At 36.1% G+C, this 219,355-nt stretch overlaps 1 protein-coding gene across 3 annotated transcripts; it reads left to right on the forward strand.

Annotated features, from left to right (window-relative positions):
• Positions 1–23,691: 23,691 nt before the first annotated feature.
• On the forward strand, positions 23,692–167,099 carry LOC119786102 (seizure protein 6 homolog). Of its 3 annotated transcripts, XM_038289199.1 has the most exons (18): positions 23,692–24,099; positions 94,518–95,240; positions 95,697–95,818; positions 121,877–122,069; positions 139,346–139,531; positions 140,551–140,719; positions 143,118–143,284; positions 143,371–143,565; positions 147,085–147,223; positions 158,295–158,491; positions 160,201–160,395; positions 161,055–161,246; positions 161,365–161,559; positions 161,740–161,778; positions 161,880–161,988; positions 162,077–162,173; positions 163,249–163,322; positions 166,073–167,099. In XM_038289199.1, the coding sequence occupies exons 1-17, from the start codon at positions 24,015–24,017 to the stop codon at positions 163,273–163,275; spliced, it is 3,030 nt and encodes a 1,009-aa protein (XP_038145127.1). In that variant the 5' UTR covers positions 23,692–24,014; the 3' UTR covers positions 163,276–163,322; positions 166,073–167,099. The 3 variants fall into 3 exon arrangements, with proteins under 3 accessions (XP_038145127.1, XP_038145128.1, XP_038145126.1); XM_038289200.1 differs by lacking the exon at positions 161,740–161,778; XM_038289198.1 differs by lacking the exons at positions 163,249–163,322; positions 166,073–167,099 and having other exon boundaries at positions 162,077–162,596.
• The last annotated feature ends 52,256 nt before the right edge of the window (positions 167,100–219,355 follow it).

Below are 219,355 nucleotides of genomic sequence, written 5' to 3' on the forward strand. Positions count from 1 at the left end.
GGGTTTTGGCAGAATAGACTGAAAGTCACAAACTAACTAAAAAATATATTCATCTGGCATTACAGCTTATTTTTGGCTTGTTAAATTGGGATTTTTTTTTTTTTACGTCTCTGTGGTCCTGAAGAGGATGCTTTAAAATACCAAACTATGTAGTATGTTTTATATCTGCATATTCTGTTTATCCATCTTTTTATTTTCTTAAAAAAAAAAAAAACATTTACCCTTGTAATATGTCTAAATTAACATCCACACACCTGTACTGGTCAAATCATTTATTGTCAGATGTTTTAAAAGGCCACTATCTGCTGAATATTAATAGCAGTCTCAAGGTTGCACACAGGTTAATTTGTGTCCTTTCTGGTGAATAACTAAGGGGTAATGTATAATGCATAAGATAGACTGCCTCTTCTTTAGACTTTCCTTTTGTCTCCGGAGTCTTTGTCGGAAGTCACGATCAGAAGGAATGATTTCTCGGGAGTCTTAGATGTTTTAACAGAAGTGCTTTTATCTGAATGTCATGTTAACATCAGTGGTGGTTACATCAGGCTGTATACTGAGGCCATTGAATGAACAGAAAATCAGCCAATCTGTCTAAAGACTCATATATAATTTCATACAAAGAAAGACCTAAAGATTTCAGCAAGGGTAAAGTCTTGGCAAAATGAAGGCCAGTAGGTCCTACTAAAATCTGGAGCTGCCAATACAGGAGCATAGAAAGAACCTTGCACAGTCAAATGCACCCCACAAGACGTGAGCTTTGATGGTTCTTGGTTTTGCTTGGTTATTATAGATGTTTCTGCAGGAGCTTTACAATGGTGGTGGCTCCTCTGACAAAGTTGTGTAGTCCAAAGGAACCGTTTATGTGGACTGCTGAATGTCAACAAGCATTTGACTATGCAAGGTCCTTTCTATGCAGCGCTCCTGTATTGGCGGCTCTGGATTTTAGCAAACTTTCCCATAATGCTGTTTTTCTGATCAGTGCCTTTATGATTGTGTCACTATAAAACTAATAAAAAACTTTGTTGGAAGAGCTATATAAAATAAAATTTATGGGGCAATATAAATTGAAGACACGTCTAAAAGATGCAGGACATTAGAGGTAAAGGAGTTCATAAAAGGGGCAGTGTTTACATTGTATTGTGATAAAAAGTGTTAATACCTGTTTGAATCTCATGTTGTTGTAGGTCGGGGGTTATCCCTCAAGCTCAATCAGTGCTTTCATTTATTCAGCTTAGAATGCCATAAATGAATCAATTTAAAAACATTTTTAAAGTCCTGGTTAAGCTGGTTTTGTAAATGCAAGATAAACAAGCGGATTAATGATATTAAGGTATTATCAAAGAAAAAAGAAAATAAATACATCATGCAAAATAAATTAAAGGAAATGCTTAAAACTAAAGATAAATATATAAAATAATAGTTGATGAGACGGGTAAAAACTTATATAAAACATTTCCCTCCAAAATATCAGCCTGAATATTTCCAGAGTTAAATTGATTGACTCTGACAAGCAAATCGGTACAGCATTTTTGAGTCCAGTATCCAAAATGCTGGAATGATCTGTTAAAAAACTGGTAACGCAAGAAAGCAATGTACCATGATGTATCTTTGCACCAAACAGCATGTTTCTTTTTCTCCCCTTTATCCTGGTCTTTCCACTTTATATCATGGATTTGACACATTGCATTGCTATAAAGAGACATTTTCTATATATAAATAATCAAGGAACACAGAGGATAGACCATTAGTCTTGAAGCAAGAATGAGTAACAAGTTATTTCTTGAAAAATAAGTTATTTCAGAACACATTTAAACTTTAAAAAAGCTCTGGTAAAAGCTCAACAGTATGAATCAGAGATGATCCGCATGTATGAAAGCAAGCATCATCTTATTATAGTAATCTATAATTATAAATATAAAGTTACGGGTTGCAGGATTTATAAAATGTTTTATAAAATTTTTTGACTTAGAAAACAACAAATTGGACACAAACTGACGTAGTTTTCATGGCTGCCATTGCAGCAGCAACAAATAGCTTGTTGAAGCCTGCAGAGAGTGGCTGGATTCAGCTTTCAACATTCAGTCCTATGCATCATGATCTGATTTAGCCAGGGGTGTTGGTATGATGTTAAAACATTGAGGAGCCCAGAATCCAAGGAAACAAGTGCTATTTACATTCATGGCCAAACATGCAATCATTTCTGTGGGTTAAAATGTAGTTTTGGAGGAGTTGTTCTATTTTGTCGCCATATATTCTTAAGACACGCAATTTACAAAGCTGCCAGCAGATATATTTTATAGGTCTGGTTTTATGTTTTACTAATTACTTATATACAGTTATTTAAAGTAATAAGCAGAATAGTTTACTCTTACATCAAGTAGACAAGATAAGTTCTTAGAACACCAATATAGGAATGCCATAAAAAATGTTGGATGTCCATGATTGCTGAAATGGTATTACTTCAATGATGAACAAAAAAGAAAATCTTGAATTAGAATTTCTTTCATGTTAGAGTAGAACAACATTTTATGATGAATATTTTTATGCCTGAACATTGCTTATGATTGCTTAATTCATCTCCTAATTGACGCCATGATGACTGAATTAATTATTTCTGCCTTTAATGACCAATAAAAGTCCATCATATTTTTTTGGGTATCACTTTTTTGTCTGTTCTGGTTTTCTGGAAAAATACACAAGCTGTATGACAACATCATAACTATGACTGGGCAATTTCTCCTTGTCAAAATAAAATGACTTAGTTCTTCTACAAACCAACATCAAATCATCAAGTTTGTTTAATTTATTTTATTGATTTATCAAATGCTTTAAAGCATTCAACTAAGAAGACAAAAGCAAGAAAAGCACTTGTCCTGAAGAAAGTCAATTTATTTCAGATCCTAACTGCTATTTAGGTTTAAATTAAAGCATGACATGTGTAGTGGCATTAGCGCAAAACAAATTGCACTCCGTCTTTTATTCGTTTAGAAGTCAAAAGTTCTGGCCTGATCCTGAACAGATGCCTGCTTGAGAGGCAGAAGCTAGTAAAGTAGAAAAAAAAATGGTTGAGGGAATTTATGAAAATTGCCAGAGGCTCTAAGTTGTTAGCTAGCTGACTGAAGCTTCTTTACCGGACTAGTTGAAGACCCCTGGGCTACCAGTCCATGTAAACAGAATATTTATTTAATCGTCCTGTTGCCAAATGGGACTGCTCCAAGTTGGAAGAAAAAAAAACTGCATGGATTTATTTTGCTCTCTCAGGCACAGCCAGTCTTTCGATTATATGTAAACCTTTCCTTGCTTATGGATTGGCTGATATATTGATTTAAGGCAGCGTGTCAGAGGGAAATGCTGAGTTTAGTTTGTTGATGAAAATATTTTGCCGTTCCGCCATTCAGCTCAGTTGAGCAATTTGAGATGTGTTCTTTCTGAATGCTGGAAAAAATTGCATTGTTTGCGTGCTTTTGTACTCAGTCCTATCTTGTGACAGCACATGTCTCACCCCATGTTGTGAGTGCTCCCACCGAGCTGTAATAACACACCTCACTGCTGTCTGAAATATTCATAGCCAGGTAAGCTCGTCGCTGTGAGTCAGTCACATGGATTCCTTATTATCACCCCCTCCTGCTCTCATCCTGTGTCACTTTATTCCACCTGCCTTTTGGAACACCTCCCTCCCCTCTCAGCTTCTGGCTACGCATTACACACTCACCCTGTGTTGAGTTTGGGCTCCAAATACCAATGTCCCTCTTTTCATTGTTTAACTTTCCACTGCTTTAAAAAAGTGGATAGGTGTTTTAGTGTTTAAAAAAACAAAAACAAAATGCACATCATGTTTAATCCCCAGAAGTTCTCTTCTAAAATAAATTATTTACTAAATGTCCCTTTTTTTCGCATGTGGATTACATAAAAAAAAGATCAAACTGACTGAAATAAAGCAAGATAAGTGAAATGGTGTTTAAAGCTTGCTGCACAGATAGTCTTAATCAAAACAAAATTACTCATTTTTTCATGAATGGCACTGATACAAATTTGTTAGTCTTTCTTTTTAGAATTTATGTAGAAATAGTTCTCAAATAAAATATTAGTCTACATGAACTTAAAAGCAGATCACAGAAGTATTTAAATATGGCCTCCTAAATAGTCATTTTTGTTATGCTCATTTGTGGAGCCCAGTGATGATAAATATAAAATTATGTAAATAGAAAACGAACAACAGAGCCTAACAGGAGGTTTATTACAAAACTTAATCATCTCACTAATAGCATGAAGTTTTTAAAATTTGTCTGTATAACTCAAGCTAAGTTATATTGAAATTCCCACTTAAAATCTGTTATCGATTCCGCCATAATAAATAATTTTTGGTATAGAAGTAGTTCTAGAAGTGGTTGTAGCTTTTATTGGTATTATGTGTCACATGCAGCTAAATCACATGTTCAATTTCCAAACCAGTCTCAGAAAGTCTTTCAATCTTGGTTCCTGATGCGTATTTTTCCTAATACCCCATGATTTTCCTGGTGTATTTGAGCAATATTTCTTGAACACTGGAGCCAAAGGCCACATGAGGTACACTCCCTATACATACCAACAAATCCAGGATGCTTTTGGGCTGCTTAGTTTTTCATAAACATTTCCATTTTGGCCTAATCTTTGTTTGATAAGCAATGAGTTCTGAGTCTCTGGTGTTTGTATTGCATACCTGAGTTTAGAGCTAAATTAATTACGTTTCATTTAAAACACCACTGAGAGTAGCATGTTGGAACTCTTTGCACCTGGTGTAAACAAATCATTGCTGACTTTTCCAGAGTGTGGCATGTTTTACAAAAGTGTGTGCACTGTATTTATACTATCTATCGACAGATTTCCACAGCTGTTTGGCATATAAAAAAAAAAGAAAATGGTAGGTTCAGTATTTAAAAACAGCTATTCTGACAATCAATGTCTAAATTCACCCAAATTATATATGTGTTTAAATTATATATTTCTCCTTCATACTTGTTTTGTGGTTAGAATACTATATTTGATATAAAGCATATCAAACTAAACGTAGTTTGTCTGTACACTGAAACTATACAACAGAACAGAAGCTGTTTTTTTTTATTAGTATTTTTGCATATGTTGAAAATAAGCATATCAAACTAATTAACACTAGTTACTTTAAATGTAAAATACACTGACACAAGAATGCATGAATGGGTTTAAAGCAACAGCTCCTGAGGCTAGTGAGTCAGGTACAACTGGGACTGAACGTCCACAAAAAATGCTAAATCTGGGTATTGAAATAATGTTCTACAAGGCTGTAATAAATAATTGCATTTTCATGCATTTTAGGATAGATGAACACACTATATATGCAAACGGGAGTTTGCAATGATCTTTGGCAGCCCATCCAAGGCTGTTGAAACTGACTGAACAACACAAGTGACTGGAAAGGATGTAGATCTTTGCTGTGTTCTGCCCAATATTGGCTAGATATGGCTAGGTTCTTCTTGAGATTATACATTGTCATAATAGTATTTTTGAGAGAGCGGCTGGTTTACCATCTGGATTATTTTAGTTTAGTCTCATAAAATATCCTTCAAATATTTGAGATAAGTTGATGGTGCCCTGTGATGGACTGGCCCACCTTTCATCCCTTGGCTGCTGGAGATAAGCACCAGCCCCGTTTGACCCTAACAGACAATTGGAAGTAGATGGATTGATGGAAATGAACAGCAATTTTGTATTGTGAGCAACAGTACCATATGTCATTGGAAAAGCAGATCACTGCATCCAGTTTGGTAATCCAGAGGGTGCTTTTAGTGATACTGAGCCCAGCAGAGATGGCAAAAGTACTCACTTGAGTACTTGAGTAAAAGTACAGATACTTGTGTTAAAAAATACTCTGGTAAAAGTGGAAGTACTGATTAAACTTCTTTACTCAAGTAAAAGTAACAAAGTACAGGCTTGTAAATTTACTTAAAGTATAAAAGTAAAAGTAGAAACCACTTTTTTCATGCCGTCGCCTACATTTTAAATGGATGTCTGCCAATAGGACTAGATCTACGTTGTGTTCATTTTCAATCATCTCGTCGTCCATGCTACTATGCTAACGCCACCGCCACCAAGCTGCAATGATTTGCCGCCAATGAATACCACCGAATCTGTCGATTCATCTTGTAGTGGTGCGTCAAATGCAACGTAGATTCCCATCCAATTAGATTGAATTTGGTATTGATGACGTGAAAAATAATAACGTTAACTCCATTGAAATGATTCAAAACTAAAGTAACGAGCCAATTTTTTAAAATGTAAGGAGTAGAAAGTACAGATATTTGTGTAAAAATGTAAGGAGTAGAAGTAAAAAGTTGCCATAAAAATAAGTAGTAAAGTAAAGTAAAAATATCAGAAAAATCTACTTGAGTACAGTCACAAAGTATTTGTACTTCGTTACTTCCCATCTCTGGAGCCCAGTGCTTCTGGATAGGAGACAGGGAACTAATAACCAGTATACAGATGCAACTTACGGTCAAGATAAGAGAAAGCAAGAAGGTATAGAAGGAGAATCTGGAAACAAGGCTCCAGTAGGGATAAAGAAGACCATGGGCTCCAAGCAGAGGAAGTATCAGACAGTGGGAAATCTGGACAGAGTCAACAAACTGAATAAATAGTTCAATATGTCCTGTTCAATGGACATACCATCCTCCCTTGACTGAAAGCTTCTCCATCAGACCTTAAATGTTTAATCTTCTACAGTACATCTGCCATAGACCTTCTGGGACAACTCAGAAAAAGGTGCTGCTTGCTCTACCTTTCACCTGTCTTTCTCTAGAAGTCAAGTGAAGAGGCAACTGGAGAGACTGAATCACTATAAGTCACCAGTTCCAGACGGTGACAGCCCCACAATGCTGAAGGCCTGTGCAGGGCAGATTTGTGGGCACCTCTTCAAACTTAGCCTATTTCCATTAGAAGAGTTCCATTGATGTGGAAGACCTCCTGCCTTGTTCCAGTACCAAAGAAAATAAGCCAACAGTCCTCAGTGACTACAGACCTGTTGCCTTGACATCCCACATAATTATCCCACAAAAATACCAAAAATAAAAAAAATATATAGAAAGTTCAGCGTATGCTAGTGATTAAGAAGATTCTGGGACATCGGGCAGAAGCTGGCTACAACGCCACATAGTGAGAGCGCCATAAGAAGGATTTGGATGGACAATCGAGCCAAACAATAAAGAACACTTACTACATCCTTGCTCTCTTCCATGTAGCTCTCCATTGTTTACTTTCCTGTTTGCCACACTAGTGAAATCATCGACGTAAACCAGCATGATGGTGTCACCAGACACGCAGGGGGGGGGGACAGAGGACACGCATTTTGCCACAGGGGGGTCAGAACCAGCTTTTTTTTTTAATGGAAAGGGAACCAAATGCCGATTTTTAATGGTTCAACCTGTGTTTGAAAAACCTGCTTTAACCAGCTAATTTCACTCGAAAAAAGGCTTTAGAGAGACTTCTCTTAGTCTATCTGTGATAGCAAACAAGCAGCTATCAGGAGCCCGTGTAGTTTGTTAATGGCTGCGGAGTAGCAGTTGAAGATGCTGTCAAACACCTGGTCTAAAAAACACTACTGTCATTTAGACAAAACAAGTCAGGCCAGCTAAACAGACAGAGCCAAAAAAACAGCTCATTTTAACAATTGCCTAAAATAGACTGAGGTGAAGAGGTGAACTATTATTAACCAACAAGGATGTTGTGTTTTTAAAAGTGTTTTTAAAAACACTTGCTTTTAAAAGTTTTTAAAAGGGTTTCATATTTAAATTGGGTTGGGAATAAATAGATTTGTAAATTAGAATGACAGATTAATTAGATTGATGGCTTAATGGCATGATAAACTGTGTCTATAAAATATAAATCTAATTCATATAGCTGTGTGTATACACATTAAAGTCCAAATGCACAAGAAACCAGTACTACAGCAGCCAACTGTGCAGATTTAGCAGTAAAATTTACATCAGCAGTGGGAAAAAAATTATTACTCCAGCAGAATTGAGGCAATGGAAGAATAGAGCAGGTGCTGGTGAAGCAGTTTTTTTTCCTCTCTTTTTTTTTTTTTGCAAGATAGCTCTCATCATTGCTCCACACCTGAGGCCATTCAGGTAAGGTCAAAGTCAACCTGATGACCTCTGCTAGGCACCATCAGAATGATATAGGCACAAAGGAAAAAGAAAGAATCAAGGCCGTTTTTCAGAATGGTTTTAAAAGAGTAATTTTCCAGAGAGGATTGCCTGAGCCCTTCTTTTCTGAAACAAAACCCAGATCCATCCAAGGTAGTTCTTCAGGGATTCGTTCAAGAAGCGCGCCTTCTGCTGTTTGCTGCAGGGGCTGTGAGGTGAGGTTGTTTTTTTTAAAGGTTGATACTGACAGTTGAGGAGAAGTTAAGAGAAAATCTCAGTTTATTCAAACTTTACTATCAGTCAGCTGTAATTAATGAACTAAACAGACATATTTTGTAAAGAATTATTAATCTCCATTTAATCTGTAAAAAGTCAGTCAATAAATAATTTAATGCAATAATTTAGCCAGAGCTAAATAAATATAAATCAGCCACCAGGACTTAATTAAAACTGATGTATAAGTAAAATGAAAGAAAATAAATTTTCATTTAATTTATATTTTATCTTTAACGCCCAGTGTTTTGACACTCACTTGAGCAACTGTCTCCTAATTTTAAGACTTACTCCTGGATTTTCTGTGATTTGACAAGGGGTATTTTTTTTGTCTTTGTATTTCGAAGCCTAAAATGTTCCTGCAGCAGAAATTCTCCCTTTAATCATGTTTATTCAGTGGAGCGCCGTATTTTCAGCAACCATGTATCTATCATGAGCACCGCATACAAAAAGAACTCAAGTATACCACGGGAGCCAGCTGAGGGGTATTTTATGTTTTGAATGAGAAAAAGAAAGAATAAAAAGCAAAAAAATGCATACAAAAAGGACCCAGATCATGCCTCTGTTGACTGTTCCACTGAGCGTAACACAAGGAGGCCATTAAGAACCCAACTACTCACACAGTGTGGGAACATTAAAGAAAATAGTGAAGCATGAAACAAAAGAACACAGCTGGCAGTACAAAGCACACAGCTCTACCGCACTGAATGAGATATTTTCTGCTGAGATGTTACACGGTACATTTTTCACCGGGTTCGAACTGTAAAATCTGCGGAAAATAAGAAAGCACTGGTCACCGACCCTGAGATATTGCTGGGGAACTAATGTTGAGAGGTTTTGTGGTCTTGGATTCTGCGCTGACAGAGGTGTGAGTTAAGCATCTACAGTGAGATATGATCAGGAATACAGAAACAACCTTATAAGAAAAGCTATTTAAAATCCGTGCATCTGAGAGTATGAAAGATGTGCAGAAGGTGCTGTATAGAAAACATGAAGTCCGATATAAAAAGAATAGGAATTCAATGAGGTATCTGTGGATGGCTGGAAATTAGAGTTGAAGGTAGTGGTTAGAATCTATCATTTCCCTTTGACTGAGGCCATTTCATCACATTGGCAAGAACGATTTGCTGCCCTTCAAATGAATCCAAGGGCGAAAAAAACTGCAAATTACCAACTCCTAAAAACAAAACTTCCTCCATTTTTACAGAGGAAGAGAACAGATTGAAAAAGCAGGGAAACAATTTAATGCATTCATACAATTATCCTTCATAACTCCTGCAATCTTAGATGATAGTTTAAAAACTTCTTAGTCATATCAAAGAAAATCAATAAGAAAGCAGAAAAGCTATGCTAGAGCAGAATGCAGCAGTTTCTTAATAATAGCACAGAGGCTTCAGAAGACATTATTTTAAAAGAATACATTGTTCTGCTTGACAATTGAATTCATGAACTCTAGTATTTTCACTTCTCCACAGCCGTTGATGTACAAGTTTAACTTTTTGTTTTGAATGAATTGCTTCTGTAAGAAATGGTTACGTCTGCTTGGTGGACTTTGGTGAAAGAGATTTCAATCTGTCGAGTAAAATCCATTCTATAGTCCTATCAAGCTTCCAGTTTGCCCATATATTTATATATCTAATTAAGAATCTCATATATATTTAATGTTTAGGTAAAGCTTTGGGAGTGAGGTTAAAGTTTTTTTTAAAAATATCACAGCTTTATCGGTATAAATCAGAATGAACACGACAGTAATTTTTCAATGATCAGGATGAATGTTCGATGACTTGTTATTTATATAGATATTTCTTCCCTAAATTTTCCTTTGCTCAGAGCAACCTACTCTGTCTTTTACTACAACGAATGTTGCAAAGTTTCACACCCCTAAAATTAATCATATGTTGTCTTTGTACTGTGACGGTGAATTTTCTCATATTCTCAGGAAGAAATTGAACAAGAGAACCCCCGAAAGTTGGAGCATGCTAAAAAAAACAAAAAAAGTTTTATAACCAATTTATCTGGAACATTTCTCTACTTTAAGTTGATTTAAGTGCCATTAGAGCAAGAGGGTGTATGAAAAAATAATTTTTACTTCTTCATATCCCTTTTAAGACAATTTACATGAATCGATATAATTTCTCTGGCTGTATATACCGACAGGTTTATTTGGTGGATGGTTTTGTTTCTATTTATGTTTAGATAAGTTTAGTTAGTTTGGAAACTGGTGTTTGGTTTGATGTTAACCAGTCTCTTTAGTGTGTATTTGGTTGATTCATTTATTGTTGTTTGTCAAAATTGTCTGAAATAAATGTTCATTCATTCATTCATTCATTCATTCATTCATTCATTCATTCATTCATTCATTCATTCATTCATTCATTCATTCATTCATTCAATTATTTATTCATTCATTCATTCATTTATTCATCTGTGCCCATAGAGTCTGCTATGAAGGTTGCTGATTTTAGACAGCTTATTGATGATTTATATCAGGTTAAACTAGTGATGCTCTTGATTCTATAAGCATGTACTAGTGAACATGCTTTATGCTAGCTTAAATGCCTAAAATGGAAAGAAATGTGTTCCTATCTGCTGGTATTGCTCCTTTTATTTAGTGCCAAACTGTTTCTAGCTAGAATAATCTTAGCTTGGGACTGACATCATTTCCTGCCTCTAGCTCAAACTCCTAAGGGAAATCAAATGTGGCATTAGCCTTTTTGTTTCTTAGGTAATCAATTTCCAGCAAAGGTTTTGTACACATTGATGTTTACCTGATGATAAATAAGGGTAAACTGTGCTTTTTGATAAAAAACCTGCAGTAAACATGTCTTCTTGTAACAGGCTTTATTTTAGAAAATAAATTCTGAACAGAAACTTATTTTTCCTTTTAACTTTTCGCCTGCAGTATACCTCACGCTGTGAACGTGGATTTAACCCTAAATGTTTAATGAACTGTAAACATAAATTAATTAGGTTTTAAGCTACGGGAACTGAACTTAGAAATGGTTCTTGCTAAAGGCAAAGCGGCCCACTAAATATAGTCGGTTTGGAGAAAAATGCATGGCAACAGGAATAAATGTGTTTGTTATCACCAACTGTCCTATGTAGAATGTAGCACTGTTTTAGCACGTTTTCATTTGAGCCTTGGTTAAACAAATGTACGCTAGCCTTAAAGCTATTTGGCACAATATTTTTATGCTCACATAAAAGTCATATATCTCCAAGTATCACCCTGTAGAATGTTTTGAATGATTTTTTAAACTGACAGCCCCTGGAGAAGATGGAAAAAGGTAATAGAGTGACCATCCATCCTCTCTGACATTTGTTATTTCAGAAACACTTCAAGGGCCTCGATTACCTCTGTGTTGCCTTCATCACACCCTTCTTCAAGATGCACTGTGTGCTTCTTCAACCAGATATATGAAACACTCCAGCCATCTCAGAACCCCTACTATTCTATCAAAGGGTGCTTGGTGACCTTTGCTACATTTTAGACAAGATGATAATTGTCAGAATGTCTCTTTAGGCTAAAATGCATGCTCGTATCTGCACATTATTATGTTGTAGTCATAAACGCTAAAAATATAAAAATGAAAAAAATAAACAGATTAAGTGCACCTGAAGAGCAGATATTTTGATTAAAAAAATGAAAGAAAATTCACCTCTGCTGCAAATTAAAATGACTTTCCCCAGCAAATTATTTCGATAAATGTGTTGTATAACTGTTCCAGTGTGGGAGAGAAGTCCTAGGTTCATAGTGTCATAGATAGAAAAAAAAAACATGATGATGTTGATAAAAGCACAAAATGCAACAAGCGTGACAGCATATGGCAAAATAGTGTTGATAAGCTTTGTAGCTTAAAGTAGAAAAATGTCCTTTGCATCTTGGCAGGGCTCAGTCAGCCTGTCACGTCAATGATAAATGTGTGTGCGGGAAGGAGAGGAAGCGGAGATAGGCTTAGAGCGAGGAGCAGGTTTTTACTAGTGAGGAAAAGCAGACATCAAACTCTGCATTAATAAAGTAAAATTGATTTTCAAGCCTCTTTATTTGAATTGCCTCTGTGTGAACAATACCCTTTCTTAACATGTTCAATGGCATCAAGCATAAAATTTAATTGTGACTTGAAATTGTTAAGACCAAAAACTATAGAGTAGGATGGGCTGGAATTTGGGACCCCCCTTACCACATACTCATGCCCACACCCAAACACACACACCTCTTTCTCCATTAGAGCAATTGCTAATACCTTTTTGAAGAGAAGAACATAACTTCCCTGTCATCTTAGTTGTCAGTTTGAGTCTAAGAGCAGAACGGTGATTGCAGGCTATGGCTTTTTAGAGGCAGACAGCCCCTTTCTGACTGAGGGAGGGAAAAAAGTCAGTGAATTTAAAGGAAAGTGAGGTGAACAGTGGGCAAAGATGAAAGCTGGAGCGAAAGCGGTAAGACGTGCATTTCAGTGACTCAGGGGCTGCAGGATGTTGCTGTCAACCCCCCCACACGAGGCTCAATGGATGTGTGCGTATGTGTGTGTGTAGATGCAGAGGCACATCCGTTGTCATGTGCAGCCACCCGCCCTCCGTGTGCACTTAACTTCTCATTAGGGCCCTGTGTGACATTAGGCGACAACCTGTGACCATATAGCTTTGGTGTGTGTCTCGGTGGGAGGGGGAGGAGAGGAGGACGGAGGCGGAACTGTTTGTGTGACTCGTTGTCACTTGTCAGGTACCTCGGCCACTAGCCTTGAGATACTTGGCTGTTGTCTGGGAGTGCTTTATCATCATGATAAATGCAGCCTTGGAGCAGTGCGCTATCAGCATGCTCAGAGGCATGAGACGCACTCTGACTAATGAAAAGAGAAGGTCAAGGAGAGGGAGGAGGAGAAGGGGAAGGGGAGAATCGGTGAACAGAGCTGTGGTCATGGGGCAACATGTCACCAAATCTGCAAAAGGTCTAAGTGTGCATGAGAGATGTAACTCAAGCATTTTTCACTAACCTAGAACCTTAAAAGCAAATATGCTTAGCCAGTTTATTTGAAATTATGTGGAAGAGAAAATAAATGTATACTTTCATTTTTTAATAACCTAGGTCTAACAGTTGTGTTTGGGACTTTATTTTAAACTTGTTTTTTTGCAGTAAGTAAAAATATTCAGAATTACTTCTTGTCACAAAAAAGGTTGATTGAAATGTCTTGAGATAAAGGAAACATATTTGCAAACAAAATTTTAATAATAATAATCAAGAGTTACCGTAAGTTTTTTAAATGTTGGTACACTGTGTATTAGAATTTGACAGATTTAATCTAAAAAGTCCAATTGGATGCTTGGGCTGGTGGTCCTTCTGGGAAGAGAGTTAATACCTTGTACTTTCGCAACCTGTTGTATTTATCTCCCCTTCATCCTCAAATGAATTGCAATCATATTCCCTGTCTTTGCTAGAGAAAAGTATCCTCACAGCATCCTGCCAGCACCATAATGTTTTACAGTGAAGATAATGTGTTCTGGGTTATATGCAATGTTATTTTTCCACAATACATGGCGCTCATCACAGCATGTTTGCTGAATTTCATACATAGTCTTTAGTGAAACCTAAATAGGACATCTTAAGGTTTTTTTTGGGGGGTGGGGGTTGTCTGTTGTGTACCTTTGGCTTCATAACGCTAAAGGCCTCTTATGTTCACTAACAAGCTTTCATGCAGTAGCTGTATTTTCACTGATATTCAACGACTATTTTTTGTCTGTATTGACAAAGTAGGATTCTTTAAAAGCAATGTGTTGCAGTGGGATTTATTTAAGCCTACTCGATTAAAGGTGGCGAAATAAAAATGCTGTTTTTTTTGGTGTACCTGGTAAAATATATTTCTAAACCAGATATCAATGCCACAGTATTGTACTACGTTCTGTTTAACCATTGAATAAAACCCCCAGAAAACACATTGACATCCCTGTTAATAATGTAATTAATACAATAATAAATGTAAATATTATGGTGTGAATACTGTTTACATAGTTCTACATTAATGAAAGCTCAACATGCTTCTTTGTGGTTTACTTTGTTGGTTTATGTTCAAAATAAGAACCAAAACCATGGTATCCCACCTATTGTAAAAATACCCATCCTCACATATGCCATGCTATGACAGCAAGTAGATCAAAGTTATTGGGGTAAAAAAGAGTTTTTACTTGCAACAATAATTTCCGGTTTCACCTTTTCCAAACATCCAATGCACCATATCAGCTCCAATATGCTTCTAATTACATTCGACAAGAGGGGTTACATTAATTTTCTTGTTACCAAAGACTACTTACCCCTCTATCTTGAGTGTTATTGCAGCAGGTGTGAGGAATTTCTAGAGCAGTGTTAATTCTGGAGTCATCAAAGTGACAGCATTGAGCACTGGGAATCCTTTCAGGCTCATTACCATAGTCTGCTGAATCTATTGGCACAGCCCCGCATGACTGGGCAGACGCTGCTTCAGGCCGGTCGTCCGATGGAAGCAATAATCAGGGGGGTTAACAGATGCAGCTCCATCTTTGGGGTCACATTCCTTCTATTCCCACTGTTGAGCCTCAGCCTGAGCAGGAGCATCACTCATGCTGCTTCCACAGTTTTTTATAGACAAGTATGCACGTTTTTTTTATTTATTTATTTGAGATTGATTTGACGTTAACTGTGGGCCGCTGAGCAAGTTGGAGAGATTCATTATTTGAGATCAGAAGTATGGTGGAGCTCGTTTTAACCGTTTCCCCCTACAAGCCGCTGAAAATGGATGTGTACAGAAAGCCTGGGAAAAAACTGTCTGCCGCAAAGCGGAAAGGCTCAGAGGGATCTCTTTTCCAATACATGGTAATGAGGAATGTGCAATTAACTGGGCTCTGGGAGCAGGAGGTGCACAACAAGAGAAGGGGGAGATGAAGGAAGACAGCACAATGCTACAAACTACACTGAACTATTTTTATGCTGCTGCCATGAGCTGATGAAGAAGCAACTTCATATTTCTTGAGAAAATGGGTCAGTGCAATGAAAAAAGCAGGATATAGTTAATTAGGTATAAGAGATAAAGAAAAAATAAACTAGAAACAAAACACAAACATTAGATTGTTACAGGAATTCAGGAATTGGTGGATTCCTACTGTTGTATCTAGTTTTCCATCACTGCAGGAAAACATAACTGTTGCAATTCAACAAAAAAGACTGCAATAGATTTATGGAATTGCATAACGCAGATATCCCTGAAAGGATTTATAGTAGTTTATAAATGTAGCTTTTTTGTGATAAGGCTGTTAAATTTGTTATACATTTTTTTCAGTTAAGATGATGTTAAAGACTTGTATGTCGTTTTAGATTTAGTAAGAAAACTTTTTTTGTTATGCACATTAATATTAAAAACTTTGTATTTTTACTTGTATAATATCTATGTGAACTTATTATGTACGAAGTATAGTGTAGACAGGCACACTTTTGCATATGCATATTAACAGTCATCCTAAGACGAATGCAGCATCAACTGTAAGTAACGAGGGAAAGAAATTATCTCCTTTCCTCTTAAGTTGCAATGATCATCGCTGGCTCTAATCTGTAATCACAATTTCCTATTTCCCTACAGTAAGTATAAATGTGACCGGACATGAATGCTTATTTCTCTAAGCCGCTTTACAATGTGATGATGAGAAACCATGACATCCCATTCCTGTAAAGAAAAGGAAACTTTATAACTAAGCTAACACTTATAGGAAAAAAAACTTCACACCTGAACACATATTGACAGTCACACCGAAAAATACAAGTTTTAAAAAAAGATTAGACACTATGAAAGAATAATAATTTGGCATCTTTGAGGCCACACAGTTCAAAATAAGTATAAATCGGTTTTAAAAGTGAAATGTTACCAGAGGTGCCAAAAATCTTTGTTTTTTTTCTGGTTATTAATAAATTAACTGACAAATGCTTTGTCAAAATTTTTTTTTCTAATATTCTCTTTTTTATCTGCAGTTACTACACTAAAACTACATAAAAGTCAATTAGAACAGAAAAATAATACCAAATGAAAATGTTACATTGTTATATATATATATATATATATATATATATATATATATATATATATATATATATATATATATATATATATATATATATATATATATATATATATGTACATAGCACAAGAGCAAATGGTGCAGGGCAATACAAAACCAGTCAAATCAAATTTAGTTCATGTGAAAAGGTGGGACTAGATAACCATGACTAACTTCTTTACATTTTGGGTTAAATACTGTATTTCCTTTAGCTATAATGTAATTGATTTTACCTGAATCTACACACATAAATGTTGTTAATACTTCATCTTTGTTTTGAAATACGTCTAATAAAGTTTTACACATCTTTTAGAAAAATGTATGAGATCATCCAAATGAACAAAATGTGTTATTTTTACCAATCGGGTTTGAAAAAAGAATGGAAAAATCTGCCAAAAGTCTTTAAAGTATGTTAGTGATGTTATTTGTTTATGCCATGTGGTATTTGTTTGTACACTGTGAAATGTCTATATTTGTATTTGGCCTTTTGTTTGTTATTTTTGTAAAATGAAGCATTCATTTTGATCAGTGATGATTAACCTGTAAAAGTATGCTTCTCAATAAAGAATATTTGCAGGAAAGAAAAAATCTGCCAATAGAAACCAAACCGGTTTTAGCTAATGGGTGGTTGCATTTCTACATAAGACAAACAAACAAACAAACAAAAAAAGTTGATGTACTTATTACTTATAACAAGAAATATACCAGTCATTTAAAAAAATACTTAAGTTTTTATAGATACAATGCTCTCATAACTGCTTATATTATAAATATATGATATAAAAGTTCTAAAAAGTTTATTTTTTTTAAGTTTTAAAGGGGAATTTCCCTAGGGTAAGAGATGAAAAAGATATAGGATTAATTCATTTAAGTTTGCTGAGTTAAACCTCTAAGTTCTTCTTTATTCTTATATATCAGAAATCTAGTTGTTATTATGAACATAATGCAAATACCGGGAAGCAAGAACAACAGTAATTCAAACTTTGAAAGATCACTTTTTATGATTAGATTCTACTGATTGAAGAAAATCATCAGTTGTTTCTATAATTTCCTAGGCTTCCAAACATTGAAAGAAAAACCCTGTAGAAATTGGCCAATTTACCTCTTCGGATAATGATTTCCTCTGAAAAAACAAACCTAAAAAAATATCCCTGAAAAATATTTTCTGCAGAAATCATTAAAAAGGTACGAAGGAAACACTGAAAGTGGTTGGCTCTCTCTATTTATATATATCTATACATACGTATATAGATATATGTATTTGGATATTATGATGAATTTGTTTCTCAAAATGTGTTAAATGTTTTTTCTCAAAATCTAGGGAGACAGAATCATCAACTCTGGACCAAATTGCAACAGATAAGGATGTGTGCAGCTGCTAACTGTGCTGAATCAGGTATATATTATTTCCCTATCTGTAAAGTGTTATTTTTTCCTTCAGTTTCAAGCTAAATCTCTCCCATTCCTGTTAGCTGACCAAGCAGTCGAATGCAGGAGAAATAGCACTAAATGGTGGCGAAAGCCTAACAGATTTGACTCTAATTGTGATTGTTGGCTGAAAGGGGTCACGGTTCAGATCTGTGAATGTAATGCATGATGATTAGCCCTGCATGCTATTGTGTGTAATGTTACTGTGATATTGTTGCTGCCTGTGACATGAGCTGTAATTTGGAGGCTGTAATGCTGCGTGGGCAGACGCTCATTGATAGCATTTGGCGCACAGCCTTGCTTGGGTGAAGCACTTATTAGCAAAGCCAGTCAATCTAAACATCGCAGACAGTGCCCCGAGTCAATGGGAGTGTGTTTGTTAGCTGAGCATGCTGTATAATAATCAGTACGTCCTGAGCAATCTAATGAACAGCCATCATAAGATGTTTTTTACATAATCCTGCCATCTAAGATTACCTTAATGCTTGTAAAAGCTCGCTGTCGATTTGTGCCTCATTACCTTGGGACATTGGTCATTTCATTTCAAGGGCCTGATTTTCATTAACTGCTCTACCCCCCCCTCCCTACCCATTAGCAGAATGAAAGCTCGGCTGCAACCATCTGGCTGCCAACTAGACCTCAGGGCTGCTTTATGGCTCCATCGAGCTTCACTGAGGAGAAGGTTGCTCTATTAGAGCCTTTTTCTTAGTCAGGCCAAGGGGAGTTATGGGAGTGATGCAAGAAGTGATGTCCATGCTTGGGGATGCAGGAAGGAGGGGAAACCGAGATAAATTAAAAATAAAAAGAGAGAGGCACTGGCACAGCAACAGAGAAAAGGCAAAGTGAGACAAAGTCAAATGGAACCTGAGAGAAATGTCAACGCAAGAAAGAGAAAACGAAGGCTGAGAGATAGAAAAAAGGAAAAAGGTGAAAAAAAACACCCAACATGTAATGGAAATGGCGCTCATAATATTTCTGGAATAAGATTTGTGTTTTTTTCCAGGCTGCCGAGTCCCAGAGGTGTGACAGAAAAAAGAGCTGACAGATGATAACCCATCCTGTGTAGCTTATGGTAGAGTAAAACAGGTGTAGATTTTTATTGCTTCCAATGGACACATTTTATTTTTAGAATTAGTGGTCTTGTTTTTGATATAGCACCTGCTTACACATGCATATTTTACCCTTTCAAATGCGACCAGGCTCTTACTCGCTCCACTGTTTTCATTCCCCAGTCCTGCCTTAATCAAAATTCTTGCCCCCCAAAAATGTAATTTTTACAGTCTTTGAATGTCTTGCAAAAACTGCTCATAAATGCAGGCCAGCTGACTCTCACGCACTTTTTCTGAGTAAAAGAAAGCGTAAAACAAAGAAACAGTCCTGGGAAGGAGTACATTATATTATTTGCTTCTCATTTCTCTCTGCAGAATCAATGTTGAAATAGTGCTGGTTATGTATGACCTGAGCTGCAAGGTGAAAAGTATGTAGGCATATATATATATATATATATATATATATATATATATATATATATATATATATATATATATATATATATATATATATATATATATATATATATATATATATCTATTCAGATTAAACTTAGTTTTCTAATGTAAAAGCAATATATGACCTAGAATAATAAAGGTGTTCTAAGAATAAAGATAGTATATGCAGTACTTATATTATCTTATATTCATAATGGAGAAGGTGAAAAGATTGAATCATGCTTTTTTAAGAAATTATGACGTTTCAGATTATAAATGATTATTAAAAGATTATAAAAGTTTTTTAGAGCATTGGATGCTGGTAATGAATTCTTCATTTAGCTCTCAATATGCTTGGACATAAGATGGAGGTCAGAGGTTGACCTCAATCATGTAACGGGGCCATTCTTTGGTGCTTGTAGGAGTTTATTTCCTTGCAGCAGCCTGATAAATTTCTGCCCACACAGAACAATAAGCGCAGCTTGTTAAAGGTTTTGAAGTACCCACATCTGATGCCCAATTCAAACTTTACTAGAAGCGTTTTAGATAATTTCATGTTCCAAAAGCAAGGAAAACCTTTTTTTCTCCTCACACTGCTGCATCTTTTGTTGAGTTTTGCTTGAAATTGTTTATTTTAGCCCTTATCTCTTTGAGAATATCTCCAAAAGTGCAGGGTACATATAATATGTTTGCCAGACCATCTTGAAAAGAATCTTTTACAAAAATGTATTATACAATAGTCATGTGAATAACACAAACCCAGGCCTTTGGGAGCAACATCAGTTTATTGTGTGAAGCAAATATCCTCAATTTCCATAGTTAAAACACATTATAGAGATTCTTGCTATGTAAACGCTTAAAAATCTTTTAAAACTATTATGTTTTTTTCACATTACAAACAAAACCTTCAATTTTTTAAACATGATTTTTTAATTGACCAATCGCAAAGGGCATCATAGCTGTGAAGTGGAAAGTAACAGATCAATTGTTTTAAAGTTTTTTGATCGACTGAATACTCAAAACCAAAGCATCCATTTGTATTGATTCTCTGTTGTATTGATTCACTGATTCTCTGTTTCAAACTCTCCAAAGCAAAACTCAGTGCGTCCAACTGCCTTAAGACAACACCAATTAGTAATTTGGACACAATTTACTAACTGCATGCAGTTTATTTTCATTCTAAATCCATCTCTCAATTGAAAACAGCAGAAGTTTGTTAAAGACCATTTGTAAACAAGCATCATAGTAAATGGCCTGTTCTGGAGCAGTGCATTTCAAGTCCAAGCAACACCAAAGTACTTCAGACCAGATTCAGTCATTCACCATTCCCACTCTGATGCTGATAAACTACAGTGTAGCCACAGCTGCCCCAGGGCACACTGTTAGAAGCAAGGCTGCCATACAATTGGTGCGACTGGACCCTGGGGCCATCAACATCAGGGAGTGCAGGTGAACTTGTAGCAAGGTTACTACTGGGGCAAATGGAGCAGGGATTTAAACTGGCAAAAAAACAAAACAAAAAAACTAAGCACTGGATAAGTGATAAAGATTTGAAGGAGTTTAAAGCAGGGTTAACTTATTAAAAATCTTACATCCATCTTCCAAAGATTAATGCCATAATGCACAATTGTAGAGCAACCAAGACATGGCCTCATTAATCAAAACATTAATCTAAGAAGCAGCATTGAAGGCATTGTTACCTAGGAGGAGCTGCAGCGATCCAATTCTGGGTTGGTGCAGGGAAAATATTTATTTCAGAACAGATACTATTAACGTCTTATACAAAAGTTGCTTTTTTTGAAGTGCATTAAGAAACTGCACTTCACATAATAAAGGAACTCATGTTTACAGTTTGCCTTACAAAGCACAGCAAACAAGCAGAAGAAGGTTCTCCAATTAGATTAGATAGAATAGGTAAAGATAAAGGACAGCTAATAGCTGTGCATTCTGCAAACAAGTGACAAAACATATGTACAGTATGGCATAAAAAATACCCTGTGTGTCACAATGATATCACCACCCTCACCTTGAAATTTGGGGGTGACAGCATCATGTTGTGTGTATGTTTTTCTTCAGCAACGACATTAAAACAAGATAATATTTCTGCAAAAGGGCAGGGACTTCAGGAAGACATCATCTTCCAGCCAGACAATGACCTTAAAGGTACAGCCAGAGCATTGGATGATTTAGATCAAAGGAAACTGTGTTAGAGTAGCAAAGTCTGAAACCAGAGTTAAATCAAATTGATAAGCAGTAAAAAACATGTTCTTCCTCCAAACTAACAGATGGATTCTTTTCTAGAGAAGAAGTGGCAACAAATTTTAGCCTGTAGATGTGCTGGTACAGAGAGCTGGACAACACAACTTAGTGAACTTACAACTATAATTGCATCAAAAACTAGTTCTACAAAATATAATCCAGATAGTTAAAAACCAAAGGGTCAGATTTTTCAGATTTTTTAAATTTTAGAAATAAAAGAACCCCCTGAAATCATGTATTATGTTTTTTAGTTAATAATGTGTTTGCTGTGATTTTCTTGGCCATAAAATCCAGATTAAAATATAGGAAACACTGTGATTGTTGACCAGACTGCTCTATATCCTCTCTTCTTGTTCATTATAGAATGCTCAGGCTCTGGCTGCTGATGTGCTGGCTATATTTTATAGGCTTACTAACAGTATCTGATTTAACAGCACCACTTTATTCATTAGAAAGGAGCAGACAGATATATCTTAGTGGCAAACTGCTTGAGCCCTTAGACATAAACCAAACGTGAAAGCGGGACAGAAAAGTGACCTAACAGGTTCAGAGCATGGCATGGTTATTTCCATCACCTGAGGAATGTCTCACCATGGGGCTTATCACACACAGCGGGGTCTAAGCTTTACTAAGAATTGAACTATAGAAAAAAAAATCGACTCAGCTGCTTTCCTGACTCCTGTATAGGGCAGGGGTGAAAAAGACAGAATGGCATGTGATAAATTTAGGGTTAAAAAAAAAAAATTTCAATTTAATGCTAGCTTGTGCGACAGTGGAAAGCACGCAAGAATATGACTGACTCAGCCAAGATCAATATCAGTTGGTTTGACAGAACTCTGCTATTTAACCCTTTTTTATCTTGTAGAATGTTCTCAAGACCTACTGCTACTTCCTAAAGCAATGAATATATATAACAGCTCATTGAATGTTTACTTAATCCTATTGCAACACAGAAAAATTATGGCTTCTTCTGAAAAACAGAGCAAGTGTAAATATTGTGTATAATGTTTTGAAATGAGCTGATCAACTGGTAAGCAATTGGGTTTTTGATTTATTAAAGCTCTATTAAATTTGTGAGCGTGCACGTTTAAGCCAAGGTTGGTATGTATGAATGAGGCCAGAAGGTGAAACAGCACTTTTTCCATTGAGCCAATGTGCATTCATAAATCTGAAAACCCATTTTCTTACAAAAATCATGAGTAGAGCTCAGCTTTTGTCAACGAGGTGGCCTATAAAACAACTAAGTTTACCAGAGGACTGATCCAACATTTCAACAAAGATAAGTAAGAAAAACACTTGTTGATGGATGCCAAATACATTTGAAATCATGCAGTTTAAATGTAATGCTACCAAGAAATAAGTGCAACTATGATCTTTGCAAGGCCTCTCTATCAACTTCCATTAATCTCTAACCCATTTATACAGGCTAACCTTGACCCTTCCCCAAAATCTAATCAAAACGATTTCATAACAAACCCTAACTCCATCTAAACTCAACTTACACATTTGTGCTACATGTAACCCCAAGCCCCAAAACAGCAATTGCCCTCTTGGGGTCCTGGCCAAGGGAGCATTTGGACCCCACAACGTGCTATTTTTCCAGAAAATAAGGCCCCGCAGTGTATCAAAACTAGAACACACGTTGCCTTCGTTGAATAATCTATTTTTGGTACACTTAACACTACAATGACGTGTTAAGTCTGAGTCTAAAAAAATGTTGGTTTTAAAACTAACTCTCAAATGCTTTTAAACGATGTTTTGAAGCAAATTCTTCACGAGCGTTTTTGTTGGTTTGGCATAAAAAGCTGCTATTTCACTGTTTTAGGTATATCCTACCTGATTTTGACAGTCGAAAAAAGCAGTTTTAAAACGGGAAGAAAAAGAGAAGAAACATCGTTTTGCTGGATTACGTTAAACAGGAATGAAAAAAAAACACGGGGTTTAATGTGTGTGTGTGTGTGTGTTTTTTTTTTTTTTTTTTTACTCATCCGACTAAGTTGTTGGAGGCGGTTCCTTCCATAGACGCTAGGAGCTGTCTGTGGTGCTGAACTGCCTCTCCTCGCTCTAGCCTTCTCTCTGTGCCGACAGCTCCCACAGCCAGGAATCCGCTTACCGCGCGTCCAAATTAAAAACGGGACCTCCGCGATCCACTTGATCATTCCCGACCCTTTTCACTCAGCGAATTATTCCTGGAAGCAGAGCGATTTGTACCTCCTCTTCTTGCTCAGATTATTTTTTCTCTTTCTTTCTCCGGTCACTGGAAGTACCACTGTTATTCTTTGTAACACACGGACGGTCGGTTTCTCATCGGGAAGAGCAAACCTCGACTTTCGCAGACATGTGCATGAGACGTTGCTGTCAGTTTAAGACTCTATTAGTGGTTTTGGCTCTCGCTGCTGTAATCTCTCAAATTCACGGAGAAGGTAAGAACTTGATTTCCCTGGACGCACTTTTGTGCTGATTGCTTCCTCTTTGTTGAACTACAAAATGCAATGACAACGCTCAGTGCTTACACCGGGGTATCGGGTGGCTTAAGTTTAGATCTACAAGTGAGAATGTTAAATGTATAATGAGATTTGCATTTACTGTCTTTAAAAAGTGAAAGTTAAATAAACAGACAAATCTGAACCTATAACTTGTATTATTTTAGTTGTTAAATTGAAATCATAGCGCTCTCTGAATGAGCCCATTAACAAGTTATAGATCCCACCACATCCTGCTGGAGGGGAGAATGAGTTCAGCACTTGGTTACATAACAGTAATACTGTTAATCACAAGTATGAAAACAACCCCGGGGGGAGAGGAGAACTTAATAAGACACTCACAAAGCAAACACAGTTATGGAACATATTACACCTAATGTGATAATTTACCTCCCCGTACATTTATGTGTTTATCTCCCCCCCTGAATTGTAGCATAAACAGTTAGGAACTGACTTGTTTTTGCCATTGAGGCTCCCTGTGACAGACGGTGCTCCTTAATAAGACTCTAATCCTCTGGAATTGCGGAAGATTATTGACCAAGCTGTTTGACACAGTTGAGTGGGAAGCGGCAACAGATTCGTCCACAGTAGTTTGGTCCTAATTATTTCCCAGTGGTGTGAGTCTGCATCCCCCTTTTCATCAGTAAAACTATACTTTTTTCTGACCATCTGTGTCTCAGCCTATAACCACAGTTTTGCCATTAACCCTTCTCAGGATTTACAGTATGTACTATGACCAATAAGCACAAGCCACATAGAAAGTAGAAGAAAGACATAATTTACCTTTGAACTGAAACTATTATATATATATATATATATATATATATATATATATACATATACATGTAAAACATGTATGTATGATACACTAATTCTAAAGTCTGTTTTAAAAAAAGGGGTTGTAAACTAATTTTAAGTATTTATTTCAAGCTTTACATCACAAATATACATGGTAACTTATGGTACAAACATAATTAAATTAATGCCTTCTGTTTCTTAACTCTCTACACTATAAATCCTACAATATGAAAAATTTCAATGTAAAACTAGTTGCTTAAGGTGTCATTGTATTTTAAAAATAAAAAGGATGGAGTCTGATGTACCAACTTAAATCTATATCAAACAAATATATATTATTACCTGCCATGATAACATTATAGAAAACATTTATTGTAATTTTGGTTTACGTATGCCTTACGTTTTCTCGCTTGAAATGTGTAAAGCCTTCTTTCAGTCACCTGACTGACAATGGACAGCAACAGGTGCAGAGAGAGCTGCACTGCATCACTCTATGTCCATACATACGGAGTAAAATCTGTTCTGGTGATTTCTCTGGAATCTCATTTGATGTAGTTTAATCCAGGGCAACAACATGAAATCTCTCTCTTTAAAATTTTAGTATACTTTGATAATGGTAATAAGTCCATACTTACAACAGAGTACTAATTAAATCTTAGCTCCTTAAATAAAAATAACTTTTTACTTTGTACTAGCCACACATAATAATTGACCCCCTCATGCCATCTGAACGTATATGTAGTGGTAGCAAGCTAGTACTGTATCAATGCAGAGTAATCTTCCAAAGGCTTTTGCCATTGAGTTTTCTAAGTTTGAACTTAACACAGACAGAATCTATTTGACGCGGTGCTGTATTGCAAAGGAGATACTTGGAAATTACAGTCGCACACATCATGTTCACACGCCGCTTACAACTGGAGGGACCGGAAAAAATGCCATTATTTTTAGAACAAAATAATGGTTAACTGGCTTCCATTAGTGAACTATGGGCTGTTGCTTAGCAAACAATCACTTACGCCATGGTAAACCCTCCGGAGTGGGCATTTTAATATTTGAACCTACAGGATTTGATGATTTATCTCCGTCAAAAGGTTTGAAAGCAATTACTCATCTACATGAATTTTAGCTCAGAATAAGTACTTAGCTCTCATATCTGGCCACTTTTTGTTATTGACTTTATTTGTTTAATAAACACTAAGCAATTAATGTTCTGTAACTGTTGAAACATTAACTTATTCTTTTAGTTCTTGCCATCTTTGATTGATGTCATCAAACATTCCCTTTTGCATTGGTGCCTATAGTGTCACTATTAATTTTTTCATTTAACATTTAACATTTTCCCATTTATAAAAATATCTTTAATTTTATTTAACTCATGTTTTTAAGTATATATTCAGTTATAGGCGCTAAAATACGAAGAAACCAAAGAGGATTGTACAATTCTATGCCTTTCGGTAGAAGAGTTGTTTCTCACTCTCTGACCAGCGCTCAATGGAAATGGCCGTGTGACTCCATAGGGCTGCTGAAAGCTCCGTGCACATTTTTTTGTGCCTATTTTCTTTTCTATGTCTGTACAAAATAATAAAATGGGAAGCATATTTCTATCTATCTATCTATCTATCTATCTATCTATCTATCTATCTATCTATCTATCTATCTATCTATCTATCTATCTATCTATCTATCTATCTATCTATCTATCTATCTATCTATCTATCTATCTATCTATCTATCTATCTATCTATCTATCTATCTATCTATCTATCTATCTATCTATCTATCTATCTATCTATCTATCTATCTATCTATCTATCTATCTATCTATCTATCTATCTATCTATCTATCTATCTATCTATCTATCTATCTATCTATCTATCTATCTATCTATCTATCTATCTATCTATCTATCTATCTATCTATCTATCTATCTATCTATCTATCTATCTATCTATCTATCTATCTATCTATCTATCTATCTATCTATCTATCTATCTATCTATCTATCTATCTATCTATCTATCTATCTATCTATCTATCTATCTATCTATCTATCTATCTATCTATCTATCTATCTATCTATCTATCTATCTATCTATCTATCTATCTATCTATCTATCTATCTATCTATCTATCTATCTATCTATCTATCTATCTATCTATCTATCTATCTATCTATCTATCTATCTATCTATCTATCTATCTATCTATCTATGTAAGTACTTACATTTATGTAAGTAAGAATATCAAAATATCTATCACAAATTGTTTGTATTTCTGTTCCAATTATTTTCAGTTTGGAATTATTGACTAGTCCATTTAGAATTTAAAACAAAATGTATCATGTCAAAATATTGCATAATGCTTATATTTGCTGCATATATATTTTTATGTAAGGATATCTAAATATATATATATATATATATATATATATATATATATATATATATATATATATATATATATATATATATATATATATATATATATATATATATATATATATATATATATACTTCCAAAAATATATAGATTTTTTTTGGAAGTATTGATCCATGTATCCTAAAATATATAATAAGAGTTTCAAAATTTTTTACTCTTTCAGACATTTATAATATTACGTTTCTTATAAGATAAGACAAAACTGACATATGTGGACATCATTTGGAAATGCCCCCCTATTCTTTAACAATCTTTAAATGTATCTTAAAAATGTAAAATGTTTAACTTTAATATTGTTAGGCATTCTCAAAATGGGAACATTGGTAAAACGTAGCATCCAGTTAGTATTAAAAGATCACATGTTTTTACTGTACCAAAGACAATTGCAAAACTGAACTGAGAAATAATGTAGTGCATTTCTGGTAAAAGGCTTTTTTTTGACACCTGTTAACACCTTATCAAGCTCTCATCTCAAATTATAAGTGCTTCTTTAGGTATATTTTCATTAGTACTGCAGGCTAAAGAAAAACCTTTAGTTCTCTATTATTGGGGTTCAAATTCACCAAAGTTGACTAAATTTGCTTGAGTTATTCTTTATTCGGTCTGACTGCTGCTTCAAGCCATCTCCAGGAAAAATCTGAATATCCCATAATTTCAGGGGAGGTAACACAAATCACTCAACACCTGTTTGTCGGGTTGCCAGTTATTAACTTCATCAAGGGCTATTCAGCATCTGTGTGCCGTCATAATTAGTTTAACTTTCCCAAGGCCCGTCAATGGTAAATGAGAGTCATTATGCCAGAATGCCCCTCTTCAAGGCTTGGCGTCTGCCTGCCTCAGCCCCTCTCTGTGCCTGTCTCGGTCCCTTTCACTGCCTCCTAGGTGGAGCTCACAGCTTGGCTGAATGCGACTCATTTTCAACTCTTCATGTGCAAATGTCTCTCCGGCTCTGCAAGAATGGTCTATGCATTCTAATTTGAGTCATTGCCTCATAAATTTTCTTCCTCAAAAGTGTTTGCCGTTTATTTGCCAAGGAGAACCTATTTTTAGGAGGATCTTTCTGGATTTTTATCGCTACTTTAGTTTGATTGTTATTTCAAAAGCATGGAAAAGAAGCCCTGATGTAGTTACCAAATTAGGCTCTACCTTAAATCTTTACAGAGGTAACCATATAAATGCAAACTATAAATGCTATAAAAACCTGATTTTTTTTCTTATAATCCTGGCTAATACATCGAAATCGCTTCTTCAGTCTGAATCAGAATTTTAGTTCCTTCAGTCTATCTAGGAAAAAGTAAAACCATTTAAATGTCTTAATTTCTTTAAGAAAAAATGTTAAGCTAGAAACATCAAAGATTACATCATTCTTTTATCTTTTAGCATTCACCATGTTTTACAGAGGGACATATATTTTTTGAAAAGGCAAGTTTTCGTTTGTTTTATGTAAATAAGACACTATTTTTACTGCCACACTAAAAAAAAGGAAGTGTTTATAAATAGTAAACCCTTCAAAGGGAGGACAGTGAGAGGCTCTTTTCCTGATAGCTTTTCCCATCCAGTTTGTTTAATCAGTCTGACAGTTTTGATAGAGCCGGAATGGGTTTCTGCATCTAGATAATTATGTGAGAACTTCCTCCAACAGCTTGTTTTTGTCTCAACACAATCATCTCTTCAGAGATTTAATGGAACAGGTTCACAATGAAATTGTCAGCCTGCTCAGCAAAGGGGAATAATTTCCTCAGGGTAGGAAAGGGCCACTTTTATAGATGCTCCACGGTTAAAGTCTCCGTCTAATTAATGTAGAGGATTGAGGTAGAAACCATCACTGACTCAAAATCTGTGTCCTGTTATATTAAGGTTGCTACTTCATTTAATTTATTTCCAGTCAAGAGTCACCCTCTCGCGACACTTGAAAGTAAGACACATTTACCTCTTAGTCAAGTCACTACATCGCAGGCTACCTTTGTACCTGTGCTGCCTTTGGCCATGGGCCATATCGATCTGAACAGTCGGTAAGAAAAAGAAATAAAAAATACAAAAATCAAAAATAAAGAAGTCAGCTGCAATAGCCTCCCCCGGGCCGAGCCTCCTTTCTTCACCTTTTACGCTCCGCCTGGCCGTGTATATACCTCCCTAATCGGGAGTGGCGGATTTTGCAGCTGCAGTGAGGATGACTCTCTGAAACGATTAGGCCTGGGGACAGCTCCGGCTCTCTTCCCCGTCTTCTCCATGCCAGATCCCATCTAGAAAGCATTTCATCTGTGGCAGTGGAAAGGCTTATGTGTGGGGTCGCAGGATTCTGTGTGGAAAGCAGCAGGTAATAGGCTGTGTAATGTGTTTGGGGGGGTGGGGTGGGGGTCTGGTTTTAGTATTCACAGTTAGTACTGACCTCTGAAAGGCTGAGCCACCCCTACGGTAATTTACTCTGAAAAGATGTAATTGAATTCATCAGGATGAGTAAACATATTATAAGTAGCAGAGAAAGATAACAATGTTGTGGCTAGATCAAGGAAGACGATAGTAGCTCTGCGAATAATTGAAAATTGTCAAAGACTAACATCAGCAAATGTGTTCTGGGCACCAAGAAACATAACTGTGAGCGAGTTTCAGATTATCCCTGTTCTAACCTTTCTATGTATGGTTTAAGTATGAAAACAGTTTTCAGTAAGGAAAAACTTTTCAGTTGTAGTGACTGCCCACAATAAAGTGTGTTATCACAGGCATATAGACATTTTCAACTGTTTTGAACGGGAAGAAAATCAGAGACAACTCAGGTAGAGCAGAGGCCCACACTTAGCCTGCTAGCATTGTTCCCTCCTCAGAGATATATTAGAATCATGTCCCAGAGGACCTTGTTTATAATTTAGAAGTTCTAACATCGACCACCATCTTCAGGCTATCAAACCCTGTCAGTGCCAGCGACTGCAGGGTGGGCAGACAATTGTCTGTCAAGTATAAGGCACCAGTCCTCCACCTCTTCTTCTCCCTCTGTGATGAACAGCCAGCCTATTGTGGTCATTCTCACATCTGTCAGAGGAGTGGGTAGGTTCCTGAGGGGCATTCTTAGGAGTAAATTAGCAGAAAATAATTGGCATGATAAATGACACAGTGACCATTTTAGTACCCTAATGAGGAATGCAAAATAGAGCTGAGATTGCATTTGAGATGTATGCATTTAGTATGCATTTACAATGCATTTCGATATTTATTTTATGTCAGTAATTTTTGCAGTCCCTTGTGGGACTAAACATACCCCTTAAAATCTTTTTATCATTTTCTGATTTTACAGCAAAGTTTCATTGTAATTTTTTTGTATTAGACAGACTTAAAGTAGCTCATGATTAAACAGTAGAGGGAAAAATGTTTTCTCAGTGTTGTAAAGGTTGTAAATCAGGTTGCAAAGTATGCTATTTTGCATCCATTCCTTGTGAACTAGATTCAGCATGTAATGTGACAAAGTTTATTATTTTTATTTTGCATACCGTTGTGCGAAAGCTTATTTGCCAATGATATTTAAGGTGTGTGTAACTATTCATGCTATGTTTGCTCTTAAAGACTATATAAGAAATACTTTGAGTACATTCACTGCAATATGCAGTGGTGCAAATGTGTTCTTAGTGTCAAAGATTTTTATTTTTATTTTGTTTGATTATTGGTATTTGATTTTTAAATTCCTGCAGAGTGTCTCAGTGAAGACATCAGCTGTTTATTAGAGAACATAATGTTTAAAACAGAATCATGAAGACCAACGGACACAGAAAATGCGTCTGGGATAAACTGGTGAAAAAGCCAAAAAATAAAAAATAAAAATAAATAAATAAATAAATAAATAAATAAATAAATAAATAAATAAATAAATAATTGTAACTAAGTTAAATTTAAACAGTAACACTCAGATTGAAGGATTTAACCCAATAGTATGTATTAATATGTATGTTTTATTTGTTATGCTAATTTTTTTTTATAGTTTAGTCTGCACACCTTTGTTCTGGTTTTAAATTAGTATTTATATTATAAAAAATCCTTGATAATAAATTTAAAGAAAAAAACATTTATGGAATGTATTACTTTGCAGTTTAAATATATTGCACGGTGGTACGTATGTTTGAAAGGTAATGGGGTGGAAGAGGCCAAATGATTCTGTGAGTGCTAACTCCTGTAGTGAAACTAAGTACTGATATTACACCTATGTAGGACCAATAACTAAAAATAAACAGTCTTTTTAAAGTCCGGGCTAAATGTATATATTCTTCTCTGTCTACATTCATCTCAAAGGAAATGCGGCCATCCTAGCCTTCCTATGAGTCTTGAATTCACTGGTGTTCTGTGTCAGAAAATGGAGAAAAAAATGGGTCGTAACAGTCGGATGTACTCACATAGAGCCATATAGTCAAAAATATCTCTGGAGAACCTGTAACATTTGCATCTCAGTGCATCAATGCAATGATGCACTGAGATGCAAATGCAATGCATGCAATAGTGTATCTGCCACCAATTTAGAAGTAAACTGGCCTAATCTCCATGAATCAGGATAAACTCCTGGACAAGTAGTAGCATTGTCATTGAGTACCTATACAGTAAATATACATATGATATTTTCGGATGCAATGTTTGGTTGTATGAAATGGTAAGGATGCAGTGACTTTCTCAGTAAATCCTCATCTTTAGATGAGGGTGGGAACAGGTTATATGCTGGTCCACAGCATTTAGAGCTCTTCTTTCTGAGATCAAAACCTGAACATAAAATCTTACTCTTCTTCCCATTGTAGTGGCACCCAAGTAGTAGGCATGAAATGCTGCTCCTATTTACAACTTTAGGCATTTAATCTCTTTACGTAGGACACAGGGGTTGTGGTCAACTGATTTTATATACAGTTATTCTAAACATGTGCAACAGGCATTTAATAATACAGAGTCCCAGCTTGATACTATATTAAAGCTAACAAGATATAAGTATAATGCATATGCTCATTATCTTTAAAGTGCATTGCAATAAAACCCTATATTTCATTGTTATTACACAGTCTTTGTTAATTACGGTATTCAAAAAGATACCACCGTCTTCCCGCTGAAAATATTTTCCTGCATAGCACTTAGCACAAATACTTGGCTAAGATCAAAATGTCTTCCGTGATCATGAGTGAGTCATTGACTTGACAATACTTTGCTAGGATTAATTAAAAAATGAATTTCTAGCTGCTTTCTGCACACCTTTTTTCCTTCATTGACAGCAGCCTCAATGCAGGCAAAATCACACATACAGACAAGGAAGAAGCTGCAGCAGCCAATACAGGCTTTCTTTCACTGTGAGCACCAAGATTATTGTGAAAAACAAAGAAACAACATGCTCACAAAATAATGCTTGATTTAAAAGGTTTTAGCTTAACAGAATAAACTGGCTAAAATAATAAGGGATTTAAATTAAATTTTAGAACCAAAAGATGTTTTAAAAACTGAGTTCAGTGAGGGACTTTGAAACTGATTTTGTAAAAAGGACCTTGAGAGGAACATAACTAATTATGCTACTTAAGTATGTGACAAAGTTTGATGTCAAATGTTGTATAAGGAGTTGAATGCACACATGGGTATTGGGAAGCAGTATACAGTAGATGATAAGGGCACATGCAGTGACAGACTAACTGGGCAAAATCCGTCAGCTCTGTGGAATGAGCACTGCATCTACAGATATAACACAGAAGGCTGCTGCAGACACCTTGATATGACAGCTGCTTTCTCTGTAAACATGGGACCACATCGTAAAAAAAAACCCAGATGAAATTCACAAAATGAAATTGTACAAAGATACGTAGGCAGACAGGATATGAACACAAAAAGAAGATAAAAGAGACTGTAGAAAAAGTAGGTCAGAGTGCCTGGAAAGATAAGCGAGAGTGATGAGGAGATGAATCACAGGTTGGAAAACATAAAGAAATTATCCGTTCGATCAGTGAGGAAAAATCCCCAAAACATTTTAAAATGTCATTAGTATAGTTGATTAAATGCAGATAGCTGGATTTCGTTTCAAGTTTTTTCCATTGCAAGGTTTTTGTAGATACCTTACATGGCCTTGGAACCATATTTGCAAGCTTAGAGCTTTTTCCAATTTACTGCTATTATGCTCCCTTTCACCATCACCATCTTTCACATGACCTATAAATTCACCTTAGAGCAATGTGTTCCTTAAATCAAGGTAGAAAGGTTTCTGGGAAAGCTAAAAGTGTAATTTGCTGATGTTTTTGCCAAAAACTTCCAAATGAAAAGAAAAGGATAGCACTGGAAAATAACATAAAAAAGAAAATCTATCTACAAAACACGTACATGATTCTGGTGTCAGATCCAAATGTGATCTCAAAACGGTGAATGTATAATAGATAAAATCGTCTGCCCTCAACTTATTGAGACATATTTTTTTTGTCTTTTGTTTGTTTATTTTAGCTCAGGTGGGACCGATTATAAGGCAAGGAGAGGAGGCAGGGGACTGCAAAAAAATAAATAAAAAAGATGTAAAAGATGAAAAGAAAAATAGCAGCTCTAGTCCATTAATGGATGTTAGCTATCACTTTTGCTGCAGTAAGGTTATATAATTGTGGTTCAGTTAGAGTGAACAGCATGGATCAATTTTTACTTCATCATGGGAAATGCACAGTGATCCATATTGGATCAAATCTGTTACATACTGTAAAATATCTTAGTTTTGGTAGAACATGCACTGCAGAATCTGCAAATGGAAAACACTGATCCTTCAAACATGTATACGGCAACAAAAAGACCTTAATGTAATGGTTCTTATTACTACAGCAGATTTGAGTCTTTTTTTATGTTGCAACACACTAATAGCGCTGTCCCTTGCTGAGCAAATCCCCAGTGTCCACTCTCATCAGTCTGCACATTGTAAACATTCCTGACTGTGAGGCATAACACAGAAAACACCTGAGATTTTTCATTTTGAAAAACTCCAGGCCATTTTTTCTTTTGTTTTATGAACATAGAAAGAATGTTTGTTTTTTGTTTTTTTGTTTTTTTGCTTGGTTTTCTTTTTAGGATTATTTTTTTTTAACCAGGTAGGGGGAACAAAGCACTATGATGTTTATCTGTAAGCAGCTTTGGTAAAGAAAAAAAAATTCTGTAAAAGATCATCCAGAGGGGCATTATTTGTGAAAATGTCCATGCTGCTACCATGCACACTCTCACACTTAACAGGTTTTCTCCATTTCTGTTGCTCCTTTTGCTGGATGCATCCAGTGATTTTAATCAGCACAAAAAGGAGTAATGCTGAAGTTAGAATGTGCAAGGACAACAGTTCAAATAGGGACTGTGTCAGACACTGTAGTATACAATATCAGGATTATTTACAGTTTTTTTTCTCTTTTTAGGGTTATTTTTCATCTGAATTATAAATGCTCTAATCAGATATTTTGGACTGATGTTTGATCTGTTATTTATAAGCCTGCAATTATTCATACCTCTGGCAGATTTAGAAAGTAAAGTAAATAGATGTTCCTTGATTACTTACACAGAGTAAAAAGGACAGAATTTTCAGACAAAAGCTTTGATTCCCTTATTGCAACTAAAGACTTTAGAGGCTTATCGGCTGATTTTTATTTTAGAATAACATCATAGGATTACATCACTGCGTGTTTGTCAGAGAGAGAGAGACCGGATTCTCTGTTGCCTTAAAAAAGACAGAAACATTACTGAGTCGACATTTTAAACAAGGTGTGGGCATTTGTCTCAGACTGGCCCATGGTGCTTAAATGAAAATACAAAATCAGAGTATAGTGCTACACCTGCCTGCAAGCCCAGGTTATTTGCTTGTTTTAGAAATTGAATTATAAATTGAAGTTGAAAACTGTTGTTTTCTCTGTTTTGTAGTGCTATTAGCGCTCTGTCATATGCACGCAAATATATGCTCATGCCCAGAAAAGAGAATGCGCCACATATCAGATTTGAGGTAGAAATATAAAAACTTCAATACCTTGGATCTGTTTTCTAGATTTTATCCAACTATTTTTTTAAGTCACCAAATTAATCTTTTCTCTCTTTTAATTTGCAAAAAGATTACAAATTTGTCGAAAGCCCTGCAGGGAATTTCTAGTTCTAAACTGTTTTTATTTCTGCCCTGAAAGGCAAATTAAATACTTCTCAATAAGTAATTAGGAATCTGAAAGCTTTAAAAATGTTTCAAGTTTCCAAATTACATTTTATTTAGCTGCGATAAAGGAAATATAAATGGATGCACTAGGTACATATAATAATTATTAAAGCATTCATATATAAATTGTTACCGTGTTATTTCTTAGACCCATGCTTTATTTATTGTAAAAAGTTATAAGCATTTACTGACAGCAATAATTTGCTAAATACAATCTATATCATAAGAAAGAGAAGCCATGATATTGTCCAATGAATATCCTAGATCACTGCTGTGATTAACTGTATTTTGCTTGTAAATATATAAGGTGGATGTCATAACTACATAATATGGCTAACACAGATTTATTTTTTTAAGCCAATAATCTGTCACTAAAAGGCAGGCATTGTTCCTGGTGTCCATACCGGTTTTTAGAAGTCTTTACCTTCCTTTATTACCCTTTATTACAGTTAGCTTGATTTGCATAGTTAATTCCTGATCAGCTATACTGTCAAAAACATATTCCAACTAGATACCTGTGCAAAAATGATCTACTAACTTGGCAAAGACAGAACGTTGTCTTGAAAATCATCAGAATAGCAGGTACAAACAATCTAGCATGTTTCCCTTCATGAATATGCTGGTCATGCTAATGTAATTACTTATCATATACTTAAATTTCCACAGCCTAAAACGTAATCCAGGTTTGTTTTTTGCTTCTATATTTGGCCTGGATAAAATGTAGGTGAAAGCTTGCACACAAAATGTCTGCAGTCATTTTGGTGAAAATGAAGCATACCTTCGTTGACAGACAGGAGAGCAAGTTCTCCCTGCATGTCTCAACATATGGACTGTCAGAAGTTGAAATAGTATAGACATACCATCTATCAAGCAATGCTGTTTTTGAGTGCTGAATGTAGTAAAGACTGACTTGTAGACAGTCACAAATAGAAGTCATGCCATACTGTACTAAAGCTCCAAAGGAATAACTCATTCCAACAATGTATGCCATTAGATCTGGATGGATCATTTCAAAGCACTATTGCAGTTTGTGGTCTCTCCCAGCGTAGTTATTTGCTGTGCTGTCCATCAATACCTGATATTTTGGTGTTGGGGGGATGTGGTGGTGATGGTCACCTTGCTCCTGTACAGTATATGCATCATTTTAATTACATTTCTCTATGTCCATAAGTGGTAAGATTTTGTTAATTGATTAAGTATTAATATTATATTATAAAATAAATAGCCTATTTCTTTATGTAGCTTTTTTGTTGCCGCTGTCCTCATGTCTGCAAAGTGGAAAATTACTTATAAACAGTGGCTTACTCTTATCGACAGTTCTGCTCATTTAAGTTATGCATTAAGAAACATGATTATTGATTGGAGATAAAAAAAAAAAGAAGTAATCACTTCCCTTTTGTCATTCTTTTTGCTGAATATTTCTTTTGCAGGGAAGCAATTTTTTTTCTATTATATCTGATGAATTATATTACCAGAAATGTCATCTTTAATGGAAAAAAAATAAAAAGAAATAATAAAATGCTTTGTGTGTCTGGGATATCTGAAAGAATTGTGATGGCCATAACCAAATGACATTGCATTCAGAAATAAAACAATTATCTTAACTGGTCTCAACAGTTGGAATGATAAAGACGGCAGGCCCCCTCTGCCATGTTTTTGCCTCTGAGTCATCTTAGACATAGGTCCTGATTTTTTTCTTTATCTCATAAAAAAAAAAATGAAGGCCTTCTTTCCTCCTCTACCTGTATATTCTGCATAGAACCATCAAACATGGCAGTGCACAGTACTATTTTCAGAAAAACTCAGTGAAAGTCCAACTGCTACGGCTGACTTTGGGATATCCAAAATAAGTCCATTGGGCTTTAACAAAACTTTTCATAGTTAGATCCTGTGGCATATACAAAACTACCATTTAAATAGTTAAGTCTGCACCTTTTCTCTGCCCTTCTACCTGCAACTTTTCAGACTGATACAGTCGTAGTCATTCTGGCTGTCCAGGCTAAGATTTTGTATGCACAGGCTATCTAGCACTCCTTATTTGTGATCTTAGTAGATCAGGGCCTTAGTACTACTAAACAACAGTTTCTTTGCTTGCTTCCTTTACAGTTAGTACACTAACACCAGCTTTAAAAACCTGAGTAATATAACAAATAGCTAACTTTATGTCTTCTTTAGTCAGCAACAGATTCCACACAGAAGGTTGTGCTTGTCAGCATGACCTGATTGTGTGACCAAATGGTGCATGATCACGTTATTAGTGAATCGTATTTCAACATTTTTCTGTTAGATAATTAGTTTTGAGTGTCAAGATTTGTGGGTGTTGTAGTGGACCCAAATGCAGAGCAGTAGGAGGAGGCAGGGAAGATAGCTCGCAAATTTTAATGAAAAAGTAAGATTGCCCTTCGGGCAAGTGACTTTCACATTTCATTTGCCCAGAAACAATTTTTAGTTGCTCAGTATAATGTTTGATAAATATAGCTCCTAATATTCATTTTTGTATATCAATGAATCATGTTTGTTTTTTAAATGTTTTTGGTAATGCAGTATTTTTTAAGTTTACAGGTTCCTGGTGTGTATATGCATGCATCAGATAATGAACTCAAGCCTACATTACCGTGTTAACATGCTTTCCAATCCTTCCTGCACATTCTTTTCAAACTAAACTTTGCTTTAAACTGTTGTGTGCTTGGAAAAATATAAATTGTAATGTTAAAAATCTAAAAAAAACTTGACAGGTTAAAAACTTAAGATAAATCACAAGATAGAAGTCAATGTCACAAATAAATAACTTTTATTTTAGAGTCACGGTATGTTTATACAAGATGATACTATTAATATAATGTGACTTTTCTAGAGAATAATTATACATACCATACCATACCATACCATACCGGTAGTTATTTTATACAGGGTTTCCACAGTCTTACATAATTTCAGAATTCCCTCACTTTTAACTGACTCAGGATTAGTTTTCCCTGACAAAATAAATGCAGCAACAAGACAATAATAACATAACAGGCCACCAATTTAACATGTTTAGCGCTATAACATTTAAATGCACCACTCCAATGTCTTAGAGAAAAAAATTTAATGAAAATTTTTTAATGTATGACCTGCAACACTGTACAGAAAACTGCCATATGATAGCCATATTTACACTGTGCGCATGCCATACAATTATGCCAATTTTCCTAATCCCTGACTGATAACTTTTAATCTAGGGTTATTTGGGTGGAGGGTAAAATAGGGGGTGGGTGTGTTACTGTACTTACATTTTTTTGCCTTGTGGTTGTTTTTTAGCCTGCAAAGTCAAAAAAATTGTCTGATTCGCGCCAATTCCCGTACAAAAATCTTGCCATCTGGAGGAAAATCACGCGGCTTTTTCAAATCACGCAGCTTTTCCAAATCAAAAATGGTGCCGGCAACGCTTCTGGGTCGTTTTCATTAAATGTTGGTGATTTTAAAGCAATTTTGAGTGATACAATTTTTTTAATTTTTTTTTGCGATCATGTCACTTGCCCGGCGGGCAAATGCAATGAAATTTATACTCTCCAAACAATAAAAACTACTTGCCCAGGGAGATCGGGCGATGGTTAACATCGAGCCCTGCAATAGGAGACACTAGGGAGGAATAAACCAAAAGAATGACGAAGATCCAGCATAGGGTAACTGAACAGGAGGTGTATATATGGGAAACAGAAACAATGGGAGGACTAATTAGCTTATAGGGAGCAGGTGTAGACAGAGTAACTAGAAGGAGCTTAGGGGAAAGAAAAGGACGCTAGGGGGCAACAAAGAATAACCAGGGAGAAACAAAAGGAACTAAAATGAACTAGAAATGAACTTAAATAAACCTAAAGGGGAATAAAACAAATGGCTACAAAATAACAAATGAAAAAATAAGGAAAAAAACTAGAGTATAAGGTCCCGTCCACACAAAGTCAAAGCCTGGCCTAAATTCACAAATTTTTCACCAAACCAGCCTCTCATCCATACGAAGCCAGCGTTTCAGGTCTGTAACCGATCTTTTTTTTATTAAGCCTTCAGAGTGGGAAGATTTTGAAACGCCGTTTTCGCGTTTCCATCTTTAAGCTCTGACCGCATTTTTTTTTTTTACACGCATGCGTCATAGCGTCGCCTCTAAACATGCATGCGTGACACAGTATCACAACAACAATGGCGCCATACTGTGTTGAATGGTTGCTGTCATTCTACTCACCCTGCTGTCGGGCTTACAACAGAATCTTCTTCTTCTGGAATATCTCCAGGAAGAACAGAGCAATATTGACGACATAGTTCAGCAACTGAATTTGACTGAACCACGAAAATGGACCCGCAGGGCCATTTTCCGCGCATGCCCAACATTTCGTTGCCTGTTTTCGCCTATTTTTGCTTTGGCACCACAGCGCCACTTACAGGCCTGGCATATATTTTGCAGCGTTTTCATGCATTCATGTGGTCGATCACATTTATTTTACGTCTCCGTCTTTAAGACAAACGTTCTGGAAAATATTAGTGTTTCGTGTTCGTTTTGACTTCGTGTGGACGTGGCCTAAGAGAAGGGTCGGGAGGTAACTGAAGGAAAACCTGAGTTAAAGATAGGAGAAAGAATAACTATAACTAAAACTAGACCAGGGAATAAATAATAGCAAAATGCTGAAACGAAGAGATAACCAGGAAGAGCAAAACTAAGAATACAAAAATCATCTATATCTAGACAACACGGAACAAAACAAAGTGATCTTAAGAACCCAAAATAAAAGCTTAAACAGAAAGAAAAGGACGCTAGTAAGATCATAACATAGAGATATATAATAGCCAAACATACCGTATAAGAAAAGAGTAATGATTTTTTATTTTTTAATTCAAGCAGTTTTTTGACTTCGCTGAAGGAATTTGCGAAGTCACTGGTTTTGTTTTTGAGTTGAAAACTCATAAACAAAATCAGCATTCACCAATGAAGAAAGTTAAGATGGCTTAAAGAAATTTTTATAGCATATTGGTTTGTCTTTATTCTTTCAGGCAGATACTGAATTCATCACTTGGTGAATGTTTTTATCCAGAGTACCTGACCAAAATAAATGGAGTGTGAAGGCCCAAACATAGCTAAAAACCCTAACCCAGAAAATGTTTATATTTATGAGTGTTTTCATCCAGAGCATGTTAGGTGATCCCAAGCAGACAAATGTCATGTTATTTCTGCCTAAGTGTGCACAGTAAGTGGGCCTTTTAGAAAATAACCTGTCAATGCCGGTGGCCATTCTGCCTAGAAGGTGACATGTTTGTGTTTACCTGAACTTATTATACATCCCTGTCATAGAAGCTTCATTCGGCAGGTAAACAAATTGAGATGGTTGGAATGGTTTTGGCAAAGCTAAAGAAAAATCTCATCACAAAGTGCACCACTTGGCTCCAGTGCAATTACCTTCTGTAAATGAAGCTGAGTCTGTCCTGTGTGTCGCTCCGTCTTTCTGCACGAACACTGTGTCAACAAAGCAACGCGGGCCTCTGTGTGGAAGGTGCAAGGCTGTTTACCTTTGTTGTGGTGTGGATTGATGAGGTGGCTGAGTCGCAGGCAGGGGCATGATGTGAATAGCTGGAGTATTACTGTGGAGAAAGGTGTTTCCCCTCAGAGGCGGCTAACTGAGTTTGACAAAGCTGTTTCTGCTGGGAGGCTGTGCGGACGCTGGCTGGCTGCGCTCCAGGAGCCCCAGCTCTGCATATGGATGAACACTGGAGGTAGCGATGAAAGGTAACAGAGACAGGAGGGAGGACGAAGCTCACACTAATGCAGTTTTTGTGGTGCAAGTCAGCCAACAGTGTATTAAATATTTTAAAAGCGTGGAGTGTGGAGTGAAATAAGATAAAGGATGCTCTATCAAATGTTTGACATCCATGCCCATGAGATTCATGTGCAATTCTATTACAAACTTTAAATACGATGTCTGACAAAAGTATTCATAACCCTTTAGGACATTTGGGGGATTTTATGTATGACAAAAACAAAATTTTGAAAGAAATAAATCATTATTAATTTCTGCTGCAACAGCATTTTTTATAGCAGTTTCAGATGACCTTCTATAAAGCCTTTTATGACTTCATATGAATAGAATGATTATAAAAAGTTATATGAAAAAAACAACAACTAACAATTAAACAGAATACCTAAATTTTAATGGTTTTGAAAAGTTTTATGACACTTTGACAGAAATTTATGATGCTACAATCTTCTTTCAGAGCCTGCCCATCATGTTCACTCCCACTTTAAAGATATTGTGGAGGATGTTCTTTTTCCGGGTGGATCAAAAAAATAAGTGGTCCTCCTAATTTTCAATCATTCTGGTGATATGTTGCCTGCCTTCCTACGTGCTCGTCCCCAGTTTTATTTGCCAGTGGTGAGTCTGACATATTAGAAAAATTGCAAATATTTTGGAAAGTGGGCTTGTATGAGTGATGCAAACAGTAGCTTTTAAACAGGGCATGCAAGAGAAGAAATGGGCTCATGCATGGGCTTGCACACGTTTAATAGGTGTTCCCTCTCAGGAGCAGGTACAGGGTTATGCATATGCATTTATTTTTAAAGTGGAGAGGGCGGGTTTTTTCAAAAATTCACTAAAATACACTAATTTATAAAAATCCTAAAATATTAGAATAATGACAACATTTTCATCATTTTATCTGATTTGATATTACTGTGTACAATTGTAGCCATTCTAAGTTGGAAAAATACGTTTAGATAATACAACATAGTCCTGGTTACCAGGAGTCGATTTTTTTAAAAGTAGATAAGGCTAAAAATTGCTAAGTCATTTTTCCTGTTTAAAAAAAAATTATAATTATGTGACAGGAGATTAAAAATTATTAACACTGAGTACAGTATATGACATTCTATGATATTTTCCACAATACAACATTCTATTCTAATTTTTTTTTTTTTTTTACATTGCAGACTTGTTAACTTTAATTGTAAACCAGCAGTGTACAAAATGAGAAATAAAAAGATGCTGACAGAGATTGCTTATTTCCTTTTAGCGTCTCAGTGTTTGGTCATGTTTTTTTCTTTCTCTCATTGGCTGCAATCGATTCTTTTCAGATGTGTCTTGTTCTTGTTAGGGTATTGATTTAGTCTGCTTTTGGGGTTTTATTTTTTTCAGCAGTCCCCCTTTTGGATGACATATCTTTGTGGTTTTATACAAGCCATACCGCTGGGTGATTTTTTACACAGCTCTGACTGCCAGGGGAATAGGATTAAACTTCTGCAGTGATTTTTGGAGTCATTTTATTCCACAGCCGTTTTCTTTTTTATTGTTGGGATGTGACCTCTATGTCTTAATCTTATGCTATTTGTGCAGGAGCAGGAGGGGGTCATATCTGCTCCCCCAATTCGTACCGCCCCCACGCTTTAACCTCCGAAAACCCATACAAAGTTAACTCAAGATTTGTCCGTATTTACTGCACTCAGCTGTAAATGAAAGCAGAGATAAGAGAAAGGTTTCAAGCCAGCCGGATTTGTCACCCCATAAGCCAGCAGGATTTGTGAGAGCACATTTCATTTCAAGGCTCAATCCAGTCACCATAGACTGATTATGAAGGCAAATATGCTGTCAAGTTCAAACATATTCTAAAGTTAGATTTCTTTTTGCTCCTGTTGCAGTGTATCAGTCTATGAAAAAAAGTTTATCTACAAAAGGGAGGTGGAAACAAAATATTGTATTTAATTGTATGTTTTCCATCTAAAGCAGCACGCTGGACAAAATGAGCAATAATCAGAGAAGGATCAGAGAATCTAAACTGTGGCGAACTGCAGCGTTTCACGTCAAAAGTGGCAGAATCTGACAGCAAACAAAAAGATGCTCTGATCAGATGAGACAAAAACAGAACATACAGACCTACAGGTCTGAGACAGAATCTAACATTGCACCTCAACTTAGACTCAGACTTATCATCCCCAAGAGGAAACATCTGGTGGAATCGTCATGCTGTAGGACAGTATTTCTTCACCAGGTAAAAAGGATCTTTTCAAGAAAATTTCGCTGAAGTCTCTTCCACCAGGAGGACAACAGCCTTAAACATAGAAATAGCTTTATTGACAGATTTGAATAAATAAATTTTATGTCTTAGGGTGGCCCCGATATCTAGCTTAAATCCAATTAAGAATTGGCCGCAAGAGTTGAAACATACTGTATGTTTACAGATGATCTGGCATGTAAAGATAAATGGGTAAAATGTGATTGTTTAGAGTTGTTAGATGTGGTCCTGAAGAGTATAGAATTCCAGTGTTGGTTCTCCATTTTTAATTTATTTTTTGGTTCTGTCTTCAATTATTTGAATGTTTTATTTTGCATCTATTTTAGAATTGAACTCTACTTTGTGTCAGTCAGCAACACACTGCAGGAATAAAGCAGAATATATATGTAAGTAAAACCACCTTAATTTTCCAAGACGAGATGACTTATACAAAAAAACATAAAATAACATGTCGACCATATATTTATCATGACATTTATCAAACCAGGGTTTAAAAATGTTTTTTTTTTTTTTTTTTTTTTTAAATGAAAGTAAGATTATTGACCTAGAGACTTGCTGTCAGATAGCCCCCAGGAGTCAGATGCATCCTTTTCACTGAGATATGAATAGATCCATTGAATAGAAGAGTTTAATAGATCTTAGGGGAAAAAAGAATCTTGTAGTTTCCATGGTAATACGTGATACATACTGTTCACATGCAGCCGGTGATCCTATAAAGAAATTTTTTTTTAATTTTTTCTTTATTAAAAACTAATAAGTGCATAAAAAAACATTTCATCACTGAAAATAAAATATTGATACTGATATTTTTGATTGAAATAATTTTCTAAAAAGCCAGTAAATAAAGCAGCTATTGAGGACAGGCAGGTCATCCATTACAGAAATGGATATGGAAAGGCACTTCAGCATGTGTGCTCTTTGTTTGGTTCCATTTGAGGATATGGTGAGTTTGAAGACAAACAGCCCCTTGATCTTAAGGCTCCGAATCACAGGGAAGATACATCAAAGCACATTTCCTCTCTTTAACATGCTTCCGCTTGTGTCAGAAAGATTGAGGAAAAGGAGTACGGAGGATAAAGGAGGGATAGAAAGAGTAACGTTTTTTGTGTTTATGTGAGCCCCAATTACGCGCCAGTGTTTTATATATGTGTGTAATCATGCCAATTGTTTTTTTTTTTGCTACACATATGAGATAGAAGATGAAAATGTTGGCAAGGGAAATAAACACATTTTTCCAAGTTTGATATACAATGGGACAAATAGTTGAACTCGAATTACCATTTTTGCCACTGTTTCTAAAATATTCCATAACAATATATTTATTATCCATGTTTACAGTGTTTGTTACAAAAATTTCCAAACCACTGTTTACTTATTACCCCTAAATCCCACATCCTCCCTAACCGCCCCGCTCTGCTCCAGACCGCCTCCGCAAAGCAACCTCTAGCCTCCTCCTGTCTTGCTCCACTCTGAGGTCCTTGGAGCTTGACGAGAGCGTGCACTATGGTATTATTTGTTAATAACAGAATATGATGTAATGAACGCTTAATATATGACATAATTAAAACTCACCATCAGTATCCATCACACATGCAGTTTCTGCCCAAACATTTTCCTTTCGTTGTGGGTCTTTATAGTAGGGAACACTAGGATCATACAAAATTGGTTTGCAATCTACTCCCAAAATCAGCATCTCTTCATCCATGCCTGCGATAAGAAGTTTCATTTCATTTCATTTCATTTATTTCAGCATAGAATAAATATTTTGATAGAGATGAGAAAGCCGCTTCCTTATATGTTGAAGTAGCAATAGTTTCCATCCAATGAAACAGTCTTCCTTCCAGTCTTTCCTTTTCGGAAAGTATAAACATTATGCTCTAATTTGTAGTTGCGATTTCTCGTTACGAAATTTTACTTTGAAAACTTTTACTTTATTTGGCCAACATTTTAGCCTTTTCATAAAGGTGAATGAAATAATGAACAGTTCAGCTTCATCTCTGACACAAAAAAACTAAACTTTCTGCTAAAAAATCAAGACATCAAAGGGATTTTAATTTCAATATCAGTAGTCCGAGCATACATGCATACAAATAGACAAAAATCTAATCAGTGTTTCAGTTGAACCGGATATTTGTCACATTTATAGTAAGCTGAAAAAAAATCTTTAAAAATATTTTGGTCAGATTTCTCTAAGTTAAAACATTCTTTGATTTAAACAGGGTTGTCAATACTTCTAACTTCCATTGTTTATACATTGCATTGATTTAAAATGCTGGATTTGCAAGGTACATTATCAGGTGAAGCAATAAAGAAAACAAAAGTGTGAGAAAAAAAAAAGCAAAATAATAAACTGGCACCTGTTATTTCTTTTTAACAAAGCATGCATACCCTCACAGGTTCTTGGCTGTGTTCAGTTAATGATTAAGCAGAAAGCTGTCCTCCTGGCCTTTATTTGAAACACTTCCTGTGAGAGAAGCTTCTTAAATTAATTATGTTTGCCTAATGAATAATTAAGCCAGGGGAAAGATAATTTGGCGTTATTCAGCGGGCCAGGCCATTGTGCATGTTAGAAGAACCGGTGCTCTGCGTGCCTGGCTGATTTCACATTGGGAGTGTGAAATGAGAGTTAGTGAGCAATTTGCCTCCTGTTTCATACTCCAGCGCGACTAAAACATCAGCGCTGGTTATGTCTTGACAAGTGTCAATACTCCACGCCTTTTTGTTCGCCCTAACAGGAGACAGGCTGTTTGCGAGGCGACCATTGTAGGTTTTTTTTAGAGGATACAAGTTTGAAGGAAAGCAGATTATGTCCTGCGTTAATTTATTTCCCATAGAGCGGTCTCAGAGCTGTTTTAAATAACATTCATAAACAAAATCTATATTTCTTCATTAATGGAGAGGTGAGACTTTGATAATACAGGTTAAGCCATTGAAGGAAACGTTTAATTATCAGTGTCAAGTCAATTATTAATGCTTAATGATATATCGAAGACACCAGTGAAGGATTTAAGAGGATAACGTGAAATCCTGAGAGGTCATAAGGTTCTTAATACGCTGTTGTTCTTGTCATAGGAGATAAGCCTTTTAAAAAGTCCTATTTGTCATTTCAATGTATATTAGAGGTAATTTGCCCATTCAGTTTACATGGATATTCTTTAATAATTGTCTCAGATATTTTTCCCTACCTGGGCAGCTTTTGCGCATGCAAGGCAAGGTAAGATGTGCTATTTATATAGGACAGTTCTAGAATATATATATATATATATATATATATATATATATATATATATATATATATATATATATATATATATATATATATATATATATATATATATATATATATGTATATATGTGTGTGTGTGTGGAGAGAGACAGAGAGAACTGAAAAAAGGAAAGTTGGAATGAAAGCTTAATTAACCATGTTAAGCATATTTTAGCACACAAGTACTGATAAGATTGGTCAAGCCAGTCTAAACAACTACATTTTTAATTTTTAAAACTACATTTTAAAGCACTTTGGGTTTTTAGCACTTTTTACTGCAGGTCTGTATTGTATTTTGGAGCTAATCCACTGAGTGACTTATAGATTAAGGTTTTATAAAGTGAACCAGATTAACAATTTATAACTGGGGTTATGTGCTCCACATTCTTCGCTTTTCTGAGGATGAAGGCAGCAACATTTTTAGATCAACTGCAGCAGTGTGATCAACTTTTTTAGGCAAAGCTGTGAAATCCCTGCTGTAGTAATCAGTTCGACTAAAGCTCTGGTTTTTCAAGGTCCTGCTGAGATATTAGTATGTAATCCTGGAGTTGTTCTTTAGGTGATGGAAGGCTGGCTTTCTACTATCTTAGTGTGCCATTAAATGTTCAAGTCTGAGTCTATCATCAGTCCCAGATTTTGATCCTAATTGGTCGTTAAAATTGGTTCATAGTCACCTGTTGACATGATAATGTATAGTTTTGTATTGTCTGCATAGTTTTGTTAACATATGTTGTTATCTATTAAGAGCTGAGTAAGGTGGAGCATGTAGATATTGAATAACAGCGGCCCTAAGATGTCTTCTGGAATGCCACATGTGATTTTTGTGGTCTCAGATGTACAGTTATTCACTGACACACAAAAGAACAGTCCCTGAAGTAGGATTTGAACCAGTCCAGTTCTGTTTCAGAAAGCCATTCAATAATGTTGAATTCTGCTTTGAGGTCCAATAATACTAGCACCATGATTATTCCACATTTATGAAAACTGAAATAGTGGCTGGTCATTGTTAGGGAAATGTTTAGCTGTTGAAACACAGCTTTTAAAAAAAAATAATTTTACTGATGAACGCGTCAGTTTTTTTAGGGCCGGGGGTAAAACACATAAGGAAAGGAACATATTTACTGTTTCTGTTAAATCAGAAGTTATGGCAGACTGAGCCTTTTTATAAAGAAAGCTGTAGGTACAACATTGAGACAGCTGGAAGAAGAGCTAAGTTGGTGTACGGTTTCTTCTATGATTTTTTAGTTTATTTGGTCTAATTGAAAAATGTTGTCAAGATCAGTTCTTGTTAGAGACAAATTTGGTACTGCACTTGCTATGATATAGATGTACAGACTGCCTCTCAAATATTTTGTGTTATTATCAGGAAAGAAACAAGCAAACTGGTTGTTGGGCCTGGTAGGGTGGTGGTCCGGTGCTACAGTCACAGTGGGGATTGTTAACCTGCCAGCTGTGGAAAATAAGACACAATCATTTTCCATTATGTTTAGTAATGGTGGTAGAGTGCAATATCTCGTAGACATACTGATATTTATCCTGGGAAAGTATCCAAAATTTAAAAATAATTAGATTGGCTTAAAAAAGGCAGATCTTGGATTATTAATGTGATTAGCCCAAAAAAGAGACAGGTTAAAAAGTTTTGAGAGGAGCTCTATGAATATAGAGCCATCAATATGAATGAATTCACACACAAAACACATGCGAAGAAAAAGAGTTGCAAACACAAAACCCGCTTTAAAAAATACAAAAAATGTACTGCATGCTGCAAGTAGCAAAAAATGAAGAACAACCCCTGCAAATTAAGTAAAGCTGTAAATGAGCTCTGCATATTGGAGGAGCTCCAGACCACTAGGGGGAGGCACTCCTTAGTTAAAATGAAGCCAGGCCCTAGTAAAGGCATAAATGGAAATTTTATCTTTTCTTTCTTTTCTCCAAAGGTCCTTTCGAAGGTGAACGTGGTTAACATAAATCTCTCGTTCATGTTTTTGCAATGGATCTGGAGATTAAATCCCGTTGATGTCTATTATCTCTATGAACTGCTCCCAATATGCATTTAATAATGTCGGGAGCACTTTTGTTATCTGGAGCTAGAGCTACACCAGTTTTTGCTGCTTACAGCATTTTTCCTGAGCCTGTGTTTGTGTGTTTGAGTGTTAGCATTATTTATGTATTTGTAATGGGTTTTGTGTATGCGGGGCGTTTTCACTTTGCTGCTCTCTGTTTTCTTTGATTGCAGGATTTCTCCTTTGCATGTGTTTTCTGTGTCAGTGCATTTTTTGTGCTTGCTTGTCTAATATTTGAGTTTGCAGGTCTTAAAAGTGCAGGAACCCATTGTGACGTCGTACTTCCAGATATATGGAAATACAAAGTAAAACGGACATATTCTGAGTTTAAATGAAGTGTAGGAATGCTATTTACTAGCTTTTCTGATGGTTTATATCTCTACAGTAAGTCTCTCTAAGGGTTCATTGCAGCTTTGTAAATTAAACCTTTGAATTTATCGTTGTTTTCAAAGAGCTCAATACTGATATTATGGTTTTATTCCCATTTATTTTTTTCCACTTTATATATTTCAAAGGAATATATGCCCCTACTTAGTGACATGATGTGTCTTTTTTGGCTCTTAACCCCTTGAACCCTACGGACCCACCGGCGGGTCCAGCTGCTACATTACCTCGTAGTTTTACCAAACCCCCAGTATTGATGTAAAAAACATATTTGGCACAGTTTGGTGACATTTATGGATAAATGTGCCAAAATGGCCTCTCCGCCTAAGAAATTTCTCACTAATACCATTCTAAAACAAATATGATTCATCTGATTGAGTCCAAATTTGGTATATTATTACACAACATTTAGATTTGAAAGTCTGTACTACTTTTTTGTGCTATAAATAATATTTTGGTAGTGTTTTGCGATGTTTATTTCAAAGAAAATTTTGGTGAGGTTCAAAAAATGCAAAATATTTTGTATTTTGTCCCTAATATTTCAGGCAGGGTCAAAGCTACAATGGTGCTGACACCAGAAAACCATTCTATGACATCTTACCTTTACAGACGTACCAAAAGTTTCTTCTTAAATCTAATAGCTTTGAGGCTATAAGTTATTTACTTTTGTGTGTTTTTGTCAGGCAGAAATTTATTTATACCCCCTTAGGGTGTAAGAGGTTAAGGTCTGGATTAAGAGCTTTAGCAGGCTGGATACAGCCCACAGGCCTTGAATTTGACAGATGTTGTCTAGAGGATTAATATCCTCTAACAAACTAATTAAAGATTTCCAAATTGAGTTGTCTCAAAAAGTTAAAATCCACTAAAATATGGGTCTTGTCAGAAAGGATTTCACCAGTTTTCCCACAGACTCCCTTCATCAACGAATTGTTTGATTACTTTAAGTGAGCATTTCATTGTTAAATATATATCTAAACTGTGATCTAAAACACAAGGGCAAAAACTGAGATGTAGTTAATACCTTATGTAAAGAAGAACATAAACAACTTTTTTGTATGTCTAAAATGTTTTTTTAAGACTTGTTGAATTCCTATTGGATCTGTTTGGAGAAAGACGTTTCTGAGCTGACCGGGTAAAATAACACTCAGTGCCTGCCTAGCAAAAATTTGTTTAAACCAATTGTGGTATACATGTGAAAGAGAAGCAGCACCATGAGAAACCATAACAAATTCCACTTCTACTGTTCCTCTATCAAAGATGCAATCATGGAATCTGACAAAAGAGATGTGAAAGCAGCAAACACGCATCTGTCCCTCTGCTCTGCCATGTTCATTTTGGTTTGACTGTGGGCCAAGCCAAAATGAAAATACATGTTGCATCAATCTGCCTTTATAGCAGAACCATGTCAACATGTCTTCCTATCCTATCAGAGATTCTCTGAATTGTTGCTGTATTCTGTTTCACTGGCTCACATTATTGTTATATATATATAAATATATGTTTATATATTTCTTCAGTTATCTGCTTTTTCTTTTTTATTCTATTATAGTTCTGTTCTATATAAATACCTTCTTTAGATTTTGTATATCCAACATGAAACAAGAACAATTTGTGTATTGACTTAAAAAAAAGTACACACCTTGCTAAATGTAGAGCATCACAGCAGATGCTACTGACAGTTTCAATTTTGTCCCTCTATACAGAAACACAAGAGTCACTCACTGAGACAGGAAAAGAAAAGAGGGATGGACAAACACACACATACATCTCAGTTCCATCTTTTTGTCTCTTTCTCTCCTCCTTTTTGTCTGTCCCTGATTATAAAGACTTGCCAAGAAATCATTGGCTCAACAGAGGAAGGGCAAATCCTCTTCAGCCAATTTAAATTCTCCAGAGCACGTGGAGCCGACGAATCCAAACTAATTAATAGACATGTTATGAATAAAAACACTTTGATTATAAAAAGAGGTTGCCCTCTGCCTCCTTTTAGGCTTGTCATTAGTATGAGGACACATGTGGCGAATAGCTGGAGTGTTGGGAGCAGCTGAAGGAGAGGGCTGCAGATGCCCTCTCTTGATTGCATTTTTTTTCTTCCTGCATGTTTTATTCAGACCTGACTCCATGTGGACTCTGTGTCACAATGTGTGATTAGCTCTACCTGTACCGACAGGCAAACTGTGGGCCAGCAGGACCAAGAGGCCAAGGCCTATTCAAAGGGCAGGACACAAAGACAAGAGACTCTGGAGCCCTCTCTCATGTTCATGCACTCCATCAAGCAGTACCTTACTGCTTTTGTCTTCAAAGTGATATAGAGTGCATGTTCTACTACAGAGTGTCTATATACTTCCATTGTGAGTTATTCAAATAGCTGCCTCAGTTTCTGACTATAATAGTTATTCATTAAATTTTTCATAGAAAGAAACATGTTTATCTAATTGTGCTTTTAGTGTCAAAAACTCAAATGAAATTTGTATTTCTATTTAACAGAAATATTTCAATACATTTTATTGCTTTGTAGAATGGGATGCCCTGCCTGTATGTTTCGTTGTTTTGAAAAGTGGCAGGAACAGCTGATTCAAAATGGCCCTTCCCAGTCAGATGCCAGCCCTTACTCTGACTCCACCCTTTCGCTGAATTACAGGGTCTGACCAGGAGATGACACTTCTCTTTAGATCTTAATGTACACAAATCACAACAGAATATTTTAGTACAAAAATTGATGTTAAAACAGGAATTGTATAGGGACCCTCCAAAGACCAACCAAGGGCCCATCAAAGAAATTGGGGGAATTTTAAATGCTACTACTGTATATGCAGCTGCATCATAAAAGAAAATGACAAAATAAAACTATAATAATAACAATGATGATAATCATCATTTTTATAACCATGAGAGATAAATGACATCAAATATTGCAGGTTAGGACTGTTAGCGAAATTGATATCAACGGTACAAAGCCGAGTAATAATAATAATAGTAATGATAATTATCATCTATAAACAGTCAAAGTACCGCAAGTCTATTTTCTCTTATGTTACCTCTAAACAGGGCAACAAATCAGCTGGTTTACATATATTTTGATGTTATTGCGTGTTATTGATTATGTGGCTCTAAAGCAACATCCTCAAGACTTGCTTGTTCTTCAAGCTGTTTAAGATGTTTCTGCTGTGCATTTTGTTGCACTGCCTCTGGCTGTCAATGTGAGGTCCTCAGCTTGGCTGACTCGTCCCAAAGGGGAACCAGACCCCCTCCTGCAGGAGCCATCTGTATCTCGGACAAGGCTATCCATCATCTTCACTGCAGCACCCGATTTAGTTTTTTTTTGTTTTTTTTTGCCAGACGGCTTCAGGCAGCACTGAACAGCTTTACATGTACATGTTGGTAATGAGAGCCCTTGAAACCTGCCTAGTTGCTTTCTAACTTGCCTCAAGGGCCGAAGGGAATCAATGAATCAATCCCTTAGGCTGAACATGTGCCTGCTCTACAGAGTTTTTCCTCATATAGAACTCATAAACACCCATCTTGTTTTGGAGAAAGGATTATTAAATTAGGAGGAGAGACTGATCGGTAAATGAAATGAAATGCAGTGCAAAAATAATATATATTTGTTTAGGAACATACTTTCATCTGAGGATTTTTACAAATGCACATGTCAATCAGACACGCTCCCATCAAACCAGGCCTGCACACTGCATTGTCTTTTTCTAGTCTATTGCATAACTTTATTTTGAACTGGTCTAAATTGCTATATATTCCTTTTTAAAATTTACTTTATATATATCCATAACCATGCATATATATTCCGGATATAGCTGATTTTGCAAAGATTTCATAGGTTACAGTGCAGGGTATACTAAGGTTATATTGATATATCATAATACAGTAACAGTTAAAAGTATAGTGGAGAATTTCATGAATTTTTGAAAAGACCCCTCCTTTCCACTTTTAATAAAAAACGTATATGCACAGCCCTGTACCCACTCCCGAGAGGCAACGCCTATTATTGAATAGGATATGCAACGGAGCCCATTTCTCCTCGTGCACACTCTGTTTAAAAGTTGCTGTTTGCATCGCTCATACAAACCTACTTTCCAAAAGAAGATTTCCAATTTTCCACTATGTCAGACTAACCACAGGTAAGTGAAAATGGGGACGTAGGACGGCCTTACATAAACATATCACCGGAACGATTGACAATTAGGAGAACTACTTATGTCGATGATCCACCTGGAAAAAGAACATCCTCCAGTATGCTTTTAAGTGGAGTTTGTAAAATGTTAATTCACACTCAAGGGCTGACCTCTTCAACCTCAAGAAAATACTTTTAACAACCAGGCTTTTCCGGGAACCCATAAACTACTTTAGACACCACTAGAGAAAAATGTAATCAAATAATTAGGGTAGCCTTTAATCCTGTAAAATTAAAAAAGGGTAATTTGATAAAGCTAACACAGTTTTTTTCCTTTATAAATATCTGAACCAGGGAAAGCTTACAGTACACTACAGTATAAACTTGCATTACTTAGGTTCAAACTTCTGCTGGTGCATTTATCTGTCCACTAGGCTGAGCAAACACAGACGATTTTGTTGCTGTTAATTCAATCCCCCTCAGCTGACAGCTGCATGCTGGTGGTACTTTCAGTGGCCAACAGGCACAAGAGCTTTGGAGAGAAACTAGATTGAGAGTCTTCTTATCATGTGTGTCTGTTGGGTGATCAGTGGGGGTGAGAGGGAAAATGTCGTAGCTCACTGCCCTGGCCAGATGAGGCTGTGTTACACACCAACTTGGCAGCTCAAGATGAGATAGTTGCAGCTTATCAAGTGTAAGGTTGCAGAAATGAGGCCAGTGGGCAAAGCCATATTTTTTATCTTTTTTTACTTCCTGTCATTGTGCTGGGAAATCATTGCCAGCTAAACAAATCGCATTTTTCATGGCGACATGTTGAGCTATCATGCAGCTTCAAATAATCACAGACTGGTTGGGGATGCATGTAAATCCCTCTCCCACAGGTCCTCAATTCCACATGTGTCTTTTTAGGATATTTTCTGAATCACATACAAAGTGTCAGCCGTAAACAGCTCTAAGAGAGCAGTATAAAGAGGACATACAACTGCTCATTTGATGGATTCACTGCAAAACCTCCATAAAATGGTGCAAAATAGAGAGACAATGAAATAACGAGCCACAAAATGACCATAAAGAGACATAGACACATAAGTGATGCATCCCGTTGTGAACATGATAGAACCTCAGTACCAACAAAACCTCAGTATTTTTCTAGCTCCTTTAAACCTGTGATTATGTCATAAAGTCTAAAAAAAAACCCACATATGACCTCATCAGTTGTTACACATAAAAGGGTTTTGCCTGGAGGCCTGTCAGTGTCAAAGTAAAAATCCTACTAACAACGAAACTGATTTTTATTTTTTTATTTTAGAAATGTAAAGGGCTTTGAAATAATCTATGATTACTTTTTAGTTCTGAGATAAATGAATATTGCGCTGAGTTTAGAATCACATTGAGGCTTTTGAATTTCTCATAACAATTTTTTTAATTTAGCCTTGAAGTTTCACAAAAGTACCAATAATAAATATTTGCTGAATTAATTTGCCTAAGAACGCTAGTGCCATGACATCTAACGATTACAGAGTGAATGGACTAAATAGGTAAATGAGCTGTGTTATAAATAAAGGGCCTAATGGCCAACAGACATAAAGAAACTTGGTTCAAAGGATCATTTGGTCATATTTTATTGATAGAATTATTATTCTATCAGTGAAATAGAAATACAGTTGCCCTAGCCATAAATAATACTCAAAACATGCGTAACATCCGGTTTAATAGATCAGTCATGCTTTTGCTGCTAGATAACTTTTCTTAGCTTTTAGTAAAGCTTTTAAAAGATGGTAAAAACATTTCAAACACAATAAAAACAATAATCCCCATGTTGATTATACAGAGACAACCTTCCTATTCTTGCCAGATAATATCAATATTAATTTTCATTTTGAGGAAAATTAGGTATTTTCAGTGTTAAGGAAAATGTAATTAAATGTAAGTCTGTTGGTATTGATCCAGGTTTGGGTGACTTAAGAGGGTGGCTCATTGTGTTCTCTTAAAGGAATAACCCAGTAGTGTAGGTGTGAACTATGCTGGTCCTCAGCTCTGACAATCATGTGAATGGAAGGCTGATTTCACTCAGTTTCTGCTGAGGGATATCAGGCTTCTCTGGTTCCAGTCTTTTCTAGTTCCAGTGATTGTCTGAGTTTTGCAGGAAGGACTCTCCTGCAAAACCCAGAGAAAGAAAAACGCACACAGCCCGTTCTGTATTATCTGCTACGGCCAGTTGAATAGAATGTTGACTGCATCTGACATCTCATCGTTGCCAGCAGCACTAATATTAAGCAATTTCTCCCCTATGAGGTCGTAATGGCCCACGGATAAAGAGGTTTTTCTAACTGAGAACAATGTGTTTTATGGGACGCCCTACAGAATGTTACCCCATTTGGGATGTCCAGAAAATATATATATTTTTTACCACACCATTAAAAGATGTTCTACCAGTTCAACTATATTTACACTCAATATTTCATATTCCTTGTTGCCTCATGGCTGTGTGGTACAAAAACATAATAAAATCTTTTTTAATTGCCCCACAGTAGGAATGTCTGGGTGTGAACAGGATGCAAACAAGTAGACCATAGTAAGAATACAGATATATACGTAAGACAAAATAATATTAAAGAAAAAAAAAGAAATTTCATAGTTAAACTGAGCAGCCAACAGAAGAAACAAATCTCAAAGAAAGAAATGTGTTGTCAATATTAAAATAAAAAAAGAAAATGGCAGCTTGCTTAAAAAAGATTTTAAACTGCTGATAAGAATTATTGTAGCAAAATATTTCAAGAGGTGGTTAAAAAGCTTTGCAAATAGCTATTAAAATCAGTATAGATAAAGGCATTAATGTACAAAAAGTAATTTTGAGTAGATTAGACAAACAGTAAAACTACTAGAATGGTTGTTTCCCCTTTGAGCTTGTGGGAGCAACAAATGTCATCAAATCTAGAAGCAGCTGGAAGGAAGGATCTAAGGTGGTGCTTCTTCTTGCACCCACTGAAACAGATTTTAAGTTAAAAGTTAGATATTCAAGCAGTCATATATTTCAAATGTTTATATCCATCCATCAATGAGTTGAAATTCAGTGGACTGATAAAAAAAAAGAAACATTGTCTATATCAGAATCCTTCCATTCATTTTTTTGTAAATTATTTACTGCCATTTTTTTTAATTAAGGCTAAGTGTTCAATGTAAATATGCATTTTTATTTTAATGATTTCTAGAAAAAAATGGTACCAGGCTGAGTGTTGTTTTCCGCAAAATACTTTTTTGTAAACAGTTTTTGGTACAGATACACAATAGAAACTAAAATAATTTAATAGAAAAGAAGGACCTGCGTGTATTGGGAGGAAAGTTTAAAGCATGTCTTGTTTACCAAAGATTTTATTTACCACATGGATAGATAGAGCTGGTTGCTCTCCTTGAAATTCTGTGAAACCATTTCTTTCGGATTTGAATGGATGCATTCAGTTTTTTATGATAAGTGACCCTGTTTTGTTTGTTATTGTTGGACCCTTGCTGGTATTTTGATCAAACAAGAATAGCTCCTGATTTTGTCCTCCTCAGTCATAATTACCAATGAGAATGACTGAGTCTAGGTAAAAAAAACAACAGGCCTATTGTCAAAAATCATTCATCAAGCATTATAATATTATTGTCATACGGTAACTTTTGCATACATCATTATTCATATATTGAAACCTCTGCTTCAGCCCAACAAATCTTTTATGGAGTTTAATACAAGTTTTGAAACGAGCTTTCCCTGAATTAGTTTACTTATCTAAATAAACAAAGAATAGTACTTTAAAGCAAAATTGCTTTTTCTTATAGAAAGTAGAAACACCTTTATTGTCCCACAATGGAGAAATGTATGTGTTTCTTATTCTTGGATCAAATGCTTTAAATTGCACCGATTTTTGCACTGACAAGTGCATTTAAAACAAAAACATCCAATGCCTTGGAAAGTTATTAATTCCTGGTGAACTATTTTACTTCTTACATTGAGAGATTAAATTTAGTATTTGTAATTCATGCAGCCCAAATGACTTTAAATAAGAGCACCTTCATTCTCATGTTTGCTATGTCCACAGACGTCTAACCACATTGTGTGTCAACCTGCTAAGAGGATGTCAAATGCTATTGCCTAAAAAACCTGTCGTAAATCTTTATACATGTAGCTCCTTCAGTGTTACTAGTTTCTTGCTACATCTCTGATTAATAATATCCTCACCTTGCTTGATAGTAAGCACATTGAGGCTTTGTGAGAACAGTTTTTTTTTGTTTAGTGATCAAATCAGACAATTGGACTCAAATAATAAATAATAAATAATTTTATAATCCAGTTATTTTAACTGGATTTCAATCTGGGCCACACAATCTGTTAGATAAGCATACATCAACTCAAAAGACATTAAGATTTAACATGACAAAATAACATCAGAGCATGAGAAAAGATGAAGGGTTTTGAATACTTTTACATTCCACAGTTTACAAAACTCTTTTGCCTCATAGTCTAACTTTGTGGGTGTATGCATTTTGTTGTCTCTGTATCCTTGACTGGGGAAATGTGTTTTTTTTCAAGGCGTGTGGGTGCACTTGAGCATGCCGTCAAACCACTGGCACTAATAACACAAATTACATTTCTGTAGATAAACATATGGAGATTGCGGGCTGTGAAATTGACTTCAGGCTGTGAAATTAAAGAAAAGAAAAAACTCAGTGAGGTGAGAGGCGAGGTTGTCCAGGGGCGGAGCTTATTGCACTGTGCCTGCACATTCAGTGCAATTCAATTAGTGCCCTCCGATCATGGTCTTCCGCAAGTCTGATGTGGTGTGACTTTGTGAAATCCGAGAGACTGACTCGATCTTAGAGAGATTTTTGATTTATTTGTTCATTAGGAACTCCTGCTGCAGGCTCAGACCTCTCATCAATCCCTGTTCACACTCAACAGGCACAATCAAGACTCGTTGTTAATGGCCAAAGAGGAATAAGAGAAAAATTGCCCTGCATCATAAACACTGATAAGGCCATACCCCCCAGAATTCCCCACTAACCCATGGCATGATAATCCCATCCAGTGTGGATTGAATATTAAACAGTTTGGCATGTGTGAGGAAGGGGAGCTGGCTACCGAAAATGCCAGGAGGATTAAGTCAGAGCGGATATAGTCAGGCGGTAGAAGCGTGCTCTACTTGAGTTGCTGTTTCTCAATAATAGAAATGTCAGGGAGGTGAAAGAGGAAGAAATAGGAGGGCTGAGGGGGTGTCATAAGTGCAGTGCTTTGAAATCACAGCTGGAGCAGAATTCATCATAATTACTTCCAGCACGCAATGGCTTTAAAAAGGCATTGACCTTTGATGCTAAAGAAAAAATCCCAAACATAATTGTACTGGAAAATTTCTGGTTCGACTTTTATTCACATTGTTTGAACTCGCAATGCTAGTATAATAACAGATCTCTGTGAAGCTGTCTTTTATAAAATGTCTTTATCTTAATATTAAGATACCTCCTACCAATCATGCACCTTTAAATTGTTTTTCCTAAATCTATCTAACAGCTTTGGCAGAAGTAGAGATCAACATTAAGTTTAAGGAAGTATCATTCAAAGTTATGTGCATGCTTATGCTCAAATGTTTTATCTTTACCCAAGAGATCTTATTTTTTAGGATTGCTAAGGCCTATAAACTCCACAATGGAGATAAGTCAGTGAGAAAAGCTGCTGCCTGCAGTAATTAAAATTCTGCAGGATGGCCTGCCTTTTTCATGCCACCATCTCTCAAAGAATCACTCCCTGTCTCTATCACTCACTTTCTTTGTCCTATTGTCCCTATGAGCTGTATTCATTGGTTACATGGAAATTTAGACTTGATAAGTGATAAGAGAAGAGGGACAAACAAGGGGCAGCTTTGAAGCTTGTTTAAGCTTACATATAAATTCAGAAAGCGAAACTGATTATTATTCTGCACCCACCTTTATCTAGTCTATAAACTTCTCCTTTAAGTTAGAATTTATATGATAGTCTAGCATGATTTAAGGCTGAATTGCGAAGTCAATAAAAACGATTCATAGTTTCCAAAGTTTTATTCTAATTAATTGTAATTTGTATTTTAGTCCAGTTATCTTGCTTTTGCGATATAATCCCAATTTAACAAAATACAATTTTTAAATTGCACTCAAATTTAATCTCACTTTATCTACCTGGAGTAAGGCTCAAAATTTCTCACCCCAGACCTTTAGATGGTGTTTAAATTCTTAGAGTGGGTTTGTTGCCTCACAGAAAGCCAGAGAAAACAGTAGCTAAGATGTAGATTCATGGATGTCACTACGCAATCCGTCCCAGAAGCACAAACAGATATACATCCGGGTTCCATAATTCATGTAGTTATGGCAATAAAATTATTTGTTTTATAAGAATGCTAATACACACCTTAAAAAAAATGTTTTATGATTTTTCTGAGACAATATTGATACTTTTTGCATTTTCTCCCTTAAACTGCTTGTCTGACATCATCAGCATCATAATGCTCACAGTAGTCCGGCAAAATAGGATTTATCTGCATTTTAGTTGTTTCTTTCTTTACATAACGAGTATATGCTATAATGGCAACACGAAAGTGAAACATAAAACTCAAACAGACTAGATTTATGTTCAAATCCAAAGCCGAAAAAGTTAGCCCTGGTTAAGTAGTGTAGGATCCCATTCCCGGTGCAGATCGAGCAGAGACAAGTGATAAAACAGAAAGGATTATAAGGCAGTTATTTTCTCAGGAAATACATTCTAGCCTTTAACACATTATAGTTTAGTACGATTACTATTTTGGGGGAAGGAAAAACGGAATTTAGGTCTTTTTAAAACAAAAAAATTTGCGGGCGACCCGGATGTATTTGTATGCAAGTAGAACTAAGCCCATTTTCACCCAGAAAAAGGTAAAATTCTGCAACGGTGGAATCTGAAAACCTGGAGTGGAACATTTTACATGCTTGGGGTTGATGAAAAGTAAAATCAAGGAAAATCGTATTCGCAATATAGGTTTAAAATAATCAGAATTTAGATTTTTGGCCAAACTATTATCCCTAAAATATATTAGGGCATTCACCAAAAAGTTGATTTCCTCACCGCCCTTACTTAATGCAATGTCCTCATCGAAGGAACATTGACTCAACTTTGACTTTTACTGTCAACTGCAGTACTCACAATTTTTTTTATTATATTTTTGACATACATGCAAAATACTGTTTTGTAGATAAATAAAAACACCATCGCTCCTGTTAAAAATGGTACTACTGGTAGTACCTTGGAGTCAGTAGGCTTTTATTCAGCAGGGACAGGAAACTTAATCAGAATGGATGAGAAGTTAGATGGAGCTAAATTCAAGGTGAAAGGCTAGAGACCCAAACTTTCAGCAGGTCAATAACCAAGAATATGGAGCCAGAATTACAAAGGAGTTGCATAGATCAAAGCATATTGAAGTGTTTCTAATGGTTCAAAGTCCTGACTTTGATCTAATTAAGAATCTACAGCAGAACTCAAAATGTTCTAAGGAGCACTCCATCTAATTTAACTGAGCTTATTCTATGATAACATAAGGAGATTTTAAAAAGTAGTGATACAGTAGTGGTCAGTTTTTTATTTATTTTATTTTTTATAATCTTAATTTATAACAAACAAACAAAAAAAACAAAAACAAAATGACATTATCTTAATTTATTTTATTTTCTGTTGATATATTGGATAATATGTTTATGATTTGACAAATAAATACAAAAGACAATGAATGTTGGATGAAAAATACCAGTTTAGAAAAAAGCACCAAACATGTCATTATTTTTTTCAACAGAATCCCAGGATGTGAAGGATTGAGAAAAAAGGGACAACAGTTGTTGTTTTTTTCCAATGTTGTCAGTTATTTGAAAACATTAAGATCAATCTTGATAATGCAGCGGTCAAGAATAAATGAACGTAAAGAATTCTTCTTCTCATACATATGGGCTTACATGCTTAGTAAATCTACATGTTATGACAATACAGTGCTCCATTGTGTATTTCTATGCAGCATCAGCAGTATGCAAAGTCAGTAAAAACTCTGTTTTCAGCTGCTGTCAGATTTTTCAATAATTCATTCCTTCCCAAAAAAAACCTTATGCATTGTATTTGGACTGGACCGCAAATGAAGTAAAGAGACCCAAGCTTTATATTAATTATGAAAATTAATAAAAAATAGTTTTTTCATCCAACATAACTTTAAAAAGATTATGTGGAAAAATCTTGGCATTTATGGAACACAGCTATTTGTTTTTTTCCCCCAGCTGGAATGGTATATTACACTAATGATTTAGATGAATAGGTTGTTTTTTTGTGTGTGTGTGTATGTGTAGGGGGGGTATTTCTTAAATATATCATGCAGAACAGTCATACATGTTTAAATTTCTCTCCAACATGCTGTTAGGGAAAACATATTGAGAATCAGGGACATTGGAAAGGTTGTCGATTGTTATTAGGAATCTCTTAGGTGGCTATGTTAGTTGCTTTTACAAACGTACAATAGGAGAATGCACACTTTTGTTTGTTTTTTTGTCATTTTTCTTTTTTGCATCTTTTTCAGTCTGAGAATGATGGGGAACACATGAATAAAAGAAGCAATCAGTTTTCTATCTCAAAATATCGGACTGTAATACTGCCACCTCAGCTCAGTAGTGCGCATTTAAAAAAGATACGTTTGATGGCGACCCTGCTTGGGATAAGCGTGACAGAAAATGGATGGAAGGATGTTTGATGGCAGCAGTCTGCAGTCATATTGAACTGTGCATAAGCATGTTGTTTGAACTCCCAAAAAACGTCTTAATTCCTTGAATGTTTTAAATATCCTTGACCTGTTTGGGGCCAACTGTTGCATCCAAATGAGAGTTCTATATTTACTTTATTATCTTATCCAAAAGCCCTTTGTCCCAGAGCAAAGCAGACAAACTGGCAGATTATTCTTTTTTCAACAACAAAAAAATTAAGCTGTGCCAAATTTCTACATATCAGAGTCTCAAAGGTTATTCTCTTCCACACAGCCACAATTACCAAAACATGTAGACACCTTCTGCCCTTAGTTGTTAGACGTACACTTAACTAAATGAGTTACAGTTGATTTTTAAGTGACATTTTTTAGAGTTTTCAGAGCAATACCGCTGCAATGAGTTAATCCATTTCGTGAAATAAATACAAAGGTGTTTTTCTTTGTATTTCTTTACTTTTTTTACTAAACGGCATTCTTGATTTATTGTTTCTTGTACAAAGTGCGATGATTGGCACTCTGCGGCCCATTCCCGTTTCTCAGAATATGGTCCGTAAAGTCAGTCATCAGCACTAATTACAGTACCAGCAAAGTATAAGGGAAGTTAGAGAACATTGGCTAAAGAACCTAAAGCTCTGCAACAATCATGAAAGAAGCCAAAATAAAATCTCTATACTATAAAAGAAGTCCAGTTCATTACTAACATCTGTAGAGATAAACGTATTAGATTTGATTTGCAAAAAATATATTTGCAGAAGAATTTGGATTGTTAATGTTCTGTAGAAATAAGCCTTCCTGCTAAAGATGTCTGGATAGTATTTCAATATATTGCAGTTCATATAAAACACTGATACTCAACAAAGTAAACACTATTTGCAGGACTGGATCATTTCCCTTTACAAAAAACATGTGTAAAAGAAATTGGCTATTTTATAATTTTATTTTGATTATTACAGTAAAAACATGCACTACATATATACATGTTCAAACAGTACATTCTTATCAAACAAATGTCCACAACAAAGAGTTAATAGGCTTTCAATATTTCAAATATTTCATAGCAGCCATTTATTGAACTCAAATAACATGAGCAGCAATCTATGACACAAGAATTTTTCACAAATTGATTTTATTATACATTTTCTTTTTTTTCTTTTTATTTTTACAGTATCTTATTTTACATACTTAAATGTGTATCTCTATTAGTGTTGAATATTGCATGAATTTGTAAAAACTGAACGAGAAAAGCGACTTTTGGATATTACCCTGTGTCATAGGACACTAGCTTGTTTCTCCAAGTGATAATTTACCATAACCATTTACCATTCAGTAAACTGAGCATTGAGCGGTAATCTAATTTCTTTGAGAAACTTGGCAAGGTTGTAAACAAAGGAAATAAGAAGATTGGGGCTGAAACAATTAATCTGATTAATCGTGATTAATCTATTAATCAAATATTAATCTAATTTAGTAATCGATTAATCGTTTACTGGAGTACAGAGACGGTAAAACATTCCTTTAGCTGAAAGAGTGACCCAATTAGAGCAGTGACTATATCAAAATTTGTAATTTTGGTTAAATATTTAGCATTTAAGATAAAAAAAATACATTTTCGTCTGTCAGTATGTTCTATCCAGATATCTTCAAGTGGAAAAGTTTTAGTTCACCTGGTTTCATTTAGAAAAACATATTCTTTAAGGAACCTTTGGCAATCTGATTATTAATCTATCAATCAAAAAAGTTATCTACAGATTAATTTATATGCAAATTTAACCGTCAGTTGCAGTTTAAAGAAGATATATTTGAAGGGATAGGACGAAAACACATCCCACTGATTTGGATCATGGTATTACTTTAAAATACTCCATATGAGGGAGATAAATTACTATTTACTTATTTTTTTTACTTCTGTTTGGCATATAAGGAGGAAAAGGATAAGTGCAGTATGATCTGTTTTCATGGTTATTCATTGCAAAACAAGGGAAATGGCAAAAATAAAAGCAAGGACCTTAGCAATATCCATGATTAAATACTGTAGTAAGAACAATTCCAGGTTAGTAAACATGAACAATTAAATAGCTTTTAAAACAATAACTTACAGAGCAGTTGAATTATGTATTTTCTAACTTCCTACAGTTTCTTGCTGCGTTGAGGTGCTAATATCTGCTATACTTAATGTAACGAGGTCCAGCAATCAGACATGAAGGCTTAGCTGTGCTAGATTGTATTTATTTTCCAATTATCGAACTATATCTATCCATATTTTTGTATTTTAAAATACGGTGTTCTTAAATAATTGGGCTAGTCTTTTAAATTGAATCAAAATATAACTTTTATGAAGCAATAGTGAATAATCTTAGAGACATTTAAATAGTTTTTAAATGGTTATCTTAAAACTTGCAGACATTTGCTCATAAATATCTTATTTATATTCATTCCAGTTTTGTTCATTTGCATGCCCATTTTTAATCTTTTTTTCTTTTTTGTTCAAAACTAAACAACCTTAGGGGAAGAGGCATGTTTTAATATATTTCTGTTCGGGATAAAGAAAATTAAAAGATGGGGAGAAAAATGTGATTCTCTCAAGTCTCCAATGCAGCTAAAACTCCATTTTATTGTTTTCTTTCCTTCTCCTCCTGTCTCTCCCTCTAAAGATGCATCAAAAACTATAATGATATGCTGCCTGAAAATAAAAGAAAAGGGAAAACAGCTCTTTCAGTTTGAGTAAAGATCAGAATAAATAAAAAATCCTCTGTGGACAGCCGTACAATGTAGGTTGTTGTCCTTTTAACCTTACGCTTGGCACACCTCGAAGCACCGACATCCTGATGCGTATGAATCCTTGCTTATAAAACTCCCCATGGGACAGAGAAGACAGGTAGCTTGAGTTGCGTGAGGGTGGCTTGCAGACTATGTAGAGATGACAGCTGACATCGTAACAAGCCCTAAACAGAATCTCTTATTTTATTTAAATATTTAAGCCAGCTCGGTCTGCAAGTGTCAACAAGACCTCCAGCAGTTTTGAAAACTGTTTTTATATACTCCTCTCATAAAATATACACAATTAACCTTAAAGTTACACTGAGACACTCCAAAAAAAAAAGAAGAAAATTCAGACTATAAAATTGAGATTTAACCTACCTCCAGAATAATTTAGCAAATAAGGGCAGTGTTACAGGTATAGGGTTGTTTTCATTTGATTATTTATTTCTACCTTTAAGCTGATAGGTGAACAATTGTTTTTTTTAAACCTTAGCAAAAAAAATATCTAACTGTTGTTATATCTTTATTTTCTTACAGCATGGATTTCCAGTAGCTCTTGCAGTTCCTGATAAACGAGCCTTGTGTTTTATTTGGATTGCTTCATATCTGCTGGCTTTAAAAAAATTAAATAATATGGCTTCCCTCTAAGATTAAACATCTACCATACACATATTACCATTTTCCCTGAGACACTGATGCAGATAAAGGTCCCTTTTATTTGCTTCCCCTTATATCAACCTGGCAAATATGTAAGATTTTATAAGCAAATCTTTGACATGTTCTACTGTAGTATCATGAATTTCAAGCCTAGCAGTCTCCATATCACTGACTTACTCACACACTCAAACACACAACCTGCTACACACACACACACACAGGTTTGTATTTTTACCCATGTTATGATTTGGTGTTGACTATTATTTTTTATAGTTACCTCTTTTATGCCAAAATCCCTAAACCTAACCTGCAAGCAAATCATACATTTCCACTGAACCTTACTCCTAACTGAAGAACAGCATGCAAAAGGTGCCTCCACCAGGAAATGTCCTCCTTTTCCTAAAATACCTCTTTGTTGGTTAAAAACTTACAAGAACAACGATCCAAAGACACCCTGACACACACTTTGACTCAGCCTATGAATTTACAGTGCATTATACTGAAAAAAAAATTGCATCAGTGCTTCCAATTTGCAAGATTCCTTAAAAAAAGATATAATCAGAATTGCATATAGATTTTTAAATTACTATCTAAAATACGCTACAGAGAGCAGATGTAAAACAAATTGTCTCTCACCTGAAACCGATGAATAAAAGTAATGAGCGGTGTCACGGCTAATTAAAAGGCTTTGCAGGGTTTTTGATGCGGAAGATAATAGCTGTGTTATAATCCAGTATCTCTAGATGGCTTCTTAATTAGTACATCATGTAGCAATTTGCCTTGCTTCATACCAGAGATCAGTTCTTAGAGGTTGGAAATTTTAGGTATTCTTTTAGAATATCTTTATTTTCATTCGTTAATAGCTATATTAAACATTTTCAATTCAAGTCAGGCATTCAGTGCAGTAAGAATGCCTAATTTTAATGTACATACAAAATCCTGATCTTTAAATTTGTTTGCATATAAGATCATAAAGAGTTGCCCTTTTATAAGGAAGCAACAGAAATGCACCATTAACAACCTGTTTTAAATTGATGAAATGCATATTTTACAAAATATAAACACTGTATTTCCTTTCTTCCTTAAAGTTTGAAATCGATTTAACAGTTTCCACTCGATGTTTTCAATATAATTATGACTTATATTTGTTGAGTGTATCTATTGACAGGTATCAAAGTCGTTCAAGTGGTCTGGTCAAAGTCAGGTGTCACGTGTTGCTGTTCATTTATTTACAGTTTGACAATTTGTGAATAAATAAATAAGTTATCGTATTTCATACTATGTTAATATAACTTTAAATGAATTTAAATATGCTTAGACACAAAATCATGTAAATTTTCTTTGTCTTAAAAGCCTTTAAAATGCCTGCTCCTCTGTGATGCTGGAATCACGCGTTACTTTTTTAATCTCACGAGATCCCGAAAAGGCGGTGAAAAAAATCACTCAGGTTCTTATCAAGAAGCTATGCAGCGGTCTTGTACTGCTAAAGGTGAACCTGAAGGGGGTTAAAGATTAAGTAACTGAACCAGAGCAATCTTAAAGGTCTTAACCTCTTTTCTTGACAAGCAGCCAAAAAGTTCTCACTGCGTTACGAGATACGATGTCCCATGGTGTTATGGCATGAGGAGGCTGTCTCCGCATTCTATGCATAAATGCTTGTTTCAAAGAATTAACATGTGTCTGTGTCTTGAAGAGAGATACAGGTAGCAACACTTGAAAATTTGTCCCAGATTCTCTCTTTCCAAACATGGAAATTAAATAAACCCAAAGCAGAAAATCATAAGTATTATTTTCTACTGTAATCATAAACTAAACTTTGGCTCTAATTTGGACTATTTTATCTGTATGCATTTTTCATGAACCATTTCTACATCAATGATGCATTTATTCAGAGCCTTTCCTATATACTTCCCACATGTGGACCGTTTGCTTCAGCTCCGCAGTGATGAAGGCTGACATTTGTGATAAATGCGGTGACCATAAACTGTCAAATCACAGCATAACCTGCCTTCTGGCCGCTCCCTTAGTTACACTCACCACCCTTCCCCTTCCTGTCTCATCTGTGTTACTTCCCTTCAGCCCTGTGCACGGCGGCCGTGTTGGACAGACTTGGTCAGAGTTCACTTTGACAGGAGCTAAAGTGAGTCACAGAATGGCTGGAGGCATTAGCAGCCAGCGTTAGTCATCATTAAAAATCTCTTCACCTCACTCCCCATGGCGTCCTTTGAACTGGTCTCAGCAGCAAAAATCTTTTTGGGACATGCAGGGTGAAAAAAGATAAACATGTGAAATAATACTGCAGTAAAGTGATGGTGCTAGAGTACCAAAATGTGCTGGCACAACTCTATTTTCATGCATTTCTTACACATACAGTCACTTTACCCTGCGTTGATGAGTTGTCACTCTCCCTTCGTCTTTTGTAGTTTTAAAAAAAAAATACCCTGAATTATTCATTTTGCCTCATGCATGATATTGCTTCTGTCAGGCCACATCACTTTGAAAAACAGATAAAAGAGAGGTTTTTGGGGTCATGTTTATCAAAACCTGCCAGAGGACAGATAAAGATAAGTCTTGATGGTTTTGTTGAGAATTTTTTTCTTTTGTTATATGGACATGGAAGTGAAAAAGTCAGCTAAAATTTGTCTAAACTTTTCTGAAAAACCAACTGAATTTGTTAATTGCAGTTTTAACTTTCAAACCAAACTGGATTGTTTTGCACTTACTATGCAGTCTTTAAAAGCATCTATATTTTTTTTTTACCAGACAGGTTTCTGCCAAGTTCCCACTGGTTAGAGGTACAGTGGGCAAAAGACAAAAACACAATGCTGGTGATGGTCCCATAATTTCAGACTGAATGGATTCCTTGATAGAAAACAAGGTTATTTTCAAAAACTAACATGAACAAGCTGTTTTTTCGTTCTATAAAAAATGATTTATGATAATTTGTTTAAACCTACTAAGACCCAAATATTTGATTTTTGTGTCCTCAACAAAACCCAGCATATTAAAAATTACAAAACAAAGTTGATTTCAAGCTACAATAAAGAGATGTTCACCTTCTGCATGGCTAGTGGAAAAAGCAGCTGCAGAGTCGAGTATCGACTTTGATGCATGTCTCTTGCATGTGTGATTTCACAAGAGTCTGCTCTGGCATGGGTGTGGATACCACCTGCTGTCTTTAAAGACCTGGAGGAGCTGCACTAGACTATCATGGGGATTCAGACAGAAACATTCTGGAAAAAATAAAACAGGAAAATGAGAAAAGATCATTATAGCAGTGGAGATCATAATGCTTACCAATTAAGCTTCTTTTAGTGTTTTATGCTCCATCCATCCATCCATCCATCCATCCATCCATCCATCCATCCATCCATCCATCCATCCATCCATCCATCCATCCATCCATCCATCCATCCATCCATCCATCCATCCATCCATCCATCCATCCATCCATCTTCTTCCACTAATCTTTCACTGGACAGGTCACCGGTCTGTCACATTATCATCTGATCATTTTTTATTGATTTTAAGAACATTATTTTAGAACATGGTATGATGCTTATTATGAAGTTACAGGGTTGGGAATGTACTTTATATAATCCAAAGAAATGTTATATACTTTACTTGTTATGGATTTATATTTCTGCTTAGTTATTGAGAATACGGCATAAAGAAGCATAAAATATGTAACAAATATCCATGAATATTTGTATGAACTACTGTATCCTAAACAAAACAAATAAAAACAACTGAGATAAAAAAAAAAATACATTCAATGTAGTCTTATATCTTGTAGTCCAGGAGTCTGAAAATGGGTCAGATAAAGCTTTCTTTTTGTCGGTGTAGCTGCTGAAGCTAGATGTGCCACCGCCATGTGTCGATAAGCATATAATCTCAAACTGAACCCTGGGATCTGCATTATTAAAACACTCACAGTGTTTCAACATGGTCAATTAACCGAGGCTGAAATCTACAGGGCCTTTTAGAAAACAACAGCTTCTATTGATGAAGTGCTGTTCCTACATAAACAGCATTTATTGCATGTCAGTTTAAAGTGAGAGAGGGTTAGAAGGCAGAAGGCAAACCTCTAAATGCATTGTCCCTTGAAAAATACTCAGATACTTGAAATACTTTCTTTTACAACCATTAATTTCACTTTATTTTATCTGGATTTCATGAAAAAAAAAATGTAACTGAAGTAAAAGGATGCATATATCCGGTTTTCAATATTTTTTATAAATAAATCTGATAATTGTTGTGCTAAGTTGCCTTGAAAGTTAAGTAATCATTAAACAGAGTCCACCTGTGTCTTACTATAAATGCAGAACCATAGTTTAGGTGGGAGAATATATCAAGAAGACAGTTATTGATTGTGGACTCAACAAGTCTGCCCTTTCTTAAAAAAGTGGCAAGAAGAGAGTCATTGTTGAAAGAAAACCATTAAAAGACCTGTTTGCAGTTTGCTACAAGCCACAAAGGGGGCATAGCAAAGGTGGAGAAGGGTGCCCTGGTCAGATAACAGGGTATCTAGGACAAAAACATGTTAGAACCTGTAGAAGTTTTGAGAGTAAAGTTGGAGAAGTTCTGAGAAGTTCCTTAACCTTAAATTTGGTCTAGATCAAAACCAAGCCAGGCACTGCATAACTCAGTAGAGCAGAGGTCAGTTGCCAAAGCCAAATTATTTACAGCATTGTACCATTTTTCTATGAAGTTACTGGTATTTAAAACAGACATACAGTAAGCCACAAAAAACAAACAAAAAAGTCTTGTCTTATATTGGGTCAGTTAAAATTTGTTTAACTTCTAAAACTAATGCTTGCAATCTAATATCACGGAGCGAGAGCCGTTTTGCAAAAAAAAATAAAAAAATATTTGCAAAAAATTCAGTCCCTGACAAGCCGGAGAAATCAACTGTAGCAACAAAGAAGTTCTGCACTATTTAAAACCTGAAGACTACAGATTTTGCGAGTTAATCTTTTAAAGGCATAATCCATAATAGACTAATCCTTTGTTTTATTTTACTTTTGTTTTATTTCAGTACTTTTTTCAAATGTAATCTCAATATTTATAAGCGCATTGGTTTTTTTCTGTTTAAAGAAGCTTAATAAAGATATTTAGGAATTCTTAATTACTAGGGCTTTGTAGCATTATTTATATACTGTCAAGGTGTTAAAAAAGTTTTGAAAATTACAAGTGAAGACAGAAAATCCTAGGGTTATAGATCTAGAGACTTACCAAATAATGTCAAATCTGACATCATATTTTGTTTGCACATCATCGATACCACTTTGCATGTTTTTGCTTGCAGGGGGCAATAATTAAAATAATATAACTGCTTTAATGATGCAGTCACCCACACAACGGTTTAGCTGCAGGAGACAGAGTGAGGATGAAAGACCCCCTGATGAAGGCATTATTATTGCTGAAACAGAGACAGACAAACCATTAAAAATGCATATTAACAGGGATGAAACAGGAATGATTCACAGGGCCCTGTGAATCCATTTCGGGCCTTTAAGTCCATTCGAGCTAAACCTTTAATTTTCTCAGCTTTATTTTTCACTCAGCGGTCTCTTCCACACATATTTGCTCTTGCGCGACATGTGTTAGTAGATGGTCTTAGAGTAGCCATGCTTGAAATCCAATTTTGCTGGAGTTTAAAAAGCACTGGGGAAAAAAAAAATAGGTTAGAAAAAGTTTACAAACAATGATGAGTCTTCTACTTACTCACAAGGAAGCTGGAAATCATTTCTTACATCTAGTGGCTAAAGGGATGGTTTGATGCTGAACACTTAAGATCAGCAGAGCAAGTATAAATTTAGCCTCTCATCACACCTCAAAATAATAGTGGCTTTCCAGAATAACTGTTCATTATCTCTGTTTGGACAGCTTTTAAGAGTTTAAGCTTTTCTGAGTGCAAAAATATTGACCTATTACCTGGTAATTTAAAGCACTTCATAATAACATGTTCTCATGAGAGGAAAAAGGGCCTGACTCTGTGAAATTTTTAAATCAGATGTCCAACATTTGAAATTAGTCACATATAGCAGTGTTGTTTGTTGATGCAAAAGTTGATCAAAGGTGTTGCATCATAAAAACTGTGATATATAAGCTGCCTCTTCTCTGAAGTACGGTCCCTTTTTACAGTGGTTGTTTTCCCACCAATGTAAAAACACATTACTGAAGTTTAACATAGGTGCTGTTTGGTTAATGTTTAATCTCCGCCATTTAAAGTGTAAGCTGTTCATAGTTAACAATAAATGTTGGGATTCATTATCTCATATTTACCCTAAATCTGTTTCTTCTAACTTGTTCTAAGAACAACCCTTTTCTATGGCTATAACTATAATATGATAATAATAATGACTAACATAATAACATATGGACTGTCCTCACACACACCATGTACTGTTTCCCTCACGCACACGCATATAGACACAACAGCCTATGGATCCAATAGCACTTAGACATACTATAACTGTATATAATCTGTAAATCTTTTATCTGCTATTATCTATCATAACCCTGCAAAAAAAAAAAAAAAAAAAAAAAAAAAAAAAAAAAATATATATATATATATATATATATATATATATATATATATATATATATATATATATATATATATATATATATATATATATATATCCTAACCTTCCTGTATAACCTGTATATAGTTTCCGTACAGATGTAAATAAATAAATATGTATATCCTGTATAGCACTTCTAAATAGATGCAAACTACATTTAATTGCTTTGTACCTGTGATAGTGTAATAACAATAAAGTTGAATTGTATTCAATTCTATTCTATAAGTTTTCCACATTTAAAGAATTATCTGTTTCCTTGTTCTGTTGGTGAAGCATATTTAACATTTTTGAACATGTTTTAAAACTTGCTGCCTATAATAATAATAGTCTAATGGGCACATTGTTGCTAATAAGCTGCAGGCTTACAGTATATTGGTTTGTTACAGAAAATCCCAATTAGATACGTTGATGTAATAAAACTTAACATAGTTGCGAGGGATTATTTTAAAAAGCAACAATAACAACATCTTTCTCTGAAATCATACCCTTTGTAGAAAAATCCCTCCAAGAAATCTGGAAACCTAAAGAAAAAGTAATTCTATGTGACCTTTTACTCTTTGTGTTTTTCATTCTGCTTCTTCCTTACAGTCTAGAGGATTTACCATTATCTCTTATTGTTATCAGTGGCAATTTCATGTTTTTGTTTGGATTGCCTGGACCTTATCTTCCTTTAACCTTTCCCTAGCTGGTGAGAAAAAAACAAACAATGGCAACACTGTATAGGTTGAAAAGAATTTAAAGAAAATAGCCTTAATCTCAAATTATCACAGCTGTTTGAGAAAGGAATTGTCGTGGTTGAAAGACCTGCATCGATTTTTGCTACAGAGAGCAATACAAATTGACAATACATTATATTGTATTTGGAGAGAATAGCTGCTCTTCTTCATTTTTTTGTTGTGTGATAGTGAATTAATATAAACTAAAATTCTGCCAGGTTCTTTCACTCTGATTGTGAGTACTGAGTGGCTAAAGTGTGAACTTTAATTGGATACATACACTATATTGCCAAAAGTATTTGCTCACCTGCCTTGACTCACATATGAGCTTAAGTGACATCCCGTTCCTAATCCATAGGGTTCAATATGACGTCGGTCCACCCTTTGCAGCTAGAACAGCTTCAACTCTTCTGGGAAGGCTGTCCACAAGGTTTAGGAGTGTGTTTATGGGAATTTTTGACCATTCTTCCAGAAGCGCATTTGTGAGGTCGCACACTGATGTTGGACGAGAAGGCCTGGCTCTCAGTCTCCGCTCTAATTCATCCCAAAGGTGTTCTATCGGGTTGAGGTCAGGACTCTGTGCAGGCCAGTCAAGTTCATCCACACCAGACTCTGTCATCCATGTCTTTATGGACCTTGCTTTGTGCACTGGTGCACAGTCATGTTGGAAGAGGAAGGGGCCAGCTCCAAACTGTTCCCACAAAGTTGGGAGCATGGAATTGTCCAAAATGTCTTGGTATGCTGAAGCATTCAGAGTTCCTTTCACTGGAACTAAGGGGCCAAGCCCAGCTCCTGAAAAACAACCCCACACCATAATCCCCCCTCCACCAAACTTTACACTTGGCACAATGCAGTCAGACAAGTACCGTTCTCCTGGCAACCGCCAAACCCAGACCCGTCCATCAGATTGCCAGATGGAGAAGCGCGATTCGTCACTCCAGAGAACGCGTCTCCACTGCTCTAGAGTCCAGTGGCGGCGTGCTTTACACCACCGCATCCGACGCTTTGCATTGCACTTGGTGATGTATGGCTTGGATGCAGCTGCTCGACCATGGAAACCCATTCCATGAAGCTCTCTGCGCACTGTTCTTGAGCTAATCTGAAGGCCACATGAAGTTTGGAGGTCTGTAGTGATTGACTCTGCAGAAAGTTGGCGACCTCTTCGCACTATGCGCTTCAGCATCCGCTGACCCCGCTCCGTCAGTTTACGTGGCCTACCACTTCGTGACTGAGTTGCTGTCGTTCCCAAACACTTCCATTTTCTTATAATACAGCTGACAGTTGACTGTGGAATATTTAGGAGCGAGGAAATTTCACGACTGGATTTGTTGCACAGGTGGCATCCTATCACAGTTCCACGCTGGAATTCACTGAGCTCCTGAGAGCGACCCATTCTTTCACAAATGTTTGTAAAAACAGTCTGCATGCCTAGGTGCTTGAATTTATACACCTGTGGCCATGGAAGTGATTGGAACACCTGATTCCAATAATTTGGATGGGTGAGCAAATACTTTTGGCAATATAGTGTATGTGCAGGTTTGTCTGTAGGGAGATGCATATTCCCAATTAACTCCTACTATCTAAATAATCGCTTATAAACAAAACATAATTTCTAAAAATATTTTCACCCATACAGAAAGTCACGAGAAAAATTTTAGTAATCATTCAGGTGGTATAATAACAGCCATTAAAGATAGTAAAAGCAAATATAGAAATTGAATATGTGCTTTTATTTAGGTATTTCCTTTTATTTCTGAAACTCTTTGGTTTGCAGTTTATTGTACTGTAGAAGTGTGTCTGAACTGATTCTACACAAAAAGCATTACTTATAAAATAATAGCTGCTTCCAGATCTCTGAAAACTCCTTAAAATAATTTGGCTGCAAATAATACTTTAATTTTAAATAATACAAGTTTATAATACATTTTTACAATAAATTTAATTGTATATATTTTTGATTAATAAGAGGTCTAAGAGGCAAATTTCGGCTTAAAACATTCTTATAACTTTACTCTACATTTACATTTGATTGGCAGCTATGTTTACATTTTTAAAAGGGCCCTCAAGGTGTGCATACTTTAATTTGATCATTTATCTTTGGATAATTTGTGAAATGAGGCCTACCAGAGTCAAAGACTTGGACCTCATCACCAAACTGAATTGTACAAATACCCATGGGTTAAAAATACAACAAAAACATGTAAGAAATTATGGTAGTTTTTTTTTGCTGTAACAGCCAGAAAGATTTTTTTCCATAGAGTGCCATGCCAAATTTGATTAAAGTTAAGCATCTTCTATTGTAAGGTCATTGAGAGAAAGTTTGTCCAAATGCCTTAGACAGGATGTCCAAAAGAAGCAGTATGCAAGGTGTGATTTATGCTCTGAAAATACATTTACAACATTTACTGGTTGAAAAGTTATATATGAAAATGATAGAATTGAATTCTAACATATTAACGAAAAATACTGTAAACAAGTGTTACACGTGTCAAAGAAACCTGGTGCACCATTTTTGTTCAATTGCTTCATATTTCAGCCCTTAAAGGAGACTTTTTTTCCCCTCACCTCCATTCAGGAGGCAGCATCATCCATCATTGTCAGAGGTAATATTGTTTCCCTCACCTCCCAATAGTCAGCTTTTGTTTTGCTTTACAGCGTTTATAGTTTGAGACTTGTGTACTCACGGGTTCTCACCTGGCTTTGCTCTCTGCCATCCCTCTGCCAAAACCCATAAAACCAATTTCAACATCACATGCAGCATATTGACATTGCTGCTTTTGCCAATTTCGAACCTCTGTAATCATGGTCTCAAAGGCATGTTACATTATTTTCTCCCTGCTACGATACTGCCTGTACCTTTAAAAACTGACTTAAAGAAAAGAATTTAAGAAAAATCATCTTTAAACAGAGCTAGAGTAAAATGCAATGCATTATCTTTGGTATTTCTCCCCTTTGGGTTCATTGAAATGTTTAACAGTAATTTCTGTGAACTTATCATTTTACTTATATTGTCAATGAAGTTGTAGTGCTAAAAGGCTTGACTACTGTTCAATTTAATAGAGATTTAACCAAACCTCTATTATTCTTTCCAATTATAACTTAAAACATTTAAATAAGTAAATGGATAACCATAATTTTTTTTATGTGCAGCAAAAAGACCCATGGTGTCATTCTGAATGAAGTTTATATAAATCTACAGCAATAGGACGCTGTTCTTTTATCTTTTATCTGGTAGAATAATTATTCTGCCTTGCCAAGAAAGTGGTATATCTGCAATTTGGGCAACTACAACAGAGGAAATAAAAACAAGTTTTTTATAAAAGCCTATGCTGACAAATAAAAGACTGTTGTTAAGATTCTCTCATCACTCACTCAACAAAATGCTTGCTGTCTTGCCTCTTTCTTTTGTCTCTATAGCTAGCTTTGCCTTTCTTGCCTTCATGTTTAAAGGAGAAAGATAACACCAGCCTCCAAGAACAATAACCTAATTGCCTGGGATTCTGTCTGAATGGCTGTCGTTTTCTTTCAAAAAGATTGAACCATTATGTGTCAAAACATTCATCATTTTATAGCCTTGTGTTCATGCACTTTCAACCTCTTTTTTTTTTTCAAGTGCTTATGACCAATTACACTTTATTCCGCTCATCTGCTTCAGCACAGCTCACAGAAAACACTTCTATTGCTTTGAATCTGTCAGCGCAAAAACAACATTTTTTATCTTTAACTGTTTTGTTTTCTCTCTCATCCACTCCAATAAATATGGGAATGTCAAGATTACCCCTTGAATATGATCAGGCCGTTATTCTTTTGGAAACCTTGGTTTATACAGGTGCTGGTCATAAAATTAGAATATCATGAAAAAGTAGATTGATTTCAGTAATTCCATTTAAAAAGTGAAACTTGTATATTATATTCATACATTACATACAAACTCATATATTTCAGATGTTTATTTTGTTTAATTTTGATGATTACAAATGACAACAAATGAAAATCTCAAATTCATCATATCAGAAAATTAGAATATTGTGAAAAGGTTCAAAATTGATGGCCCCTGGTGCCACACTCTAATCAGCTAATTAACTCAAACCACCTGCAAAAGCCTTTAAATGGTCTTTCAGTCTAGTTCTATAGGCTACACAATCATGGGGAAGACTGCTGACTTGACAGTTGTCCAAAAGACGACCATCGACACCTTGCACAAGGAGGGCAAGACACAAAAGGTCATCGCTAAAGAGGCTGGCTGTTCACAGAGCTCAGTGTCCAAGCACATTAATAGAGAGGCGAAGGGAAGGAAAAGATGTGGTCGAAAAAAGTGTACAAGCAAGAGAGATAACCGCACCCTGGAGAGGATTGTGAAACAAAACCCCTTCAAAAATGTGGGGGAGATTCACAAAGAGTGGACTGCAGCTGGAGTGAGTGCTTCAAGAACCACCACACACAGACGTATGAAAGACATGGGTTTCTGCTGTCGCATTCCTTGTGTCAAGCCACTCTTGAACCACAGACAGCGTCAGAAGCGTCTTGCCTGGGCTAAAGAGAAACAGGACTGGACTGCTGGTGAGTGGTCCAAAGTCATGTTCTCTGATGAAAGTAAATTTTGCATTTCCTTTGGAAATCAAGGTCCCAGAGTCTGGAGGAAAAGAAGAGAGGCACTTCATCCACGTTGCTTGAAGTCCAGTGTAAAGTTTCCACAGTCAGTGATGGTTTGGGGTGCCATGTCATCTGCTGGTGTTGGTCCATTGTGTTTTCTGAGGTCCAGGGTCAACGCAGCCACATACCAGGAAGTTTTAGAGCACTTCATGCTTCCTGCAGCTGACCAACTTTTTGGAGATGCAGATTTCATTTTCCAACAGGACTTGGCACCTGCACACAGTGCCAAAGCTACCAGTACCTGGTTGAAGGACCATGGTATCCCTGTTCTTAATTGGCCAGCAAACTCTCCTGACCTTAACCACATAGAAAATCTATGGGGTATTGTGAAGAAGAAGATGCAATACACCAAACCCAACAATTCAGAAGAGCTAAAAGCCACTATTAGAGCAACCTGGGCTATCATAACACCTGAGCAGTGCCACAGACTGATCGACTCCATGCCACGCCGCATTGCTGCAGTAATACAGGCCAAAGGAGGCCCAACTAAATACTGAGTGCTGTACATGCTCATACTTTTCATGTTCATACTTTTCAGTTGGCCAACATTTCTATAAATCCTTTGTTTTTATTGGTCTTCAGTAATATTCTAATTTTCTGATATGATGAATTTGAGATTTTCATTTGTTGTCATTTGTAATCATCAAAATTAAACAAAATAAACATCTGAAATATATGAGTTTGTATGTAATGTATGAATATAATATACAAGTTTCACTTTTTAAATGGAATTACTGAAATCAATCTACTTTTTCATGATATTCTAATTTTATGACCAGCACCTGTAAGTCATTTCTCCTTCATTTCAAGCATAATTTTTAATGAGACAAAGCAAGCGTATGGGTGCAGAAAATAATTCTTTTGCAAAGGAAGATCAGAGCTGATTTTATAGATCTGCTCCGTGTCTGGCAGCCTCACTGCCGTATAAGAATTCACTGATGAAATATAATATTCGAGTCATGACTCTCTAACAAGCTCTTCATGGCACCATGTGGAAATGAGCAGCACTGGCCTGAAGCAAGAGATCAGAATGCCAAGACCGCAATTGAAGACATCACGCCAAATGCTCTGGCTGATTCTTCGAGAAAAGTGCTCCAAAGTGCTGTCTTTATTGTCTTCCTGACGCATGACTCAGCGTGACTGGTTTAATGACCTGCCTCAACACTTATAGGTTGTGACTGGTCTTGAATAAATAGGCATACATTTTCTAATATAAGAATGACTGTGTGATATATATGTAAACTACAGTGTGGAAGCAGCGATAAATCAGGATTTTGGAGTGTGCCACATGTGTGTAGGAGTGGATTAAAAAGGATTTATAGATAATAGCAGTGACACTGACTGGCCAACTCTTTAGATGCTGATAAAAGGAGCAGCTGGTAGGTGAGGAAGAAAAATAAGGACCTTTAATCTGAATTCAAAAAGACCCAAAACCTGCTCTAGTGTCACGGCCACTCACGTTTTATAACTCGGGTTTCAGTGATCAGACAATACTGTTGTTGGTTTTTATGTTATTAATTATTTCTTAAGTATTAGATTAGTTTAGATTATTTTTTTTAATATTGTAATAACAGTGCAAATTTGTACTTTGCAGAGAGCCCACTCTTTAGAGCAGATCTGTTTTAAACAAAGAGCCCACATGATTAAACCATACTGATCTCACACTCCAGACTTTCCAGCAGGTTTTGATTAAAGCTAATCACCACTATACACTTTCACATAAGCTCAGAAAAAGAATGTAAACCGACCAAGGTAAATCAGTTGTAACCAATTCTAGTGTCATACATAGCAAGGGAAACCAATAAATTCCCTTACCCTTTATGCTTGTAAATATATTCCTTTTTTAATACATTGTATTTAATGAAATACATCAGTAGTAGTCTTAGAAAATCTTGATGACATAGCAGTTATGTCTGAAAAGTGTTGCAGCAGAAAAATATTAATACCACACAGAAAGGGAGTGATTTTACAGCATATAATTTTTTAATCATCACACTGAAGCGCTTTACATTATTGTCACATTCTATAACTGTCAGGAAGGTTCTGGTTGTCAAAGAATCATAATAAGATGCACTAAATTAGAAATATTTTTTTTTTTTTTTTAGTGAGTGCAATAAGTGTGCGAGTTGTGGGTGATCTACATAGATTGGTGTGCAAATGTTAAAACAACAAATGAGCAGATTGCATATTCTTCTTGCTGTTTAAGAGTTACAGTAAAAGAAAGATGAGGTTCAAAGCCATGGAGATGAATGTAATGATGATGATTATTACAAAAATAAGGATGATAATACTAAAGATTATTTATTGTGCACCTCACAGCCTATCTAAAAGTTCTATGATCAAAAGTAAATTGAAATAAAACATAACCTTGCCTCATTTGTGACACCCATGACTGTAGATATTTTTGCATGTCAGTTTGCACCTGACTTCCAGAAGTATGAAAAAAGACACAAAAACCGCTGCCACAGATGAGTTTCTGATTTAGAAAATAGCTTTGCATGTCATTTATGTTTACATTTGCATATCTTCGCTCATCAAATTGCCAGGTTTGGTTATTTGAAAATGATCTGCATATTGGGGGAGTGGCAGCCTAGTGGTTAGGGCATAGGGCTTTGAATCCTGAGGTTGTGAGATCCCCCACTCCCACAGACTCCCACTCTGGCTCCCTGAGCAAGACCCTTAACCCCACACTGCTCCCCGGGCGCCGTACAATGGCAGCCCACTGCTCCCCAAGGGGATGGGTTAAATGCAGATAATTCATTTCATTGCTCTGTACTTGTGACAGTGGAATGACAATGAAATTGAATTATTATTATTAATCATATTGATGAAGACTTAGGCACAAAATGCTCTCTGTTGAACTAAAAATGCATATTACTTATCACCTGATTTAAAAGGTCTGTTTTGTGTGTACAAACATGTGTGTATTTTTCTGTTTTAATAGAGGTAGTAAAGTACAATTTTGAAACTCTCAATAAACCTACAATAAACCTACGCCATAGGTGTTAAGACATTTGTGACTACATGTTGAGTTGAAAAATATAAAAAAAAAAATGTTTTAATCTATGAGATTTAGTTAACAATTAGTTCTAAAATAAAAGCCAACTAAGACCACAAATGTAAACACCAGACCAACTCGACCCTTAACCCCACACTGCTCCCTGGGCCCCGAACAATGGCCGCCTACTGCTCCCAAAGGGGATGGGTTAAATGCAGAGAATTCATTTCGTTGATCTGTACCTGTGACAGTGGAATGACAATAAAGTTGAATTCTATTCTATTCAAAGGTAAATTGTGTTTATTGCCAAAGGCAATGTAGCTATCTTGTTGGTTGCATTCATTTCTAAATTTTTTTGGGGGGGTTTTGCAGCTAAAAATCAATGGCGGTGGGATGACTTTCAGGGCTAAAATGAGTCATTCCTGTTTTTGAGCCTAGCCTGTGACTAATCCAGTGTTACAGCAAGAGCCCACCCATGGGACACAGAGTATTGACAAGTGTAATGGCCAATGTAGGCATGCCACTTTGTAGCAAGCTCACAGATGAGGTAGAAAATTGCTAACTTGTTTTTTTTTAGCAGTGTTTTCCATGAGCTGATGGATTTGTTATGGGGCAGGAAAATCATTTGACGACGGACAGAGAGTGTGGCATCAATCAAGCAGCTTTTAAACTCAACGCTAATGTCTGTGCTGTCAGTGGTAGGAGCCAGATGTACAACCTGCTCTCTCTAAGAACACTCCAGACAATATAGGATGAATACATCAGCTATCTTTGACGCTTGGTACTTATTACTGGCCCTTAAATGGATGTGGTAGTTAAAAGTAAAGGAGACAGCAATAAAACAAGCGCAAAATTAAAAGTTTCCTTTGTTAATTTTAAACTTTCATTACTTCAGAAGAATCATTAGCTGATATTTAACAAATTTGTTGCCGTACTGTACAATAATAGATGGCAGATTTTAAAGTTGTAGGTCTTATTTCACCCAAAGCTTTCTTATCACAGTAATTGACTTCACCCGTGGAGTAAATGGGAAGAAAATGAAAAGATGAATTACTCTAATGGAAGGAAATGAAGTGTGGAAAGAGACATTCCTCTAAGAATTTTCTAGGATGCAGAGCATTGGTAAATTGAAACACAGCAAGGATTCGACTTTAGCGCGTGACAGATCCCAGCATCATTACAGAGGCAGCACTTGATTATGGCACATTAATTTTGTGCAACCTAGGGAATAAAAAATAACATCAACTAAGAGGACAAATAGGAAAAGCAAATAAGAGAAGCTGAGGTTTTGGAAAAATAAAAAGCTAACATTGTATTACCAATTAAGATATAGTTGACCAATTATCATTACTATTAAAGTATTTTCCTGAGATTGCCTAGATTCTTCCCATAGCTTTACTGCTTCAGTGCATATTTCATGGAAATCATAGAGCCAATTGACTGTTTTTATTCTACTGTAGCTTAAAGGTCAGATCGTCTGACCACCATTAAAGGAATAGTACACCCAAAACATGATTAGCCTTCATTTTCTACTCACCCCCATGCTGAACAAAACTCTGGAGTACTTTTTTGATATCTCAAATGCATCTGGAGATCTGGGAGGCTTCTTGCTGTCTGCTGACATTCAAATAATGGAGGTCTATGGCGCCCGAGACAGAAAGGTCCACAAAAGTCCACAAAAACTTGTCAATATTCCTCCATACTGCTCGTCCAATGTAATCCAAGTGTCCTGAGTGGGTAGCATCCAGAATTTACTCGAAACGAAGTCATTTACAGGTGCTGGTCATAAAATTAGAATATCATGAAAAAGTAGATTGATTTCAGTAATTCCATTTAAAAAGTGAAACTTGTATATTATATTCATACATTACATACAAACTCATATATTTCAGATGTTTATTTTGTTTAATTTTGATGATTACAAATGACAACAAATGAAAATCTCAAATTCATCATATCAGAAAATTAGAATATTGTGAAAAGGTTCAAAATTGATGGCCCCTGGTGCCACACTCTAATCAGCTAATTAACTCAAACCACCTGCAAAAGCCTTTAAATGGTCTTTCAGTCTAGTTCTATAGGCTACACAATCATGGGGAAGACTGCTGACTTGACAGTTGTCCAAAAGACGACCATCGACACCTTGCACAAGGAGGGCAAGACACAAAAGGTCATCGCTAAAGAGGCTGGCTGTTCACAGAGCTCAGTGTCCAAGCACATTAATAGAGAGGCGAAGGGAAGGAAAAGATGTGGTCGAAAAAAGTGTACAAGCAAGAGAGATAACCGCACCCTGGAGAGGATTGTGAAACAAAACCCCTTCAAAAATGTGGGGGAGATTCACAAAGAGTGGACTGCAGCTGGAGTGAGTGCTTCAAGAACCACCACACACAGACGTATGAAAGACATGGGTTTCTGCTGTCGCATTCCTTGTGTCAAGCCACTCTTGAACCACAGACAGCGTCAGAAGCGTCTTGCCTGGGCTAAAGAGAAACAGGACTGGACTGCTGGTGAGTGGTCCAAAGTCATGTTCTCTGATGAAAGTAAATTTTGCATTTCCTTTGGAAATCAAGGTCCCAGAGTCTGGAGGAAAAGAAGAGAGGCACTTCATCCACGTTGCTTGAAGTCCAGTGTAAAGTTTCCACAGTCAGTGATGGTTTGGGGTGCCATGTCATCTGCTGGTGTTGGTCCATTGTGTTTTCTGAGGTCCAGGGTCAACGCAGCCACATACCAGGAAGTTTTAGAGCACTTCATGCTTCCTGCAGCTGACCAACTTTTTGGAGATGCAGATTTCATTTTCCAACAGGACTTGGCACCTGCACACAGTGCCAAAGCTACCAGTACCTGGTTGAAGGACCATGGTATCCCTGTTCTTAATTGGCCAGCAAACTCTCCTGACCTTAACCACATAGAAAATCTATGGGGTATTGTGAAGAAGAAGATGCAATACACCAAACCCAACAATTCAGAAGAGCTAAAAGCCACTATTAGAGCAACCTGGGCTATCATAACACCTGAGCAGTGCCACAGACTGATCGACTCCATGCCACGCCGCATTGCTGCAGTAATACAGGCCAAAGGAGGCCCAACTAAATACTGAGTGCTGTACATGCTCATACTTTTCATGTTCATACTTTTCAGTTGGCCAACATTTCTATAAATCCTTTGTTTTTATTGGTCTTCAGTAATATTCTAATTTTCTGATATGATGAATTTGAGATTTTCATTTGTTGTCATTTGTAATCATCAAAATTAAACAAAATAAACATCTGAAATATATGAGTTTGTATGTAATGTATGAATATAATATACAAGTTTCACTTTTTAAATGGAATTACTGAAATCAATCTACTTTTTCATGATATTCTAATTTTATGACCAGCACCTGTAGAATGTTTTTAGAGCCTAAACAGTAGTGTATAGGATTTCCTAATAGCGCCCCCATGCGCGCTCACGATTCTACGGAAGCCGGCAGACCAAACCAGCGCATTCAGCTCGGCAAAGAACTCATGCTCTTCCTCAACACTGAAGTCCTCAGACATTTTTCTTTCGTTGTTTCTTTCTTTGCACAGGTAAACAGCACATTTCTTCTTCTACGCTTGCATTATCGGCAGACCAGACGCTGAATGCGCACTTTCTTCCGGTTTGGTCTATTGTACTATTGTGTACTATTCCTTTAAGGCTGTGCTGCTAAATTCAATCTAAAGGAAATCAACCAGTGAACCAATGCATTGGCAGGCCATAATTAATAAAAAGGGAATGTTATGGTTCCACCCAATGAAGTCAAAGGGCAGACTGGGATAGGACTGTTTCCCTCTCAACAGTTTCTTTTGAGATTCAGAAACTGGGATATCAGTAAAAGGATAAGATTATTTCTAGAAACTCTCATTTAAATTTAATTCTGTCTTGCAGCATCTTAAATAGTTAGAATGAGAGAATTGATAATTCCAGCTTTTACTTTTTTTTATTATGATTCCTTTACTTGTTTAAAGTGTGCTAGTTCCATGCACTGAAAACCAGAGCAACATAGTGTTACATATTTTGCTGTTTTTTTTACTTGGATTACCCTTTTCTTTGTACAAGTGGACTGATCAGGTTATTACTATGATATGGTTAGGATTTAATCTCATGGTCCAATTAGAGATATAATTACTTAGAAGATGCTGGACAAGTTGAATACAGTGTTTTCTCTTGGCAGTCAAATAATTATATATCTTTTATAATCAGTCTTCTTTGTGATGTTTTGGATAGAGATTCAAAAGCATTCTGCTTGGCAAACAGAGATTGTCCCCGTAACATGAAGTTTGCCCTTTATGCCTTTGAATAAAATTTGGAGTGCAGACCTCCATTCAGAAACCTTTGAGGAATCATGCAGGGTAATCTGAAGGACTTGTATCTGAGCTCAGCGGAAGCTCCTTATTGATTTGCTTTTCTAGTGGTCCTCTGTTATATTAAGGAAATAAAACCCCTGGATATTAGGAGATTGACGTCAATCAGCAGCTTGCCTCAAGTGTGGCTTGTCCCATCTTATTAGCACTCTTTACATGCACTGAGTGTTCACTGATGACTCAGTAGATAGGCAACCTGAGAGAAGAGGCTTTTGCTTGCCTTCTTGAAGATCGTTCCCCTATGATTGCTCAATTTGTCATCTCAGTCAGTGAGAAATGAGCGATTCTTATAGATCCACATCCAAATTATAGCAGAGCATGGGTTTGTAACTTTGTTGTAAATGTCACAAGGAGAACTCATAAGTCATAAATATACACCTTCTGTTTTGATCATGTATATCGGTGTATCGCAATATATATATATTGCAGTCTATTCTATTACAAGGCTTATTATTCTTTTTAAACCAGAGAAAAGAACCAAGCAATCAGCATGATATTTTTTTTCTCCCAGCTTTTATTGTCATTACACTGTCACAAGTACAGAGCAACGAAATTCACTCTCTGCATTTAGACCATCCCCTAGGAGAGCAGTGGGCTGCCATTGTGCGGCGCCCAGGGAGCAGTGTGGGGTTAAGGATCATTCCTCAGGGACCCAGAGTGGCAGTATGTGGAAGGGGGGCTTGAACTCAAGACCTCTGGATTCCAAGCACAGTGCCCTAACCACTAGACCCACAAATGTGTTGTCAGAAGTTGGACCTGAAGTGCGACCTGAACGCAATGCCTTAGACTGCTCGGCCATCCTGACTGATCCTGGTCATGGGTCACAAAACAGCCTTAAATCAGAGGTAACCGGACTCTGGCTCAGTTTTTTTTTAAAGACATTCAACACCTATTCAGTGTTGAAAAAGAAGAGGTGTTGAAATATCTTCTGAAAAACTGAGCTCAAGTCCTGTAGCCTCGAACTTCAGCCAATTTTGTGGCTCACTGAATACATTGTTTTTCTGCTTTCTAAACTTTACCTTTACTGTATTATTTAATCTCTAAATTTATCCAATAGTATCCATTGTAATCTAAAAAGCTCTACACTTTGCATATGGTGTAGATCACATGGTAAAGTAAAGACAAAAGGGAAACTAAAGCTGTCAGTAGTGTCTCTCTTTCACAACTAATGTCATTGTAAAGGGTGATAAATGATAAATTACTGAGGAGAACCATCAATTATTAAATCAATAAAAAAGTGAATAAAAAAAAAATAGCCTATGATTGGTGGCACAAGAATAATTAAGGGTACATTATATTGAATTGATTTTAGTTGCTGTTACCAATAAGGACTCTCTTAAAATCATGGATTTACACAACTATTAATTATAATATGAAATAATAAACTGATTATGAAATAAAACTCATTAAAGGTATAGTGGAGGATGTTCTTTTTTCAGGTGGATCATCAAAATAAGTGGTCCTCCTAATTACCAATAGTTTTGGTTGTTTACATAAGGCCGTCCCACGTGCTCGTCCCCATTTTCACTTACCGGTGGTGAGTCTGACATAGTGGAAAAATTGCAAATCTTCTTCTTTTGCAAGTAAGCTTGTTTGAACAATGCAGACAGCAATTTTTGAACAGTCATGCACGAGGAGGAATGGGTTCATGCATGTTGTTGCACGCGTGTAATTTGAATCTTTTTAAGGTGGAGAGGGTGGGTCTTTTCAAAAATTTGTGAAAATCCTCTACTATACCCTTAAGTCTTACTAGAAGCCATTTGTAACTTCCACTTAATTGTCAAAAAATATCCTAGAGGTAAGTTAAGATACACAACTTTTTTAAATTTATTTGTTTATTTGTTGTTAATTTTGTCAGTGATAAATTATCCCATCTTGCGAAAGCAGTGCACGGGAGCTTCACTTGTTGTGTTACTCTTCTACTGAATGGAGTGGGAGGGTGTAGCAAGTTCCTTCATAGGGCCTATAAAAACTTTACAGGCCCCTTTACACTTCCACGCTTTCTTGCACTGACTGCTCTGACAAGGCGAATATAACCACTCCAGTGGGACAGCTAATGGTTTTTTATTGTATTTGTGCTACAGTTCAAAATAGAATAACAGTGATCTAATTCTATCATAGTAATTACCACCTTTAATTTATGAATAAGCTCTAATTAACTAGCTACGGCATCATGCGATTTGATACAGGGAGGCGGAGAACCCCCTCGAGTGTGCAGTATGCTGCTGCTTTTAGCCGCCAGGCCTGAGGCACTGAATCAGGCCTAAACGAGGAGCAGAGCGACAACAGCTTTCAGAAGAGTTACCATCTGTCATCCAGTTTGATTTATTATGAATCTTGTCACAAGTCTGGCCACAAAATGATTTGATGCAACTTCCTAGTGTGTCAAGGGTTATGATAGCATGACATCCATTTTGTGGACCTGACACAGCATATCAGGATCACTTAGCTGTGGAAGTACACTGACTGCGCCGTCTTATCGCCGTGCGTCTGTTGCTGATTTGAAACCTTCAAGCACCGTAACTGTAAAGGTGTTAGAAGTAGGATTGATCTTCTGAATGCAGAAATAGTTTTTAAGCATTTTAAAAGTGCTTTAAGCGTTTTAAAAGTGCTTTAAAAGTGATTTTCTCTTTCGTGTTATTTGTAGAATCTAGGATGAGGTCATTTTACGGATGACGTGCTAATCTTGATTTTGGTTTCATAAAACCTAATATTTTCTTTTAATCTCAATATTTACAAACTAATGGTTCAGGATTGCTTACATTATCTGTCATCATGAAAAATAATGTCATAAATTCCCTTACTGACAGTAGCTGAATAGCAGTTGCTGTCAGCATGGGACACCTGCTAGACTAAAAATATTTTGATTACTAAAAATGATATATTATCATACCCAGGGACATAAAATTGTTATGTTTACTTAGATATATTTATTTGTTTGACAAAAAAATTACCATTAAATTTCTGGCCACTGTAGAATCCATAATTCAGTGTACAATAAAAAATCTAAGTTTGATCATTCCCCACATTATGTTTTTTATGCTTCAATTATTTCCTATTTGGTCCTAACTGTAAATAAAATACCTTTTTTTTTTTAAAACTAATAAAAGGTTAAAACAAATTTCTGTTCAGTGAGAAATTGTCTTAGTTCATCTTTGGCCATCAAAGCTTTTCTTTTTGAAGTGCAGATAATAAAAGGCAATTCAGACTTGAAAAAAAAAATGAGATGGTCATTTATTTGAGTGTAAATGAAAACTGACATCTACACTGCACATTTGGTTTTAATCTGAATAGTTCTTTTGGGGGGGGGTTTATTTGATATGAGATATTACATGACGTAATTAAGTTGTTTTCACTGTTTTTAGTTAAGGACCTCATTCACTTTTAGTAGCACATGGTGTATTTGAGGTGACTTGCTCCTACACAAATACAATGATTGGGTTCCACCAAAGAAAATGTAGAATATTTACCAAATTATATATTTTTCATGTTTTTAAGGTGATCTTTTTAAAAAAAAAGAAGAGCTGGCTACTCTTAAACAACTATGAATGCTATTTGTAGACATTAGTCAGCTTATTGAGAAGTCTTTTATCCCACTGGACAACCTTAAAACCACTTACCACCGCTAAATAAATACAGTCTATAGGGTGTCTAGTTTAAAGCAGTATCAAGGTGCTTTAATACAACTAGATCTCATAGTTTGAGATTTTCTCAGATCCCTTCGAATCTCAGAAAGGTAAAGCTGGCAAACACACAACATGGATTACAGTTTAGGATTAAAAATAGTCCATGCTGTTCTTAATAAAAAACCTAACCCATAAACACCCAATTAAGCCTTAGAGATCAAAACAATATGTTAGCTCCGCTTCTCTTTGCTGTAATCACTACAGCGAGGTCTCCAGCCTTCACCCATTGATCCTGTATTGATCTGTGTATGAGAAACTCAAGTTCAGCCCAGTCCTCTACCTTTCTCACTTGCTGTACGCTCGATATTCTGACTGAAGGACAGCAACCGGATGGTCAAAATCTGTACCACACATAAAAGCAGAGTGGGAGATAAAAACAGATGAAGAAAGAAAGCGAAAGGGATGCATTAGTTAAGAGTCTGAAGCAGCTTTAACATTCATCTTGGCTACAGATTATTCCAGAGCTATATTGTACAGTAGTGTGTGCTTGATATTTCTCTTTAGTTTGCTTTTATATGGAGAGAAGGAGGGGAGCAGTGTTGTTTGCTTCAATCATTTATGAAGACCACTCTTTACACTCTTTATTCTGTCTGGGAGTGGGACATGTCAAATACGCTTAGTTTGCTTTTATGATGCTGTTTAGCTGCTCTTGTTGTGACAGAATAAGGCTAAGAGGAAATTTTTTCTCCTCCATCCTAAAACATCAGAAAAATCTTTGAATTCTTTCTGGTGCCAAGAAAGAAAATGCGCCTCTGTTGTCTCTGTCAGTACAAAATGTAAAAGCATATGTCAGTTCCGTCAGCCTGGGACGGGCTTTGTAACAAAATTGTTTACAGAGCCTCTTGAATAGCCTGATCAAACTTTTATTACTTGTGCTAAAATTACTGCATCAGCAAACTGCTGCTGGGACATTCAATTACTTTTAAAGTTTTATGAGTAAAACAGAGCCTCAACGACGCACAGGTAATTTTATCCTAATATCATTATCTATTTAAACCCTTATTATATTTTCTCAGTATCAGTAATTATTTTAGGCTCAATCATACGACATCTATTTTGGTATTTTGTCTTATGAGTAAGAAATATTTGATATTTTCTAAAAAGCATGAAGCAGATTCAATATTAACTCTAAACCAAATACTCAGATGTAAATTAAAAAACAGTAAAATCAGCTTTATTTATTTATGCACATGATTTGCAAATGTTATGTCTTATCACTGCATTCAATTTACAAAGTTGATTGTTCTAAATACATACAAACAGAAACATACCAGAGAATCCACCAGATGTAACCTGTTTGCACTTATTTTTGCATCAGGTCATTGCTGTTTACAATTCACACACATATAGATCTACAGTAGACACAAAACCTTGCATAATCATCTGCAAACTGCAAACAAGCACAGTGAGTTAGGATTGCATGAGTTAGATGACATAAAGCATAAATTTAAAGTGGATAGAAAATGATTATTTTTTTTATAATACAATCTAAAAAGTGTCCCACGAACTTGCAGTCAATCATTTATCCTGATATTCCAAACAGAATTTAGAACAGCCACTTTTTCATTTAAAATGACATTACTGAGTTTTCTAATGATACCGCCACCTCTGGCCAAAGCATAGAACTGCAGCACTCTTCTGCTTCTTCCCGCACCTCGCATTTTTTATTTTAGTTATCTATTTTTTTATGTTTTTCACCTTACCTGGAGTTGCCATTGATATCTAAGTTAAGCTGATGCTGGTCCGTTTTGAGTATCTAAAAAAATCTACTTTGAATATAGCTTTTCGATTGTTTGCTAGGTCGGACTATTAAATATTGACATTCTTGACATAAAATCCTACCACAGAAACTTCCAATCTGAAGTAAATTCAGAAAAATAGGCTAGAGGCTTAAAGATGCATCATTGGTGCTGAACTATCTTACATAATATCTTTCTAAGACCAATAGTAAAGTTAAGTACAGAATGCTATCTGTGCAAAAAAAAAAACCCACCATGACATACCAAACCCCGAGCGGAATACCGTGCTGGCAGTATCATGCTGTGGGGATGTTTTCTTGAATGGTGACTGAAAAGCTATCCTGACTTGATGGGAAGATGGGCGGATTTAGAAACAGGGCAACCCTCTAAGAAGATCATTTTGAACCTTCTAAAAACTATTACCAGATAATGGCTCTAGAAATAGGCAACTGGTTTAGAAAGGGACAGGTGATAAAACAACCCAATCATAGTCCAAACCTAAACATAATTTAATAATGAATGGACATGCAATGCATGCTTTTGCTTTTTATTTTTCTTTCTTTTTCCAAGCTATACAAAACATAATTTGCTTTGAGCTACTTTGGGTTGTTGCACGCGGAAAATATAAAGCAAAACTTACTAAAAATTGGGAGTTTTAAATACATTAAACTCTTTTAAGGCACCGTTGGGATATCTCACTCATTTGGAGCCTGTGTCAACAAAAGTCTCTCATCTAAAATAATCTGTTGGCATCTTTTCTGCCTCATTAAGAAGAACAGTCACCCCATATGGAAGCTAATTAAGGTGTCAGAGTAGATAGCATTGTTTCATTTTGACACATTAACAAACACAAGATGATTTGAACTCTTTAGTTTTCATACAATTTTTAACATTGTTTAGCAGTTTACAAAAAATACTATCATTATTAACAGCTTTTGGGGATTTTCAAGAAATGGATAAATGCAATTAAATATATAATAATGAAAGAACTGTTTTCTGTATCGTTTCACTTATATAAGCAGATAAAAAAGCTACTGTTGGTTAAACATCAAATCATTTCAGGATAGCTGTAACATCAGAGCCTTTTCAACATTTCTTTTGTCAAAACCTGTCTAGATTATTTTATGCCTTGCAGCAGTGAGAACAATTTCTTTTCTTAGATTCATATTTGAAAAAAAAAAATGCAGCTGAAAATATGGATTGTATTTGTTCCTTTAGAGACTCTGTGCAATTAATTACAGTAACTGCAGAATCACATAGCATGATGTAATTGATCATTGCAGTTTAATTTGGCTAGTGGAGGCTTTGCAAAAGTTTGACATAGGCAAACATGATAGAGGGATTTTTATTTATGTGCTTTTACTTTCAGAGATGGCAAAAGTACTGACTTTCCGTACTTGAGTAAAAGTACAGATACTTGTGTTAAAAAATACTCTGGTAAAAGTGGAAGTACTGATTAAACTTCTTTACTCAAGTAAAAGTAACAAAGTACAGGCTTGTAAATTTACTTAAAGTATAAAAGTAAAAGTAGAAACCACTTTTTTCATGCCGTTGCCTACATTTTAAGTGGATGTCTGCCAATAGGACTAGATCTCTGTTGTGTTCATTTTCAATCATCTCGTCGTCTATACTACTATGCTAACGCCACCGCCACCAAGCTGCAATGATTTGCCGCGAATGTATACCGCCGAATCTGTCGATTCATCTTGTAGCGGTGCGTCAAATGCAACGTAGATTCCCATCCAATTAGATAGAATTTGGTATTGATGACGTGAAAAATAATAACGGTAACTCCATTTAAATTATTCAAAACTAAAGTAACGAGCCAATTTTTTTAAATGTAAGGAGTAGAAAGTACAGATATTTGTGTAAAAATGTAAGGAGTAGAAGTAAAAAGTCGCCATAAAAATAAGTAGTAAAGTAAAGTAAAAATATCAGAAAAATCTACTTGAGTACAGTAACAAAGTATTTGTACTTCGTTACTTCCCATCTCTGTTTACTTTGCACTCAAGGCAAGTCTTTGCTCTCTGTTACTGGAAAGAAATAGGATAAATCAGTGTTTTTGCTTTGAATTTATTTCTTCCACAGCCTTATTTTATCTAATAAGATAGTTCTTCAGAGATTGGAGTAGCTGACATGTTACATGAAATTTTTCGGTTTCATAATTCATTTTATCTTTCTGGAGTACTCAGATTTATTTCACACATTTATTTGGTATACTCAAAATTCACTGCTGAACATTTACCTTATTGAGTGGTGACATTTTATTTGATTGAAGTACATGATGATGTTTTTTTTTATCTCTGTACTATTCATTAAAATAGTGGGACTGAATACGAGTGTTTAGATTCCACGGATAACCTATTCATAGCTTTCTGTTTTCTTTATCTACCTTTTTTATTTGCTTTCCTTCTTTATATTGTGGCAGTGTCTACATATTTCCACCTAATTGGCAAACAGACATCTTCTACCGACTGCTCTGTTTTATTATCTGATTCTACTGCCAGCAGGGTGTAACTCTTTAATTCAGTTTTAATAAACTGGCTTCCTGTAAGCTTCCAGTTACTGCTCTCTGAATTTTTTTTGTAATGCACCCCCAAAAAAGCCCCCTGTTCCCAATTGTAAATAGATTTTCTAAGGTTTATATTCCTAGTTATATGTAATATCAACCCTTTAGCTGGGCTTGTTTAAAATTAATCTCACTATTATGGGTTTATTGTTGCTTTGCAGGTCTGCTACCACTGAAGAAAAGAAACAAATGATAATCCCTTCTTTTCAGAAATTATTACTGGAATATAAAAATAAAGCAACCTAACAGAGGGGGTTCTAACATACTAGGTGAAGCACATATGGAAAAAATGACATTTTAAAACTGAATAAGTCTTTTATCTATCCAGGTTGAACTAAACAGCACCCTGTAGATCAAAATTAAAAGGATAAGTACAGAACTGACAGGTATTGTTCTAGTTTCGAATGTTTACGAATGACTTCTTGTAAAAATAAAAGAGAAGGCTAACAAATAAACCCCCAAAAAACCTGATTCTTAAGGGGCAGACCCGTTCTTCTGGTTCAATTAGCATCTTTTCTAAGTCAAAAGAAGTTTTTGGGATACTCCATAAAGCTTCGACATTTTGAATTGAAAAAAGCTTCATGGATGGGAAGCGAAACGTCTACAAACTTGGAAATCATGTCCAGTCGATTTTTTTTTCACCTTTTTGGTCTGGCCACTATGCAAATTTATAATAAAAGAAGGTTTTTTTTTTTTTTTTTAAATGACCTGCTGACTGTGTTTTAGCTTACTTTAATTTTAAAGTTGAAATTCCTTTTAGATAGTTTTTTTTTTTTTAATCTTAAACTGTATTAGGTTGAAAAAGGTTAATAACTGAGTAAATCATTGTCATGTTGAAATTGTGACTGCATCCAAACACCTGTTACTTCTCACTTTCTATGTCTGCCTATCAAATCATAATAGTATCTTTTCAATAAGCAATTATCTCTTTTAGAGTCACTTTTTTGACAGCTTCTATAGAATCAAAACATGCTTGCATTGAATTTATTGGCAGTAACAATAGCCAATAGACAAGAATTTAATTATATACCCGAAATACCGCATAACTAAGTATTTCCATAAGCAAGAAGAGTTGTTAATATAGATCATTACCCAACCATACTGATAGTTGCAAAATATGTTTCCAACTTCATAGAAAGGTTTTGATTCTTTTCATACCTTTATTATGCCTGCTACTGCCGAATACTTGTCACTTTATTCCTTTATGTAGGGTTTAACTACTTTGATATGGAATGCTTTATTTAAACCCTTTTTACTTATGCCATTTATAAAAATTGTTTGCCTTTAACTGTCTGCTATCATCAAAGTTGCTCTCATTTTTATTTAGTTTTTCTTTCACACCTTAAGGCTTCATTTGATTCTTATGTGTTATTTCTCAACAGTTTCCATTGTAACAAGGCTATTACTCAGAGTCAAAATTAATTTATTGGCTATAATAAAAGGAGAGTTAGAATCACGCAAGAAGAAAGCCTTACACTTTGTTAAGCACAATTTTGTTCGCCTACAGCTTGCAGGATTTTATAGTTCATTGGACTATGCCATGTTTTACTAATCAACTTTTTATTCTACCCTTAGGTCCAAGAGAAAAGAACAGCATTGGTAAAACAGCATTAAGTGGAGACAGGGACCTCTTCACACAATTACCCACACAAGACACAGAAAGTGAAGTCCATTCAGTCACCACTGTCTCACCGATGAGCATGCCCAACCACCAGCCTATCCTGAAGGGTCTGCTGCTTCATGAGCACCTACTTACCAGAGACTTCCAGGGGGACCAGCATTTTTTTAGGAGGGATGGGTCAGTGGCTGGATACCCCACCATGCCAGGCTTTGTTTCTGCTCCAAATTCGGGGGATGCTGTCACTCAAACCGTGGCCCACGAGGATGCCCCAGCCTTTTCAGACATTGCTACTACTTCTACTGAGCCTGCCACCACTCCACTGACAACACACTTTCCAACAACGCCAGGGCTGCCAGTATCTCTCTCCCAGAAAAAATCAGCAAAGATAAAGGATTCTGTAAATTTTGTGCCAACAACTGATTCCCTTACTACTCAAGTGACACCATACAGCAGAGGCCAGGGCTACCCGGCCACACCCTTATCCCAACGGGAAAAGGATGTTCCCCTTAAAGCCACAACTGGCCCCTCTTCAACAATTGTGGTGGAAGAAGAGGTTGGAGAGAAAACAAACCCTGACCATCTGATCTCCAAGTTTTCTTCACCGTTTAATAAAGGCACCAGTACGGCTTCTACAACTGTCATCACAACAACTACCATCACTACCATGCAAACATCAGGTAGGGATGTGGATTATTTCATTTGACCTTCAAATGTCCTCCACAAAAACAGAAAACAGAATTAACATCTTCTATCTTCACTTTTAACCAGTAATTTTAATGGTTCAAGGCTTAACCCGTTCCTCCCAGCAGGGAAGGAATTACGCATCGGGTCATCAGTATCACACTGTGTTTATTTTTTTATTCTGCTCACAGCTCCCTATTCATATCACCACCAGGGATAACGGAGTTGCTCATGTGACAAAAACAGTCCAATTTTTTGTATTTTCTGATGTGTCCTGCCTGTCCTTTCCACTGGTCACAGAGGGCTGAGGGCTCAGATAAGCGGTATCAAAGAGGATATCTGCCGAGATAGCTAGAGGGTTATGGGGGCATGCGGAGACACAGGTGGGCTGTCAGAAAGATCAGTGGTCTGGGGAAAAAGGAAATCACTTTTATTTTTGCTCTCTCCAACAGAGCCATGCAGCATGAATTTCACTGAGTCTGAGGGTAACATTGAAATCCAGCAGCACGTTGACCCTGGGGTGGAATGCAACTACTTGATTACTGTCTACCTAGGATATGGCATTGAAGTTCAGGTGAGTGCTGTAAACTTTAAGTACATCAACATTTTCATTAATTGTTTTTGTAAGTTCCAGTGAAGTCCCCAAAGTCTGGGACTTGAGTGTTTAACTTAAATTTTTGCTTCTCTTGCGGGGAAAACACAGGCTTTAGAATAGAGCTACTGTATATGTATGGGCATTTTTTTCATTTTTATCTTTTCCTAATCGGAAAGGAACATCAGCTACATGATCCGCTGTAAATGTTAAAAGTTTTGTACATAGTCTGTAGAGGGGTGTGTTCAATTTATTATTAAGTAAAAACATAATATTTGGTCATAGGAATAGTTTTCTCATATTAGCTGTACCTTCTCAAAAATGATGGCAGTCTCTTAAAATGGGGTCGACAATTCTCACTTTAGGTCCTTTTAAATAATAAAAACCATGATTTTCTTTTACAAAATTATTTTTTTTTTTTTACAAAATGCAGTTTTGACTTTTCAGAATAAAAACACACCACTGAACAATAAGATAATAGGGCATGTTAAAAAAGTGATTACACATCTACTGGTCTTTGAACAATACCACTTCCTGTTTAATCAAACCTTGTCCAAAATTATTTACTGAACATAAAACTCTAGTTCTATTACAAATTACAAATTTTCATCCATACATCTATAATCTCTTATATTTGTAGTGTCAATGAGGGGTAGGGGTACAGCCTAGACTGGTCAGTTTGACACATAAAATAAAACTGTTATTAACTAAAATTAAATCTTATATTAATGATCTTAAATGCTAATGAGATAAATTAGATATAAATATAAAAAAATGTAATTCGTATTCATAACCTGCAGCACTAGAGTGGCTCAATAGATGGTACTGATTTGATTAGAAAATGTTTATAGAGAGAATAAATTTTACTTAAGACTTGTTTCTTAAATACCTCATATGCACTTGGAAAAAAAATATTTGGGAACATTTCAGGTATATTCATATGCACAAAGCTATATTAACTTCTTACAAAAGTGTTTAAAATAAACTGCAAGCAAGACTCTGAGGTGTAACATGAAAATATATTATATATTTATTATTTATTTTTTGCCGGTGTAAACTAGAAGGAATTATCCAAAGGCCTTATTCAGCAATTATTTGATTAATTTTGTTGCAGGGCAAGAGGGGAGTGTTATGTATGTCAAAACGTGTTTTTGGTTCTTGTGAATTCAAATGACAATGACCTAAAAGGCATACCAGAACACAGTAAACATTATAAAATTAATTTGTAGAACAGTTAAGAAGTGTTAGAGAAGCTTAGCTAGTTTATGGTCCTTATGCAAACATCTTATAAACGGAGACCCTTTGCACTACAGTGGTTTATTCAGGGAGCGAACAGCCTGACCTGACTTATTCTAGTTTAGTTTCAGCTGAAAAAAGATTTGCTGGTGTTTTGTCACTTGATGGTGACAGACAGGCTGCGAATTTACTGGAGTGAGTGGGTGGATGGGGGCAGAAGAGATGGGGCCTCGTCTGAGGTTGAATGTTTGCTCAGTAAGGCTCTTCACAAAAGGTTATAAAAATTAACTGTCAGTGTGAGCATGTTCCTCGGCATTTGCAATTCCTCAAACGCTTCATTTACCACCGGAGACTTTAAAATGCACAAGCTTTGTCTTGCTGCCTCTGGAGAGGTAAGATAAGTCTTGACAGAGTATATGTTTGAGAGTGTGCTTTTCTCCCAAGGCTTTCTCTGGGTAAGTTAAGTACATTTTGAACTGCTTATGAGTAGACACACACTCACCTGCGTGCACCCTTACATAGTCACCTGTATTTGATGTATCAGCCTTTGGCTTTCCCAGCCTCTTGTGTATTTGGTACAATATTTCTTTCATTACTTTATGAAAAAAAGTTTAACCACACTGCCTGAAAACCCAGAAGAAAGTCAGTCGTTTCAAATACTAAGGGAACAGATGGGGGCTACTGCGTGCCTCCTTCTAACATTGAGAGGAGAAATTTATCTCAAAGCAGGCTGTGAAAAGATTAATTCTTTGTTATGGAAGGAAAGCATATGTTTATCATGAATAAAAATGTTATCCTCAGAGGTAGTTTGGATGATATAAAGCCACTCAGGGCTCACTTTTTTAAGCAGATGACCAGTGTTGTACCAACTCCTATGGCTGAATATGAGTCGCTCTTCGTAGTTATGATTACAAGCCTACAAACTAGCACAACACATTAAGAACTAATGCATATATAATTAACCGTCAAAGACATTTATTTTGATCAAATCAGGAACACGTTTCCCCTATGGAAAACTATAATTTAATTTGTAAAAACTGCACATGCAATTTAATATGATATATAACTCACAAACAGTTGTGCAGCAAATTAGTCATTTAAAGGATTGTTGTGGCAATTTTTTTTTTTTTTTTTTTTAACAGGGAGCACTCTTAGATATGTTTTGAAAGAATTAACAGTTAAATCACACCTAATAAGAATCCACTACAAATAGAAGAGAATATCCTTTTTCGTAATTTGTAACAAGTATATCAATGAGAACAGCCGTCTAGTTCATGCACCATTACTAAAATATCAACAGAAAACATACCAAAATAAAAGCAGCAAGGTTAAAAATAAATAAATAAATAAATAAATAAATAAATAAATAAATAAATAAATAAATAAATAAATAAATAAAATCAAAATGGATAAAACAACAAAATTACATTTTGATATACCACCAACCCTGGTAAGCATATGGCATGTGCATCTTTCAGCAGTAATGGTGAAAATTGCCTTCAGATAGAGGCTGTACTTTAAACTTTACCTTATTATTTTGTGCTTTATATTTAGGATACAGATCCTTGAAAAATATTGTAAAGCCCTTGAAATTTCTCTCATTTTGCCATGTTACAACCACAATAGTTAATACATCTAAATTGAGATTTTATGTCATAAACTTACTAAAATAATGGAAAGAAAACTGATGCCCATTTTTCACAATTTTTTATATGAATATCTGAAGGCTGAAGGATTTTTACTCAGCCTTCCTTAGTCAATTGATTTTAGAACCAACGTTCACTGCAGTTAAAGCTATATGTTTTTTTGGTATACAATGTCTTTAACAGCTTTGCACTTTTCCAGCCAATTATTTGCAAAATTCAACAACTCAAGCATTTTTCAATGCCAAAAATTTTTGAACAATATAAGTTCCTAAATTTGGCTGTGATATTTTTACATGCTTTGATCAACACTATTACATTTTAGCTGTTGCTGTATATATAGGAACAGATCAAGACAGTTGTGTTTTGATCTCATCTAACTAAAACACCTTTGACTTCATGTTTGCTAGATCTTCATGGTTGGTGGCAAACCTCAAACACAACTTGTGATGGCTTTCTTTCATAGCTCGACCACTTCTGTCTCTTGCTATATCAAAAGAGTTGTCATATCCTACTCCCTTGAGGTGGATATAAGAAATATTCAGGATTGGGAACCTTTGTACCTCTGTGAAAAATTTTATATATGTAGGATGATATTTATATACATTCTGATTATTTTCACAGTGCTTGTAGGTTGCAATAAAAGATATATGACTGCCATATCTTAAAGCTTTTAAGCTTTTAAATACACCATGAGATAGAGGACGTACACAAAAAAATCAGTTGTGCTAAAAAAGAGTAACTTTTTTAGGACCAGCAGAAATATAATAGAAATTTCTTTTACTGCAAAATAAAGCTTGATGAAGATTGTGGCAAAGATGCTACTGCATATGGATGAAATAATTATTGATTCTGTATAGGGCAGGGAAAGCTTTGTAGAAATATCTATAATGTCTAGTAAGGCTGGCTGCCCCTTTTCTCAAACATTAAACAAGCAGAGGCCTTTCCCCTATAGTAAGAACAGTGAAAAATGTATTGTATTAGATCTCAAAAACTTAACCCCTCGGAAAAGAAAAAAATTATTCAATAAAGAATCCAGTCAAGGCTACCAGCCTTGCGATAGTTCCTAAGTTCAATCAGTCTCCTCGGTCTTGGTCTTATAATTTACAGTGCCAATCACAGGCTGACATTTCACTGACAACTCTGAGGTGATGAGCTGTAGGAAAGACATTATGGTTGAAGCGCATGTTCATAGTTTGGCAGCAAGCCTTCGTTATGGAAAGGGGTTCTCATTATAGCTGACAGTCCAGCAGTTTGCAAGGGCAGAGCATGATAATTAAATTAACAAATTAATCTAGAGGACAGATGTGAAGACTGAAATGAATATTTTCAGAGTTTTTTTTATCATTACTGTAGTTTACTTAGACGTTTGACAGAAAAATAAATGTTCACACTTCTAGCGCTCAAAGATGCTCTAAAGTGAATTCAAAAATATGTCTGACAAATAAACATGATGAGACAATTCCTGCATTTAGCCGACATTATTTTTAGAAGTCTGGCAGCTTTTGGGAGAAGGAGCGAGGGTGATAAATGGAGAGGGAGAATTTACTGCCCTCAGCCTTGCTTCTCTACTCTTCTCACAGCAATATAACACATTGCTCCAGCTGGTGTTTCTGACCGCTTTATGATTTATTTGCAGAATTATTGTGGGAATATTAAGAGGCTGATATATCATACAGCACAAAGATAAATAAAGTTATAAATAGTTGAACCTTTTTCTTTTAGAGATATTGCCTTTTTTTAGTTCTACCTAAATTTTGTTAACAAATAAATTTAGTGAAATTAAGATATTAGTCTAGACAAAAGTCATATAGTCATAGTTGATATTAGTATATTTTCGGAGCTGGTCAAGGTTAGCAATTGCAAACAGCTTAAAGAACAGAGATAATTAGAAACATAGATGTGAAATAAATGTATTTCTCGATTTCAAGCGTGTTATGTAGGTTAAAATTTATGCATTATATAATGTTTCCCTTTGAAAAAAAAAAAATCCTTTGGATAAAAAAGGAATAATGAAGATCAACAGCGTCCAACAATCTTATTTTTCAGGAAAGAAATTGTTTTTGTTGCTCAGAGATGGACATTTTTTGTGTAAAATAATATTATACAAAGCACAATAATGTTTAAAGAAGCTGTCCGGACGTGGAAGAAAGCAAAAATACTCACAGGGAGACAAATCCTGTACTGACATGGTCTGAAGGGCCACTAAGCCATTATTTCAAAGGCAGCTAGAGTTACAGATTATGGATCTAGACCTTCATTTTTAGAGATATGGATTAAGAATCTGAAGAATTTAGGTTCTGAGTCATAATGACTATCATAACATATATTAGACAAAGAGGAAAATGACTTGAAAGTAGAACCACAGCTGTGAAGTATGGTGGTGGCAGCATCATGGTGTGTGTTCTACTGTAGTAGGAACTGGTGCAATTTGAAATATGACATGAGGAAAAAAACATTCAGTGTTAATATGTCTGCTCAAAGCATTTCACTTTTTTTCAATTTAGGCAGAAATAGACAATGACTCTGAGTTTACCACTTGCTTAATTTCAAAGTCTCTTAAAGAGAACAGTCAACGTTTTACAACTACAATCCAAATGCTGATCTCAGTTCAATAAAAAAAAATCTGACAAGGTTACACTACTTGTTTGGGAAGAAGGGGTCAAAATGACATTAAATGTGTAAAATCGCTTGCAGCAGCCTGGGCAGCAAGACTGACTTATATCGTTCACTGGGCATGTCAGTCTGGACAGGAGTAGGTAGAGCTCAATTCCAAAGGCAGGAAGAACAGAGCAATCAGAAACAGTTTGGAACCCATCAGATAAATACAGACATGGTGCACAAAAACTGGCATCGTTAAAACTGTTCTGTTGCAGCTGAAATCTTGACTTTAATTGTTACAGAACAGCAATTTAATGACTGACTAATGACATGCATAAGTCAGCCTGACCTAAGCCTACATTTTAAATGGTAGTTCTGGCAAACTCAAATAAGAAGAGTAGTTCATTTTCCTCAAGCATTAAAAGATAAATTGTCTCTCATATTTATTAATACCAAACTAAACCAAAGTGTAAGTGAAAATAGGGTTCAGATATATATATATATATATATATATATATATATATATATATATATATATATAAATTTAACACAAACATCATGTCAGCTTTTGTTTTTACAATTTTGGTTTGATAATATGCAAAATAAATAACATCAGTATTTCCATCTTATTTTTCTCCACTTTTAGTTTTGCAGTAAGTTTTTAGCACAGGACAGATGGAGATTTTCTAGAGCTGGGCTACGGCATTAAAGAGCTTAAAATCTGTTTTGGAGCTTTTTTTTATGTGATCAAATAAATCTTGTTGGGTAAAGCTAGCTATCAGCTCTTTCCAGGCCATCTGTCCTGCTCTAAATTCTGCATCTTTTTTTTTCTCACCGCTTTACCTGCTTAGGTCTTAAGGACTTTTTCTAAGAAGCTGTCCAAACACTCTGATTGGCCCATTTACTGGAACATATTCCTCTATTTCTAAAGTAGAAAGTAGGAATGTGTAGAAAGCACTGAGGATAGAAGTGAGCACAGCCATGGTATGATGGCTGACTGCAGCGGCGTTGCAATCTGCTGACAGGCTTAAACATTGAAGGAAATGACTGTGCGGATTCTGTTGTTCTCTTTTTTCATTTTTCATCCTTTCTTTATTTCTATTTTCGGTTATACTTTGATCTTATATTGTTTTTACAGCTCATGTCAAAGCCGTACAATTTGTATTCTCTTCAGGTTGTTACTATTTTTATCTTTTTTTAAATAATGTGATATTTTGAAAAAACAAAAAATAAATAAAATGCCTATGCATAGTAGATCCACATCTCATTGGTATTTCAAATATATTTATTTTCTAACATACATATACAAGCTTTGCATGTTCTGAGACTGAAATTTTTATTTGCAGAATTTCTTAAACTTTCACTGATTGGATGTCAAAAAGAGGGCATCGAAAGCTCGATACAAATTCTGTCAGATATAGGTCTGGACAACTGCAGGACCCTATTGCCCGACATTATGCTGCCTTCTAGAAACAGGTGTATTTAAACTCTTTTATATAAATTAATTATATATTTTATTTTAAAGGCTACACATTGATTGAAATTAGATGATTACGCTTGTATTCATTAGAAAGTAATGACGCTTTTTCATGCTCTTCCAAATCTTTACTTACTGTTGGCGAGTCTGTTATAGAGGAAAAATTGCAAATCATCTTTAGGAAAGTGAGCTTGTAGGAGCAATGCAAACAGAAACTTTTAAACAGAGCGTGTACAAGGAGGAATGGGCTCAAGCATGCTCTTAAACATGTTTAATAGGCATTCCATCTCAGGAGCAGGTACAGAGTTCTGCCTGTTAACTTTTTTTTTAAGTGTAGAGGGCGGGTCTTTTAAAGAATTCACCAAAATCCACTATTGTACCTTTAATTAATCCTGCCTGGTAATGTAAAGGTTAAACAAAATTCATGAAAAAAGGAAGATGAATAGATTAGCATACCAGTGTTATCCGATTTTTATAATAATAGAACTAAATGTTTTTGTTTCCTATTTCTATTTACAAATTTTACTACTTTAAACATTAATGAGAAATGGCAATTATTTTATAGTTTGTGGTTTTAACATGACACTTTGAAAAAGTTAAAGGGCTATCCTGTGAAGTAGAAAGCACATACATTTATTTATTGTCTTTACTCAGTTTTGCTGCTGGTTTGAGCATTAGCTCCTCATCTTCTTCTGTTAGTGTAATGGCAGATTACAACATTAACTTTTAGGTGCCACACCACCACCTACCACATCTGAGTTTGTAACATATGTCTTAAAAAAAGCTAAGATAATATATAAATAATAGCTAAATTCTAATTAAGTTCTATAATATACTTCTATGTTTTTCTAAGATGTTGTATAACAGCCTTTCGTGTTTCTTTAATCCCCTTTCCTGTTGTTCTAATTAAACCTTCCTATCTGAAGTTTTAATGTCATTCTTTCTTCTTTGTATTTTCTACTGTGTAATAATATATGTTCTAGATTTTCTGCTATTTTACATACTAAACATTCATCATTTTGAATTTTAACTAATATAAATAATGTTTTTGTTTAACACTGTATGATCAAATTTTTATATAGTTAGCATATTCTCTTCCCTTCAGTTCTTTCTAGTCTCATCCTTTGCACTGATACTGTAGATTGCTGCACATAATATATATATTTTTTGTTTTTTTTTTCCGTTTCTTTTTTAATTGCCTTTCCCATAAGATATATTTATATAATTTTTTTCTAGTGATTCTTTAGCTATTTTGTTTGCTCTCTCATTCCCATTTATACGTTCATGAGTAGTGACCCAGCAAGATGTGAAATTTATGTAAAGATTCTGTATTCTTAGTTATTTTAGATAGATTTCTAATTAGAAATCTTCTATTTCATATTGTATATTTTGAATACTCTAAAGGGATCCACTTTGTGCCTTTTTCCATTAGCTGCACCAACAAATTACAAGTTAAATATCTTTGGTCATAAGACACACCACAAAGCGATGCTAATTTTCTAATAGCACTTAGAGGTGAAATTTAAACAGAAGTATTGCAGAAAATCTAAATTTTTTCACTAAATATCATGTAGCTGAACCGAATATTTAAAGACTTTATAGGTTTTAACACTGATGCTACAATGTTAAAATAAATAAATGAAAATTAAAAGAGTCAAAAATGTATTTTAAATTTCCATATATGTCACGGAATTTTGACAAAGTCATGTTAATGACTGTTAATTCACAATTTTTTTGTTATTTCAGCTCTGGAAAAGCCACACTAACATCGTGCTGGAACAATTCTGTAGATTATTTAATGGTTTATACAACAAACAGACAGCAAAAAAAAAAGAACAATTTGGAATACTCAGATCCACAAAGATTATTTATGAATATATGCTTGGATATTTGGCAGATCCAGTTTCAATGGATTTGTTTGGATCTTCTCTATATATCTGACAGATCCATAAAGTAATAACTTTCAGTATCTTCAGGGATTCAACTTGTGGGGATCCAGTGTAGATATCTTTCTGCATCTGTTCCAGATATGCTGTTCAGATAAATTAACATGTTTGTAATCATCATTTTGCTCTCCTATTGCCTTCTAATGACTAAATTTAGGTTCACAGAAAATGTACACAAAATACAAAATTCCACAACATTAAGATCCAGAGCGATAATTTAAAAATATATGTATATCCAAAGGATTATTGATAGATCATATCCGGATATTTTCCAGATCTATTGGGATCTTTTTGTATTTTCTGGATACCAAACCTTTTTCCAAGTATTAATGCTCTTTAAAAAACTGTTTATGTGAATCCTGGTCATGTGAAAAGGGCATTTTTCACTCAGGATGAAAAAGCTCTGATAAGGAACTGTTCTTACTTAAAGGAAAATTACAAGAATAAACATTATGACCTTCCAGGTATACAGTGGAAAGGTTACTGTATAGCTACTGTATATAAAAAAGTATATCACCAAAAGTTGATATCCAAAGAAAGTATTTCATTTTATAAATTCATAAATATAAAATATAAGACAATGGTCTGGAGTCTCGTAGGGCACAATTAAAGCTCCCAGGTTTAACAAGCTGAGACAATTGAATATTGTTTTACATATTTCCAGAGAGAATGGAATCAATTTGAGAGCATATAATGAGCTAAAGGCTAGATGTGCAAACTAATTCTCTTTAAGGTAATTTTTTTTTCTTTTTTTCCCTTTGTGTATGAGTCGGATCATCAATGAAATTCCCCTCTAAGGATGGAGATGTTACAGAGTATGCCAAGTGTTTACAGCTAATCCTGACTTGAAGGTTAACGATTGGTATTTGATGCTGGCTCGAAGACCATGCTCCTCTGACTCTAATCAATAGGCATGTTAATAAGCGCCACCAATACTTGACACGCAGGACCCTCTCGGTGCTGGTTGAATTGCTGTATTGATTCTTGCGCTCTCATTTTAATTCCAGTATTCTTTACAAAAAGAAGCAAAAAGCTCAAGGCATTGACCCTTGCTGAGGGTGGCTGATGAGTGAGGGAATTAAATTTGTTTTTGTTGGTGTTTTGTTGGCTGCTGGCATTCTGCACGGTTCAAAGCCTCTCAAGAAATACTAATATTTCCAACACAAACAAGTGTCAACTCAACTTACAAGTTCCTTTTCAAAATTCACACGGTAATAAGAGCCTTTTTATTTCACCTTAAGACCCCCTTTTTACTAAAGGACATTGCACAAATGACACGGGACATGGCTGATGTGTCAGAGCCAGAGCCAGTCTGAGTAATGGAAACCAGGACAGGCTTCCAGGCTTTAATCAACTTGAGACGAGGAAAAGGAAAACCTTCATCATGCTGTGATGTGGGCTAGTAAGCCAGGACATGAAGATGGCTAGCTTGATTTTGATGGGCTCTTTAGGTTGTCTAGGCTTTGCAGAAATGAGTTTTCATGGGGCCCAGCCATCCCAAGAGGAAAGCTTTCAGGTGACACTAATTGCTCCTCCACCCAGCTTGCTGTCATAGAGGAAGAAGTCTGTCTGGCAGAAATGTAAGTTCCCTCCTACTGTTTTAACAGCTTGATAAAAGATAGGAATGAAGATGCACACCAGAAAAAACACAATGAGTAATGAGCAATTTGTAATTTATGCAAAAATGTACACTGCATCATATAAACAGGAGCTTTTAAGACCTGCAAATGAACAATGAAAAATTAATGGGTATTATTGTAATAGCTAAAAAACATCTATGTAATTTCTGTGATGGCATCAACAAATATCTCCAAATGAAAAAAAAAAAAAATGGTACACTTTTTACATTTGGTAGTGGTGCCTGAATAGTTCACACAATGGAAATTAACGTTGGAAAATGTTTAATATTATCCAGTGCTAATGTTAAAATTTAAAACAAGCTCCTTTGTTTAAGAAACATTTTAAAATAAGGATCTAACATTTTTTTGGATAATTTATAACTTTTTTGTTATATAGCTCAAATTATGCAATTTCTACATGCATGTTAAACAAAGACAACAATGACAGTAAAAAAGTAAAAGTAAATTACCAAACCAGATTAAAACAGATTTTATATACAAATTCTTATACCAAGTTACTTGGTTAAATGCATGCTGTTTTTTATTTTTTTTATTTTTTTATTTTTCTATTGCGGATGAGATATGAGGGGGGGGGGGAAAGAACTTAGCAGATTGTATTGTATTCATCTGCCAGTCCCATTATGTTCCCATCAAAAATCTTTTTTTGCTTTTGCTGATTTATTTAAATCCATTGTTTTAAACAACACAGAAAACAGGAAATAATCTTGGCTGTCATACAGAAAGGTGAATGTTCAATTAAGATAACATTCCCCTTATAATGAATTCTACAGCAGCTTTTTTTTTTTTTTTAGATGAAATTATTAGGAAATACACAAAAACACTGCCTCTCCATGGTGTACAATGATGATTTGAATGCAAGCCAGAGATAGAGGCTGTATAGAGAGGGCACATAACCAGTATGTCCCACGGTATAATCCACCGGGTTTTATCATGGTAATGATGACACTGCAGCTGGCGAGTCCACTAGCTGTTGATTCATTGCCCGCAGCAGCTGGGTCATTTATTTTCCATGTATTGTGTCACTGTATCATTTTGATTACGTGAGTCTCATTTCCTACCTTAGCAATGGCTCCTGTGAGTCAGAGTAAATGTGCAAGGCAGAGCACCACCAGATGTTTTCAACAATAAAACATCAGTCAGACACGCTCTCTGAGGATGGTTCACTCATCTTGTGCACAGCACGAGCAGATAAATGAATACATTAGCAAATAACAACAATACGTCACATGTGAAACGGTGGGACTGTTTGACAGATTTTTTCCGAGCCCCCTGTTGGTATTTTTGCTTCGTTTTTGCTAAAGTTGTCTTTAGTCCAGATTGAAAAAGCAGCCTGCAGTTGGGAACAGATAGGATCTTCATATCTGTTGATTTTCACTCTTCTTCTATAGCTCAGCAGAACCACTCTGTTTTATAAAAGACTGTAGAAAACACAGAAAACAAACTGCCAAAGTCTTTAATAATATTTCTAGTCCTTTGAAGTTTTCCTGAAATTTCTTCTTTTTATCTTTTACTTCTTGTGCAGATTAAGGCCCCACCATTGTTCTCCCAACCTTGCTCTATTGTGTGTATATTATAATAGCTAGATTGAAAAGACCATGATTTGGGGATAGAGATGACCTTCCCATTTCATTTCTGTGTAAAATATTACTTGGAAGAGCTATAAACTTGAAGTGAACGCATTTCATCCTGGAGGACAGCATTGCATTTCTTTCACCTTTCTTTTAATTTTTTTTACTGTAAAAAAAAGAGAAAAAAAAGTCTAAACAAAATCTGTAAAAATAAAAAAACTATCTAGCATAAACAAAACTTGTGAAACAGAACTGCAAAAGTGCAGATGTGAGCTTCCTCAGCCAAATACTTGGTCCCGAAAATGTGCCCGCAGAAGCAGAGATTCCTCCACTTACAAAAAGGTGCCTCTCATTACAGTCCAGAGCATCAAGTGTGTGTGTTTACACATATAGACATACATAGACGTACATGTACACACATATTTGTGTGTGTTTGTGTGTGTAAGTGAGAGATGTTGAGGAAAAAAGTCCCTCTGGGCATTTGGCAGCAGTACTGGCGTAGATAAGGTAGTCTGAGGTCTCCTGACATGGCCAATGATTCATAATTGAAGCAGGACAGCTGTTGCAGGCAGCACTGACATGTCCCAGGGTGGATGACAGATGATAGGGCCCTCTGGGGCTGAACTATCTATCAGTCCAAATGTTCCCTGTACACTATCTGCTCACCTATCCTTCATGAGCCTCCCTGGTATATGTAAACGTTGTGGTCACAGATACTCCATCAGTTTGAGCTCCTTGAATGTCGGAAAGCTGTTTGGAACACACAAAGGATATCATACATTAGGTTGACTTCCAAAAAACTGATGTTTTTCTTTCAATCTGTTTTTCTTTTGCATTTTTTGTAAAGCAAAACACAAACCGGTCCACACCGATTATCATGCTATGGGACCTACTAAGAAAGCCCAGCAAAGGTTTCCAAACATCCTCATATGTATTCCTCTGCATATCCTTTTTTTCAACAGTCTTTCCAACAAAAAACAGAGGTGGTATATACAGCAGGGGTGTTCAATATTGAGGCATTGCCTTATCACAATGTTTTTTGATCACAGCAATCACTGCATACAATTAAAGCTACACAACTGCACATTTAGTTTTAGAAAGGAAAATGAACTTACCCGTTACCAAATACAATGTGTCAAAAAACAACACAAAATAAAAACATATTTAAAACGTAGTTCCAGAAATTGTTACATTCACAACCATGTCGTTGTGGTTTTGAGAATATCAGTTAGAGATTATTATTGCAACAACAGGATGACATTGACAGATATATTGCTGCAAATAGCTTTATTTTCCCACAGAGGATATAACTGCCCCAGTAATTTATGTCTTTGACCTTATCTTTGTCCTGGACAGAGCAAAAGGAGCAGCCACTGCTGCAACTAGGAGTACTCTGTTTTTCATCCCATGGATCTACTGTCCCACTGATTGTTTGTTTAACTACTCCTCTTACGTAGATAGGGCAACAATCTGAGCTTCTGCTGCCATTAAATCTATGTACTAAATACATTTTGTTTCTAACTAAAAGTGCTTTTCTTTGTGTCTTTTCAAATCACTGGTTAGCCGAGGCAATTGGTTCATCACATTTAGACAGGTTCTGTTGGAAGTTTCTTTAAAAGTTAAACTCAGGATGAGATTTTGATGAAATGTCAACAAAAGGTCAACAAGCATTTTGATCTAAATTAGACAAATGAAGTTTAAGCGAAAATGATATCTGGAAGACTCTATATAAGCCTCACCTGGACCACCTGCTGAAGTGCCTTGCTTAAGCTTCAGCAAAACGACGGAGGACCGTACCACCTCTGAAGCCAATCATTTGTCAAGATTCTCTACATTAATACGAAGGCCCAGCTTGCCTATCTTCTTCCTCACTCCTAGGCAAATCTTAGACCCTTTAATTCTCTGACTGCACCACCAGTGTCTGGTCCCCTGGGAGAAAAAGACTACTCTAATCCTCTTCCAATATTAATTATCCATGCTCATGTCAACTCACAGCACGATGATTTCTGCCGGGGTCTGAGCTCCAAAGAACTTATTTCATTAAAGTCATTAAAATCTTCCATGAGGTTGAATTACTACAGCTATTTCATTTAGTACACAATTGCAATGAGCTTTATGGAGTTTAATATGTCTACAGCCAGACTGTATTGTTATTCAATTAATTTATAGTTTTTTTTCTATAGAACTAGAAAAAAATGAACATGTTTTTCAAATTCTTGTGACTTTATGCAGTTAAAATTAGTCACACTTATCGACAAAATAAAGTCATAATCAGTTTCTTCATGCATATAGTAAATAATACATTGTGGTCCTTGTTTAAAGCTGCCTATTCTTTCTGTCTATTTATTTAAGATCAGAGGTGACAAAAGTATTCATACTCAAGTAGAAATATAAATCCTACTTTAAAAAAAAATACTTGTTTAAAAGTTATCAACTAAAGCTTTTTAATCAAGTAAAAGTGTAAAGTACCATTTTTAAAACTACTTTAAGTATAAAAAGTAAAAGTAATGTTGGAAGAAATGTTACGGATAGATGTTTTACTGCACTAGCCTATTAAAGCCTATAAATGTTTTTGGATGGTAATTTCCTTACAATTAATTTTCTAAGTTTTTTTTAATTTTTTTTTTTACTAATGGTAAAAGTGTCAAATTTGACTTTGCATCATCTTGAAAAACTATTTGTTTTGGTATGTGGTGAACAACAAGTTGTTGCAGCACCAAGTCCAGCTACAAAGGAATTAATCGTCTGGCTTAAGAAAAATTATTTTGGTAGGTTTTTATTATTATTTTTTAAAAATACCAACAGGCCATAATGAACATGAGATTAAATAAAACAAAACTAACAAGTCTATTTTTAAAATGTAAGACGTAGAAATTAAAGATAATGGCAAAAAATCCAAGGAGTAGAAGTAAAAAATTTGTCTAAAAAATAATTACTCTAGTAAAGTATAGATAGCCAACATTTCTTCTTAAGTAGGCTGACTTATTCATACTTTGTTCTTTCACACCTAGATGCATTTTTTTTATCCATGGTCACTATCTTTGGCTAATGTAAATTAAAGAAAGACAATGTAATGTACGGTGAACAACATTCTTAATCTCCAATATTTATATAATTTGGGAAAAGCCCTTTCAAAGCAAAACAACAATGTAGATCTACTTATTGAAAAAATTAGCAGGAAAGGGAAATGTCAGAGAACCTGAGATTCAGCCTGAGTAGTGTGATATAAGCTCTCATTAGGCATTGACCATTCAGAGTTCTTCTATGTTTATTTTCAAATAAATTTGTCCGGAGAGATGATAATAACCATCTTCTACTCCTCCTGCACTGAAATATAAGTATCTTGAATCATGCTTAAATCACAAACTTCAATAGCTCTTCCTAACGTTTGATGTGATGCACTATCTCAAAATAGTCTATGAATATGAGGTGGATCCAAGTTGATGCATAGCTTTTCTACAGTCCCTGGAACTCTGTAAGGGTAAGCATATACAATATTATCAGTGCAATGACGGCTATATAAGCAGATTGTAGGGAATTATTTATTAAAAAAGCAATGGCAATATGAAAGGTGTAGCATGCATTTCAATATATCCTGAGTCAATACTTTGAAAAAAAACATCTCTTATAGTTTCAGCAGTAGGTATTTTGGGTTATCTCTCTGGAAGCTTTGTGCTCATTCTTCTGGACAACCTTGCTCATACTCTAGCTGAATATTGATAGCTAATATTGTCCTGTTAACAGATTCTCTCACCAGAGCACTTCCTCTTACGTTACCATGAGTCTTTTGGCTGTTTCTTTGATTAATCTTTCTTCATACAGCATGTCAGTTTTTATATCCTGAGGGTGTGCTGTTGAGACATCCTCTTCCCAGTGCTGGCGGAGAAAATCAAAGCTTTGAATGTTGTTGTTTGACCTAATGCTGCTTTTCAACTGCTGATACCTTTCTGGCCAAAATTCATCATTAAGACTGGCTTTTGAAGGAAGTTGGCATGAGAAAGGAATGAAAAAAAGAAGCAAAATGTAAATTCACACCACATATGCCTGTCTATGCTGAATGTAAAAAAAAAAAAAAAAAAAAAACAACTAAAACTCTTCCTCACCCACCTTGGGCGGTCTCCCCCTGTTCTTCCTCCAAGCTCGGGTTCTCTACCAGAGGCCTGGGAGCCTTTGCGTTTTGCGCAGTACCTTTGCTGTTCCTAGAACGGACTTTTCTGGACCGAGATGTCTGATGTATTTCCAGGGATCTGCTGTTACCACACCTCAAGTTTGGGGGTCACTGCCCCAAGTGCCACAATGACCATGGGTATAACTGATGCCTTGACCTTCCAGGTTTTCTTCAGCTCTTCTCTGAGCTCCTGGTATTTGTCTCTTTTCTCATGTTCCTTTTTCCTGATGTTGCAGTCACTTGCTATTTCTTTGTGAACCAGAACGGCTTTCCTCTGCTTTTCGTTTACCATTACCAGTCCGTCCGTCTGTCACACTTTGACCCTGGGATTTCCAATCCATATTCTGCTGAGATGTTCCTGTACACTATTCAGGCCAGGAACTTGCATATCTGCATACGAAATATAAACAAGAAGAGATTTATCCAAGTACTAAATAAAAAAATAAATAAAAAACAGACAGCATTTCAAACTTTCTTGAATTAATTATTTATGTTTGCATGCATTATTTTCTCCCATTCGAATTACATCCCAGATAAGCTTATTTTATAACTTCACTTTAAAGCAAAGTAACACAACATTTCCCTTTAGGGAAAAAAAAGAATAGAGAAAAAGAATGAAAGCAGATAAAATGAAGATGAATACATTAATAACCGCAACAAATACAATTTAGGTAATCAAGGGCATATTAACAATTAAAGACTGTTAAATACAGCTACATGGAGCACATCAAATATTCACAAAGTCATTTAGCTTTGAATAGCTAAGTAGATTTTCCCTGCAGCAAGCTGAGTCTACTACAGACGGATTGACAAGTCAACAGTGTCAATGATTTAAACAGGAAAAGTGTTAAAAAAATAACAAGTTGCAAGCAGTTGCAGAGAAATTGAAGGTCATATTGATTAATTCTAGATTAAATCTATTTGATACTAGGCTCACTTATGACTGCAAACAGTTTTACAGCAACAGAAGACACCACATGCTTTTTTATATTTTGAGGTGATGGCACTAACAGCTGGCACTGCAGACTTTGGCTCAGTCGTCAGGTGCTAAAAACAAAAAGATTATAAAACGGCAAAAACAGTTTTTATCATTGGATGGATACATTGCTGTGGATATAAATGCTCTATACCCACCTTTTTAAATGTATAAAATATCCTTGTTATTGACTATTTTTCTTTTTCCTTTTATAAGACCCTCTTTAAACTTATTTTCTTGCTCTAATAGCATATAAATCAATGCTATGCTTCGGAAAAAAATGCCTTCATGCTTAAATGAGTTATCTGAAAACCAACCATGAAATATCAAAATCTACAGTGCTGGAGAATTACTATATATGTGTTAGTACTGGTTCAAGCCTCAGAGTTTTGCACCAGCTGGAGTCAGTGGAGCGACACTGGAATCAAATGATCACAGGTGTTCTAGCAGGGAAAAATAAAGGCTTGTGCAGTTCTGTGACAGCAAGACACAATAATTTTGGATGAAACACCTTCATTTTGTCCAAGTTGGTGTAATACTCTTTGACAGACAGGAACCTTTTTCTTTTAAAGCTTCTTTGAAAACTTTAGTTTAATTAGTGCTACAGGATTTGCAGCCACGCTGCAAATATTCTGGAACTTGGCAAGCAAACAAATGGATGGAACCACATAATTGTTGAATAGTATGCTAAAAACATAAAACATTCTCTTGGAGATGCAGGGAAAAGTCATCACTTGGTATCGAATGACATTGTGTATGTTTTAAATCATACTGAAGTGACAATCTTTTTAATGAGGAGTACCCAGCACAGCATTTTTCATTTTTAGCACTTGTCTAAATAGAAACAAATCATGTTTTTATCGAGGTGGAAGTAGTCATAAATTAGTGATCTTCACTGGTTACTTTCACATATTTAAATCACTTTTTAAATCTTTAATTAGGGAAATTAACATTTCCTCATAAAATGTATGTCATCTAGTTTGCCCATATTATTGTGTTGACCTTGTCCAGGCTGAGATAGCCAGACTAATGTTACGCTATACTATGGGACACATCAACTTATATATGAATTTTCTTGTTTAGTACATCCCCTGACTGTGAAATGAACTGTGAATTACATGTCTTCCCACAGCCAGCAAACTGCTTGTTTTTGCAGCCAAATGCTACACACATAGGCATTTTTATGGCGCATCTCTGTGGGAGTGGGGAGTATCAATATGGCGGCCGGTAGCTTCACTTTTTTCAGGCTATCAGCAATCCAGTAAATAAATAGAGATCAGTGACAAAAACTCAGTAACTTGGTAACATTGCGCTGCAAACTGGATTGTCGCGAAATCTGAGTTTTCAGTCTCACAACAGATCCATCTTGATAGAGCCCCGCTAATACGTCAGTCTCATAACAACCAGTGAGTCAGACCAATGACATGCAAGCAGTGTTTTTTGGGGGCAGGACATGTAGGAATGACAACAGTTGGAAGGGGCTTTCTGGGGCATTACAAACATGGCTATGCTGGAGGACTCACCTGTCGATACCACAATTGGGCAAGTTTGTCTTGCCATTCTTACAAAAATCGTTGCTTGATGACATGATGCCTTCTCCGTTGACATCTAACAACGGTCTACATTTCAGTAAACACATCCTACCTGAAATTCCTGGCTCATGTCTAAAACTAAAGTATTATGGAAGGCAGGTACTACCTGGCACGTCACCCAATCAGCTCAAAGTGTTGTACTAAACATTCCTCCTTTTCACGGACAGACTGAACGGCAGCCATCAAGATTGATAACTTAGAACTCAGCTCAGTTCTACACATATCAATCTGGCTACTGCCAGGTTAAAACTTGGGCCTCACTCCTTTTACAACCTGTTTGGTCAAGTCTAAACACTAAATATGATGCATGAAACTCTAGAAATAAATAAGAAACAAATTCTTGTTTTAGAATGAAGAGAGAATGAAGGGCATTTTGTTTAATGAGCCTTATGACGATTAGGATGCAAGGAGGAAGTGAAGTCATATTCTTATAAAATAACTCAAAGTAAATAAAAAGTGAGTTCAATTAGATATAATTCAGTCTGGTGATTTTTGGAATAAAACTATTTGTGTAGTCATGTACATCAAGAACTTAATTTTATCAGACAATTTACATACAGCTGCAGACTGTAGCTGGAATACATGTTTAGTTTGAGTCACCATCTCTGCTAACAAGGTTTATTAAATTAAAACATAAAGTTATATTTACTTTCAGTCATTTTCCAGTTTTTCTGGTGAAATCTCAATGCAAAATTATTGTTTTTGTTTTAATTTTTTTTTGCAAATGAACAGTTTTGTTGCATTTTGTCTGTGCTGTGCAGCATTATATTGCATGTTTTGATCTAAAACAATGGAAGGTCTTTAGTGGGACATTTTTAAACCTATATACGCAAAAATGAGAAAAGAAAGTTATTTTGAAACCAGTCAAGTTCTTTATATTAACTTTGAAAAAACAAACAAACAAACACGTAACATAGCCTTAGGCTTTGTCACTGAGGAATGGAGAATCTTTCATTCTAAAATTATGAGGCAGTCATTCATTATTCACTGATATATTGTTTTGTTTTCTACTTGACAGAAAGCTCTTTCTAACTCAGATGCAAAATCTCCAGGATGGTTATTTGTTTTGTTTTTTATTAACTATGTTTAAAACTCCCAGGTGTTTTTGTGCATAAGTATGGGAGATAAAAAAAAAACCCAACCCAAAACAAATCAATCAAATTGGCTGATCTCATGAATCTTTTTAAAAGAGGTCACCTATAAACTCAGTCCCACAGCAGGCATTAGACTTCCTGTGCTCAACTGGCAAATCCTGCTCGACTGAGTGACAGTTAGCCTACATGACCAATTTCATTTCTCTGCCAACAACTTTGTGAATAGTGCTCAACCTGACCACCGTCTCAGCTTTTCCGGGCCAGTTCTCCTAACACTTCTGCTCATAGATTTCCTCAGGGAATCCAGCCTATGGAGGAAGAGCCTTTTCTGCCTCGTGGCATACCTGAGCATACTGCCTATGACAGTGCTGGCTTTAAGAATATGTCAAGAATTCAACAGGCTTTTGAAAAAGATGTGGTCGAATTGACTGTGATGGGTAACAGATACTATTCCCCAAGCTGCCTGCTAATAATCAGATTTACTGGGCTGCAAAAAGTGTACAGTTTTGAGCATTTAATAGAATAGAAAAAAAATCTACTATTTATTTGCACCAATGCCTTTATACATGACTTTCTTTATGGCTTGCAGCTCTCATAACTCTTAATGTTGTTCATAGCTGTGAATGTCAGCTGCTAAATAGAAAGAATACTTAAAATCTGAGTGAGATCTCAAAAGAAAACAGAGCAGCTGGCAAGTGGCTAAAGATGGAGGAGCCCTTAGCAGCCATATTGTTTCATTACAGGCAGAAAAATCCAAGGTACAGTAAACTGGAAAGAAGCTTTAATCTGTAGGTCTATATGGTGGTCTGTTCACCAGCAAGGTTATTCCTTTTGTTAGAAATGTTACACAACCCCAAAGGTTTTACAAATTCTAAATATTATTATAAATAATGGTCTCTGAATTACCCTGTCCATGTTTAACTTGTAAATAAATTGCTGTTTTTAAGTTTATCCAAATCTAAGACCAAAGAAGCATTCAAAATGCACTCCATATGTTTCCATAAAATCAAAAAAGGATTTAGAAAGTGAATATTGCAAGTGGCTAAAGGTTAGCTGGTTTTCTTCACAATACCTGAAAAAATAATGGGGGTTATCTGGCCTCAAAATTCTAAATTAATATTTCAATAAGAAATATAGTAATGATATTTAGCATGTTTCCAGCAGTATAATAGAAGTTATCACATAAGAGCCTTGACCTTGGGTGGAGGGGAGCTTGTTTTATCTTTTGTCAAAAGTATTAACACCCCACCAAAAAGTATTCACACATACCTTTTCAAACTCCAGCCAGGCTATAAAGTTATTCTACTAGTCCAAGGTGCAAGATGAACCATCTAAGAACTCAGCAAGATGTTTAATCGGAAGAATCAGACCAGATGGGGCATAAAGGAAAAGCATCTGCTGTTCAGAGTTCCTCAGAGAGCAAATTGGGTTATAGTTAGTTAGATAAGTTCTATCATTCACTGCTAATCATTAGTAATTAAATACATTTTAATTTAGAAATTCAAATCTATGAAAATTCGGTTAATTGAGACACCTTCATAAGTGAGTTCTTTAAAGGTGATATGATTTTTAAATTATTAAGTGTTTGTAGGCTGCCTGTGACAAAATGTAAAGCAATACTCTAGTGGCCTTATTAGTCTGGATCTGTGCAGAGCCCCACATGTATGATGCTAGTCAAAATATGGAGGCAGCCTGCAGAAAGAGAACCGCAAAAAATGCAATGTACACAAATTTAACGAATTGCTGAAGCTCTCCATTACAGAAAAAAAATATATATTTGAAGGTGCACCAAGTTTTATTGACAAATACCAAGTTTAAAGTACTTACCTTATATCTGTAGCTTAGAGATTCAACCGATATGCATACTCAATACAATAAGATGAAGTTTAGAATCCATGTGGGATGCCTATATGTGGGAGCGTTGTGTCATTGCCCTGCAGATGTTTGACCTGACAAATGTTCATGTATGGTTTAAAAGTTATCAATAAATACAGTGAAGAGCAAATCTGTTAGTTCTCTCCACTTGTTTAACCACTTATGAAAACATACACAATTCATATGATAGGTTTGGACTCAAACTTTAAGGGTAGGCTATATTTTCATGTTCAAAAAGTCTTTATAAAGTCAAGGTCAAAGCATTTTCCTCCACCATACAGAAAGATAATTATGACCTACTGCTGGATTAGCAGCTTTAGTATATAGCACAACAGGGAAAAATGAGATGCTGCTCCAAAGGGTGTCAGCACTCTGTTATCCAGACAGTTTAACTACATGTTGTACTCCTGAGATTCCTCCAGCAGATTTAGCTGCAGATGCTGTTCAACCTGTTGAAAACATAAAGCACTGCTGACAGAGTTGCTTACAGGCACAGAGGATGAATCATTTGTGCAACAAACCATAAGTAGAATGACCCAGACAGATTTAACAATTACTCAAAACAATGTCTACAGCCTGCCAGTGGTTCAGCAAAAAAACTGACTAAATGTTTCCCTCTATAATTGTGTTGGTAGACAAGTGTGCAAACCACCTCAGCAGGTGACCCAATTTTTCACAGCAAGTTTAACAGACTGAGCTTGATTGTAAGTAGATGAGCAGTACTGGATCCTGTTACAGAAATGTTTGGCTCTATGGAAACTAAAGCTTCTTGGAATACATAAGCATTTTGATTTTTCCCCCCGTTGGATTATTGTTAAAGGCCACATGTTGTCACAATACTTCTATTTTCAATTGCTGATGCAAACTACTTATTATATCTGAAACCAGATATTTGCATCGACTGTAGAACAGGAATATTAAAAATTGTAAAACATACTTTATTTTACCATAATGTTGGGCATTTAATCAGATTAAAGCTCTTTTACACCAGATAGGATAACAAAAAAGATGTATATTTACTAGATGCCACAACAGTTAGCTGACAATTTTTTAACATTCTTTAAATCTTGAAATTTACAACATTTCTCTGATTTAATGATTAGACTTAAAAATGTAAACATAATAGGGATACAACAAACTGCTATATTACTCGTCTACTAATCTCTTGACTATTTTTCATATTAGTCAATTAATAAATTTCTACAGTGTAAAATACAGTTATGTTATTTACCATTGCATTAAAAAGCATGCCAACCTTTGAATTGGAGGGGAGTGGGAGTGACTTATTGATGCTAGTTAGCTTAACTCCAAATAAAGGTATGTTTGCTTTAAATTATAAATATAATGACATTTTAACAATGGAAGTGACCATAACAGTACTATAAGTGATAAAAAATTGTTGCTAACCTTGTAAAGTTAACCAATATTGTCATGCAGTAAGTCTGGGTATCTATTGGATTTTACAGTGTAGTAAAAGGTGTGTATAAAGAGAAGAAGTTAAAACTACGTCAAGCTCTGGATTGAGCATATACACTATATTGCCAAAAGTATTTGCTCACCCATCCAAATTATTGGAATCAGGTGTTCCAATCACTTCCATGGCCACAGGTGTATAAATTCAAGCACCTAGGCATGCAGACTGTTTTTACAAACATTTGTGAAAGAATGGGTCGCTCTCAGGAGCTCAGTGAATTCCAGCGTGGAACTGTGATAGGATGCCACCTGTGCAACAAATCCAGTCGTGAAATTTCCTCGCTCCTAAATATTCCACAGTCAACTGTCAGCTGTATTATAAGAAAATGGAAGTGTTTGGGAACGACAGCAACTCAGCCACGAAGAGGTAGGCCACGTAAACTGACGGAGCGGGGTCAGCGGATGCTGACGCGCATAGTGCGAAGAGGTCGCCAACTTTCTGCAGAGTCAATCACTACAGACCTCCAAACTTCATGTGGCCTTCAGATTAGCTCAAGAACAGTGCGCAGAGAGCTTCATGGAATGGGTTTCCATGGTCGAGCAGCTGCATCCAAGCCATACATCACCAAGTGCAATGCAAAGCGTCGGATGCGGTGGTGTAAAGCACGCCGCCACTGGACTCTAGAGCAGTGGAGACGCGTTCTCTGGAGTGACGAATCGCGCTTCTCCATCTGGCAATCTGATGGACGGGTCTGGGTTTGGCGGTTGCCAGGAGAACGGTACTTGTCTGACTGCATTGTGCCAAGTGTAAAGTTTGGTGGAGGGGGGATTATGGTGTGAGGTTGTTTTTCAGGAGCTGGGCTTGGCCCCTTAGTTCCAGTGAAAGGAACTCTGAATGCTTCAGCATACCAAGACATTTTGGACAATTCCATGCTCCCAACTTTGTGGGAACAGTTTGGAGCTGGCCCCTTCCTCTTCCAACATGACTGTGCACCAGTGCACAAAGCAAGGTCCATAAAGACATGGATGACAGAGTCTGGTGTGGATGAACTTGACTGGCCTGCACAGAGTCCTGACCTCAACCCGATAGAACACCTTTGGGATGAATTAGAGCGGAGACTGAGAGCCAGGCCTTCTCGTCCAACATCAGTGTGCGACCTCACAAATGCGCTTCTGGAAGAATGGTCAAAAATTCCCATAAACACACTCCTAAACCTTGTGGACAGCCTTCCCAGAAGAGTTGAAGCTGTTCTAGCTGCAAAGGGTGGACCGACGTCATATTGAACCCTATGGATTAGGAACGGGATGTCACTTAAGCTCATATGTGAGTCAAGGCAGGTGAGCAAATACTTTTGGCAATATAGTGTATGTAGCCAAAGAAGGTTTTCATCTTAAATTACAATTTTATACATTCATTTTACATTGTTGCTTAATTAAATCTATGACTGATGTGTTCTTTCATAAAATGGCATTTTGCCATGGTTTTACTGTCGGTATACTCCAGTTAAAAATGATTATTCAGTTTCTAAATTAATTGATGTTATTTCAGTAATCACTTAATCGTGAACAATTCGATTAATAGTTTTAGTACTACATAGTTCAAAATGTATGAAATGTGGTCCTCTAGTAGAACATGTTACTTAATAGGATTTTTAGAAAGTTTTGCTTGCACACCTCTTTTCAGCCTTGTGTTCATATTTCCCGTAAAACTGAGATCAGGGATTTTTTTAAACCATCTCCCAAACAGGAACTTTGTTTTATTTAAGCCCATTTGCAACAATCTAGTTAATTAATTGTTATTGTTGTATATTTAACATTCCTGCTGATTTCTTATCTGAATTGTATCAGTATTCCATAGTAATATTGTTTCTTTATCATCCCATATATTTTGTGAAATGTGCTGGTTCCTCATCAAAACATTCCCACAACTTGAAGCTGCAATTGTCACCCCTGTACTACACAGTTGGGACGTCTTCTCTTGCAAGTTTCCCCTTTTTTCCCCTTAGGTATAGAAATCAATTTAAGCTCTTATAGCCACAGGGCTTGTCTCCAGATATAAAATACGTGTCCCTAAGTTAATTTGCAAACTTTAATCTACCTTGTTATATTGCTTTTGGAATAATAGATTCTTCCCTCAGTGACCTGTTGTTTAATTACGCATAATGACATTCTTTTGCTTAAACCTAGCATTTTTTTCAATGTCTTTAGCTTCTAGTCTCTGGGTTAAGACACACATTTTAAACCAAAACTCTTCCTCTCTGAGTCATTGAACTCATCTCCTTTCTGAACAGGACTAGCTGGTCATTTTAATGTGTTGCTGATTCATTTCTAGTCATTTAAACTAAGATGACCTACTTGCCATTACTCTAAACGTTTGCTCCCTCCACATATTTTTATTAAGAATAATATCAAAACTCTGATTAATATTAATTCCAGGCAGGGACAAAAACCTAAAAAAACAGGGTGGTAAATAAAAAGGTTATTATAGACCTATATGAAGGGAATGATTACCAGTATTGCAGAAAATGTAATATTTTTTTATATCTTGCGAAAAGAAGGTAAATTATATCCAAATGTTTGGTTTCAAATATGTTTCGAAACTATTTAAAAATCAAAACCTTGCTACAGTAAATTTTGCTTGAACTATAAACTTAAACAATTGAAAAATGAGAAGTTTGTACGATATAGTTGCAAAAATATCCTAAAGCTATAATCAGAGCTTTAAATTTTAAAGATTCACATTGTTTCTGTACTATCATACAATCTGAATACCACTAAAAACCACGTTTAACCTCATTGTCTGTTTGTCAGGTGCTAAATGTGAGCATGATGGAGGGAGAGCAGATAACAGTGGAAGACACAGGTGGTCAAGAACCTTTCCTCCTCGCCAATGACTCAGTCCTGATGAGGGGCCTTGTTCTTCGTAGCTGGAGCAACCAGATCTCCATTCATTTCCGTAGCAATCAGCGGCTCAATTCAGGATTCCTCCTGCTGCATTACCAAGGTGAGCAGAATCTATTCAAATGTGATCATTCCAACAATAGTTGCATTCATTTGAAAACGCTGGTATTGAAAATGAAGGATTTTAACAGGTTTCAGTCTCTGTCTAAAACGTTGGACAGTGTTTTATTAGCATGTAAACATTTTTGCCTCTTTTTAACTTCTTTTTTTAAAGTTGGTTGGTGAAAAGAGTTTATTTCTCATACCAGCCGGCAAATGTCTACTGTGTTAAAATTTATATGAAAAAGCAATAAATCCTGGTCAGCGATCATGTTTCTTTTTCTTCATATTGTAAAGATAAAAATATGATGAAGTACTACAGTTCCGCACAAAGTGGACATCTGTCAACTGTCAGAAAATAATTATTGGCTTCAGCAGGGTAAAGTAATGCATTTAGTTTCTATTTTTCATTTAAAAAAGCAACTTAAAACAATCACCCCTCCACACAAACGCATGTCTTCACTCTGTTAATTGGATGCGTAGCTTTAAATAAATGCACTTACTTTCCTTTAATCAGAACTGATACTGCAGCATTTAATATAACTTCTAGTTCACCCAGGCTTCCAGGGAGGCATATATACTACTAATCAAAGACATACTATATACTGCTGCAAATAATAACCACTGATGTTCGGTATGCTTCAGTCTCATTTGTCCATGTTGCATAATAAGAGGAAATTTCATTCCGAGTTTTACACGACAGCAACAATATGCTTCTTGAACACAAGTTAACTTTGTCTAGAAAGCTTAATAAGATCCTGACATCTTACTTAAAAACCTCCACAGCTTCATAATTTGTTTCTTAGTACATACAGGTACAGTCTTTCATAATTTCCTGTCTTATGCCTAATGGCCTTTCTAACTGCCTACCTGATAATACTAGAGCAAATGCAACACCACCTCCGGCATTGCCCAATCAAAGAAGGTCTATGTCAGGTGTTGAGAAACCAGGGCACAAAAATGACAAGTGGGCTACTGAAACACTAATGCTAGAGATAAGGTACTATTAGAATGTTATTACAGCAGTAATCATGTCCAGGAAGAGTACATGAAGATACTGTGGGGAACATGGATGATTCAGTCTGATCTGACAGTTAAACATTTAGTAGCTGTGTTCCAACGTCCACAGACAGCAGTTGCTTTCACAACTTGAGTGCCAGAAGATCGAACACATGGGCCAAGGCTGAAAAGGTGCTCTCTGAACCAGCTAATGTTTACTCACATTGGCAGGAAAACACATGAGCCTAGAAACTTTCTGGGAAAAGAAACATTAAATAATTTCTCTCCAGGAGCCGCATGGTGGCACAAATGACCAAATTCCAAACAGTCCTGCCTGGATTGATTATGGGAAAGATAGTCTTAGTAAAATAAGATAAGGCCACTCGTGTCTGCAGGTCTTGTTTTCTTCCGGAGAAAACGTCTAAGCACAGTGCATCAAGGGTTTTCTTTCTATCTTTATATTTCCTATGTATGGTGGCAACTTATTGCATGAAAAAACTTGATAGATTAGAAATGTTTCTTAATAAGACAATTAGTAATTAGCAAACTAAGTACCAAAATAAAACATTTAGGCTGGTAATTTACAGACAAGGCATCGCTAAACAATAACAAGTCGGAGAGCCTTTAAATATCAAATGATTTGTAAAGGCTTTTTTTTTTTTAAACAGAGTCATTCATCCTAAAGTTGTGTGGGCATATTTCAAATCTAACAATTCAATTTTAGTGTGAATCCTTAAAAGTAATCCAGTAGTACAATGAAGAGTGTACAAAACATTTCACCATAAATAGTTACTTTATGCTCGATCAATATAAATATAGTCCATAAATACTTCATATCCCTCGCTTGTTTTTTCATGACATTGATCCTCCACGCCTTTAACAATGTCTGTTTATCTTAGCAATAACACAAAGCGACCACCAATTACATGCCCCATCGATTTTAGCTGATGGGGAGAAGCTGGTGTGCAAAGCTTTCACTCCTCTACTTTAATGGGACGTTTTGGACAGTAAGTAAATGAAACAAAGCATCAAAACATTGCTGCTGACATGAGATGAACCAGCCGTTCTCAGTTATATGAATATTACTGTGTGGTCAGGCCAAATGATAACAGTGACAGCTCATTACAGTGACAAGTCATTACATATTATACAAGTTGTGTGAAGTGATGCAGAACAGCTATAGACAGATTATGATAAATGCATTTTACTGTAAACATCTAAAAAGGGAATCTTTCATATGATCCATTGGGACAATGACAAATGTGTTAATGTTATGTTACGTGTGAAGGTTTATGATATAGCCTTACAACTCCAGCTGGCTTTTCCATTAGTACAGTACTGTTAAATAACTGTGCCTGTGAAACAGGTGCACTGCAGAAATGTGGGGCCATTAAAAATCTCAGGGTGAAATATCAAAATCAAAACACGTGCTAAAAATGCGTTAGAAAAGATCTCCTACTGCACCTTTAAGGCCTGCAATTTGGTCGTAGCCTATCATAGACCTATTGCTGTCTGTCTGTGTGTTTTTTTAGATGTGTATTTCTGAATACCCACAAAAGCCAAACATATCAGGCTTATCATACAATCTGTAGCTTTACATTGCCATTAAAAGCTAAATAAATGCAGATAAACCAGATAATGTGTACAGCGTTTACATTATCATACAGCGAAAAATTTGGTTACAGGACATTTTAACTTGAAATTTTAAAATTGGCTATGTTACCAAGAATTACTTGACTTACCTAATAATGCAAAACTTTTATATTTATAGATATATTGAGTGTTTATGTTTTTGTTTTCTTTGTCTTTCTCTCGCCAGAGCAGGTTAATAACTGAGAATGAAGTTTTGTGGAAGTTGGCACAATATGAAGAGTTTTTTCCCAACTGCTGACAATTGCAGAAATGGTCAGACATATAGAACTTAACTGAATAAAACAAAAGAGAAATTGAATATAATAGTAGTAGACCCAATCTCTTCTGTCCCTCCATAAGTAAACTTAGAAAAAGGACTTAGCTCAAGATTAATCAGTGAATTGAACCTTAGTGTGCCACACAACATATAGAAGGATATCACAACTGGACTGTAAAACAAAATCTACCATCTTACATCCGAGGAGGCCTTTTTAAGTTACAATTTTTTTAGAACGGGAGCTTCTGTTGCATTAGTGCACGAATATATAAACAACGCAAATAAAAAAGAAAAAAATTGGTCAATTGTTGTAATTACTCTGCTTTCCATTGAATGTAAACAGCCATGCTTCCACGTTAGTATGCCATTTCATCTACCAACACTACATTTGCAATCGAACAAGAAAACAAGAAAGAGTATAGATTTCTACTGCCGTTCATGTCATGCAGGACATTTAGGTGCAGGTCAGGCTCCAAGTTTGTTCCCTCTTTCATATGATATTAGCTTCGTCTGTTTAGTGTTGGTTGATACAAAATTCAGTTGTGGTCTACTTTACAGTGAAAGACAGAAAGTCCAATGCAACTGCCTTACATGCAAGTTAAGAGCTCAAGCAGTCATGGAGGCGGGACCCAAAACGGTTGAAAGGAACCAGCTCAGAGGAGTTTCAGCTGACACTAATTCTTTTTGGTGCAGTATGTCAACCAAACAACAACAGAACAAGGGGAGATATGCTTCTTAAATTGAGGTGGAACTAAACTGGAAGAAACCATTAAAATTATTTCGGCAAAGTTTAGCAATTATATTGTAAATTGAAATCAATTTACACTATTACAAAAAACAGTAGGATGAGGCCTACCAAAGAAGCCACACCCAAAGCAAATCTACTGCATTCAAAGCAACCAAAATAAAATTCTAAAACCAGATTATGTCTTTAAATGTGTTATCTATTACCAGAAGTATATCATAAGTAACAAAGTACAAATACTTTGTTACTGTACTCAAGTAGATTTTTCTGATATTTTTACTTTACTTTACTTCTTATTTTTATGGCGACTTTTTACTTCTACTCCTTACATTTTTACACAAATATCTGTACTTTCTACTCCTTACATTTTAAAAAATTGGCTCGTTACTTTAGTTTTGAATCATTTCAATGGAGTTACCGTTATTATTTTTCACGTCATCAATACCAAATTCAATCTAATTGGATGGGAAGCTACGTTGCATTTGACGCACCACTACAAGATTAATCGACAGATTCGGCGGTATTCATTGGCGGCAAATCATTGCAGCTTGGTGGCGGTGGCGTTAGCATAGTAGCATGGACGACGAGATGATTGAAAATGAACACAACGGAGATCTAGTCCTATTGGCAGACATCCATTTAAAATGTAGCCAACGGCATGAAAAAAGTGGTTTCTACTTTTACTTTTATACTTTAAGTAAATTTACAAACCTGTACTTTGTTACTTTTACTTGAGTAAAGAAGTTTAATCAGTACTTCCACTTTTACCAGAGTATTTTTTAACACAAGTATCTGTACTTTTACTCAAGTACGGAAAGTGAGTACTTTTGCCATCTCTGTCTATTACTAACAAATATAACGGTAACAGCAGCTCATTGTTACAGGTAGCAGTTGGCCTTATTTGAAATGAGCAGAGCATGCAGCGAATACATGAACATGGCCCCACATTCTGTTATGCAGTTATTCTTATTTAATTATGAATATTATAAATAATTATAACTGGAAATTCTAATTTATATTTTACTGTTCTAATAAAAAAAAAATCATCCACAACTTATAGTAGTTGTTTTAGTAATGTGTGATGGGGGGACCATCAGCCTTCAATGGCTATGATAATTAATTTAGATTATTAATTACAATTATGACTTCAGTTTACCAGCAGATGCAAAAATTCAAACCAGATGTACCTGGATTTATTTAAATCATGAGTGGATTTTAAAATGTTTCATTTATAGCTGATTAACCAAACCACAATAAGCATTGCATGAAAAGCCATATTTTTCCCCACTTAAACTGCTATGATTCCTGCTGCTTTGCAGCTATTTGCAACCATTTTGGTTGCCGCAGCACAAAATCTCTGGGCTATGAACACTATCGGGAGGGGGGGTTGAGTGTTTATCAGGAAAGGTGTTAACGAATCTAGTTCACATATGAACAGCTGTAACCATGTATTATATGTTGTTATTACATTAATTCATATTACCGTAAATTCCGGACTATAAGCCGCTACTTTTTTCTCGCTGTTTGTACACTGCGGCCTATAATACAGTGCGGCTAATACATGTTTTTTTCATGGCGCAAAAAACAGACCAATAAAATTTATGAGTATTCACAGAGGCCAGTGGGTTCTCAATGCGTGGAGCCGTGTGAAAACATCCAGCATCACCGGCGGGTTTCGGAAGGCTGGGCTGCTGCGGGATGAAGAGGACCGCGAGTGCTCAAGTGAGAGCGACAAGGATGAGACTGAAGTCAGTGACAGCATCCTGAAGCTGTTCCATTCAGACACAGAGAAAGAGGACTTTGAGGCTTTTAGTGCGCAGGAGGAAGAAGAAAGTGATTAATGACTTTTCCTGGACGGCTGCAATGTTCTGTGCGTTGTTCAATTAAAAGTACTGGTATATGCAGCGTTATTTGCGTGTTACTGACACATACGTATATTTAAATGTGTTACAGGTAGTTTGAAAAAAAAAAGCATTCATAATATGTACCGTATTTGTTTGCTTTATCATACGGATTAAATCAAACGTTAAAAAAATGCTAACGTGTAATATCTTTATTTGTAAATATCTCATACAACGTGGGAAACCTCTGGCTTAAAATCCGGTGCGGCTTATAAAAGTACAAAATTGATTTTCTTTCTAAAATTAGAGCATGCGCTCTATAGTCCAGAATTTACGGTACATAACCTATTTCTCAGTCAATTTCGGGAACTACTGTTCAAAACTGCAGTTGCAGGAATGGGAACAGATATCCATATTTACATCTGCGCTGCTCTTCTACAACATGCCAGTAACCTGCATGACATGTATATCTGGCCAGGAATGAACTGCTCCTGCTCTTGTGCACAGTCAGTGGAGTGGTTCCCAGAACATGGAATGATTGCATTTAGCAGCAATACAGTATGAGAAAGAGAAATCTGAGAAAGAGATCAGAACATAAAAGCTCAGAGGTCCAGGAGTCCAAAGCCTTTTCAGGGATATAGATCAGAACAGGAACAGGTTGTTTCAGGGTTCCAGGAGTCTACAGACAGTTTGGCTCAGACGGAAACAGACAGGATCAGTGGCCGAGAGGTAGAACAGGTCAGGACCAGGAAATCTGAAACACTATGTCATGCTAAAAACCCTTCTCACCACTGGCCAGCGAGTATGAGAAAATCTGGCCCTAAAAGCTGAATGCAAGTACATTAGAGGCAAAAGCAGGTGGAATCAGATGAGCAGTAATTAGCGACCTGGCAGAGTTAGACAGGAGAATGGAATGAGCAAATAAGCCAGTCATCAGTGCCAAGATCATGACATGACCCTGATTTAGATTTTAATGAATAAGAAAAAAGACATCAAATTTATACATTTTTATACAATAAAAAAGACTGCCAATTATGAACAATTTTTTTTCCAATTTTATTGAAAAGTTGGATATTAAAGTATTTATACCCATACAAATAATAATAATGATAGTATAAATAATAATAATTACACTCCAGCTGGAGAAACTCACATGGAGAAAAGAAGTGATTAGAGCTTGGACAAGAGGGTCTAAGAATAGTCTAAGAGTAGGAAAGAAGATGGGGAGGAGATGGGTCCAAGTTTGGCTGATGCTCTGAATGGGAAGGCTGGGTTCACTACATAGTTTTTATTATAGTGACTATGGCTGAGTGATAACTAAATGTTAATTTCACTTCCAGTCAGAAGGTAAATGCAGTTTTTGTTCAAACAAATAATACTTTTAACTTAAATCTGTTAGGGATAATGATAGAAATATAGAAATATAGGCTTATTATTGTAACTATGCATTTTGGTTAAGGTATGTCATTGGTATCCATTTATAGTGAAACTCTTTTTAGCTGTTCTGTTCAAGTAATATGTATTTTACCTCACTATGACAGTTTTTCAATATGGCATCACTATTTTTCTAGGGCTGGGTATCACGCTTAAAATTATGCAAGTCACAGGAAATATTTTTTATTTATACTTATGAAACAAAAACATGCAGTAGCATGTCATGTTCCAGTGGGTTATTATTGTGTAAATTGAGAATGAATAAATAAAACAACAGCTTCAGAAAATATGTTTCTAAAGGGAAATCCCTACAGGATGCTCTTAAGATCTTAAGCTGTAAATAAAATTACCCCATGTACTGGTGTGTGTAGTTATATTTGCGACAAAGACAAACATGGAGAAATTCACACTGATGTTACAAATTCAGTTACAATGATTAAAAAGGCAATGCACAATGACATGAAAAAAATGTTGGAGATGGAATTTTTTTTTTTTTTTTAGTTTGTGTTTCTCTGCTTGGTAAGCAGAATATCACCTTGTCCTTTAGAATGGGTTGTGAGTAATGTGACCGGACAAGCGTGGAAAAGGAGACAGAACCGTGGAGAGGTTCTTCTTGGCTCAAGGTAATTAATATCTTCTACAGCGTTAGCTATTTCTGTGATGACAGACTGATGGATGCCTCTATTACATCAGCAGTGTGGCTGACACTTTGGAACATGATTTAAGATGTGTTTTATGTTTAATGCAAAGACAGTGGGAGGCAGGGGTGTGGAATGAGGGAGGAGGAACTGCGTTCTGCTTGTTTCCTCACCATTATCTTTTGCATGTGGTGCACAAATGTGAAAAATGTTATGCATAGCCATCCATGATTATTGTTCCACAGCAAACGGTCTGAAAAAAATGTCTTTAGCAAAATGTTTTAAGAATTGTTGTTTAGGAACATTGATGACTCAGATATTCCACTCTTTGCTACACTTGTCTTACAATAAGAAAGAAAAACATCAACTTAATACCTGAAAAAGTTGAAACATATGAACACAGGTTACCATTTAAAAGCTGTTGCAGTCTTACTCTAATAGCATATAGCCACAGTTACCAATTTGTATATAAGTTATAGCTTCACCTTAGTCTAACCAGAGCAATCCACCATATTGATTCATTTTACATGATAGGAATGCATGTCAATTTTCTTTTTTTATGTTTTGCATCGCTAAAGAATACTTGCTTGGAAAGATGATTTTTGTAAGCATACTAAACCATTTATAATGGCTTATTTAATCATAATAATTTTTTTACTATTTTAGGAGAAAATTTTATTAGAAGATAAAACTTTTTAAATCTTCTCACGTTTTAAAATCCTGATTTACATTTTCACAATTTACTTTTTAAATTTTTCATTTGAAATGTGTTCATATATTTTGCCTATTTTGCGATATAGTGCAAGAGTTTCTGACTTAATTTAACTAATAAGCTGCAATGACAATGATTACAAAAATCCTCTAATTCAACATTTACAAAGGATCTGAGGTGCATTGACTCACCTCGGCCTTTACTTCAAAGTTTTCTCTCTTTAATAGCCTTTATTGAATAAACGACCATTAAAATTGAGGATTTTAACCAACCTTGTAAATATCAATAGGCCATATCAGGGCAGAGCTATGGCTAGACTTTCCACAACTGAATCACTTTCTCAGGGACAACACCATCGATCTTTCTGTTAAAATGCAATGCCTTGATGCACAGCCACAGACATGAAGCATGGTTACAATGACAGTCACCACCTTCCACACACTGCTTACTAAAGGATTGTTGCCATATGTGCTCATGACAACAGTTGCTGACAAGAAATGATTACTTATTGGAACAGCACACTTTTCCCCCGACAACCCATTTTACTTTAAATGTCCATGTAATAGAAAAAGAATGATAGTTTCCAACTAAACTTCCATTAAATAATAATACCAATCTACACAACAGTCATGGTTTGTTTTGTTTTCCGTCACCCCATTTCATTATCTCCTGCCCTCACCTTGGCCAATTTGATCCAATTCCAGCTCTTTACGTGATGGGATTCATTTAAGCAACACTGCCAAACAGACACACTAGCACACAAACATATACACACATGCATTTTTATTTCTATCTCCAAATTATTGGGTAACTCACTATTACCGGCTTTCTCGTCTCAGCAATTCCACCCTACTCCACAACATTTGTCCATTACTGGTTGAAGAGGAGCATTCTCAATTTTAAGTACTTAGGCAAATGAAATGTGCAAGCAGCAAAAAAACAAAACAAAAAATCCTCATTTGACAAAAATGCAATTGAAGGACAAATATTTTCTTTTTTTGGAAGCAGTCTGTAAGCTATTCCAAATTTTCGATTGTCTGCAGCTGGCATATATAACCCTAGAATAAAACTCATTCATTGTCTTGTAATCACTGGCAGCACAGCAGCCCTTTTTTTCTTAGTGGTTATTAATGGCTGTTAGACATGCAAAAGAGCTATTGAGAATGTCGGCAAAGTAAAGTAACTTAAAATATCTCTTTAATTTGTTTTTAATTGTGCTATTGAATTCATAGGGGCCTTTGTATTGAAGTTTAAGGGAAGAAAATTTGATATATGAAAAAATATCTTGACAACACAAATGTAAATTTACAATAAAATATGAAAAAATATGAAATGTGCCATTAAATGATTTAATGAAACTACTAAAAATTGAATAATTAAATAGAATTTCTGTTACACAATTGTCTTTTAACATACAGTTCATAATGACACTATTTAAGTATTTAATGGCATCCATGCAGCATATTCATATTTACACAAACACTAAAGCCTTAGATTTTTTTTCTTTTTTTTTTTTTTTTATAAATAACTGAAAAATGTATGTCTTATCATACTGTTTAAATGTCTGAAAACAGTATTAAAAAATCAAGATATTTTGTCAAAAACCAATCATTTTAGAAAGGGATTACTGTATTCCATATTCAATACCTGGCTTATCTAGAAAATAAATAAACAATTTTCTTCAAGTCATACCATCTAAAAACTCTTTGGAAAAAAAGTTACTTATTTAAAATAGAAAGAATAAAAAAAAAAAAAAAAGAAACGCATTAAAATTGAAAAATTCAGAGTGTGTGTTGTCTTTCATGTCTAAAATAAAGATTTTGCATTTATTTTCTGTTAATGAGTAATAAGACATAAAAGTTATACATTTTTGTTAATCAAGAGTTTCTGTCTCTCAAGGTTATTGGAAGTCCCAGCTTTGGGAAAACCACCATATGTGGAAATAGAGAGCCAGCAGCTTAAACCCATACATCTCAGGGCCGCTATTCTCCTCAACAGAAACTTCTATTTATCCAGCTGTTTCCTCTTTCTCTAGTGAAGGCGCTGGCGAGAGATCCTCCACCTCATACAACTGCTCTATCTCCAAGCTATCGCTAAAAATGCTCTGCTGGCCATGTTTTGGTCACTGTAAATGCCAGTGTGCTGCTGTCAAACAAAGACAAGATGGCGCCCAGTTCTCCCCCATCTTCCCATTCTGTGGTCCTCCAGGCAATTCTTGTCAGTGGGAGAAATTTTCAAATATGATATGGGGTTGGATGTAAAGCTTTGGAGCTACATGAGTTGCACAAAGACTGGCAGAGATTAGAGGACTTTTTTAATGCATTCAACTTTTTTCCTAATGTCTGATGAGGAAGATTTATTGGTAAATTGTTTATTTCAGGTAAAACAGACTTGACACTTGAATCTCAGTCTAGTTGAGTTACTTGAGACTTGACTCAGACTTTCCCCCTCCAGACTTAATGCTTGATTTTGAGTTGCCCTTCAAAGACTTAATGCATGAAATGGATTTGGAATAATTGACTTTTGAACATCTCTGAAAATTGGAACACAGTTTGTTGGTTAAACCCTTAACAGTAGTTGGCCAAAATATATCAGTCTCTTAAGCGCTGAAGGCCCACCAGTAGGCGTGTAATGGTTAACAGTTTAAGGAAGAACACAGAAGGAGCCACATCTGTCTACTCAGACTTCTATTTTGAACTAACTTAAACAACACATGTGCTGGGCTGTGATTATGGAATCAGCAAAGTCATGCCTGGTCAACTTGAGAGATTATTCCAGGGATTCCCAAACTTTACCATGCCAAGGCCCCCCTACACCAGTACATTTTCAGCTGAGGCCCTCCCTCATATGAAACATGAGTAAAAACTCATGTGTAAGCTACAGCGACAGAATTGAAAAATTAGTAAACAAACCACCTAAATAACACATTTATTTTGTAAAGATGAATGCACAATTATTTTTTGTTAAACTTTAATTTATTAATTTAATGAATAGAATATAACAATAATATAGGCCCACCACTTTAATAAAAACAGAAACTTTTAAAAACAGAAAGATTTGTGAACAAAATAAAAGTTTGTCCCAAATTAAACATGCAGGCATTTTATATAATGCAGGCTTAACAGCAAATGTAGGCTACATGAGAGATACATAGACATACAGTACTATGCTAATGGAAGCAGTGGGCCTGATGGCTTCTACAGTTTGTCCAGTCTGGGCTTGATGTCTGTCAGAGCAACACGCGTTTCATTCTCCACATTCAAACGTGATCTGTGTTTAGTTTTAAGTACTTTTAAAGTGGAAAAGCCAGACTCACACAAGTAAGTGGTTGCAAGTGGAAGGAGACATTTCAGAGCCCTTTCAGCTAGGGTGGGAAACTCTTGTCTTACATACAACCAGAAAATAATATTTGTAAGCTTTAGGTGAAAGGTTTTCATAATGCAGTTATACCCAGACAGGAATAGTTTAATTATTTTTATTCAATAAAAATAATTTCATGCATAACTTTTTCTTTTTTTTCACCATCTTCCCGCGGCTCCCCTGGTGGCCCCCACTTTGAAGACCAGGGGATTATTCTATGCATTTTATTTTACCTGAAAAATGTTTAAATAGCAAAGTGGTAAGAAATCTTTACTAAAATCTTCTATTTAGCCGTGATAAACAAAAGCTTTTCACTAGACATACCACTGAGGGTATGTTTTACAAAAAGTAATGTCTAACTGTTTTACAAAGCCAGTTTAAATACAGAGCAATGCATGAATGGAATATTCTGGTTAAAATCAGCATTAACATTTTTTAATCACAAAAAAATGCACAGAAAGCCATAACTATGGCTGGAAGTGTTCTGCACTTTTCAAAGCCAGTTTAAGGGCCTACTGGTTTTTGTTCGTATTTGTATTGGACCCCAGGAAGTGACAGCTTATCTACACTAATGAGGAAATAAACTCAAATTGTATGTCATAGGAAATAACGAGAATGTTAAAATGATGCTTTGTGATCTGATATGAATGGTCCTTTGGTCGTTTGCATTCTCACCTCACAGCAAATGTTCCTCTTAATTGAATCTTGGCTGGTGCCTTTTCTTTGTGGAGTCTGCATCTTTACTCCAGCTTCCTTATGTCATTTAAAAAAACATGCATGTCAGGTTAATTGCCATCCTAAATTGCCCTTTGGTGTGAATGCATTATTTTCTTGTTTGTCTTTGTGATATACTGGTGACCCCTTCAGGATTAACTGCACCTCCTTCATATTGACTGCAGGAGGTAGATACTAGCCCCTTAGGATCTTTTTGGAATAAAGGAGATATGTAGAAAGAATAAATGGCCATAAATCGTTCATTTTAACAAAATATTATTTCATTGTTATCTGTTCTTTTCTACCATCTCTTTACCTTAACTTTTGACAAACCTTAGCATAAATCAGATACTTTGATAAAATTCAGTCAGTTTCAAAAACGTTTTTTGGATATTTCATTTTTCATATGTTAATATCAACATTGGATTATATAATTGGTACAAATCTGTATCATTCTATAGTAAATAAAAGCTGATTTTAGAATTTGCTCCTAGTGAGATCTAGAATCAGGTCTGAAACTTTGGTTCAAACTTGTTGAGTTGTATACTTAAGTGTATGTCTTCTTTATTCCTACAAAGAAAAAACAAGAACAAAAAAAAACAAAGCAAAAAAAAAAAAAACAACAGACATCAACTTCACATCTGTTTCCTGTGGCTCTACAGCACCAGCAGCTAATCTTCCTGGCTGCCTGCACCGTGGATGTATTATTTCTAATGGCAAAACAATCAGGCTTTATGGCCCAGCACCACATCTACTGGAATGGAAGCAGCACGTAATTTAATACTTCAGGAATTGGCTGCACGATTTTTGCCTCTGGCTCCCCCGTCGTATGCTCAATAGGGATTTAAATGCTGCTATGATAATGGCAATAACTAGGTTCATTGGAGCTAGTGATAAACTATGAATGGAATGGATGACCCAAGGGCAAAGTGCTTTGTCCCTGTGGCTTACTGATTTACTGCAAAGCAGGACCCTGTTTCATAAGAAACTAGTGGCTTGCTCAAAAGAAACACACAAGTCAGTAGCTTGAGAAACATTTATGGCCATTAAGCATTTAGAGCTGTTTTCTCTTATGTTTTGCTTCAAAGACTGATGGAATGACATTTCTGAACAGATAAGTTAAATTCAGGTAATAGCATAAAACAAACCATTCATTTTCTTCTACGAACGACTGGTTAAAGTGAAAACACTTCAAAGCCAACCTGCTGAGCTGCTTCCAATTTTTGTGCAGTTTAACCCTCTCTTCCCTACATCAGTGCATGCAACACATTCTCTAAGTGGGAAATTGTACAATAATATAAAACCCACCACATATCCTATTTGTCTGGCATTATAGGTCTGACAAAAACTAGAGTAGCCTTAGCAAGAAAGTTAAAGAATTTGCTGTGAACAGATAAAAACACTGGTAGGTGAAAGGATAAAGTTCCACATTTTTTTCTTTTAAGTGTTTTTCTTTTGTGTCATCTTTTTGTTTACAAGGAAATTCGATATCCTGCATTTTGTCATGATAACTACTTGATAGGTTAAAGGACAAGCACAGTGGTTATAGTTATTGACTTATGTGTGTCAGGTTAGTTGTGCAGCTTTCCACTTGCCCCTTTTAATAAAATGCTGATTTGTGAAGAGTGTGTGTGACTTGGTTGGTACTTGGTATGCAAGGAGTAGTAATGGATCTCTGCAGAACATCTGAAGCTAAGAAGAAGCTATTAGGTGTCTGTATTTCTGGACTTTTCTTCTTCAGGGGGTTCCACTGGATTTCTTTACTAATTTTACACTTTCTGATTTGAATTAACAAAATAAAATGTAACATTTCAGCACTAAATTTTACTTTTGATTATACAGTACATTCAGTATATTTTCCAAATATTCCAATGAGAATATTAGTGTTACATCTGTAGCTTCTGAAAAAAGCTTTTTTTATTTGCTTAAATAGGCTGAAAAATCAAATTACTGCTTTAGAATTACTGATATTGTGCCTTGAATAAAATGTACAAATCCAAAGATCAAGCTAGTGTGAAAATGTTAACCTCTTAACATCCACCTCATTTTGGGTAATCCTTGCCTTTTTTGCATACCCAAATGGAAAAGCAAATAACTTAGGAAGTGTAAGCCCAAATTACATGTGCAATACATTACTTGAAAGTGAACACCCTCTAGTTTCTGAATATATAAATTAAAATTGGTTGAGTAGAACACAGACCAAGCTGCATCAGTTCAAACATGACTCAAAGTTGTTTTTTTTATTCTTGGAAATTATAGGTCTTTTTCGAACATCAGTAATAAAGACATTCTTGAGAAAAGGCAGATCTCAATGAATTAAATTTGTTCTACATCATGTCAACCACAAATGCAGAAAATGTCAGACTCTAGCTATAACAGTTCTAGAGCTGTGGGGTTATGACCATGAAAAACTATACTGACTGAAAAAAGTCTGCCAACTGCCAACTGCTGTTTCGAACTTGTTTAATTTGAAGAACCAGGAGTACTCACACTTTGGAGAATTTATAATCAGATGTAATAACATTTACTGTCCAAAAGCAGTTAGCAACGGGCAACTGACAGTAATTCTGCTTCATCTTTAGGACAAACTCATAAGTTCAGAACCTATGCAGGTTTGTACCTTCTTTATTCGTTCTGCAGAGTTTTTTTTCTTGGAGTTTCCAGCCATACAGTATGTACGTTGTGCTTGTACAATATATCACACTGCATAGTTGTTAATTAAGTTTTTTAAAATAAAAAAGCTAGAAAGATCTGTTTGCGATGTACAAAGAAATATTTTGTTGATAAGTTTTCAATTTTATTCACTATTACACATTGTGATTTACATTCATCATCTAAACAGTGCATCGGAAAAAATATTCACACTTTTGCGTTTACCACATCCATACTAATGTTACAACCTTATTCCTTATTGTGTTAAAACAATCTTTTTCCTCAAAAATGTACATATCATACCCTTTTATGTCAAAGTGGTAAAAAAATGTTTAAAATATTCCATAAAAACGCTAAGAAACAATATCCGTCTAAGTATTCATAGCCTATTCAAAAATGTTTGGTTATCATAATCAGATTTTATTCAAACAATAGACTAATCTAAGACTATTTATGAAACCATTTTAACATAGAACAGTCTGGACAATTTACTATTGCAAAATAACAGGCTGATCTCATATCCACAGTTTACCAATAAGGTCATAGAAATAGCTGTGGTTCAGTTAGATGTCAATCCCCTCTTAACACTGTTTAATGCAGAAAATCTCTCTAAATGCTTAAATTCCCAAATATGATTACTAAAATGAAATGCTCTATAACTTTTTTACAAAAGAACGGCAAGAGAATAAAATTAAAATTCAGAATTCAGCCCTCTGGTTAGTTGTCCTTTTTACAGAAGATGCTGAGGGGACCCCATATAGTCGTTGAGGGCCCCATTGGTGCCACCGGGCACTGCATTGGTGGTCCTTTGTTAGATGTCTTCCAGACAGGTTGCCATGTCACTCAAATACAAAGACTGCCCTTGTCCTTTAAATCCTACTGTATTTATGCTTTCTTATTTAATATTTATCAAACTGTAAAAAGGGTTTTGCACAAAAAGTGTTTAATTCAATGTTAAAAATGTATTTGTTTAGAGCATCTTTTAACTATTTTACAGCAAACTGTCTGTAACATCCATAATATCGGTCTATAGTCCAGCTTTTCTTTACATTTCTTTAAAATGTATCTAGAATTTACCTCTTTATTTGTTTTTTTTCATATCCTTTCATTATGTAGAGGACTTGTTTAATGGTCTTGTTGCTGAAATGCGTTTTTTCAAATAAACTTGTCATGCCTTACCTACACTGATCAAGTTCTGATTCTAAAACAGTTCCTGTTTTGTTGGGCTTTTACAACATCTTTGTTATTTTACTGCAGGCCATAGTGGATCCAATTATGTTGCTATTTCTGTTGTTCACACATTCCAAGAAGTTAAAAAGTTTTAGTCTGGTCATTAAAGTCCCTACACTAATGAGGTAGAACAGTGTGGTTATTAGACAGGAGGAGCAGGTTGTTTAATAGCTTCCATTAAAGCCTTGCTTAGCTCACTTCATTATCTTGGCTAACTTCATCCTATTCTACACTATTTATTTGAAATCAGGGTAAGGACAACAATGCAAAGCAACTCCAGGAACAATGAACTCACCTCACTGTAATTGTCACTCTTGGACAGATGCTACATAGGCTATTCTTCCTCCCACTACCATATTACAGACTCACTGGGATACCAGCAATAGCTGCATTTGTCAGCATACTTGGAGTAACATGATTCACTCAGCACTATTATTAACCATGGATTCAAACATTGCTCTGTAAGTCAGCTTATTGCATTTATTGTTAAATGAAAAACAACAGATGGACCAGGAAAAAGAACAACTCTAATTTGGCGAATATGTGTTTGACAAGGACTATGTCTGTTGGCTGAAACATAGTGTTTGATTTGTTTGAAGAGATATTGGCCAACAAAAGACTGCTACCCTTCTATACCCAAATATTTAACACGATAAACAATGATTTAGTAGGGGACTCGGTGTGGTGAGCACAATACAAAGCATACAGACAATGTAGCAGTGATTGTACAAATGCATTTTGTCCATGGGTGCACGTATGCAGAGTATTAAACTTTTGATCCCTGCAATAACATGTTTTAAAAGATTGGATATTCATATAACAATAGCGGAAAAAAAAAAGTAAAAGTTAAAAATATGTAAGAATGACATCACTGAAGTTATGTACTACTGTTCTTATCCGTCTGTCTGTTGGGTGGGGTCTCACCTATTGATGCAGGAAACACTGCTGCCAAGCTGCATACAGAAGTTGTGCCTCATTTGAAGTGATTATAAAAGATTATATATTATATTTTTTTTTCTGTTTTTCCATGTTTCTGTTCTCTGCAGCATTTGTGCTCAGCTGTGCATTCCCAAAAGAACCTGTGGGTGGGGAGGTTTCGGTGACACATCTCCATGCTGGTGGAGAGGCCTACTTCAGTTGCTTCACTGGATACAAGTTGCAGGGTCCCAAAATGCTTACATGTCGTAATGCAACCACACCTTACTGGAGTGGAAAGGAACCTCAATGCGTGGGTAAGACACCTAGTTCCTTTGTTAGGTATATTGAAGTAAATCCTTCAAAATTGTATCTGGTTATACAACACTGCCGTGTCCTGAGATCAAAGACATTTATAATCCCTACCGCAAATTAGGAGGTTGGCTTTCATTTTCATATAGATAACTTTTAACTGTCATTCAAAAACTGCATGTTAAATTTACTCACGTTATCTTTGTGTCGGATAATAAAATGTTACAAAAAACTCTGACAAAAACAAAACAACAAATATGTAAGGGGGCAAACACTTTTTATAGAACTGTACCTTAACAAACTCAATTGCCCCATATAGCTACATTTAAAGAATGTGTGCATGACTTATACTGTACATGTCAACATGTCTATTTAATTTTGGTGTTGAAATTTTACCAACTTTCATTATCCAGTTAAATAATTTAACTAAATAATAATCAAAACAAAGATCTTGGTGATAAATAAATTCCTCACAATTTCAACAATTGAAATCAACAACAAAAAGGAGCCTTCGGAAGAAAAAAATAAAGACTAAGTGAGCCTTTTTTTTTTTTCTCCAGCCTTCCTGAAGACAACTGGTAATTTTGATTAATGAACGCTTTCGCTAGATAGTCTCCCACTGAGTTGATTTTAGAGACCAACTGTGCAGAAGGAGCTATTCTTTGGAGATTGGGCAAAACAAAGCCGTTGGACCTGGCTGCCTTGATTAGAACATGTGGCTGTCAGTCTACTCCTTATAAAGGCTCTTCTTCGTCTTCCAGCCTTTCACATTGCCTGCCTGCAGCTGTTCTCACCTGATAGCGCTACCGCTACCATTTTGCTGTGTTAAGACACTCTTAGACCCAGGAGAGCTGTCTGGCATTGCACAGCCATAGCCTATTGGATATTGATGCAATCTGTGCACAGACAGTGACTTTTCTCTGAAATCCCCCTTCCATAGTTTCATTACATTTCTCATCTGGCTTTTACCCTCTAACTTTTTATCCTCTTGCTGCCTTCTCTTGCTTGGTTTCTTCTCATATAGCATCCTGTGGGGGGATGATAAAGAATGCCACCTATGGTCGCATCGTTTCTCCCGGTTTCCCTGGTAACTACAGCAACAATCTTACCTGCCATTGGGTACTGGAGGCCCCAGAAGGCCATCGGCTTCACATTCACTTTGAGAAGGTTGCTCTGGCAGAGGACGATGACAGGTGGGCTCTAACTGACATACACACAAGGAAAAAAAGAAAACCTTAAAAATTACCTTTTAAAATTAAGGTTTAGGGTTTGTTACGAAAAACATGGGCTAACTCATCAGCTCAGTTTTTTTCTATAAGGGAATAAACTCAACTAGTTAAATATTACTGACTGACTGACTGAATGAATGAATGAATGAATGAATGAATGAATAGGAATTTATTTCAGACAATTTCAGACAGACAATTTGTCAAACAGCAATAAATTAATCAACCAAATACACACAAAAGAGACTGGTTTACATAAAAAAACACCAATTTCCAAACTAACTAAATTCACCTGACCATAAATAGAAAAAAAGAAACTCAACCAAATAAACTTGTCGGTATATACAGCCAGAGAAATGACATTGATTAAGGTAAATTCTCTGAAAAATGGGTGTGAAGAAGTAAAGCTTATTTTTCATACCCTCTCTCCCTCTAATGTACTTAAATTAACTTAACGTAGTAGTTAAACTTCAGCTATTGTCACCCATTCCAGGTAGGCAATAAAAAGTTCTACTGGATTCACTTAGTATTAGCCTTTTTTTTCTGTTTCACAAAGGTAGGCAGCAGCTTGATAAAGCCACGATGGAAATAATTTCACATTCAAGTAGTTTGCAGTTCTTCATGTATACACATACACATCAATTACAAACAGATGGTATCTGTATGATATCGTTATTGACCAATACTGCACAGCCAGGTATTAGGGCCAAAAAATGCCATTGGTGCAACACTAATATATATATATATATATATATATATATATATATATATATATATATATATATATATACATCTACATACATACATATATGAATCTATATGTCTTATCAAAACTTTCACTAATGGGTCCTTTAGGTCTTCCCAGTTGTAGATCTAAGAGTAATTGAACAGAATTGTTTGTACACTGCATCCCACAGATGCTCAAAGGGATTAAGATCTGAGGAATTTAAAAGGCCAACTTAACACATTGACCTTGTGTCGTGGTTCCCTTAAAGGAATAGTACACCCAAAACATGATTAGCCTTCATTTTCTACTCACCTCCATGCTGAACAACACTCTGGAGTACTTTTTTGATATCTCAAATGCATCTGGAGATCTGGGAGACTTCTTGCTGTCTGCTGACATTCAAATAATGGAGGTCTATGGCGCCCGAGACAGAAAGGTCCACAAAAGTCCACAAAAACTTGTCAATATTCCTCCATACTGCTCGTCCAATGTAATCCAAGTGTCCTGAGTGGGTAGCATCCAGAATTTACTCGAAACGAAGTCATTTAGAACGTTTTAGAGCCTAAACAGTAGTGTATAGGATTTCCTAATAGCGCCCCCATGCGCGCTCACGATTCTACGGAAGCCGGCAGACCAAACCAGCGCATTCAGCTCGGCAAAGAACTCATGCTCTTCCTCAACACTGAAGTCCTCAGACATTTTTCTTTCGTTGTTTCTTTCTTTGCACAGGTAAACAGCACATTTCTTCTTCTACGCTTGCATTATCGGCAGACCAGACGCTGAATGCGCACTTCCTTCCGGTTTGGTCTGCCGGCTTCCGTAGAATCGTGAGCGCGCATGGGGGCGCTATTAGGAAATCCTATACACTACTGTTTATGCTCTAAAAACATTCTAAATGACTTCGTTTCGAGTAAATTCTGGATGCTACCCACTCAGGACACTTGGATTACATTGGACGAGCAGTATGGAGGAATATTGACACGTTTTTGTGGACTTTTATGGACCTTTCTGTCTCGGGCGCCATGGACCTCCATTATTTGAATGTCAGCAGACAGCAAGAAGCCTCCCAGATCTCCAGATGCATTTGAGATATCAAAAAAGTACTCCAGAGTGTTGTTCAGCATGGAGGTGAGTAGAAAATGAAGGCTAATCATGTTTTGGGTGTACTATTCCTTTAAGCTAATACCTGATAGTATCAAGCCCTAAACCCGCTATCTGAATGACATTATCCATGTGAACAGAGTATTACATTCACAAGGGTCATTAATGATCAAAGTCTTTAGAGTAATAGATGAATTTTAAAGTGCATATCGTCACTATGATCCTTTAAAAGCATTCTTTTCATTCAGTGAATTTAGTAGACTGATGTAGCATGAAATAAGGGACAGCAGATTCATTATATTTTCAATTGAATCTACTGATCCACATGGCTACCATGCAGCATGGCCATTTGCCTCATTACCAGAGTGATCTAGGATATTACTACAAAGTTTTTACAATGTTAGCTACAAGAGCAAGCTGTTCTCTTGGATTTTTTCTTTTTACTTTTGTATGTATATTTTGTATATATTACTTTTGTATAGCCTTTTAAGTCAATTTGACCTAACAGTGTTGTTTCTATTGTGTTTTTCCATGCAGGTTTTTGATAAAAAATGGAAATAACATTGACTCCCCACCTGTGTATGACTCTTATGAAGTAGAATATTTGCCAAATGAGGGTGTACTAAGTACTGGCCGTTACTTGTTCGTGGAGTTCTCCACAGATGGGACCATGACATCCACTGGTGCAGCCATCAGATATGAAGGTAAGCAGATCTTGCAGACTGCAGAGGGATTCATTTTGTACATACCATATCACACAGTCCTAAGTCTATTTACTTTGTCTATGCAGCCTTTGCCAAAGGGATGTGTTATGAGCCTTTTGTAAAATATGGCAACTTCAGCAGCAGCGACTCCACCTACAGTATGGGAGCGGTAGTTGAGTTCTCGTGTAATCCTGGCTACACTCTGGAGCAGGGCTCTGTAGTGATTGAGTGTGTGGATGCACAAAACCCACAGTGGAATGAGACAGAGCCTGCCTGTAGGGGTAAGTGAACAGATTTTGACTAGATCCCATTTTAACCCTGTTTTATGCTCAGGCCCTTCTGTTTTTCCCATCTTTATCAAGAAAGTAGTGCTCACACTTTCCCACTAAACCTTTTCCCACCCTCATCTATTAGCACTGAATACTAGTGTCTGTGAAAATAATTTTCTATTAACAGTAGATCCTTCTTTTACAAGTTAATATGACATAATTTATCACACCAGGCCTCTCAATTCTATGATAAAGTCTGCTCAACTTAAACACTTTAAAGAACCAACAGATGGACCAATAAAAAGAACTACTAAAATAATGACATAAAGCATTAAAAGATAATTATAATGGTTACAAATCTTTATTTGAATGTAAAAATAATTGCTTGAAAGATTAAACAATATTGCCAAACAAAATATATTATTATTCCACAAAATATTTATTATGTGCTGTTGAAAATAAAACACTTTCAACCAAGAATGATGTGAAGGTTCATTAGATTTAGCAGTTAATTTGATACAGGTCTGAACATAAAGCTAAATACTACAGTGGCTTTTGTTGAAATCTGTAATTTTATGACCAGAGATATTTTGTGTCATAAATCGAAAAAGGATAAAAAAAACCAACTAAAGTTTAATTCTTGAGCTGTCTCAGTTCAGTTGAACTCTTTTAAAGACAGCAAAATCTTTAATAAAATTACAAAAATTTTTTTTTTACCCTTTTTGGTATTCCCATGCCCTTGATCCAACAGTGATTCATCCCAAATCAGTTAGTTTTAAATCAATCAAAATCCGTCTCCATGTGCATCTCCATCATAAACCTTGAATTAAAACGATTTAATTTTGAATTACAAAATGAAAAAAACCTTCCAGTTAAAGAATTAAAGAATCTTGGATTAGTTTTAGATCCTAAGCTTAAATTTGACAAGCATATAAAGAAAAATTCAAAAACAATACCAAGTAATTTCAGCTGTTTGAAATTAATCATGAGCTACATAGCAAACCAGATAGCCCTGCTGTTGCGTGCTATGGTGTTCAACCAAAGCATAGGCTCATTATACAATGGAGCAATAAAAATTATGAAAAAAAATCCAAAACGCTATCACCTCTGTACCACCCATAAGAAATATAAAATAATGAATTTAATTTATATTTCTTATGTGTCATTTTATATAATTTTTTTGATAGATTAGGAATCTGTTTCTGATTGAGTCACTGATTTATAAATCAGTTTCGTTTTAATCATTAGGCACCTGCACCACTATTTCTATCAGTTTAGAGACGCAGCAGCATCTGGGTTACCAGAAGCACCTCAAACCATGACTGTAAAATTCAATACTGCAGGACCAGCTTTGGACAGACGGCCCTCTCTATTAAGCGCTCTTAGATCTGGAACTCATCACCATCTGACATCAAGACTGTAGCTTAATTAAAATGTTCACTACTGGGCTTAACAACTTGTTTAGAACAAACAAAGGATGTACTCATTTTTAATAATTATAAATAGGTAAGAGTTGTCTATGAGATGCAGGTTTTACTATTTCATTATTATGTTCTTGTTCCCATAATTTGAAGTACTGTAGTATTAAATTCTATTGAATATAAAAGCAGGGACAGGATTTGAAAATTAGCTTTATATATAAACTTCATATGTAGCACCCTAGCTACTTCCATTGTCCCTGTCAAATATAAATGACATTTAATGAAATGAAATTAAATGGTGGACAGAACCTTCACCATCATACGATTTTAATACCACTAAACATTTAAAGGTGTTCCTCTGGCTTAAACTCCTTCTAATGAGAAGCCAGAGAACCTATTACGGTAACCAAGGATTTCAAAGTTTTTTTTTAAGGGCACAGAAAAAAAGAGAAAGCTGTTAAAATTGGTTGTAGGAATTCTTTCTGCTCAGAAAAATACAGACAGTTGTAGCTTGGAAACCTAGGGACGATTTTTTAGAACATCAGCTTATAAACCATAGGCAGCATATTTATTAAAATGCTGATCGCAGGTTAGCTACATGAGTAGAGATCTAGTAAACCGGCTAATAAAAACTACTTATACTTATGTTTTTGTATTTAAACAACAAAATATCAAAGGGAATAATATTATGTCATTTACTTAAAAATTGCTTCTAAGTTTAAATAGCATTTAATTAATTAAATAAATGTTGGAATTATTACAACTGTTATAAATAGACTTAGACCAACTTTATTATCCTTTTGTAAATACAGAGTGTATCCAAAAATGAAATTAGGTTGCTTACAGCTTACAACAGTGAAATCAACATTACCCTTATAAAGTGCAGCAGCGATCAGCATGTCAACAGTGTAGGAGAAAAGGAAACCGGTTTAGAAAATAATGGTGCAAAAGGACAGTAATATGTAAAGGTATAGTGCAGTGCAAAAATAAATATGCTACAAAATGCAGTAGAACAGCCACATTGGTAGTGTGAAATAATGTTGGAAGTGTGATGCAGAGTTCAGCAGTCTGTGTATGGGGGTTGGGGTGGGGGAGGGCTGTTGCAGAACCTGCTGGACCTGCAGCGGATGCTGCAAAGCCTCTTCCTAGAGGGAGGGAGAACAGACCATGATCGGGGTGTGAGGGGTCGCTGATCATGTTACGGGCTCGACACATGCAGTTACAATGCATTACATTATTTAATTACATGAAGGAAAAATTCTCTTCTCTTTGTTTTGAATATATTATTGAACTAAATTATGTATTAATGCAATTTTAGAGAGGTTCAGATGTAGCTTATCAGTGGAGAATGGATCCTGCAATGTTCTAGTGTCCTCCATGGCATCAACTCGCTTCGACCAAAAGGTCTAGTCAAATACATCTGACCTAAGATTATAAGCATTTCATGGTGTTTGCTCGATCGTTAAAATAGGCAGAGATGACTTTTATTCAAACACTAAATCCAACCAGCATTTAACTGGTTTGCTCTGATATGTGATAAATTCCCTCATGAGATTATAGGAATGATTAACTTTGATATGTGCGCTTGCAGGGCAGATTTTTTTCAAGGGCTCAAGATTAAAGGCACAAAATAGCTGCCCTGACCTGAACTTTTCAGAGCATAGACTATATGCCCAGTATTTAATAACAGTCTGCAAAACCTTTTCTATCCAGACTCATCTTTTAAACAGACCTACACCCACACACACCACACACACACACACGACTTCCGAACTTTACTTTAGTTGCTTAAATGGCTACACAGTCCCTCTACGACAGAATGAAATTGAAAACCGTTCTTATAAAGCTGGATAGTAGGAAAATTAAATGTGTTGCTCTTTAGGGTCATGGTCGCCAAGTGGTTTATTGTTAATACACAGTTTTATGGCGATTGTGCTGAGCAGCTTGTAAATTCCATTACACATGTCCGTTAAAGCCCAGGTTTGCTGAATTAAATTAAAGTATCCCTGCAGTAGTATGTACTCTTTTGGAGCGGCTTGAACTTTTTCTATTGTAAAATGCTTAGAGTTTGTTTTTTTGTGTTGACTTAGCTTGTCTCCATGTGTTACAGCTGTGTGCAGCGGAGAGATCACAGACTCTGCTGGTGTGGTGTTGTCTCCTAATTGGCCCGAGGCCTACGACAAGGGGCAGGACTGCATCTGGGGCATCCATGTGGAAGAGGACAAAAGGATCATGCTTGACATCCAAGTGTAAGCACCCATACACAGGTTTCTGACTACAGCTCACACACAGGAAGTGAAGGGAGGAGGTCAGATTGAGCTGGCGGCGCTTAACACTCCATCAGTTGCTTTAAACACACACTTTTCTGTTAGTTGCTCATCTGTTTCCTTATCACAGCAGGCTTGTGCACAAAGAGACATCTTGCTGTAGCGCTCATTAATTAGATTTTTTTTTTCTACATTTTTACATCCGCCCACATTAAGGATTCTGTGCTGCTTCCAGCTCGCTCTCTGACCAGATTAGCCAGTAAGCCTCCCTGCTCCCACTTCCCTGGTGTTTGTCTGAGAGTTGGCTTTGAAATTAATATGCTCTGGCAAGTGAACTACTCTGAGCCACTTATCCAGTGTACTCAAATGGAATTCAACACACCCGTACAGATGTCAAAATGGACACATGCACACTGCCTCACCTTCACTTTTCACCTTCATGAGCTCCATTTCACATAATCACAATTGCACAAACACAGAGATGTCGTCTTTCTCATATCTGCACCACCTTTTGGACTTAAATTAGGTGAAAAAATTTCCCATCACCTTGATTACCAGTATGGTGCATTAAACAACCGAAATGATTCAAGTGTTGCCATAAGAATCCACATCTTGTCTTGTTATCTTATACAGATTCATCAGTTAGTTTTACTTGAGGGCTTCCAACTATTTCAGCATGTTCATCAATCTTAACACAGAACAATACAGCATATTTGATTTGTATTATGCGTTTGAAGCAGTTGCAGAAGTGGAGCCATGGGTTAAGATTAAAGTAGAAGGAAATTGGCCTGAGCTGCCAGCAAACAAGGGGAAAAGACAGTGCAGCTAGTGTAAGATATCAGTTGCATCTCTTATTTAGGCAAGCTTGCAGTTAGTTTCTTCAACTTCTGTTTTTTCATATTCATAATTGTTTTGGGACACTGAAAATAGTATTTTATTGCAACAGACCATTGATGATGTATGTTCTAAGCCGAAATCTTGTGGCAGAGCTCTGAGGTTGCTATTACTGTTTTTATTGGGTAGATTTTAATTACATTTAATTGAATATAAGGTCCTGGTTAGATAATTTGGCTGTCATTAAGTATATAAACTGTTTGACTGAAAATGCAATGACAACCAAATGCCTTCTTTTAAAGTTCACTTTATTTCCCCACTTTCATTGATGGCCCTTGGCTGGTCCCCTAAGGTTCCTTTTTTAAACATCAATCTTTGAACTAAAATATTCTCTCTGCCATGATTTGTTGACATTAAGATCTAATCGGAAGCATTATCTCCTGGTCAGACCCTGCAAGTCAGTGAAAGAGTGGAGTAAAAAATAAGCACACCCAGGAGAAGGAGGAGGTCACTCCAGTGGCTGGAGGTTGGCTGCCATTCAGCTGGCGTTTGACTGGGAAGGGTCATTTTGAATGGCTGCTACTGTATGATTTTCCAGTTAGAACGACTGAACCCTGACAGTTTCCTAGTGGCAACAATGATCAAGTTACTTTAAATCACAAGTAATTTCAGGCATTACTTGTGAATCACTGTGTCTCCAAGCCAGTTTTAAACAGTCAAGAAACTGTAGGTACAGTATCTTTGTTATTTTTTAACCAATTGATATCCATTCCTCACGAGTACACAACAGGAAATGGTTTTAGACATTTCAACAAAAAGCTATTTGTCACCAAAAACTCTCAGAAGAAAAAAATATCAGTTTTGCTTTGTCTTCGAATTAGACAAATTTTATTGCCATTTTGTATACACTCTAAATTTCTATCTATACAGCTTTTTAACAGCAAATGAGCAGCTTACAGCAGTGAATTGAAAATTCCCATGTAAAAAGTGCTGCATTGATCAAAAACATATGGTGCAAAATGCAATAGAAACATTGAGTTGAGTTCTATTTAAAGGGATTTGAGAATTTGTCATGCAGTGCAAATATGATGTGTGATGCAGAGTCTTGATTTGTGCTTTGATTAGAGTAACAACTGTTCAACAGTCAAACATCAAAGTTACTTTGAATTCTAAAATCATGCTGAAAAACAACCTTTAGACTGTAAAGAATTTAGTTCTCTACTTTTTTCTATACACTGATTGCAATAAAACAAAAGAAACAGAGATTTTCAAATCTCTTATTGACTTTTGTTGTTTCATACCATGCAATGCCGTGTTTATTTTTTTTACCCACTTTAAATCAAACCAGAATTTATACAGTGCTGTACATATTGTAGATAGAAACATACAGGAAATATACAGGTTGAAACAGAGAAGAAAAAAAAATGAGTAAAGGAATAAATCAGATTAGCCAATCTCTTAGGAAGTACAGAAAAAAAAGGTGTTTTGCAAAAAGGTGTGTTTTCTCAACTGTCTCGTGGAAGAGGCCTGTCATCCCTGTTGTGGCTCAACAGTAACACGCATGAGTTTCCTAATCTATCTTTAAAGCTTGCAGGCACTGAGATATGAAACATCATTGAGAGTGATCCACAGACAAAGGAATAAAAGCAGGTGTGCACACTAACAAACTGTACTCAACGTCTGAATTACATGCAAGGCTTTTTCTGACCCTAAGTCTCCTTATTTTGGGGGGATTAAGAGTAAAAAAATGTCATTAATGTCTGATGTTTGAAGTCTGCCAGTGTACCTTGGATAAAGAAGATCAAAGGGGATTTTTATTCCACAACAGAAGTAAACAAATTTTATTTAAGATAATCTGGTTTTTAATTCACATATCTCTTTCTAGGTTGTACCTATTCAATGTTGGTTTTAATCTGAACCACACGAGGCCCCTGTCTGTAAATTAATAGCGCTGTGGCCAGCTTTAGGTAATCTCAGAGTCAGTCAGCCGTGGCTGTCGTAGCAGCTGAAGCAGCCCCCTGATCCCTGCAGACCCCACCGTTACCTTTGTGTCCGGTCCGTTTAGCTTGAGAAACAGCATTCCTAAAGGCTTGGTCAACATGCAATCTGTGTCAAAGTGTGTTTGTGCGCAAAAGGCTCTTGCTTATAAGGGCTGTCTCATTATAAGGGTGGGAACACACTTTTCCACATTAATGAGAATGTTTTCTGTGTTATCATTCATCACTGTGCCTGTGCTGGCAATTACAGAGGAGCAGTGTGCATAATGAGGACTGATTAATTCATTTAGGCCAAACAGGAGGGCTGGCTCTTTGCTAATTAGTGTGGAGCATGGCAAAAAACAAGAGGTTACAGCTGATATTCCCACCTGTAGAATACACCTCGGTTTAACATTCAGATTGCACTATTTGCACCACATTAAGTTGTGTTTATGTATGTTTACTGACCAGGAACAGAAACAGTTTAGTTTGAGTAAGCTGCATCCTCTGGTGGTGACTATGTGAATTACATGCTAAATACAAGTAGTTTGATATTTAGTGCATAAAACTTTTAGTTTTTAACTGCAAAAATAAATGTAGATTCATACTCTCTATGTGAGGAGATTAAGAAGCTTCCCTCTAAAAGCATGCCAATGAAAGCAATTTCTATTCTGTCTGAGTTGCTGGAGGTTAGCTTGGCTTTTTTTTGTCAGGTTGGTGAAGGAGACAAATGCCTAGAGGCCTGTGAAAAACAAATGTTCTCTTCTCATCCCTTCTGCTGAACCCAGTGAGTGTTATTAGTATGCATAGAACTTCTCAAAGTTCTTTTGTGAACTAAACTAAAAGCTTGAAGAGGCCAAGAACGTCTTTAAGGAAGACTTTTTTCATCAGATACAGCACTTTGCAAAATTATTCATTAATGCGTACTAACTATTACACACATCCACATATCCTGAACTTTCAGTGAAAACGTCAAAGTATTTAATCTTCACTCTGTGTGATAGACTATGACAAAGCAGCACCTAGTTGTGAAGTAGAAGTAGATTTTTACATTTAAATTAGCAGCAGCAGTGATCAAATGTAAACATTGTGGTAGAACACAGTCTGTGACATGATAGTGTTTTTTCAGCTATTTGATGGTGGTGGGGAAGAAACTGTTTTGGAATCTGCTGTACCTGCATTTAGGAAACCAAGACTTGAGACTTCCATTTTTATATGACAGTAAACATTCTAGCTACAAAGTACAGGTTTATATCAAGGCATGTTTATCTTTATAAAAAGCCGAGTGAAAGTCCAGACCAAAATTGGAAATTGTTGTTGACAGATATTCTTCAGAAAAATCTGACTGAGGTAGAACTATTTTCCAAAATGGAATAAACAAAAAAATCTAAACACAAATGTTTTTTGGAAATCCCAAAAATACCTGTGACAACAATTCTGCCAAAGGTATTAACCAGGGGAGGCTAAATAGAAACAGATACCACAAATTTCAGATGTAAAAGCTTTTGAAGACTTTTTCACATTCCTTCTCCTTCATATGTTTTTACATCTTGATTAATTACACTAATTTTAGGTTGTAACATGACAAAAAATGTGGGGGGGAAAAAGGTGTTACAAGGCAATAGGATAGCACACTGGATTTGATAGGATCAAATCCAGACTTTTTATTTCAAGAAGTGCTTGTGAATCGTAGATGATCTGTACTTGTATAAGGCTTCATTGAGTCAGAGGACTTCACATTACAGTCTTTCACTCTTTCATACACACATTCACATGCCGGAGGTGATAAGCTACATTGTATCATCAAGGTGCACTTCACTTTTCTTTTCAGGTTATTTAAATCAGTTTTTTTCCTATGGGTTTCCAATTATAAACCTTTTCTTGAAGTAGTCTATTTGGAGGTTATGATATGGTTTAAACAGTGGCGTGACTGTAAGGCTATTTCAAATGGTGTATTCCATAATAAACCCTTATAAACTTTTTTAGAATGAAAATGCAAACGCCAGTGAGAAATATAGGTGAGAGATATTTGGGGAGTGCTGTACTAAAAATAAAGATAAGTGTCGTCTTCAAAGATTCTCCTTTCAGAGCTCCTTACAGTAAAGGCACTACACGTTCAAATTGCACTTTTCTGGCTCTATGATGTGGACACTCTTAAAGCAATCTCATGAGGGAATACAATAAAGCATTTAATCAGGCTAAGGTGGCAAAATTTAAAAGGATTCACGATGAAAGAAAGAGATTTTTTGAAAGAGATAAATGCTATGACTGAAGGTAATCGTTTGGTGAGACTGCCAACTGGCAGACAAATGTCCTTCTCTCTAGTGCAGCCTGTAATCAAGGGGACTTTTTTGGAGAGAGAACAATAAAATGCAGTGCACTGGAAAGCCTTGATGACATAATCAGCAGGTAGAGGATTGCATTAATAAATGAAACACTAAAAAAAACAAAAAAATACTGGTTGCACTTGTGTGTCTCCGAAACAGTGCCCTAGGTTTTTCTCTGACTAAATAGGGGGAGACCGTCTGGAGAGCTGTTAATCTGCACCCCAAGAAAGCACCACTTCTCAGAAAAAAGAAAGGGAAAAGAAATTAATCTGTGGCTGTTATTGTAATAGAAGTTGGAGAACTTTTTCTACCATTTTTTACTACTTCCTTACAAATGGAAATCAACAGAGAGAATACAATTGTTGTTACTCTTCATTCACTATCAACAAGAGAAATAAGAGATAGGAAGTGGTGCAAATTCTCCCACTGCAGATTTGCAAAAGTATATATTATTTCATATTCATTTTAAAAACAACATTGTTAATGTGCTTTATTTAATACTTTATGTGACAGGCCCATGCAAAGAAGTACATTACTGTGAAATTGAGGGATTCTTGAACAAAATAAATCTCACTACTCAACCTACCTATAAATTGATACTTAGATGTGCAGCTGACAGTTCCTACCAGTACCAGAAATATTTTGCCTCCACCAAGTTTACTTTCAGGATAGGCATGCATTTAGCTCTATCTTTAGATCAGCTTATCAGTATCCTTTTTTTCTATTGAAAAATATTCCCACTACCACTACCATGTTTCAATGTTTGTTGTGTCTCTATCCTAAAACTGCTCTTCAGCCTTTTGTTTCAGTCGTGTAAAGTAAAAATACAGAAAATCATAGAAAAACCTTCTGACATAACTTTATTACAAGTTTAATTCTGTATATGATAGCAGAAGTAAAGTGAAACAGAGAACAAAGGACAGCTTTTGATATTGCAACCAAAATCATAAATCTACTTTATGATTTTAAGCTCATATAAGAGGAAAAGTTTAATTTATATAAGTCGGGAGTATTTATAAAGAATTAAAATACCCATAGATTCATTGTATTTACTAATCAGACTTCAAGTTTTCGAAAAAGATATTGTGTTGGAAAACTTCTAAAATGCAATGTAGTGTTTTTATCACCAGCTTTATCAGAAGAAATCCATATTGCTGTAATTCTTTCTGGTACAAGAACTTCATTCAAATCTCTCCAAAGTGCTGTGTGTGTTGGTCTGTTAATGCTACATTACATGTTGATGTGCTGTTGATTCCTACTGTATATCAAGCAAATATTGGATCTTTTAGTAGTGCATTTTGTTTTCCACTCAGATGGGTTTTAGCAGGAGTGTGCAGGCTTTGTAAGCATTTCCCTGCAAATGTTAGTGCTTTCCCACAGGTAGTCCCTCATTAAAAAAAGATTTTGGCACAGCCTCTTTGTATCACACTGAAAAAACAACTCATAAGATTTACTTTAAAAATGTATTGTAAGTATTTGCACGCAAATGATTTAATAAAATTTAATGCTGCAATATCAAGTAACACCCACTTGCCAGTATCAAGTGGATTTTATTTTCCATAAGACATAACAGTTGGGAAGACATTAAATAACATTTACTTAATTAAATCTAAGTTGTAAGATAGATTTATTTAAACAAATTAAGTAAAGTGTACTTGTTTTTCATAGGCACAAACAGTTTTTTTTTCCTAAAATGTTAAGTAAATCTTATATCCTATAGTATTTGCTGTTTTTAAGTAATTAAGTAGATTAAGTAGTTGACATATTGATTTTCTTTTTTGCATTATGTTACATTACTCACTAATATTAGATAGTCATTGCCAGTTTTCTTTTGAAAAATGTTACCAAATAAGTTGAACCTGAAATGGTATATGCATTTAATATACATGGAATAGTTTATTTTTCATTTTAAACAGTTTAACAAAGAAGTAAACACCCTATTGTATTAAATTGCCCAATCTTTCATGGGCCGGCCAGAAATTTGACAGTCTAACTGGAATCCATCTATTTTCTGTCATGCTTAATCCCAGCTGGGCTCACAAGGGCTGCTGGTGCCTATCTCCAGATGTCTATGGGCGAGAGACGGGGTTCACCCTGGACAGGTCGCCAGCCTATCACAGGGCAACACCAAGACAAACAGGACAAACAACATTAATGAAAAAAGCTTATAGAAATATAGCATTATAGTTAATGTTATTATTATGTTATAGTGCATTAGAATTTGTACCAAAAAAAAGATAAGGTTGGCATGACTTGTAAACAACAAATGCTAAGTATTTCGTATAAACCACATCCAACACAGATCTGGTAATATAGTCACTACTCAAATATGTGATAAAAATCATACAAACCTACACACTGAAACGGTGCAATTTCAACATTAAAACCAGTTGTCCAGACTACTGGACTTCAGTCACAGGGAATAAAAAGTACTTGGGTGATTTAGGCCAATCTGCTAAGCCAAGTCTTAAAAACTTGGGAGTTATTTGACAAAGATTTCAATCTGAAAAATCACACGAAGAGGAAAGACAATTAGAAGAAATGTATTCATACAATTACTTTGTCTTTGACCTCGGCAGGAAACATAGAACTTAATTTTGATAGATATGCATGAACAGGAGCAAAGAATAGGGCTGTTTCCTCCCAGGCCTTAAACTGGTGGTGGAGTGGAGATAGATAATGTTGGTCAGTCTGTAGACTGCTGGTTAGACGGTATGCTGAGCCTTATGGGGAGATCCAGCGGACTGCGTGAGCTGATACTAGAGCTTCACTCAGGGACCTGGAAGATGGAAGTCCAGTTGGATAACACAGGTTGAGAGAACCTGTCCATGATGAGTAGGCATGAAGCGACGGTGGAGAGGAAAAACTCCCTGTTGGGAAGAAACCTCTGGAAGAACCAGGCTCAACATGGCGGTCTTCTGTCAGACCGGTTGAGATGAGACGGGGAATGCAGTAAGAGTCCAGGAGGAATGACACTCTAATGAAGCTTTAGCTATGATTGTGGAGGAGGAGCTGGAGGTTGGTTGAAACGCAGTCATCTAAATGAAGTCACAGAGCCCAACACCGCCTGCACACAGGAGCAGACCAGTTGCGAATGGGAGGCCTTTTAAGATGAACTTTGGATGCCGATTGGCTTTCGTGGAGATGTGGTTCAAAACTGATTGGCTGTTTCACAGGTGGATGTAGGAGAACCATGAGTTTCTTCAGTTGAACTTCCACCTAGGCTCCAAATGTCATTAGTGCATTACTGTAAGCAGCTGAAAAGAAACTGCTTCTTTCGACTAAGGAGAATCTCTAAACTCAGCAATATGGTCTGAAGGAAGGATCTGGAGTTTATAATTCATTCTTTTGTGTCTTTGCTTTTAGACTATTGTAATTTTTTTTTCATGTCTGAACAAGAAGGAGCTCTCTCGACTGCAATTAGTGCAAAACTCTAAAGTTAGAATTCTGACCCGTACAAATAGGAAGACTCATATATTCTTGAATCTAAAAGAGCTTCATTGGCTGCCAGTGTCACATAGGATCATGTTTAAAATTCTACTTATGTCTTTCAGAGCCTTACATGGTCAGGCTCCTTCTTACATCAGTGATCTGATCCAGCCTTACATCCCTGTGCGGGCTCTGAGGCCTGTGGATAAGAATCTGTTGAAGGTTCCACGCACTCGTTTTCGTTCCTTTCAGGTTGTTGCTCCCGGACTTTAAAATCATGTTCGGCCATCATTGCACCCTATTGACTCTATTGGCTCCTTCTAGAGCTTATTTAAGACCCATTTATTTGTACAGGCTTTTAATTAACTACCTTTTGGGCTGCCATGATTTCCAATTGTCTTGGCCTTTTATATTGTGTGTTTTCTGATGTTTTAAACTATCTTGTGAAGTACTTGTGGCTTTGGTCTGTGAAAGATGCTATATAGATGAAGCTTAGTTACTTACTTAGGATGCTGCTCAAATAAATCTAACCTAAACACAAAGATGATTAGCATTTAATCACTCTTAAAGGAATAGTACACCCAAAACATGATTAGCCTTCATTTTCTACTCACCCCCATGCTGAACAAAACTCTGGAGTACTTTTTTGATATCTCAAATGCATCTGGAGATCTGGGAGGCTTCTTGCTGTCTGCTGACATTCAAATAATGGAGGTCTATGGCGCCCGAGACAGAAAGGTCCATAAAAGTCCACAAAAACGTGTCAATATTCCTCCATACTGCTCGTCCAATGTAATCCAAGTGTCCTGAGTGGGTAGCATCCAGAATTTACTCGAAACGAAGTCATTTAGAACGTTTTAGAGCCTAAACAGTAGTGTATAGGATTTCCTAATAGCGCCCCCATGCGCGCTCACGATTCTACGGAAGCCGGCAGACCAAACCAGCGCATTCAGCTCGGCAAAGAACTCATGCTCTTCCTCAACACTGAAGTCCTCAGACATTTTTCTTTCGTTGTTTCTTTCTTTGCACAGGTAAACAGCACATTTCTTCTTCTACGCTTGCATTATCGGCAGAGCAGACGCTGAATGCGCACGTTCTTCCGGTTTGGTCTGCCGGCTTCCGTAGAATCGTGAGCGCGCATGGGGGCGCTATTAGGAAATCCTATACACTACTGTTTAGGCTCTAAAACGTTCTAAATGACTTCGTTTCGAGTAAATTCTGGATGCTACCCACTCAGGACACTTGGATTACATTGGACGAGCAGTATGGAGGAATATTGACACGTTTTTGTGGACTTTTATGGACCTTTCTGTCTCGGGCGCCATAGACCTCCATTATTTGAATGTCAGCAGACAGCAAGAAGCCTCCCAGATCTCCAGATGCATTTGAGATATCAAAAAAGTACTCCAGAGTTTTGTTCAGCATGGGGGTGAGTAGAAAATGAAGGCTAATCATGTTTTGGGTGTACTATTCCTTTAAGCTTTCTTTCGAAGTGGTGTCTTGATCAAGCATGGTGTTATCTCATATTTTTATACATATTATATATATATATATATGTATATATGTATGCATATATACATCTTTCACATCTTTTTATAAAAATAAAATGATAAAATGCCTTTCTCTTCACTACCAATGACATATACATGTACAGGAAAGTGCCTTAGCTCTACAGCTATAACTACAACAAAATAATTTATGTCTTGCATCGTTTGTGTTCGAACAGTTCACCCAAAGTTAAGTCTTAAATTTATATAAGAATCTGTTGCAAGATTTATAAAATTAACTTCACAGATAGTTTTATTCAAATCTGACTGAGGTTGCAAAAAAGACCTGGCAAAAATGTCTGCATTTAAACATACATGTACTGCTACAGTTACTGTGCAGAAGAAGAGAAGTAAATCATTTTCTGTGTTTAGTTCTAAAAAATATAGATATATAAACATCTTATATTTTTTCTCCTTCAAAATTATAAAGTATTTTATGATGATCTATAATTTATATAAGTGTAAATTTTTAACAGTTAAATGACCAAAGGTGAAAAATTCCAATGGGCAATAATTTTGCAAGGTGAGGTAAACTAGATAAGATTTAAACAGTTGAATTACTTAGTCTGTCTTTTCCCGCTTTGTACTTTAAATATATCTTATATTAGTTTGCTGATATTATTTTCTTTCACTGTGAAAATTGTCTGGATTTTCAAGATTCTCCCTATTTAATCATTTGCCCGTCTATACATGTTAGTATGTATTCATGAGGCAATTGCATCTAGCAGGCTATGAATTATTTAGTGTTTACTCCACAGCAGTTCCATTTCACTATAACCAGAATTACAATGTTCAAAGTATTGCTTACATTATCTTTTATCATCAACTTCTGCTCTTTTTAACTAATACACACATTCTAAATTCAATTAAAAAATCATCTTTACACACCATTACATACATCTACATCGTTTTTATGTATGTATGTAACATTCTTTTTCAGTCTGAATCTGGGTAAGAATGACCAGCTTACTTTCTACGATGGTGACGACCTAACAGCCAACATCCTGGGCCAGTACAGTGGGGCACGGCCACACTTCAAACTCTACACATCCATGGCTGATGTCACCATTCAGTTCCAGTCAGATCCTGCAACTAACATCTATGGCTACAATAACGGCTTTGTTGTTCACTTCTTTGGTGAGAAATATTTTTGTTTTATGTATTAAGATGACAGTTTTTATTTGCATTTAAAGTTAAACATTTTCACATTTGGCAATTACTACCATATATTCTGATTATATTTTGGTGGTGCAAGCATGCCTCTTTTTATATGTTTAATCCAGTTTGGGAGTTAAATGTATAGGGGAGGATATTCCCGAATTTTGTAAAGAACCGCCCTATCCACTTAAAAAAAAAATAATGCAAGTGCACAACCCTGTACCTGCTTCCAAGAGGGAAAGCCTATTAAAGATGTGTGAGAGCATGCACGAGCCCATTTCTCATTGTTTTACTAGCAGTGTTGTGAGATGGATTTCTTCAAATAGTATGCCAAACTTTACCTGTCGAGTTGAAACTTTGCAACCGACGCTTCAGTGGGAAGCCCGACCTGTGCTTTCAGTGTACGCCATCACCTAAAAGATCTCCCAAAAACACTCTGCGCAGAAAAAGATAGCTAACAGGACGAGCATGTAGGACGACCTTACATAAACATATCACCAGAATGATAGACAATTAGGAGGACCACTTATTTTAATGATCCAACCAGAAAAATAACCCTACACCTTTAAGTGTGCATCTGTGGTTAGTGTCCATATGTTAGTAATATGTTAAAACTACTTTACCTACATATTTACAGTATATCTTTTGTGGTAGGTCTCTACTAGTTTTACGCATGTAGAGACTAAAATGTGTGCCACTTGTTTTTTTTTAAAGTGAACATCAGTTTTCATCTCTTCATTCTGTAGATTAACTAGGCCACTCCACTACATTAATATGTTTTATCTAAAGCCTTTGATAAGAGCTCTGGTTGTAAGTTTCCTGCCAAAAGATGAGTTTTGAACCAAGATTCACTGTTTCTGACAGGTTTTCATCTATGATTAAATTGAGCTTAGCATCATTCATCTTTCTATCAACTCTAACTAACCTAACCATCCTTCCTCTGTTTTTAAACATCTTGACTGACGGTGATCTATTCAAAATTGTTAGAAACCTGATTATCTTCTATGTCTAGAGTGATTTAAATTGTTTTAAAAAAAACAATGTCTGTACCAAAGCAGCATTCTTTTTTCCGTTTGCATCCAGGCTCAGAACGATTTTCGGCCCTGGCATTTTTCCATCTAAACCTGCCCACCTATGGATCCCAAATAAAATTTGCATTAACCTACATCTCTGAAACAAAAACAAAAAAAACAACGACAAAACAATAGACGTGTGAGGCTGAGTTATGACTTTTAACCATTGCATCTCTCTGCCTCTTCTCTCCCATCTCATACTGTCTCGCTGTCAATGCTCTTTCTTACCTCAGTTACACAAAATTACACAACAGCAAACAAAGAAACACAATAATAGAGCAGACATCAACATCAACTGCTTTTGCATATATTATTTTAAGCTCCTGGCCATCTATGAAGAGATTGATGGCTGTCAAACCACATGCCATCTTCCTTCCAGCACATCACATGCCTCTGTTTAAAATTTCCTCTCTAATAGTGTCTGTTTAGACCACAGCATAACACACACAATTGAGTTTTTATATTCTTCTCCTCAATAGGGTGTTACATATTAATGCTCTCACACTCCTTAAGGCTGTTTAATGCAATTCTGTTTTGTATATCTGTAGGAAAATGCTTCAGTTTTTCTAGTGCTATTATTATTCCTTACTCCGATTACTGCTCAATTGTTAACAGAGGTGCCGAGGAATGACACTTGTCCTGAACTGCCTGAGATCCCCAACGGCTGGAAGAGCACATCCCATCCTGACCTCATCCATGGCACAGTGGTCACTTACCAGTGCTACCCAGGATATGCTTTGGTCGGCTCTGACATCCTCATGTGCCAGTGGGATCTTAGTTGGAGTGGCGATGTGCCAAAGTGTGATGAAGGTGAGAGAAAGCCAGAGGATATCTTCTGAGGTATTCATATGATTGATGCGCTTTGAATGTGTCTGTTTTTAAAGAATTGTGCACACTTGTTATTAAGATTCTAAAAAATATATATTTTAGGGCAAAAAACAAATAGAAAAAAATCATTTGGCCTTTTAGGAAAAGACTATATGCAATATTTGCAACCCACTTATTTTATAATTCACAATTACAGGTCAAACTGTATTGCATATAGTCTTTTTCTAAAAGGCCAAATGATTTTTTTTTTTGCGCTAAAATATGTATTTTTTAGAATCTTAGTAACAAGTGTGCACAATTCTTTAAAAACAGACACGTTCAAAGCGCACCAATCATATGAATACCTCAGAACTTGTTACTAAGATTCTAAAAAATATATATTTTAGGGCAAAAAATAAATAAAAAAAATCGTTTGGCCTTTTAGAAAAAGACTATATGCAATATTTGCGACCCACTTATTTTATCATTCACAATTACAGGTCAAACTGTATTGTAAACAGTTGTGGTATATTGTACAACAGTACGCTTAGTTTGGCTATGAATAATCATCCAAATGTGCTAAATGTATGCAATTACTCTACTGCTGTCATCGCCACAGGCTGTAAACAAGTCAGAATTTTCTCTTTATTGTGACACAACAGTTCTAACTTGCCGAGACCCAGGAAACGTGGAGCACAGTCGGAAGGTGATCACAGGCACCCGCTTCAATGTCGGCTCTACTGTGCAGTTCATCTGCAATAAAGGCTACGTTCTGTCCGGCTCCAGTCTACTCACCTGCTGCAACCGGGACTCATCAGTACCCAAGTGGAGCGATAGACTGCCCAAATGTGTCCGTAAGTTACTCACATCTATTATTTCTTAGATTGCAAGTATTTAAGACTCTTAAATTAAATTAAAAAGTATTTTTTTAAATGACATTTAAAAAGTTAGTTTTTCTTCCCTGCTACCTAGCTGAAAAGTACGAGCCATGTAGAAACCCCGGAGGAGGTTCCACCAGCATCCAGAGCTCTGAAAAAGCCTTTTATCAAGCCGGGGAGAGACTCACATTCTCCTGCCATGCTGGCTATGAGCTGTTGGGTGGGGCCACTATCTACTGTGTCCCTGGACACCCGTCACAGTGGAACAGCACTCCTCCTGCTTGCAGAGGTAGAAAAATCATTCTCTTTTTTAGTATTTGTCCAAATACCTAGAATTACACAGCTGCCTGATATCGATTCTGGTGATGTTTGTACGATTATTTTTTACAATTTCTACACCTAAGAGCAGCATGTATGTGTGCGCTGGGCTTTGTTACATCTTGACAAAGACGGTTTTGTGTCTTTGTAGCATCTTCAGCACAGTATGTGAATGAACGAAGGCTCGACGGTGAGCCATGTTACAAACAATCTCAAACCCAGTTAATATTGATATTTCTTTGTTGTGAAAATTGCACTAAATATTGACTGTTTCTCCTCTTCTTTTTTTAGTTGTTAGTATGGATTACAGCATGGAGGGGACCAATATTACCCTTGCAGTTTTTATTCCAACTGCAATCGTCTTGGTGATTGTTCTGGGGATTTATGTCTACTTTGCCAAGTGAGTCATATCTTTAAATTTCTCATACTGCCTTTCGCAATCATAGGAGAGTTTACAGATGTTTTCTCTTTTTCCACTTTATGCTCAGACTTCAAGGAAAGTCTGTCAGAATTCCAACATCCTCTCCACCATATGACAACATGACGGAAGAGTCGGCTTTTGAAAACCCTATTTATGATAGTGGAGTAAGTACAGATATCATGAGCATGCAGGACGTTGATTCCCACAACACCAGTGTGCTGTCCTGATCCTCTCCCATCCGTGGCTGTCAACCCAACGTCATCTCATTTCACACCAGCAGAGGGCACCTTCATATTGCATCGCCATACGTACCATCAGTGAGAGCAATAATGGACACTATCTTTACCCTTTTGTGATCACTTGTTTGCTATCCATTCTTCATCATAGTGGCACTTTGTATTTTCTAATGCACATGTTTCTGTATTGTGATATATCTACTTTGCAGTCATTGTGTTTTTAAACTGTTAAGTTTTACATTTGACCTCACCTCATAATGATGACTGGAATCCCTTTTACTAAACCCCATCTACATCTTCTTTCTGCATGTATTATCTTTTGCCACAAATAAAAAGTATTCATACCCCTTAGACTGTATCTAATATTTGCTCATTTTCACTACCCCTTTTTAAACTTTTGTGTTATTATTTTACAAGATAGCATAAGTTAGATGATTATTCATGATGATTTTCAGTCATTTTTAATTTCTACAGTTTGTCTTTATTTATATTCAACCTCCTTACTTTCAAACTCATAAGTAGATCAGCATACCCTCTAGGATTTATAAATAAAAACTGAGAAGTGTGGTGTGTATACCTATGCAGGCCCTTTCACTTTGATACCCTTGCATAAAATGCATTATAGTTACTGCAATCAGTACTTCAACCTTATCAATAAAAGTAATCAACCTTATGAATAAAAGGACAACTGGTTGCAGCGGGATTGTTTTTTGTTTTGTTTTGTTTGTTTTTTTTTGGGGGGGGGCGGGGGGGATATTAGGATTATTAGAGCAAAGTCATATAATTTCACTGCACATATTTTTTTAGTTATTAGTTATTTCTGTTAACATCACAACTATAAACAGATTTGTGATGAAATACTTTAAAATATGTGTTGTTTTTGTAATATGACAAATGCAATAAAGGTCCAAGTGGTATGTGTACTTTTACAATTCCCTTTACAATGCATTGTATTAGCAGTTATAAGCTTTCCCCACTATTCTTTTTTTCTCTGCTTCTTCAGCACTGGCAAACCCGTTGTAGATACTAAAGCCTGTCAGTATTTCCACTTTGGCTTTACTGCACAACAGCTACAAGGTGAGAATTCACTTCAACATCAGAATACCAGCATGCTTACTGTTCATTTATTCTCCTGCCAAATGATGTCAGCTTTTTTAATCTTTCCATACATATAAACTAGATACTCATTATTGTGTTTTTTCTAATTATTGTCCCTTGAGAAGAGATTTATTGGGATGCCTAAATCGAGATGAATTTTCCCCAATATGGATCTGACCCATTTAGATATAAGAATGCACAATTAACAAATCCAATTGTTTTTCATGATATGATTAAAAGATTTTCCATTTATTTCATAAATATCACTCCCTACTGACATTACAACTTCTAAAAATCCAACTTCAGCTTTAACCAATTAATCAACAACAGGTTTGAGCAGTTAAGTAATCTGATATTGAGCTTAAAAATACTTTGATGAGTTCCTTTAACAATTTCTAGGAATCGGATTAGACCCTAATTATTACTAGTTATATCTTAATTTACATTTAACATTCCCTTTTAAAATGTTTTCTTCCTGCTTCTCTCTCTTGAAAAAAACAGTACATCATTTCTGTTAAATAAAAACTGGACAGAGCTTGGCAAACTCTTACGTGACTTTTTTGCTCCAGGGAGACATTAATGGCAGTTTTAAAAAAACTAGACAATATGACTAACCACCAGGCTACATAAAGTAAAGATGTTCAGTTCCAAATGCAAAAATGTTTTACTGTTTCTTTTGTTTTTCTTTTATTTTATATTTTCATTCAAGAGGACTGATTTGTACTTTGTGAGCATAAAAAAAAAATAAAGAGCAAAACATAGCAGTAGGCTATTTGGAATCTGATTTGAAGCTTCCAACTTGGATTAAAGGGCTATTTTAAAACTGACCACCCTTCAGTCTGAAATAAAAACACATGTATTGAGAGCAAAACTGAGCATAACTGTATAGACGTTATCTAAAACACAGCATAAGAGTAATAAAACATTAACTCATTAAGAGAAACATAAAAATTAAGATACACTATATTGCCAAAAGTATTTGCTCACCCATCCAAATTATTGGAATCAGGTGTTCCAATCACTTCCATGGCCACAGGTGTATAAATTCAAGCACCTAGGCATGCAGACTGTTTTTACAAACATTTGTGAAAGAATGGGTCGCTCTCAGGAGCTCAGTGAATTCCAGCGTGGAACTGTGATAGGATGCCACCTGTGCAACAAATCCAGTCGTGAAATTTCCTCGCTCCTAAATATTCCACAGTCAACTGTCAGCTGTATTATAAGAAAATGGAAGTGTTTGGGAACGACAGCAACTCAGCCACGAAGTGGTAGGCCACGTAAACTGACGGAGCGGGGTCAGCGGATGCTGACGCGCATAGTGCGAAGAGGTCGCCAACTTTCTGCAGAGTCAATCACTACAGACCTCCAAACTTCATGTGGCCTTCAGATTAGCTCAAGAACAGTGCGCAGAGAGCTTCATGGAATGGGTTTCCATGGTCGAGCAGCTGCATCCAAGCCATACATCACCAAGTGCAATGCAAAGCGTCGGATGCGGTGGTGTAAAGCACGCCGCCACTGGACTCTAGAGCAGTGGAGACGCGTTCTCTGGAGTGACGAATCGCGCTTCTCCATCTGGCAATCTGATGGACGGGTCTGGGTTTGGCGGTTGCCAGGAGAACGGTACTTGTCTGACTGCATTGTGCCAAGTGTAAAGTTTGGTGGAGGGGGGATTATGGTGTGGGGTTGTTTTTCAGGAGCTGGGCTTGGCCCCTTAGTTCCAGTGAAAGGAACTCTGAATGCTTCAGCATACCAAGACATTTTGGACAATTCCATGCTCCCAACTTTGTGGGAACAGTTTGGAGCTGGCCCCTTCCTCTTCCAACATGACTGTGCACCAGTGCACAAAGCAAGGTCCATAAAGACATGGATGACAGAGTCTGGTGTGGATGAACTTGACTGGCCTGCACAGAGTCCTGACCTCAACCCGATAGAACACCTTTGGGATGAATTAGAGCGGAGACTGAGAGCCAGGCCTTCTCGTCCAACATCAGTGTGCGACCTCACAAATGCGCTTCTGGAAGAATGGTCAAAAATTCCCATAAACACACTCCTAAACCTTGTGGACAGCCTTCCCAGAAGAGTTGAAGCTGTTCTAGCTGCAAAGGGTGGACCGACGTCATATTGAACCCTATGGATTAGGAACGGGATGTCACTTAAGCTCATATGTGAGTCAAGGCAGGTGAGCAAATACTTTTGGCAATATAGTGTAAGTTGGGGAGGCTGCAGAAGGGAAATGTTTGCCCAAGGCACCATTAAACCAAGAGTTTTCTTTGATGTAAATGCTAGATTATTGTTTCTTTACCTACTCTTTCATAGACATTCTAATGGCGTCCATAATAATCCCCAAAAGCATATCACTCATTTATTAACCACTGATTTATGCTTATGTAATTACATTACAATGACAAGATAAAATATCTTGAACTGTGACTGAAACACATATGATATTTATGAATACTTTAATAGAAAATAGAAAATGTATATTCAACAGAAATTGGGTACGTGCATGCTCTCACGCCCGTTTATTAGGTGTTCCCTCTCAAGAGAAGGTATATGGTTGTGCATGTGCATGTGGAGAGTGCGGGGCTTTTCAAAAATTCTCAAAAATCCTCCGATATATACATTTATACATTTAATTGTTGATTATGTTTAATTAATTAGAATGCTTTATTCAAATATTTTAAGGTCTTACTGTAATTTTTTTATGATGATCTCTCTGGTTTTTACAGGACAAATGAGAATTTAGAGGTGTCCATTTAAAGCAAGAACCTTTCAAGCTTTGGCTTTTGGGACCCTCTCTGCACTGCTCATGATTATTGCCCAACCTTTTATTTAGTTTAACCTCCTTTTCATATTCTGCTATGTTTGTATTAATGTAAATAAGTCTCTCATCTGCACAGTCCAATCTGTGAATCTGTTGAATGCCATGGTGATATTTTTATAAAGTGAGTCATCAATGACCATTGGTGATTGTATGTTTGTAAGTACTTTTTGATGGCTTCAGCCAGCTGTGGTTAAAGATAAGGAAAGAACTGTTTTGTTTTTTTTATACCCGTACATTCCATAGTTTTTGTAAATTGGTTGATTACTTTTTTCCCCCCGTGTGTGTGTGTGGGACTGCTATCTGTAAATAAACTGCCTGTAAAATATGAGTGCCTCACGACTGACTATAACCTGAGAGATCACACATGAAATCATTTGTTACAACTTGACTCTAGATTTAACTGTTATTTTATATTGTTTCTGCTTTTTGTAGCACTCCTCATCACCTTCATAGAATCTCTCTTTAAGATATTTATGAAAGGATTTCCCACCAGCTGATGTGTGGTTTCCAACAACATATAGCCTCAGATATGTTTTCATGAGTTACGAATGCCTGTGTCTTTGCTGTATGCCACATTTTAAAGTTTGCCTCAAAGAATTAGTAGCATCGGATGTTTGCATCTCCTGTCAGTATAACCCCTAGTTTTCACGTTAAAAACAGCATCAGATAAATTCTATGACATTATGAAATGATTTGTAGTGTGTAAAAATCATCATATACAGCTGACGAGTGGCCATACAGATATTTTGTATCTACTTCTGTTAAATTTAACAATGGATGTGTTTTATCTGTCTGTGCATTTACTTGATGATAGAAGCAGTTTTCTTTCAGCCTCACAGCTGCTGCGTTCACACACAGGAAACCACATCACCTTAAGTGTATATATGATTCCCGGAATAATTAATAAAATTTGTTTTAATCTCTGTCATCGACTCCCTTAGTAAATTTATTTTGTCTACAACTTCTTCATGTTAGAAAAAACATTGAATAACTGTATAAATTTTACTCTAGTAAAATGTAGAAAGCTATGCTTTGATATAAGAAGAAGGAAAATCGTATCTTATAAATGAAATGCGTGCAATTGCATTGATATATTGTTAAAAGAACTTCTCACATCATCAATGATAATTATCCTAACAATATCTTTGCTGTCCATTAAAAATAATCTGATTGCATCTGTGTGTAATTAAGGACCTTTTTTGTGCAGAGCAGTAGTGCCATGTTTTGAACTCTAGATGGTAGCAGAGTGACAGGTAAGGCTTAAATAGCTGTGTAACTGAATTTCAGATGTTTTCTCATCTTTGGTTGAACTAAATCCCACCTGGAAAATGTCTTGCTAGAATCTTAGATTTTATAAAGAAAACAAATGGACACATTTATCCATGAGTTAAAAACAGTTTTCCTTCTAAAATACCAAACTAGAAGCTGTTTTTTTTTTTTTTAAGATTATTTTTTAGGCCCTATTAGCCTTTATTTTATTTATTTTTTTACTTTTTGAGAGTATACAGACAGGAAAGTTGGTTAAGAGAGGGGAGAGCAAATATTAGTAAGGCCAGAACTCGAAACTGTGATAACTGGTGTATGGGTCATGCGCTCTACCTCTGACTAGAAACATCAACTAGAAACTGTATAAATATTGAAACACAAACTGTATGTACAGTGCAAAGTACAGTTTTGCTACTTCTTGTTATACCTTCTAGTGGTTTCTCTTTACAACCAAAAATGAAATGCATTTTATTTAGGATTTAAGGCAATAAACCTGCACAAAGTAGATATTTTTTCATAAAAGACAAATCTGAAAAACAATTATGTGTGTTTTTGTATTTCAAATGCTTCAAAAACCATAAAATAAAATCTAGTCCAGCCAGCCACCTTCATAAGTCACCTACTAAGTCAATAAATTCAATTTATGTGTTATTTAATCTCAGTGTATCAGAATATCTGCATTACCTGTAGGAAAAAAACACAGGTCAGGAATAAAGAAGTCATTAAATTTAAACTAAGCTTGTACTGAAAACGGCCATAAGAAAAACTGTTTGCAAGTTGTATCAAGCCTATTTAAGACTATACACTGTGAACATTTAAGGCCACAGCTGAAGCTATTCCCTTCAAATACTGTGTTGTTTAAAGCTAAAACTGCACATCACACTGAGCACACCATCAACACAAATACATGGTGGTGGCAGCCTCATAATGTGGGGATGTATGGATAAGAAAGCTGATCGGAGTTAAAGAGACATTGAATAAAATAGAGGGCATTTCTGTCAAAAAAACAAACAAAAAGATAAACTTAGGTCTACCAAAGACTTGAGATTTGGGTCTAGATTTTCAACTCAGTGAAAAACAACCTTTTACATTTCAGGCAAATCTGATTGGAATGGCTGGGAAGCAGTAAGGCCTAATTAAAATCTAGAGCAAAATAGCATCATGTGCTTTATCTTCAGCAAGATTGTAAAAATTGCACCTCATCAAATCAACCTGACTGAGCTATTTCACATAAGAGCTCAACTAATTCATACAGGCTAAATGCAACAACAACCTAAACCGGTTACATATTTTGCTTGTAAAGAGAGAAATAAACTAGTATCGTATTACTTTAAATTCACAATTATGCTCTACATTGGAAGTATTTGAAGTAAATTAACTTAAAAAATGCGAGGAAGTTCCAAAGTTACTCTTCTGCAAGAGTCATTGCATGATTTATAGAACATCACTTTTTTTTCTCTAAAATATTTCGAAATGTTTTATTATTTAAGGCCACTAATGTGGTGGCAGATGACTGAAAAGATTTAAATAGCCAAAATGTACATATATATATATATATATATATATATATATATATATATATATATATATATATATATATATATATATATATATATATATATATATATATATATATATATATATATATATATATATATATATATATATATATATATATATATATATAACATTTATACATGTATATATAAAAGGGTTAATCAAATAATATCTATAAACTTTAACATCATCCTGCCCTGACAAACTATTTTTTCACTCTGGTCTTCTGGTTTAATTTACATCACAGTAAATTCCATCTGATAAAACGATTTGCTGTACAGTATATGAAGTGCATCCAGTGAGAGGAGGGGGTTTATGTGCATGCCATGTTTTTTTTTTTTTTTCCTGCCTGTGTTTATGTGAGAGCTGGTTTATCTCAGCGGATCATTTGAAAGCAGTCACCCATGATTTCAGCTGAGCTTTCACTCTGATGCAGGGGGACATATAGAGCAGCTTGAGCCATTAAAATGCAAATTTTTTTCAATGCAGTTGTGAGGCGAGGATAGCACTGGGACTCTACTCGTGTATCAACTTGTTTTCTGTAATTTATATGTTTATCACTAGCAGAGCAGCCCAAGACATCTGCTCTCCTAGACCTGAAGTTTGCCACTGATTATCTAATAAAGCACAAGCTGAAAACTAAGTTTCATTTTGTGTTTTTGATTGTTTGAACATTCAGATGTGTGGCAGTCCATGAATTAAGTGCTGCTGACACACCACAGATTTCTGAACTTTTTATTATCATTTCTTTTTACCCAAAAAGCCTTCAGTTAAGTTAGTTTCAGATATGAACTGAAAGAAAAAATAATTTTTATATGCAGATTACTTAACCTTTGAACACATTTGCATGAAATGGTGAATGACTACATCCAATGACTGAATGCAGTATAAAGGGTTTTGGGATCCTTGGACCTAATAAAGTGCAAATACAGGCCATTTACCACATTTTTTTAATGACATCCAGGAAATAAATGCATCTGCATAAATGCATTGTTACGAAGTCAGGAGTTTGTATTATAAATCATACAGTGGCCTTTCTGACTCGTCTTGTGAGCCAGATGTGTAAGCAAAATATAAAAAATTAGATAGAGATCTGCTTGAAATTTTAGGCATCTGTTTGCACAGTATTAAAATCTTTGTGTGAACGCCATTGTTCTCAAATAGTAGTTTTCAGAAAGGCCAACAGATGGCAGCACACTACAAAATCAGATATCTGAGAACTAGCTCTGCATTACAATGGCCACCCAAAAAATTAAATGCTTATACTGTGGACAAGTAGCAGGCTGCAGATAGGTCATAATAAAAGCAAAATCCTCTTCTGGTAGAAAACCTGCTAGAGCAGAGAGCAGCAATTAACTACAGCAGACTGCATGACCTCCTGCTCCAAAGCACATCATGGTCACCACAGGTTTGACAGGTAAAGGTAGTTGAATGTAATGTAATCAAATGGATTATATTGTCTGCAGTGTTTATTCAACATGATGGAAAAGTCTGGAGCCAGACTTTGCACATAAAGATTATGGCTGCACAAACACAGGGAATAATATGGAACAAAATAGTTAGGGAATTGTTTATCAGAATAACCGTCTACCCAACGGATGTTTTAAAAGAAATGATTTTAAGTGAACTAGACTTATCACTAAAACTAGAATAGAAGTAATTTTCTTTACTTTGTTTTTGTAACCTTTGTAGTTTAATAAAATGCATCCATGCTCTCATCTAATTATTTAACTGTTAATAAAAATATATCTTATCTTGCTTAAACCTTGACTTATCTATTAGTTACTCTAATAACTTTGGTTTAATGACTATAAAATGAGGAATAGACATCCAAAAAAAAGGTCAAGGATGTTCAATATTTGCAACTTTCAATAGGTTTTATCAGATGCAAAGGAAACAAAGGCTTGTTTAAATTAAATAATACTACTTATACTTCAGTGATAGTATCTAGGTGTTACTTTATTGTATGTCTTGTACCATTTCCATTGGTTGTGCTGTTCTTTTTCACATCTCTTTGCAGATGATGAAGCAGACTGAAACTGTTTATCATTATCTCCCTTTTATCTCCTCTTTCTTTCATCTTTTCTAATTTTTTTTTTCAGTTTTTCCTTTCCTGTTCTGCCTACATTGCAGTTTCCATAGTATCTGTAAAACTCCTTGCATAATTATAATAAAGCTATTTATATGCATGAAACAAGCAGAACACTATGGCGATAGTCGTACTGCTCCACTTGTGAAAGTAAAATCTGTTGGGCTCTTTTTGGCATCAAGACAGTTATTCTTATTGCCACATTGCCAGACAGGGCACAGAAAAATAAAAAAATAATAAAATTTTATGGAAAAAAAAAGGCTTGTTTTATGGATAGTCATCCTAACAAATGTTCAGGTTCCAAATTTTGACCGTGTTTCATTTGATAGTGCAGTGTATGGTCACCAATTTAAAAAATCATCATAATTAGTGCAAATGTAATTACATTACTAGAAAAGCTGTTCATTTAGTCAGATTTTTATGTGTGGCTTACAATCACATAATCATTTTTAAGAGCTTTAGCTTTATCTTATCTATTAATACTTGATAAAATAATCATCCTTTTTCTTAATTCCAAAATTAAAGAATTGAAATTGTACTTGTTTTTTATTAAATAGTTACAATAGAGAAAATTTTATGTAAAACTGATTGCCTCATGTTTTATATACTGTAGAACAACACTATGATATATTTTGTGTCCGTAGCAAAGTGTTAATCATTTACTTTCTACAGATTCCTTGTCTTACAAACACTTGCTACACACTTGATACTCTCCCTGGCACACAGTACCTGTTGGCTGACCAAAGTTTTAAAAAGAAAACGTGACAGTTTTTAGTAATTCCACTCAATACTAATGCTTAGCCGAATAGCGCTCAAATAGCAATCAAATTCATAGGTGGAGGATGTGCAAATATACATTTATTATTGATTTTCCAAATCTGAAACTCAACTATAGCGGCATTTTTTAAGTACTTGTACTTGAAAGTCAGCTGCAAGCTGACATGCATACTGTATATACACTATATTGCCAAAAGTATTTGCTCACCCATCCAAATTATTGGAATCAGGTGTTCCAATCACTTCCATGGCCACAGGTGTATAAATTCAAGCACCTAGGCATGCAGACTGTTTTTACAAACATTTGTGAAAGAATGGGTCGCTCTCAGGAGCTCAGTGAATTCCAGCGTGGAACTGTGATAGGATGCCACCTGTGCAACAAATCCAGTCGTGAAATTTCCTCGCTCCTAAATATTCCACAGTCAACTGTCAGCTGTATTATAAGAAAATGGAAGTGTTTGGGAACGACAGCAACTCAGCCACGAAGTGGTAGGCCACGTAAACTGACGGAGCGGGGTCAGCGGATGCTGAAGCGCATAGTGCGAAGAGGTCGCCAACTTTCTGCAGAGTCAATCACTACAGACCTCCAAACTTCATGTGGCCTTCAGATTAGCTCAAGAACAGTGCGCAGAGAGCTTCATGGAATGGGTTTCCATGGTCGAGCAGCTGCATCCAAGCCATACATCACCAAGTGCAATGCAAAGCGTCGGATGCGGTGGTGTAAAGCACGCCGCCACTGGACTCTAGAGCAGTGGAGACGCGTTCTCTGGAGTGACGAATCGCGCTTCTCCATCTGGCAATCTGATGGACGGGTCTGGGTTTGGCGGTTGCCAGGAGAACGGTACTTGTCTGACTGCATTGTGGCAAGTGTAAAGTTTGGTGGAGGGGGGATTATGGTGTGGGGTTGTTTTTCAGGAGCTGGGCTTGGCCCCTTAGTTCCAGTGAAAGGAACTCTGAATGCTTCAGCATACCAAGACATTTTGGACAATTCCATGCTCCCAACTTTGTGGGAACAGTTTGGAGCTGGCCCCTTCCTCTTCCAACATGACTGTGCACCAGTGCACAAAGCAAGGTCCATAAAGACATGGATGACAGAGTCTGGTGTGGATGAACTTGACTGGCCTGCACAGAGTCCTGACCTCAACCCGATAGAACACCTTTGGGATGAATTAGAGCGGAGACTGAGAGCCAGGCCTTCTCGTCCAACATCAGTGTGCGACCTCACAAATGCGCTTCTGGAAGAATGGTCAAAAATTCCCATAAACACACTCCTAAACCTTGTGGACAGCCTTCCCAGAAGAGTTGAAGCTGTTCTAGCTGCAAAGGGTGGACCGACGTCATATTGAACCCTATGGATTAGGAACGGGATGTCACTTAAGCTCATATGTGAGTCAAGGCAGGTGAGCAAATACTTTTGGCAATATAGTGTATCTGCAGTCCCTGCTGCCACAGTGGAAGAATTGAGACAAAGCCAAAAGATGGAGAGATGATCATTTGCACCTGTAAACATTTTTGGACCATCAAAATCGGTGACATATAGTAGGTCCACTATAAATAAGATTTAGAATTATTTTTATTATTTTCTAAATAATTGTCATTATTACCTCCATCTCTATTCTTTTTAACCTTATTTTGCTTTTATGGCCAGTCTCACACTGCTAGTAGAACATGCAATCTTCTCATTTTAATGGGGCTAACCAAATCATCTTGCATGTCTTTACATATTTGGGCAGCAGTCTTTGTAGATCACCAGCTTGTTGCACATACTAAAAAAATGCGGGAGCAGTTTAGCCAATTTAACACTTCTTAGTTGGAATCATTTTTTTGGAATAGAAGTCTATTAGCAACCCAGGACCCTTTACTTAGACGTATTTACTATTTCTACCCCTCACAATTTCTCCAGATCTTTCAGGTTATGAAGAAGATTTTTTACAATTGTGCTGCTCAAGGTGGCTGCAAGATAGAAAAGTTCTGCTAGCTTGTTTCTGATATTCTTTTTTGAAAAGAACAGTTTTTCCATTTGTGGATTATTTTTTTTATGTTTATTGCTTTCTTGGATGCTGTGCAGCTGGTAGGATTGTTACCAATATATTTTTATCTTTGGAAATTTACTATTCAATTCGGTTTCAATTCAATTCAATTCAGTTTATTTATATAGCGCCAATTCACAACACATGTCATCTCAAGGCACTTTACAGTTCACTAGATCATACATTCAAATTGATGCAAAGTTTTCTAACTGAGGAAAACCAGTTGATTGCATCGACTCATTGACTCAAATGCAATCCCTCACACTAAGCATGCTTGTAGCGACAGTGGAGAGAAAAAACACCCTTTGAATAGGAAGAAACCTGCAGCAAAACCAGGCTCAGTGTGAACGGCCATCTGCTGAGGTCAACTGGGGTTCAAGGAGACAGAAGCAGAGATACAAAAAGCAACTGTAAAAGGCGGCCCGGTTCAGGAAACACACAGCCAGGCAGACGAGCTCAGAGTCAACTCCCATGTCAAAGGATGAAGAGAGCACATCCAGCCAGTCACAGTTAGAGAAACAGGACTACACTGGAAAACAGGCCGATCTCCAACATCAAGCAACTTGCTATCGTTGGGCATCATACTATCATGCCCAACAATAGCAAGCTGGATGTTTACACCATGGAGCAGCTCATTAACGTCTTAAAAGCTGAAATAATACTTCAACTTCCTTTGCAAGTCCCAGTTTAGTTAAAGAGGAGATGCTGAGGGTGCAGAGCAGGAGCAGGGAGAAACAGGAGGACATGTCAATACAGTCTATCTCTTTGAACTTTCATTATGGACAAAGTCAGATCTTTAGGAAAAAAGTTAGAAGGAACCCAGTCAGAACATTAGGAATACAGTATTATGTGTTTTACTGAAACAGGATCATATCCCTGACTCCAGTGTGTCTCTGCCAGGCTTTTTGACCACATGAGCAGATAGTGATTTAAATTAGTCTAAAAGCATAAAGAATGTGGGTTGGCAGTGTTTTTGAGCAACAGATGGGTTCATCAAGGAATATGTCAGTGTGAAGATTTCAGATACTGAACCGTTCGAAGTTTGTTTTCACCATATTGTTTACCCAAAGAGTTCACCAGTGTCGTTTTGGTAACTGATTACATTAAATCTTTGGCTGTTGTTGACATTGATTTTATCAGTTCCATTGCTGTTAAGCTACAGAAATCACAGCCAGATAAAATTGTGGCAATAACTGGTTATTTTTAATTACTTCCTATGCAAATGTCAAGGACTTATATCTGAAGCAATGCATACTTTGCTTGTTTTTCTCTGCTTAGAGTATAAGGCTCTGAAATCACCAAATATGATTTTGCGTCCGATCTGACAGAAAATTGTGTCAGACGAGGTTGTCGCATTTAGCCCTCATTGAGAGTCAATGGGGATGATCACAACCGACACAATTTTCTGAAAGGGGTCTTGTGTAGCTACGACTGAGACAGATCCCAGGTCTATTTAAGTCAGACTACGCAGTGATTCTGTTGCAATTTCATGGGTCTGACAGGAAGAGAAACACATTTACAAAGTAAAACACATGTTCTTATGGGGAAATACAAAGTAAAACCTGTAAATCGCTCGGGGAAACATTTAGGTTTGGAGTCATATGGCGCTGATAAAGCAGGCAGGGCAGACTCGTGCATAAACAATCAATGAAAAAATCTTTAAAAAAGAGTACCTTACCAATGATAGCAATTCAGGAGGACAGAAAACTGATAAAGTAGTGAACCTCTTTGGGCCTCACAAAAACAACAAAAAAGGAGGGAAGTATGGTGCGGGTAAGCACAGCTTATCACTCACCACTTTTTGGAAAAAAATATAATAAAATAAAAACATTAACCCCCTCATCAGAGAGGTCCCGGTCACATGCTTCTTTGGAGTGTGAGTCAGGTGATGGCAGGTGAGAGGTTAATCTTCAAGGTATTGTTCCTAAAAGTGCTTTGTAAGTAGTTGACAGGATATGTGTAAGACCACCTCATCTGTTGAGAGATGGGTTTTCCAGTTTAAGCAAGATAGCTCCCTTAACCCCTCTCTCAAACCATCTGACTTCCTTGGCCAGAATATGGACGTTTTTGTCTTTAAATCAGTGTCCTTTAGCCTTGAGGTGTAGGTGAACAGTTGAGTCCTGTCCTGAGGAGTTGGCCCTCCTGTGTTGAGCCATGGACCTGTGAAGGGATTTCCTGGTCTCTCCAATGTACAGGTCTGTGCACTCTTCACTACACTGAATGGTGTAAACCATGTTGTTGGCCTTGTTTCTGGATGTCTTATCTTTGGGGTGAACCGGTTTTGTTTCGGGGTGTGGCTGGGTTTGAGATTCACTGGGATCCGGTGCTGCATACAAATCCTCCTGATTTTTTCAGAGACTCCAGCAACGTAGGGAAGGACAATGTTCCTTCCGCTGTTTTCTTCCCTCTCAGCAGACCTCTTGTTGGTTTTTAGAAAAGCCCATCTGTGATAACCACAGATCTTCATGGATGTCCTGATATGTCCCTGTTTTCTCATCTACCATCTGTTGGTGGTGGGAATAGTTTCTGCTCGATTCTGGAGGGTTTTGATGATGCCTAGTTTGTTTTTCAGTGGGTGGTGTGAGTCAAAATGGAGGTACTGGTTGGTGTGTGCAGATTTCCTGTATACTTCTATGTTGAGTGGTCTGTCTTCCATGATGTGAACAGAGTAGTCCATTAAGGCAAGGCTGTTATCTTTCACATCTTCGCGGGTGAACTTGATGTTTCTGTCCACTGCATTGATGTTGTCTGTAAACGTGTTAAAATTAAGACCAAGGATATCAGCAACAGCTGAAACCCTTGGTCTTTCATTTGACCCATGAGTCATCTATGTGTCTAAACAAGTGACTGGGATTTGTTCCCATGTATGAGTGTAGAGCTCTGCTTTCCACTTCTTCCATGTAAAAGTTAGCCACTATAGGAGACACAGGAGAGCCCATTGCGCATCCATGCTCATGCCTACAGAAAACTTCAACCATATCTGAACCAGACGTCCTCTTTTTCCCGGACATGTCCTACTTTTCATACCTAAAAAAATGTTCGGGGGGAATTTCAAAATCGAGAAATTGAAATTATTTTACGACATTAGCCTGATGAAGCACACTCATTTTTATTCCATCTTAAGCCTTTGTATATTTAAAAAAACATTTTTATTACAAAAATAATTGATATTTCTGCTATAGCTTCCAGGTCATGTGACCGACCGACTCCAAATCTATGTCAAATTGTTCTACTACTTTAGCCTGATAAGGCACACTCATTTTTATTCCACTTCAAGCCTTTTTATATTTTTTGGCAGGCAGGGGGAAGCATACTGTACCATCACCGGGTCGGGTTTGGTCGCTTCGTCCCCGTCTGGCTCCGGAGCTGATGGCTCTGTATATCTCTGAATTCCAATACAAGAAATAGACCAGCCATGTACAGAAAAACTCAGATTACAGGGAGCTAGTGAACCGTTTTGCGGCATGATCTGGAAACAAGAATCTGATCCTGAATGTTAAAACAAAGGAGATGATTGTTGTTTCAGAAGAAACAGGAAGAAGTGAAATGCTATCACCATCAAGGGAAAGAGGTGGAGGTGGTGGATGAGTATAAATACCTTAGTGTTCACCTGGATAACAGACTCGGAGACACAGCTATGAAGTTATTTACAAGAAGGGACAAAACAGAAAGCTTTGATCCTTCAATGTTTGCAGCAAGATGCTCTATATCTTCTATAAATCTGTGTGGAGAGTGTGATCTCTTCTGCCATCATCTGCTGGGTTAACAGTACTTGAGAAAATTACATAAAGAAGTTCAACACGCAGATAAAAAAAGGAAGGTGATGTTCAAAGAGCTCCTCTAGAATCTCTGGAGATAATTCAACAAAGAAGAACATAAACATTCTGAAAAACTGTAAGAGTCCTTTGTTAAACAGGATTGTTAAACAACAACAGAGTAAAGCTTTTCCAAATCTCAGACAGAAGGCTACAGAAGGTCCTTCCTGCCTACAACTGTCAATATTTACAACAATGTATTAAAAAACTATATTTAATTTCCCTTTGGGGTAAAAAAATATTTTTTGAAATTGATTTAATTAAACAAAATTTAATTTAAAACTGAATTGAATTTATTTGGATTGAACTCTGTATATTAATTGCACCCATTCTCTTCTGTTGGTCATTTTAATGTGGCGTGGAACTAACTTTTTATGGTAAAATAACAAAATCCTACTTCCTTGTTAAAACTGACTGGAATGTAAAATGGTTCATAATTTTATGCATCTTTACAAAAAGTATTACCCAGTATTTAGAGCTTTTATTTATTATTTTTCTTGGGTCTTATCTTTGGTAATAATCCTACTGGTTTTAAATAGTTTCCTCTGTCGTTGCTAATCCTTCCTTTGAAATAGGGCTCTACCTGCCCCTTTTTATGTGCCATTCACATCGTAATTTAGTTTTGCTTGTCCAGCCTAAAGACAAATAATCCCACATTATGATGCTTTCACCACCATGTTGAACTCTGGCTGTGGTGTTCTTGAAATAAAATGCTCTTTAAAATGTAGCTTATATCAATGGCACCAAAATCCAAACTATGGCTTCATCAGGGCATAATATAATCGCCCACAAGGTTTTGTTCGATTTGTAGCCAGGTCTGGATATTTTCTTAAAAAGAAAATGTTTTCTTTCTTTTCTACATGAGACTATTTTGACATGTAGAAGTGCTAACTAGAGATTCCAATATCTCCTTTAACTTCTCTGTCCATTTTCAGTCTAAAAAAAATGTAATTCACACAGTAGTTAAGTTAAAAAAGACAGGTTCAAACTAAAGAACATTCATAAGCACAAATGTTTCACGCAAGTTTTTGAATTATAAAAGGCAAGAGAGTAGTTAATGAGACACCTCCAAGACACAGTCAAACCACTTTCTTTTTAACATATTCTAGAATATGTCAGTCTTCTTGAGATGGGGAAGTGTGGGTAGCTGTTTTTGTGTCTACTGTTACTCTACATGCAATATGACCCTGTCTGCATGTGTGCAGAGGCAGAGAAATCAAATCGGAGTCTTATCTGGGCTCGAACAAGATAGGCAATGTTTTTCTTTCAGGATGCTGGGCAGGTTTGAGATTGAGGGGTCTGAACAGAGAGGGGACAAAAGCATGCGAGCAAGAGGGCGGAGGGTAGTGGATGAGCCGGTGAGATGATAATGCAGCATGACACCTCTGAAATGAATCTCTGGTTACCATGGCAAAGAAGCAAGATGGGACAGCCTCTCAGGAGCCTCGAATAAAGCCAGCTGTAAATGATGTTTGATTAGTATTTTGATCATGTTCCTGCAGCAGAAACATTTTGTCTGATGTTTGGGCACCAGTATTTCTGCAGTTGCCTTATCCTTACAATCCCCTTTAAAATGATGCTCAAAGAATTATACATTTTAGATATTTTGCTGCTAAGGGAGGAGAACTTATTAATGTGCTTTTGTAAAAGCGTTCCAACAATATAACTGATAATATACTAAAAAACAAAACAAAAAAAGCTTAACACAATTTGTTGTATAAAAATTTATAATTTCCGTTAACATTGGATTTTTCAACAGAATATATAGATATTTCAGATGCTTGGAAGACATTTTCTAAGTGCACTGCCAGACTGTAGCTTATCCATTTTGTATGTAAATATGCACCTGACAGGCCTGTTTGCAGATAGCTTAAGAGATGGGCGGCATTTGTTTGCCACATTGCAAATACGGAAGCATGAAGGATGTGCATGCCTGTTAACTTTACCTATGCATGCTAAATAGTCTATGCAGCTTATCTCACAGTCATTGGTGGCATGTAATATAATAACACAAATGGAAAAAATCTTAACATTTAATTTGATTGCCACGAAGGTGAAGAGCAGAAATGTGGCTGGTACAAGTTACTGTAAAATGCAGTATAAGATGTATCTTACCTTTAATTTTTTTTGTGACACCCTGAATTGACAGAAATTTAAGACAACATTTCCTGTAATGTGTCTTTATTTTTCCTTACTCAACCAAATACCCTCCTGAATTATCCTTCTCAGTTAATAACTGAGTAACACACTTTCTTTGGAAAGTTAATTTTGATTATTCACTGACAGATGTGTTTACTGAATGACTGCAAAATTCCTCAACAAAAAAAAAAAAATCAGAAACAGATGAGAATTAAATTTATTGCAATTTTTGCAGTGCAGAAAAGGGGTTAGAAAGCTCTTTTTTAAGCTTGGGGAGACTAGCAAACTGCAATGACAACCATTGTCCTCAAACAGAGAAATTATGACCAACTGAACAAACTTCTGATATAGTCCAGGCCTCACTTGTCCTCATCCATGGGAGATTTCCGAGGCAAGATGAATAAATAAATAAATAACTGCATAGATAAATAAATAAATACATTAAAAATGTAAATTGTGTTTTTTATTTCAAGTATTTTTGCCCATAATCAACGAAATCACAGTTTAAATACAAAGCTACATGTTTACGTATTACTGTATCTTGGTGATAACAGTTTTTGATTATCTGAAATATAACAAAACAAGCAAAAAGAAGGATGTTATGTAAGAGAAAAAAAAATTTCACTGCACTGTAATATTGGGGGTGCTTCCCCAGTGATCAAAACAGCTTTGATATAAGACTGCTATCTTTGCACCTCTCTGTTTTCTTCTGTCAGCCACACCGGCACGGACTGCCTACCAAACTGGAACTGATTTCATCTGACTTCTATCTGTCTCCATCAATTACACACTAGGTGCACGCTGCCCTCCTGCAACCAAACAGTGAAACACATTCAACAATGCATCCACAGCAGACACTTAATGAATCTATTTGAATAAGCAGTTAGGTGCAGAGTTGGCTTCAGGAGACAATCCTGATTTAATTCATTGACTTAGCCTGCTTATTCCTATTTAAAGGAGTTAATAAGGAGGTGCGGAGAGAGGGGTGGTGGCAACGTGTGATTCCCTGGACGTAGGTGGGGAGCAAAGCTTAACGCTAATAATGAATGGCAATTACTTACACTTTAGTCTGTGAGCGACTAATGGGGAAAACATAATGGGCAGAGGTCAGGATAACCTGGATAATCAGCCAGTGCTGTTTTCAAATCATATCAAGTTGCTTTGATAAAACAAAGTAATTGCAGTGAACTTATGTGATATAATGACATTTTTTCATGCTAATTAGAAAATGTGGCATATATTTATGATCGTCTTTCTTTTCAACTTTTCACCACTAAATAAAATCCAGTACAACCAACTGCAGAGATTATCCATTGAGTGAAAAGACCATAAATCCACTTGTCCGACTTCACATTTTCATTTGCAAAGAAACTCCATGATGAAGACCAAGAAGCATGCCAGACAGGTGTGCAAAGCACATCTGCAAAACTAGAGACATAAAAGTCCAGCCTGAAACAAGAGGACTGGTAAGGAGAGGGTTATTTCAGAGAGCCAGTCAAGAGAGGAACTACAGAGATCCAAGATCAGATCGAAGATATTATTGACAACACTTAGAACAGCTATTAGTCAAGCACTCTGTGATTTGTGGTAGAGTGATAATGGGTGGTAGTATAATGCTGTGGCAATGTGCTTCAGTAAGGAGAGAGAAAGATGGTTGGAATAGATGTCAGGATGCTGGAGCTAAATACAGGTTAGTCCTGGAAAACAATTTGTAGAATGTTAAAATTAAAAATTGTGCTGTAGGTTTAACTCCAAATATACAGCCAAATGGTTCAGATCAAAGCATGTTCACGAGCAGGGATAGTCTAGTCTAGTCCTAACTCCACGAGAGTCTGTGGTAAAATTCTAGAATTTATTCCTAAAGATTTTATCCATTCAACAAGGCTGTGTTTCATCTATGTTTCAGGCAAAAGTAGACTATAATTTCAGAGTGCATCTCACAAAATTCAGAGTTTATTTGTTTATATTCCCTTTAAAATTCAGTGTTTAATTTTTATTCCACTGTGCAATTATGCACTGTTTTTGTGTGGTTCAATCGCATAAATTCCCTTCAAAGTGAATCGAGGTTTTGCAAGAAAAACATAGTAGAGGCTTGTGTTCTTCATCGCCTACTCCTTTCGCTAATTTAATGTCTGGCCCATGTTGCATGTCCAGGAGATGTCTGACAAAGACAGATTGCTCAGCCTCAGCTTAAAGGTGACTGCCTCGGTCTGTGTTCCCCAAAGCGCTGCATCATTGGAATCCATCATGGGCCGTATAGTGCCTGCCTCCACATAAACAGATCACACTGGAAGGAGAGCAACAGGACAGACGGCCAACATAAGAGACAATTCTATTCTGATGAGAACTACGTCTGGTCAGAAAAACAAAAGGAGAAACAGTTAAAAGTTATTCTGGTCAAAACTCTAATAGGAGGTAAAATATCAGTGAGCCAGAGTTAGGAGAGATTCAGAGGGGTCCTGTAAAGCTTTGGTGATACACTGTGTGTGTGGAATAGGGAGGGGCTATGTGGGCACTCATGAGGGCATTTATCATTATTGGCTTATACCTCCATCCCTTGCTCAACCTGACATCCCTTCCGCCTTTGACATAAATCATGATTTCAGGATAATAGATCCCCTTTCTGCTATGGAGGGGAAGAAAGTGTGGCTTGTATTGATTTTAGTCACTTCTTGTGCCTGTATAGAAATTCAGAGTTGTAATGCAGAATAATTTTTAGTCATAGAAAGTAAAGTTTGTCCCACATAATAACAAGAGTACACCTATTGAAACAGTCTTAGCTTTGTATTGTTGGTGTAGAACCACCACTCTAAAAATGCCTTTTCTGTGTTCTTCTCCATAAAAAAATATAGTCAAGGACCTTTATTTTCAATTTTTAACAAAAACCTTCTCATGCTTTATTCATTATAGCAATAAATAAATTAAAAAAGTAGGATCTTACAGGGTAGCCAATGATACAATGGCTTACAGAATAAAGAGATCATACATTATTTTCTACATTTTATCAAATTAAATCCCTTCTGATTCCCCTAAAAAAATAAATAAATACAAATAATAACATAATGACAATAATACAATAAGATAAGATCCTTGTGTGAGTGCATGTATATTAACCAATGGCCACAACTTTAAATATTAATTTGAATGACAGAAAGAAAGTAGAAAAAAACAGCAGGTGATAGGGAACCTAAAAAAGAAGGAAAAGGAAAGATCACTTTAATTTGACAGAGTGGAGTAGATAATTAAAACATTAATAACTCCCGCAATGGTTTGAAGTTCAACGTCATTTGTCAAGAGCTATGCTCAATCCATTTGCATGTAAGATGAGATTTCTATTTACTTGTCCTGGGGTTAAAAAAAAAAGAAAATCATCTTGAACAAAAAATAAAAAAATAAAACAAACACTAATATCTATTTTAATCCTTTTAATATTTCAAGATTTACAAAAAATGTAGTTAAAACCATATTTGTCAAACGTAACAGTGCGACAATCATCACCTTATTCATCAAATGTCGTTAATATTTAATCTGAGATCTTTTTTATAATTAAACATTAAACTTTAATTCTTTCTTCAATATGTTAACCAGGGGGTGGTAAAAGAACATGTAAGTGTCTTGATTAATCACTAAGCAGGAAATGCACTTTCATATTATACTTAAATTAATCACATCTTTTCCATTGTCCTACGGTATTATCACTGAGTAAAAGTGAGGGAATTTTTTAGTTGAAAGGAAAAAATTATTCTGCCTTAGCAAAAATCAATGAAAACATATAAAGTTCTTATAAATATAAAGGTTAATACTCATGAAACTGTACATGTTACTGCTACCTTTAAAACATCTGAGCTTCTTAAGAGCTATTTTTGTAAAATAAACATAATTGTGACAGAATTGAGCTGCTTTATTAAAGATGCACATTTGTTTTGCAGCATAATATATTGGGCTGCTTGTGTGGTATCTTAAAGTTGTCTGTGAAAAAGCATCCCTTATACACTGTGTGTTAAGCTAAACAGGCAAAAAAAAAGTCAAGCAGAATCCTTCTCAACTCAATTTATTTATTAACTGAAGGTTTTGTTTTTTTCATTTTAATCAAAAAAAGATTTAAACTTTTTGGAGCAGCTATTGAAGCAACTCCCAGTAAGCTTTATGACTTATTTATTATTTAAGGTGTCTCACCTCTTGCACTTAAACAAAAACATTAATGCATGATCAGATTTCTCCAATCTGGATGGAGACCACTTTATCATATGGGCTATCACTCAGGATCACATCACATCACACAATTATAATACCCTTCTTACTGCTGAGCATAAGAGGATTAAGAAATGTACTTTGTGCAGAACGCAGCATGCATTTCATCCCATATCTGAATCTCACATGATTTCCTGAATTTTGATTGGTTGAGAGGCCAGTGCAAAGAGGGGCTCCCTATGGAGGCCATTCATGTAAGAACCCCAACTGTGGGGGTGTATGAATATATATGAGCAAATATGTTTACATTTTGGCCCTGTGTGGATAAAAGACAATATTTACATTCAATTTAAACTTGTGTACCTAATAAAAAAATAATAATTTGCATAAGTTTTATGCCTTAAAATTAACCTAGAAAAAATAACTTTCTTAGAGCCCCTAAATTTTATGACATTTATGCTAATTGTAAAGCATTAAGTATGTATATATATATATATATATATATATATATATATATATATATATATATATATATATATATATATATATATATATATATATATATATATATATATATATATATATATATATTGCCAGAACATTACACATATTTCTGGTTATTCCTGAAAAGCACAAATATACATTTTCAGCACAATAATGGATATGATTGCAATGAGCTTTAGGAGACTTCTGACTAACCTACATGTTTAAACATTATAAAGAGTTTGATCATTTCCACGGTGCTGCTTTTACATATCAAACTAGGGCATGTGTTCATGTAAGCCACACTGATATACCAAGAATTACCAGTAAAACTGACTGATGCAATAGTAAGAGTTGATTGAATAGAATAGGTTATTATTGTAAATGATGATATGTTAGAGTGTGAGTATTTCTGCAGTGATGGGGAACTTCTGCTGACTGGATGAAAAGAGGTGGGGGGTCAAGAAGATTAGACAGACTAACTTTATGACAGGCTTAGTTGATGATGCCAAAGCTTAACTACATACAGAGGGATTAATTATGAGACTCACACATATAGAGCCTAAATAAATGATTGCAGGGTTAATTGCAGTGTTCTAAGATTTGGGTAATGGACTGAGTTGCTTTAATGATAAAGCATGAGCTCCTCGTCGAGTTCACTCCAAGTGCTTTTTTTTTTTTTTTGTCTCCATTCCAAATTGACATGCTGCTCCTGATTTCACTGTTCTTTCCAAGATATCCAAACCAGAGAGAAATGCACTCCTTTGTTTCACAATTAGCATAGTTATTAGATGTCTTGCTATGAATATCATTATGAGAGACAACTGTAACCAACGCTTTGAGCCAACACTGCTGAGAAAAATCCTTGCTGCAGGGAGTCCATCATCAAGGCTGTCAGTACTGTTATAACACTGTGACGAGAAAGGAAGACTGTTCATTTAAAGAGAAAGCTAAGTCCTGCTTTTGATGCCTTGGGGTATTTATTTCTATGAAATCGCTTTGTTAGTGCCCGTCTTCATGGTAACATATATGAATATGCCTTATGCTAAGATAATCAAGGAATCTGCTTCTATATAATGTGAAATGTTTTTAATTTATACTGTCAAGCTTAAAATAGATGAAGTTCTCAACTCAGATTCATTGTGGTATTTGTGAGATCTTAACCTGTATATAAGAGGAACCCTAACAATATTCTAATGAACATTTATAATCATTTACTAATTTTAAACCTTTTCTATTTAGTTGTAAAGGAAACACAATCTCCGTTATTATTTTCAAAATGGAAGCAATATAATTTAATCACAATTTAGGAAAACAAAATCCAAGACACCGTTTCAACAAGTCGGAAAACCCAAAGTGTGCTAAAGTTAGGTCCAGGGCAATATCTGTAAGAAAGAACAGAAAGTAAAGCAAAAATACAGAAGGTTTAATAAAAAACAAGGAGCTGAGATATTGCTTAAATGGCAATGATATCTTTCTTCTAAAATTTCATGCCATAGAGATGCATCTGCATACATCTCAAAAGGAAGTGACAGAGATAAACTCATCCAACAAAAGGAAGCATTTTGGAATTAAGACAGTAAAAGAATAATAGGGATTAAATAAGGAATTGATGTCAAACTGGTTTCTGCGAATAAATAATCTCTGATATATAATGTGTATATGGCATATTTTGAATGTTATTGTTGTTTAATGGGGTCACTAATTAAACTCACAGTGTTCCATACACATGTTTCTTCTTTGTGTTGATTGCCCACATTTATCTACAATAAGCTGGCATGTCACTAAAACATGTTGTTTTGCCCTAATTATATCTTTAAAACTAGGGTGTGCTGGTTAGCTATTTTCTTTTGTTTTACTCAGGTAGTTACAATTTTCTTTTATGTAAAAAAACAGCACAGGTCTGTTGAAAATCCCAAAGAAAAGAATATCTCTTTTAAGTCATCCTGATGGGCAAATAACTTTGTTGAGTTTCTCATATAAATTAATTTGCTCCAAGGCTGGTTGCAGACCAAGCATTATTATAAATAAGTTTCATTACATTTCACCTATTTATGAGCACTGTTTTATCCTCTCTGATGTTTAATTATAAAGATGAAATTTCAACCTTGGGTAACATGGAACCTGAATGCTGTCATTATACTTTTGATATAATCAATAACAGAACAAATATTATAATTGTAAAAAAGCTTATTTGGGGTGGAGTGGACATCCCCTATGTTTTTATGAATGTATATACCATATAAAGGCATACCAAACTAATTGAACATTCTCTTTTATTCTAAGGTGACCTGTAGTGAAGAGCTCTTCAAGTAATGACAAAGAAGAGGGTTTTCACAGGTGGCTTAAGTGGCTCATTGATAGAGTAATTAATATCACTACATCAGAGCACCAATAGTGTCTGTAGCCTTTCTTTGCTTTCCAAATTACTTAAGTATTTAGGAAAAGTGCTAATCAACAGCACTTTTTTCAGTGTATGAGTGCAACACTACCTGTAAAATTCTGTTAACTGAAATAAAGCTTAGAGAAGAGATGAAAGAATTAAAAGCTGATTTAGTCATTTATTGTAGCAAGGCTTCCGTTTTAACTGAATTCAAGATCATTTAAAATAACACCATGAATTTATTTTTAGGAAAAAATATTAATAATACAAATATTGGAATCTCCTCATCATCAAAGACTCTAAAGGTAAAAGTTAAAGTTAGGTAAAGAATCTTTTAAATTTAAAACAGAACAATTTAAACAAAAGGCGCCTGGTATTAAAGGAAAAGTTGTCTGAAACTGTCATTTTTTTCTGTGACTCAGAAAAATGGAAGATGGGAGGTGTTGTATTGTAAGTGGAGGTGTGATTACGGCAGATTGCCGAGGGTAAAGCTTGCCGCCCCTCCACCTGCTCACTGTTCTGTTTTATGGAGCTCAGAGAGCCTCCTCACCTCTAATGGCAGTTTGCCGGGTATTTACCCACAACTGCAAGTGTCATAATTTGCTCTAACCACCACAATTATGCCATTTATTTTTTTAGACTTACTATATAATAAATGGGAACAACTATGTCTCTCATTACAAAAGGTAATGGCTGTTGAACAAAGGCCAGAGCTGAATTGTTGCGTGACTTGGCTTACAGCATGCAGTGTCCTCAAAATTGTGTTTGCACAGAAGCAGGGACGAATGCTTCTGTCCTGACAAAAGATGTAAACAAACAGGTGCACTAAAGCAAGAAAAATATAAGCTGGTAATTAGAAGAGTGTTTACGGTTCTACAGAAATGATTTATAAAAACACACACTGGTAAAGGTTGCTTCAATTCTTAAAAAAAAAATAACGTTTTATTAAACTAAAACATATCCTCGTCATTGATTTTCTTTTTCATATTGTATGAACAACCAAACATGACAGCCCCATAACATATCAAGTTATGGCTTTGTTATACGAATACAAGTCTTACCAAGAGATTCTTGTCCGTTTCACACAAAGCAGATAATGCATTGTGTTTTAAAGCAATTCACTTTTTTTAGCTTATGTTTTGTTTTAATTTTGTGCTAATAAGCTACTCAGTATCGTCCAGCAGCAGTCTGTACTTCAAAGAAGAGAAATTCTAATCATTTTGCTAATGGTTTTTATTCTGTGATGATCTAAGAGTAAACATTTGTCCATTTGTCTTAACTAAAAAGCTCAGTTAGGTTTGATAGAGAGTGAAAGGCATGTTCAAGTCTTTACAAAAGTCTTAAACCTCTTTATTTTTCTTTAGTTTTTTGCAGCACCAGTGGCTTCTGTACATGGGTCGTGCGCGTTAACTGCTGTGTCTTCTGCACGCCCAGTCTTAACCCTCTTAATTGGATCTAGGTCTAGACTCCCATTCTAATGTATCTGTATGGTTTAATCTGTGCTAATTTTAGGGACTATGTCTTGTCTGAAACTGAAGTTCTGATTTCTTTGCTGCTTCTGGTGTATTCTCCACCCTATTTTGCTCCATCCATTACTGTCAACTCTGACAGCTTCCCTTTCCCTGCAGACAGTCATGAGTTAAGTTAAACTTTAGTGTAATTCTGCACTAAAAGGTGTGTTAACCTAGCCTGACGTAGTCCGACTCAATTCTAGTCAGAATATGAGTGTGATACTGCTCCATAGAGCTGTGATTATGGGGCGTGTTTCAAACGAACCAGGAAAAAAATGCCTCTGCACTCAATTGGATAGACCTACAACCAATAAGAGCAACGGAGTGCGTGACGTTTGTTAAGCGAGGCATAGTTGTTGTCCACAAAAATCAAAGCGTGCAGTTGCACGCCTATAATAAGAAGATGAGACTTGATGGCGTTTCTCTGTTCCTCTTTTTAAATTAATTTGCTGTCGATATCTTCTAGAACAGACCTAATAGCAGAATCTACTCACCTAAACTCTCCAGCGGCAGCCATTATTGTTGTCACCCAAGCGCGCATTGGTCACGTGGTTGATTAGGTTACTGTTGATCATCTGTCCATCATCGTATAAAGCCCGCCCTGACAATTTGATTGGATCGCCAGAGGGTGGGCGATCATACTCGCGCTACTATGGAGCAGAGCCAGACCGAACTTCCCGACCTCAAACTTTGTGGGCGGGACTAAGTTCGGAATGGCACCCAGGCTAGTGTTAACCTCTAATTCAGCCATTTAAATGTTTTAATACAACATATATTTGTAGTTTAATGTTAATATTTTACAACGAAATAATTAGTCAGTCTCTGACAATAAATATTAACAAAAATGATGCAGACAGAGCTTGTTGGCACATACAATAGGAACCCTGAAAAACAGCAACCCAAAAAAATCTGAGTCAAGGAAGGTGAACATTATTTTCAACCTTGACAACAAAGATTTAGTACGTACCTAATAAATACCTAATAACTAATAAAATTACTTGCTCAAGTCAATACTATATCAAAAACATACTGAAATTTAGAAATGTGACAATTTCTGTGTCTTAATCCTAGTCTTAAACCTGAGTTTCACGGTATTATAGATAGCATCATGTAGATTTCGTAATGTGCTTAAATAAATGACATTTAATTTTCTTGCACTTGTTAGTAAAGTCGATTTTCCTGTTACTCATACTTTACCTGCATAGGCTTAAAGATTGTCATGATGGGTTTACTGAGAGGCCCAAAATGCAGAACACAATGGACTCAGGGAATAGGTTAACAAGTTTATTGTTACACAAGCACGTAGTAAATGTACAGTTTGCTGGTTCAGGCCTGGGGACTGGTTCACTGGAGTCTGTGAGGGAGACAGTTCAGTTAGCGTTGGCTTGGTTGGAATTGATCTTGAGAGTTTCTGGTTTGTACCTTGAGATGCGTAGAAGAGACTTTGGGAGAGGAACTGTTGGGTCCGGAGATGGTTTGGTTCAGCAGAGTCCGATAACTGTTTCAGCGTATTACTTCTAGTGAGGGTGTTGACCTTGGTTTGAGTTTCCAGCTCTAAATCCAGAGCTGCTTGGAAATCCAGAAGAGAGTCTTCAGGTTTGGCTCGGAGGGCAGGCTCGGCAGGTTAAGCTCTTCCAGAGCTTCACAGGAGAAAACAGGTAACCTGGAAGCAGAGACAAAAGGTTAGAATCCAAACTGGACTCAGAGATAGCAAAGTTCTCAGGAGATTCTAGGCTTAGGTGCTAACCAAACCGATTAAACACTGCGGTGTCGAGGCAAGGTCTGAAGACAGCTTAAATACTGTGGTCCTCCTGATGAGATGATCAGTCACAGGTGTGCAGGCAGCTCAGCTCAGGAGGATCCACGGCGGACTCTGCTGGAGGAAGGTGGAACTTCTCCAGCTCCCAACAAAGATATTCAAATTGACTTATGTAGGTAAGAAAGGCCCAAAAACTGCAACACATAAAGAAGCAGAGTGAAGGAAGGTGATTTTGACACCTTCCTCTTCTTCTAATAAACTTGTGAGATAGTTTGCTTCCTCTGACTCTCAGCCATTTTCATGGTGTACATGATCATTTCTATTAGTGGAGCTAATAGAAATGATCAAGTTAAGATGTTAAGTAAGAGGAAACAAGCAGGCCACAAAGATTGACACGTGGGACAAACACTAAATAGGACGTTTTTACCAGAACTCAAAGACACCCGCTATACCTTTAAGATTGTTTATAGACAAACTATGAATGATTATATACTTTCTGCATATACTGTTTCCTGCTGGACGGAAAATTACATACACTATTGGTATTCTCGTCTCAACATTTTCTATCTAAGGTAAACCAGCTGTTTGCATAGACTTGAAAGCAATCCCTAAAACTAAGCATGAATGTAGCGACAGTGGAGATGAAAAACTCAGAACCAGGCTCCATGTAAGCGGCAATCTGCCGAGGCTGACTGGGGTTCAAGGAGACAGAAGCAGACATACAGAAAAAAGCAAAGATGCAAAAGGTGAATATGAATATTCTTAGCATAATATGTTATATAATGAGTATATTTCTAATATTCTGAGATATTAACTTTATAATTGCATGTCTGTATTTCTGGCCCAGTAGTTACTCTTGTAAAGTGCAATACAAATAACATTTGATTGATTGGATGTTTTTCCATTGCCTTTCAAAAGCCCAAGGCTTTTTAGATGCCTGAGTAGTGTTTCGATACATATTTAACCGGGCAATTTCACTTTCCTGGGGCTTTGGTCCCTCTTATGAGGTAGAACAAGGAAAACTTTCTCTGGGATTGTTGATGGGGCAGGGTTGTGGTCACCGAGATATCTTACAGTGCTTTGCACCATTAGCAGTGGCAGTAAATGAAGATAACAAGAATATAAATGTCACTTTATGCCTGTAATTAAATAGACCTGTGTAGTGAGTTTATTAAGAATAAGCCTTCTTTTAAATTGCTTATGAGTTTGCAGAGCATCAGAGCTCCATGCTGTCAGACCGCTCTGGCTGCTGCTTCAGCCAGGTGCTGGAATACAACTCCTCCTCTTACCGCTGCCATAATTCGCAAAACAAACAAAAAACTAATTTAAAAGAAAAAGGTAAAAAAAAATAGACCTAAAAACTTAATTTATGTTGTTGCCATGTGTTATCTGTTTGTAATGGCTGCACGAGAATCAAAAGGTATATGAAATGTGTCAAAAACTGCAAATATGGAATATAACATTCTAGTAATTTGCATCAAAAAGTTTTCTGTGTAAAGTTAATCTAGCCATTAGTTAAAAGCTGTTCATTTGAGTTCATTCAGAAAAATTTTTTAATAGCTTAAGTACACAGCGGTCCACTACTTCTACTGGTTAAAAATCAAATACATGTTAGTGAAAATTGGCTTTTAATATAAACCTTACTTAGCAGAGCCATGATTTTATGCTTACATCTCAGCAGGAGAGAACATGGTTTGGATGCAGAGACAGTGTGCAATCTTGGAGATTCTCTTCAAGTCCTGCCATGGCTGACTATAACTTCTACTTGATATAAATATTTGCTTATTATGAGACATTGAATATAAAATTTCACTGTACCTCCAGATGGGTTCTTAAAGATATTTTGATTTAAAACAATCTCTGTAGATATCAATATGAGATTTATCTCTTTATTATCATAATAAAAGAAGCGTATCAATATTTTTTTATTGTTTATTGTAAATTAATCTTGTTGTGAATTGACAGCATTGGCATATGTGGGATGATATACAATTTTTTTTTGTCAAATAAATATCTGAACTTTTCCTGCGTCTGCATCCAGTGAAACTTGCTAAAATTTAAAGAAATGATAAGCTGTCTAAATCTAAGGTTGGTCATTTAGTTTTATTCATCAGTTAAAACAACAACAAAAACAGAATATGTGAAAAGAAGTGTTATAATTGTTCATTTTTTCTGCACTGGGAGTAGAAAACTAAGATTGTTCTATGTGCTAAATATCTTTAGCTGTTGGACTGAAGCTGTAGTACATTTTTTTTCTCAGGCTGATTTGAATAAATGTCTCAGAGCCTTTCAACAGATGAATGCCCCTTAATTTCTATAGCCCTGACAAAAGAAATTCTCAGGCTTTAAGTGAAGTAGGGGCTTTTGATTGATTGCTAAGTTTTATCGAGCCTTCTGCTAACTATTAGTGGGCAGTGGAATACGACAATTTCCACCCTCTGCTGTTACCAATTGTATGAAAATTATATTATAAATGTTATGATGTAGTGTTTACAGAAAGGTGAAAAAAATACAGTTTTCTTCTCCTTGCAAAATGGATTTGCATTTAACACATTTTACTCTTATATAGTATTTACAGGTATCATATAAAGAAATGAAAATAAAAAATAAAACACCATGCTTTCCTAAATTGCTAGTTTCTAAAGTAAACAAAAAAATCTAAACTAAGGCCCTGTGAACAGTACAATTTTTCAGAAAGCAGGACAGGAGGACCTAGTAATCAAGGTGAGACAGACAGTGGGATTATTCAAAGCATTCATTTAAAATAAGGATCGTGCTGTGGATCAGTGGCTAGGACGGGGCATCGCCCATCACTGGAAACTCTGGTTGGAGGAAAACACAGGTAAGTGACCATGATAATCTGACCTGGTTTAACAGTTCAGTCCATCTCCAAAGAATCTCCAAAGTAGGATCCAGCTGGAGGGCTGCCAACCAGATGTGACGGGCGCCACCTAAAGTGTCCCTGATCCTGCAATCCCGGAGGGCAATCAGGAGTCCTTGCCTGGTTAGGGATAACAATGAGGACAGGAAAAGTTATGTCCAGGGTTCTAGGAGTCCACAGAAAGTTCAGGCAGAACCTTCAGATGGCAACATGCAAGCTCAATGGTAGAGAGGCAGAACAGGTCAGGATAACAGAAACACTATGAAACTCTTAAAAAACTGCTCTCCACTGAGCCAAGAGAGGAACATGGAATGCTCAGTGGATAGGAGCAGATCAGGAAATCAGGAAAAATACGACACGCTAAAGAACCCTCTCCCCACCAAGCCACAGAGAACGAGAACTAGAGCAAGAGCATCCGCAATAATCTGGCCCAGATAGCTGGGATTGAGCCATATATATATATAGAAGCCAGAGCAGGTGGGTTAGATGAGTAGTAATTGGAAATCGGGCAGAGTTAGGCAGGTGAATGAAAAGAGCAAGCCCTCTGAGCCATGATAATGACACTATCATTAAAAAGTTTTCTTTCTTTTTGTTTTCTTTATATTTTATTTGCAATCACCTTACACATTACAAAGATAAAAAGGAGAAGGAATGGCCTCCGACATACCGCATGTTTTTTGCAACTCAACAATAGCACATATGTGGAAGAAGAGTCATTAGATTTAAGGCAGTCAGTAACAAAAGTAAGTTCTCTAAAACCTCCCATTTTTATTATTGGTTTTAAACTGGTGGGAGGTTATAATGTTGCCTGCAAGCAAACTATTTTTACTGATCTTAATGTTGGGCTTTTTTTTCTATTTGTATAATCATTATATATAGGGATGCATGATATTGAGATTTTGGCCGATATCCGATATGCCGATATTTTAAAACTCATGTAGCCGATAACCGATATCGATACCGATGTTAAAGCTGGACAAAAATAAGTAGTCATTGAAAATATTATATCAGCAAATTAATTTTTAAAAACGCGGTATCGATCTATTTTACTTTCAAAATCTTGTGAAATTTTATCGTTCTGTTACAAATTCTCGTGATATTTTGCAAATTCTTGTGAGATTTTGTTAGTAAAATAGATCGATACTGCGTCAATATATCAACATATAAAAATATGGCAACATTTCGTGAATTTTCGGGGGATTTCGTAGCATAACGGTGACATATAGCAATATTTCATTAGTAAAAGAGATTGATAAGGTGTTTTTAAATGGCAATATATCAGCATATTAAGATATTGGGATATTTTAATGTATCAATACTTTTTCCCTCGTCTTTAGAAGTTTTTAAGTCTGTAAAAAAGACGCTTTTGAGGAAGACTTTAGAAACTCAGAAGCTGATCAAATATCGGGTTAAATATCGGTGGGGTGGCCGATGTCCGATATTCAGTTTTAAGGCCTATACCAATAGGGGGCCGATTATATCGTGCATCCTTAATTATATTCTAGAATCCTATTTCAAGTCATTTAAACCCAAAAAAAATATTTTTGATGTGAACAAGGCCTAAAAGCAGCTGCCTTATGCCTCTATAACACAGTTTCATATTTTCTGTAGACAGAAACAAATGTAACTTAATTACGATTCAGGAAAAATTTAATATAATGGACCTAATGGTTTTAGTGTGTAAACATATGATTTTCCTCATGAGTCCATACTTGGTGTCATTGACTGCACTACAGATTTTATAGTTATAATATAAAGGATCAGAGCACAGGCAGCCTGAGTAACACCCATAAAAGCAGGGGGCCTTTATGCATTTTCTTGATCCCTTATTCTCCTTCCATTTGCTTTCTCCTCCTCCTGCCATGACAGCGCAATTAACCATCACTGGCACAATAGGGAAGCATGTCCCTTTAGCCACAGCCTGCTCCCCCAGACCTGTACATCCTAATAGGGATTAGGAATGAAGTTAACAATGAATGTAAAGGTCCTTCTGGAGCCTCTAATTCTATTCTGTTCTGTGTCACTTTTCATCTAAGTCCATTCACAACCATGTGCTGCAGTATAAGGTATAATCCTCTTAAATATCAAAGGTGGACAAATCATATTAATTTAGACATTGCTTCCTCAGGCCTGAGGGCACATTATGCACTCAACACAGAGCCCCAACGTCACCATCTGTTCTAAATTCTAACCAGCCTGCTGTGACTAGTGAGAACCAATTCTCCTACCCTGAACTCCTGCAGTGGATTTTCACTACCTAATCTTTTTTATAGATTTAAGCAGAACTCATATACAAATAAAAAATTTGCTTTGAACCTTGGGGCAAGTAGTATCCAGAATGTATAGAAGGTCTCTGTCATTCTGTAAAAAATTATATTTTCCATGTAAAGCTCGAAGATGTACTGTAATCACTTTGAAGATCAGATGCTACCAATGCATAGCATTATAAGAACATCTATTCTAATCACTTGTGTTATATCTGACCGCTTGTCCACCCTCTTGAATTTTCTCAACCCTCTGCTGGCCTCTCAATGAGATAACATACACACTCTGACATGAATTAGCCCCAGATTGACCGACTCAGCCTTACCCAAGGGGATTTAGGTTCAAAGGGGTTCCCACTTTCTCTTATCCTTGGCTCTTCTTTCTCTCTTCCCTATTTCTGCTTCTGGTTGGTTCTGTCGTCCTTGTCAATCAGTTGTCTGTTAGACATCACGCTTTCTTTTTGTGGTACAGACAGATGCCAGCAACATCGGCTGGAGTTATTTGCAACAAATGTCCAAAGCATGACTGATGAGAAATATGTCATTCAAGGAAGCAGGAAATGCTAGACTGCCGAGGATGAAGAAGAGAGCTCCATTTTCATTCATCACAACCAGTGACAGGCTGTCCCCGTTTTCATTTTCCATCTTTCTGTATTATGTCCCTCAGGTAATTAATGCTCCACATCCTGCAAAGGTTGATTTATTCCCCTCTTAAAGTCAATACTTAACCCCTCCTGAGGAACCAATGTGTTCACTTCAAAGAGCTGAACCAACACTGCAAAACACAATAATGTTAGAGCTCAAAAGTATATATGTTACGTATATTAGAAAGACAAGTGCATTTTGCACTTTGTTTATCAACCAACCCTTTTTATTAACCCGGAAAGTGTTGTAAAAACAATAGACAAAGGTCACTAGCCTCATTTATTGAGAATTTGCATTATGTTGTGCAAAATGAACTGACATGAAAAGATTTAGAGCAGCGGTTCAGTTTTAGTCCTCGAGGTCTGGTGCCCTGCAATTTTTAGATATGTCCCTGATTCAAGACACTTTAATCAAATGGCTTGATTAAATCTTCAGTATGCAGTTAAATTCTCCAGAGTCACGTTATAGTGACATTTTAGATAGATAGATAGATAGATAGATAGATAGATAGATAGATAGATAGATAGATAGATAGATAGATAGATAGATAGATAGATAGATAGATAGATAGATAGATAGATAGATAGATAGATAGATAGACAGACAGACAGACAGACAGATAGACAGACAGACAGACAGACAGACAGACAGACAGACAGACAGACAGACAGACAGACAGACAGACAGACAGACAGAAAGACAGACAGACAGACAGACAGAGGGGGGAAACAATATAAAAATTTACTATGATCACTTCCAATCAGATACTTCTTGGCTGAATTGAACAAATCTACAATCAGGATAAATGTCTGGCTGCTAGTTTTAAGGAAATTGGCTTTTCATTTTTGTACATTTTCCAGTTGTTACTAAACAGGCTTAAGTTGGAGCCAAAGGGATTTTTATTCAGTTTTTCTGAAGATGTTTCATCACCCATCGGGAAATCTTGGGAATTCTTTCTGCTCGATCTAGAGGATCTGTATCTGGAGCCCTGATGTTTTTAAGACAGGTCCATTCGCCTAAGCACATTTCAAATCAAAGATATACCCTGTCGTTCTCCTGTGTTTTTCCATTCTTTAGTTGTGTATGGCCATTTGTTAGGACATTGTTATATTGCATCTTGGGATGTTAGTCCAGACAAACACGGCAACATGGTGCAGATGAGTATATAATGCTGTTAGATGTGTGTTCCTTTTAAATAATTATGTAATTAATTCATTCATATCAAACATCTTACACTTTATAATTGAAATATAAGATAGTGTTAAGCTACTTTTAGCTGCCAACAGCCTCACGTATGAGACAAACAGATCACAGTTCTTTGAGGTCTGATGTGAAAAGGTGCTACTCACTGCTATATTCTGTCTCTCACTCCTATTGTCACTTGTTTCTCATGGGAGCTGCAAGACTCCAACAAATCAATTGCATAGAAATAGCTCTATTGACATGGTGCACATAGCATCTGCATAAATCTGGCCTTTCAGTTCGTTGGAGCAGCATTAACAAGGCTTATATTATACTACTAAGGGGATGGGTAATTAGAAATATAATGTAAAATTCCCATTGCCTGCAAATGAAAAATTTTATGAGCATATTTAAACAGAAAAAATAAAAACTTGTGAGGGTTTGAAGTGGAGTACTTTGGATGGTCCAAATTTGATGAGGGGTATGAGAGCTCGACTGCATGTAAGGAAAGTTAGAGTACTGGGCAGATTCATGGTTACAATCAACTATATCAACATGTCACACCACTAGTGTCTGCAAATTGTGAGTTACATTGGGAAAAAATAGGATTTATGTTTAAATTTTAGCCACATGCGGGAAGGACTTATGCCTGAACTTAAAACAATATACACCAAAAGGCATTAAAAAAAAAAAAAAAAAAAAAAAAAAAAAAAAAAAAACCTGAAAATATAAAATAAGGAGTTTATCACCCCCGGTAGAAAACCCCTGCATCTGGAGGGTTGTTGGTTCAAGCCCTAGCTGCGGGTTTCAGTGCCGTTGTGTCCTTGAGCAATGACATGACATTGCCTACTGATGATGGCCAGAGGTACTGTAGGCGCCAGTGTACGGCAGCCTCTCTTCTGTCAGTGAACACCAGGGCAGCTGTGGTTACAATGTAGCTTCCAACCGTCAGTGTGTGTGTGTGTGAATGGGTGAATGACTGAACGTAGTGTAAGGGCTTTGCTCAAGTCTTATGCCTTAAAAAAAAATGCTACGGGGCATTTACCATTTTTTCTCTGAGGTAGTTTCAAAACAACTTTTATATAGATAAACTTAAGGATCACCATACAGGGCTTATCAAAATAATGCCATTAGCCTCTGAAATAAAAGACCAAAGTAGAGCATTTCTGAATTGAAAAATTATTCTTTTAATTATTATTATTTTAGAAATAAAATAGGAACAGTTAGGTGTGCATTTGTTTACAGCCTTCTTGACCAAAAACAATGACAACCCACCCATTGGGCCATGTTTCTATCAGGCTGAAATATATCTTGGCAAAGTAGCCAAAACTCAGTTTTGCCTTGACAAAGTTTCTCACATTGGTTTAGGTTTTAACTCTAAGTGGGACAGTCTAACAAATATGTTTAAATTTAAACCCTCCTGCCGCGGCTTGGGTTGTACATATTGTCCTTTGTAGACTAACCCTGTTTTGGCTCCTTCAACTTTGCCAAACAACTCTGAATGTGTTTTCTTTGTCTGCTAAAGAAAAAGTACCCTTTAGTAACATACTGCCCAAACTCTGTTTCACTATAGAAATAAAACTTTCAGGCTGAATTGCAACATTAGTTTTTTATGTCAAATATTTAACAAAAATGATCCTACACATAACAGCCTACTTGTACATGAATGAGTCATGAATTGTGACATGCCTGTTGGACCCAGGCACATAGATAATAATAATACATATTGTTAGAAATAATCATACTTTGATTGATGGCTTACAAAACATCACAGACAAGAAGCAGTGAAACAACCAGGGCATAAGGAATCACACAAGGAGAGGTTACACTAAGCAATCTTGCAATGACAATTATCTACAGCCCTAAATTATATTAATAACAAACCTTTCTGGTGTTCATTTTCTTTTATTGGTTAGTCATTAATCGAAACAAACTAAAATCATTGGTCACTTTATTAGGTAAACCTGCTGTACCCAATCAGCCAATCACATGGCAGAAACTCAGTACAATCAGGCATGTAGACATGGTCAAAACGATTGACTAAAGTTCAAACAGAGCATCAGAATATGAAGAAATATGTTTAAATGACTTTGAACATGGCATGTTGTTTGTGCCTAAATTGGTCTGAATATTGTACTGTTGATCAAATGTGATTTTCTCACGCAGACATCTCTAGGGTTTACAGAGAATGGTCAGAAAAAGAGAGAATATCAAGCGAGCTGCAGTTCTGTTGTAGCAAATGTCTTGTTGATGCCAGAGGTTAGAGGAGAATGGCCAGACTAGTTTGAGCTGATTGAAAAGCAACGCTAATTCAAAGAAACACACGTTAAAACCAAGGTATGCAAAAGGTATCTCTGACTGCACAACATGTCAAACCTTGAGGTGGATGAGCTACAGCAGCAAAAGACCACACCAGGTGCCACTCCTGTAAGCTAAGAGCAATAAATGGAGACTACAATTTGCACAGGCTCACCAAAACAATAGAAGATTATTTGGTCCGATGAATCTCGATTTCTACTGCAACATTCAGTGTTAGGGTCAGAATTTTGAGTCAACAACATGAAAGCGTGGATCCATCCTGCCTTGTATCAACAATCCAGGCTGATGGTAGTGGTATGATGGTGTGGGAGACACTGTCTTGGGCCCCTTAGCACCAACTGAGCATCCTGTCAATGCCACAGCCTACCTGAGTATTGTTGCTGACTAGGTCCATACCTTTATGACCACTGTGTACCCATCTTCTGATTGCTACTTCCATCAGGATAACATGACGTGATAAAGCGTGAATCATCTCAGACTATTTTCTTGACATTGAGTAAACTTTACTCAAATGGCCTCCAGAGTCAGTAGATCTCAATCCAATAGGGCATATTTGGGATATGGTGGAATGGGAGATTTGCATCATCAATGTACAGCCAACAAATCTACAACATTGGCATGATATCAAGTCAAAATGGACCAAACTCTCTGAGGAATGTTTCCAGTATTGGGGGTTAAGGGTCTTGCTCAGGAACCCAGAGTGGAGGCGTTTGGGCTGTGGGGATCAAACCGGGTACTTGCAAGCTTCTCAGAGCACAAGCGCACTGCTCTAACCACTAGGCCAAGGTGTACCTCAGAAAGTGGTTGGTGAGTATATGTTTAAATACATTTTTTTCCGTGGGGTTGTGCAGTGTAATTTGATTCCACAAAAAGAGCTTGTTTTATGTACTTGATGAAGACGTTATCCTTGGTAAGGCAAAGATCTCTAGCAGTATAGAGGCAGTCAACCTTAGGCTGATGGTAGGTTGAGTTCTACATGAAGAGATTTTCAATTTTTGTAAATGGTGAGAGAGCAGGTTGTTTGAGATTAAAGGTTGGCAAACAAGACATGTGTTAGCAAGCATTGAATATGTGATTTTTTATAATGAAAACTGATATCAATAGACCTTCATGAAAAATACAAACATCAAAGAAACTTCTGCAAGGACAATATGATTAGGCACTGCATAAAAAAAACAATTTATTCAAACTAAATGAACAATAAGTTCAAGAAAGAAAGAAAGAAAGAAAGAAAGAAAGAAAGAAAGAAAGAAAGAAAGAAAGAAAGAAAGAAAGAAAGAAAGAAAGAAAGAAAGAAAGAAAGAAAGAAAGAAAGAAAGAAAGAAAGAAAGAAAGAAAGAAAGATGGTATAGATGGATAGATTCATTCCAATCTCAGCTGTCTTCCACGGTGGCATATATATTCAGTCACAAACAAGAGTCCTGAAATGCATCACATCCTTAAACCACTCTCTCTTTTCTCTCTGGGGATATTGACCTTGCCAGTTATGTTCTGCTTGGCTGCACTGCGATGCTTGGGACTGTCAGAGGAAATATACAGTCCTTGTCTGGAACCCAGGTGTGCTGAAACAAACTGGTAAATTACTCATTACTCTTGTAATGGTGGCTTTATGGTTTGTTCATGAGGCCACAACAAGGCTTTGCTCAAAGGTCTACATACAGGGACTTCATGTCAGCTGTCAGAAGGAATACATTAAAATAGTTTCCACTTTAAAGCATATGTGCAGGCCTGATGAAGAATAAAAGATTTTAAAATTTAAACCCATTGTATTTGTTTTAGTTGTCTTTTATTTACTTCATTATTTATGTATGGATGTACAGATCTAGGGAATCTCAATGTGTTAAAAGCGACTTGATAAACAAGAAACTTAGGTGTAAGAAATTGTAATAAACTAACTTGGTGCACCTGTTCTTGTAGTTCGGGTTTGTACAACTAAATAAAATGAGTGTTTGTAAAATATTTATACTTGTGGTTTGTATACAGTTATTTTCAGTCAGGTCTGAATCTGATTCAACAGTGATGCAACATTTGAATGGATATTGTTGAGCTGTAGTGTTGAGAAACCATTTTTAATTGGGCAAAACCCGTCATTTGAAACGAGAGGTCAAAAATAGGTTTCTTTTTTTGTTATCTATTTCTTTAGTTAGAAATTGTCCATTCTCACGAAATTGATGTAATCTTTTTAGAAGAACACTACAGTGTCATAACTCTTCACAATTATTTCCGTTGACTTTTGCTGCAGGGAAGGGTCAGAGGGAGGAGCGAGTGGTCTAAAGGCTTTGTCATGTTGATAAATGGATTACAGATGGGCCACTCAATATATTCAAATAAAAGTAAGAAAGGCTTCAAAGCTGTAGGGTTTGCTTTTGCCATCGTTGACTATACTGAACAGATCTGAAAGACATCAGGATTTATTTTTTATGCTGACCTTTAAAGAAAAGAAAAAAGGCATAGTTTGATTAATAACCCAAATACACTTTCCACAGGCAAACATTTTTGTTCCTTTAATGCAGCAGAGGCATCCGACTGGTGTGTAGGGTCCTTTTAATTGCACCTAATCTTTTTTTCTGAAATGCTTTATTAATTTTACCCCAGATCTAACATAGAATTCATCTTCCAACAAAATTTTACACTTTTGTGTTATCAATGGAAAGAACTCTAGCCCAGAACAAATTTTGAATCATCAAAATGGAAAATTGAATGCGGACGTGAACAGTGTGTGTGGCTCATTATTCTGAGAGTGAACGTCTCTCGTTAACATTCATTACTTCAAAACTGATCCGTTCAGTTCACCGTTTACTAAAAATATGAACGTATTCAGTGAATGCTCCTCATTGAATGTGTTCATGCACAACGGGACCACTGCCCCCTCAAACCCTTTTTGGGCCCTAGAAGGACTGTTTTGTCATCCTACCTTGAGCACAAACATCGACCAGCTGCTGCCTTCTCTCATCCTGTTCCATCACTGTGATCCTCAGCGGTCCTCCCCTCCGATCCAAGAGTTAGTCTCTACAGGCTGCCTCGGCCTGCCGCCTTCTCTTTCTGCCTGCCTGCCTGAGGGTCTTCTCCAAAGTCCTGTTATCTTCTTCATGGTCAGCCACAGCCACTCTCCTCAGCTTTCAGCCAACTGCTGGCCAGGCGAAATGATCAGATCTCTGCCATCCTTCTTCAATCCTCTGCAGTTAGCCTCTATAGCTAGCCCAGGCCATCTGTAGCCTTTCCCGGGCCTTCAGTGGTCTGTTTGTCCAGCAGTTCTCGTCTGAGCTCAAGAACATCATCTCAACTTACCTCCGATGTCCAGGTGATTCGTCCCCCTGTTTAGGACACTGTGACTAAAACAAACACAGACAGGAGCAACAGAAAGACACAGGTCTGCCTAAGAAAAACTCATCCCAAACCCAACAACCGCCGCTTGCAATCAGTCATATTCATAATGATCGGCCAGTTGTGATTTTATAGGTCTGTGTTGGACTGTATATTGTAATGTCGCTCTCTACAGTCTCCAGTTTTTTAGCTCTGTGCTGCCGTAGCGCAAAGATGTCTGCCTCTGCAAATGCAGTCCATCTCTTATGTGATTTTAAATAGCAATTTCTAAGGCAAGGCAAACATACAGATTGAGAATTTTAGTTCATACTGTAGATAATAATAAATAACATACATTTTGAGGATATATAACATTTATGTCAGTAAATGCCAGTAACTTTTACATATTTTACCATTAAACATCTTTACATTAGTGCATATGCTGTTTTGATTCTCCTAAATTTTTGCCTACAGCATGTGGTGAGAAATGTCCCATCTAAGTAATTTCTTAACTCAAATGATCAAATGGCGATTTTAAATAGTGAAATGTGATTTACTATGGTTCAGGTTATAAAGTATTAGTTTTATGTTCAGTTACAACAAGGTTCATCTGAATAGCATTTTTTCCTGAAATAATAAAAATAATAATAAATATAAACTACTTTTTTGTGTGGTAAGGAAAATTTTATTTGAAGATTTGTAACATTTGAATGTGTCAAGCAAGAAGATAATTTTAAGGGTGAAAAGTTATATTAACAAGCCTTTCTATCCCTCCACACTATAAAGGCCATTTATGCTTCTGAAGCATAGCCTCTGCAACCATCAAATCTGTCTCTGTGCACGATCACTCCCCCACGCGTCTTGCGCACCTCAAAAAAAATGCTGTCTACGTGACGGACGGTCGCAAACCCATGCAGACCTCAAGCGGAAGTGCACAGACAAAAATCGACTGTGATTGTTCCTTGGTATGTCTTTCCGGCTGTATTTGTGATTGTCCTTCTTGATTCAGTGCCGGGGCACGTCATTTTTATAACCGGAAACAATGGACAACTACATGATGAGAGGTTAATCAAGGAGGTTCGGAAGTACAACCACTTGTACGATGCCTAAGACAAATTATATAAATTGATATAGCCTCTTTGATGTCTAGATCCATCTCCGTGACCGTGATATTTTGCAGACGCGCCATCGTTGTTTTGGAAAATAAACACTCCTGCCAGCGCTGCCAAAGTTCTAGTAACCATCAGCTGAAGTTTTCGCGAGTTCTCGAAGAGGCTCCCCCTTGCGCTTTGGCGGGAAACTGCTGTGCGTCCCTAGAAAATCAAGACCGACGGAGCAGAAGCATACCAGCAAAACTGGCTCACAACCAGACCCATGGACAACTACATGATGAGAGGTTTGCACACATTATGCATGCAACCGCACACATTTGATGTGTGCGGTTGCATACAGTAAGTATAATCTGCCCTTACTTATGCAGCTTTAACTTTAATAATTCGCTTTAATTGGTTACAAGTAACAGATTTAAGTTTAGCCAGCTTTATTTGCTATGTTTAACCTGACAACTTAGAAACAAAATAAATTAAATTGGGTAAGCTTTAAACACGTCCCTGATGTCTAGGCCTGGATTGGGCACGGGTGCGATTCCTGGTCAGGGAAGTTATACTGGGTCACCAACATCTGGCTTGATGTTGAGCTTTCTTAGGGGGTGGTGGCCTAGTGGTTAGGGCATAGAGCTTGGAATCCTGAGGTTCTGAATTTGAAACCCACTCCCACAAACTTCAACTCTGGGTCCCTGAGCAAAGACCCTTAATCCCACACTGCTCCCCAGGCACCATACAATGGCAGTCCACTGCTCCCCAAGGGGATGGACTAAAAGCAGATAGTCCATTTCATTGCTCTGTACTTGCAACAGTCTAATGACCAAAAAGCTGGAAAAAAAAAAAAATAAACTTAATTACTTACACTTTTAACAATTCAGGCAATTTGTTTCATTTTTGGCCACATTTTCTTTTTAGAGTAATTAAATTGCAAACAACACAATGGTTTGCAAACCACAAACTTTGTGTGTATTTTGTCCTAATGGTTTTTATATACACATTAATTTTTAAAATCGAGTCTTTCAGGCCCCTTTTTGTTTGGTATTGTATGAACCCGCTTGGACTGCTCTTGTCTCTAGTAACCTTTATCTTTGTAAGTCCATGTGAAAATAGATGAATGAAAAAAAATATATACATAACATTTTGCACCCCTTGCATTACCCATTTCACATTGCTTGTGAAATGGTTCTTTGTTGAGAAAGTTTAACTCTTGTAATTAGGGATTGTGTGCTGATCCCTTGTGAAAGATCAGGAAAAGCATTCTTGTCCAAAAGTAACAAAAATCACAAGTACACAAAGGATAATACAAGGATATCCACTTTTCAAAACAGCCTTTGGTGGTATTACAACTCTCTAAGAACCCACAACCTAGACAGTTTATGACGGAGGAGATTATCCTCCTCATTCAGCCATCTCCAACTGCAGACAATGTCCCGGAGGTAGGAGCTGCCAACACATTCAAAGCAATAATGTTCGACCAGGGGAAAATTGTATTTACCCACATTTCACCTTTAACATTACGCTGGAAAAGAAGCCCAAAATGCGATTATGCACATGAAGAATTAATCCGGAGATGAGCACAGGGTAATGTATGGTAATTATCCAACAGGATATTCTTACATAGCGATTAGCATATCTGGGAGGCCAGACAAGGATGGGAGGGTAGTCTGAGAGGAAGGGAAGGACACAGCTACTGATAAGAACCCTGTTTTTGGCCTTCTTTTTTTTCTTCTTGTGTTGATAAAAAAAAATATGTGGATATTCTTGCTATAGGCATGTAGACTCATTCCTCTGTTCTTCGCTATCTAATGTGCACAGTGTTGATACAAAGAGTTGATATAAAGACACGAATCAACAACAGTCTCAACACTGCTAAATGAAAAAAAGAAGCCCTGAATTTGAGAAAGAACTGCTGCTTATTCACAGCTGCTTTAATAAAAAGGAAATTTGAATCTGTATTTGTAATTATCTAAACCACCCAGTAAAAAGGCTATTATTTTATTTTATGGAAATAACTGCACAATATGCAATATCTGAGTATAAATTCAAATTACCATGTCTGGGTTATGATTTTATCAACAGAATCATTTAGCAGATGTAGCATTAAAGATGGCAGCAATGTGGACTAATTAGTACCAAGAGACTTGAAGCGGTGAGGATTTTACATCCAATAACATGATGCTGACTTGGCTGATTACTGACAGGGAGTTCTCTGATTTTAAAATGCAGACAGTGAGATTAGTTGCCACAGTGATACTAAAGTAGTTATGCCTCATGAGTCCTATATTGTTATTTTTTTCATCAGAACAACAAACGTAATTCGTTCTAAAAAGATTATATGTGAATGTGATGAAAAATGTGTGATACAGTTGAGACCATGTTACTCTGCCCAATACCAACCTTTATTTACTGAACTCCTATCTCCTAATATAAAATTTGATTCCTGCTATTAATTTAGTTCTAAAATTTATTTCTAGTCTCTAAAAGCCAAAATGAAAGTTTTTTTTGTTTGCTTTTTTTTGTTTTGTTTTTTTTACTTTCACCACGTTAAGTAGACTTATATTTTCCAAAATACTTGATTGAACTATATTTGCAGCTGTCTTGAGAGAGTTTTTTGGTATTTCCCCTTAAAAAAATATCACATAATTTTGCTAAACTTGGAGTCCCTTTTCTCTGCCTTAACATTTCTAATTAAATAAAATTGGTAGGCTGCCTTGTTTACTCTCAACTTTTCATCTTTGATCACATTTATTTTCCACATTTATGAGTTTTTTTCGCTCATAATACCATATGTGTTTAGGGGAGTTTGTGTGTTTTACTGTGGGTTTTACAGGTTTTACTGCACTTATTACGGCAAACAGCATGACAGACCAGTATGTCTACTGCTAGTAGTAGTCTGAGCAATTCAGACTAATCTACTGGTAGTTTAATGAATTAACAAAGGAAGACTCAGACAGAAACTGTGCAAACTGTGCCTACTGGGACCAAACAAACAAGTAGGTACGTCAGCCCCGTCCATTTAAAATTTAAAGCAACACATCGAGCTAAAGCGTCCGAGCTATCTTGGGAAATATCTGCTTCTGAATGATGAATATAAAAAAATCCTTTTTTATAAAGATCTTTTCAACAGAACCTGAATGTCGCTGTATATTTCTGAAGTTATGTTACATTTGGCTTAAGGCTTTGCTGCACATACAGCATACCTTGACTGCATTGACTAGTTTCCATTTTATTCAATATATTATTATCATACATTTAAAGGGGGATATATGAGGTTCTATTGTGTAGGATTGTGGTTTGATTTACTAAATGAAATTGAACTAGTTTATTTATAGGTTTGTGAACTTAGTTAATTCTTTGAAAAAGTGAACTATGAACATGAGCTAGTTCATTTTTATCTGTGTGAACTGAACTTTGAGCTAGTTCTTTTTAATTATGAACTGGCACAACAGTGGCTATAGGAGCACAATAAGTCACAATCTGGGGCAAAATGTGCTTCCAGTCGGAGGTATGTGCTCTCCCAATGCTTTTCTAGTTTCAGCTAGTTAGCTTTTCCCTGGAATTGTTTTTTTTTTATTCCTTGATTTTAGGCACCCCTTTTTTGCTGTGCATAGTTTACTTTAATTGTACTGTTAAGAGTTATTTTAACCTATTTCTTATTTCTTCATAGCTCCTGTGTTATTTTTTCTCTTTTTTCCAAATTTCCTGCCTTAATTCTCCTTAGCTGTTTCTCATGCAAAATTTCCATGCCTTATAACCCCACTCCCTCGTGTATAATCTGCATTGTTTTCTCCTCATTGCTGGTTTCTTTCATTAACACACTCTCCTTCTGATTCTATGTTCCCTTGCAGTTTCCCTGCACTGTCTGGTTCTCATAGACACATTATCTCTATGTTTTGCTGATCTTATTTAACTGTCACCATTCCAAACTCACATGCCAGTCTGCAGTTTAGTCCAAAACCCCAATACACAAGTATTGACTTGCCTAACGTTAATTTTTGTCTCTTACATTGACTTTGCTCACATTAACAATATTTTATTGTTAAAACAGAGCATCAACAGAACTGCAGTACTGAAGTAGCAACCAGTAGCTTTGCTGGTTTGTAATAGAATAAGGAAATATGCAAACATTTTTACTCGAGAAGCTACACTTTCTATTTACATCTGTCATTTGACAATGGCAGTGCATACTGTAAGTTCAAAGCATTTGCATCATTTGGTCAAAAAAAAAAAAATTACATCCAAATGTTTTATTCTAGAATTAAAAAAAAAGCAACACTGGCTTTCAACCTTGATAGCCACCATATGATCTTAGGGGACCATTGACTAAATAATCACTTGCAAGAATTACATGACTTCTGTCTGTTCTCTGACTGTTGTCACTGATGGTGCTACAACTCTCACTGTGTTGCACTCATCTCCTGTCTCCCCTAGCTCCAGTTAGGAGATAGTGGCGCTCCCAGGCCTACAAACATCCCCTTTTTCCCTTTATGTAAAGATAAACATTCATGTGGTTTGATCACACCAAAGCCAGAGGTAAGTAAACAGAAATTGTTCAACATTTCTAAAGTGTTGTTGTATTTTCTGTATTTTCCTAACCTTGACTGGACAAAACTTATATAATGGATATGTATAATGGATATATTTTTATTTTGTGTGTAGGGTTATCGTCCTCAACTGGATTAGCTTGCAAGTCTTGCAGCTTCTAACAGGTTTTCCCCCAGGATTGTCCAACTTCTTCCATCACTCCGTTAACTCCAGCCGGCTTCTATATTGGAGAGAACTTTGGGTTAATAAACAGAATTTGACCGCATTGTGTTATAACTTGGATTAAATAATAATTTAACTTTATTGATCTCTCATTGGAGAAATCTATCACTGCATTTCACCCACCCCCTCGGAGAGTGTGGGGGAACCCCGAGTGGAGGCCATGGGGATTGAACCGGGTACTTGCAACCTTCTCAGAACACAAGCGCACTGCTCTAACCACTAGCCAACAATCTAATCAGGATCTATGATTAGATTTCATTGGAATGATTTTCTATGTCTATTTGAAAATTAAATTAAATGTAATTTGACTGATATCTTTTATTTTATAAAGTGCCTGTAGATTATATTTGTTGAAATGTTCCTTTATAAATTCAACAAAACTAAATCGTGAACACTTTGATTGTTTTAGGGATAGGCCTATTATAACACCACAATTTTCTGATGTCTTGTCAAGAAATAAAAATAAAAAATTTTTTCCCCAGTGCCTATTTATTCACAAATATATGAAGATCTATCTAAAAAAAATCCCAATAAGATGAGTCTCTGATGATTTTGGCACTTTACTTAAAAGGAAAGCAGGATACATGAGTTTTATGTTTGTAAACAACACATATGTTTTAACCGTAATAGTCTTTTGATTTCTTTTGATTGTTCTCCCACAACAGTCATTGCATAATGTGACCGCGAGCCACTGTATCAATTCTGAGTTCGGTATTTAGGAGTAATCATCCATGTAGTACACCAGCTTGCAAAAAAGCACGGCCCATTGTGAAACGCCCATCTGTTTAGTGCATTGGGACGAGCCCTGTCTCCCCAGAGCTGGAGGAATGAAAGAGGGATGCATGAGAAGACCCAGCTGAAGAGACAAGGGTGGGCGGCTGCATCAGGGCACAGTCTGCCTCTAAGGCACTCCCGCCGTCCACTCTTATTCTAATGCAGCTATCATGACTCCCCTGCCTGCATACAAGGCTGAGATCAGAGACCGACAGATGCACTGAGGAGAGCAGACTGGGGTGTCCAACACAAGCTCCATCCTTTCATGCATGCAGCATCTGTGTTCTCTCTTTCTCTCTTAAGCTGTTTAGCTAATATTTTCCTATTGACTTGACAGTGCACACATTACCCATCCTTGGTGTCCCCCTTGGCGGGACGTATCTATGTGAGCACAGATCGATTTATACAGTGGGCTGCCCCGTCTGTGTTGTCAGTGTTCGGTGGCTTGGTTGGGAGCAGGTGATAAGCTGCTGCAGGCCAGTCAACCCGTTCCTGTGAGAGTCGTGACCCCATTGCAGAAAGGCTGATTATATCTTAGCCAGGGCTGCTCCGTCTGGGAATGAAGCCTCTACTTGGTACTATAATATATATCACCCCTGACTGAGAGCACAGCAGCCATTTATAAGATTATAAACACCAAGACAAAAAAGTAGGAAATAAAATTCTAAGTTTTTAGAATTCTCTGTACATAAGAGGGTTTTCTCATTCTTCCATGTGAATCTGCTGTTAATCTCTGATTTGTTTTAGTAATATAAAACCATGCATTTTTATTTATCACTAGAATGAAAAGTTTATTCTAATTTGAACATTATAAATGCTTTTTATCATACATATGTCAGGGGACATATTTCATTGGTAGTTCATAGAGGACAGTAAGGGATCAGAAGAAAGCAGCGAACAAATAATTTAAAAGAATAAACAAAGAATGTTGTTCAGTTTTTATGTTTATTAATTGTACTTAAACTAGTACATTCCTTTAGAAAAAAATTGAAGGCTCTTTAAACTTATACACTTTCTATCATGTCAAAACCACCAAATACTATACATATATAAACATATATATATATATTTTTTTCTTTTTTTTTTTTAACCCTGATAAGAACCAAATAGGTTGCAGTGTGCAATGCACCAAAAGGATGGAAAAGAAGAAAACAGGTGATAATGAAAACTCAAAAGCTGAAGAAATGACTGGTAAACTTAAACTCAAAGACTGAACTTCTGATATAAGTTACAGTTCATATGATATACAATCTAGCTCTACATTAAAAAATATTGCTACAAATATTCACATCCTCTTTGACTCTTTACATATAAATTGATTTTTTATTTCTTATGTTCAGTGAAAACTTGAAGCATTGTTAATCTAAAAGAAAGTAGAAATCTGACTGAGCAGCATAGATGTAAAGCAGGTGAACTGCTTGCGAGAAAGTCAACATGTGTTGCATGAAGGAGAGCCCTTTTCCCCATTCAGGCCCATATGCCTAAAATCTTCAACAATCCAAACCCACAAACCCCCCCTCACCACCGCCACCACTCTTAAAACTCACACACAGGCACGCTCCTTTTTATTAAAGCAGGCACCAACCCCCCACTCACCCCGTCCCCCTGCCTCACCCCTCTCCTCCTGCCTCACACTCATGATAACTGACAGCAGCTGCACTGATGAGCACAATGCTCAGGCCGGGCAGCTCAGCTGTCTTCACTCCCCACTTGACACCAGTTTGACCTCAGGCATGTGACTTGTCCTCCCCGAAGGCTGCTCTGCCTATAGCCTGACACAGTTTGTCTGTCTATCTCCTTTAACCACACACACTGTTTACTGCTCCCAGGCAAGATAAGGGTCAGCCAGGTTAATTCAATTCAAACTGAGAATGAATGATTTGCAAATGATGTTCAAATAAGGAACTAATGCTCAAAAGGGTCAACTTTGCTGCTCATTTCATTTTTATGACTTCTGAGTTTATATATAAGCCATCTACTACTCATGGATATCAAGGGATAATTATCCATGTCTTGACAAGTGATTGCAAAGTTACCAAGTAGTCAAGTCCTGTTTTTATGCAATCTTTAAAAATAAAATGACCTTAGTATTTTAAAAGATCATAATTTATAATGTATAGAAGCCAAAATAGTGACAATGCAGAGCAAATAGTTTGATGCAAATATATTTATAGACCATGACTTTTTGCTGGTTACGGAAATATAATTAGACGTATTGATAATCCAACAAGTTTTTTTTTCAGAGGAAACCAAGATGACTGCTTCAGGTCCCCAACCTTGAGCAATCCTTTTAAACTGAAAATGCATGTGGTGACAGTGGACAGGAAAACCTTGTTTCAAAAGAAGGAAACATCCAGCAGAACTAACTCTCTGAGTGGCTGCCTGTAATAAAAGATTAATGAAAAATGTCATCCATTATGTGCTCAGTGTGTTACCTTGGTGTTAATTATGCATTTTATTCACAAATGTACTCAAGAAATCTCAAGTCAGTCATAGAAGAGTTATGTTTATGCTGACATTCAATTCAGTTCATTTATATAAAACCAACTCACAAGTCAAGTCATATCAAGGTGTTTTAAAGGGATAATTCTATCAAATTAAACAGACAGATAAGTTAAAAGTGTTCTAAGGAAATTAACAGATTAAATAATATACTATCATGCTCCATGGGGGTTTGAGTCTCTTTTTACCTTTGTGATTATGTCTAAGGTTGTTATTGTTAGAAATGTTCAGTCATTTATTTTATAGGGTTTTGACATATCAGCTTCTCTTTTGAGTTTGGTGTTCTATCTATTTTCAATAGTCTTTTATTAAAGCATTTTTCTTTTGTCGTTTTATTTTGTCTGTTCCAGGCTTTTTTATTTTGGTTTGTTTCTCATTTTGAACATGGTTCAGCTCCCTTTATTAATTACTCTCCTTCCTTCAGTTTCCCTGCCCTTATTCTGCCACAGCTCTCACAACTATTTGCCATTTCCCACCCCTGCCTAATATATACATGTTTTCAGCTTTACACTGCTCATTGTTGGATTCTTCTATTTGATTCATACATGTCCTGATGTTCCCTCATGCTGTCATTATAAATCTTTATTCTAACTAATAAACTTTTCACTTTACAGCTCTGGCTTGCTCGCAATTGTGTGCAACATAAACCCATACATGACTGATCTAGGGGGACACTATAGACTACCAATCACTAATTTCACTGGATTTTTCTTAAGGATATCACAGTAAAGAGGGTGAATTTAAAACCACATGACACTTATCTTTTGCAAAGCATCCGGGTCCCTTGTCTTTTCACCACACATTGATGAAATGCCTACTTGAGATTTATTGCAGTCCCAATATAATGCATTTTTATAATCCAATTTTGGATTTTAAGGTAATAAATTGTGAAAGGGTTAGAGAGCTGTAGTTCCATAAGGCAGTGTATTTGTACTGAGAAAAATAAAAGTTAAGGATTTGGCCATTTGCTTTCATATCACACTCATCCGATCTCTCACACATCCACGAACAGCACCAGCAATGTACTCATCCTGTATGAATGAGCATGAAAGGCCTGAGATAGCTCTCTTCCCTGAGGGACTGATGACGCCAGGGAAACCAAACAGGAGCTGATATTATGACAGATCAGTCAAGTGGGGTGGGGGTAGTGGGGTGTGTTGGTTGCCGGGGCCTCGTCACTCCCCTCTGCCGTTCTGCTCCTTTACAACTTTACAAAATAGCCTTTTAATTTGCTGCGGCGTCTTGGCCATCTGAATTGTGCCTGCATCAATCACCATCATCACCACAGGGGCCGTGGGTACCCCTGGTCCCCTGGGCCCTTTCACCGAGCGGCCCCTTAGGCGAATCACTCTCTCTCCCTGCTCCTCTCATATGGAGTCGTTTTCCATCTCGCCGCACAGGCTACCTCACAGTCGTACTCATGCATGCAAACAATGTGACACTCTTTCAATACTGCCTCTAACCGTCATCAACTACTTATAATTGTTAATATTTTTGGATAAAAAACATGTAGAGAAATATAACTGCCTTACTTTTATGGCATATATTTTTGGCCTATCATTTTATTGGGTTATAATATGCCAATATGATCTCATCTAATTCACAAGAGCTTTTGGATTATACACATGGGAGTTTGCTCATTAACCTAACATATGCTGCTCTCCTCAGGAGTTTTAAGGACATAAAATGAGAGTCCTTGCTTTTTATTATCTTTAATACAAGATTAAAAAAAAACATTCCCTTGTATTTACGCCTGTATTTTTAGGGTGGTTGTTGTGCTGGAAGTTAAACCTCTACCCCAGTCTCAGGTCTTCTGCAGCCTGTAACATTGTTTTTTTTCTTGAAAGATTGCAGTGTATTAGCTCCATCCATCTTCCCATCAACTCTAACGGGCTTCTCTGTTCCTGCGCAAGAAAAGCATCTTCACAGCATGTTTCACACTGGAGATGGTACGTTCAGAGTGAATTGCAGTGATTAGTTTTACAATATACTGGGAAGTTTCGTAAAATAAAAATAAATAAATTGATAAGCTTTCAACATGACTTGTATAGAAAAGCAAAAACAACTCTTCACAAACAATATATATATATATATATATATATATATATATATATATATATATATATATATATATATATATTTTTTTTTTTATATATATATATATTTCCAGTATTCCCTGCATAAGCTGTTAAACTCTGTCACTCCTCCAGAGGCACCAAGGGGCTCTTGGCTGCTTCTCTGATTAATGCTCTCTTTTCAAGACCTTTCAGTTTAATTGGACTTCCCTGTTTTTCAGTTGTGCAGTTGTGCAACTATTTTCTTTTTTTAACCAAAAGGTGAATCCCTGGACTGTGTTTAACAAAACAGATGAGATAAAACCACATACAAATGAAATGCATGCAGTAGGCTAATTGAGAGACTTTTATAAGCAGTTTGTTTCCCAGGATTTTATTTATGATCATCAAAGTAAAAATCATGCTTCTCTTTCTTTGCACAATGATTTGCTGCTTTAGAGTTGCTGTATGAAATTTTTATCACTTCGTTACTTTTTGGTTTCTGTGCGATACAAAAAAAAACACTTTAAGATGCATGAATACTTTTAAAAGCGTTCTACATAATCTGCTATTGTACATGTTTATCTTTTAAGAGGCGTATGGAGGAGCTGACTACTCATTCCTCTTGTTCTTCTCTGTATGTCTTGTAAAATTACAACTAATCAAGCAGAGTGTATCTGTAGGAGATACTGGAAATACTGTATGCGGTTTTTCTGCTAAACTGAAAAAGTCATGCTAAGCTGCTCCACTTTCCAGTTAAAGATATTAAGGCTTTGAGGTCATTTGGCTCAGTGGAGAAAAGGAACAGATGGTGTGTCCTTTTGCCAGGAAAAGAATAATAAACTTTGTTTAAAACTGGCTGGAGCGCTGTACACAATCCTGTTTAAATAACCAGAGTTTTGTGATACCAACAAGATAAAAGTTTACAACTATTTTTTTAAATTATTATATTGGTATATAGCATGCAATTAAGTATTGGACACGTCAATAATTGTCTGGGTGTTAACATTTCTAAAAGGGCCAGCAAAGCAGAAAGCCCTTTCATGCAAATATATCTAATAACATTATATATTAATTAGTCCTTGAAATAAGGTTATGGGTAAATAAATTGAATGATAAAGGGACTGAGTATTGGATCAAGAAAAGATTATACAAACAGATATTAAAACCCACAAAACCTGTTTTATTTGTCCATATTTAGGACTATTCCTTTTGCTATATCCAAATCAATATAAGCAGAATAAATATTAACTGGTGTAATATTGCTATGAGCTGTACAATGATAAAAAGTGAACAGACCAGTAATAAAATGTTGCAAAACATGAGTAACATTTGACCCTTTAACACAAAGTAGGAGAAACTTGATTTAACCATAAACCAACAAGTTTTCTCAACATAAAATGTATTTATTGAATTCAATATATTAAAGAACCTTAGAATAGCAGGTGTATTTTTTTGTTATGAAACAATAACAAAAAAGGTCCCCAAAAAGTGGCCTCTATATAAATAATATTTGATAAACTCCAAGCTGAGGAAAGTGTGTGATAAACATTGTTTCAAGGGTGTAGAATAAAACAAAATAGTAAAATCTAAAAGAATAAACACTGATTTAGTTTAGTTCATTTATATTGTGCAAACTCATACCACAATTCATTTTAATCCTATCACACAGACAGATTATTTGAAATGGTTTCTGTCTAAGGAAAGCAGGCAAATTGCATCAGGTGATAGACTTGCAAAGTTCAATTCCACGTTGCTGATTTTGCAGTAATCTCTCATCCCAAACAAACATACATGTTGCAACAGTGGAGAGAAAAACTCATTTTTAACAGGAAGAAGAGACGCGCTGATCCAGGACTGCTTCATATGTGAGGTTAAAGTAAAACAGTCACTGGCTTCATCTAGAAGAGAAACACAGCTGAGTAGATAAGCTCTAAATCAATTTCCAAGTCTATAGGATTAAAAAGAGGACAAATAGTAAAGTAAAAGCTCATCTAGATGAGGACATAGGTGAATGCTTTGGATTTTATTGTGAACATCGTGTTCAGAGACAGAATGATTTTGCATGTCATCTGCAATTGTCATGTTTATAGTGAAGAATATGGTCTGGGTTATCTTGCACCATGTGTTACTGGCAGAATGAATATAATAAAGATTCTTAATAAAGATGAAAAAAGTGTAGATTTACAACAAAAACTCTCAAACATATAGCCAAGGAAGATAAAACTAGGAAAGAAAACACAGGATTTAAAAATAAATCGAAGGCAGAAGGGAGAGGATAGGTGAAGGGTTCATCTTAAACTTAATCCCTGACTCAAAGGTCACCCTAAAGAAATACAGAACATTTCTATAAAATCGATAGAAATCTATAAATAAAACTGGGGATTAGACAACATAAAAGAAAAGTATTGTCATTTTATACATTTGAATAATCATGTTGCCTTTTTAAGTCAGATGGATAAAGTGTTTCGTGCTAACAATGGAATTAGCACCACTGAGTGTGTATCCATGAGAGGAGGTGAAAATATCAGGTTTTACAGTGAGTGTCTCTCTCAGTGCTGCCAGAAACACTTGTCATGCCATATTATGTGCTGCCAGGTATTTTCCTGCTCTCTATAACTTTCCCATCCCACTCCTGCCTAATCAGTTTTAATTGACTTTAATTAGCATCTAGTAATTAATTTTGTTTTCTACAATTTATTTGTGTGACTGATCCCAGCGGGTGGTCTTGTTCAGCTCGTTAGGGCCAATTAGCTGCAATTAACAAACACTAATGACGTGCCTCTTTTCATTCCAAAACAAACAATGTGCACCCTGCCAAATTCCAGCACTGCACTGAGATCTTTTTTGTGTGCGAGTGAGCTTAATTTGACACACATGCTCATCAAGGAATTTCAAATTACTTTGGATGGAATATTTCACCTATTTATCATTTTTTTTATGTTTTATGTGTCCTGTCTGCAAGGTTTCCAAATACAATCGAGGTAAAGGATGTTCAGTCAAGTCAATGTTTATTTATTTTTATTTTTTTTTGTGATTTTCTTTTATATACACTGATGCCGACTGATCTGAAAAGGCTGAATGCACTGGATTTATTAAACTTACTATTATATGTTATCCAATGCAAAGAAGAGGTACTAATTACATTCATTTTGGCCATCTTAGGAAACAATAAATATTTAAGTACTAGGCAATGCAAGGAAATTAAAAAAAAACAACAGCTCTTGCAATCTTTCTGTCCCAACAGCAACAGATTTTCCTTCTTGCAAAGACCATAACAGGAATCTTTGAAGACATGCATTATTTCAACAGATTCTTAAAATAAATCTAAGATTTTTTTCTTCTGGCAGCAGCAAGGTCTCGTGAATTAATAAATTAGTGAATAGCTGACTGCAATGCTATCAAATTCTACAATACCTAACAGCCTACAGCATTTTTGCATTTTTTTTAACAGGCCAAACATCTGAGTCGCTCTCCATGGTACTTAAATCAACAAGGAAAATAAAGAATGAATAGAAAGAATAGTAGGGATGATACAAATTTTCTTTTTAGTTAATTATTTTTTAAATATTTACTATGATCAAAATTACAGATAAAATCTGAAATGATTGTATCTGCTGTGCATTAATGTCCATGATGCATATTGGTCAAATAATCAAAATACTTATTAAACTAAAATGATTTTTCTAGTCATGTTGGATTGATATATAAAGATTAAATTGCCAGAATCTCTTCTTTAAATGACCTATAAGACTAAAGAAATTATAACTTAAGTAAGGGCCAGGGGGGGAAAAAAAGAATTTTCTGTTGGCTAATCTTTTTCTGCATAAAAAAAAATCAAGAGAAAAAAGTATAAGGGTTAACAAAAACAAAACGAAAAGAAAAGAAAGGCTTGCAATATCTGATCTTGTCCAAGAAAGATTCCCAATTTCAGCTCTTTAATTTCCCTACAGTACAGTTCCCCCTGCTGCTGGGACCTGCAGTTATCGGAGTCGAACAGAGCTGGGAGCCTTGGAGGGGGAAGTGCGCTATCTGCGTCCCCATGTGCACCAACATGATCCGATAAGATCTATAAGAGACGGCCTATCGCCTCAGATTATAACCATTAGTGATGCTCGTCCTTTAAGAGGGATGAAGATTAATGCTTGGCCACAACATTAATCTATCTGTCCTCTCCTCTATGCTGAAGGGACAGACCTACTGATCATCAGTCACCTGCCACTACTTCCAGGCTCTTTTCCAAGGAAAACATATTAATGACATCATGACTGACTCTTAAAATGAAATCATTATTGTTTCTAAAACTACAATGTAGACCAAAAACAGCTAAAAAGAAAACTGGAACAGAGTCAGCATGTTTCTTGAACTGTATGTCCTTATTAAACAAACTATTGGATCGTATTTGATCAGTAAAATGTATATTTACATACATACCAACAATGGGAACTGATTTATTATCTAAGTATAAGAAGTTACTGAAATAGTAGGGAAATTTATGTCAATAAGGCGGCATATAAAGAGTTCCTCATACAACTGCTGCTAAAATTGTGTAGTTTACCAGAAACAACAGGATTAGAAGGCTGCTCACTTTCAAGTGAAGCTTTAGTGTTTTCTCTAAATAGTCAATAATGCATAAAAACTTTTTCAATATATTCTAAAGGAATGGCATATAAACAGTTTTCCTGAAAAGTACCGATAAAAGGGCTGCTTATTTTAAACCACTGGGTATAGAAGCATAACTTTCTTGCAAGTATGACTTTTGCTAAACAAATTAGGCCTGGATATGCATTTAAATTATTATTGAAAACAAAAGCTAAATTCCAAACACAAACATTCACAACCAAAAGTTTAAGTACAGCTAATATTTCTATTATTTCTATTATTCGTATTTCTACGATACCACTAGAATAAAAAATATCAGCCGTAGTGTGTTTAAAAAGCTCAACCTATTATTGGAGACACAGCTGCCTGAATGAATATCACCTTTTTGATAAGATTTATTTGAAAAAAATAATAAAGCTTGTACAAAAATGTGTCAATCAATAAAAAATAAGTTTATAAACTAATATTTTGGGAATAAAATTTCCATGTGGTTAAAATGCGAATCTTTTTGTCAGTTGTTCATTACCCTACAAAATCCCATTTCATAGTGCAGGCCCTGGCTTAGTAATAGGGAGTCTATGGGTTTATAGCGTTGTTGTTAAGTTTTTATTGTTTTAGAATAAAAATCGTTTACCTTTATTGTGTATACCCGGTGTATTACATTTATAAGCATGAAACACAAACAAAGCTGACTCCTCATAGGTTTCTGGGGCTGATGACGTAGACTGTTCCTTATTAAGCAATAGGCTGAGCAGCACAAGGTGCGCTCATTACAGCCTTCAGGCTCAGAGC

The sequence above is a fragment of the Cyprinodon tularosa genome, unplaced genomic scaffold, assembly GCF_016077235.1.
Source record: "Cyprinodon tularosa strain WSP-4 unplaced genomic scaffold, ASM1607723v1 ctg265, whole genome shotgun sequence".
Classification (NCBI taxonomy): Eukaryota; Metazoa; Chordata; class Actinopteri; order Cyprinodontiformes; family Cyprinodontidae; genus Cyprinodon; species Cyprinodon tularosa.

Bases quoted from the DNA above. Each gene is read 5' to 3' on its own strand.
- LOC119786102 (XM_038289198.1), top strand. From the start codon at position 24,015: ATGTGCATGAGACGTTGCTGTCAGTTTAAGACTCTATTAGTGGTTTTG. The intron at 158,492-160,200 runs GTGAGAAATATT...AATTGTTAACAG, and splicing joins CTTTGTTGTTCACTTCTTTG to AGGTGCCGAGGAATGACACT. The intron at 161,247-161,364 runs GTAAGTTACTCA...CCTGCTACCTAG, and splicing joins TAGACTGCCCAAATGTGTCC to CTGAAAAGTACGAGCCATGT.